Source organism: Mesoplodon densirostris, chromosome 5 (assembly GCF_025265405.1).
Source record: "Mesoplodon densirostris isolate mMesDen1 chromosome 5, mMesDen1 primary haplotype, whole genome shotgun sequence".
Classification (NCBI taxonomy): domain Eukaryota; kingdom Metazoa; phylum Chordata; class Mammalia; order Artiodactyla; family Ziphiidae; genus Mesoplodon; species Mesoplodon densirostris.
In genome coordinates, this window is record NC_082665.1 from 111,469,601 (window position 1) to 111,757,958 (window position 288,358).

A 288,358-nucleotide genomic window follows, 5' to 3' on the forward strand; every position below is an offset into this window, starting at 1 on the left:
GAACACTTGAAAATCATAAATTTACTTTCCTTAACAAAGAATGAGTAGAAAAGACAAAATTATTTTACTATCGTAGGGAAGCATTGTGCAAAGGACATCATCTTTGGAGTGAGAGTCCTGTGTCTGGATTTTAGATACGGCACTACATTGGGGTGTGACCTTGGATAAGTTTTTTCACTTCTCTGAGTTTCGTCTTACTCATCTGTAAAACAGAAAAAAATGAAACTTAGATTGCAAGGTAAGTGAAAGGATTAGATCTAGTAAATATAATGTGTTTGGTAAACTGGCACTCATTAAATTATATTATTTACCTCTCATCTATCTGATAGATTTTTAAAAATATGCTTTCATTCTTCTTCACCACCCCCCCACCAAAATCCTTACCCATCTAGCCAAATTGGGAGGTTTTTGGTAAAAATTAAGAAATAGAAAGAGGACTGGAAATTTTCCACATGAATTCAGATGGGTTAAGGAGAAACCTAGGCCTCTGTTAATTTCCTTTCTTGGATATTTAGCTGAAGATAACCTCTAGGGAGATGCAAACAAGGTCTTGGCTAAAAGCATGGTGAAACAGGACCTCTAGGCTAATAAGAACCCAAAATTTAACCATGCGTTAGAAAGGTTTAGATTTCTTGTAAGGTGCGGGGAAGGAAAGTTGGGATTGAGTTTGGGAAATGGGCCATTTAATTCAACTATATTTTATTATGTTACTTCCTAGGCAAAATATGAAACAAAACTGAGAAAACCACCATTACCATTTGTAAAGTTTGTAAAGACTTCACATTAATTATCTTATTTGATCCTCTAAAAATCCTGGGATACAGATAGATGAGAAGTTCATTTTACATGTCTTATTTACCTGGGAAGAAAAGAGAATATGCCACCTTCCCAAGCCTTTGAACAAGTAAGCAGAAGGACTTTCCTTAGACGCACACCTCCAGACATCCTATTTATCTTTCAAATACAATATAATAACAAATAAAATAACAATGAAAAGTTTGAACTATTGTGAGAATTACCAAAATGTGACACAGAGACACAAATCATACCAGTGACCAGGCTCTGATGTTGTATTTTTTCCCCAGTGACTATCATGCAGTATCTCAGAGCTTTCTAGCAGCTTGGTTCTCTTCTAGGGGTATCACTTGTCCTCACTGAGACAACACACAGAATTGAAAGAGAAAGGCATATGACCTCCTGAGGGCTCAATTTACTACAAATAAAATAAAAACAAAGATGCCTGCCTAGTCTATTGACACCAAAGCCAAGAAGGAAACTCTGGCTCTTAATGTTAGGCCACTGCTCAATACAAGTCAATATACTATTTCATTTAAATTTTACAAGAAGTTTCATATAATTAGTAAACATTTTATCAGAAGTATGTTTTGGTCAAAGGTCTCTCACTATCATTTGGAGAAAGTGCAAGAGTATCTGAGTTACCCTACAAAATACAAAAGCCAGATACATACCTTGAAAGTCCCATTGTGGCTGAGTTATTTGTACCTGCCTCTGTGCCCTTATAGTAATATCTTTGCTTCAATGATGAATTTACACTGTATTATGTCACAATTTGCAAAATTGTCTCCCTGCTAAACAGTGAGCTCTTTGAAGGTAGAGTAATGTCTGATCTTCCAAAGCCCAGTATGGATCCTGGGACCTAATATCAGATCCATAAATATTTGTTCCATAAAATGAAGAACCATGAGAAACCCTCAAGTTTTCTTTTTCTGGTTATATGATGGCTAGGAAACTGGATACAATCTCATTGAAAACAACTAAGTATCATAGAAAAAAATTTCTTAATCTTATATGCATCAGTGAGCTAGAGAACAAGTAAAATATCTTCTTGATAAAGCACTAAGTGAAGGTAGGAACACAGGAATATGATGGAGTACCAAAGGTAAATTTCACTCTGAGGGTGTTAATTGACCATTGTGAACCTGAGCTTTAGTGTTCACAGTTTCCAGTTTCAAAGGGCATAAAGAACAAACAATAAAATGTCTACCCAATATAAAGAGTCTGCAAAGATATCAACCTGCCATTAAACTGGGGTATCAAACACTACACACAGTACAAAATATTGAAACAAAACTAAACATGTATCCCCTCTCACCAGGATGATGTTAGGGGAAATCAACAGCCACAAACCTAAATAAGAGTAAAAGAAGAAAACATCACTACTCATAATTTAGAATCTTAAGCAAATTCTTGTGCAAGTTTCAGCCTAAATTCATAGTACGTTATTGATCTCAAGGTGTAGAGATGAAAACTTAATTGCACATTGACTGGTAATTCCCATAGGCACCTGATAGAAGCAAATGCAAATACTCTCTAGAGAAATTCACCTTCATTCCAGATCTCAAAATAATTCTTTTGCCACAAATAAAACTGATTAAAACAAACTGTTTGCAGTTAAAAATAACAAAACACACAAGGAGACAAGGCACCATGAGTGAAAAGTGGTAAAAACAACAGAACAGAGCTAGGCCTGATAATAGGGAAATTATTAGGTAGAGTCTATAAAATAACTGTTTAATTGTGTTAGGTTTCTGAAATGGTCCTCAATTATTCCTACCTCTTAGTATTCACATTCTTGTATAATTTTCTCCCCTTGAGTGAGAGAGCCAGATGTGGTGACTTACTCTGAGGAACAGAAGACATCAAAGGTGATGGAATGTCACTTCCATGATTGTGTGTGACTGTGACTTTGGTCTTACCAGCACTCTCTGTCTCCTTGACTTGCTTGCTTTAATGAAGCTAGCTGTAATGTTAAAGAGCAGCTGAGGGTGACCTCCAGCATATTGTCGGTGAGAAACTGAAGCCCGTAACCCAACAACCTGCAAGGAACAGAGTCCAGCAAACAACCATGAGTCAAGCCTCGAGATGCAGATACAGCCCTGATGGATACCATGAGTGCAACGTTGTGAGAATCCCTGAAGCAGGGGACCCAGCTGGGTTGTACCTGGATTTATGACCCATAGAAAATGGGAACTAATAAATATATGTTGTTTCAAGCTGCTAAGTCTACAGGCAATTTGTTATGCAATAGATAATTAATATATTACTATATTTAAGGAAATGAAAGCAAGCATGAAAAATACATGTGGGAATAAAAAAAGGTAAAGAGGAACCAAATAGTTTTGAAAAAGTACCAAATAAATCTTTCTAGAGATTAAAAAGATACCAAAAAAAAATACAACAAAAGCTTGGAGGATGGGCTTTGCAGCAGACTGACACAGCAGATGAGAGAATTAAAAAATTAGAAGATAAACTTGAAGAAATGGCCCAAAATACAACTTAGAGGGACAGACATAAGAAATAACAAAAAGAAGTTAAAAGAAAGGGATAGCAGAGTACAGTCAATATTTTAAAATATGCTGGCTGATAATTTTCCAGAACTAATGAAAGACATCAACCAAAAGTTTCAAGATGGTCATTAATGTAAAAACTGTTGAATTTGTCTAGAGTCTGTAGTTTAGTTAATGTTAATATTTTTAATCTTGACAAATGTATCATGGTTATGCAAGATATTAACACATAGGGAACCTGGGTAGCATGATACATGGGAACATTTCCACTATCTTTGTAACTTTTCTGTAAATCAAAATTATTTCTAAAAAGTCAACTCAGTAGAGTTATTTGTGAGAAGGTATTTATTGCAGCTTTATCTCATATTACATATAATTTTTCCCAATTGTAAAAAATTGAAGAAAAGTTGAAAGTTTTATTATAGTAAAATTGCTAAGTAAGTGGGAGCATTTTAAGCCAATGGACATGAAGTAGTTTAAACTGATAATTGTGACTATTGTGAGTATATAAAAAGTTCTTCTATTATAAGGTTAAGTTGAAAAGCAGAATATTTATAATAATAGTGTACATGTCATTATAAATATACATATACATATATATATATCTCCAAAAGTCATTTACATACATAAATTTGTATACTTTTAAACAAAGTCTAGAAGGTAATGCCAAAACATAAAAAATAGTGGATAGCATGATAATTATGTTTTTCACTTTAATGTATTTATATAGTTTTTAAGATAAGTATAAAATGTTTTTGAATACAAAATAGTCTCTCAAAACTAATGATTCTAATATTCTATTATTGGTGGCAAAATTTAATGAAAGGCTAGCAAACATAACTCAAAACTTCATTTGACTTGAAGAACGTACAGTGAATTTGGGAGGTTTAGTCCTTATGAAAAGAGGGAAAAAGTTTTAAATTGCTTAAGATATAAAGATATCTGATCACAACAAATTCATACATTATGAGTTAATTAACTACTATAACCTGGCTTTTTAAAATAAAATGATTATGGAACTAATCAAATTCCTATTTCTAAGTAAAGCAAAGAAGAAGGAGGTATGTCTGTTTGTGTTGAGGTAGAAGATGTGGATACTCTTTAAAATTCCACAAAAGTCCTGAGGAAAGACATTTATTAAGTATAACATCAGACCAAATGAAAAAGTTTTGTAAGGAATTAGAGCAGTGGGCAGAGTCCATTGTAATAAGTTCAGTTCATTAATTCTCATCTTACCAGCTCATCTGTCATCAGATTTCCAGAGATGAATTTCCTTGTGATTCATCCTTCAGCTCATGGGCCTAAATTCTTGGACACATGATAAGCGAGGGTTACTGAGGCCATATGTCTTTCATAGTCAGAAACACAAGGAGACAGGCAATGATTAAGGCGTTAGATCATGACAGGTCAAAATCCCAGAGTGCAGGTGATGTAAAAAAAATTTATATATTTTACTTTCTTGAGCTGTTTATTTAGCTTGACTTGGTTCATTTTTTTTTACCTCATTTTCAAACAAATTTAAGGCAGAATGTGGTTTATATATATTATCAGTTATTTACATAAGTTTTCCCTGAAGGTATTTATCCTATCTTTTTTCACCTTGAAGCTAGAGCTCCAATTAGCAATGCCATAATTTGTTACCCAAACACTAAGCCCTGATTATTCTGTCAGGATTATAATTATTTTAAATCTTTTCAAAGAAACCAGCATTCACAGCACTTCAGTATTAAAATCAAAAGAGTAGGGCTTCCCTGGTGGTGCAGTGGTTGAGAGTCTGCCTGCCGATGCAGGGGACATGGGTTCGTGCCCCGGTCCGGGAGGATCCCACATGCCACGGAGCGGCTGGGCCCGTGAGCCATGGCCACTGAGCCTGCACGTCCGGAGCCTGTGCTCCGCAATGGGAGAGGCCACAACAGTGAGAGGCCCGCGTACCGCAAAAAAAAAAAAAAAAAAAAAAAAAATCGAAAGAGTACATTTTAAAAATGTCACAAACTTCCGGCCTCTCAGTAATACACAATAGTCTTTCCCCCAATATTTGAAACATCAAGTATGGACTTTATGAATGGGTACAACTGGTTTCAATGTTAAGACTCAGGAAAAAAATGCTGTAGTTGCATAGGATGATTTTTTTCTTTGCCCTTCTCATACCATCTAGTTGAGATACCACTAGCCTGATTGTATCATTGCATTTTTATATTTTCTGAATTAGTAATCATTAAGTGCAGATTTCTGATGAAAAATACTCATAAACTATAAATGAGAAATCATTTTAGTATAAATCTTAATTCTCTTTTTAAAACTCTTTCTAAAATTCTTTCTATATTTGAATGACAGGTGAGTTTCATGAAGCATAGAACAAATTTGTGAGCCCAGTCTATCTAAGTGAATTCTTCTCCTTTTTTTCTCTTGGAAAACAGTAATATTCAATGAGTTGACACCATTAACAGAGAGTAAATAAGAATTGAATTACAATGCTTTCAATGAAGTGGGTATGTTATCTCTCATTGATGGTTTTTTCAAAGAGCAATCAAATTGACTAAGCTCAAGGTTGGCAGATGTTCTTGAGGATTCTGTGTTCTTTGGGAAAGTGTTGCCCTGTATGGCTAGCACCCAGGCAACCTCGTTGGCTCAACAAAGCTAAGTGGGAACTTACTCCATTTCCTTTTAACTGCATCCAGACCCTTGTAAACAATTCTATGTATACAGATATATGTACACACAGAGATTTAATTCCTTCATGATTTTGATTTTCTTATTTTTTTCAATATGGGTCTAGGGGTAGAAGCTCATGTGTAGGACATTTAATCTGCAATTGACTATAGGAGTCGGCTTTCAAAAGACAAGATATCGGGCCAGGGGGTGTTTGAAAGGTACAGCAGGTAAGCTCTTAACATTAAATCTGTACTGATCCTGATGAACCATATGTATAAAATAACATATCGCACGTATTCTGGGAACGGAGTTGGTCAGAACATCAGACACTGCACTGTCAGCTCTAAGAGGGAGGCTGTGTCATCCACCTACACAGCTACTTTCCACTCAAGGATAGACAGTGTAACCCATTCACAAGGTAGGTGAAAGCCTGTCTTGATTTGGATTGGTATTAATTCACATGATTGCAATACCTTCCTAACTAATCTTCCCATCCCCCTCTTTCCCCACCTCCAGTCCATTCTCCACAGGCAGGAAAGAGTAATCTTTTAAAAAACTTTCACTGGATCATATCACATCTCTGCGTGAAACCTTTCAAAACTGTTTCGTTACTTCTTAGAATAAGACCCAGACTCCTTTCCTGGTTTGGTATAATTTGGCTGCTGTATATCTCACTCTCCTCTTGTGCCATCTGCCCGTTGTTTGCCCTGGTCTGGTTGCACTGTCTTCTTTCAATCGCATAACTAGTCCAACCTCTTTCCCACCTCAAAGTCCTATGTATGCTCTTCCCTCCACCTGGTGTGCTCTTCCTTCCACTTCACATGACTCACTCCTTAATCCCCAGACCTCAGCTTAAACACCAGTTCTTCAGAAAGACCATTCCCACCTATCTAATCTAAAGTAGTTTGTATCACTGCTACTGCCTCTCCCTCCCATTATTCATAATTCAGTCTCTTCACTGGTTCCTTTAATGGTACTTGTCACATTTACATAATTTTATTTGTTTACTTGTTTGGTCGCCTTTCCTGAGTTCTGATGGAAGTTAGCACGTGACACAAAAATCTTCACACGTTGTGCCCAAATCCATATGTCCGTGCCCCTGTGCTAGACCTCTTTGTCTCCAATCTTCCTGCTCTTTTCTTTCCAGACCCCTAACAAGAGAGTCAGGCCATTGCTCACTGCCCAGACATTTTTTTACATCTATTTATTTTATTACTTCAGGTCATTTCTTCTTCCTCACAAAGTGGGTGACCAGGTTTACTTGTCACAACTCCACTCTTTGGTAACATTTCTCCTCCCTAGTGGCTTTCAAAGCCAACTTCAAATGTGCTGGAAGCAGCCACTTGTCCATTTTTGGCCTTCATCCACTTACCCAGTTCATAAATCATGTTTTATCTTGAGGAAGAGGAAAGCAGTTCCTGCCAGGAACTGGTTGGGCACCATCAACCAAACCTCAGTATTGCTAGAAGCCGGCCTGGAATTCACATCTATGCCTTGCTATCCTCCTATTAAACACCAACACAATTTCACAAAACATCAGTGTTAGACAAGGCCTCCCCATGACTATGATGGGTCAAGACAAAAGTAAGACCAGTCTGTAATCTCTTATAAACACTGTAAAAAAGATGAACATTGGTCAAACCACAAAAATGACCACACAACCCCTTATCACAGCCGATATGGTTGTGTGGCTTCTTTGCCCAAGTATAGCTTCAGCTTCACTTCATTCATTCCATCTTACAGATAAGATTTATTAAGATGCCCATTCATAGAATTGTCCCACCTCCTGACAGCATCCAGTACATAGCAAAGTCCCAATCCCTTGAACACTCCCTCAAATAGGTTAACACAAACTCAAATTCTAGAGTAATTTCTTTCTAACACTCTTACTGAGATGTCCAAGTGACCACCATGGTGTACCTTCTTCCTTGCTATAACAATAAGTCCTACTTGTTCAGCTACAGAACTGTGTGGTCTGTGGCTAGAGGGCGTCGACAGGCTCTTCCACCTCCTTCAGCTGGTCTTAGGTGCAAAGTTGAGGAGGCTTTCTGGTACAACTGCTATAGCTGACAGGTGTGTCTGAGGTACCTTCTCATGGCTCTGACCTAGTTCTGGTCCTGCTCAGGCCCAATATGGGTGTACTATTTTCATCTTTTGCTTGACAGATTGACTTTATGATTTAGAAGAATGGAAATCACCCAGCTGATGATGCGAAGTTATAGATACATGGCCATTTAGTACCCCATGGTCAAGTATTCTGTGGCTCTCGAGACCTGGTAAAAACCAGGAGCTCTTTTACCAAAAGACATATTATTTTATCTACTGTGGGTGGTGTAAACTTACTCCAGAATATTAGGGTTTGCATTGTGATTCTCTCCTTGGGGCTTGCCATAAGTTTCATGCTGCATATTTTTCCACCAGACACCTGAAGTCTTCAGAGTTACCCAATACATGGGCCCGAGCACTATTCCTAGGCATGGGATGTTTCCTCCAGAACCCAAAAAGAGCTATCAGCCTCCCTTGCTTCCTTCTTTATAGTAGGGGATGCAAGGTGCAGCATTTTTTGTTTTTTTAGAAGGCATATTTTGGCAAACTCCTGACCACTGGATCCCTAAAGACTTCACCAAACTATCAGGATTCTGAATCTTTGTAGGGCTTCTCCCCCATGCCCTGGAGCATGTGCCTTATCAAGGCTTCCAGCAAGGCTATCTCTTATTTGTCTTGCCTGAGCAGCATGATGTTATTGATATAAAGCATCAGTGTGATGTTCTGTGGGTTGACCAGACAGTCCAGATACCTTCATTCTACAATACGACAAAGAGCAAGAGAGTTAACATAGCCCTGAGGCAAAACTATAAATGAATATTTTTGCATGTCCCATGTGAATATGACCTGTTTATTTTCTTCCTTTATAATCAGAATAGGCAAGAATGCATTTACCAAATCAATAGCTACAGATCCTATATCTGTGCTTGTTAACCTTCTCTAGCAGAGATATCACCTCTGGCATAGCTTTGCAATCAGAGCTATTACTTGATTGAGCTTTCAAGAGTCTAGGCTTAATCTGCAGGACCCATCTGAGTTCTGCACACATTGAGAAACTAAACAGAGATATGATCAGGATACTCCTTCCACCCTTGTTCCATTCCTTACACTATTTAATGAGATCATTAGTCACCATCCTTCCTGGAATGTGATATTAATTTTTATATACTCTTTGGCCAAGTGAAGTAGAGGGCAGTTTCAGAGGTGTTGACTTGAACTTTCCCACTCTGATAGCTCTTACTCCGCAGGCCAAAAACCCAATGTGGGCATTACTCAGTCAAGTATATTAATTCCAATTACATGATGACTGGATAACTGACCACTGCGTGGGTCTCCAGACACAGTGGACCCATTGTCTGGTGGACTTGAACCAGAATTCCATATATGACCTGATCACGTGAGCTCCCACTTCAACAGGGTACCATGACTAACTTAAGGTCTCTGGGTATCAATGTCAACTCAGATTTCTTGTACTCAGGTCAATAGCTGTAAGCAAGACTGGCTATATAATTTGCAAAGTCCACTATAATGAAAATGTGGGGCCACTTGTTTAAAATTATTAAAAATTTCAAGAGGGTGACAATACAGCATTAAACCAAGTTAGGAACCCTTCTAAATACAGAGAACACCCTTGAGAATGGCCCTGGCTCTAGGTTTCTTAAGGGGAACCTAAAGGCATTGCCATGGCATATACTTGCCATAGCATTAGAGGTTACATTTTCCCAGGAATCCAGCCAACTCTTCAGTCAAAGGATTCTATATCTAAAAATTGACTCAGGTCCACAGATCAAGTAAGAGACTCTGACTTTGTGTTGGATGACCACCTTTAGCCTCCCACTCCCCCATCTGGCTTTTTTCTGGCTGTAGATTTAAGCAGAACCTTTCTTGGCTTAAATTTATTTTTCCTGTCCATTTATTTTTCCCCTAGGTAGGCCATGACCATCTCCACAAACTCCCTGCAGGCCAAACCCCCTTGGCCACACCTCCAACATTTCTGGTCATTTATTTATGATCTCCTGGAATCTGGCAGCTAAGTGCCACCATCTGGACTGTATTACCTGGTGGTAAATGGACATCATTGCCATGAATATCACTCAGCCCAGCTCTGTGAGCATCTCTCCTACAAGCAGCCTTGGGTTGCAGAGGAGAGCCAGCACTGAACTTCTTAGTGATGTGGCTCCTCTTTTCCTTAGCATATTTCTCATGGCCTTGGAGAATCGTGTGTCTTCTTGACCCATCTAACATATTTCCCCTGGGAATCTTCTGGCTTCACACAATATATCCTTCACAATATATCCTTCTAGCATGTCTACTTCCCTTAGACTCTTTATTCCTTCCTACCATCTGCCAGAAAAACTCAAGCAATTCTTCTTTACTCATCATTGTTTATCACTTTTTCCAGAGTTATAAGAACCACTCCAGCAGTGATCTTGCCCCATCCACGATGGTTCTTACCAAGGTTTTAAATCCCATGTCATGAGAAAGTACACCTAGGTCAATGAACTCTTTCTTATGTAGTCTTATATTCCAGCCCCCTCAATCAAGAATTCTCAAAACCCAATCCCAGGGATATTTCCCTGACTTTTGTTGGTACAAGCTAGATAATTCTGGTAACTCCTTTGGTATATAATTAATTTTTTCCCTTACTATGACCAGTTGGGTTATGCTGTGCTTTAACTGTATTTAGGGTTCTTGCAGACAAGAGAGAAGGTAAAAAAAAAAAGCATTCCTGATGTGGAATATTTACTGCTTTTATAGGAAATGCCTCTGTAGTAACTTCCAATATGAAGGAAGTTCTTACTAGGAAAGGGTAGTCCATTCTACAAGCTCTGAGGGTTTAGGGGAATGCTATGGTCAGAATATTTCTGTTCCCTCAAAATTCATATGTCGAAATCCTACTGCCCAGTGTGATAGTATTAGAAGTGGGGGCTTTGGGAGGTGAATAGGTCATGCGGCTGGAATACTCATGAATGCATTTAACATTCTTATAAAAAAGACCCCACTGAACTCTGTAGTCCCTTCCACCATGTAAGGACACAACGAGAAGTCTGTAATCCAGAAGAGGGCCCTTCCATGACCATGCTGGGACCCTGATCTCAAACTTCCCGCCTATAGAATTGTGAGAAATAAATTTATGTTGTTTATAAACCATCCAGTCTGTGGTACTTTGTTATAACAGCTTCAACTAAGACAAAAAGCCTACAGAACCAGCTTATCAGAGGCATCCACTTAATGTCCCCAGTCCATATTTCAGGGTCTCAGGTATTTCCAACCAGCCTTGGCTGACCATTCAAAAGTCTCTTGAGCTCTGTGACTTGATCAGGAGCTCAGTCTGCTGCTTAGCTTGTTTATTTTTGCAAAGAGGCCCTCACCTCTTTGTAAGCTATCAAAGAGGCAATGTGACTCTCATACTTAGCCTTTAACTGCTTGTTAAGAGCCCTTTGTTTCTCAATATCCCTCTGCAGAGTGTCAATACAACCCAGCAGTAACCATACAACTCTACTTCCTTGTAGGAACTGTTTTCCCTGTGTCTTCCTAAAAGCCTGAGTCTTAGAAGCTGCAAGTCTGCCCCTACAGTGGGTGTTTTCCCAGGTCAACATTGGTGAAATCTATAGCAATAGGGCCTCCATCTTGGAGCAGAAACAATCCACACTCCACATAGCTCTGGATGCCATTCTATTTGCTTGACATGTAGAGAATGAGTCAGTCCTAAATATTCAACTTCTATCTTCATTCTTGGACCACTCTCAGGACCACTTTTATCACTTTGTGTTCTCTGAGAAACAGACCCCAAGATGGAATCAGATGTGCAAAAGATGTACTAGGAAGAATGTCTTTGGAGGATAAAGAAGAAGAAATCAGAATAAGGGGGGTTATGTCAGAGGGTGATAAAAACTCTCTCTGAAAAACCAAGAAGAGGAGAAAATTAGGAGAATTCAGCAGAAAGTGTTTCAGACCAAAGTTTAGTCAGGCCAATGAGGTATTATTGACTCAAAATCACATTGGAGGTGTCCCATGTGTTGCCAGAATGGTCCTGGTTTGGTAGCCCCACCCGGTTCAGTGCTTGGCTGGGAGGAGCCTGGATGTACAATGGCCTCAGTGAGAAAGCAATAGGATGGAAGGGACACCAGCTATGGCTGTCAGTCCGTGATGTGCTCAGCATTAGAAAAGCTGAGCTGTGTATTTCCACGGCCGCCACATTCGCATCACAAATGTATCATAAAAGCCGTTTTTCCCCCTCTTGAGCCAGTGGTTGGCAATGGGCAGAACTCATTGTGAAACACTGCACCCTGATCTGGTGACCCTGGGCCACACCATTCCACCCTCATCCGCCAACCCACGTAAACTCTCTGAGTTCCGTTCAACCTCGAATGCCACACTTCTAAGCATATTTCAAATCAGGGTGAGCACTTATTTCCCATTTCTTGGTAGAAATTCTCCAAATAGAAACAAATCCATCAGGAAATTGAGACTCATTCTTTGACACCCATTCATCCTGGCATAATTTGTGTCATCCTCTTATTGTGCACACCTTTCAGAGACAAATTCTACAGGAAGGGTTTTTTTTTTTTTTTTTTTTTTTTTTTTTTTTTTTTTTTTGCGGTACGTGGGCCTCTCACTGTGCGGCCTCTCCCGTTGCGGAGCACAGGCTCCGGACGCACAGGCTCAGCGGCCATGGCTCACGAGCCCAGTCGCTCCGTGGCATGTGGGATCTTCCTGGACCGGGGCACAAACCCACGTCCGCTGCATCGGCAGGCGGACTCTCAACCACTGCGCCACCAGGGAAGCCAAGGAAGGTATTTCTAATGGTTATTTATGGTGGGTTTTTATTTTATCCTTTTGAGTATCAAAATGTAGTATTTTCACTGTACAAAATTTGAAAACTACAAAAAGGTATCAGCAAGAAAATATTTTCTTCACTCCATAACCCCATACGCTCAGAAATAATAACTGTTAAGAGTTTATTAACTTCCTTTCCTTGCTTTGCCTTTGTGATAGTGTCCATATAAATTTTTCTGCACCATGAGAATACATTGCCTACATTGTTTTATTTCTTCCATTAAAGGGCTTTTAAAATTTACTTTTTAAATAATTTTGCCTTGATATTTTGTCTTGATTATTAGGAGGAAAATAAGCAAATTAGAGGAGAATGTAGTCTAATAAATACTCTCTCTGTCTATAATTATTGTGTATATATAGTAATATATATTTATTAGAAATATATTAGATATGTATATAAGTATACATATATAAGTCTATACACATATTATAGGTAATATTTGTAAATATACACATACACATATATCTGTATATTATACATATAGACATACATATATCTCTGTATAAATATCATCACTATATCTTGTGGCTCTCTCTCTCTTTCCTCTCTCCACGTATTTCTCTTTATGAGTGTATAGTCAGGATCTCACAATCTGAAAAAGAAAGATAATTTTTACTTTGAAAATATATGTCTCACAATCATTATTCTAACAAAAATGATCATTCAGGCCCATGGGGAAAATTATTTACTCTCTTCAGAAGTATAACATAAGTGATACTGAGTAGGGATCCAGATGGTCTAAATGGATCAGTGGCTGAGTGGCAGAACAATATGTTACCTACCCAAAGGCAGCCAAGAGCAGTTGTGTTTTCAGATTGATGTTATTCCTCCAAGGTTGTGCTTTAAATTTACTCCTTAGAAACTTGGCACAGAGATGTTTCTGTAAACAAGACCCATTCAAGGGTCATCCCATGTGGATTCCCCTGTAAGGATGCCCTGAGAATCACTTCCATCCCACAGAAGCATTTGATCAGTGCATCCACTCCCACATGCTTAAACAGTGTGCACAACCCAGATTTCAAAATAAGCAGAGTTAACATTCTTGACTCCCAGCCCAAATGTGGGTGCTCGTCATGAACTCAAGCCTTCCTTTACGAGTTGGAATTTGTGGTGCTTATGTTATCACAGGCTGGCTGGCCCAGGAAAAAGTCACCAAAAGACATGTGCTAGAGACCATGCATAGCCCTCCAAGACATAAAAATATACACAATGCATTCTGGATCTTTTGGCAGGGGAGTGGGCTGTCAAAAGTATGGTGATATTTTCAGGCAAACAGGTTTACCTGAGTTCCAGTCATGATTCTACCACTACCTGGCTGAGTGATGAATGCAGAGTCACTAACTATTTAGAGATAATAAGACCTAACTTGTCCAATTCCTAGAGTTTGTATTGGTTATCTATTAATAGATAGATAATGGACATGAGATATTTAATAAATGCCAAACACTATAAAAATTTGGGTTTGTAGAGTTGCTGTAAGGAAAGAAGATACAGTTTATATTTACCTTTATTTTCCTAGAGTCCTGCACAATACAAGGCATACCATAGGCATTTAATTCATGTTATTTTATTGAGTAAATGGACTAATGTCTGGGAATAAGTGAAGCTGGGTCCACTGACACAGATGTTTATGTGATTGTGTGACTATGAGTTTGTTTCTTAAGCTGCCTGAGTCTTAGCTTCCTCATGCATACAATGGAGGAAATGACACCACTTGTCCTAGTATTAATACATCTACATGACATTTGGGAGACTGATGAGATAACTTCTATGAAAGTGTTCTGTAAAATTTAAATCACTATGCACATGCTCGTTATTTTTAAGTAATTTGCTGGGGTGTTTTTCAAAGCAAATGATCTCTAAATTCCTTTTTAACTTTGAGTATAGCTTATTTTCAAAAAAAAAAAAAGGCATTTATTAAATGTCTCCTACTTCCTCTGTTGGGAGCTGTGCTCCATTGGAAAACAGTATATCTCACGAAGCTACATACCAGAAAAGCAGCCGGTCGTTTAGGAAATCATCACACCATAGTTTTTGGTAGTCACTAGTATATACAGATTGGATCTTTTTTTTCTTGGTTCATACCCACTCCTCCTCCTTCCACAAAGGATGGCTTTTGTGGCTTCCTGATAATCAGGATTCAAAAAATAAGGCACAGATTTTTGAATGTGTGTCTGAGGGAAGGTTCAGCCACAGCTGTCTCCCTTGGGCTCAAACCTCAGGAAAGTAAATAAGAATGCTACATTCTATCCTCTCCCACCTACACACATTTCATGAATTCTAGTAAACATATTCTTATTTCATCAATTTAATCAGGCACCACATACCTCAGTGAGGAAGTTGGTCATCGGCAACTCAGGGACACAGTTCTGAAAAAGTCTTATTTTTTTTTAATCTGTGAAGCTTAAGATGCAAAATGGCAAAGAAGATCGTTCTCAACTCTACTGGAGGCCAGAGACTTGATCTTAGTGATCTACTTTATGCCCACAGCTCCCAGCACGCTGACAGGCACACAGAGGAAGCCCTTAAGGTATATGCATGTTGAATCTATTAATCAAACATCAAATCAGTGAGTAAGTACCATAGAGTCTTGTGAGAGAATTATACTGGAAACCTCTAGAAATTCAGGTCTCATTACAATATCATCCCTTGTCATTTATTTGTAATAAGCAATCAAACAAATGCATTAGATTCAGAGTCTAGAAGCTGAAGGTCAATTTATTTTACGTATTATCTTTTTCCCTCATTCTTTTAACAAATATATATTTTGTACCTATGATGTGCTGTGTGTAACAAGAGTCTAAGCAATTATTGTGGATAAAAAAAATTCATATAAGTAATTGGTTGCTTAGAAGTTCACAGAAAAATAAATGGCACTTTAGCACAAGTGTAGAACATCATGTAATACATTTTCTGGACAAATATTGTCCTTGGTTTCCTCCTATTTTTCTTTCTCTTGATGTTTATACTGGTTATTGATTTTATCATTTACCTACGTATTTAATTTTTTAAACTTTTTAATTGTGGTAAAAACCACATAACATAAAATTTACCAGCATAACCATTTTTAAGTGTACAGTTCAACAGCGTTAGGTATATTCACATTGTTGTGCAATGACTCTCCTGAAGTTTTTCATCTTGCAAAACTGAAACTGTACCCATTAAACAACAACTCCTCATTTCCTCCTCTCAGCCCCTGGTTACCCTGCATATGTATTTTTAAATCTCCCTCTGTGTATTTTATAAGCTACCTCAAATCACTCTGGAACAAAGTGATTTCATGTAGATGGATAGGCAGATAGATAGATAAATAGATACATAGATGACAGAGAGATGGACTGTCTGTAAATGTAGCCTACAAGCCACAAGGCTTGTGGGAGTTTAGTTCCTCGACCAAGGATTAAACCTGGGCCACTGCAGAGCAGTGAAAGCACCGAGTCCTGACCACTGGACCACCAGGGAACACCCGAGCCTACAAGTTTATAGTCATGGACTCTCAGGGTTGGACAGAATCTTAACATCATATATTCAGCCTTATCTTCTGCAGCCCCAATATAAGAATTAACAGACACACTTGCTGCTTACAGCACTGCCAGACATTTGTGTTCCTACAAACACACACAGTATAAGGATAAATACTATTTAATGTAACTCTCATCATAAAAGACCAAATAATGTATGGTGCATTTATAATTGTATATGCTGAACACTAGACAGGGAAAACCTGGTTTTGATATTGATTCTTCTGCTTACAAGTTTGTATGCCTGATAAAAGGAGGAAAACTTTCCACACAGAAGTTTCAGTCTCTGTGCAGTTCCAACTCTCCTCCACTAGTCACACATTTTCCATGGCAGTTATTGTTGGGGATATCCATATTGTGATGTGTCCTCCAGCCTGGGTCTTCAGTGACATCATGCCTAGTGTCATGGGCAGGAGTATATACGTGGAAGCCATTCCTATACCAGGATGAGTAGCAATACTTTAACTCTACACAAACCCAGCTACAGACCATATTAATGTATTCGCCCAACCCAAACTAAAAGTATCCTCTATTCAACTTGCCCTTGCCTGGATCTTAGAAATCCCACGGCCTCTCTATCAACACTCTATGTGAGATGAATGGTGATAAAGGGGGAATTGGAGTAGAAAGAGATGGTAATATTAGAAGATTGTATTTAAAATATCTCACATTTGTATATTTTACAGAAACATAATGGCCATGTCTACATATTACTAAGATATTTCCTAGAACCTTAGAAGGGACTATCTATGTAAGTAAGAAGTCCTGACATTCAAACTTTCTTAGGTTCACAGTAAATCTGTGCCTGAGATGAGGCTTGGAGAAAACCCTTCAATGGGCCTTAAAAACTGAGTAATTCCTGATATGATGCACTGAGATGTACACAATATCACAGTATCACAGATGTTTCTGCCAAAAGTAGATAACTCAATCCAATCATGAGGAAACATCAGTCAAACCTAAACTAAGTTACATTCTACAAAATAACTGGCCTGCATGCTTCAAAAATATCTGTCATGCCGTAAAGACTTGTGTTTGCCAGGGAAGGGTGGGAGGCAAGAGAGGGTTGGATTGGGGGTTTGGGACTAGCAGATGCAAATTATTCTATATAGGATGGATAAAGAACAAGGCCCTGGGACTTCCCTGGTCGTGCAGTGGTTAAGAATCTACCTGCCAAAGCAGGGGACATGTTTTCAATCTCTGGTCTGGGAAGATCCTACATGCCGCAGAGCAACTAAGCCCGTGTGCCACAACTACTGAGCCCGCGTGCCACAACTACTGAAGCCCACAGCCTAGAGCCCATGCTCCCCAACAAGGGAAGCCACTGCAATGAGAAGCCCATGCACCGCAACAAAGAGTAACCCCTGCTCGCGGCAACTAGAGAAAGTTCGTGTGCAGCAATGAAGACCCAATGCAGCCTAAAATAAATAAATAAATAAACAAATAAATAAATGAAAAAATAAATACATTTATTTTAAAAAAAAGAACAAGGTCCTACTGTGTAGCACAGGGAACTATATTCAATCTCCTGTAATAAACCATAATGGAAAAGAATATGAAAATATACATACATATTCTTTTTCATATATATGTGTATATATATATAACTGAATCACTTTACTATACACCAGAAATGAACACAACATTGCAAATCAACTATACTTCAACTAAAAAAAAAATCTGTCATGAAGCACAATGACTGAGGAACTGTTCCTGATTATTAAAGACTAAAGAAACAGAACAATGGAATGCAATGTAGGATCCAGAATTTTCTGTTGCTATAAAAAACATCATTGTGACAATTGGCAAAATCTGAATCAGGTATGTAGAGAAAGTAATCGCACTTTATCAACGTTAATTTCCTCATTTTTTAACTGAACTGTGATCATATAAGAGATTGTCTCATTTTAGAAAATTGCACCAAGACACTTAGAGTCAAGGTGCATCATATCTGCATCTGACAAATGGTTCAGGAAAAAAAAAAGCAAAGTGCCAAATAAGGACTTCCTGTGTCTCCTTATTTATCTCTCTCTCACGTGGGCACTGAGCAAAGGAGGGGTGGGAGTCAGGAGCAGCCCCCATACAGCTGTTCAGGGATGTCTGGAAAAGAAGCCCACCCACATTGCTCTGGAACACTGGGTGTGACTTGGAGGGTATCGGGTTTGTCTGTTAGGGACACTGCCAACCTCCTCCCTCCCCAATTGGCCTCTGTGTTTCCTTGTATGCCCTCTGATTAGAAAAGTGTCCCTTTCCTCAGACACTTCTCTAAAGCATCTTCTTTCTCCTCAGTAGACTCTGAGACATTAGCTTTATGCACTCTTTTTCTATTTGATGAATTCCGGTGACCTGTAAGAAGATGGAGGTCAAATTAGAAGAAGCACATGGCTAAGCTTGCAATGCACTTGCTTTTTCATTGATATAAAAAAGCATTTGACCCTAATCCAGTACACTTAAATTCTTGGCCCAGCTTTACTCCTACTAAATGTCCTACGTCAGCAAATATTAGATTCATAGAGCATAAAGCTGGGAGGGTTGGTAGGATCCCCCCCAAAACAGAACCTGGTTTCTACTTCTATGAAACAGAGATTGTGGAGTTGAATTGAAGTTATGTCCAGATAAGTGTTTTAAAACTAAAAATCATCAAACTCTTCAGTCCCTTTGACTTGGGTGACACTCGATGAATTTATTTCACCACCTCTTATGCTAGAAAGTTCTCTCCTTATCCCCATATTATAAAAGAGGGGCAGGTCAGGAAGACTTGGAGAAGAGAGGACCTGAGGTCCAGTTACCCTGACAAGAAATTCAGCTTCTCCAGTCACACAGCCACAGACAGCCAGAGCTCTAAGGAATGTGAGAGATCATCCACTTTAAGCCCCTCGTGGTGGCATCTGTTGTTTTCTGTTGCCCTGAACCTATTGCCCTTTCCTCGCTTAATAGAACCTCTATTTTCTTTCAGAAACCCTCTTTGCCCCAGTCTTGGTAGGGCTATCAATCAAGGCATTCAGATTTCTCCTGGCCTAACATAGCATCTTCCTTCTGAGAATTTGAATCTTAAGGTAAGTGACTCAAGTTAAAAAAAACCAAAAAAACCAAAAACCTGTTGGGTCTGACTTATTGCTATGGTGGCACTATGAAATGACTCTATTCATTCTTGTTACTTAGATCCCTGAAGCTATTCTGGTTCCAGCCTTTTCCCAAATCTTGTTTTTCAACTTTCTCTTCCAGTCTGTGAATTTTCATATTTTAATCTATTTTTATATTTTTAGTTTTACTTAGCAGGAGTTAGTTTTCATTGCTAATAACAAAAGAATCCTCACTGGTACATCCTTCCTCTTAAAGATCAAGAATGTAAGGCCCGGGGCTTCCCTGGTAGCACAGTGGTTGAGAGTCTGCCTGCCGCTGAAGGGGATGCAGGTTCGTGCCCCGGTCCGGGAGGATCCCACATGCCGCAGAGTGGCTGGGCCTGTGAGCCATGGCCATTGAGCCTGCGCGTCCAGGACCTGTGCTCCGCAACGGGAGAGGACACAACAGTGAGAGGCCCGCGTACCGCAAAAAAAAAAAAAAAAAAAAAAAAAAAGAATGTAAGGCCCAAAGACAGTAGGCTGCTTGCCTAAAGTTAGGGAGGAAGTTGGGACCAGAGCCCAAACCAAACACAGGTTAGTCAGTTTCTCTCTACATATGCTGCCTTCTCTAGAGCTACAGCAGCCTTGGAAGGAATGAACTATTCCACATCATTAAGGGACTCAATGGAATGAGTCATTATTGAGATCTTAAAAAGTCTATTGGACTTCTGCTTTGGGCCATCATTGAGGATATGAGACCAGAATTTGTTCTTAATAATGAAAAAAAAGGAGCAATCCACATGTTCCACAGCCATAAAAAAGAACCAGTTACTGACATACATAACTATATGGATGTATCTCAAAAACAATATGTTGAATGAAAGAACCTACTAGACACAGAATACATGCCATGTGCCTCCACTTATGTGACATTCTAGCATTGTGAAGTCCAGCATGGTAGCCACTAGCCACATGTGGCTTTTTAAATACAAGTTGATTAAAATAAATAAAAATTAAAATGCAGTTTCTCAGTCGCATTAGCTATATGTGGCTAGTGGCTACCATGTCAGACAGTAAAAATATAGACTATTTCCTTCATCCCAGAAAGGTCGATTGGATAATGTTGTTCTAGAAAACATACGTCTGATACATAATGACAAAAAAAACAAGAGAGTGATTGTTTAGGGTCAGTGGTGAAGAAAGATTAACCACAAAGGGGAGCTTTTAAGGTAATGGAAATGAGGGGATTTGGGGGGTAATGAAATATTCTATGTCTTCTTTGTGGTAAAGACTACATGGTATATAATATGTCAAAATTTCTCAAATGGAATGGTAGAATTAGTGAATTTCATTGTATGTAAATTATACCTCAGTAAAGTTGATTCTAAAAAGTCAAGTGTTTCATGGAAGTTCTTTTTTAACCACTTATAATAATTATTAGATGTGTTTTTGTTTGTTTGTTTGTTTGTTTGTTTTGCGGTACGCAGGCCTCTCACTGTTGTGGCCTCTCCCTTTGCGGAGCACAGGCTCCGGATGCGTAGACTCAGCGGCCATGGCTCACAGACCCAGCCGCTCTGCGGCATGTGGGATCCTCCCGGACCGGAGCACGAACCCGCATCCCCTGCATCGGCAGGTGGACTCTCAACCACTGCGCCACGAGGGAAGCCCCTAGAAGTGTTTTTGCAAAGATATAAACATGTTATTTGTCCACTAGACCGTATTTTGCTAGTCCCTGGAGATACAGAGATGAATCAGACAGCAAACCCACCCTCAAGTTGTTCACGGTCCAGTACAGGAGATGGGTCTTATGCAAAAATAGCTCAAATCCAGGAAGAAAGTAGCAGGTGCCCTTTCACAAGTGAAAATATCATGATTTAAGGCATTAGAGGTAGGGTAGCTTCCTTTTACCTAGAGGGATGAGAAAGGCTTCCTGTTCTTTGAAGTATTTGTGAGATATATGCATATGGGGTTTAAAAACATTCTGGATGGAAGACAAAATATGATCCAAGGTGGGGGACAAAACAAAAAAGTATGTCACCCAGTGGATAGAGTGCATAAAGGAGAGCAGTTAAGAAGTAATTCACATGGATATAAATGAGAAGGGTTTGTGTTTTGAATACCCGAGTTTAGCAAAGTGCACATACTTGGCTGCTAGGCGCTGAAAAGAAAAAGTGTACTTTTATCTTACAGTGTGTCCAGAGTTCCAGGCCCTCAATGTTACTGTTTCCCTAAGCTCTTTACTTTCTCCTCTCCCTACAAATCAAAAATCTTCACAAACAACATCATTCAAAGATGTAGGTCATGGTCAGAAAGGCAATTACCTTCTCCCAGCCTAATGTGTAACTTATTCTATTACAATCTCTACCTAAAAGACTTAAGGTGTTGGAAAAGCATCTAACTTGCACAGCAAAGAAATAATTTATGCATTTGTATAGTAACCTGAGCCCCCCTGGGTGAAGAGGGTTGTAATATAAATGTAAGTGGCAATTATGGTAATTATAGTATAATTGTCACTTATTTTCCCAGGTTCTGGATGGTTGTGTGCCATGGGTGTGCTGTTGAATCCTGGAGAGTTTGCCTTTTGCCCTTGGTCAGGGTAGCTCTCTGCATTTATTTTCACAATGCAGTAGGAACCGGTATGTTTCATAATTATTTACATAATTTTTTACCATTTGGTATCTGTCTCTCTTACCTAATAATTTTAGGATTTTAAAAAATAACAGCTATTGATGTCAGGACATACATTTTAAATGGTCTTTTTTATAAATTAGGCTATAAAACTTTTGAAATTAAAAGCATACTAAGAATGTTTGCAAATTAATAATTTCTCTGGGAGCCTAGAGCCTCTGTTGGTAAGTTAAAATATTTGGAAGAGTGCTGCTTATTTCCTAGAAGTATATAAAAAGCGGGCCTGAAAAGAGCACTAGGTCTTGCTACTCAAAGTGTGATGCAAGGACCCGCAGCACAAGCAGCAGCTGGGAGCTTGTGAGAAATGCAGAGTCTCAGGCCTCACCCCAGACCTACTGAACTAGAATCTGCATTAACAAAGTTTCCAGGTGACTCGCAGGTGCATCAACATTTGAGAAGCACTGCATTAGAGATCATTATTTCACCTCTCATTTTATAAATGGAAAAGGCCAGGCACTTGATGGGACTTGGCCATGCTCAAAGGAAATTGAGTATTTTTAATTTAAGAACTCTATATACTCCGGTCATCTGTATTTGCTAATAGCAGGGAATAAAGCCAAACACTTTAACTCCAATTAACAAATCTATAATTAATTAGTAAAATGACCTTCCCTCAAATTTCCCATTTTGTAGAACAAGCTGTTTGAATTGGCTGGGGCTCAGGCCGGCATATTTGTGAATTTCACAATTCACAGATGTTAGACACTCTCAGGCTAAGTAAGGAAGAGAATGTCGAGTTTTAAATAGCTTCTCCCTCTATCCTGGCTGAAGCAACAAATAAAATATTTTTATGAAACATATTTTGAACCAAAATTTCTCAAAAGGAGATGTCAAATTGCTCTGGAAATGTCTTTAGATTATCTTACAACATTGACAATTTCTGATGTCACCAGTTTACAGGTAACCTATGGTTGGGGGTGAAAGGAGGTTATGAACTTGCCATGTTAGTGACACTTGGGCACGCTGTTTTTGTTTTTTTCTGTTAGAGTCTATTTTAATTTAGCTTCTGAAACTTATTTCATTCAATATCCAAATCCACAAAACCATGATAGGTTTACAGCCTGTATTCAGAAAGGAAGTGAATTATTCTGTATGTAGATTTTTTGATATTATATTAATTTTTGGATATATGAAAAAGTTAACGATTTTACTCCAAAGTAGCTCGAGCCAAAGCAAAACCAAAACCAGCAAAAACAATGACATAAATAAGAGAGTGTGAGAGACTGAGAGAGATGGAAAGAACTCGAATGTTTTCAGTAACAGGCAATTTGAAATAATTTTGTAAGCTTGAAAATAGTGCATTATTTTCCATTTTAATATTACTTTAAGAAAATTATGTGTGTGTGTGTTTGAGGTAGGATATTTGAAAAACTCAGTAAAGGTTATTATTATTTTTTAATTAGGGAAAGCAAAGCTAAGGGGATGTGAATGGGTATCTCTTTTAGTTGAGACGAAGAGTGAGTTCTAGGTTAAATATAATCAAGGAATTTCCCTGTCTTTGCTATTTGAGATTGTGACCACAACAGGCGGTTGGCTGAAAGGGAGAATGAAGGGTGGGGGGAAGGGGGGGGTGGAGGTGGAGATGAAGAAAAAAAACAAAACAACTTCCTAAGCAGCTCTGTGAAATATTTAGTTCCAGAAGCAGTTACAGAAGCCCTCAAATCAAATCAGTATGCAGAGACAAGAAAACATTAATTAGCTGGAGCAGGGTGGACACTCATTAGCTCTTGTTCTGTTGTGAAAGTCCAGGCTGCTGAAATTAAACTCTGATGCCATTCATGCCAGCATCCAATCACCAGAGAGACCAGAAGTTCAGAGATGACTCCAAGTTGCCAACAAGTGTGGCCACTATACGACAAGGACTCTAAAGCCGTGGTAGAGGGGGAAGAACAACTTTAGAGAGGATGCCCAGCTGGTAAGATTCGACTGTTTCTGATGTTTTAGTCCCTTGATGAATCTCATTGGCTCAAATCAAGAAATGCTCCGCCTCTTTGCAAATGTGTGTGAAGGGGGGAAGTGTCTACACTTCTATGTCTGATAGGATTTGACCCTATTGCTTTTAGCCTTCTGGCTTTATATCTATGTATACACAGGTATATGTGTATATGTTATAATACTGTTCTCCATTTGTTGATATCAAAGAGAGTTGAAGGAAATGAATTTTGAAACTTCACGGTGTGCCACCCTACAGTACTGTCCCGACCCTTACATCCAGCGGTGAGTTTAAATGTGACATAACTTCTATCAAAACTTAATTGGAGTGGAGTGCCTTGTGTATGATGAGTGTTTCTGCTGTGTACAAACAGCAGCCTCTCTTTGTTTATGAGCACAGTGATATTATTTTGCACTTTCTGTGGACTTAAAGTGGTCTGTGGGCATCTCTTCTAGTTTTCTTTTTTAGTTCCTATCTGAATGTATAAAGTAACAAAGTTTGTAGACCATCTACCCATGGCTTCTTAAAAAATGGTCACACCATTTTAAGATGTTTAAAATCTGTTATTTGCCTAGATCAGCACTCACCAACCCAAGAAGAAGACATTTCATTGGACAGGAATAGAATAGTCTGTGGATGATCTTCAAGTCAAAAGAAACACAGAATAATTTTGATTTATACTTTAAAAATAGAAAAATAGCCATTGTTATACCAAACAGATTGTGGCTTGTCATTTTGGCTCTGTGACATATTTTCTTCTTGATTTGTTTCATAACAAACATCATCTTTTGACAAATCTGACTTTTAAAACTTAACAATTATACTCAATTTTATTTCTGTTTATAGGAAGGAACGTTTGCCTAGTACTAAGAGGAAATATTAGTGAGCATGCACAATGTGTGTGTGTGTGTGTGTATGTGTGTGTGTGTGTTTCACATTAGAGTTTGCTATTTTTAAACTGGTAAATGAAATCTGAACAGTGTTTTTCCAGTCATAAAGTTATGGGAGATATTCAAGTCATATGTAGCAGTGTGATGTTGTTAATTTAACAGCATGAGATTTGATGTTGGAATTTCATACTTTACTTTCTGAGACTAATGAAGGAGGTCATCTGGTTGCTGAAAACGGTGTGGTTCCAAAGGGGTTAACTTGTCATTCACCATGGTGCCTATTAGAGCTTCATCCCAGCAGTCCAGTGGGCTCTCTGGCCAGGAATCACGGTCACATTGCTCAGGCAGTTAAGGAAACTGTGTGATCTTTTTTCATTAATAAGATTTGTCACCTTGTAAACATTAATGTGGACTATGTAGACATAGCTTCTTTTCCTGTGAGATTTTTGGTGGGCTGTGTGAGACAGCAGAAGAGGAAAAGTAAGAGAGAAATGTAAATGGAATGGTTGACAAAGTAAGAAAAGAAAGGAAGAAAAAGGAAAGAGAGAGAGGAAGCAAATGTGTGGTCCTCCAGGTTGAAACGGGAAATGTGAATGGTGATTTGATTCCTGCCTTGCTGTGTGCCATGAACAATAGTAGCAAAAATGAATGGCTCCGGAGTTCACGTTCTTACATAAGATTTCGTTGGAGTTGGGGAGTGGGTGGATAAAAACCAAAACACTAAAGATTTTCTAGTTCTCAAAATTTTTTCCAGCCTCAAAATTTTCTACTTCAATAAAATCTTTGAAATGATATTTCTAAGAGGATAATTGTAATGAAACATTTGCTGTATAACACTTCCCTTGATGACATCTTTTTTAAAGTAGGTACATGGATCTATCTCAGCTTTAGAAGAATTTTCTTCTATTGACTAGCAACCCACATGTCAATCATGTACATCTCTGTCCAGAGGTATTTCTAGTGATTGATGAGGGAAGCCTGTAAATATAAATACATGAGGAAATTGCTTTTCGGAGTGTCCCAGAAACCGGCTAATTCATGGAGCAAATATCACCTCAGTTTTTGTCAGATTGTAAAATTTTAAATAATAATAGTACTTTAAAAATATTTTAAATTTTGCTGAATCCCTGAACTTTAATCATGGTGAGTGTCACTTTTGGGGAAGGGGGGGCATGTTGGGGAGCTGTGAGATGGTGGTGCAGGGTGGTCAGGGAATATTTATTTGCCAAATAAATTGTTTTAGGCAAGATTATGTACTTTCCATTTGTAATAAAAACTTAGTCCACAAGTAAACAAAAGAAAAATATTTGTTGCTGAGCATCTACTCTGTGCAAGGCACTGGAAATACAAAAATGAGTAAGATATAGTTGTAATGTTTATTTATTTAACTTTATAGTACTTATATATTTAATAAGATATATTTGCCTAATATATTTTAACTGCTTTGTCAGATATTTCAAGGATTGAATTATTACCATTTTTCTGTCTAGACTACTTATTGAATAAATGAATGAATGAATAAGTGGGATATCACTATAAGAAATCTATAATACTATATACTGTCAAAGCAAGAATCAAACAATATTCTCTTTGATGCCTAAGGAGTGAATGAGTTTGAGCTGGTTTTTCTAAACAGACAACCCTTGAAGTTCTCAGTTTACAAAATCTATTTTAAGTAAGACCAAATTTAATCATTCCATAATCATAGTCATCTACATAGTTAAATTTGTCTTTTTCCTGACCTTGTCTTTAGAAAGAAGTTATAAAAGAGAATTTTCAAAAAAGGAAAGAACAGGATTTCTTGTTATTTTTAACTCTAAGCTACCTTAATGCATAAATTTCTTTTTATCAAAAAATAGAATAAATGAGAGCTGCTATTATCATTTACTGCTGAATGTTAATGCCATTCCCCAAAAGCCAATTTTAATATACATTTCAAAGTATGATGGTAATCATCCTCTCAGTTAAAATTGAGATTTCACCCTCTGTTATTTTTTCCTTTGCACCTGAACATTTTGACACATGTATTTAATTGTGCTCTGATGTGGATGCTAATTTACTCTAGTCTTTACAAAAACTTTTCTGAAAATTCAAACAGTACTTAAGCTATAGAGCTTAGATTTCCCTTTTGATGCTATTGACCATTACAAGAGAAGAGAAGGTGGACAAATCACAAGTTTTGTCATTTTATTGCTAACTTAATTTTAACAAAAATAGATGAAATTATGCAAAATCAATAAATAAGGGCCAAAGGGTAAGATAGTTTCCTTATAAGTTAAAATCATATACAGTGAGTTCTGTTTACCTTTTGTTAGTAAATATTCAAAATGAATCTAAAATTTAGCATTTTACAAGTTAAACTTTTGTTAATTTATGGTTTGGGTTATAATTTGGGTCTTCTTGCACTCTTTAGTTTTTAGAATTGCCACCTAGTTTTTAACATAAATATCTTTAACCAAGTAATTCTAAAAGACAGATTAAATTCCTCCAAATATCATTTTGAAAATAAACCAGTTAAAATGATAAAAAGGAATCCAGATTAGATTTTGAAACACTGTGATAGCTGAGGACTAAAAATAAGAGAAAGTAAAACATTACTCTTTGAACCACTTGTAAAATGATTTTGAGTTATTTTTTTCGGTCACCCTCTACTCAAAAGCTTGAACTGTTAACGTACTGTATGGATGAGTAAGAAATATTTCCTGTGTAAATTACATATTGATTGTGAATTTTGTGCTTTACTAGCTTAAAGGTCAACTTTATTAACTGTATTTTCTAAATATATCCCAAAAGGAGGAGGAGGGGAGTGGGTGACAGTGAACTTACAATGGAGGATCATTTTATTTGTCAAATGCAATCGCATAAAGACAGATATAGTTCTGTGTTGAGTGTCTTCCACTTGCTTCTCCACATCCACCCTACATCCTTCTTGTTCTGAATCCCAGGAAGCTGACTTATGAAGATTGCATTGACAGTTCCTTTCTCCTCTGGTTTCCTCTTGGGTTCAACCAGTGGGCACCTCTAGCAGGAGATCGAAGGGCAGGAGGAGAGTGAATTGGGGGTATATGTTTCCCTGCTGTTCTGCTAGGTTTTCTACTAAAGGCTGCAGGTCCTGTAGGGCCTCTTACCACAGTTCCGGACGTCTTGAGTTTGAGTAACTGCTCTCTCCTCTCCTTTTCCTTTGAGCATAGGAGTGGTAACCATTTCTAGCCACTGCTAACTCCAAAAAGCCATACCATATCTCTCTTCTCCATTGATCAATAGTTCCTTTATTAAACTATCTTCAACTGCTCTTTTTTCAAATGCTCTTTTTCCTCCCAGGATCATACCAGTAGAAAAACACATAAAAAAAGTGTCCATAGTGTTGTTTATGTGCACATGAAAAACTTTGAAAATTGATATAACATTTAATAATATAATTGCTGTTGCCAATTAAGGATGTATCCATCCATTTCAATGAGCAGGCCAGTTTTTAACAAGGCTAATGCATTAATTCTAGCTAGCGCCAGAATCACTAAGTTTCTTTGTCTGACTGAAAGGAATGAGCTGACATGCTGCCGTCTGTGTAGGTTGTTATGTCAGTACTTGAAATGAAGCAAGGCAGAGGACAGGAAGAGCTGGTTCATAAAGAAATACAAAGGTACAGTTTATCAGCAGGGACTAATGTAGCCATCAGTTGTAGTCAAGAAAAATCTGCCTCCAACCCTTATAATTTTCACAAGAATACATGTCAAAAGACCTTTATGACACACTGTAGTTAGCCAAAAGTATGATGTATTATAATTCTGTATGCCGCTCCTGAGTTGTGAGTGCATTTAAATAGCAGAGAGGCAGGGAAGTGTGTCAGCTGAGGGCACATAGGACTTGTCAAAAGACTATTATCCAATAGTCTTAACTCCACCACTCATTGATTATGTGACCTTCATAAAATCACTTAAGCTATCTAAATCAAAGTTTCTTCATGAGGTAAGTAGGGATAACAACTTCTGGCCAACTGTTCACAACTAAGACATTGAGAATTAAATATTAACCCAACCAAAGTCTGAAATGCATCCCCTTAGGATATTGCTCAGCTCTACCCTTGTGGGTATGGCACAACAGTGAACTGGAGATTCCTTCCCAGTGACAATTGTGTCCTCATGGAGGCATACCTTAAGTTCCATTTTGCTCTATATCATCTTTAAATTAAGCACAAAGATGATGATGAGTCTTGACATGATCTTGACTTGTCCCAATTCTTCTGCTTTAGAATTGAGAAATCTAAAACCTTAGAGAGGTTAAGTGATTTGTCCAAAATCACACACAAAAAATAGTAGCAGAACCATGTCTAGAATTCAAGTCTCTTCCTTGTTCAGTGCTATTTCTACCACAGATAATAACATTTTATTAGATCTGTATAGAAGTTTATGATTAACAAAGTGTTATTCAACACATTACATAGCTGATCCACTGCAGCAGGTGTGGTAAGCAAAATAATGGCCTCCAGAGGTAGCCATGTCCTAATGCCCCAAACCTGTGAATATGTTAACTTACACAGCAAAGGTGTATTAGGTTGCAGATGGAATTAAAGCTGCTAATCAGCCGACCTTAAAATAGGTAGATTATCTTGGACTATCCATGTGGAACTCAATGTAATCGCAAGAGTCCTTAAGTCGAAGTAGGAGGTAGACAAAGAATAAAAGTGATGTGAGGTGAGAAAAGACTCAACAGATTTTGAACGTAGAAGAGGATCAGGAGCCAAGGAAGGCTGGCTGTCTCTCGAAGGTGGAAAAGGCAAGGAAGCACATTTTCCTTTACAGCCACCAGGAGGAACACAGTCCTGCCAACACCTTGATTTCAGCCCTGTGAGATCTGTATCAGGCTTCCAAGCTATAGAACTGTGAGATAATACATCTGGGTTGGTTTAAGCCACAAGTTTGTGGTAACTTGTTACAGAAGCAATAGGAAACAAATTCACCACGTAACGGATTTTTATCCTCAAATTGTAGGTATGGAAACTAAAACTTTGTTTTGATTTGTTTGTTTAACTAAAGTATTCCATGTGTTTATTTATTTTCTTGGTGCTGAGTGGGGAAGATAGAAGGTAAGAGTAAGATACCATCCTAGACCTCAGGGAATCCAAAGAAGAACTTCACACATAGAAATACTACAGTGAAATGTCTATTTAGGTCTTCAGCCCATTTTTGGATTGGGTTGTTTGTTTTTTTTTTGATATTGAGCTGCATGAGCTGTTTGTAAATTTTGGAGATTAATCCTTTGTCAGTAGCTTCATTTGCAAATATTTTCTCCCATTCTGAAGGTTGTCTTTTCAACTTGTTTATGGTTTCCTTTGCTGTGCAAAAGCTTTTAAGTTTCATTAGGTCCCATTTGTTTATTTTTGTTTTTATTTTCATTTCTCTAGGAGGTGGGTCAAAAAGGATCTTGCTGTGATTTATGTCATAGAGTGTTCTGCCTATGTTTTCCTCTAAGAGTTTGATAGTGTCTGGCCTTACATTTAGGTCTTTAATCCATTTTGAGTTTATTTTTGTGTATGGTGTTAGAGAGTGTTCTAATTTCATTCTTTTACATGTAGCTGTCCAGTTTTCCCAGCACCACTTATTAAAGAGGCTGTCTTTTCTCCATTGTACATTCTTGCCTCCTTTATCAAAGATAAGGTGACCATATGTGCATGGCTTTATCTCTGGGCTTTCTATCCTGTTCCATTGATCAATATTTCTGTTTTTGTGTCAGTATCATACTGTCTTAATTACCGTGGCTTTGTAGTATAATCTGAAGTCAGGTGCCTGATTCCTCCAGCTCCATTTTTCTTGTTTAAGATTGCTTTGACTATTCAGGTTCTTTTGTGTTTCCATATACACTGAAATATTTTGTCCTAGTTCTGTGAAAAATGCCAGTGGTAGTTTGATAAGGATTACATTGAATCTGTAGATTGCTTTGGGTAGTATAGTCATTTTCACAATGTTGATCCTTCCAATCCAAGAACATGGTATATCTCTCCATCTATTTGTATCATCTTTAATTTCTTTCATCAGTGTCTTATAGTTTTCTGAATACAGGTCTTTTGTCTCCTTAGCTAGGCTTATTCTTAGGTATAGATTGCCAACAAACAGATGAAAGAATGTTCAACATCATTAATTATTAGAGAAATGCAAATCAAAACTACAATGAGGGGGCTTCCCTGGTGGCACAGTGGTTGGGAATTGGCCTGCCAGTGCAGAGGACGTGGGTTCGTGCCCCAGTCTGAAAATATCCCACATGTCGTGGAGCAGCTGGACCCGTGAGCCATGGCCACTGAGCCCGCACGTCCAGAACCTGTGCTCCACAATGGGAGAGGCCACAACGTTGAGAGGCCCACATACCACAAACAAACAAACAAACAAACAAAAAACAACCAAAAAAACTACAGTGATATATCACCTCACACCGGTCAGAATGGCCATCATCAAAAAGTCTACAAATAATAAATACTGGAGAAGGTGTGGAGAAAAGGGAACCCTCTTGCACTGTTGGTGGGAATGTAAATTGATACAGCCACTGTGGAGAACATTATGGATGTTCCTTAAAAAACTAAAAATAGAACCACCATATGACCCAGTAATCCCACTACTGGGCATATACCCTGAGAAAACCATAATTCAAAAAGGGTCATGTACCACAATGTTCATTGCAGCACTATTTACAATAGCCAGGACATGGAAGCAACCTAAGTGTCCATCGACAGATGAATGGATAAAGAAGATGTGGCACACATATACAATGGAATATTACTTAGCCATAAAAAGAAATGAAACTGAGTTACTTGTACTGAGGTGGATGGACCTAGAGTCTGTCATACAGAATGGAGTTAGTCAGAAAGAGAGAAAAAATATCGTATGCTAACACATATATATGGAATAAAAAAAAATGGTCATGAAGAACCTAGGGGCAAGACGGGAATAAAGACGCAGACCTACTATAGAATGCACTTGAGGACATGGGGAGGGGGAAGGGTAAGGTGGGACAAAGTGAGAGAGTGGCATGGACATATATACACTACCAAATGTAAATTAGATAGCTAGTGGGAAGTGGCTGCATAGCACAGGAAGATCAGCTCGGTGCTTTGTGACCACCTAGAGGCGTGGGATAGGAGAGTGGGAGGGAGATGCAAGAGGGAAGAGATATGGGGATATATGTATATGTATAGCTGATTCACTTTGTTATAAAAGAGAAACTAACACACCATTGTAAAGCAATTATACTCCAATAAAGATGTTAAAAAAAAAAGAAGAAATACTACAGTGATGTGCAAAGAAGGATAGAAGGCCCTGGATGTGCAGGCTGGGGACTGCAAGTGCAAAGCACCCCTCTGAAGGCAGCAAGTTTGAAGGGTGTCTTTGGTTAGTAACATCTGTTAAGATTTCTCAAAATGCTTCATAGTGAAATACATTTGACTCTTAGGAGGTAACTGAAATTGTTATGCCCAAATTCAGATTCAGGAAAATACAGTAATATACACATTCACTTCTGATGCTGTCAGGAATTCAGAGAACTCTTATATCGATACCCTGAGACTATGACTTGATAAGTCCAGGTGGAGCTTCGGAATTGCATTGTAAACAAAAACAAACAATTTTGATTCATGAACGTCTCAGACCACTCTTGGTAAAAAACAGCTGCAGACCTTCTGGTGGTATAAGTTCCCCAGTTAATTTTAGGTTTAAATTACACTGATGCCTCCCTCTGAGAAATTGAGGGTGAGGGCAAGGAATGCAAAAGCAGCATTTTTATCAAGCACACCAGATGATTTGTTTGTATGCACACCTAATTTTGAGACAGTGAGACAAACTTGGACCCAATGTCCCACTTGAAGCTCGTAAAAAGGTACCCCCAGTAGTATGAACAGCAGAGACCACATGCCTTTCCAAAGACAGACTTCATGTTCTTGCTTTACTTAAAAGCCAAATGGATTGTGAGATTAAAGTGGCAATTTTCAATCTGTTTCAAGTCAAGAGAGCCAAGTTTTTGATTAGCTGTTTTGTAGCTCAAATTTGTCCTGACAGGGTTTCTATCTCCTTTAAAGAACTCACCAAGGAATAGTCCTCAAGCAACAAGTGATGGATGGATAAAGCACTATAATTATGATCAAAGTCCAAAGACTCCAGCCTATGTAATTATGCACTTCCCAGCCTCTGAAAGTCAGTTTGTTCCATTTAAAATAGGATGAGACATGGACATGGGGTGGTGTGTACTTTTTGGTTTGTCAAGTTTTGGGAAATGACAGTTATTAACATTTCTGTTTTACCTTAAGCCATAATATTTGGGGAATAATTTAGAGGGAGAGAATTGTCACTCTATTCTTATCGTTTGCCTTCCATTCTTCACTTACATCTGACTCTTTTATTATGAATTAGACTCTCTCAGGTTCAGAATGAAATAATTAAGCTTAGAAGAAGAATTATGAGGGCTGAAAAGCTCCTTGCCACTTTTAAATATCTCGCATCTTTTTCTTTTGTTTCAAATGAGCAAACTTAATTTCCCAAGTTGAATAGTACCCATTCGCACTTTCCATGAACTCTTGCAGCTCTCTCATAATTGAGGGCAATACCAGCATTATAATAATAAGACGGATAAAGTATTTTGAGTCAAGAAGTACAAAATTGGGGACTTTCTTGGTGGCGCAGTGACTGGGAGTCCACCTGCCAATGCAGGGGACACGGGTTCAAGCCCTGGTCTGGGAGAATCCAACATGCTGCGGAACAGCTAGGTCTGTGTGCCACAGCTAGGCCTGTGTGCTGAGGCTGCACTCTGGAGCCCGCCAGCCACGGCTGCTGAACCCGCGAGCCACAACTACTGGGGCCCGCATGCTTGGAGCCCATGCTCTGCAACAGGAGAAGCCACCACAATGAGAAACCTGCACACAGCAATGAAGAGTAGCCCCCTGCTCGCCACAACTAGAGAAAGCCCTAACACAACAACAAAGACCCAACACAGCCATAAATAAATAAATAAATAAATAAAATTAAAAAGAAAAAGAAGTACAAAATTGGAAGCTAGTGTGATAATTTAATCAGGCACATGGTTACCTAGAGTAGATTTAAAAAAAAATTATTTACTTTCGGCTGCATTGGGTCTTTGTTGTTGCACATGGGCTTTCTCTAGTTGTGGCGAGTGGGGGCTACTCTTCATTGCGGTTCACAGGCTTCTCATTGCGGTGGCTTCTCTTGCTGAAGAGCACAGGTCCTAGGTGCATGGGCTTCAGTAGTTGTGGCATGTGGGCTCAGTAGTTGTGGCTCATGGGCTCTAGAGCACAGGCTCAGTAGTTGTGGCACACGGGCTTAGTTGCTCAGCAGCATGTGGCATCTTCCCAGACCAGGGCTTGAACCCATGTCCCCTGCATTGGCAGGTGGACTCTCAACCACTGCGCCACCAGGGAAGCCCTAGAGTAGATTTTTAATGTAAGCTTTTTTTTTACAGATGGTGATGTAGATTGAAATAAATAATAGAATACATACAAATTTATGATAGGGGTAACACTGCAATAGAGACTCTTGCCTCTAAAGTTAAGTGTGTCATGTGTTAAGATTGTTGATTGTATTTAACTTATCCCCCATGTTGATTGTATTTAACTTATCCCCCAGTCATATCCCGACATTTCATCAAGGTGGTCAATTTTTAGAGCTTCCTTAAAAATATCAAGCTTTAGATATTTTATTTGAAATTCAGCATTCGCTTTTCTTTTCCTTCTCTGACTCAGTGTTTCCATTTCTGTGCTTGAACTTAGTAGTGTCATTTACTTCTTAACTACCTAAATAACTTATTGAAGATTTCCATGGGAGGGCCTCCCTGGTGGCGCAGTGGTTGAGAGTCCGCCTGCCGATGCAGGGGATACGGGTTCGTGCCCCGGTCTGGGAGGATCCCATATGCCGCGGAGCGGCTGGGCCCGTGAGCCATGGCCGCTGGGCCTGCGCATCCGGAGCCTGTGCTCCGCAACGGGGGAGGCCACAACAGTGAGAGGCCCGCATACCACAAAAAAAAAAAAAAAAAAAGATTTCCATGGGAAAACTCACTTTCTTCCAACTTTTTTCATTGCAACCTCCCCTAAGTAAAAAGTGCTAATAAGATGTATGTTTCCATTTTATTTTTCTTTTGAACACTTTTATCTCAGGCAATGAATAAAAAACTTTCTTCTTGACAGGATTTTCAAACTAAATTATGAGCAATCAAAAGTCAGCATCTCCATCTAATGTGACATATCTATGCACCTGCATAAGCTATTTTTTAGTATCCTGTAGAGGCTGATGTGGCTTTAATGAACATTTCAAGCTTAGTGAAGAGATCTCACTGGATGACTTCTCTTCACATTAGCACTGGTGTGAATGTGGCACACTTTATGGAATCTTATGTTGAATCATGTCTTCACTGAGTGAAAGGCTTGTCTATGAAAACACTACTTGCTCTTCTATCTGACATTTGAGGATGCTCCGTATCTTCCTACAAAAAATGTATATACAGTTTTACCTCTAAATCTTGAATATTTTCCCTCTCTACTTTTCTCCTCCCTTTCTTCTTTCTCTCTTTCATAGAAGCTCTGTATATCTTTGCTTCTTGGGAATATAGAATATTCCTGAAAAAGCTAAAAATATCACAAAACAGTTTTTTAAAAACTAGTTTAAGCTTTGCTCTGCAAAATAAAATTGGGGCATTTTGTGAGAGAAATTATGACAGCCACATATCAAAAATAAAAACACCAAAAAACTGACAAAATATATAACTTCTGGATTTTATTTAAAAATATTTTTTAGTATTGATATCTAGTTTATCTGAGTTGCTAAGCAAATTTTAAAGGAGTTTTGTAAGTTAGCAAATGTTTAAATAAACTGATAGATATTGTTTGTTGGGGTGACAAGGAGGAATAGAAAAAAGGAAATGATAAAACCTTAAATAGTCCAAGGTTATTGGAAACTACAAAATTATTCAATAATATTCAGTAAATATTTATTAAATGAATATATGATAAGAAGTTTAAAAATTCAAAGTTTTTAAGTACTGGTTTTTGCTATAGCAGATCTTCTAGCACCATCTGAATTAAGTGCAAGTTAAAGAAAGATCTTTGAAGCTCAGGTCGAAACATAAATGTCAGAGCCCTTTAGATATTCTCAGATGAAATATTCAGATAAAAGTATTTGTGACTTGATATTAATGATATCAAAAATTATTAGAGAAATGACATGTTCTCAACAATAGTAGAAGCCAAAAAAACAAATCTAGTAAAACAGTTATTTTCCATGTCATCTTCTAGCTCCCTAATTTTTATATATAAATTGTAATCATAAAATAATTTCAATATTCTATTACATAAATTACATAAGACCTTTCCATTTGTCATATATTTTGTATTTATGATAAGTAACTGCATAAGGATTTCATCATGTCAATGCAACTTAATACATTTATTTCCCTTACTGAATATTTAGGTTGGTTATTATAAGTTAAAAATAGTATATAGCCACCTTTTTTGAATTATTTTCTTAGGTTCATTTCATGAACCAAATATTTTAGGAAAACAACTAATACATGTTCAATCTATACAAATTGCTGTGTAATTTACCCTTGTTATCTAATGTAATCTGTTTTTTCTTAGCCATGTAATATGCTCAGTTTGCAGATGAGAAAATGATGCTCAGAGAAATGACTAGCTGAACCAAGATGACTTAACTAGTATGTGGAAGGAATTCTTTGTATTTTCATTTTTACCTGTCAGAATTTGAAACCAGGACAACCTGATCTAAAGTCTTTTCTGTTTCCCCCAGAATATGCTGCCAGCTAAGAAGTAAGAGGGTTAGCAAATAAAAGTGTATATACTTTTTCAAGTTTCTGGAAAACATTGTTCATTAAAAGGGTATGCCAATAAATTTTGCCTAAGAGTTCCAGTTTTAGATATTATTTTAAAATTTTGTTAATTTAGTAGATGACATATGGTTTTAATTAGCACTTTTTTATTATTAACTAGGATAACCACGGAAACCACGATTACTAATTTTCTAAGATCTCAACTTCTGATCCTGTATTTTTAGAAAATGAGGATGAGACACAAGCCACTAAATATCTAGTATTTATTGAATTCTTATTATGTGTCAGAAACTGTTCTGTGCACTTTACATATTTAATTTTACACATTTAATTCTCAAATCACTTTAAGAGATATTTACTAGTATTATCTATTACTAACCAAGAGACAGTAGTATAATGTTTAAGAGACTGGTTTTTGTGACCAGGGTGCCTTGGTTCAAATTCTCTACCAGTTGTTAGATCTCCTAACTTAATCTCTGTGTTTGTTTCTCATGCATGATGATAGTCCACCTACCTGAGTGAGTGGCTTTGAGAATTAAATGAGTTAATTGTACAAAGGACTCAAAGACAGCAACTGGCACATAGTAAGTGTTGTATAGGCGATAGCTCTTATCCTTATTCTACAGATGAAGACATTGAGGCACAGAGAGGCTGTGTAATCTGCCCAGGTTAAAATAGCTAGAGACTGGTGGAGATGAGTAGAATCCTGATTTCTATAACATTATTGTTTTATGGCCATACCTTAATTAACTCTCAGTAAATTCTATGTAGGGATGACTTTTGTCCTTAGTTTAATTGTTTTTTAACTGTTGTTTATTTTGAATCACTACTTTTGCTCCCCCATTGCTGTTAATAATTCATAAATCCCTCATTCCCTAAATTCTGTTATGAAATTTGGTGACGTAAATAGAATCCTCATCCACATTCTCTCAACTCTATCCAAATTAATTCAGCTTTTTTCCCATTTCCACTACCCATGTGACATTTTTTCCAGTGTGGTATTTTCACTTGCCACAACCTTGACCTTTTGTTCCTTGTACTCCTCTGCTAGCTTGTCTTAACTGAAAGCTGTTCTTTCTCTGAAAATACCCATATTACCCATTGTTCTTCAGTAGAAGAAAAGCCTTTTTATTCAGAGAGCCAAGAGATGGACCTAACATATTTCACGTTCAACACTGCTGTTTTCAGATCATTGTTTACCCACCATCACTCATTAATTTCATGTCTTCTGAAACCTCTTCCATCAAAGTGATTTACTGAACTTCATGACAATGCACTGACTTTATGAGCTTCTCCTCGGTAACTTGGCCCCATTTTCTTCTTTACCTCTGCCAACTCTTTGGGAACTTCAGTATCCTTTTGATGTCCTTCCTATAATATAGTCTCACATTTCCTTGGCTTCCTTAACTCAAGGAGCTCCCATTTCTGCTCTGTTCCAGTTACTGACCCATATAACCATGTCCTGGACTTCCTCATTACTGGAAGTTATTCCGGTCCCAAATCATACCACCTCACACTTCCATTTCTGATCAAAATCTATTGTCCCTTTCCCTCTCTCACACCCCAAGCCTGCCCTGAACCTGTTCTGTCTGAACACTCTCACAGGCCCCCTGCAAAAACCCCATCCCTTCTTCAAGGTTTGTCTTAATTACTGTTTATTTCATAATGTCTTTTGTGCATATTTCCTTACAAGTTTCTGTCCACCTACTAAACCCTCACTACTCAAAGAGAAGTACATGGAATATTACAAAATCTGGGGTCCTGCATCAATCCTACTAAATGAGAATTTACATCTTAACAAGAACTCAAGGGGATTCATGGACACTAAATTTGAGAAGCACTGCTCTAGCCTAGTAGTTCTCCAGGTATAATCCTGAGATCACAGTAATAGCAGCACCCAAGAACAAGGTAGAAATGCTGATTCTCAGGCCCCATCTGAGCCCTACTGAATCAAAAAAAAAACCTGGAGTTGTGGCCCAGGAATCTGTATTTTAACCCACTCATTAGGAAATTCTGATCACACTGAATTTTGAGAACCTACTTATACAAATTTCAAGTGGTGGGACTGTCTTGTTTATTTTGATATTCCTTGAGTGTATATAGAAGGTGCTTTACAAATGCATAATAAACGAGGAAGTGAATGGCTGAGTGAAAAATGCTTTTGCTTATCATTACAAATAATGTGTTATATTTCTTTTCTCATATGCCATAGAACTTTATTTATATTTCTGTAAAGGTATTTATATGTATTTACTTAAAAAAACTAAGCTCTTAATTATTTCTGAATATATACCATGTCTAATGTTGAGTCCTGAACATAGTAGGTATTCAATAATTGTTTAATTCAGTTAGAATATTTTTGTTCTACATTTTTATATTTTTGTTCTCTTTCCCTCACTCCTTATCTACCTTTCCCTTACTTGATACATTGTTTCAGATCAAGTAAAGGACCAAATAGGAGATTCAAGGCAGGCAGGGACCTGACCTATTGGAATTCATATCCATATAACAACAGAAATAAATCTTAGGGAATAAGAAGTTGAAAAAGGTGAAAAAGACAAATGAATCGGGTCTGAGACTAGAGGTGGTGGCTGGCCACATCTATAATCTATTCCCTGACAAAATGGCTTTGGTTGTCATGTCAAACCATGTGAGAACGTGTGCAGTGCAAACACTACTAGAAACCAGAGGCAACATGGGTCTGAAATAAGCTTCACTAGTCATAAGGGAGGGCTATGATTTTCATTGCCTAAAGAACTCTGTTCAGTCTCAACCAACGAGAACCCTGAAATGAAATTGTCAGGCTGGGTAACTAATGCTGATCTTAGCAGCAGCCGTCCACGGATTCTTTTCATTGAATAGGGACAGACTATAAATAATAGCATTTGTGTCACACTTTGTCACTTCCAAGAACTCCAGAAGCACCGACAAATAGACACCAATGTTCTATGCCAGGTTGCAGGTGGATATACAGGTTTTTTATATTCAGGGAGGAGGGTCGCTGTAACCAGATAGGAACCCAAATAATGATGTGGTTCTTCAGTTTAAGATTTTAGGCTAAAAATGACTATTCTGTCATTTTGGACTTTTTCTTAATTAGTCATGCCCTAAAATTTAGGTCTTTATTGGGGCATTAAAAATTTCTATCATAGTGAGTATCTGTGCTAAACAATGACTGCTTCATATTTCTCACTTCTGTGATGAACAGTTCACCAAGGTTATTAAATATGACCCATAAACTAATTCCAACTATCTCCCTCTTAGAGTGCTCAATTCAACAAGTCTTCCTCTGGTGACTTTTCTCGTCACACACTACAATCCAGAGGGCTGATGGAGGGGATCAATTGATTGTGTTTGCCTAGAAAGCCATTTCAAACTCTACGTGTTTGTTCTCTGGAAGCCTAACATCCTTTTTGCCATTTTCCTGATCCTATGAGGTATGGTTGCCTGGTCATTGTGCACGCAGCCCTCCTAGGAAGGCAAAAGCCAAACGATGGGACATTATCTTATATACATTAAAAAAAGCCTCTACCTTTCCACCTTTCCTCCACTCACCCCCTTGCTTTAGCAGTTTCCAGAATAGAAAAGTTAACACTAAAATTCATGAGTTTCAAAATAAGTGGACTAAAGAATATGTATGAGTTTTAAAGATATTACTATTTATTTCATTTGCAATGAGAATTTTGCTTCTTTTAAAGAAATGAGTATTAAGAAACCCTATAAGATCAACTGCATTTTGTAAGAAGCTTACAGATTTCTGCATGGAAAGATTAATTTCAAAGGTTTTTACAATAATATTTCTTCAAAGGTTTATTATTATAATCTGCTACTTCAGTGGGAGTACATATTTTCTATAATTTTAAGCAAAATATATTTATAGTATCAAATTTTGAGCAAAAAAAATAAAAGAGGAAGGAGGAGGAGAGAAAGTCTTTCAATGGCAGTGCGTGCTTAGATGTCATGGCCTCTTATTTAATTGCAACCTCACCCCCTTCCCCTTCCACATTTCCAATCCCCAGTTCCTTACTATGCTATTTTGTCCATATAATACACATCACCTTCCAAGATACTACTTCATTTACTTATGTTTATTGTTCCTTACCTGTCTCTCCACAGTGGAAGGTAAGCTCCATGAGGATATTTGTCTGCTTTATACCCTGATTTATCCCAAACACCTAGAAAAGAGCCTGGCACATATGGATGCTCAGTGAATAACTTGTTGATTGAATAAATTATGGAGAAGCAGTTAATTTAAAAATCCTTAGTCACTGATGCTTGCCCTGATGACTAAGGTACAACTTCTTTAAAATGACTGAAAAAATCTGATTGAGAAAAGGAGTTTTTTCTTTCATCAGGGATATGAGGCTTAAAAGGGTGGCAACTCAAAGTCACAGAGCTGGTCAGTGGGAGAGTTGGGACTTAGTCAGCATTTCACACTCAGGATTCAGTGTGCTTCTCACTAAACTTTGCCACTTATCCTGTTTGTAAGCCTGGATATCTTGTTTGTCCAAATCTCTCATAATTTTTCAGGGTTTTGTTATGTAAATCACTTTCACATATAATATTTGAGCCACAGAGCTATTATTAGTTACATTTTATAGATAAAGAAGCTGAAGATAGGGAGCCAGTGACTTGTCAAGTATCACACAGAAGTCTAATTGAGGGCAAAGGCAGGACTAGCTTCCTGGAAGCTAATCTAATAGCCTTTGTTATTATACATTTCTCTTGCAACTATTGATTTAACAAATGTACTGGGTACCATCTATCCATCAAGCCCTATTCTAGACACTAGTGAGCAAAAACTCATCATCGCTGTCATGGAACTGATACCTTCAGTTCACAAATAAGCACATGATGTGCTGGGTAATGCTAAGTCTCTGCATAAAAGCTAGGCAGGATAAGGGCTATGTAGAGAGAATGACAGGTTTGGAAGGAATCCTATATGAAATGGGATGTCATCAAATAAGTCCTCTCAGATGAGGCGACCTTTGAGTAGAGATCTGAAGAGAATAAGGAAGAAAGCTGGGGAAGAGAGAATTCCAGGATGCGAGGAGATTGGAGTGGCTGAAACAGCATGGGAAAGAATGGAGAGATGAGATGAGATCAGTTGTTAGGGAGCAGGGCTGCAGCGTCTAGATGTAAAAAAGGGTTGACTTTTCTCTCATAAGAATTTTATTGTCTTACATTTTAAAGAATTACTTTGGCTGTGTGCTATGTGGGAAACAGACTGTAGAGACCAGATCTAGGGGCTATTGCTCTAGATGAGAATTGATGATTCTTTGTACTAAGGTGATAAAGAGTGGTAGTATCAAGGATACATTTCAAAAGCTGACCAAAAGAATTGTTGAAGTTTATAGAGAAGGACCTTATTTGGGGCTTAGGTGTCATCCATAGAGAGCGTCTGGTTTCCACAGCATGGTATTACCTCAGTGAATACATGTCAATTCAAAGCTAAAACTCTCAAACTTGAAAGCTTAGAGGCCTGATGCTTCAGCACAAGATCATTTCTTTGATAACACTCAGATTGATATATGAAAATGAGAAAGCCAATATATCATCTCTTACAATGGGAAATATGGCCATCCTGAATAAGATTCCTTTGGCTGATAAGCATATTCTTTTCTTGTAGACATATTGTAGGGGACAGCAAATTAGATTCAGGATGTTGTTAGATGAATATGACATAACAGAAAAATGGATGTCAATGGATAACTACATAGCCTGATAAATCCATCTCCATATAGCTAACTCCATAAAGATATACACACTGAGAGAACCATATAGATACTCATGTTCTTGAGCCAGAATATACATGTGTCAGGACAAAGCTGGAGACCCAATAAAATGTACCTCTCTTCTTGTTCCTCAGCCCTGACAATAACCAACAAATTGTATATCCTTGACTACACATTTTTCCTTTATATTAGTATATTAGTATATATAGTATATAGTTAGTATATTTGGTCGGATTTCACTCTGTTTTTGGCCTAAGATCATTTCTGTCTCTTGACTTTGCCAATGAGATCCAGTATATTTTTGTTTTGCTCACAAAAGGCAATTAATCTTATTTCTCAGTTTCTGAGTTGTCCCCATTATTTGTCACTATTATAAACTATCTTATATAATTCTCCTAAAACTCTGCTCAATAATTTTCTGCTAAATTTAGACCAATTGAATCAAAACAAATACAGTTTTCTTTTCAAATCATGGTACCTGCTGGTTGTCGTGGTGGTGATGTTCTTATTATAATAATAAAGTAACCTAATTTCCAGATGCCTCAGTTCAGTCTAAATAAAACTAGACCTTTTTGGATATATGGTATGATAGTTTTTATGAGCTGTAATTATTAAGCAAAAAATTCTTTAATTTTCTTAAAGCTTTTGTCCTAAATCATGTTTTATTTATAATAAGATACTTGTCTATAACCTTTATATATTTAATGATTAAATATAAACAGATTCTTAGTCTGTGTTATTTATTTATTTATTTATTTATTTATTTATTTATTTATTTTGCGTTACGTGGGCCTCTTACTGTTGTGGCCTCTCCCGTTGCGGAGCACAGGCTCCAGGCGTGCAGGCTCAGCGGCCATGGCTCACGGGACCAGCTGCTCCGCGGCATGTGGTATCTTCCCTGACTGGGGCAGGAACCCGTGTCCCCTGCATTGGCAGGCGGACTCTCAACTACTGTGCCACCAGGGAAGCCCAGTCTATGTTATTTTAAACCCAAAAGAGTATGTTAGAAGCATCTCAAGTCTTTCATGAGGTTCTTTGTACTTGGGGGAGAAATGGTTAAATTTCAGCCCACCCTCCACTAGGGCTGAAGAGATTAAATAATCAATGATGATTAGATCCTCTTTTTATGCATGTTTGTTATTTATAGAACATTCTATATACCCAATCTCCCATTTATTTGTGAAACAACTTTGTGCTTATTACCTAAACCTGGGAAAGCATAAGAACCGTTTGCCAGCAGTGTGTCTTACAGTACAAAACCAGTTGAAGTATCCCACTAAACATATGAAATATTTACTTAAGTAAAAGAGTGTTAACACGAAAGTTTTGAATTTTTAAATATATAACCATTCTAAAGAAGCAAATGACAAGGGATTATTCATGACAAAGTGAAAATATAGATTATTAAAATGGAAATGTATATTAAAGAAGATGAGTTGTATTTTCCTTTACATGCTATAGGACAATAAAATCATTTTAATCTTAAAATCAAAACATGATTATTTTGTTTACTGGCTTTGATATTAGAACATAAAAGTATCTGAGGTTACTAGATACTCATATCCTTTAGGGTATTTACTAAAGGGTAAAAAGTGTACAAATTGTTGGTATATATATAATTATTTTTGAATAAAGTAATTTTAAGAAGTATTTTTCAGCTGAATCTTTGTGGGAGAGATATAATATTACTAATGCTTACCTTGAAAGAGACTAGAGTTCTCAGATATGCCAATGTTGTAATGGCTTTTTTTCCAGAAACATCTATCTAAAAAAAATCCAGAAGAAATGATCAATAGAATAAGTTGGAAAATCTAGAAATCATAAAGCCTTTCATATTTGCAGTAATGACCTACGTATTTAGAAATCTCATGTACTGAGATACCTCACACTCAGATTTCAACATAAAATTTCCTGGCCCAACTCTTTTGTGTCATGTCCTCTTATTTTCCATTGTCACATGCCCTCAACATACTTTTTTGTTCAGCTTGATGAGCTAGAAGAGATCTTAATTGAGTTAGTGGAGAGAAGCCAAATTTTTGCTTTTGCATTCCACTGAGAACACCTGAATGGGAAAGTCATGGGACACTTCTTGAAATGTAGCACCCTGCAATGAATTTTATAGTAATATCAAACCTTGATCATCAGTTAGCAAGAAATGCCATAGCTAACCTTCTCATAGACTCACAGAATTTGTGGAAGTGAAAGGAACGTTTGTCATAATTTTTAAAGCTATCTTTAGTCTACTGGAACAAAATTAAGTGGAAGTTGAGATATCTGCTTCTGTAAAATCTTTAAAAATTAGAGAGACTTATGGTTTAATTTAACTCCAATAAGCAAGGATCCCAGAGACTGTAACTTCTCTTACAACAAGAAAAAGCTGGACTGAAAAATCAACAACTTTTCTTGTACCTATTAGAAAAGTGAGGTTGCAAGACAAATAGCCACCATAAAATCTGAAGAGATAGACTCATCCAGAGAGAAACACAGTAGAGATCTGCCTAGCTGCAACAGAAGCCATAAAGTGGTGGGATCATTTAACTGATTAATTGCTGGAGGTTGTGTCCACTAGCTTAAAGCAAGAGACCCTTTGAACTGCAGTCTTGGAAGAGACCCAGGCTTTCCTGGGCTTCTACTGGGAACCCCACCAGGTTCTTACTATGAGGATCTGAGTAAGATCACCCATGGAAGGGAAGGGAAAGAGAAGCCAATGTGAAATAAAATGTTCTCTGTAATATCACAAAAGGACTATTATCTAGAGGGAAAGACTGCCAGAGGCTCATCAGTTGGTAATCTTCCCTCTCAGGTCCCATCCACACTTAATATCTTAGTAAGGAGGAAAAATAACATCATTGAGAGGGGCCAGGGTTTCAAGAAAATAGATTGGGAATACTGGAGTCAGAAAAGGGAATAGAGGTCAGGAATAATAAAGCTATTCTAGTGGAGAAACACTTGTGAAGATCACATCCCTGTGGTACAGATCCACTAAAAGACTGAAGTTTAATTAGAATCAAATAGAAACTTTTTCCTCCCTAACACCTTATCACTATACTGGACTCCAGTATAACATCAGTAGATTACACCTGAAAGATCTGTGAGTAAGAGACTTTCACAAAGGAATGCCCCAAATCAAAGGAAGAACTAAAAGTAAGGACACTGGAGAAATTTGAAGCCTCTGACACCTATACTACAGAAACTTTAATCACAGTCTGACTTCTAGCAATATTAACATAAGTCATTAAACTAAAGGAAAATTTACTTTTACATGTCCAGTTTTGACAAAAATTTCAAAGCATGTAAAAAGTAGGAAAGTCACAGTTTGAAGAACAAAACAATCATAACCTCAGATATGACACAGGTGTTGAAATTATCCAAGAGGAGATTAATGTGTTAAGGGCTCTAAGGGAAAAAGTCAAAAACATGCAAGAGCAGATGAATAATATAAGGGAAATGGAAAATTTAAGAATCAAAAAGAAATTATAGAAATCAAAATAATGTAACATTATGATTTATTCCAGGTATACGAGTCTGGTTCAATATTCAAAAATCAGTTTATGTAATCAGTCACATTAACAGGCTAAACAAGAAAAATTGCATGATTATATCAATAGATGCAGAAAAAGCATTTGACAAAATCCAGCATGTATTCATAATTAAAAACTCTCAGCAAATGGTGAATTAATGGAACTTCCTCAAGTTGATAAAAAATATATTTTATAGATATTTTTTGTATGTATCTATGCAAACAACCTACAGCTAACATCATACTCAATGGTGAGAAAGTAAAAGCTTTCCTGCTAAGATCAGGAACAGGCAAGGATGTTCCCTTTCACCATTGCTTTCAATATAATATTTGAAGTCCTAACTAATACAGTAAGTCAAAAAAAAAAAAAGGAACTAAAAGCATACAAATTGGGAAGGAAGAAATAAAACACTTTGTGTGCAGATGGTATGATTATCTATGTAGGAAATGCAAAAGAATCAACCAAAAAAAAAAAAAAAACCCTCTTGGAACTCATAAGCAATTAGGAAGGTTGCAGGATATAAGTTTAATATACAAAAGTAAATTGCTTTCCTGTATACCAGCAGTGAACAAGTGGAATTTCAATTGAAAAACAATGCTACTGACATTAGCACATAAAAAAGGAAATACTTAGGTATAAATCTATCAAAATAAGTATAATATCTATATAAGAAAATCTATAAAACATTGATGAAAGAAATTTTTTAAAATGGAGAGATAACCCATGCTCACAGATAGAAAGATTTAATATTGTGTCTTTCCCAACCTGATCTATACATTTGATCCTTGAACAATACAAGGGTTAGGGACTCCAACCCTCCACACAGTCAAAAATCCGTGTATAACTTTACAGTTGGTTCCCCATATCAGTGGTTCTGCATCTGTAGATTAATTAAACAAACTATGGATCATGTATACTACTTATTTATTGAAAAAAAAAAATCTACACGTAAGTGGACCCAAGCAGTTCAAACATTTGTTGTTCAAGAGTCAACTGTATATTCAATACAATCCATATCAAAATCCCAGGAAGTTACCTTGTTGATATTGACAAACTGATTCTAAATATTATATGGAGAGGCAAAAGACTCAGAATAGTAAACATATTATTGAAGAAGAACAAAGTTGGAGAACTTACATTACCCAAGCTTAAGATTTAAAGTAATCAAGACAGTGTGGTATTTGGTGAAACAATAGATAAATCAGTGGAACAAAATAGACCAGAAATAGACCAACCTAAATATAGTCAACTGATCTTTGACAAAAGAGCAAGGTAAGTGCAATGGAGTAAAGATAGTCTTTCAACAAATGGTGCTAAAATAAGCAGACATCCACATACACAAGAAAAAAAAATTCTAGACACAGACCTTATACCCTTCATAAAAATTAACTCAAAATGCATCATAGACCTAAATATAAAACTTAAAAGTGTAAAACTCCTAAAAAATACAGGAGAAAATCTAGATGACCTTGGTATGGCAATGAATTCTTAGATATAACACCAAAGGTGTGATCCATGAAATAATTGATAAGCTGGACTTCATTAAAATTATAACTTCCACTCTGTGAAAGACAGTGTCAAAAAAATGAGAAGACATGCCACAGACTGGGAGAACATATTTGCAGAAGACACATCTGATAAAGGACTGTTACCTAATATATACAAATGACTCTTAAAGCTCAATAATAAAATGAATAACCTGATTAAAAAGTGGGCAAAAAACCTGAACAGACACCTCACCAAGGAAGACATACAGATGGCAAATAAACATCTGAGAAGTTGCTCAACATTATATGTCATTATGGAGTTGCAAATTAAAACAATGAGATACCACTGCAAATGAACTAGAATGGCCAAAAAACAAAACACAACACCAAATGCTGGCAAAAATGTGGAGCAGCATGAACTCTCATTCATCACTGATGGAAATAAAAAATGTCACAGCCTCTTTGGAAGACAGTTTGGCAGTTTCTTACAAAACTAAACATATTCCTAAAACACAATCCAGCAATTGTGCTCATTTGTATTTTCCCAAATGAGTTGAAAATGTATATGCACACAAAAACCTGCATATGGATGTTTATAGCAGTTTTATATCAGTCTTATTCATAATTGTCAAAAGCTGAAAACAACCAAGATGTCCTTCAGTAAGTGAATTGATAAACTGTGGTACATCCAGGCAATGGAATATTACTAAATGCTAAAGAGAAATGAGCTATCAAGACATTAAAAGACATGAAAAAACCTTAAATGTATACTACCAAGTGAAATTAGCCAATCTGAAAAGGTGGCATAATGTATGATGTCAACTATATGACATTCTGGAAAAGGCGAAACTATGGAAATAGGAAAAGGATCAGCGGTGACCAGGATTTTTGAAGAGCGAGGGTTGAAGAAGTAGAGCACAGAGGATTTTTAGAGGAATGAGAGTATTCTGTATGGCTCTATAATTGTGGATACTTATCATTATATATTTGCCCAAAGCTATAGGATGTACAACACCAAAAGTGAACCCTAATATAAACTATAGACTTTGAGTGATAATTTGCCAAGTTGAGTTCATCGTGTCACAAATGTTCCACTCTGGTTGATGATGGGGGAGACTATGCACATATAGGAATAGGTAATATATGGGAAACTTCTGTACTTTCTGCTTAAGTTTGCTGTGTACCCAAAACTGCTTTAAAAAATAAAGTCTTAAAAACAAACAAAAAAACAGTATAACAAGAATGAAGATTACCTTTTCTGGGTTCATCAGTAGACTCATCAGTAGCCCACAGTCAGGGGTAGAAGCAGTGAACTGGAAGATGTCAGTAGAATCTTCTCAAACTGAAATTCATGGAGAGAAAAAAAACAAAGGAAAAAAAATAACATCATCCAAGAACAGTGAGACAATGTCAAAACATGTAAGTATTTGTAATTAGAATACAAGAAGAAGAGAGAACTGAGCAGAAAATAATATTTAAGGCAATAATGGCTGAGAACATTCCCAAATCAATGAAACAAAGAACTGCAGATCTAGGTAGTTCAGTGAACAAGAAGCAGGATAAATGCCCAAAACTGAACACACACACAACACGCACTGCCTCCGCAGGAATATCATATTTAAATTGTAGAAAACCAAAGATAGAAAATCTTGAAAGAAGCAGAGGGAGCGGGGGGGCACAGAAGGAATCTTACCTGTAAGGAGCAAGGATAAGAATTGCAGTACGCTTCTCAGAAATCGTTCAAGCAAGAAGTAGAGTGAAATACTGAAAGTGTTGAAAAAAATACAAACCTAGAATTCTACATCTAGTTAAATTATCCTTCAAAAGTGAAAGAAAAGGCTTTTTCAGACATATAAAAACTAAGAGAATTCATTGCCATCAGCCTGCCTATAAGAAATGTTAAAAGAAGTTCTCAAAACAGAAGAAAAATAATATAGGTAAGATGCTTAAGTAAAAGTATCTTTCTTATATGAAGAAAGGAAGAGGGTTGGGGAAAGAATAAATGAAGGTAAAATAAAATATTTTTCTTATTCTTTATTGGTCTAAAGAAAATACTTTAAAACAATAATAGCTACAACGTACTGTGTGATTAAAACATATAGCTAAGTAAAATGAGTGATAGCAGTATCCCAAGAGGTGAGAAAAAGGGAATTGAGAATTTTTGGTTGTAAGGCACCTACTACATGAAGTAGTGTATTGTTATTTGAAGGCAGATTTAGATTAGTTGAAAAAATGTAATGTGAACTCCAGGGTTACCACTAAAAGAATGTTAAATTATAATTGATACACAAATAGAGGAGATAAAATAAGGGTGGTTGGGAGGGTCAAATAACAAATGCAATAAATAAAAACAGTTATAAACATGGTCATTATTAACCCACTTAAACCAATAATCACTTTAATGTGCATGGTCTAAACATACCATTTAAAAGACAGAGATTGTCAGAGTGGAATGACAAAAACCAATATCCAAATGTATGTCATCTACAAGAAACCCAAACCACTTTATTTTTTTTACGATTTTTTTTTTGATGTGGACCATTTTTAAAGTCTTTATTGAATTTGTTACAATATTGCTTCTGTTTTATACTTTAGCCATGAGGCATGTGGGATCTTAGCTCCTGACCAGGGATGGAAACCACACCCCCTGCATTGGAAGGTGGAATCTTAACCACTGGACTGCCAGGGAAGTCCCAAGTAACCCACTTTAAATATAAAGACTCAGATAGGTTAAAGGTAAGGGGAATGGAAATACTATACCATGCTAATACTAATCAAAAAAAAAAAAAAAAAGGAAGGAAGGAAAAGAAGCTGGAACATTTATATTCATAAGAAACAAAGCCAAGGAAGTCCGACAGGTGTTACATAGTAATAATGGATTCAGTTCTCCAAGAAGACGTAATATTACTAAATGTGTATACACTTGATAATAGATCATCAAAATGCAAGTGGCAAAAAGTAATAGAGTTAAAAGGTGAAATAGATGAATCCACTATTATAGTTATAAACTGCAGTACCAAAAACTTGAAGCAACCGAGATTTTATTCAATAGGTGAATGGTTAAATAAATAAACTGCAGTATATCTATATAATGGAACGCTAGTCAGTCAAAAAAAAAAAAGAATTATAGAAGCATGAAAAAATGACATCGATTAATCTTAAAGTCATATTGCTAGGTTAAAGAAGCAAATCTGAAAAGGCTATATAGTGTATGATTGCAATTAAACAACATTCTGGCAAAAGCAAAACTATAGAAACAAAAAAAGGATTAGTGGTTGCCAGGGATTTGGGTTAAGGAGGAGATTACTGAATAGGTGAAGCATAGAGGATTCTTTTGTGCAGTAGAAACTATTCCCCATGCTACTGAAATGGTGGATACATGATAATGATGCATTTGTCAAAAGCTGTAGAACTTTATAGGACAAAGAATTAACCTTAATACATACAAATTAAAAAAAAATCATTTAGGAGATCAAGAAACTTCCAATGGAATGTGGAATGTGACAAACCCATATTAGAATTGTATAGAACTTCTCTTTGAAGAGGATGGAGGAAGGGTGCTGATCTAAGTAACTTTAGAAATGAGTCTGTAAGATGAAAGGAAAATGAACTGAACATAAAAACTGTACTCTTGTTGACAAAGTTGTTTCCTGTGAAGATATAGGTTAACAATTCTGAAACCACTATATATGTATACTGGAATTGAATAATCAAATTAATGGATGGTGGATAGTAGAACCAGATTTCCCAACAATGTAGTGGAGGTTATGGATAAGCAGTGGGAGGAAACTAAAATTATCCATGTAATAATGCATTCAAGTTGGAGACATCGGTATGAATTCATGTATATTTAGGTTAATATAGACACAGATGGTCACATATAGAAATATTTATGGACATGTGAATATTCAAGGGTTAGCACAAACCTATACATCTCCTTGCTCTAACAGCTGAGAAACAAGGAACAATAATATCTCAGTAACAATGGGCACACTCCTTAATTCTAAGACTGGGCATAGAAGCAAGAGCACTGCAGTGCAAATGAGCACACCTAGTACTCAGGACCATTTGTGTGATGCTTTGATAACAATTTATAGAACATGGTCAACTCATTCGCTTCCTTTAGAGACAAATCTTTCTTTGAAGACCCAGTCACTGAAATATAAAATGTCAGGGCAGCAGACACAGTAGGAACCATGAGAAATGCCACTTCTGAAACATGAAGGGCTATATTTCTTCCTTAGCATCTGGTGAATCAGTTCCATTCCCTATCATATTTAGCAATTGAATATCCTACCATATAGTCGGACAACTTCAGTTCCCAAACACAGCCAAAAATGATGACTTCATCTTCTGTTCCTTCACTGGGAACATGGTCTCCTCTTTATACTTGAACATGAAGTCATCGCAGTAGCCTGCCAGTCGTACCCCCATCTCACTACTTCTGAATTTGTAGAATCTCTGTTTTGCATGACCTGGAATAGCAACATCTCAGCACCTGCTCTCAAAGTGTTAAAGTGCCCAATGTTCTCATCAGAAGGAAATCTGCAGAATTCAGACATGTCACCTAGGATGAAAAATAGGTTCATTAAGGTTTTACATTCAAAGTTTTAGGGACTAACAAGATTTGATTACATCCTAGACATCTGCAGTTTCAACAACTGCAGGACAGCAGTTGGTGAAATATTCTGACTGCAGTACGGGGTGTGAATGGGTGAAAGAGAACCCATAGAATGATGTGGTCTTCCTCTAGAAATGTGACAACCTCAAGACAATACAGCCATATTGCCCCCCCAAAATTCTTTCATTCTTTATCTTCCATTTAGGAATTCAACATTTATTTGGTACCTATGATGTGCCAGGTACTTTGCTAGGTGCCAGGAATACAAAGCTGAGAAAGATACACTCTGTCTTCAAAAACCTAACATTCTGTAGCGAAGAGAGAGAGTTACTCAAACAACTGCCCTACACCTTATAAATGCTGTGGTGGACAGCTAGACAAGGGGCTTTGAAGGTAATATGGACAGAGTGAACAATTCCCCTTTAGGAAGTCAGAATTGTGGAAAAGGGAATTTCAGAAAGCAGGAACTGCATGTAAGTTGGCATAGAAGTGGGAATATGGCTATATTTTGAAGATTGTGGGTAGTTTATTGTGTCAAAGGCTGACGGCAGGAAATGGGAATAGGGCAGAAAGGAAATATGCCATCTTGTGGGTAATGTTAAGGAGTTTAGACTTAATCTGTGTATCCATAGGGCATTACATAATTATTTACTCTCAGGAAATGGAAGTATAAAGAAATGCAGAGTAGAAGTAAAAATGGAAAGCTGTTAGTTAATAATGTGCTGTGAGGAGAGGAATGGTAGTGAGTTAATGGGAGTCTCTCATGTTTTACTCTATAATCTATATTTTTTTAACTTCCATGGTGAGAATGTACTAATGTATGATGTCTGTAATGAAGACAATAAAACAAATAAATACAGAGAAAAAGAGGAAGAGAACAAAGAAGACCATAAGTATGATAGGCCCTAAGCAGCCTAGAAATGAGGAAAGCTGAACAGAATGTGGAGAAAATAAGACTTTCCTAAAAATCTATGAGATTATTTTCAATATAGCCAAAGACAGGAACCAGTGAATAGGTTACTATAGCACAGAAGAGACCTCAGAAAGGGCAGGAGATTGCATGATGGGGGGCTGGGTAGTGAGGAATGAGAAAAGGGCGTGAAGAGGGTGTTTAGGGACTTGCATGAGTATGTTTGTAAAGACCAAACACCAAATGGACTGGAGATGTTGTTTTTTTGTCCCTTCTTTCACTTACTTCCCTGCTTTTGTCCCCTGCAAGTGTTCCTTCCTCTGGCTCCCTTGGTTTTGAATACTTCCAGCAGTTTTTTCTTGGTCTTCAGCGCTACTCCCTTTTCACTTCTCCTGCCTTTGTTCTTCTCACCTGGCTTCTTCTATACTCTAAGGCCCAACCAGATGAAGTTTTCTAAAGCCCACTTCTTTTAGGTCTTCTTCCTCTGAATAACTGTAGCACCTTTATTGAACTTCTCTTATAGTACATGGCTTCCTATATGCTTCATAAAAACATAAAAGTCTTAGATAACAACCAACATGGAGCTTATTTCTAGGACTGGTTCATAGTTCATCTTCAGTAAGTTTGTGTTCAGTGGAAGAAAGAGAGAAGTATAGGAAAGAGGAAAGAAGGAAAACAAAGCTCCTCCTCTCTCAGCTGCTTTTTCTATAGAATTAGAATTGTGATAACAATGCTTATTGAATGCATTTTTCTCTTCCTGGGGTCTTACCTTGAAAGGGTTGAGGGGTGAATGAGAAGTCATATATTTCTTCTTCAAAGAATGACCACCGTGAGACAACATGATCTCAAAACAGATGAGAGTAGCTAAAAAGCAAATGAACAGGGAGAAGGAGAAGGGAGCAGTGAGAAGTGCCTTGTTTTGTGAATTGGAAACTCCATATTTTAGCCTTGACCTTGTACCAAATAGCTCTGCAGCCTAGAATATTGCATTCACATTTCTGAGTCACAATTTTTCCCCTGTAAAATGAGTTTGACTATTGAGGCTCTAAACTGTTTGATCTTTGTGGTAGAAGGACAAGGAGGGAGGGTGCAAAGCTGTGACTAGTCCTTCCAGGAGAGGAAAATAAGTCAAGTAGGAAAGTGTGCTTGAGTGTCCAGGTCCAGATCCACTCCAGGCACTGATTTCTGAGTTTTCCCCTTGAAGCAGTATTTGCAGCTTCTTCTCCTCAACATAGGCTGTCAATGGAAGAGAGTGAGTGAGTAAGAAATAATCTAAACAAGACTGACTGGAAAGGGAACTCTCTCAGAGGCAGGGTGGTAATGCCTGGCAAAGAAACTGAGATGAGGTGTAGCAGAATGTTCTCGACTCTTTGGGACCATAGACTCTCACATCTTGGCTTTCAGAGAGTGATTGGCAGCTGGCTTTCACTGTGGCTCCCTCAGAAACAGATTCATGGACCACTAGAGTTAAGTAGGATTTTAGAGTCCACTTGATTGAAAATAAACAAATCAAAAAAACACTAAAGAACTGAAAAATAATTAGAAATTTCACTAATTTTCCAGGTAAGGGAGCATACTGCTACTGAAAAAAAATCACTGAAAAATTATTAAAGGGGAATTCAGGATTTTTAAGAGATAGAAAAAGAAGTTTCATGGTGATTGGGCTACTGAAAGAGTGGAAATTTGCTCTCTGGGTAAGGGAGAAGTAGTCTATAGGTCTGTACACAGTTGGGCAAAACAAGCCTCATCATTCATTGGTCAGGAAAGAGTCTTCAGTCAGGTTTAATAGAGTCTGGAGAAGCAGGCTCACTCAAAGTCCATGGTCCCTTACTGGCTTACTGGGTTTGAATTAGTTGTGATGAAGTAGAACTGTTTTGATACTTCCTAAACTAATGTTCATGTAAATGCAAAGCTTTCCTTTTACAAAATCCAACCCCTTCATTCTAGAGTTGGGAAAACCAAGACAAGAAATGGGAAAGCACTTGCCGGGTTTGAAGGGGCTTATCTCTGTGTCAGGAGTCCCTTTGTCTTTTACCCTGAATGGCAGCCTGCTGCAGAATTTTGATGGCCCCTTCCCAGCTCTTTCTTCATTGACATCTTTACTTCCTTTGAAAACTGGGAACCTAGTTTGTGCTCTTCTTTTATAATTTCAAAGGAATTTGGAATTAGGCATGAAAATGAAGTGGGCTACTACAAGAAATAGTGAGACTGTCAGTGATCTGAGTTGCCCACGGGATAACAAAACAATGGCAGGGTCACTATAAAGAAACATTAAACTTCAAATGTGTGGTTTACTAGATGCCCTTTAAGGTGTCTTCAAATTCTAAAACTCTGTATTAGAGGGACTGTGAGCATTGTATTTCCATTATCCCATGAGTATGGGATACTTTGCTACCATGAGTATGTTGAAAGTAGAAATGGTGTCTTATTCACAATGCTCTGGAATGTAGCAGGTGCCCAAATAAATGTCTGTTAAATAACTGAGTGAACATGTAAACTATGGAGCAGACAATTGGAGATCTCTTTGGAAGGACATCTATCAGTATTAGAGTATGTTATTGCTCTTTATTTTCTTTTCATTTCAGAGAAATTTTCAATGCTGTGGGGTCTCTGCAATTTTATTAGAGGCAAAGTGAAGCAATGATTAGATCAAAAAGTCCAAAAATATGATCCAGTGTCTGGTTCCTTACAAGGAATTGGGGGTTGGGGGTATTAAGTTTAAAGAAATATTTTCATTTTGAGAGAAATACACTGTAAAGTGCCTTAGAGGTGGTCTTGTCTATCCTCCCCATGTCCCCCACCCTCCTGACCCCTGCCATTGTAGAGATGAGTAACTTGAGAACTAGAAAGAGATATAATTTAACTCAAGTCTTCAGATCTCTAGGTCTCAAATATTTCAAAATGTTACCAGTGAATGTGAGTATAGGGTGTGATCTTTCCCAAGATAAGAAAGATTTATTCTGATGCTTTTGTGCCTGGGGAAGGCTCCTTGATTGCAAACACTTGGTTGCTTAAGAAGATGGAGTTTACATTCATTTCCGACACTGAAAGTATTGGCTATAACACCCCTACGTCCAAGAAACAGCTGTTTGGTTTCCTCTTGTTCTGAAGTTATTTCCTGAGCCATTCTCTCCCTAAACCCAACTGAGTCCTTATCACTGTGCTCTTTAACAAATGAAGATATGACTGCTGATAGGGTTCAATCCTCTAGGGGTTTATGGCCCCAACGCTTGGCAAGGGAGGTGACCAAAAAACTGATATCCACTACTAGCAACCCTACTCAACTGTCACACCCTAGGACCTAGCCAGGAGCAAACACGAAGTCTTGTCTAGAGCGGTCCAGCAGGATTTCTGTTTAGAGCAGGTGAATCTAGCTCTAAATGCTTATTAGAGAGATAAAGCTGTTTCCAGCCCCGTGTTTCTCCTTCTCAAATTAAGAATCTCAAAACATTAGAGCTAAAAAGTACCTTCCAGGTCATCATATATTAATTCCTCACTCTAAAATTGTCAGAGACTAAGCCCCAGAGAGGGAAAATAAACCTCCTTGAATCACACATCTGCCATGGCAAATGGGGTTTCCTGACTCCTAGAATACATTCCACTGTACTCTGCTGCATCCATCAGCGACATAGAATGATAGATTGGCCAACATGTATATCTTCCTTCTTATAGGTGGACAAACTGAGACACTGAAGTACATTTAACTTGTTCAAGGTCATACATCTACCTAATGGCAGAGCTTGTTCTTAAAAATTCTTTACCTAAAAATTTTAAGTCCATTGATGGGCTTCTGGGGATTCCATGGACTGTTCATATGTGAAAGTGTGTCAAAACTGTGTGCAAATGTATGCATTTTTCTGAGAACACTGATAACTTTCATCAGATTTTCAAAAGGGTCATGACCCCAGAAAGGATAAATATGTCCTAGGTTACCCACTTTTTGTGGCAGTTAAGGTATTTTAAAAATGTCTTACAGCCATACATAAGAAAGAGTTTCTGTCTTGAATTTTTGGAAAACTCTTTCCAGTAGTTTATCTCCTTGTTAAAGTGATATTTATACTGAAAGGTCCACTTGAGGTATTATCAGCTACTTTATGGGATGAGGAATTGAAGGAGAATATGGCGGATATCAAAAACAGGTAAGGCTGGTTTCTGTTCTAAACTCATATATTGTGTCTTTATATTTTTGTTAGAGAAAGTCCTTGGTTTTTTCATCTGGTAATGGTAATCCTTGTCTTCTTTCCTCTACCTTGCAACTCCCCCTGCCACAATGAGTCACCCAACCAGTTAAATATGTTGCACTTGGAATGCAACGGCATGTGTTTTAAATTCAGGCTCTGCCACTTGATAGTTCTGTGACCTTGGGAAACTTGATTTTCTTTTCAGACTTCCAATCTCCTGGAAAACCTTTCAGTCAAATGAAATCAAATGCTTTCTACTGTGAGGGTAAAATCAAATACATATACAAAACCCAGTGAAGACTGTGTAGGGTAGGTAGAGTACCTATTACCTTAATCTGCACATCTACCATCCATCTAATGAAGGTCAGGTTATCCATGAGAACGGGATTCTAGCTCTGCCATAACTTGTTGCTTATCATTGGACCAGTCACTCTCCTCCATCCCCCATCTCAGGACCTCTGTTTCCTTGTCTTAAAATTAGGGTCATTAAAACAAATAATCCCTCCTTTATTTCTAGCTCTAACATTCTGTGGTCTCCCCAACTGTCAATGAAGTCTAGTTGGATCTGTGAAAATTATTGTCATTCCATGATTTCCCCATGGCCATACCTCGTATAACTTCCTATAGACACCTTTCTTTGAATTGATCTTGGGTAATACCCTCAGAATCCAAGAATTAAGTTCTTCAAGAATGAACCCAAACCTGACTGGAATAAGGGGAGGTGAGGTGAGGAATGAGGACTTAGGACTGTTACTGGCATCCTTAACTGTTCTATTATATTCTTCTTTGCCTAGGTTTAGACCAACTCATTGTATTATCCATTTTTATAGAATCCCTCTATTAATGTAGTTTCTGATAATTACAGAACTATTTTTAGAGGCATATTTAATTCTTCTGTATGATCTCTTGTACTTTCAACTAGAGTTGAAACACATTTCCACATGTCTGAAGTTTGTCCTGATAATGTTTGTTTGACCAGACTCTTGAACCCAGTGTGTTATATAATAGAAAGCTAACTGGAGTTGGCATTATCATGAATTTTCAGTCTCTGCTCCATCATGACAAGCAAAATACAAAGTGATTTAAATGATTCACAGTATACTTATTAATATAACCTCTGACACATAAAAAGGCAACTAGCTGTGTGTTGGAACTCTGGGTCTCTCAACCTTCACACTATTGCCATTTGGGGCTGGATAGTTCTTTGTTGTGGGGAGCTCTTCTGTGAATTAAAGGATGATTAGGAACATCCTTGGCCACCTTCCACTAGATGCCAATAGTATGTCTATTCCCAAAGCTGTAACAACTGAAAATGTCTCCAGACATTTCCAAATATTCCCTGTGGGACAAAATCACCCATGGTTAAGTACCATTACTTTAAATGATCCCTTTCTCTGTTTAAGCTTCAGGGTTCCCATCTGTAAAAGGAAAGCAGCCTCCCATTCAAGGAGTCTAAGAGTCTATATCACTGTCTTCTGGAGTCTACAGCACCAAATGTTCTCTTGTTCTCCTGCTATCATCCCTTGGGTTTCTATTGTTATTTACTATATAAACAACCCAGTTTTGTTTTAATTGGGTGGCTAACAGAAATGCAGAACTACAGAGCTAGAACCACTTAAGTAGATCATCTTGCCCAAGACACTCATGTTTGAGTGTGAAAATCAAGACGAGGGATAGAAAGTGAGCTGCTCAAGGTCAAGTTTGTTAGTGCCAGGACTGGAACACAGCTTTCTTACCCTTTCTTTCTGCCATAATTCAATTTTTGTTTTGTATGGTTTTGGGTTGTCATCTTCAAAAGCATCTTTAATCTTACAATAAGGGTGTTATTTTTACATCTCTATTATTTCATTGATAAACACCAGCTATAATTTGATACTGAGATGACTAACAAATTATTGAGTTCATCTCTACACTAGTATTATCTTTTTTCCAGCTTTATTAAGATATAATTGGCATATAACATTGTATAAGTTCAAGATGTACAATATAATGATTTGATATAAGTATATATTGTTAAATGATTACTGCAATAAGTTAACATTCATCACCTCACATAATTAGAAAAAATTTTTTCCTTGTGGTGAGAAATTTTAAGATCTTCTCTCTTAGCAACTTTCAAATATGCAAAACAGTATTGTTAGCTATAGTCATTATGTTGTACATTACATCCCCAGAATTTATTTACCTTACAACTGGATGTTTCTTTCTTTTGACCACCATCACCCAGTTCCTCACCCCTATGGTTCATCTCTGACAACCACAAATCTGGTCTCTTTTTCTATGAGGTTTTTTTTGATTTGTCCTGTTTTGTTTCCTTAGGGACTTGGCATTCACTTCAACAAATATAAAATACTTTTGAAAGTTTGGACATATTCTTCCTATTTTGTGTTGGGATGGGAAAGAAAGCTGGAGACTGCATTTCAGTGACCCTAAAACATTGAGTTTGAATGCAAGTACCATCAATTAATTATCCAGTTGTCTGTTGTTTTTTCTAAGACAATGATGTAAAATTTCCAGAATGACTAAATGTTGGCTAAGTAGAACACAGCTATACTTAATTAACATAGATTTTATCTTTGAGTTAAAAAAAGTATTATTATATATATGAAAAATTCTAGAGTTTGCAAAAATATAAATCTCGATATTTTGACATAGCTTTATGCATAATAGCATTGATTTTGTTGAAAGTCACCTCTGTTATTATAGAGAGAATTTTCATTTCTTTCCTTGGTCTTCACATTTAAAATTTTGATGTTAAGTGGGTTATTTAAGCTTCAGTTATGATACCTTACACAAATGTTTACCAATTTGGATTCTAGCTACTAAAGGAATGTACTTTAAGTCAACCCAGTTTAGGCAGTATCTGATTTTAGATACAGAAGAGTTATGTGTGCTGATGCTGTTTGGTGACTAGGGAACACTTGTCTGATTGCAGTGTTGAGAAGATAAATCCCCTTGTACCTTTCAGAAGACTTAGTAGCTTAATCTGCATGGACATTTGAAGTGTCTGGAGTGAGACCTGATAAAAGGCGGATCAACAGGTTGTGCAGTAACTTGAGGTTAAATGCCTGCCCAGAGGCTCCTAAAGATGATTCTTTTGATTTTTCTAATTGAGGTTGTTAAACAGCAGCTGTAGGAGCAGCACCGTGGTGAGTGAAGACTAACAGGATGGTTTTCTGATATGTCTCCATTTTAAGTAATAGAGTCTTTATGAAAAAATGGTGCCGTTATTCACAGATTCTGTTTCAATAAGCACTTACTGAACACCTTATTCTGGGGTGGGCTCAGTGTTTGGTGTTCCCCTACACTGTTTCATTTGGTTCTTCCTACAGTGTTGCTGCTTAGGCATTATTATTATTTCCAAATTACAGATAAAAAATGGAAGCCCCACATGGTGAAGACCAATAAATAACATGGCAATTTTCTACTTGCAAATGCAGAAACTCCAGTATGGGATATATAGTTAGATAGGTATCACTGTTCGGGATCAGAGGTTCTTAGGAATTACTGACTGGGCAGCTATGACAAAATAACCTGTCTTATGCACTTTGAGGTGGTCAGGGTAAAACTACCATTTTCATCTTTATGCTGATGCACGTTAATGAAAAGAGTTGACACACAGAGAACGGGACCATCTAGTAGCACTGACTTCTTCACTTCTTGAAGTTAAGATAGTGAGTTCTTTTACACCCTCTACATCTTTCAGGGATAATGATTATGGTGATGATAGTAATCACATTATTCCATTCTAGGAACCTAAGAAGGCTTGGGTCATATTAACTCATTCCAAATCTTTTTGACAGTTAATATAGCACAGAAGTGATGTTATAAATTGTGGTTAGGCAGATTACCAAGGTCCATCCAAATCAGAAAACCTGTGATTTGTGATTTCATAAAGCATAGTTAATCTTGGTTTCCAAGTGTCTAAAAAGAGCAATAGAGTTTGAAATTAGAGATTGGAACTAGGTTTACGAATAATGGGAAGATGATATATGGGGTTATTATCTTTCCATGGCTTATGATAAAGTGGATTAAATAAGACTCTAGAGATAAGTCTAGTTTAAAACGACTGGCTACCTCCTACTGTTAGCTTATTAGCTGCTTAGAGTAAGCTATTACTCCAGGACTCAGTTTCTTTGATTGTAAAAAAGATAAAATAAATTGTACCTGTCTTAGATGGTTAGTGTGAAGACTAAATGAGCAAATGTATATAAAAGTGTTTAGAGTCTAACACAGAATAAGTCTCAGTAAATATTATTTATAAGTAGTAGTATTAGTATTGTATTGTACTTCAAAAAAGCCCTTGTATTACAGGGAGATGACACTAGTAATTGCTCCTAAAGGGTTATATGTGTCAAAACAGAATTAAGAATTTGTCTATTTCTGTGAGGAGATGAAGCTATGAAAATTCCTCTCTTGACATCTCTAAAAATCACAATAAATGATAAAACAGAAATTTAAGTGAGGCAGACCCAACATGAATGAGAGATAAGGGAAGTCCAACTGATTACGGAAAACCATCTTTCAGGAAGTCAGAGATAAGGGTGTATGAGAACAGACTTGCAGTAACATGAGGATATGTATAATTTTTAAGCTGAGCAGGGAGTGTGGGAGAAATACAAAACAATAATTATTTGGATAATATTTATGGAGAGTAAAAATGAAAAAAAAAAAAAAGAAAAAACAATGATTCACAAGGCTCAGTGGAAAAAAAGCCTGGACTTGAGCTTGCCGATAGGGAGCCCAATCCCTTTTCTGTCACTTACTAGATAATGAACTTGGTTGGGTTGCTCAGGGTGTCTACAATTATTTTCCTCTTTTGCAAAGCAGGGGTGATAATGCCTGGCATAGAGTCATTTTCAGTAATGTTAGTTGAATGCATTCTTTGAGTCTGAACTACCTCTCTTGATTTGGTACTAGGTTTTTTTCCTTTTTCTTCTTCTTTTCCCAGATTGCACCACATTCAGGATTTACCCTTAATAAACTGAGTAAGTGGGTAACTTCTCTGCAGGTTTGAAATTCCTGACTGTGATGCATTATTTCACGGGGCATCCCTCATAGTATAGGGTTGGCCACAGAACTCTCCTCGAATTAGCCCTGGGGGACCTGTGCGTGAGAATTAGTCCTGCTGAATTGGCCTTTGGGGGTTCCTTGGATCTGAAGCTACATTAGTGGGTTAGTTACTAAGCTTCCAATGGACCGCTTGTTGTTTTAGTACCTTCCCTGGAAGAATGAAAGGTTTTAACTGAATGTGAAACATCAGACAGAAACTGTAGGGAAGATTTATTGACAATGAATCTCAACTTTCCAAAAGTTCACTTGAAACCAACTTCCTTCTTATTCAAAATGATTCAGATTTGAAACCCTCCAGGGGCCTCTCCTGGACTTTAGAGCATTAGGGAGCTTTTTACCTGCTGTCATAGATTATCTCTCCATTGTTTCTTGACTTGTTGAGGGGGAGATTTGATTGGTAAATCGCCTCTTCCCTAGGGCCTGAAATTCTTTACTCATTCAGAAGATAAGTAGGACTCCAACAATACATTCCACAAAGCTTTCTCCCCTGCATGGATCCCAAGGCAACCAGCCTGAGCCATGCCAAGGGTATAAGGAGCAGGACAGATGCCACAGGGAAAGAACAAAAGGAGAAAGATGAGGTTGAGTGATGCTGGGGGTTGCTACGCCTGCTACTCTGTTTTTAACTAAGTACAGAATCAGGATTGAGTAGAGCAAAAAGCACAGGCTTGAATTTGAATCTTTGCTCTGTCACTGGAAATATGATCTTGGGAAACTCAATAAACTTTCATGTTCCTTTTCCTCTTCTGTAAAGTGCACTGAATAATTTCTATCTTGAAGTGTTACTGATATTATTAGAAATAACATATGTATAAAGAATAGGAAGAAATTAACAAATCACATCATTAACAACAGGTGTTGAGCACTGACTCATGCAATGTGTGCCAGGCACCGTCTATGTGCTCCATATGTATTTTCACATTTCAACCCCTTGAAATCTACAAAGTAAGTGTCACTGTCATTTTTACTTTGCAGATGAGAAACACTAGAATTGGTGAGTTTCAGTAACGTTTTTCCAAGCAGCTGGTGAGTGGTGTTGCCAGAACTGGAACCAGGACTGACTCCAAAGCCTATCTCATATCCATAAGCCCCTTTCACTGCTTCTGTTTTCATGGGGCCCAATTCAAAGTTCTGTCTGTATGAAAAGGAAAAGAATAGGCACGTGGCTCTCTGTCTGAGTAGGGTTTGCATGTGATGGGATTGAAAGAAGTGGTAGAGAGCAGGGTTGTTTAGGGCTTTAAATAAAAGTCGTTTTCAAAATCCAGTTCCTTAAATCCTAAGCAGAGAAGAACCAGGAAGTGCATCAATGCTCTATATTTTGGTCACACAGTCATCAGTGATCCATAGGAGAATTTAGAGCTCTGCTACTTGTATTTCTTTCTCAAAAGAAAAAGAAACAGAGGCTCAGAAAGTGATCATGACTTATCCAGAGTGAGGTAAGTCAGTTGGGAGAACAGTTTACCACACTTTGTGCACCCTCATTCAGGCCTCTAAAGAAGGAACCACAATTAATGAGATAGCATCAAGATCCCCGACACTGATAGGATCTTGCTAGCTATCACTCACACTTTAGCATGAATTAAAGGCACCTTGTTGTTACCTGTCCCAGAGAACATTTCTCTGGGTTCATATTTAGGCAACCAAGCCACATGTCCTTTTTCTACTTACCAACCAGATTTTACTTATAGGTTAGGCTAGTCCTGTGCAATAGGCTGGAAGAGAGAAGAGCTACAGTGGGGGCAGGAAAATAGGAAGGATGCAGGAGGGTATGTGATGTGTGGATGCATGTGTGTGGGTTTCTGTCCTGCTCTGACTTAAAAGGTTAAGTGGTGAGGTCATATGGACTCATGCTCTTTTTCTTTCCAGAATATTCATTTTCTGGTTCTCTATGTGGCAATATTGAATTAACTTTTTAAACTCCAGTTCCCATTACTTCCCACGTGAAGCTACCTACAGTTCATAAAGTAGTTTTTTTGGCTTTCTAGACAGCCCAGCATTTATATAACATCTCCCCAGTGTTCAGATCCCAGTTTAATTGTCCCCATCTTAGGAAAATGCCTTGATATTAGGCTCAGGCACCCCTAATACATGTTTTTTCTGTGCCCTCTATTCCTTTCTTCATGCACTTGTCAGAGTCCTATGAGTGTTACTAGATTGATTGATGTTTATCTCCCTCACTAGACTCTAAGTTTAAGGAGGAACAGGTCTCTTGGGTCCAGAGATCTAATTTCTCAGGACCTAGTATAGTGCTCAGCATGGAATCACTCAATAAATATTTCTTGACTGAATGAGTAGTTTGTGTCCCTTTGCATTGTATATAACTTTCACATTTCTGGCACTACCATTGAATTTTGTTTCCTTAGGGTTTAGCACAGTGTTGGCACTTAGAAAATGTTAAAAAAAAGTTTTTAAAACATTTTTGAAACAGTAAGATAGATAAAATAGGTTAAAATCCTTCCCCCATGGAAGTTTTGTAAATTTTGATAAATCCAGGCAGCTACAAAAATTCCTAGGAGTAACGTTTTCCTCTGAGAGGAAAAATATAAAAATCACAGAAATTTAGTGTCCCAAATATTTGTAAATTGTTATGATTTTTAGATTTACATTTTTCCAGCTGTATGACTTCCCTCAAGTGTTGTCCATGTCAGTATCATGTTTTTATATATAACATGAGGTCATTAAAAATCTGATTTCGTGATTGACAGCCCAGGTTTTTCTATCCCCAAGCTGTCTGGGAAGGTATATAGTAAAGGCTCAAGGGCTTGGACTTTGGTATAAAGAATGTGTTATGGTCTCAACTCTGCCACTTTCTGTGTGTGCTCTCCAGGAAAATTGTCTAAGCACTCTGAACCTCAGTTTCCTCATAAGTAAAATAGGGATGGTAATAATAGCACCCATCTCATGGGTTTGGTATAAGGGTTACTTGGTAATAAGGGTTAATAATGCACAGTGTCTAACATATAGTAATAAGTTCAGTGAACAAACTTAAGCTAAAAAAAAAGGTATCTAGCTATCTCAGTTTCTCAAAAAATGTTCTCCCAATAATAGAATTTTTATTATTTAAAAGAATTTGAGTAACTATTGTTTTTAGGACTTTGAGGCCAGAAAAGAGGGGACCATGGAATCAAAAAGATGTAAGTTACATGTCTCAATAAGTGTACAATATATATGTCCTCAAATAATATTACATCAAAAATGAATCATCCATAAAATGATTCCATATGGGGACATCTTAATTTGTAATAGGAATATCAATACCACAAGAGCGGTATCATCATTTCTAGGTAATTGGATTTATGAATTTCTGCGTATTTCCACTGAAGCAGAGGAGTTACAGCAAGGCACTGCTCGGGAGTAGAAAAAAACCCTATGCCCTGGGAATAAAGAAACTATGGATTTGCTCTTACCTAGATCACTGCAAACTTGAGCAAGGAAGCGTCCCTCTGTGGGGTCTCAGTTTCATTGTTGATGAAAAGAGATGGTTAGTTGGTCTAGGATTTTTTTTAATCTTCCTTCCTCCTTATTTCTGAACTTATATTTTTTCAAATGAAATTTTACTAGAAAACAAAGACAACTTAAACGAATGCAAGCTGAACTGCTGCTCTTGATGCGAGTGGAGAAAGAAAGAGCTATTTATTTATATATATAATAAATACATAGTTATCATATGTATTATAATAAATACATATTTTATATACATATATTTATATAAATATGTATGTATTTTTTCACTTTTCAGCATTCTGGCTCTGTTCTTCATTCTTAGCTTGCTGTTGGTGTTACCTAACGCATATCATTACTATAACTGGAGTTTCACCTTAGCACAGAACTGCCGTTCTCACCTGGAGGAATGATGCCTTCCACCCTCAAGTTAAATCAGAACCTCTAGCGGGCCTGGAGAGCATGTTGAGTTCATGAAACAGATTTAATATAATATAGAATTTCATATTTGGAAAATTGAAAAGGAACCTATTGCTTTCAAGATGTTGGGTAATGGAAAATCCTCTTGGGGGGTACACTGGATTCTCCAGGTGTGTGAAAGATTTTTTGTATGTCAAAAGGTGCAAAGGAACACTGGTTTAGACCTGGAAGAAGATCATTTGACACTTTAAGTTGCTCATATTCTGGAGAACGTATCAGTCTTCTGTTAATTAACCATGCCAACAGCCCTTTCACAGTAGCTGTGACACTGCTGGGCCTGGGACATCTGAAAAAAAGGCAAGATCGACTGACTTGCAGAGCTAAAGAAGAAGTGATTAATTCCATATTGCCCATTCAGACACCATGTCTACCAGACATGGACTGCTCTCACCTTGTTCTGAAACGTGCTTTTTAAATATGGAGAAAATCTCTTTATCACACTGTAATATGTTGCAATTGCCCCCTAATATCATCTCCACCCTCCCCCTTCACACACAAGATGACAACTATGGAAAACATCTCAGCAAGAAAATAGATTAGTTTGCCACTATGACCTTAATCCTTAATTCTGGTTTTTGCCCTAGAGACTCCTCCTATATTCTGCCTGTGAGCCCTCAGCTTCGGTGACATCCAGCCATACACCTGATGCTGGTACACTTCTCATCCATCCAACACCTATAAATCAGATCCAGGATTACCTAGATCCTACATATCAGCCAGGTGAAAGGTAAAGCTCTCTAAGACCACGGAACATAGGTTATCACCAGCTTTGATTAATAGGTAAGGTAGGGCCCGAGAGAGGGCTTGAAACATTGCCTAAAGCAGTAGCAGTTCTGACCCCAGAGCCCTGCTGCTAAAATGGAAAACCCAAATAGGCCACCCAAACCCAGAAGGAATAACCCTCCACATACTGCATAATCTCTTCTACCCACAAAAAAGATCTTCCAACTGTATGTAATAAGTCTCATTTCATTTTGTTTCCTTTTGGTTCCTTGAAAGCACTCTCCCGCTAGCTCGCTTTCATTAGATTTTAGCAATATATATGTGGATGAAACATTTCAGCTTTGTTGATAATTGTTGTCAACACTGATCGCATTTTAGAACCATGCTATGATAATTTTTAATAGCACAGTTTTATAACATCAGCTAGAAACAGAATTTTAAAAAACGCCTGTGTTTTATCACTCCAGCAAATTAAACATTTTTATTTTCCTGTTCCCTTCCAATATCTAGCTAGATGCTTGCATAATATTTGAATAGCTGTAATCACAGCACAGACAAAATTGTATTACTTAAATGTATCATGTATGCATTTTTCTGAATTTGCTTCAGAGTGATCATTTTAAGGACCGCATATCATTATGCTGTGTAGATTTGCCAGCATACACTAAAAACCAGTCTGTTATGTTGTTTTTAGGTGAGTTGTATACTTTTTGCTATTATTAACAATTCTGTAGTCATCATCTATATACGTTCATGTCTTTTCTTTGTTTTGAAAAATTTGGGGGGGGGGAATAGCCTCAGGTGTATGTTTGTTGTATCAGAGGGTAAGGATGTATTTATGGTTATAGCATATGCAAATTTTCGCTCTTTTACATATTTCATAATAAAACCTTATTAAGGCAGAATGCCACTAATTTGAAATTTAGATTATTACCCTGGAAGATTACTCTTTAAAATACAAAATAATATTATAAATATGAATATATCATAATATTATAATTACTAATATTATAAATTAAAAATTCAAAATACAAATCAAAACCATGAGATATTACCTCACACCTGTTAGAATGGCTATTGTCAGAAAGATACCAGGCAACAAGTATTAGTGAGCCTGTGGAGAAAAGGGAACCCTTGTGCACTGTTGGTGGAAATGTAAATTGGTACAGCCATATGGAAAACAGTATGGACACTCCTCAAAAACTAAAAATAGAGCTAACCTATGATCCAATAATTCTACTTCTGTATATTTATTCAAAGAAAATGAAGACACTAACTTGAAAAGATGCCTCACTCCCATGTTCATTGCAGTATTATTTAAAATAGACAAGATATGGAAACAATTGAATAGTCCATTGGTGGATGGATGGATGGATGTATAAAGAACACACACACACAAAATGGAATGTTACTCAACCATAAAAAATAGTGGAATCTTGCTATTTGTGACAATATGGATGGACCTTGAGCACATTATGCTAAGTGAAATAAGTCAGACAGAGAAATACAAATACTGTATGATCTAAAACATGCAAACAGACAAACAAACAAAAACAAGCTCTCAGATACATAGAACAGATTTGGGTGAAGGTAGTCAAAATGTACAAACTTCCAGTTATAAAATAAAGAGTTATGCAATAAATAAATAGGTCATGGGGATGTAATGTATATCTTGGTAACTATAGTTAATAATATTATATCATATATTTGAAAGTTGCTGACAGAGTACCTCTTAAAAGTTCTTTTCACATGCAAAAATAATTCCATAACTATGTGTGGTGATGGATGATAACTAGAACTATTGTGGTGGTCATTTTACAACATATACAAGTATCAAATCATTGTTTTACAACTGAAACTAATTAATCTTGTATGTCAATTATATCTCAATCAAAAATTAAATTGAAAAAAAATCAGTAAAGCAAATTTAAAGCCTGTAACTGGATAAAGTATATATGGGATCCTTTTTGTATTATTTCTTAAAACTGCATGTGAATCTATAATTAATTCAAAGTAAAATATTTTTAATTTTAAAAAATAAATAAAAACTTTCAAAAATTGTACTGTACTTATATAACCAGAAATTTATTGCCAATTAAAAATGGATCTTAGGGGCTTCCCTGGTGGCACAGTAGTTGAGAGTCCGCCTGCCGATGCAGGGAACACGGGTTCGTGCCCCAGTCTGGGACGATCCCACGTGCTGCAGAGTGGCTAGGCCCATGAGCCATGGCCACTGAGCCTGCGCGTCCAGAGCCTGTGCTCCGCAACGGGAGAGGCCACAACAGTGAGAGGCCCGCGTACCAAAAAAAAAAAAAAAAAAAAAAATGGATCTTAACTATTCTTTAGAGTGGTTTTCCAATATTTTTGATCAGTAGCCATAATAAAAACATGCTGTTTAGGTAGCATATGTACACTGTGCACATACACACAAACACATAAATATCTATAAGGTGCACCACAAAATTTCATAAAATAATACTTACTCATACTACATGCAGTAGGATCTGGTATATTCCATTTGTTCCATTGTGATTTATTTCATTCCAGAGTCATCTATTACATGCTCTCATTCTCCCTCTCTCTCTCTCTCACCCCCCCTTTCTTTCTTTAAGCTAGTTGTAGCCCACCAAATTTATTTCATGATCTTGATCAGTAGATTAATAAATACTCTTTGGAAGCAGCTTTGCCAATATGCAATATGTAGCACTTAAAAATGATTTACTAACATTGAATTCAAATATCTATATATACTATTTTTTAACCTCAGATTTGGAACCAGCAAATAATCCCTCACCAGTGGTAGCAGTCATAAGAAATATATTCAGTAAAGGAAACCAACTTGTTCTGTGAACAAAAGTATAAAAGATACCACAATCTATCTTTCTGTTTCCTCTTTCATTCATTAGCTAGAATCTGATTTTTATTTCTGTTGTTTGTACATTTTATACCAAAATCTAAACTCTGACGCATGGCATATAACAACATTCAGTTTGGTTGCTTAATTTCTTCTCTGGCATGAATAAATCTGAGGAAAAAGTCAAGTGGCATATGCTTACTGAGATATGGTATGCCAAAGTAGCTAGTAATGTCTGACAGAAAGGAGACCTTTAAAACGTGTTTGCTGACCACAGATGGACAGATTATAAAAGGGAGTGTATGCAGGAATATTTAGAGTAGGCTGGCCGGGAGCTTAAATCCCCAAGACTACCTCGTACTCAGAGATTTAGTCATTGATTCTTTCATTATTCTCTATTTTACTAGACTACAATGAACATTGATTAAACTGCTAGAAAGTAGCATAACATGCAAGGGATAACATTCACTTATTAGAATATTTAAAAATATAATTACTGCTAGTAGACTTCTTTTTACCCACAAATTTCTTTATGGCTTAAAGATATGGACAGAAGAGTAGTTATGAACCTTTCCATTGTTCAAGAAATTGTAGAGTGCCAGCTAATTTTTTCCCATGTGCCTACAAAATGCAATCATCTCATGTATGCAGAATGTAAGTTATTATAGTATGTCTTATTACATTCTGTCATGTAGTTACATGTCCCCATGTAGTTATTTAGTGTTCAGCCCTGTTTTTTCTTTTTTCCTTTATGACATTTTTAATCCATTATAATATAGTACATTATTTATCTTGTACATCATTTAAATTTAAAATTCATCTGAAATATAGATTTTTTCCCCACATGATTAACTTAGTAATTATTATCTGGCTTTATTGAAAACAAGGAAGATACAATATTAAATAAAATACTACTTGCCCCCTTTTGGTAGGATTTAAATTTGCTTTTATAACAGATTGTTATGATATTTTCCTACTTTTAAACTAAATAGCCTTTTTTTATTCCAAAAGAATTGAATTCATGAATTAGTTATAGCTTTGCTTCAAAAGACTTTAGCAAACATCAAGATTATATTTCTCTCTAAACATTTCATCATTTTGTCTTAATTTTTTCTGTTCTTTTTCCATTATAGGGACAAAATCTAAAACTGAAATATAATGTTAAAACTTTGTCTTTATGTTAAATTAGTCCTTACTTAATATAGTTTTATTTTATTAACTCTTAATGGGAGATGTAGTAAAGAGAACATTGATTTTTGTTGTTGGTGATGCTATTTTTAAGAATTACAGTTGCAGATTTTTGTTGTTGTTGCTTTATTTAAGAACTAAAGTTGCTTTTTTATTTACAATATCTTTACTAAGTATTTCTGTAGATCATTGGCCTTGTCTTCGATTTATAACCTCAAAGAGGATACTTTGAGACAATGTAATTAGGGGAAAGCTATAGTAAGGAATTATAAAACAAAGGGATTGTGGTTCTTCTTTAAAGAGTTGAGCCATACAACTTAACCTTTGTTCCCATCTTTTTTATCCACATACTGGATACCTGTGACCTTGCTTATACTTCATAGAAATATTTGGAAATGAATAAATATATATGTCAATAAGTGCTTCAAAATCTTGAAATAAAGACACATCATTTATTTAGTAATAGCAAGAAGAATGTGTTGTGTAACACCCAGATATCAAATATTTATTTAAATCTATTATGTTTTTAAAAGTGTCTATTTTTCACTGGACTTACACTGTACTATTAAGTCATGGAGATCTGTGTATGTTTTGAGAGAAACTGATGAAGGAGGAAAGGAAAAGAGAAAATGCACTAACTTATCCTTATGTGCCAGACCTTGTAAATATACTTTCTCAGGTAATTCTCCTAACAACCCCGCTGGGTATACACTATTATCCCCATGTTGTGCAAGAGGAAAATATAGCTCAATGAAAGCAAATATTGTGCCCATGTCTCCCGATTGATGAGTTCCTAAGCTACAATTTGAACCCAACTATAAAACTCAGCTCTACAGGACAACACAAGGTTTCTCAACTTTCGAATTGCTGCTCTGGAAACTTCTGTTTACAGCTAAAATAGGAAAGGGCAGGGCTAATTTAATTAAAAGACATAATTTATAATATTACCCAAAGCGATTTCTTTTTTAGCTTCTCTCAATGTTTCCATGACAGTTGTAGCTAAAGATTTGGATAATTTCTTATTTTATCTTGCTGGTTTGCCCAACTCTAGTTCCTGGACTCACAAAAATATACTTGCTAAACATGAGGGAAAGGGCAGGACTTATACTGCAATTTCTCTGCTTGGTTATTTATGTAATTAACATGGTCATTTCAGAGAGGGACTAGAGAGTGATGAAAGGAGGGGAGGCTTGATGGAGTTAGGGAAATTCCAGATGACAGGGATTGTCAGATTTCCTGCTGGCCCTTTATTACCAAACTCTACCTCCTACTCTTGCACAGCTGTGTGCTTCATTAAATAGAGATACCTACAAATCACAGCAGGGTTAAAATGCAAAGCAGATTGAATTCCTGTACACTGGCTACTGCCAAGTTCCTAGGGTTTTAACAGCACACTCACCAAACTGCTTCCCTCCCCTCCAAAAACTAGAGATAGGTTCAATATCGAGTGTATTCATCAAGGATAGTGCCTCTCTCTTCTCTTGGAGAGTTTGAAACATCTTGTAGATACATTGGTAAATGTGCCGATGTCTAATGCAACATGGTTTGGGTCTTGTGTTGTCAGATATAAGACTTTTGACCTCGATGTTGCCATTAGTCTTCCAGTTGAGTCAGGGACCATTACCTAATCATTTGAAACAAATTTTCCCATTCACAGTTTGGGTGTAGTGCTTGTCAGAAACCTGCCTTATGGGATTTAGGGCTAAGAACTCTGTTGCTACTGCTCAGGTGAGGGATAAAGGGATGTGACTTAATTCAACAATGTATATTGAAAGTGGATGTGTGCAAGGCACTGTGCTGACTGAAGTAGAGGATGACAGCATAAGTAGGAATGGGCTAATACACACTAATAGGGCTAGTGCGAGGGAAGCTCTGATGAGTGGTATGCTGGAGTTTTTAAAAAGGCACAATGGGCATATGGGGGGATAATGCAAATTTTACTTGGATGGATTGGAAAATTTCAAGGGAGAGGTAACACTGGCTCAAGACTTTGAAGGATATATAAAGATGGAGGCACTTACAGTGGAGAAAAAATGTATAAACAAAGGTACAGAGAGTGGAGTTTAGTGGATTATTAGAATGGTCTGTGGCCTTGTGTTAAGTAGTAGCATTATATAACTGCATTATAATACAAACAATATTGTTTGTCTGACAATTAAAAAATAATGTAGTTGTCTTCATATGGACATTTTTGTCTCCATTCAGGCCCATCTGCATCTTATCTTACACCAGGTGTATTCTTGTATTTATGTTATGTTTATTGCATGTATAGGCATTTAAATTTGTGACCCTTGGGACTTGAATAAACAATATGAGAGAAATAGGCAGATTGATGGAGCTTCTATAATGGGAGGATATTTGTATGGCTGTTGATGGATGGACATAGGATGAACAGGAATGTGAAGGATCAAAGTGAAGGATCTGGAGGTCCCTGGAAGAAAATTTGTAGCTAGCTGGTTGGCAGAATTTAAGTCTACCTTCATCTGGAGAATTTCAGTACCCAATCCAGAAAAGGAAAACAGAGTAATTCAAGTTAATTGCAATTGTTGAGCACATACTTACACAAACACTACAATAGGCACAGCATGGATATTGAGATACGGTAATATATTGTCCTGTCTCCAACTACAAGAAACAGAGACAGACATGTAAGCAACTACTGCACAAGATAAAATTCAGTAAGCGCTAGTAGTTTGCCATGGAAGTATGGAGGAAGACATTAATTTTGACTGGGGAGGGATAAGAAACATTTAAGAAGAATTATATTTGAGGTGAGATGTAAAGATTACCTGAGTTGTCGATTATTAAACAAATGTGGAAAGGTATTTTTGATTGAAAGAAAGAGTAGTCCATAAAATGCAAGTACTATTTCAGAATTAAGACTAGGATATGAATTATATTTTATTATGAGATGAGATTAGGGTCAGATCATCAAGTGTGTTCAAAGCCATTCCATTGAGTTTGGACTTAAAACTTGATCTTTGAAGATATCTGAGAGGTGAAGTGAAGCATTCAGGTCTATGTATAAACTCAGGGGTGTTGGAGGGCTCCATTATTGCCACAGCTTATAGCTATAAGAAAGAGCTAGGCTTGTCTGAGAATTCCCCAGACAACCATAGCCTAGGGAGATAGGACTGGATTGTAATTATTGATTATTTGGCTTAAGGGTCAGATATATATTGAGATGCACAAACTTAGCTCCTAATATGGGTTTGATGGCCACTCCTTCTCCAACCCCACCTGCTTCTGTGGGCTCTTATAGCATTTTATTTATTCTCTCCTATTTCTATTACTTAACAAACTGCCTGGTAAGTAATAAGTACTCAAATATTTGCTGAATGAACAAACTACTGATTTATTTTAACAAGTGAGGAAGAGCCTGGTGATCAGAGCCTGAGTAAACAATCTGTATATGAGCATCTGGTATTAAGCAGGACAGAAGACAAGTCTTTGATTCTTTTCCTTTTGTCCTTGAGTACTTGGATAAATCACTCATTTCCTGAGGTGAGCCTCCTTCGTTTGAAATCGTTAGGGAACACTCTTCATTCACTGTGCTTTACCAACAATGGACTGATCCAGTTGCAGCTTCAGAAAGTCAAGCTTCACATCTCCCCAGTTTATTTCCTCTATGAATTTTGAAAGGATCAGAGTTTGAAGGCTGCCATAAAACAACTAAAATTTTTCCCAAAAAATACTATTTTATAAATACCAAGATTGAACAGATAAATTACAATTTCCTACTTAGAACAAATTGTCTGAGATAATTATTAAATTCTTAATATTATTAGGTATATATTACCTGGAAAATTTTTATACTCCTTTTCATAATTGCAGTTGATGCTCTCATAACATTTATAATTGTATATTATATTAATAAACAAGTCAATAATATTATAATAAGTGCAAATCAATTTTTAAGTCTTTTAAGAGATATTACAAATCACTAATTAGGAAATATTTGATCAGTGAAAAGTTTTTGTCCACTATGGAAAGAGTGGTTAAAGTCTAGTCTTTGTTCTCTACAAAGTATGTTTTTAATATTTCCCATTTTTGCTTGACACATCTGAAATCAAAAAGCAATTTGGGCAAAGTTTGGTTTCCAACTCTCCAGTTTATATGGGGCATTCACTGATACTCAGTGATACATTGTTGTTATCTAGAGGCATATTAAAGATACTATGTAAATGAAATTGTGTGTGTGAGTGTGTGAGTGTGAGTGTGTGTGTGAGAGAGAGAGAGTGAGAGAGAAAGCGAGAGAAAAGGAGAGAGAGAGAGAAATGCATGACAACACAGGACCAGACCCTCATAAGTTGGAATGTGGAAGAGGCACTATTAAATTTCTAAGTGTTCTCCCTTCAAGTTCTGGGCTCATCTCTTCCCTGCCATGCCACTGTGAAATATGGTCATGTTTCCAGCATTCTCTCCTAACCCTGGTGCTCTGCTTGTCCTGAAAGCTTGCAGAGACACATGCAAAGAGATTAGGACTCAGCTTTGGTCCCTTCAAATAGTGTAGGCTCATTGCTCAAGCCATAGAATATATCAGAGAATAATGTAAATATATCAACAATCAAAGGATGAGTATAGAAAAAATCTTGCTTTGGCAGAGGTTTGATAAAGTGTGCATTTACAGTCAAGTGCCTGGAAATTTTATATACTTTAGTGCTGTTTAAGTGATTTCTTCTGTGTCTTAGAGACCTCTCTTTTAAGATTTTCTCTCTCCTTGGTGTACACCACAGTCTTTGGTATATTCCCGTTGCTTGGGGATCATCCTTACACCTTTCCAAAGTACTCTAAAAAATGAGAGGTCACTGGTTTCTTAGGGGAGAGTATGAGAGAAAGGAGTAAATAGATGCCAAAGATTTCCTTCAGCATGATTCTCAGAATTAATGAGTCAATTTTACACACACACACACACACATACACTCCTCCATTTATATAAAAGTCATTTTTTTAAAGTGCTGTCTAGATTGACATATATATACTAATATGTATAAAATAGATAACTAATTAGAACCTGCTGTATAAAAGTAAAATTAAATTAAATTAAAAAAAATAAAGTGCTGTCTGAAAACCAAAACCAAAAAAAAAATAAAATAAGATAAATCCAAGAAAGATTTTTTTTGGTGTGTGTTCACCAAACCGTTTTATTTTCCTTTTGGGCATAGTTAAATATATGTTCCAGCTTCCCTTAAACTTAGATGTGGGCATGTGACTTGTTTCTAACCAGTACAATATGAGCAGGAGTGCTGCATGCTACTTCCAGACTTCCTAAGGTTACAGTAAGATCCTTTGCTTGCTCTCTATCTTCTCCTCGCCTCCCCTCCCCCCCTTTCATTTTTCTCTCTTCTCCTTCTCTCTTCACTTCCAGGTTGGATAGATAGGACCCAGAGGAAGTTTTTGAGCCCTAGAGGATAGCCTGGCTACTAGATGAAAGAATTCAAGATCTCTGTCTAGATCTTGTAGGAAAACTGCACAGGAGAGTAGCCTGAAAGGAAATATCCTCCTAAGACTGTGTAGTGAGAACTAAACTTTGATTGTGTCATTTGTTTTGAGACTATGGCATCTAATTTCACTGTAGTTAGCTTTTACTCTAAAACAAGGATCATGTAGAGTATGTTCTAGTCAGCCAAAAGATGAAGTTCTCAGGGAGAATACATTTGATCTCTCTATGAATGTGTTACTTTTGTTCTTCTAGGGAATATGTCTTGATCAACATGAAGACCAGCTAGTTATGTAAAGTTAGCAGAAGATTATTACAATTTCCTACTGCCATTGATGGTAAATGACTCTTTAATAAGGTCACAAGTACTGAGTCTGGCACCATCCCTGTGGTGGTTTGGGGTCCATCCACTGTGGTATATAAATCTGGCACTAAAATTAGAGCAGTTAGCCATGTGAAGAATTTGGGTTCTGTACCTAAACCACAATGAACCTTAATGCAGAATAGTAAAGATTTATCACTGTATACATTTCTGTGCAGTGATTTGGTTTGTTTGTTTTTCTTTTGTTAAAAAAATCAAGAGACCATAAAATTGTCTGAGAAATAACTCTGTGTCTCCATGAATACTGAGACTCCTGTGAACTGAACCATGCCCCTCAGTATAACCCCTGTGACTCATCATTCTCAAGGGGATGAGGATTTAACTTTAGACCACAGTATAGAACAGGGAAAACAATTACCTCCTTTTTATTGAGTACCTGCCAGGTACTGTACTAAACATTTTACTCTTACAGCAACATAACACACTAGGTGTTTGTATTTCTGTTCTCCAAATGAGGAAACTGAGGTTTAGGAAGCATAAGGAACTTGCTCTAGGTCAACCATCTGTAGTGTGGCAAAACCAGAATTCCAAAATTCCTGTTTCTACTAGTGCCTAGGCTCCTGTTATGGATCTATGGACCTTTAGATTGTTTATCTTTAATTGTATTCGATACCTCCCTTTTATGTATAATGCTCCCTCTCATGAATATATTTTTTGTCACTTTTATTTTATTTTATTTTTGAAGTATAATTGATTTACAATATTGTGTTAGTTTCAGATGTACAGCAAAGTGATTCAGTTATACATGTTTATATATCTATTCTTTTTCAGATTCTTTTCCCTTATAGGTTATTACAAAATATTGAGTATAGTTCACTGTGCTATACAGTAGGTCCTTGTTGGTTAACTATTTTATATATAGTAGTGTGTATGTTAATCCCAAACTCCTAATTTATCCTCCACCTACCTTTGGTAACCATAAGTTTCTTTTCTATGTCTGTAGATCTATTTCTGTTTTGTAAGTTCATTTGTATCATTTTTTTAGATTCCACATATAAGTGATATCATTAGATATTTATCTTTCTCCATCTGACTTGCTTTGCTTAGTATGATAATCTCTAGGTCCACCCATGTTGCTGCAAATGGCATTATTTCATTCTTTTTATGGCTGAGTAATATCCCATTGTATGTATATACCACATCTTATTGATCCATTCATCTGTTGATGGACATTTAGGTTGCTTCCATGTCTTGGCTATTGTAAATAGTGTTGCAATGAACACTTGGTTGTAATGAATTTACACTGTAAAAGTTTTCTCAGATTCTCAGTCACTGGTCTTTGGATACATCATGGAAACAGTGTGATCATTTGCACATTTTATGTTCTCCTTCAATTATTTTGAATTTGAATCTTGAAAGATCATGGAAACGTTACTCCTGATCACTTCCCTTTTAAAAATATATAATTTGCTGCTCTTTTTTTTTTTTCATTCAATGCCAACATTGGAATGGTCTTATTAGAAAAGGAACTTTTCAGCTTTCACATCACTAAACACAGTGGAGATGCAAGAAATCTATGGTTCTTATTGTGACTAGACTGAGTAATGTTATGATAACCTGAGTTTTGCAGAGAAACGTTTGAAAATGACCCAAAATAAAATAACAATTATCTCATTCACATTCTTTTCCCATTGTGGCACTAATCTATTTTTTTGAAAAATTTTACCTATCATTCCACTTGTCTCCTCCCAAAAACATTTGCCAGAACCTCCAAGTATCATTAGATGTAATTCAAACCATGGATTGCAATAACCTCTGAAACATGATCTCACACTTGTACAAACCAACAGATGTGGATACACACACACAATGTTTTCTGCCCTAAAGCTACTATGTTTCAGCATCTCTGAAATTAAATAGTTGCTACTACTATCCGATAACCTTCCTAACACACAAATACCTACTATTATTTGGACCAATTATAGGTCATCTCATAATAAACAATGTACTAAATATTATCCTTCACATGGATCAAATCATGTATTCATTTGAGACAGGGTGTCATGTAATACTTGTGACTAGGTAGTAACTTTGAAAAATAAATAAGTGAATAAAGTTTTTTTGAAAACAAAGATGTGGAGAACATAACTACAGATAGCAGTTGACTGCTCCTAGAAGGATCTGGATGAAATGGGAATTGAAAACAGAAACACTGTTTTCATACAGCTGTAGTTGTAGTTTTTTAAATACAAATATGCTGAATTTAAATTTTCCTAAGCTCAATACACTAATAACATGACCTCACAAGCCTACAGGTCATAGAGAAAATCTGAAATTAGGGTGACAAATATCCTGTTTAAATGAGGTTGGTCTCATTAATCTAAAGTAATCATGCTTGTCCAATCCTTAAAGCTATTTATTGCTTCCATAAAATCTGGGAATTAGGCCTGGGGATATATGTTCTCCACTGGATAAGCACCTTCCTTTAGAGCAGTTTTCTCTGCTTCTGTTCTTGTTTTCCTGTTAACTTGAAATTGGATCCAGCTTCCAAAAGTCAGTTTTGCCCTAAACGTGGAAAGGGAAGACAGAATTAGCAGTAAAAGCCAACAGGTTATATGAAAGGGATAGAATTAAAGAATATGTTAATGTGGAAAAGGAGAAAGTTCTTTGTCATCTGCTGTTTCCCTCAGGCTCCAGGAAGCTAAAATCAAAAATTGGTAAAGGCAGATAACAACACAAGGGGATCATCCTATGGACAGGGCATGCATGTTGGGAAAATCAGTGCTAATCTGTAATGAATAAACTACAAGAATCTGTCATGAGCAGATCTAGAAATGGACTTCAAAAACATTGATTTCCAGTGTCTGGAGGGAATTCCCAGAGACAGCTTTGCAGTGACCAGAGAGCCAAGATTGAAGAAGACACAAACTCCTGGAATAGGAGTGATTTTTTGTTTATTTTGGAATAAAATGTTTACAGGGAAAAATAAACCTGAGAATACTGCATAAATGACATTAAACAGGCTAAGAATGAAGACCCTTGCTATATTATTTAAAAATCTAACGGTTACTAGAGAAGATAATCATATGGTTAAAGAAACACATAACATTTTGAAGTTAGCCAACTAACAGTGATTTGGTTTTCCATGGGGACTGAGAATCTATGAATGTGAGACTGAATGTGGAAATGCTTTTGAAATTTACATTGAATCACTTACCTTAGGGGGGAAAAAAGCAGCTGTTGCAAACCCCTGGGAAAGGGGCATATTTAACACAAATAGGAATATAGGAAGGATTTAGATAAACAGATGTCTCTTGTTTAAATGTTCCATGTGAGGAACTTGGATGTCTCTCAGCCACAGACATGACTGAGTGAGGAAAGGAAGATTACTCAATTGCCACAATCGAAGAGGATGGTCAGGAGAAAACAGTGGCAAAGACAAAACCCGTAGATGCAAGAGGGAGAAAACAGTCCATAGAGAACAGTGTTTCGAAGATTAACATATACACATTACCATGTATAAAATAGATGAACAACAAGGACCTACTGTATAGCACAGGGAACTATATTCAACGTTTTGTAATAAGCTATAATGGAAAAGAATCAGAAAAAGAATATATATATATATATATGTATGTGTATATATATACACATACATATGTATATATAAAACTGAATCACTTTGCTTTACACTAGAAGCTAACATAACATTATATTGAAAAAAATTTTTAAATAATAAATAAATATGTAAATAAAATAAAACAGTGTTCTGAGTTGGTTTGGTGGCAGTGAGAGGACTTGTTCCTAGGGAAGCTCTGCTTCTTCTGGTAACCACAACTTTCTTTTATATGTGCTCTTACATCTTCTAATTTAAAATGAACCTGTAGCTTTTGGCGGCAGTGACTTATCTTGTTCTGAGTCCTCAGCTTCCTAATCTGTCTGTGGAGCCCCAATCAGGCTTGTCTGTTCTCCCTTGATTACATGTCCATACTTCACACATTCATATGTGTCCTTTCACATCTAATTTATCAGAAATCCTGTTATACCCTCATATCATTTTTATAAACATTCCACCTGACTGACTCACTTATCCAGTCTCTCCTTTATAACTTGAAGTATTGAGGATTATGCAGTCAAAATTCTATTTTGTAGGTCAGGGTCAGCAAATTTTTCTTGTAAAAGGTCAGATAGTAAACATTTGCAGCCTCACAGGCCTCATGGCCTCTGTCACAACTTCTCAACTCTGACACTGTGGTGTGACATTGTCCACAGATGGCACCTAAACAGGGCTGTGCTCCAAAAACCTTCATCTACAGAAACAGTTGATGGTAGTTTTTGTGGATAGTAGTTTATAGACCTCTCTTGTAGATAAGAATCTTCTATTTTTCTTATTTTATTTTATTTTTCCTTTTTTGCGGTATGCGGGCCTCTCACTGTTGTGGCCTCTCCCGCTGTGGAGCACAGGCTCCGGACGCACAGGCTCAGCGGCCATGGCTCATGGGCCCAGCCGCTCCACGGCATGTGGGATCTTCCCAGACCGGGGCACGAACCCGTGTCCCCTGCATCAGCAGGCGGACTCTCAACCACTGCGCCACCAGGGAAGCCCCTTTCTTGAGTAAAATTTCCTTTGAGAGTCTTTTTCTATGGAATTATGGCCTCTCCTTTTCTTACTGCTTTTGAAATATCCTTTTCTGAAATGTAGATAAATGTCTTTAATATGATCATTTTTCATATACCTTTGAATCTATGACCAACCTGGGCTTGTTCTCTAAGTGGGATGCCATTTAAGAAGCACAGAGCCATCAAATCGAACTTAAAAGAATGTTCCTTCATTTCATTTCATTTTTTAAAAGTTCTCTTTTATTCTTTTTCTCTGGAAGGATATTAAAAAGGCCCAATCTATAACTTTGAGTGATAAGTTCCTTTCTTCTTTACTCTTCCCCCATTTTCATACACATTACACTCTATTCATCTCTTCTCCACCAAACCCTATCCCAAATCCCCCCACCCCTGCAAGCTCAACCCACAAAATTTTCACTTTTTACCCTGTCACCTCTTTATTCTTCCCTTTTTCTCCTTCCTCCATTCAGAAGTCAAAGAACTAGGGCAAAGAGGGAGAATCTAGGCTACTGGAGGCCAGGTCAAAACCCATGAACATTCCTGATTTTTTTTTTATCCTGTCAAATATTACCTTTATGATTTTCATGATCATTATTAGCTTAAGTATCAATATATTTCAATTACTTATAAAACACACACACTTATACACAGTACCCAGAAAGAGTATCATTGCAAGCAGCCTCAGAAGCCATTCTACCTTCAACCCCTTTAGAGAGTGCATCTCTTCATTAAAGACTGGAAGCTGGCAGGACAGGGAAAGGGAGAGGTTCCAGCTATCATTTCTCTGCTACACATTCACCAGCCAGCACCTCCTGACAGACTTGGCCATCTCACACTAAGACAAAGCAGGCAAACAAACACAAAAGGCTCACAGGACCACACTGCCACCACTCTGTAACCACCTTCTGAGCATCATTGGACAGCTGGAGGGAGGAGAGCAAAGAGCCTGTCCATAGACAAGTTTGCTCTCTCCAAGCAATGTTCATAAAGGCAGGCTGCCTGCAGGAGGTGGGATGCCCAGAAGCAAAGGAGGCAATTGCCATCAGATGGGGTTGCTATAAGAGTGCATCGAGAGGGAAGATCTTTGTGGAGATTCAGAGGCCTGAACTGAAGTTGGGGCAGCGGTTGTTCTTTCTATAGGTAGGAAATTTTAAGAAAGAAGTCTTTGCAGCTGTGGTGTTGGCTTGCAATGGACAGTCTTCCCCAGGGGTCAGGAATAGCTTTGTGTAGTTGCATTGTCTGGTGTCAGCTGAATGTAGCAAAACTGGGGCCGATTGTTTAATAGGTGAGGGTCAAGAGTTTGGGGACCTTAAAATAGTAGAATAGCAAAATGGGAAGGAAGCTTAGTGATCATCTAGTAATCCAATAACCTTCTTTTACACATAGGGGGAAATCAAGCCTTGAGAGGAAAAGGGATTTCCCCCAAAGTTACCTACCCAGTTAGTCTGCACAGAGAAAAAGAATATGGATCTTACCATCAAGTGTGTTTTCCTCTGGATTGCTCTTCATGATTAGAAATATTAACTTGGGGCTTCCCTGGTGGCACAGTGGTTGAGAGTCCGCCTGCTGATACAGGGGACACGGGTTCGTGCCCCGGTCCGGGAAGATCCCACATGCCATGGAGCGGCTGGGCCCATGAGCCATGGCCGCTGAGCCTGTGCATCCGGAGCCTGTGCTCCGCAACGGGAGAGGCCACAACACTGAGAGGTCCTCGTACCACAAAAAAAAAAAAAAAAAAAAAAAAAAAAAAAAAAAAAAAAAAATTAAATTGGTGTAGAATGCAATAAGATCCTTGAGTTATTTTGTGAAGATGGGTAACAGGAAGGGGTAGTGAGCCATCTTGCTTTAGAAGTTCAGCTATGACTTTGTTTCATAAAGGGGTTTCTCCAAACCTCCTGGAAGATGTCTCCATGTTTGCTTCACATGCCCAGACTTCTCTCTCTGGGAGTAAGGATGAGCCAGCAACCCAGGTGATTCTAATTTGCATATTTTCCCCACTTGAGAATCACCAGAGCTAGACGCCAATGGTTCTTAACCATGCCACACATTAGCAGCTTTTGTGGAACTTCTGAATTTTTCAGTAATACTCCTGCCCAGATTCTACTCTTCAAAACTCTTATTTAATTGGTTGGCAGTAGTGTCCATCCATCTATATTTTAAGCATCTCATGTCTTCTAATATGTAGCCAGGTTTGAGAAATAGGAGACCAAAAGAAGCCTGAACATTTTGGCCTGGGTTGGGATAATAGCATGCAAGTGAAGAGGTAAGGGTAGCAGTTTGGAGAGATGTTACTGAGGATGAATTAGACCAGAAGAAGGCCATTGCTCAAGAGGAGAGGAGGAAAGCAGGGCAACAGGCTGGGAGACTTATTTGGGAGAGTAATGAGGTTCATATAGACTCAGGTGAAAGCACTCTGCAAGCCTGATTAAACAAAGACGCCAGGGCTTCGAAGGAAACTGTGAGGACAGACCTACCGGCTCTGAGCTGAGGTGTATTTGGTTTCCTCAGCAAGAAGGAACGGCAAAGGACAGATGACTCAGAAGGAAGTTTCCTGAATTGGCAGGTAAAGAAAAGATAATAATGGGGCAGTTCTAGAAGTGGGAGTGTGTTTTACTGTCAGAAATTCTAAGGCCTTTGTCCATCAGATAACAAGTTCAAAAATCTCCTGTAAAATGAATAATAGAATCTTGGGACCAAAGGGCCTTGGAGATCATCAGAGCCAGCCTCGTCACTTCACAGGGGAGGCACTGGAATCCCAGAGAGGGTCAGGGACTTGCCTAAGGTCACCGGGAAGCTGGGGCTCTGACCTCTGTCTGTTCTGGTAGAGTCAGCATAGTGTAATGGTTAATAGGATAGCCTGCTGGGTTTGCTGCCCTCACTAAGTGTGTATCTTTGGGGAAGCTACTTGTGCTCTTTGTACCTCAGTTCCTTCATCTATAAAATGAGGATTATGATAGTTTACTTTATCATAGGTTGTTGGGTATATAATAAAGTTGATATCCATAAAACATTTAGAACAATGCATAGCATGTAGTCTGTGTTCTCTGATAGTAATTATAACTGTTACACAGTACTGTTTTACTCAAGTGATAAAAGCCATCTTAGTGAACAAGACTGTGATAATACCTTGCCTATTTAAGGATGCAGATTTGGAGAAAATGCAGATTTATCAAGGTATTCTATTTTTGATAACAACTCCAGAGGGATAGATTTCAGGTGAATTCCAAAGCTGTGTGTTCTCATGTGAGGTTTTGTTAAAGTACAGATTCCTGGGCCTCATTCCAGGCCATCTGAAACAGAATCTCTTGGAGGCAGGGACAGGAACTCTGTATTTTCCAAATGTGGACCAGGTGATTCTGCTGAATGTTAAAGTGTGACACCTACTGCCCCTTGCTGGGGAAGTGGAATAACCTCCTATGGTCAGGATCCAAGGCCTTCTCTCTCCATGAGAGAAAGGTACTATTCTCTTTTCACTGTGACATATGGAAATTGAGGCTCAGGGAGGCTGAATAACTTGCCTAAAGGGACTGACTTTGTAAATAACAGACTAGAGACTCTGAGGTCAGATCTTAAGACCCCAGAGTTGTCATATTCCCAGTTATCATGTGATCTTGAGGAAGTAAAGTACCACTAGGCTTCAGTTTTCTTATCTATAAAATGGGGGTAATACTAGTATCTACATCATAGATATTGTGAAAAATGAATGCACACCAGGCATGTTGCAGAGTACCTTGCCCATAGAAGCAATCAAATATTAACTGTTATTTCTGCTATAGATGTTGGCATTGTTATTTTTACTCCAACTTCCCAAATATTTCCTTCAATAAGCATTTGCTTGACACCCTCTTGGTACCAGATACTCTGCTAGACTGTGAAGCTACAAAAGCCAGAAACTGAAATAAATGAGATTCCTATCTCACAGAACCAACCACTCAGTAGAAACTGTAAATAAGAGACTATACTGTAAGAAAAGATGTGATCCTGATCAGAAAGAAACTATGAAGTGCCGTAATGATTTAGCAAAAACAAACTTATCTACCAGGCTCTCTTAGAAAATATGTCATTCTGAGTGAGTGAGTTTTTTAGATAAACCCTTTAAAGAGCATTTTTTTTTTCTTTTTATATTGGAATATAGATATTTCTGAAAATAAGACATACTTACTTTGCTGTCCTTCTAAACCAAGAATAGTGTGTGCCATGAAAACTGCTGATGACTCAAGGGTATCATTGGAAACTTTATTCATTGGGTTGTATCATCACACCAAAGTCCTCAGGGGCTTCTGGGGTGTACCTGTCTCTTTGTTTCTGTTCTTGGTTTTAAATTTTTTCTCTTTTATTGTTACAAAACATCCAATTCCTTCCTTACAGAGGTTATTTGATCTATCAGAAAGAATAAAACTTCAGAGTTAATCCAACCTGTATTTGTATACTAACCATGCTAGTCTGCACGAACTAAGGCCATTCATTCATTCATCACATGTTTATAAATGTCCTATTATGTCAAGAATTGTTATTTATAGGGATACAAAGATATATTCATGTAAGTTTTTGTTCTTGAGAAGCTATAATGTGGAAGTTTCTTAATCATTTATAACTATAATTTCCTCACATCTCTCAAGTAGAGCTAAGGCAATAGCCAACGTTGAAATGTCAGGAATTTGGGGGTGTGGTAGGAGAGGGGTACAAAATACCTATATTATATGGTAATGGCTTTTTTCTTTTTCTTTTCTTTTTTTTTTTTTTGCGGTACGCGGGCCTCTCACTGTTGTGGCCTCTCCCGCTGCGGAGCACAGGCTCCGGACGCGCAGGCTCAGCGGCCATGGCTCACGGGCCCAGCCGCTCCGCGGCATGTGGGATCTTCCCGGACCGGGGCACGAACCTGTGTCCTCTGTATCGGCAGGCGGACTCTCAACCACTGCGCCACCAGGGAAGCCCTGGCTTTTTTCTTAAAAGCAAAAATCTTCTTCAGATTTCTTTCAGTTCATGAAAACAGACACTAATGTAGTTCTTTAGTGAGAGCAAAGTGACATAACAGGAACTTTCAGAAAGCAGGGGATACTCTTTGCTTTATGCCAGTTCGACTTATGAAAGGTTTCATAGGAATGAGGTACTTTCAGAAAGCAGGGGAAACCTGTATTTCCAGGTGCAGTTCTAGGTCCTGGGATGCAGCAGTGAACAAGGCAATCTGCTCCCACTGACTTTGCATTCTGATGGAGGACTGACATAGTCCAATAAATACATAATACAAACGCAAATAAGTGATCTAAAAATATATAGAAGAAGTGTGTAGAGAATGAAGCATTTTCTTGGGTTCATTTATTTCTCTAAATTCAATCTAGTACATTCCTCAATCCTAAGAAAACGCCTCTGATTTCCATTTCCCCATAGTCCTTCCAGAACTCTGTGCTCATATGTCTGAGCCATGGATGCTACATGAACTTCCCATCTGGACTTCACATTAGTGCAAAACTGTAACATATCCAAAACCTGATGTCATGGTTATTGCATCTATTCAGTTATCTCCTAAATTCTAATTTGAGGGCATAGGTAAATGCCTGTGTGTAAGCATGCATGTGTCTATATTTGCATACTATAATGTTAAACATGATATTATAAGTAAGGTGGACTCAAGTCTCCCTTATCATGATCTTCTACCAGATGCCAGATTTCAGGTTGAATTGATCAGAGTATTAAGTGATAAATTTATTATAGGAGAGTGATGCATGACAATAACCTTTTTTTAAGTTCATGGATTTAGACAGCTCAGCTGGTGAAAAAATTTAAGTGTACACTTTCTTTCTGCGGAACATTGCAGTGGGATCCAGGAAGGCTGGGACTTAGCACTAAGGCCCTATGGACTTCCTGTGGGACTATCAATAAGATCCCCATGAGTCCTCATTTATAAAGTATACATGCTGAGAAGTAGTCTTTTCCTATTCTGTTGTTGTTGTTGTTATAAGAACTAGGAAATTAAAAATATGTTCTTGACTTCCACTTCCTCACTTGTTAGTTGGGGCAATACCATTTCAACATGAGTAAATTACAATAGAATGGACTAAGGATAAAAATACTTAAAGTGCGCCAAATTGAGGAAATGAATTCAAACAAAAAACAAAAAAAATTGTAGCTCTATGAATCCATTTGGGCTGCTATAACAAAATACCACCAACTGGGTGGCTTATCAACAACAGAAATTTATTTCTCACAGTTCTGGAAGCTGGGAAGTCCAAGGTCAAGGCACCAGCAGATTCAGTGTCTGATGAGGTCTCACTTCCTAGATCATAGATGGCTGTCATGCCTCTAAAAATTAACGTGGCGAAAGGGACAGGAGAAGTCTCTGGAGCCCCTTTTATAAGAATACTAATCCCATTCATGACGACTCTACAATCATTACCTAATCACCTCTCAATGACCACACCTCCAAATACAATCACATTGGGGATTAAGTTTCAACATATGAATTTTGGGATGGACACAGACATTCAGTCTATTTCAGTAGCCCTTCTGAGTTTTGTACTGGGTGTTGGCAAATGTAAATAATAAAACTTGGGGGGAATATAGTGGAGTATAAGAGGTTGTAATTTGAAAAGGCTCCTGGCTGAAAACTAACATGTAGGTTACAGCTGGATGAATGATTTGCAAAAGGGGTTCAGCCCAAAGGAATAAAGGAGATGAGGGGCAAGGTCTGATTAGGTTTTGTTCAGGGCACAAAGATGAGAGATTATAAATTCTGAGTTAGGGAAGCGTAACCTGATGAAAATGCTGTTTTTCTAGACAGATGATCATACATAGGTTAGGAGAGAATTCTGACAAAAGAAATGAAAGCAGGAAGGAGGTTCAGTGGGAATTGGGAGTGTGAGAGAAGGGGGCTATAAGTCAGAGAAATCTTACCTTTAAGGCAGCAAATGCTTAGGACAAAGAGTGGGGCACAAAATATGAATCTTAGAGGAAATGGTACTTAAGAGAGGAAAAATTCACCTCAGAATTAAAAACTGGTGATTGACACTAGATATACAGACTCTGATCAGAGAATTTGGGGCCTAGGGTGCTCAGTAAAGAATTACAAGAAAAAGGAGCTGTGGGCAATCAGGTCTTCAGACAGGTAGCAATGAGAAGAGAAAAGTCTTCTGAAGATGAAAGGGTGGTTAATTAACTATGGTAGAAAGGAGAAGAAGTGAATGTTGAAAAATACAAAAGAGAGTTTCTTAAGAATTAAGTTTATCAGTTCAGTAATATGATATAAAAAGGAATTCCTTGGTTATGTTACTTTGTTGCTCAAATTGTGACAAATCAAAAATGTTAAGGCATAATATATGCTCTAAATGCAATTTACCCATTGAATTTTTTTTGTTAGGATTTTTTCCTTTTTTTCTTTTTTTTTTTTTTTCTTTTTGCGGTATGTGGGCCTCTCACTGTTGTGGCCTCTCCCGTTGCGGAGCACAGGCTCCGGATGCGCAGGCCCAGCGGCCATGGCTCACGGGCCCAGCTGCTCCGCGGCATATGGGATCCTCCCAGACCGGGGCACGAACCCGTATCCCCTGCATCGGCAAGCGGACTCTCAACCACTGCGCCACCAGGGAGGCCCTTTTCTTAATTGATCTACAATATTGTGTTTCAGGTGTACTGCAAAATGATTCACACACATATATATATAGTATATTCTTTTTCAGAGTCTTTTCACTTATAGAATAATACAAGATATTGAGTAGAGTTCTCTATGCTATACAGGAGGTCCTTGTTGGTTATCTGTTTTATATTTAGTAGTGTGTATATGTTAATCCCAAGCTCCTAAATTACCCCCCTCCCCACTTTCTCCTTACTCATTTAAATTTTGTTTGCCAAAAGTGAAGCTGGGATATAGGTTTGACTTTGGGGTGAATAGAGAAGGAAGAGACCAATCATTTTTCAACATGAAGCTGAAGAGAAAAGTTTTCTATCCAACAACAAAAAAGTTCTTAATGGGCCTGATTTAGATTATGTGAGTGACTTCCTGAAGGTGGATTCATCTCAAGTATTTGAATAAATTTACTCCTCCAGGGCTCTTGGGCACTGCTGGGTACAATAAAGAGGCAGTTTACTAAAAGGCATCTAGGTGCTCTTCAGCATCCTTAAAATTAAGTATGACAATTAATAATGATAATGATAATAATAGCAAAGTAAACTGAAACTATGGGAATGTTTCTGAACTAAAAATATAAAAGAAATTGTGTGATTTAGAATGCTGTTGAGGCCAACCAGAAGACTTGCTCTGGAAAAGATCCAGAGAGGTTGGTAATACAAACTTAAGACATAATTTGATGGGTTGATAGATTGGATGGATGGATGGAAGTAAGGTTGGAAGAAAGAATGAGAAGCCATGTTCAGAGTTTTTTTAAAATTAATTTCTATTGGAGTATAATTAATTTACACTGTTGTGTTAGTTTCTGCTGTACAGCAAAGTGATTCAGCTATACATAGATATATATCCACTCTTTTTTAGATTCTTTTGCCATGTAGGTCATTACAGAGTACTGAGTAGAGTTCCCTGTGTTATACAGTAGGTTCTTATTAGTTATCTATTTTATATATAGTAGTGTGTATTTGTCAATCCCAATCCCCCAATTTATCCCTCCTCCCCCTTTCCCCATGTTCAGAGTTTTTAACAACATTTATCTGAGAACTGGGGACATTCCCAGAGTATTTGAGTACTCTAGTCCCTATGGTGGGCAACAGAGACCTCAGCTGTCTTTCCTTACACTACATTTGTCAGCTAATCCTGGCAAGATGGAAAATCTGCAGAAAGGCCAGATATTCTATAATATCACTCACGGATTAGTACTAATTTTCCCACACCATTTCTTGCTTATTTTGAGTGCCAAGGATAACTACTGTGATGAAACAGAATTAGTAGGCTATTTTGTTCTCTTATAGAAAAGAAAAATTCTAACTGTGAAAAAACCCTTCATATTGTGAATGAAAATTAGAAGTCATATATGTAATTTATTTAAAAATGAGCTTTGAAGTTATACAATCCTAAATTTAAATTCCAGCTCTATCACTAGCTGAGTGGCCTTGAACAATTTCCTTATCCTCTCTGAGCCTAAAGATGGTCATATGTAAACTGGAAAAGCAGGGCCTATGAAGTGAAATCCTGGCACAACCAATGGTAGTTCTTTCCTGCCAATCACCAAGCAAGTAGAGCACAAGCCAAAATGAATGACCTATTCTGGCTTTCCTGTCCTTAGGAAGGCCGTAGTACAGTGGGAAATTAGGAGTTGGAACACAAAAGGTAAAAATTAGGCAAACATTGAAGGTGTTTTATTTCCAACACTAAACTATGAAAAACTTTCAAAAAAGTAACGTCTCATTCATTCCCTACATAATAGATACTCAATATATATATTGTTGAATCATTTGCACATAAACCTTTACTTGAGATACAGTATTAAAGAATGGCAGCAACAAATTTTTACAGAAAATTTTATTATTTTTTAAAAATCTGAGCAATTTCACTACATTATTTTTTTTAAATGTATTTCAGGATCAGAGATAATGGTAAAATAATTAGGAAGTGATCAGTTTTGAGTATTTATTATCTTTGTTTTTCTAAATTATTTAAGTTTAATATTTTATAATAAATTATAATAATAATTGTGTTTAACAACTAGCTAGGAAAATTCCAGAAAGAAAATTTAGCAGTCTGCTTTCATTAGCCAATACTCCAGCACAACAGTGTATCCTAGGGTAAGTTCTTCAGGTCTAGACCTGTTTCCTTATGAAATAAGGGAGCAAGACTAGACAGACTCTAAGATCACAGCCAACATTGACATTCTATAAGGTCCTCGAAGATTTAAACTCATGTGTGACCCCATCTTCCCAACTGTGAGAGCAGTTGGTGAGGCAGCCCCTCCAGGTCTGTGCTCATGGAGATTTCTGGTGCCAGATTCTCCCTCTAGCAGAACAACTGACACCCAGTCAAGGAGACCTTTGAGTCAGGAAATCTAGGAACAGCCCATGTTCTTCTCATCTGCATCACTACTAACTGCTGTTTTATTCCATTAAGTGAATTAGGGGATGTTTGTCTAGAAACAAGTATATTTCCTAGTTTTATAACTTTAAGTTTGGATGATCTAAAGGGAACTAAGGAGGCTTTAAATATTCAGAAAAATTAATGGGAACTGCTGCAAGAAGCCGAGTTGGGTAATTCATGGTGAGAATTAACATCTGATACATAAATTTATTCTTACTGGACTGTGAATAAAGACCGATGTTGAGTATAATATAGCAGAATGAACTGATTTCTTTTCAGGTTTCAGCTTTTCCATATATTATATAAATACATATAATATATGATGTATTTATTTTATATATATGTATTTTCATATATATATGAAAAACTGTGCTGGATGGTCTTTGAGATCTATTCATTCTAAAATCCATCTATAACACTAAGGTTGTTTTGAACTTTGAAATTTTAGAGATTTGGAGACTTTTCAGGAGAGCTGAAAGAACCTAAATGTTAGACTCCAGTGATGACTTTTAGGTAAGAACAGGAAAAGTGAGAGGGAATACAGGCTGTTATCAGATACCCCTTGGTGTTTTCAGGTCATTTCTACACAGTAGGACCTTTCTTTCTTTCTCTTTCTTTCTTTCTTTCTTTCTTTCTTTCTTTCTTTCTTTCTTTCTTTCTTCTTTCCTTCCTTCCTTCCTTCCATCCTTCCTTCCTCTTTCTTTTCCAGGAAAAACAAGCTGAAAAGAAAAAAAAAAAAGACTTAAGGCTTGCTGTCTTTGGGGGTGACTTTTTTTTTAACATCTTTATTGGAGTATAATTGCTTTACAATGGTGTGTTAGTTTCTGCTGTATAACAAACTGAATCAGCTATACATATACCTATATCCCCATATCTCCTCCTTCTTGCGTCTCCCTCCCACCCTCCCTATCCCATCCCTCTAGGTGGTCACAAAGCACCTAGCTGATCTCCCTGTGCTATGCGGCTGGTTTAATAAAACCATTTGAACAGAGTGATTGGTCTATGAGTGAATTGATACTGAGATTCACCCAAAGGCAAAATGTTGGAAGATAGGTAGGACTAAACCTCATTCTTCCTGCCCTATGACACCAATGGATCACTTTCCTTCTTTTCTCTCAAAAATGTTTTACATATTTATTCAGAAATGGAAATCAATAATGGGTTTGCAAAGAAGAGACCTTGAAGATCCTCAAGCCTAGACCACTGATTTTTTTTTCTAATAGAACCCTTTCTTCAAATGAAATCTTGCTCAGAGACTTAATACACCTAAGACAGGCAGAAGACAAACTTCATGGTGTTAAGGAGAGAGGAGATCTACCAGTATGGCCATTTCTTTACATCTGGTGAATACACTGAGGCACCTAGGGTTTCATGAAACACAATTTGATAACCACCAATCTATCCCACAGCCCACCTCCATCTTTTGTTATAAAGCCCTCTTTATGCCTGAGGCCCTGGGGGAGGAAGTTGCCCAGTTTAATGTAGCAAGCCTAAGACAAAGGTGATCTAGGAGAAACTGAGAGGTGATCGGGGCATTGTTTTGGTCCAAGGACACAGATACAGGATGAAAGGTTTGAACTGGATTGAAATGAGGGATAATTCTGGTTTAATGTAATTACTTCTGTGTGATATTTTGCAACTTTAGCAGACTTTTCAAATACACTATTTAATTAGCTCAATTCAGTAAGTATTGCCTGGATACAAATTATATAGTATTTGACCTAATAGAACCAATGTATTGATTGTGTAAATATGAAAATGTATAATACATTTTCTATATGTAAACCTTTCAAGTAAGGCTTTCAACCACCCTGTGAAGGAAGCATAGTTGAAAAAAGTAAGGTACAAAAACGTTAAATAACTTGGGAATGGCCTCATAGAATGCCAGCGGTAACCTGAGATTTGAATCCAAGTCTGTCTCACTCCAAAACCCATGTTCCTTCCACTCTAACCTCAAGGAACTATCAAACTGCAAGAATGCAAAGATGGGAGATATAGGCTTAGCCCTGAATTAGGGCTATAGTAATTATTACACAAGCAAAAAGCTAGCATTGACGAGATCCAACAAGAGGCCAAGAAAATTTAAAGAAAAAGATTATATTTCAAATAAGCAACCAGGAAATACGTTGTGGGCAGGAGAGCACTGAGGATTGGGTAGGCATTTGAAAGGCAGTGGAGCAGAGATGATGATCCTTATGTCACATTCAAGGAAACTGAAGCTCACAGAGCTGAGGGGCATTTCCAAGGTGTTGGAGCTGGTTCGTGGTGACATCAGAGATACAGGGAAGCTCGTTTAGAAGTCAAAGAGAAACTAGAGGGAAAATATGAAATAAAGGAATAGCAGAGTAAGCACAAAAAGAAACCAGAACTTCCATGTAGAAATAGTGAAAGAAGTAGAAATACTAAGTGACTATGGAGCCAACAGTATTTTTCTCTCTTTTTTTTTAGAGGAAAGTGACAGTGTCTAACTTCCATCTAAGATCCTTCTTTCTTTTTGAATCAGCCCCATACTGCCTGTTACTTAAAATCTAGGTTATGTTAATTGTCAATCTCTTAGAAACTACACCTATGTTTCTGCCAACTTTAAGAAAATATTCTCCTTTTTTGTATTGAATGTCACATACTGAACATCACTATTACTGAGAATCTACTTCATGTTGCTGAGTTCACCTTCTAGTGCTCACCTGGCTGTCAGGCTACCAGTCATAGTGTTAAGGTCTTTGGATATTAGGCACATGCTTATGGGTCCGTGTACATGACAATCCATATGACAGTTTGTTTACTTTTTGGAGTTTGAATAATTCATATATTTGTTCACCTCCATTTTTGTCACTGGTTAGGAATTGTTTTACTTTTATTCTACCCACTTCCTTCTCCTATTTTATTTGAAGAAAAATTTTAATGTAAATCAAAATATTCAAAAGTGCCATCTATGGGAGAAATCTTCTTAACTGTCAGTCAGTATTAGACCGATTAAATTTTATTTCCTTTCTACTCACTAGTTGGGAGTGTATAAACCAAGTCTGGGTTCCAACTCCAAAAAAGAAACAAAGAAAATTAATTTACCCTTTCAATTTAAAGATACTGGATTTTTAGATGCTCTTCTAATTATAGACAGATTTTCTAGATGTGCCCATCAGGGACATCATAAACTCTGATAGCCCCCACTCTTGTTTCCAACTCCACAAGGCTAACTTTCTCATTCCTCATTGCACCTGCTCTGCAAAGGTCATTGTATTCATTCTCGTGGATTTATTTTCACCCTATGATGAAGATTTCTGTTTCTAAACTTCTAGCCCATTTTTCTCCCCAAAGTTTAAAATTTATTCAACTGTCTGCTTCACTTTTTGTATATCCCATTGGTCCTTCAAACTTAACATGCTAAGATGGATCTCATCATCTCTTCTTTCTTTCCAAGCTGGATCTTCCAACTGTGTTTACTGATTTAGTTAGTGGAATCATCAACCACTCAGTCCAGGAAAGCTGGAAACTTGAAGTCCTCCTTGACTCTACTCTTCCTTCTTCTTCTGTCAATAACATAAACAATATCTGACAACCTTTTCACTAATAATTAAAATTTTCTCCATCTTTTCCATCCCCACTTCTATCATCTTATTGTCTTACCTGGACTTGTGCAACAACCTCCTAAATAACTTTGCCCATAAACCAATAAGCTATAAATCCTTCCTCTATACAATTTCTGGATTTATCAATGTAAGACATATTCTGTTTCAATCTAATGCTTCAAATCCTTTAATACTGTAAGGATGGATACACTAACTTATGTATGTGATAAAAAAATATATACAAATAAATACACACACACATAGCCACACACATAGTAAAGTACAGTAAAACTGGGAATTTCCGAAAAAAATCAGTAGATTATATCAATATTAATATTCTGGTTCTGATATTATATGATAGTTTTGCAAGATGTTACTTCCCATCGGGGAAAACTGGATAACTGGGACATGGGCAATCTCTATATTTTTTATTACAACTGCATATGAATCTACAATTATTTCAAAATAGAAAGATCATTTAAAATATCTTGCAAAAATTATTCAATACTCACTAGGAGTATTGAAATATTTAAGCTTTTTAAAAAGCATATCACATAAGTTTCTACTTCCCTCTCCAGCTTTATCTCCTTACATTCTCTGCCCCAAATTTTTACACTGTGCTAACAGTGCCATAGACTGATCATTCTGCACCATTACTCCTTATCTGACCTCACTGATTTCTTCTCATTATTTAAGGCTCTTTCCTTGATCCATCAGATGAGATGATATATTTCATCATTGTGCTTTTATAATATTATGCACACTTTTAATACATTTATTAGAGATTTGTTTTCCTGCTTTACCTTCTCTACCAGGACCTTCTAGAGGGTGACATAGTCTTATTCACTTTTTATCTACAGTGCCCATTATCTTCCTGGCAAATAATAAATGTTCTCTATATATCTGACTTTAGTAAATGAATGTGCATCTACATATAGCTTAAAATCATCCACAATAAATCCAATGTTATTATCTTCTATTGTGTAACTAGGCCAGATCATTCATTTGCAAATTTAAGGTGATTGACTATCTTATTACACTATTTATTTAACTCTCTATAATATTGACAGTAATGATTAAGAGCTTAGCTAATTTCATCCTGGAGTAAAATTAGTCTACTGATAATCACAATGAATCACATACTAAGATGAGATATGCAGATAAAATGCAGATTTGGAGAAGGCATCTCCTGAGAAAGTTGATGTTTTCCTTCACATGTATAGGGAGCAAGGTTAATTTTTTATTTTAAGTAAAGGCAAACTTGAGGACCCTACAACAAAATGAAAAAAACAGAAATACCTTTCATTTGCAATCTATTCAGATGTTCGCTTATCCCTTGGTCTGACGTGGAATTCTATACTCCAGTTAAAAACCACCCACACACACATTAAGATATGTAACAGGTGATAAAAAAAAAATCTGGATCTAGAGGTTTGAGTTTATTGTCCCTGGGCCTGATGCTAAGATGGTAGTTATGAGGGGGGTGATTATGCTGAGGGTGAAATTTTTTTTACCTTGTTTTTTTGTTATTATTCACACTTTAACATTAATATTGTTAATAGTGATAACAACACCATTAGCTACACAACCCTTTTACAGTTTATAAACTAAGTTTATATACATTATATTTCTTCTGTATCTGAGGGTGAAATTTAAGTTTTCTGAACTCATTTTCATTTTCTGATTTTACTTTTTACCTGCTGGAGGCTGAATGGGCAGATAATCAGTTGAGACATTTGTGAAACAGATTTAATAATAGGTCAGACTCGCTGTCAGACTTAATGAGGGAATGTTTATTTTCTTTTTGAAATTGGCAGAACGTAGATGGATAGTGGAGGTGCAGAGTGTAGCAACATTATTATTTAAGAATGAAGAGCTTTGATAGAAGACTTGATTTCCTGATTTTATGGCAAAATGGGATCCTTGTCACTGCCTAAAGAAACACCGGTTGTGTAACTTGTAAAATTTGCTGTGTATCCCTGCATGATTTTGAAGATTCACTTGATTTTTTTGATTGACTATGCTTTAATTTTAATATCCAGTATCTTAAGTACAGAAACTATAATCCTAGTTTCATTTTTGTCCTTTTAAGGTTTGTAGAAACCCCAGCCCATTTCTCTTGGAAAGAAAGTTATTACCGATCCACTATGTCCCAGAGCACACAGACAAGTGAATTCCTCAGTCCAGAGGTTTTCCAGCACATCTGGGATTTTCTGGAACAGTAAGTATCAGATAAACAAAAAACTGTTGAACTGTTATAGACAGGTAACTGTGGATGGTCAAAGTATTGCTTACTAGGGCATGTTTCTAGAATCAATAAAAATCAGTTAATGTTGTTGGGAAAAAATATTCTCTGCAATAGTACCTCTGTGTTCAAAATTCAGAGGAGATTTATTCAATTTCCAGCCCCAAAAGATCATTATTGTTCTAAGGTGGTATAATTTTGGAGGATCAGAAGCCTCTCCTACCTAACCCGAAATAACTTCCCCAGTGACTCTCTGATACTCAAATTTGTTCCTTTGGCTTAAAGACTCTCATTTACTGTTAGGTTTCAAATACCCTCTGAGAAAGTAAAACACTAAATTTTGTTGGTCTGTATGCCTTGCTAGGAAGAGATCTCCTTCTTAAGATCAGGTTTGGATATGTGAGCAGATTAAGGGAAAGATGAAACAATATCCAAGCATTGGGGACCCAAAAGGTTAGGGTATATCCCTGATACTTTCCTTCTATTCTGTGTTCCACCTAGCAGTTCTTTGATGAGGGCAAGGATCATGACTCCCATTTTACAAATAGGGCTTAGATTTGGAATGCCAGAGATTTCACATCTGGAAATTGGTTGAGCCAGGATTCAATCCTAGGGTTTTTGTCTCCAATCAACAAGCCTTGCCAACTTTAAAACAAATAGAGCTCATTGTTACCGACTGAATGAGTGTGTTTTAGTCCCTTTCCACACTTAACACACTTTTGTTTTCCTTTATGGTAGGCCCATCTGTTCAGTTCAGCCCATTGACTTGAACTTTGTGGATGAACCATCAGAAAATGGTGCAACAAACAAGATCGAGATTAGCATGGACTGTATTCGCATGCAGGACTCAGACCTCAGTGACCCCATGTGGGTGAGTGGCATGGGCTTCCCTTTTAAATCTGTGGGCCATGCTATCCACATCTCTGTTATACCTGTCTCTTTCATGGCACATGAAAAGACAGGTGGCTCTGAATGGGCAAGGCCATTGGAAAGCTAGTCAATGTGGTTAGCAGAAAAGTAATTAGGATCTGTGGGATCTGGGTCTGCCTCAACTTTTCATGATGCGTACGTTTCCACTGGTATGGGGAAGGAGATTGGAGATAATTCCTTGCATTCTTTCTTTTTTTTTAATGTCGGTTCATTGGTTTGTTTATTTATTTATTTTTGGCTGTGTTGTGTCTTTGTTTCTGTGCGAGGGCTTTCTCCAGTTGTGGCAAGCGGGGGCAACTCTTCATCGCGGGGCACGGGCCTCTCACTGTCGTGGCCTTCTCTTGTTGCGAAGCACAGGCTCCAGATGTGCAGGCTTAGTAGTTGTGGCTCACGGGCCCAGTTGCTCCGCGGCATGTGGGATCTTCCCAGACCAGGGCTCGAACCCGTGTCCCCTGCATCGGCAGGCAGATTCTCAACCACTGCGCCAACAGGGAAGCCCTCCTTGCATTCTTTATCTAAATTGCTCCTCATGTCTATCCCAACTTAGAGCAGATGGTGCCAGCCCAATGTTTTACAGCGGGTGGAGACAGTCAAAACCAAAGCCAAGATCTGAATTGTATACAAAGTACTTTCCACTATTTCAAACTGCCTCTCTCATAGAATTATGCTTTTTTAGTGATGGAGGATGAGGTAAATTCTATGCAAACACACAGATTCAAGTAATGGAGTAAGAGGAAAGAAGCTAACTAATATATAAAATACGCTCTCTTTTTTTTTGGCTTTACCACTGAGTCCCTCATGACCTTAGACCTCAGTTTTTCCTCTATAAAGTGGCAAAATCTTACATGCACACACCTCCTAGGCAGCTAAGGAGTGTACGGGTTAAGGATAGTAAAACATTTTTCTGAGGCTTTTAGATGAAATTTCTTGTATTTGTTCAGTCCATCATGCTAACTGGTGGGTTTTCTTTTCTTTTTTTTAATCATTCATTCACCACACATGCCCTACTGCATTTTCTATAAAAAAACAAAAATTTGTAGAAAAATGGAAACGAAAAGAGCTAGAAAGAGGGTGGGTTGTTACAGAGTGTCTGCTGATGTGATTAAAGAGAACACTTTATAAAGTGCCATGACTTTCTTTTTTGGGGGGGAGGGGGTGGTCACCAAATTACTTTATTTGAAAGATGGTACAGATGAAAGATGTTTTGGTGTGCCTTGCCTCTCTGGTCTGATGTAAGATTTTCCTGGAATTCTCACTATATACTCTTTAATATAGATTGTACTTTTTAATACTGGGAGAAGGGGAAATGGGAGAAGAGGAGAGGAAACAACCTAAAATAGAAATTGTAACTTTTCAAATACACTGATATTTTGTCACCAAATTGATAAGTGAAAAATACATTTCTTCATTGGCCCCTTCCATCTTAATATGGATACTAGTCTCAGTTATCATTGAGCTAGTAGAAGGAAACTGACAGATAAATCCAAGGGGCAGGTAATGCTACGCCTTGGAATGTGTGATAATTAAAAATAAATATTTATAAATATATAAATTCTGATTTGACAGTGACTTAGAAATTAAGATATCTCCAATTCATTTAATAATATCACCTCTTAAGCTAACAGGTTTGCCTAGGCTTGTGCTACCCATCTTTTTATATTCTCTCCAGGCAGGGATTTCCTGTTTCTCATAAAAGCAAACCAAGTTATTTAGTTTAAAATGCAGACTCAAGCTTTTTTATTTACAGCTCTTCTTATTATTAACTTTTCACATACTGAAACATGTGGTTTCTTAATGTTCCATGTTGTTTCTTCTTTGTTTATTAGACATTTTTTCCTTGAGAACATCTCATTTTTTTTCTCCTGTCTAGCCAATCCCTAGCCATCCCTCAACACCAAGCTTGCCTTACCTTCTCTAGAAAAAGATTCCATATCACTGTTCTCTAACAGTCTAAATTACAGACTATTCCTCTGAAGAAACCTAGGTATATTTTTAATCAGATTACTTATGACACAATGTTATAGTTGTTTCTTTATCTCTAAAGGGGACAGGAACCATATTTTGTCATGCCCAGTATTTGTTACCATGTTTGGCCCATAGTAGGACCTCAGGAATTTTTTTAAATTAATTAATTAATTTATTTATTTATTTATTTTGGCTGCACTGGGTCTTCGTTGCAGCTTGTGGGCTCTTCGTTGTGGCCCACAGGCTTTTCTAGTTGTGGCGCATGGGTTCTAGAACATGCGGGCTCAGTAGTTGCAGCGTACGGGCTTAGTTGTGGTATGTGGGATCTTAGTTCCCTGACCAGGGACTGAACCCGGACCCCCTGTATTGGGAGCGCAAAGTCTTAACCACTTGACCACCAAGGAAATCCAGGAATTTGAAGTCATAAGAAATGAGACTTGGGAGTTATCTAAAAAGTCAAAATGTTCTCTTTAAAACAGTCCTATTCAAAAGAATTTTTTTTTCAACAGTGGAAATGTCCTATATTCCTATTGTTCAACACAGTAGCCACTAGCCACATGGCTCCTTTGGACATCTGAAATGTGGCTCATGTAAATGAGGGACTTAACTATAACTTTAGTTAATTTAAATTTAAATTGTTTCATGTGGCTAGTTGGTAGTGTATTGGGTAGCACAGCTCTAGAATATCACCAATCAGGGGACCATTCTCTGCTTCAACATTCACAGCAGCAAAACTTCCTGTCCTGTCCTCCTCATGTATTCCTTCCCTTTTGATTATAGTGGGTCAGTATAAAAAGTGTTATGCTTTTTCTTTGCCTCCATTGTTTCCCCAGTTCTGCTTGAGAGTACCTTGATTTGCCATTTGAGTTCTAAAACTTCAGTCATTTAAAGTTCCTTTTGGTGCTTTTACAAAATAGCTAAAGGAATCTTTGGAGAAAACCTAGTGGAGTATCTGAGAAAGTGTCAGCTAAGTTATACAATGATCTTAGAAGAGGGTAAGAATGAAGGAGAGAAAGACAAGAAAATTCATAGATATAATTGCTTTTGTGATAAGTATCTTGCTTAGTTAAGAATGCACTGCCTTGTGGTTTTTTAGGTTATTATTATTTAAGAAATATTTAAGATGATTACTCATAGGTATTCAAATATCTTTCCTGAGCATCAGCCATGAATATATACACTTGATGTTGATTCTTTTGGAATTGATTTTTACTTATGCTCATAAGAGCAGTGGTCTGATTGAAACTGAGAGTATTCAACTTGAAATTGATCTAAATTTTCCTCTTGGATGTCTGAATTACAAGTTTTCGAAGCTATGGCTTTCTTAGGCTTCAATATCGGATGATGATTAACACGTCTGATATTTTATTTAATCTTTCCTGGAACTTTGTGAGGTAGCAATTATTATCCTTGTTTTACAAATTAATAAATAAAAAAGGGGGTTAAGAAACTTTTCTAGGATGACATGTTGTAGTCAGCAGCAGTGTCAGTATTTTGTCCACCTTACTGGGCACAATCTTTTCTCAATCTTTCTTTAAGGTATTGTATTTGAGAGGAACTTGACCTCTATTTCTTCTTGAATACCTCTTTTTCTATGAAATTGAGGTTTATCTGTGTGGGTAAACCTCCACGCCTCCGTCATGAGATAGTCATACCTTAGAGAGTTGCCGCACCTTTCCCTCCTCTGGAGAGGCACAGGACACCACTACTAACTAGGAATGATGGAACAGAGTTCTACTATCACTTACTAGAAACTTGGAACTTGAAATTGTATGTCAGATTGAGGGTAATAAGAAATCAGGAAATAAGAGCAGGATAGAAATATTTGCAAGGAGCAGGGATTGAAGTGATTCAGGAAAAGCTGGAAAACAAAATGAAATGGGGTTTTGCCAGTAGGGGAAACAAAATACATCACTTGGGAACAACTGCACTGAAAGGAGTGTACAAGTGGAGTGAGACTGAACTTAAAAAGTAAACTTGCCTGTCTGTGGCTGGTCTGTTTTCATTGCCATAGAACTGAGACATTGCTGTTAAAGTATAGTTCTATATGAATCCTGGGTTTTCCCTTGTCTTAGGACCATTCCAACATCCTCATAGATGTCCATGTGAGGAGGCCACATGGGTGAGACTAGATAACAATATAGTCCTCAGCAACAGGAATGGCAAAATAGTGAACTAGCTCAGGGTGTAATAACTGGTGTTCTGGTTTGGAAAATAAGAACTAGGAACCTCTGAGATTCCTAGTCCTTCTAAACTGAGAGATGCTGCAACTGGTATGAGGCTCTTTTCTTCCATTACTTGGTAGCATATTTTCACTTTTCTGTGTATAGGTTAATAGCTAAATAGTTCCAAATCTCTGCACATAAATTACCTTCCTCTTGCATATAATAAAAAAATTGGGATCCCTGCCAAGCATTCTTTCACTATGCAAGAAATATGAATCTGTGGACTTGAAATGACTTGTCAGATTATTAAGGACAAAAATCTTAAAATTGAGAATGTCATCCCATTTTTATTGATTTTTGAAACAATCTTCACCTTAAGAACTAGTCATGAAGTGGAGTCTGATTATGAACAAAGGGAATATGAATTGTAAAGAATGTGTGTGCCTCCATCATTAGGATGAGTTTAGTGTCACTGAAGAATAAACTACATTGGATTAGCAAATGAAGGTGAACAAGATTTCTCAAAAAATGTTATAATTTAGGCTATGTTTCCAAGATCCTTACTGTTTCTTGATTCTGTTGTTTAATGTATTACTTTATATCTCAGCTTTGCCTTATTTATAAGCTGTCTAAGCATGCCTGTCATGTCCTTAAGAGGCGGATGATGATATTAACACTTAAATGTTTTCCCAGAATGATGGATGGAAACTATATAACACTTACTTTTGTATTTCTTTATTCTTTGTACATTGAAGGAAGCCCTATTTAGTTGAATTGGGTTTTTCCCTAGGGATTTTAGTGGTAATTATCTAAAACCATCCATTTTTGTAAATTATTATTGTAGCATCCAGTTATAAATGAAGGGTCTTCACCTGTACATACCAAAAAACAGTGTTTTTGTATTTGGAAAGACTTAGGTCATAGCATCTAGCATAATACCCTGTATCTTCTATGACCCAAGATTATATAAGATTTCAAGTAGACTGTATAGATGAGATCTAGACACAGGCATTTCTTTAGAATTTACTTTCCTGTATGCTATGTTCTTTGTGATACAGATGAACAAATCATGGTCTCTAGCCTTGAGAAGACCATAATATAGCATAAAGTCAAGTGTGTATAAAATTACTTTTGAAAAGTACCCAAATGTATGTATTTTTTAAGGCACATAAAGAAGAAGTGGTTTATTGTGCCTGAGTAAAACTGGAAATATGTTACAGAGAAGGTGCTTTTCATTTAGGCTTTGAAATATGAGTCAAATTGATCAAAAAGAGGAAAGCAAAGAGTAGTTCAAGTTTAGGTAACCATTATGAAAGTAATTTATTTAAAAAACTATAACGTGAAGCTCACAAGTTTTAAAAGATAAGACTGAAAATTCTGGGTAAGGGGAAATTTATACAGAAAAGAAAGACAGAATATAAATTTTAAAAATTATAAAACATGATAAAGGTTTAATTGCCCAAATAAACTAAACACTTAAAAACTGGGAATTCCCTGGAAATCCCAATGGTTAGGACTCCATGTTTCCACTGCAGGGGGTGTGGATTTAATCCCTCATCAGGGAACTAAGATTCTGCAAGCTGTTCAGCCCAGCCAAAAAAAATAAAATAAAATAATAAAATAAAGATGAATCTCCCCCTTTGGCAAAGAGTATAAGTAATTCACAGATGTTTAACATATATAGAATGTTCAATTTCTCTAATAATAAAAAATTGTGAATTGAAACAATAAGATTATTTATCATCTATTTGATCAGCAAAGATTTAAATTATTGATAATATCCAGTACTGGTGAGAGTGTTGGGAACATTTTTACTTCTTTACTTTTTACTTCTGGTAGGAGTATAAATTGGTATATTTGGCGGGCAGTTTGCCCATTCTCATTTATTTAATGTTAAGTGTACTTACACTTTGGTCTATAAGTGTCGTTCTTAGAAATTTTTTCCACAAAACAAAAATATATAAATAAGTATACATACGAACACACACACACAAACTTATACAGAAATGAAGGCTTCATTGCAGCATTGTGTATAATATCCAAAATGATATGACCAGATAGAATTCTATAGACTCTAAAGTTTTTGGGGAATTCTCTGGTGGTCCAATGGTTAAGACTCCGCACTTCCACTATTGGGGTCTTGAGTTCAATCCCTGGTCAGAGAACTAATATCCCACATCCTGTGCAGCATGGCCAAAAATGTTTCTGGACTGTGATAGAGAAGAAACTACAGTTTAAAGCAAATGAAGTTTAAGCCCACCATTGAGAGATGGTATTAGTAATTATGATGCATATTCTTTTACATCTCGGCAATGCTATCGTTCATGAACCTCGGTGTGATTTCTGTATTTGTGCTTTATGTGAGGCATCGTTTATATTCTGATAAAAATTATGTAGAATTGATATTATTTCTTGTTAAATGTTTGGTAGACTTGGCTAGTGAAACCATCTGGGCCTGAATATTTCTTTCTGGGGGGTTCTTTAATTATAAGTTTAGTATCTTTAATAGTTACAGGACTATTGAGATGATCTATTCAATCTTGGGTAAGTTTTCATAAATAGTGGGTTTTTGGGGAACTGGTTAAATATATCAAAGTTTTTGAATTTATGTATGTCAAATTGTTTGGTGTAGTCTCTTATTACCCTTTTAATGTCTGTGGGATCTGTAATATCCTCCTGTTTCATTCCTAATATTTGTAACTTGTGTCCTCTGTTTCTCTGTCGGTCTTGCTAGAGAGTTATCAGTTGCATCGATCTTTCAAAGAACCAGTTCAGCTTTTGAATTTTACAGTTATTTTGTATTGTCTTTCTGTTTTTATCTTCATTATTTCTGGTCTTATTTATTTCCTTTCTTCTGCATCTTTGGGTTTATTTTGCTCTTCTTTTTTAAGTTGTTTCAATAGTGTTTATATTATTGAGTTGAGATCTTTCTTCTCTTCTAATGTTAGTATTTACATTTATAAAATTTCCATTAAACACTGCTTTAGTTGCATCCCATAAATTTTGATATGTTGCATTTTCACTTTTGTTCACTTTAAATTATTTTCTAATTTCCCTTAAGATTTTTCCTTTGTCCTATGTGTATTTACAAGCATGTTGCTTAGTATCCAAGTGCTTAGATATTTTTTATCTCTCCATTACTGACTTCTCTTTAATTTCATTATTATTAGAAAACATAATTTCAAATTTTTAAATTTGTTATGCTTTATTTCATGAGTCAAAATATCGTTTATTTTGGTGAATGTCCCATGGGCACTTGAGAAGACTGTGTATTCTGTTTTCGCTGGGTGCAATGTTCTATAAATGTCGATTATATCCAGTTGGTTTATGATGTTATGCAGTTCTTCTATATTCTTGCTTATTTTCTGTCTACTAATTCTATTGATTACTAGTACTCAATTACTTCTCTCTATTGAGAGAAGAGTGTTGAAGTCTTCAACTCTACTTATGGATTTGTCTCTCCTTTCAAATCTGTCAGTTATTGCTTCATGTTTTTGAAAGTTTTGTTTTTAGGTACATCATATTTAAGTTTGTTACATCTTCTTTCTATTATTGTATAATATTTGTCTTTATTCTTGGTAGTGTGCTTTGCTCTGAAGTCTACTTTGTATTTATTTATATTAATATAGACATTTTAACTCTCTTTTGGTTAATGTTTGCATGGTAAATTTTTTTCTCTATCCTTTTACTTTTAACCTGTATTTATCATTATATTTGAATGGAGTTTCTTCTAAACAGTAAATAGTTGTATCATTTTTTATCCATTCTGACAATATCTTTCAATTGGTTTATTTACATCATTTACATTTAATGTAATTATTGATATGGATTTTTTTTGACTAAACATTTATTGTTTAACTTATTTTGTCCTTTGTTCTTCTGTTTCCCTTTTTTTTGCTGCCATTTAGATTATTTGACCTATTTTTAGCATTTGATTTTAATTGTTCTATTTTGATTCTGGCTATATCTCTTTAAATAGTTTTTAGTGATTGCTCTAGAGACTGAAATATTCATAATTTTCACAGTCTATTGAGAATTAATATTTTACCACTTCAAACGGAATGCAGAAAACTTACCACAATATTGATATTATAACGCTTCCCATGATGTTGTAGTTGTCATATATATTACATCTATGTACATTGAATGCTACCTCAGACAGTGGTAACATTTTTACTTTCAAGCGTCAAAAGCATTTTAAAGAACTCAAGAGAATAGTCTGTTTTATTGAACATGATATTTATCACTGATATTGTTCTTCCTTTGTAACAAAGTTACAGTTCTGACTGGATATTATCAGAAAAAAATAGGGAATTCCACGTATTCTTTTGTTCATCAGAATGAATTTTTTTCAAAGAAAAAGAGATGCTTGTATTTTCTAAGCAGGACCATAAACCACGTCAAAGCTTTAATTTGGTGAATTTTTATTGATCAAAAGGTTATAAACATTCCCTTCATGCCTCCCTCATTCTTTCCTCTCTCCCTGTCTCTACACACACATACATGCACACACGTGCACGCACACACATATGCATGCACACACACATGTACACACATGTGCACACACATTGACTCACATATAACTCAATTTGAACATCTATAGATATTTTCTAACATTATAGAATTATGTATATATATGGCTCATACTCTGTGAAAAAAGTGTTTTTAAGTAAGTCACTCCAGTCAAGTTGCAAGGGACTGGGTAACAACATTGCTACCTGAGTCACACAAACATTCTAAATCTTCCTTCCTGCATGTCTTCTCTTGGCTCAAAAAGTGGAAAGGCTATGTCATACAAGTAGCAATAATTTTCTATGTGTCTTGGTCTCTTAGGCACCAGAAATGCACGATGTTACCCAACTGTAAGTCTGACACTAATATCAAGAGCTCACATCAAGCTCTCCATTTTCCTTCTATTCACTTCCTACTTTGATCTCCCTTAAGCTTCCAGAGCCACCCTCACCACCACTACTGACCTCCTTTTGTTACTTCTATACATTCCCTTGCTCCTTTCCAAGTTTCTTGCTTCTTCCCATCTCCACCTCCCCTTTTTCTGGTCTTCCAGAAAACCACTAGAGTTTAGTGCAGGCAGATTTGATCAACAACTTTTTTTTTTCACTTTGATGACTGACTACCTGCTATTTAATATAGGGCTTTACAACTTATTGCTTACTTTAGAATTACAGCATGAGATTTATAGTCAGACATACTAGAGTTGGAATTTTGTTTTTACCAACTTTAGCTGTGTGAACTTGATAATCTCTATGAGTCTCTCCTTCCTCTTTTGTATAGATGGACATACTACCTATCATCAACCTTGAGAACTGTGATTTGTTTTCATTACCTGATTTGTTTTCATTCAGAGTTCCTGGTGTATAAATATACAGTCAATTAAAAATTATTATCTTTGTTATTACTTGTCTATGCTGATTTTCATAACAACTCTTGTGAGATAGGTGAATACACATTACATTTTATAATAAAATATAAATTAAAAGATTGCTCTGATTATTAAAGCAATGCACACTTATTAAAAATAATTTTAGAAGTATCAAAAGTGTATAGAATTCCTACCTAATGATAATAATTATGAAAAGTTTAGGTTTTTTCCAGTTGTTTTCCTAGAAGAAATAGATTTTATAAGACATATTTGGATCATGTCATATATAAATTTTGTAACCTGTTTCTTTTTCTTTGCATTCTATGGTGAACATTTTTCTCTTATTCACTAATCTTCAAAACAACTTTAATCACTGTATTATATATCACTACATAGGTATGTAATGATTTATTTATCTGTTTTTCTACTCATACTTTTTTTTTTTTGGTGTATAATTGCTCTACAGTGTTGTGTTAGCCTCTGCTGCACAACAAAGGGAACCAGCCACATACATTCTCTGCCTCTTGGATGTCCCGCCCAATCCCACCCATCTAGGTCATCACAGAGTACTGAGCTGAGCTCCCTGTGCTGTACAGCAGGTTCCCACTAGTTATCTATTTTATACATAATAGTGTATTTATGTCAAACCTAAAGAAGAATATGTACATATAAAACCCTATTGTGCTAGCTGCTTAGAAGTATAATTATTAAGTAAAATGTATGAACACCAGTATTATGGATACATATTATCAAATTTCTTTTCATGAGTTTTTATTTTTTTCCAATTTACACTCACACCAACTGTGCAAAAGTGTCTATAAAGTGGACATCAATCTTGGTTATACAATCTCTTCTCTAAATAATGCAAATATGTCTACGTGACTAAAGGAGTTTCCAGTCATTTGCAAATGAAGATGAAATAATCCCTCTTGATATATTTTTAAGTGCAAAAGGGATGGTAGTTTTGCCTGGAGATGAGTAAGACATCTTAGAGAATAGAGCATCTATGAGTGGGGTGTGTAGACCTAATCAGAATACAAAACACGTGAGGAAAGGGATGATAAAAGAGGGATATGCAAAGTATATTTCCAAGCTTTACCTTAGGGTTAGCGCAGAACACGGGACTGGGCTTATTTTCTCCTTTGCCATCCAACACTTCTTAACCCTTGCTTTTAGTATCCCTAGCATTCTTATCCCTTGGCTAGTACCATAAAACAATCATCAACCATAATTTGTGCCATATAAGATCTTATGTATTAGTTCTACGGATACAAATGGAACAAACAAGAACATATATTCTGTAGAGCAAAAGCACTCTAATTTTTGGAAGATGGGTTTGCAGTTACTTATGTTGCTTATGAGGTGGCTCAGAATCCACTCCATTTAGATTAAGTTCAGGTGTTACCAGAAGAGCAGACTGTTTTTCTGTTCTCTTCTTTGTACAGTGTAACCAATCGGAAGGCAACACTTTGTTCAAGAGTGCCAAGCCAGGGACTTTACCTTAAACCCAAGTATGCATTTCAAACCTTGAACAAACAGTCTGCTTAATAAAATAAGGGAAAGGGTTTTCTTTTTCTCTCTCCTCTAGAAATTCACAAACATCACTTGACAGGTGACAACTCCTCCCTTACAAAAGGGGCTGTTTGCTTTTTGCTTTGGTGTTTGGGTAAACTGCAGCACGCAGTGGAAGAGAATTTATTGCCTAGGGGAAGGTGTTTGCAGTCACTGTGTTTAATCTGAAAAGAAACCCTTTTTCTGCTATCCCCTCCCTTGGTTTTTGAGGAGGGAGAGTTGGAAATGATAGCCGGTGGGGAAATAGTTCCCCTAACACCTGTCTTTGGTGTAACCTCAGCAATGTTACTTAAGACACTGTGCTCAGTGTGTATGCATTCAGAATGACAAAGTTGAAGAGGGCAGATAAACAAAAAGGGATTTCAGCAGAAACACTGGAGCTGATTCTAACCTTGTATCCTCTTAAAAACCAATCAGGTTGAAATCCTAGCATGCTGACTTAAAGAGAATCTGATTTGTTTGAAATAATACTCATACTATTAGTCACCTGTCCTTCCTTTGGTCACCAGTTTATTTAATATAGTTTTAATCTATAAAACATGAAACAATCTAGAATATTAGACTGAGGAACTATAGACATGATCTAGTCCTAGTCCAGCCTTCCTTTAATAGATAGAAAAACTAAGATCCAAGTTGATTACTGCTGGCTCCTCCAACATTTCCAATAAAGTTTGTGGGAGAGAGTCAGGGCTTACTCAGTTTTCTGGTGTTTCTAAACCTGCCTCTATGTTCTATTAGAGATACATGAAGAGCTCAACCTCTGGAGGTAGATGCCTGCCTGCATTTGAAACCAGGTCTGTCATTTACTATTTGGATGATCTTGGTATGTTTCTGATTCTGGTATGTTTCTGAGCCTCGATTTCCCCACCTGCAAAATGAAGATGATGCTGTTGGTGACATACCATAGAAAAACTGTCTAGAGAATTGAGAGAAGACATGTACAGCATTCAGCACAATACATTGCATGTGGTCAGTTTTCAATGGTGATGGTTGTTGCTGTTACTGTTTAGAACGTGATAATCTGGAAACCAGGAATTATTCATCTTAAGTAGAGCAATTCCTGATGAAGGAAAAAAATGAAATTTGCTTAGATTTGTATTTTTGTATTTCCATAAAAAGAAAGTAGTATTTGAAGATATGCTAGCATGCTGTAAGAATCTGTCTAGCCCATCCTTTCCCATTTGAAACTAGATAGAGTTGAGTTTTCTTCAAGTTAAAGTAAAATTTTGAAGCATATTTCTTTTAAAAGAAAACATTTTCATTTTAATTATTAAATATTATTATTTTTTCAGTTATTTGGCTGTCATTCAGTAATCTTAAAATAGTAAAATATTACCTTTTCCAGCCTACTAGTTAAGAGCACACACTTTGGGTATACCTGGGTTTAAATTTTAGTGTGATAATGAGGTCGGAGCTGCAGGGATTCCCAGACATGTTAATTCAGTGGTTCTCAGTGTGGTCTCAGGCCAGCAGCATCAACATTACTTAAGAACTTGTTAAGAAATGAAACTTCTTGGTTTCCACTCCAGATGTGCTAAATCAGAAACTAGGAGAGAGAGGGCAACAATCTTTCAATAAGCCCTCCAGTTGATTCTGCTATTTGAGAAACACTGGTGCAATCCATTGTTTTAACATACATATTTTAATAGGTGGGGAAACTTAGGCTCTGAGTGGAGAGTGACTTCCCCAAGGGGACACAGCCATAATGACAGAGAAAAATCTTCTAGGTCAGTCTCTACTTTAAAATAGATATTTCTAGCTGTGATTCATCTTAAAACATGTAGAAAGCTCTGCTGGGTTATGTCATTTCAAAAATTAAAAGGCAGACTGTAACACTTTAGAAGAAGTAATTAAACATATTTATTAACTGGTTGGCTACATGTCTTTATCAGTAAGATGTTGTTAAACAAGATCGCACACCTGGTTTGTTTTTTAATTGTGAAGATCGTTCATAAGAATCTTTTCCCTGGCGAAATGACGAAAATTTCAAGTTTGTATTCTTGTCAACTCAACAAGAAATTACTGATTATTTACTAAGTTCAAGATATTCTGCTATGGGTACAGGTTTAATAAAAGAGCTGAAAAAAAAGAGCTGAGTGTATAACTACCTATAATATAGAATTGGTGGGGGAGACAGATATGCAATTAATGAGCTAGATTATAAATGATCTAACTATTCATACCTCCTGAGGGATAAATAGAAAAGACATTGAACACCAGACCAGAGTTTAGTCATCAGTAACGATTGTTGCACTGTATAAGTTCAGTGACAATATTCACATCATGCTCTTTATGAAGGGTAACTCTCAGGCATTAAGCAGCACAGTGGTTCTGCCATCTAGTTAACATTTGATGCTTGCTATACTTGAGAAAATCTGGGGAATTAACAAATAAACAAAGAGCACATTCTTATCCCCCAAACCTCCCTGTTTATTATGGGACAGGAGACACATACAAACAAATCTTATCAAGATAGAAAATAAGTACCAGAGGAGAGTATAGGTAAACTTCAGCAGGAATTCTGATGATCATTTCTATTTGAAAGCTCAGGAAATATATTGGCCATGTGAAAGAACAGGGAAAGAAATTATTCTAGGTAAAGAGAACAATTCAAGTTAGTTAGGTTAAAGGCTTAAGCATGTGAAACATTCAATGGAAGAAAACAGGAAATTGTGATGCTTAGAGAGAATACTTGCCTCACTTGGAGTAATGCAAATTATTATTTTTTTAAATTTCCTGGATGCACAGAACATATGTGTCCACTCTCAGTTTGAGACCCCTTGATTTAAGTGTAGACATGAATTTGGTAAATTGTAGCATGGGAGGAGGGTCAATTTGGTTTGGCTAAAACCCAACAAGCAAGAGGAGTATGGGAATAGACAAAGAGTTGAGTTGGGTTCACTTCAAGGAAAACAGTAGTACATTCTAACCTGGTGGCCTTGCTGAACTGATTATAGGGTACAGAATGTGGGTGACTAGAGGATGGGTGGTTGGAGGTGTCGAGGCACCCACAAGCTCATGTGACATCAGACTCTGCCATGCCGTGTGCTTATTGTCAAGAGACGTGACTGTGTTGGGACTATGATTAAGTCTCTCTGGATGACTGTTCTTTTCAGATAAGGACTTGTTCACTGTCTAGTTTTTCTTCCCCAACATTTATTCAGAATATATCAAGGGCCAGTTCTTGGAGTAGGAATAGTGAGTCCCTTCACTTTACAGCCTAATGGGAGATAAAGGTGCATATCCCACTAATTAGAAAACAAGAACCATGTTGACAAAATGTTGGACTAGAAATATAAAACAAGGCTGATAAAACCTTACCTGAATTAATTATTTCTAATTAGAAAGATTATTGGGCTCTTTCTCTGGTAAAAGATAAAATGTAAAAAGTGTGTGTGTGTGTGAGAGAGAGAGAGAGAGAAAGAGAGAGAGAGAGAGAGACTCTTATTTTGTGCAGTATGACCCTCTCACTTCCTTTTTGGATATAGGTTAGTTGAGTGGGGTGCCTATCAGAAGTATATTGTCTGCAGTGATGTGAGCTTAATTTTGGTCCCATTTGTCTATCCAAGTTATTCTTTGTGCTTAGGAAAGACATATAATTCACCTATAGATTAAAAAAAACCAGTTACTTCATTGTGTTTACTTATCATCCTCCCAAGAAGCTGAGAGCTCTTATGGATATTATTCAAGCCATTTCCCACCACACCCTCTTAAAGAGGTAGAAAAAGAGCAAGTATTTTTACTATCTCAATTTTGTACTTCCATAGCACAGGGTGGTGAATCAGAAATTAATTTAGAAATAAAACCCATATGATTTGTCTTGGAATAGGGTATGGTTTGTTCTGACGGATGTTACTACCCGCTTTCTTTCAAATGAGAGCTAGATGGTTCTATAAAATATGGCTTTTAAAAATAGCTCTCTCTTCAGTGGTTAGGTAGAGTATCAAGATGATTTTTCTATAACCTCAACTTTACAGTGGAGCCTTGCAGATTTAGTGATGTCAGCTTCTCTAGGTGAAGGGAATCAGCACAAACCATCTCTGCTATTGAATTAAATAGATGTGGCCCAGAGATATTTTATTTGACTTTCAGTAAGGTCTGTTAGAGAAAGAGACAGCTCAGCTGTGGGAAATTGATCAGATAGAAGAAAAACTAAGGAGGATATAGAAGAAGAAAAACAAAATCTATTTTGTGAATAATTGATACTGGGAAACAAATGTATTCCAAAATGTTGTCTCTTTTTCTTGGGGTTTAAGAATTAGCACATCACATGTAAAATTAAGCTCTCTGGAGGACCTTTGGCATAGGAAGGAAACTTAGGGTTTTAAATATGGGGCTTTAAAAATTTACTGTTCTTTGTATGTTGAAAGGCACTCAGACGTATAGCAGTCATGAGTTTTAGTGAAAAAACAGTGGCCTGAGAGTCAGGAGCCTTGGCTGCTGCCTCACGCTGTTGTCCCTAACTGGCTTTCTGTTGATGGACAAATAACTTCCCCTTCTTGGGTCTCAGTTTTCTTATGTGTAAAACCATGGAACCAGACTAACTGCTTACTCAACCCTTTCATCCTCTGTAATAGATAAATCACCAATCCCTTGCTTCTGAATTCAGCTTTGCTAGGACTCCTCTTGTGTCTCAATGTGGGTACATAACACAGGCAAGCACATTTTCCAGAACCATTCCTGAAAGGACCTGTAAACCAGTGTGTTCTGTTTGAAACGTGGAACAAAACCTGTTCTACACAGTAGCTCGGCTGCATGGAATCTAAAGACTTTGTTACGATCTTTCTTTTCTTTTGGTTCTCTAAGGGCAAGGAGGTTGGGGGGATTTGGTAAAAACCAGAACACAAAAGCAACACTTTTATATCTGAGAAAATGAATACTTCCTAATCATTGTTTTTTTGTGGAGGCGAGGTGGGCGGTGAGGGATTGCGCTCATAAGATTAGTCATAAATGTGAATACTCTCTGGAGCTGGTGAAAGGAGAAGTAACTCACTCCTTCTGTTATTCTCTCACTCCCTCTAATGTGCTACCTCTGTCTTCCTCACAAGTCCCGGAGGCAGTGTTCCTTCCAAACAACTACCTGCCTAACCAGTTCATTGGAATGTCTTTCTACAGACTGTCTCCTCATTCAGATTTCTTCTGAAAATGAACCTCTCTAAAAGCATAAATCACATTAAAAACAAGTGGTAAATGTTGCACACAAAATCTCTCCTTTGGTTTTAAAAAATGCACATATCCACCTACCTACCCCTTCTTGAAATAGCAAAAGCAAAAGCATTTAGGACGATAGTCACCTTACTCTTTTTAAAGAGAAGACTTTTTTCTTGGTTGCATTTGTTCTTTGGGATGACAGGAATTAAGCTCTTTTGATGCAGTCTTTCCTCTTTATCACATGCACGCCTCATGATCCCTCATCCTGCAGCTTAAGGGTGATTTTATGAAAATATTAACTCATGTTATCTTTGCTGGCATTTTTAAATTAACAAACAATAAAATTTGAAGAAAAGTTATAAACTATTGATGAACACAAATCTTGCCTTGTAACAAGTTTTGCCTTCATATGCATATAAAACGGTCTTAATCTATGAGAGTAATTTAATAATTACTGAGTATGTACTGCAAAACTTTTCTTCTTTGTATAATAGCATCTTAGGCAATAACCAAGGTGTCAGTGAAATTTTTCCTTTTTTTTTTTTTCCTGATCCAACTGCCTATCTAGTTCTACCAAAAATCCCTGAGTGGGAAGGAGTCACATAACATTTTCTTATTCTGATTCTGTACAGTTCCTAACTAAATAGGGATGGTTTGTAACTTGAATTCATAAAAAAAAAGTAAAAGTGTGCCAATCTATCAATTTGTGTAGTGAAAATAGGATGCTATTCATAGTGTCCTAAAAATTGAATTTCTTGCTGCATCTGATGAAAGTCTGAAGGGTGAAGGACAAAATAGGCACTTTCTTTGCTGCTTTTGTTTTTGAAGGAATTCTCAGAATCATTTGAGGTTTGGCAAATTTGAAGTGTAGTTTTGATTTCTAGTTCCTCTCCTGTAACAATGTAATGAAACTATCCTATTCATCTATAAAGAAGTTCATCTAAAGAGTAGCTCATTTTTAGAAAACCACGAGTCTCAGTTTTTACCATGAAGAGTGTAGGGTGCTAAATTATCTGATAGGCAATAGAAACAAGCCATTATCTTATGACTGAATTATAAGAAGAAAGAGACTCTTGGTTCAAATATCCCTGTAGACTGTGCAGTCTATACAAAAAAAAGGCTATTGTACAGAGAAGAGGATGATACCTTAGAAGTTTGGAAACCTAAATTCTGGTCATGAATTCTATACTATTTAGCTGAGTGATCTGACACATGTCACTAACCTTCTCTAGTTTCAGTTTCTTCACTTATAAATAATCTAGATAACTGATATTCAAATCTAGATAAGTTGATATCTAGATTTAGATATCAAGGGTTTCTTAGAATAACCCATAAAACTGAACTCTCATGCTATCACATACAACAAATCAAGTAATATTTTATTATTAGAGATTTATTTCAAGGGCTAAATATTTGAGGTTCAAATATCCTGAGCATATGAATAACTAACCCTCTCTAAGCTTTAGGGTTTTTGCTGTTGTTATTTTTTGTTTTCTTTTGTAATATGGGATTAATATGACTGCTGTGAAAACAATGAGATAGTAAATATAAAGAGACCATTGCAACAGCATTGCTCAATAAATGTTGGCTTTTTTAATATTTACTTTTTATTAGGTCAGTCGTGGGACACAAAGGATTGTTTTAAATAAGCACAATTTAAGGGGTACTTTTGTATAGAAATTATAGTGCTTTACCAGCTTCAATATCCATTTTTTAATTTTGGTATAGGTGTTATTATTGTGTAATTCTTTTTTAAAAAAATATTGAATCCCAAAGGTAATAAGTAGTTGCAAATTATTATTTTAAACTCTCTTTACAATCTCTGGATAATTGTTCATCAAATTGCTCCAAAATCCTGAAAGATCTATATATGTATGAATGTATGTATGTAGGTATGTATCTATCCATATCATTCTCTAAAATTTTGATACTATGTAATGATAAAGCTAAATAGCAGAATAGAAATTTATTCTGGGTGAAGAGAAAAGTCAAATTTTATTTCATTAAATGTTATCTATAGTCAGTCCCTTTGAGAATATTGGGCATAAAACAAAGTTATGGATGTTGTTATATATGTGTGTATTTTTGTTGCAATTCATGTCTGAGAAACTAGCCCTTCCATCTATTTGGATTAGAGATTATGTGCCCAGTGGATGCAAGAGCTCTGTTTGATCCTTCCTTGGTATTCTCCCACTTAGTTGGTATTCATTTGAAGCATAATCATTTGTTTAGTTTTAATCCAATAGATAAAATAATATGGTCTCTGAGTAAAAATGTGATTATAATAAATATATACTATAGATAGTTGATGTACCCTCTCTGAGATGCATCAAAAGAGAAATAAAACTGTTTTAAAAAGACTGTACCCATTTAGACATGCAAACATGCTCCACTTCAAAGTGGCCACCTTGGGCAATTCTGTTCCTGGACCGTCTCCTTTGTCACTCATCTTCAATGAAAGCTTAGCAGGAGCATAAGAAAATGTGTCCTTAATCTAATGCTAACTTTTTTCTGAATTAGAATCGTCTTATCCAATTTGATCACTCATTTTATACAATAAATTTGGCAGTGCTGAATACATTTTTGGTTCATTTTTTTAAAGGCTGGAAATTTGTCACCACTGATTACATTCCAATAGTGAGTCACAAACTGATTCATAAATGACAACAGATTGTTCACCAGGCTCAAAGTTCCATAAAAGCAGGAACCATTACTTTCTCTTTTTAAAAAAACATTACAAAGTGTGGCACCATTTAGTTTTTGGCCAATGTTTTTTGAATGGTTTGGAGATACAGTGGGCTCACCTCTTTAAATTGTGAGCGCCTTAAGGAAGTTATATGATCTGAGTCTTCTGTATGCCACATAGAACCTGATGAAGACACTATACTTAGTGGCCCTTAATCTGTTAATTTAAAATCAGGTCAGTCTTACTTTCTCATTGTCTTGATGTAACTTTTGAAAACTAGATACAATCCCTCTAACAATTTCTTGTCTATACATTTTGGAAGTTTGCCATTCCCCTATGTTTTCTATGGCTTTTTTTGTTGTTGTTGTTCATCTGGAATGTGTACATATTAATTTAAAATGCTTCTTTGACATCTATTAAATGGTTTGCAATAGATTTAAGCAACAGAAGTTTGGGCATTTGGGCAATTGTCAAAAAGTTTTGTGCCTAGAAGGCTGTTCTTTTTTTCTTTGAACAACATTTTTCTCTGACTTCATGCAAATTTGAAGAGGCTAATCCAAGTCATCGCTAAAGATTATTAGGCAGGACAAAACATTTAATGTTGCAAGTTTTCTCTTGAAATTAATCAGTCACTTCCACTGCATAAATTATGTTCTGTGCCAGAGGTTTTAGTTTGAATGAATCAAAATTAATTGCAGTAAGGATTTAGAAAATGATACATATTCATGAAAAACAAAAATATAAATAAAATATCTTATGTTTGAATAACGTTCTGCAATTTAAAAAAGTTATTTCACATCCATTATCACTCTTGATCTTCACAACTGCATGAAATGTGTATCTAGTGCCATTCTAAGTACATTAACTCTTCGGATATGGGTGTAATTAAATGTTATTAAAAGCCATTTAACTTCATTAATGTACAGGTTACTATGTATGACTAAATAAAAGACATTCATAATATTTTATACTGTTAAACAAGTGAAACTATGGCTCTTGTTCTGGAGCTCCAAGTTAAAAAGAATAGGATCTCAAAGACACATTTTCTTTAACATTGTTTCATATAACCATGAAAGATATTTTCAGCACTGACCACCTAATTTGTCCTAAAGAAATCATCACTTTATTACTCATGATTGCCTTCTTTTCGATAATATTACAAACTCTTTCTTAGACCTCCTGAGTTAAATATTTGGGCATACTCAATTGTATCAGTACTACTTAAGAATGAATAAGGGTTTGCTTGTTTGATTGCTGGTTATCAGAGAGTGAGATCTTGGCTGTCATTCAACTAAATCAGAAAACGTCTGGGCAACGTCTTTTAATGTCGATCAATAGGTCAGTTCTCATCAACGTTCAGCAAATTCATTGATTCACTTAAAATATGTTGAAAATATTCTCTGTACAAGACCCAGTTTAGTATTTGTATGCCCAACCTAATGGTTTTAGTCGGGATATTTTCCTCAGTAGGCTTTGATAGTGTATTGAAAACCTTGTTTGTTGAGCATAGTGAAGTGATAAATTGTGCTTTTGTTTACCTGACTAATTGTAAGGGTTTGGAAACACTCCTTTGATGTACTAAGAGCAGTTAATGAAGACAGTTAAATAAACAAACCTTTCTAATGAATCTAGGAGTTCATACAGACACACTCTGCTAATTTGCTTCTTGAACCTGGCCCAAACTTTTATGTATCTCTTCCCAAGAGGAACACCTATTTTGAATTTAATGGAAAACAAGATTGTTTATCATCATAACCTAACACTATACTCACTCACTTAGAATGTCAGTGCTAGAACTGGCTTTGGAGATCATCTATTAGTTAATGCATTTTTTTTTTTTTACCAATAAGAAAAACGAAGCTCAGAAAAGTGAAGTAACAAGCCCTAGATTACACAGCCAGTTGGTGAAGGAGTCAGCCTAGAATCCAGGTTTTCTGATTGTTCCCACCACACTATGGTGCTTGCCTTTAATGTTTTAATTATATATAATATATCTTGAACCTAACTCTGTATTTCACCAATTAATACGTACCAAACTTTTTTTGGATAATGTTAAGCAGTTGCTCTCACATTGTCAATTTTGCCTAACTGCAACTCATATTTACTTGGAGAAAGTATTGAGACTTTTCCTCTAATGTGTTTGGTGTTCACTCAGTGTCAAGTTTAGTGCCTAGACTGTCATGTTTGATGGAAAGGTAGATTGAATTTCTGCCTCATTGTCAGGAACTGTGCTCTAAGAGAATGCCACCCCCATTCCCCAGATAATCCCGTCCTGCAGCCTTGGTGGTGTAATGAATTCGTCTTGCACGAGTCTGCTGCTTCTGGAGGGCTAAGCGGGGGATCAAATCCTCCCTTTGTAGTGAGACAAGCTGCCGGAGAAGTGATTGATATTGCAGACAGAAGTAGGACTTCAAGGAAGGAATAAGCAGATAAGTGGGGGTAATAAGTAGATAATACTACTACTTTGCACTTAGTGTCTTTTATCTGAGCATCTGAAGGCAGCTGTATCTTCAAACATCAAGGCCCCTCAGTGTAAAGAGAGAATAGGGTCTCTCCATTTACTCAGCGGGTGCCTCCACGATCAATAAATCAGTGAAAAGATTTCCAAAGGAAGACCAGTGGTAATTTTTTTTTTCTTTCTCTGGGAAGCTAAGTCACCAGGATATGAAGCAATCGCTCTAAATGTTATCTTGATCTTGGTGCAATGTTCTGTATGCACTTTCCCCTACAATGTTTGTATCTGAAAAAAGAAACTTCTACTGTGTCAACTAAGACATTTACTGTATTTTTTAATCCCTTCTGATCATGTCAGACTATACTCCCTTTGAGTCTCATTCTTGCATTTACTTTACTCCTGAGAAATTTCCCTTGTGAATCTTATTTTAGGTCTAAGTACTTATATAGTAAATCTTTCGGACAGCTTCAAGCCATTATGTTTCCAAGAAACCATTGTGAAGTGAAGCTGTTTAATAAGGTGGATGGACTCAGATCTCTTTGAGTATGCCTTCATTAATTTTGTACACATCTTGTTAATTCAGACAAAGAGGGTGAGCTGCCAACCAAAATTGTTTCCTTTTAGCAGATCATGACTCAAAATTCAGAAGCCAGTCCTTAGGAGAGCTGAAGAACAATACTGGCTGCCACATGTTTTTTGTAAGTTAGGTAACTTCGTTCCTTATTAAGTAGAGACTAGAATAATTTTCAAGATGTTAAACCATGATGCATATATACTAAGGGACATTGAAAATACTGTTGAATCATCTTCTCCATCTTTTTTTTTTTCTGTTTTGTTTGCTAGTTGACTGTGTTGTGTGAAAAGAGATTTTTGTTGTTGTTTTTCTTTAATTATAGAAAACTCAGGGTTAGTGAAGGTCTCAAAAGTTATCAGATCTAACCACGAAAGTAGTCTGGCCTTTAGCTCCATAATTACAGTATGAAAGTAACTGGCTTAACTTTAGGTGGAGAGGAGGACACAGATTCATCCAGTCTGTGTCCCCTGAAGATCAGAAAAATATCACTTGATATGGAAAACAAACAAAACAAACAAACAAAAAACAACCACTTAATTCATGGTTAGATATTTCATGTTTTGTTTAAAGACAAATTTGTTTTCTTTTAACAAACAGCGTTTCCTTTAAAACAAATTTCATACTTGGTAGAAGATAAAAAAGAACTATATTTATTCAGTAGTGCCTCTGCAGACATCTTTCATTGTGGCCAAATTCTTTTGTGAGCTCATGGGTTGAGACAATGAAAGATAAAATGTGAAAGCAGTTGTATTCATCTGTGTGTTTGGGGGAAAGAGTGTGATGAGGAGACCCCACAGATGATTGCATGTATCACTTATTTGGCAATCTCAATCTACTGTTGGCTATTCTCATCTCTTTTCTTTTTCCCTCCCACTTTAAAGTTTGTAAAACACATTGTCTCATTTGACAGTTCTCACTATTACCTTGTAACTGAGGTGATGTAAGTGGCGGTATCCCCATTAATAAATGTGAAAATGGAGTTTCAGGTCTCTGCCAAGCCCACAGACTTAGCAAGTATCAGGACCAGGACTTTAAGGCAGGCCTTTTGACTTAGAACCACTGCTCTTCCAGCCAGGGATCAAATATATTCAGGAAAAATAATTCCAGAAAGTTCCAAAAAGCAAAACTTGAATTTGCCACAGAAGCAGCTATGTACACAGTGGTTACATTGTATTAGCTATTATAAGTAACCTAGAGATGATTTAATGTATATGGGAGGAAGTGCATAGCTTATATGCAAATGCTATGCCATTTTGTATAAGGGACTTGAGCATCTGGGGTTTTGGTATCCCTAGGGTCCCTGGAATCAATCCCCTGCAGATACCAAGGAACAAAGACATAGCACATCAGTCTGTTAATATGAAGGGCTGTACAAATGTTAGTAGATACTGTCATCAAGTATATCCTCAAGACCCATGTCCTCAATTGGCCTTTTGGGTGCAAGTCTTTCTACAAAAAGGAAATAGAGTTTAAAACTATGTATAAATAAGTCACTTGCCATGAGCTGAATTCACTTGCTTTAGCTTAATAGGTAGATAAGCTTTTCATAACCCCAAACTCTCTTCTCCCTCAAGTCAGTCTTACTTCCTTTTTTATTTTTCAGCCCAAACCCAGGGGATGCTGCTCCTCTTGCTAGATGCCAGGTTTTGTCCTTTCAGTGTAAAGTGAAAACTACCTTCTACACAACTACCTGATGTCACATTTTCCTCTCCTTGTTTCCTCTTAGTTTTGTCTTTCTATTTGCTTGAGCATGCTCTTTTCTTCCAAGCTTTTGTGAGGTAACTTTTCAATATACATGAGTACCCATTATACTTCTTGGAGTATCTGAAGCATCATGTCATCAGTTTTTACAGATATCTAACTTGCTTTTTCACTTAATTCATATTTCTTTTACCTTTTAGGAGGCTCAAACTTAAAACTGAAAAACTATTCACCAGAGAGAAACAGAGATTAACAGAGATTAACATTTACTAATACCTTCATGTGTTTATTAGAAAACCCATCATAGTGACCAAAAGTTAACAGATTTCAAAGCAGAACTTGAGGCAGCTGAATGGAGTCCATGAGATACAATTCTGGTACCCTTAGAATGCAAGCCGTGGCAACATATGTAAACACATTTTTCTCTTAGTTAAATGCAATGGGTAATGGAATTCTTTCAAATGATGCAATACTAAGAATGAGGAGTGCCACTTCATATTCACAAAGTAGTTGCAAAGCTTGGGAAGCTTATTTTCCATCTTTGGGTTTTATATCATCTGTCTCTAAAATGAAAACTTTGGGCTATATGATTTCTAAAGTTTCTTAATGATGTAATATTTTTTAGTTCTATTTTTACCAATGCTTAGCATCACTGCTCCTGTTGCCAACACTAAAAGCCAGGCATTGTCTTTCATCCCTTATCTTTAGAATACCACACTTCTCTCCAGAGAAAGTGATGGGACACTTTGTCCTTTCCCTGCTGTTCTTGCTGGGGCAAGAGAAGAGAAAGTGTGTCTACCTATAGTCCTAGGAAATAATGGGAAAAGGAATTATGAGCAAATTCTTAATTGCTTGCTAACTACTGAGACCCACAGTCTTATAGAAGAATAATGATGAAGAAATGGGTCCTTGTGTTTGAATCCCTAAACCATCTTGAGAACAAACTCGAATATCCCTTCTAGGCCAGCCCTAGCTTTGTTAGAGTCCTCCAAGCCTGTGGATCTGTTGGAGGACTGGTTTTGCTTTACAGTTCTAAATTTAAGTGTTAGCCCCAGATAGACAGAGCACTGAACTCTCTAATTAGCCTTGCAGGTCAGTCTTTAAAGAAGTAAGGGTACAGCATCTAGTAGTTTAAAATGGCATTCTGTGCATTGTTTGCTGAAGGTCAGAGGGCAAATGCTGTTGTGACAGTTGGGTGAACTTGGCAGGCACACTTCTCTGGAGGGAATGAGAGAGGGAAGAATAGTTGATGTTGATCTTTGGTGATAGCAGTGGCAGAAGACTGTCCCTTAAACTCTAGAGTCTCTTTGATAGCCTTTCAATTCATGTGGAGATTTTCCATTTTTAATCCAAGGAATTAGAGAGATAGAGTCACAGGGAATAAGAGATGATCTAGCCCAAAACTTTATCTTCAGGGAAGATTTTTGTTTCCTTGTTTTTGCTTTTTAAATGTAAAAGCCAAATTTATTGAACCATAATTTATGTACAAAAAGGCATCCAAGTATGTGAATGAATCTTGACAAATGTATACACCTCTGTAACCGTTCCTTTTTTTTTTAATTTTAAAAGCCAAATTGATTGAACTATAATTTCAGGGACAATTTAACTCATAAATCATAAAGGCTTAGTTCCCTTAAGTATGAGAAAGATAAAGATAACTGGAGTCCACCACAGTCATATTCCAACATATCTCTCCTATACCACCTTCCATCTCCCATGTCCCGCCAAGCTCACCTAACTCCATCTTATTCTTCTGAATACATAATTTCATGCTTTTGTCTTTTGGCCCATACTTTTTTTTTTTTCATTCAGAAATGTCTCCTTTCTCTTCCTCCCAAATCCTTCTCAACCTTAAAGACTCAACTCCTTATCTTCAAATGGGGAATTAATCAGTCCTCCTGTGTTTCCATAGAACTGCTAGTTGTAACTTATCACTTAGTATTTATTTTAGTTACTAGTTTACATACATTTGTAAACATATTAATTTTTTTTTACATATGTCTCTTCCACTGGATCAGGAAGTCTGAGGACAGGTAATCTTATTCTTTTTTGAGTCTTATTGCAAGACCATGCACAACAAAAGATTCGATTAATGTTAGACATGAAAAGTATATGTGTGTATGTGTGAAAGAAATAATATGGTCTCTAAATTATGGTCTCAAATATCCCTTCTAGCATTATTGTACCCCCAATGGATCTATTATTTCACCTTAAGATAGTAACAAATTAACTAATTTTTAAGCAGCTACTATCTATGTTAGCCCTGACTTTTGTTTTTCTATCTAGATTGCCTATTTAGAAAGGGAGAGGAAGTAATACTCAAATCTGACCATTTTCTCAGTGAGGTGTACCGACATGAATGTTTGACCTATTCCTCTCTAGAGTAACAATGGAGATAAAAGGGGAGGTGATCTGCTATTTGAGGATCTTGCATGAGTTTTAGTTTACCTAAATAGTCTTCTAGCTATTGACCATAACTAAAATGTATTATGGTTGCTGAATAAAAATTGTAAGAGTATGAACCATTTGAGGAATGAGTTGGGAGAGAAGAAGATGAATATTATCTTTTAAAGAGATGCTCAGACTGAAGTATTGGTATCCTGGTTCAGTCATAATCCTACTCACAGATTCAGGACACACCACTTATACTGTCATTGACTCAGCCCTTTGACACTGTTACTTAAACTCCTTACCTCACAGAAAATCTATCTGAATTACGAAATCTAGTGCATAAAAAGGGATAATTTTAAAAGAGGAGCATAAGTAGTTGATTAAGATGGGAGTAGTATATATGTATTTCATTCACTGAGCAACTGAGTTACAAGTAATGCTTCAGTTTTATTTTCATTTTGTTGGGGCAGCTGCTCCATCTACTCCATAGCATGTGTGTGTGTGTGTGTGTGTGTGTGTGTGTGTGTGTGTGTTTTCAGATTATGTATAATGATGTCTGACTTTGCACGTTTCTTTCTGTGATTTGAACACAACAACTGCATTGGGTTCCATTTGAAGAAATGATTTCTTTATTATTAGGAAGCTATTATACTGAGTATTATATTATACTGAGTTCCTCTTTACTTTTAAGCAACATATAGTTGAATCCTAAAGTCAGTGTCAGTCTTTGTTGGAAATTACCTAGAGTTTTTAGATGCAGCTCTCCTCTTGAGTCTTTTTTTTTCTTTCTTTAATCTCTTTGAGACAGCTGTTGCAGAATTGTCCAGTTAATGATCAATGCAGATAATGTTTTCTTGCAAAATCAAACCAGTGGCCTCCTCAGGCCAGAAGATCTGGCTTAACCACTCAGGTCACGGAGGCACACCTACTTGGTTGCACCCCTTTTTAATCAAGCTGTGAATCAAGCTTGGGAAGCTGGAATTAAGTCAGTTCATTGTGTCTGTAATAGTAGGAAGCTTAGGAGATCAACATAAAGGGGAAAAAGCTGCTAAAGGGGAAAGAATATCTTTCGGGGTCATTTGTGGCAAAAGGACCACTCATTTTTCCTGCCTAGCATGCAAACAAATTGATTTACTCTGAGGCTGAATTCATCCCCATTGTTAAGGCCTGTGTGTGACAGGGTAATCTCTTTTGTGAAAGGCAACTTGTATGGCACAGGAACACATGCAGCCTTAAGCATAGTTTATGTGTGAATTTGAATATAACATTTAACCCCTCTGTCACCTGATTTCCTTATCTGAGAAGTGGTAGTAATAATTCCAGGCCTGCTTTGCAGATGTGTCTGATGGATCAAACCAGAATAGTCATCTGGTAAACAGAATTTGAGTGCCTATTCTGTACACTTCCCAAGCTACAGAAGTGCAGAACTAAATCTGGCATCACCCTTGTCCTCATATTTTAGTGTTGGACTCATGAAAACAGAATTAAAAAGCAATGAGATGAGATCTATAATAATATAGGTATCCATAGAATTGGGTAAAAATTAAGAGGCCAAAGTAACTGGCTGCTTAGAGAAGATAAGAAATGATCCAAAGGTGCTAGCACCATGCTGGGTACATAACAGGCACTCAAATGTTGAGTAAAATAGAGGAAACACGTTATATGGGAGTTGAAAAATGCATTTGAGTTTGCCTGTCTGAGAGGATGGAGGAGGGTGTACAAAGCTGCAGCATTGGGAAATATAAGATCTATTTGCTCTTAAACTACAATGTATGATATACATCCTAAGGCTCTTACTATAAATCCCCTAAACTTCTGCATCCTTCTTTGTCCATTAATAGGACTTTTTAAATAGAGGCACTCCTAGACAGAAACATAGACTACTTTAAAGCTAGAATTGATCATGGGATCCATACCACCACATTGTCATGTATGTACTCTTGATGTTAGATTTGGTTTTCCTTTTTGTTAAGCAATCCCCAGGGTTTACCTCCAAACCTTACCTATGAGACTTCTAATTCCATGTATGTTTTACTTTCTTCTGTATTCAGTCTCTGGGACAAAAATGACACCAAGAAGCCACTTTTATTTTAATGTTTTTATTATTTTTTTGGACCAAGGCTTATTGTACCCCACACTTAGAGTGAATGGTACTTTTACTCTCATGGCCTGCTGTCACAGAGTGAAGATTACAGCAGGTGACATCTCTGTCTGAAAGAGTAGCCAGTGTATGCTGCTTTCCCAGTTCTGAGGGAACACCACAGTTGGTCATTCCTAAATTACTTTTACCCCTCTGCTGAAGGTGGTTAGGGACATCATTTATACTGGGTCCAGCTAGGGCCTCAGTCTTTCTTGTTTTCCTGATCATTTTGACTTCTTTTTAAAATGTAACTTTCCTTGTTTTATGTAGCATTTTTCTGCCCAAACAGACATTATCACAACAGTTGCATGGTAAGAGTATAGTTAGTGTCCCTTAGAAGTGTATGGAGACCATAAGTGTGTGGGTTTATTTCTGGGCTCTCTATCTTGTTGCATTGATCTATGCGTGTGTTTTTGTGCCAGTACTATACTGTTTTGATTACTATAGCTTTGTAGTATAGTCTGAAGTCAGGGCGTATGATCTTCTTCTTTGGCTATTTGGGGTCTTTTGTGTTTCCATACAAATTTTTAAATTATTTGTTCTAGTTCTGTGAAAAGTGTCATTGATATTTTGATAGGGATTCCATTGACAGAAGAATGGATAAAGATGTGAGATATATTATACACACACACACACACACACACATATATATACACATACACATACAATGGAACATTACTCAGCCATAAAAAATAATAAAATTTTGCCATTTGCAGCAACATGGATGGACTTGGAGGGCATTATGCTAAGTGAAATAAGTCAGAGAAAGACAAATAATATATGATATCACTTGTATGTAGAATTTTAAAAATACAACAAAGTAGTGAATAAAACACAAAAGAAGCAGACTCATAGATATAGAAATACAAATTAGTGGTTACCAGTGGGGAGACAGAAGGGGAAAGGGGCAATATAGGGGTAAGGGGAGAAAAAGGGTTATTATGGGATTATATAGAATCATGTGTGTGAAACCTTTGAAAATTGTAAAGCTCTATAGAATCTAAAGAATCTTTTATTCAATTAAAAAAAAAGTGTATGGAAAATCTGAGACTGTCAGGCTGAGATAGGACATTAGAAATCCCATAAGAATTGGCCAACCCTTTGCTGTACCTGTAGGGGACTAACAAACAGAGGGGCTAGATAACTACTTCAAGTTCAGATAGGGAGTCACAGGGTGCATAAAGTAGAACTTTATATATATATATATATATATATATATATATATATATATATATATATATATATATATATTTTACACACACACACCATGTTCACATACACCACTTTTTCATACTTAGGATCTAGATGTAGTGCAAGTGTGAATAGTGCAGCAGAGAGGATGAGTGAAAACAGGGCTCCAAGAATGGCTCAGTTCAACCCCCATGGTCCCTGATACAAAGGTAGTGTGCACACTGGGGAGATTCACAGATGAGATCATTGAAGTTTTCCCAAAGTTACAAACCAGTGACTTCTCCATTCGATTGCCTGGTGCTATACTGTGTTTAACAGTGAGAGACATTTCCTATAACTGAAGGTGAGTGCAGAAATAAGAGAAAGACATTAGAACTCACTTACTCTGAGAGTCTGAATTAAAAGAGACAAAATGTGATATTCCCCTGGAGTTCATCCAGGACTCCAGAGTAAGTGCACCTCCTTTTTATTTTGCCTATGGATTTTTTTTTCCTGGAAAGGGTGGCGAGGACTTATGTAAGAAAGAAAGCTGAGTTGCCTCAAAATACAGCCTCCAGGAAGAATGAGGCATCCCCTGCCTAACCTATATTCCTGCTGAGGAGAGAAAAAATCAGGAACTAAAAGTGAAGCTTAAAATCTCCAGCTTGATAGAAAGATTGAATGCTTGATAGAAATCAACTGGTCTATAAAATCAACTACTTTCACCAGCTCTTTAGAAAGGAAATACTGCAAGGAAAAGATGTGAGATATAAAGTTGATAGAGAAGTTGTCTGTCTTCATCAATAGTAAAATTTAGAACATGGTTAAACAGAAAAACGTGAACACCAAGGAGACTAGAATCACAGTAATATAGGATGCGAAATATGTAGCAAACCTAAATCCAAATAACAGATTAGAAAACTGCAAGATAGATGGAGAAATGTCCTGCTTCAGGTAACATAATCAATTTACTGGCAGAGCCAGAACTTAACCCAAAGTCCATGACTCTTGGAACAATATCCTTTCATGCATGATCCTTAAAGACAAGATGGGTTGATTTCCCTATAGTTATTAGGTAGGATAAATTATTTAAAACCTATTATCATATTGAAATATATCCCAGCATGGAAACAAGGAAAGGTGATGTGTTATGCAATTAGCTTGAGTGAATATTTGTTGATTATCCATCCACTTAATGAAAAGGACTAACTCAAAATGAGAGTTGAGACCTGGACCCCAGGTTTCTGCTGTTGATTCCAGTGCTCTTTCCACTCCTCCAAGCTGGCAATTGACTATATTGTCTATGACCACTTACTGCAGCAGCAGCTATTTGGAGGGTATGGCAGTAAGCAGAAAGGAAAGGAATGAAATACAGTTTTAATCAGCTTATCTATTGAAATACTAGAAAATCTAGTGTTTAAAAAATAAGAATTTTTGGGCTTCCCTGGTGGTGCAGTGGTTAAGAATCTGCCTGCCAATGCAGGGGACATGGGTTCGAGCCCTGGCCCAGGAAGATCCCACATGCTGTGGAGCAACTAAGCCCTTGGGCCACAACTACTGAGCCTGCGCTATAGAGCCTGCGAGCCACAACTACTGAAGCCCATGTGCCTAGAGCCCGTGCTCTGCAACAAGAGAAGCCACCGTGGTGAGAACCCGCACACCACAATGAAGAGTAGCCCCCGCTCACTGCAACTAGAGAAAACCCACGTATAGCAAGGAAGACCCAATGCAGCCAGGAAAAAAAAAATACAAAAAAAAAAAAAAAAAGAATTTTTGGAGGTATTTAGTAGCATGTCCAGACTACAGATATGAATAAATAAAAGGATAAAAGGGTTCTGAAATCCATTTAGAACCTATTATAAACTAATCACTCCTATAGGTTGGTTAGGAAGTTAAATGTTATAGGGTGATATTTTGATTTTATAGATGAAGGTTAAAGAAGATAAGTAAACACCAATATTCAAATACAAGTCGGTGTAATTTAAAGATCTGTACTTTCTAAAGATGATCAACTAATGGGGATGGAGATTAGTATGTTCGTTTAAATAAATAATGTATAATAGCAGTAGGAGAAAGTTAATTTTGTTTGTGCATTTTTACTCTAAAATATTAAAAATATAGAAAATAATTACAGTTGCTAATGATGTTGTGGCAGGGTGAGCTCTGTTTTATATTGATGGTCTAAAGAGAAACTGGTATAATATCTGGAAATCAATTTAGTAGTATCTATTGGCCTTTAAAATATTTAAATATCTCATAATCAAATAATGCAACTTCTAATAATGTATTTAATAGCATAGTACAGTATTTTGTTGTTGTTGTTTTTTTGTTGTTGTTGTTTTGTTTTGTTTTTGCGGTACGTGGGCCTCTGACTTTGTGGCCTCTCCCGTTGCACAGATTCCGGACACGCAGGCTCAGCGGCCATGGCTCACGGGCCTAGCCGCTCCACAGCATGTGGGATCTTCCCAGACCGGGGCATGAACCTGTGTCCCCTTTCTCAGCAGGCGGACTCTCAACCACTGCGCCACCAGGGAAGCCCGTGTAGTATAGTTTTGCTTTAAGATTATAGTGTTAAAGAAAAATAGAAACAAATCAAATGCCCAATTAGTGGAAAATGGTTAAATTAATTCAATAGCCCTAGATAGCAATTTAAAAACATAGGGTTTAATTAAAATACCTGAGTAATGACCTGAGTATGCAATCATATTAACAGTTTAATTTTTAAAATAACTATATGCATACATTTATACAGACACATATACACATTTTAAACAAAATATATCTTTAATATGTTCTATCATATGTTCAGTTTGTAAAGCACACGATTATATAGAATATATATCTTTGGAAGAGAAAATACCAAAATTTTAACAGTGGTTACCTCTAGGTTCTGGGATAAATGGCTAAGAAGTCATTTTTATGTAATAAAGTAATCAGAATTTCTATTTCAATATATATAATACTAAACAGCAAAGAAACTTGGAAAATATATGACAAATATGTCAAAGAGTTAATATCTTTCTTAATAAAGAAAACACTACTACTCCAGTGAGGTAGGGATTGGAGGGGAAAGCAAAGGACATTACTAGATCATCTAAAGAAGGAATGCAAAGAGCTAAGAAACATATTGAATTACATTTAACTTTGCTCACAATCAAGGGGATTCATATTAAAATAAGAAAATGTTTGTTTTCATTTGTATAGTTGGAAAAGATCATTCTAATACTGTGGTTCTTAACCTCATACAAATGCAATTTGATTCAGCCCTTTGGAAAATAACTTGATTCTGTACCTATCAAGTGACTTAAGTTCATAAACTTTGACCCAGTACTTTTAGATGTAGGAATACTTAACATGGGAAAATGCTCATAATACCATAATAACTAAATATATATATATATATAATATACATATATATATATGTTTAATATAATCCAATTTTGCTTACAGAATATATACATAAACATAGAGAAAAGACCAAGGAAACTTTTAGCAATAGTTCTCTATGAGTGTTATACTTATAGATAGCATCTATTTTTTTTTTTTTTCAGTTTTGGGCTCTAAATATCACATTATTTTTATAATCTTAAACTTTAAGTGCAAATTAAAGATAGTATGAGAGATGATCTTATTTCTTTGCATATGGACACCTATTTACTTGGACTGTTTTGGATCCCTTCAAATCTTGATTTCACCATTTAGTATTTATTTGCATATCAGTATTTTCATTTTTATCTGTAAGACAGGAATAATAACAGCACATACATCACAAACTTTTATGAGAATTAAATGAGTTTGATATATATAAAGTGCTCTGAAGAGTATCTGATCCCCAAAATATACAAAGAAAGAGAGAAACTAAACCCTGTCTACTGTGTTACCTTCTACTTGAAGGTTTACAGAAAAAACAACAAACAAACAACAACAAATACATATATATATAGCTTGAGTACATCTATAAGATTTAGGGCAGAACTTGTCTCCCCTTCTGTACCTAAGAGGCTTACTCATCTTTCAGAGCCTCATTAGCGACCCTAAAATGGATGTGATTTTTTTATCTTGCTTTGGAATTTAGCTTTAGACTTAAGAGAAAATTGATTTGGTGAATTAATTTAGTGGCCTTCAATAGCATCTACAAATGCTAATTCTTACCTGTCTGGAGCAAGAAAGGAAGGAAATTACTTAACTTGAGAAAGATTAGAGCTGTGAAAGTTACTCACTGTGTCTTGCTGGTCATCCTTTGACTTTATGGTGGGTGGTATTAAAATGATCTGATTGATTTTGTTCTGGGGCAGCTTGGAAAGTCCCAACATTTCTTAGCTTTCACACAAGCTCAATAAAACCCCAATATTTTTTGCCTGTTGCTGGTTTATCATGCTGACAATTTTCCTTCTTGACAAATAATTATTGAAGATTTGACATACTATCCTTGGGTTGAAAGCATCATTTTTCTCTCTCTTCTATTGTAATTAGGTGCTGTTTATTGATTCATATAGGAAAGGCATCCATGTCATAATAAATACTTTGGGTAAAGAATCCATTTTCAACTTTCTGTTTTTTTTCTTACAGAGTTAAATTGTTCAACTGGACTTATATTCATCAAGCTTTTAGACATGAAATGTGATATGATGACCAGAAGTGTACTCTGACCTCAAAAGTTCATAGCCTCATAGGGGAGACAGACAATTATACAAATTTTTTCATTGTAAGGTAGCATTTTATTATTATTTTATACACATTCATATAAAATAAGAGAAGACTGAACTTCAACTAGGGAATTGGAGAACTCAGATTCATTGGAAGAATTTGAAAATGTTTCAATTTATCAGGTAAAGAGAATGAAGGCATTTCAAACTGAGGGACCAGATTGAGCAGAGGGGCAGAAATGGTCAGCTGGGGCCAGCATGTATCAAGCAGGGTGGAAAATAGGGATGATGAGGCTGAGAGGGTAGCTTGGGACCAGCCTGTGAAGAAGGATCTTGAGTGCCTACAAAAATAATTGGTTTTGTCCCAATGGCATGGACTCATCCTGAGGAGTAACATGATCATAGTTGTTCTTTAGGAAAGATAAAGTGATGGTGAGGGGCCTTTAGAGGGAGGGGAGAATGTAGAGATATTGCTAGATATTCATTTTCCTACCTCATTCAGGTAAATTTTTGGTGAAAGCATAGAGGGTTGATAAATTTAGAACCAGGCACATATTCTTTCTTGGAATCTCAACTGCTAATATAAAAACAAGTCCCCAGTCTTTGTTTACTTTAATAAATGACTAACTAAGCCTCTTCTAACTTCTCTGTTCTCTCAATTCAATAGAACTAGAGTCTTCATGAGGCGAACCCACTAAAACACTTATCTCCATTTTTATGGCTTCATGAAACCTAAACATTTCCTTGTTCTCTATACTTACCCCAAGCCACAGGGGGCAGGCATAGATCTGAAAGACAAAATTGCGTCCACTTTTTACTTCCTAGAATTTTATAGGTACCGTGTTGTTCCCTACCCAAACTTACATAGTGTGGATTAAGAACTTCAGACAAGTATTTTCTGTGTGCTGAAGATTTATATACTTGCTTAACTTTCTCACATAGAGATATAAAATGGAGACATTGATATTTGGTATATTATAAAGATTGCATGTCAAATTAGAGAGAAAGAATTATTCAATAAAATGATGAAGATAAGTTATATTTCGAGTGGAAGTGTATCTTAATTTATTTCTCATACCAATACAAATTCTAGAGAGTGAAAAGATTTGCATATGAAACAATTCAAAAACCGATAATAATATGAAATGATAATACAACTGAAGGATTTTATAATGTTGGGCTGGCAAAGGCCTTTCAAACTATTTTTGAAAAGTAATAAATCATAAGAGAAAAATGATATGATAAATTCAGTTATGGAAAAAATAAAATTCTTCTACACCAAAAAGCAAACCATAAATCCATATATGAGTTGAAACACCAGAAACACACACACAGGAATACACACAGTGGAAAAATATTTGCAGCACTTATGATAAGGGTTAATATCTTTAATATACAAAGAGCTCTTACATGAGTATCTGTTAAGAAGGATATTCAGCAAAATATTAATAGTATTATTTCAGGAAAACATACATGTTAATCTTACATCTTGAATGACTTCTTCCAATGCACTAGATTTACAGCAGTGGCATTTTCATTCAAGGGATAGTGCTGACCCCTGATTCTGAGGCCATGAAGCTTTGAGGAATTTGAAGGAAATGTCTGGAAATGAAAAACTGTGAGCTGTGAGTCAAATTAAATAAAGTTGTTCTGACTCCTGAGGACTTGGGAAACCTACTTACAATCTTTAAGTTTGTTTATTTACCTGTAAAATGGGGATAATAATACCTACATCATTAGGTTATTAGAAAAATTAATGCATATTAATAAACCTTTGAGATCCAAGATAAGCATTGTTGCATGGCGAATACAGAGAATGTTTGCTTGTCTCTAACCTTTTGCTTAAATAAATGCATGATGTTTACATCAGGTATTCACACTAATTCTGAAATCAAACGTTATCAGATGTACTTTGATTCACTCTTTTATGAAAATGTTTGTGCTAAATTCAAATTTAAATGGATTAGTAGCTATTAGTGAATTTAATAGGAGGATATCCTAGAGCAAAAAACATGGATTTTCCCCCTAGTACATTGTACCTTTTTCTTTATGTCATTTAAGCATCTTAGTATCTGTGCAATTCAACTGCTTCATTGTACAGCTCAAAGATGAGCAAACTGAGGTACAAATATCCCAGCAAAATAAGAGAAATGTAAATAATCCTCTAAATCACTTCCATGAATTCTGGACAAAGACTCTTATCTTTATAATGGTCTTTAGAAATCATTTAGTTCTGCCTCTCATTTCACAAATGAGGAACCTGAATCCAGAGTGGTTAAATAACCTGCCTCAAGGGCACAGAATTGGTAATAGTTCCTGTATCTCCTAGTTACTCCTGTAACCCCCAGTCCAGTGCTCCTTCCCCTCAGGTACCCAAAACACACAAGTAGCCTCAGCAGATTTATCATATCTTACATGTAAGATACACGCATTTTAGATTTTGGTAGTTATGTAGATAGAGATCATAGTCTGACTGGCATGTGCTGAAGGCTAAGGTGGTAGATAGAAGGAATTTGATCTTTTTAATCCATCACATTCTGCTGGGAATCTTTTGACTTTGTGAAAGATGAAATTTGTTTACATTTGATAGAATATCATCAACATCTGAAATTGTGGACCTTAGATTTAGGGGTTCAAGTGGTTACAGTACTCTATTCGTGTAAAAAAGAATCCAATAATGACTTTCTGGGCAGTTGTGCTAATGGCATTTACTCCAGATTAATTTCCAAACCTGACTCATTCAGAACTTCCTACTGGGCTGTAGAAAATACAGATGTAGGGGTTGTAGCCCTGGAGAGTCTTATTCAGTAGATACGGGGCCAGGTCAAGAAATCTGTTTTTAAAAAGCACCCTGGATGATTCTCAGGGTCATCCAAGGTTTTGAACCACTTAACTAAGCACAGCTTTAAGGAAACAGCTAACTGCTTTCTACTATTGACTCAGAAGCTGTCAGTGGGTGTATAATTTAAATTCATGGAACAAATAATGAAATTGCATTTTTCAAGTCATTTCTTTTTTACTTTCTTTCTCTCTCTCTCTGTCTCTTTTTTTTTTTTTTTTTGCCTTGTAGCTACAGCTTATTTGGTTAATTACAGATAGTAAGAGGTCATCTTTCCAATATTTCAGTGAAGAAATGAACATTTTGTCTGATATAAATTTGTAGCATTAGTGTTTTCATATTCTTGGACACTTGAGATCAAATGATATTACTGAAAAATTTTTGCAGAAAAAGAAACATTCTTACCAGTAACTTAGGAGCTAAAAAGTAAATATCACCCCATGATCATATTATCCTTTATGTGCATGCATTTTATGGATGTAAAAAGTGAAGTAAAGAGGAGGCAAATGCAAGGTCATGAATGTATTTGCACACTTTATTTTTAAAGTTTATATACTAACATATTCTGGCTTCTAATTTTCGTCTAAATTTTAGAATAAATCTAAATATTAACTCACTGTACAGATATCTTTTCCAGTTATAACTTTCATGCAGGACAGGGAATTTGTCTTCCCAAATGTGGGGAGAGGAGTGACGTTTAGATATAAATCTAACTGAATTATGTAGAATACTCGACAGCAATGAGCATATTTTAGTGGATCGCACAATAACCATCAGTGTGCATTTCAACTTCACTAAATCATGGTAAGAAAGGCCAGATTCTACATGAATGTTGTCATGTATTTATGTAAATATATTTTTAAGGCAAAAGCTAACTGGTCTTTCAGACTTCAAGATTTATTATTTTTATTAGTAATTACCTGTTTATAAAAATATTATCTTTGAGCATTAATAAAAACTAGATACGGTAGAGAAAATAAATATTTAAATAGATTAGCTATTGTACTGATTCTATGTTTCAAGAAATATGATAGAAAGAATCAGGTTTTTTTTTTTTAAAGGCTTTTTTAAAAATGGGCACTTTCCCCAGGATTTCTATTTCCTGTACATAATGTGGATGTTTGTTTGTTTTTACAAGTTAACGGGACCAATGGTTTAAATTGTTATTGAAACATGCTCTGGACGATCAAGTGGCTTATGTTAGCATAGTTTTGCATGAAACCACTGGCGTTTCTCTTGGGAGAAGAAGTTGAAAACCCTTCGCCTGTCAGGCAGTGGATTTTAATTTTTATATTAAGGGCATATAAGCAGGTTTTCCCCAAATTTCTAACTGTGTAATCATTCTTGAAACTCCACATCTAGGTTTTAAAAAGTGAAAACAATGAAACAAGACTTTCAAAAGCTTTCCCTGAAGTTTTACTTTTCAGATGCAAAGTGTAAAACAACTTTCTGAAGTGTCTTCTGTAAGTCCTGGTGGTGGTATGGTTTGTAGTTTGTTTGGAGAGATTTTGTTTTCAGGAAAGAGTGTACTTTCTTATGAAAGAGACAAGGGAAAGTTTTACCTGTCTCTCTCCTGTTTTTTTTTTCCCTCTCTTTCTTTCTTTTTCTTTTAAAGATTGGTGATAAGGAATTCTAACTACTTAATGAGATGGGAGAGGCCTCACTCCATTGGAGTGGAGGAGTCCAGGTGGAAGTTGATGGATTGGACAGGTAAAGAGAAGAGTCCCGCCCCCTCATGCCTATAGTTGGCTATATATTAGGGAACCTAGAATTATGTACAGAGAGAGAAAGACAGAGAGGGACTTGAGGTCTGTTATCTTCTTAGTAGATTCCTACTGTAAGGGTCTCAGAGGGGGTGGGGGGTTGGCAAAATCCTGGAGCCAGAAGAGAGGACAGCGGCATTGATCAATCTTACAGCTAACATGTTGTACCTGGAAAACAATGCCCAGGCTCAATTTAGTGAGGTAAGGCTTTTAGATTTTAGCACTCCATTTAGAGATGCTATTTCATTTCTATTTTTTTAATAAAAGCTTACATATTGGTGGTTCTTGGTCACCCAATGTAATGTTTTTGCAAACTGTGTATAGGAATCTCTTTTCTTGGTTAATATTTTCTGTGGAGACTGTAAGATATTTTTTTTTAAGTAAAAGATGAAACAGTAGGAGAAAAGGGAAAAGAAAAATTTCTGGGTGATGTTATGTATTTGAGGAAGCCCAATATTCAGGAGTTTATAAAATCACTTTGTATAAGAACAGACTGAGAGAGCAGATCACATTCTGCCAGATACACTGAACTGACTCCTCTGTTGGGTATTCATGTATCAGTAAGACAAATTAGTTGATTGTGTCTCAACTCAGTTAAGTTCTCAGTTCTATCTTCAAACTTCATCCTAAAAGCAAATGATGCTTTTTTTTTTTAAGTAATCAGGTGGGATTTTTTTAAGCCATCTTCATTTTGAATTCTGTCAATCCAGAGACCCACCTAAATCCTGAGGGGACTTCACTCAAGTCCCTATTGTCTGGTGATTGACTTCGACTTTCACTTTATGATGATAAAGTTATTTTGGAGCAATGCATTATTAAATATTTATACATGCATACATGTAAATGTATATTATAGCATATAGGATTTTATTTAAGGAATTGATGTTTGCCTCCCTCATCTCTCCTCAACACGTTTGTCTCAGGTATTTAAATCTCTGAAGGGATAAGAAAAAAAATCCTAAAGAGACTGTAAGGCTTTGAGGAAGTTTCCTAAGGTTGAGGGAGGTCTAACAACAATATTAGTTTACATTCCTCAGAATAGGGCAGCTGTGTTGACACTAATCAGATGAGGGGGATAATGCAGTGTGGAGAGAGCTAGTTCAGTGTTTCAGATGAAACTGTTTGCAGGTGAATGCTTGGAAAAGTAGACTGTAGTACTCAAATAGAGCTCCTTAAAAATCAAAACAAAGTGTATAGTACTCGGACAGACAGCACAAGGAAGCGTCCCCAACAGACAACAAAGCAAGGCCAGCACTATCACATATTGACCACACTATTGTCTAGACACCTGAACTATGTAAATATAGCAGGGGAAATATTGAGTTATCTAAAGAAGGAAAAGGAAGTGCCTATTTTCCTTTAAAACATTCAAGTAGCCTTGCTTGTCCTCAGTGGAGAAACTTGAGTTTCTTGTTTTTGCTTTAATATTGAAAGTTAGCTTAAAATGTTACTAAGCAATATTTTTTTAAAAAAAAAATGGAGTTAACTTCTATGATTATCTTGTTTCTATTTGATCCAATGTTGTCCAGTTTTGATCATTAAAAAAAAGATCTGTCGGTCATATCATATCTGACTTTGTGTTCGTGAGATATTTCACATGCAGTCATTTATAAACAGGCTGGGATCTCTGTGTGTGTAAGTAAAAAAAGGTAGAAGCAAAAGTTGATTTAGAAGTAACTGTAAGAAAAGTATGAAGTTGATGTAAAGTGGAAAGGAATGATTATTTCTCATAAAAGGAAAAACATTGCATGAATACTGTGATGAGAAGGTATTTGTAGGAATGACTGCCTTTTATGGAGGTAAAAGAGTCAGGCTGTATGTGAGAGTATGGCATACTCACTGTGAAAGAAAATACCTTTACATGAGTCGGTGTTTTTCAAAACTTTAAGGGATATGTGATCAAGAGGCAGTAGCTCTCTGTTTTCTCTTGAAATGCTGCTAATGTACATAGAGGCTACTGAAGAAGAAACATGGCGGCATTTCTCTACCCTCCTGTGTCATTTCGTGTATTTCTATCATGATTTTTATATCTGTCTGCTAGTGTGTGTAATATGCATTATCTTCATGGCTTCATTTCCGTTCTATTGCTTAGACCGGTTTTCTTTTCTGCATAGGGTTATCTTTTAATAACTAGCTCTTTGTATAAATGCAGTTCTACATGTAGGTATATGAAATGCCTGGGACCACAGGGCCCTGAGAATCCAGAAATTTCATACACAAGTTATAATGCTTTAGCATTCACCTTCTGGTAACATTTATTAATAACTGTCAATATGGAATCAGCCATTTATGATTATCACATAAGAATTGTTAAAAAATGGTCAGATTAAGAATAAAAAGGCATGTCACTCCCCGTGAGAGTGAAAATTATTTGAAAGCCATAACCTGTTCTCTGACTTCAAATAATTTTTTTAATTTAATTTGATAGCAAATTCTTTGGATTGGTAACTCAAAAACGATATAAGAACACTGTTCCTCCCCTTTCCCCCTTTCCACAATTTTCTAGTTCTTTCCCCCAAGCAGAGCTGAATTTGGGAAAGCTGTTACTGAACAGGAAAGGGTCCAGAAGGGAGGGGAAGGTGAGCAGGATATAACAGGCAGGGCTTAAGTTTCCACCCTTGGGTTGCAATGAAGAGGCCTCAAACAAGCACCTTTCCAGTGCGCCAGGCTGGAATGATACAGCCTCTGGGATTGGTCTCATACTTGGAGAGCGAGGCACTAAAGAAAGGAAATGGTTCATAGATTAAGTTTTAGTTCCATTTTCTTGCCAGAAAACCTGGGCTGTGTGTGTGTGTGTGTGTGTGTGTGTGTGTGTGTGTGTGTGTGTGTGACAGATAGACAAAGAGACAGAGAGAGAGAGAGAGAGAGGGAGAGAGTATTTTAGAGCCCTCAAACTCCTCCTTAGAAGAATGACATTTTATTAAAAATCCCCATCTGGGCTTCTGTATGAAGATGGAAAGGTACTTTGGTGAATGGGTTACAACATTCATGACTTCAACTCATATAATGAATCACCTCATTTTACAAATCAAGGTTAATGATTTCTCTTTTTGTAGTTGAGAGAGCTATAGATATAAAAATGAGTCCCTGTTTACTTAACTTTTTCTCTTTAGACAGAAATACACTCTAAAAAGGGCCACTGTGATTCATGATAAGTGCTCCAAAAAGAAGTTTCCGTAAAGAACTGGTATGCAAATCTAGTTGAGAGTAAGAAGAAAAGTGCTGAGGCGGCAGTATAAACTCTGAGTGTTCAGGTCATTGCCAATTAATTGACCTCTGGGCCTGCATTGGCAAGGAAAATAGTCTTTCATGTTCTAATACTGTTTCCAAAGGCTGACTCACATTTTTTCCCATGGGAGTGGTTTTTCTCTTTATAGTTAATAAATGTATTCTTTTTAGCTTTCCCAAGTTGCACCTCTGAGATACTTAGCACCATAGGCAAAATCACAGTAGGTAAGAAGCAGAAGCAGCAGACTTAATTCGGGTGTCAGCCAGGCTACGTTCCTCACTCCATGCTGTGGTCTTAGATTGCACTACCTGTTTTACAATTGGTTGCCCGCAAGCCCAGAGGGGACTGGGAGAAAGAGATCTTAGATCACAGATCATAGATCATACTTTCCTTCACTGTTATTGGAAAAATGAGTGGTGATAATAAATCACTTATCCTTTACCTAGATAAGGAAAAAGCATGTTTGGTTTGTTTTGTTTTCTAGAAGAGCAGTGATCCTCAACGGGGATGTGGAGTGTACAATAGGAAGTATGAATGAATGGCTGGTTAACTATAGTAATCAAAAAAATATTGGTTGTTCTTTCATCACACCATATATATTTTCTGAATACAAAGTTTGTTAAAATTTTCTTAGACAATAAGCATATACAGAATTTGGTTTCTTTTTATTTTATCAATTGTTTCATGTATTTTATTTTTTCCACTTTGAAAATTTTTTTTGAATTTTATTGTATTTTTTATACAGCAGGTTCTTATTAGTTATCTATTTTATACATATTAGTGTATATATGTCAATCCCAATCTCCCAGTTCATCCCACCACCACCACCACCACCCCAATTACAGAATTTAGATTCTATGTTCTTCCTATTAAGGGAGGGAGTATATATTTGAGGTCATGAGATTTTATGTTTATCAAGGAAAGATATGGGTCAAACAGTTGAGAACTATGTTACCACAGTGTACCCAAGCTTTCTTTGAGGTGCATGTAATTACATTGGGAAGGACTTGTGCTTGTGAGATAGAGAGGAATGGATAAAAATCCTCCCTTCACAGTAACAGTGTGAAATTAAACTTTTCCTCTGTTGAATACATTTTAAACTTCTAATTGTTTTATGTCAGTAAATAAGGAAGAGCGAACACAGATACCCAAAAGACACCACAGTGAAAAATGACTTGGTTATTTCCATAAACATCTTACTGTCTTGAAAATGAAAGATTTTCCAAGTCCAATGGACTGAGAATTTTCATTTAAATATACGATGAGCAAAAAGTCAGACGACTGATACAGCGTCATTGTTCAGTGTCAGTTTAGGGAATGAGTTGCCTGTGAAGGATATCCAGTAGGGTTGTGGATTTTGGTTCTGGAAGAGAATGGATTGAAATGTCAAGGTAAAACAGTTGATACAAGAGTTAAGCTATAAATCTTATTCCAGATCTTCTCTTAAGAACACAATTTGGAGGCACAAGAGAATAGGGACCTGTGGCTTATTAATGTGTTATCTCTATAGACATTTTATAATTTTCACTTATACCTTTAAGTTGAAATTTGTTAATATTCATGAGGAGTAGTATTGAGGAAGAGAAACTTAGGTTAGAAAAAGGACTATAGACTTACTCTTTGTAAATAAATGTTAACTGAGCATCAGTTATATATAAGATGGTACATAGGATACAAAAATGAGTAAGAAAGGGTTCCTACACTGATAAGTTACAGTTCATGGGGGGAATGAATACATACAGTTATAATTAATACAGGAGAGATCTTAAGTGTCATATGAGAAATGTGAGCGAGATAATATAAAGGATCAAAGAGAAAGAGAGTATCTCAAAGCAGGAGGATCACAAAAGTCTACATGTATATGTGTGATGCAGATTCACTTGGAAGGACAAGTAGAACTTTCTAAAGTTTTAGAAATAAATGAGGGAAGGGGGACTTCAGGTGAAGAAACAAGCATCAGCAGAGGCACAGAAGTAGGGTGAATACTGGGGTACTCAGAAATGTCAGATAGTTCTGATGGAACTGAAAGTATGAAAGAATTAGAAAGTAAAGGTAGAATTGCAAGGTAGAGTGGCTCACGGAGCACCATAACACATTTAATATAGTGGCAATGATAAACCATGGAAAGGTTTTAAACAAAGGAATGGTGTAATTGGGGCTGCACTAAGGTGCACTTGGTGGGGATAAATGGCTTTGTTCAAGGCTGCCTAGAAGTATAAAAATGCATTTCTCTGAATTGCACATTGGGTGCTCATTTTGTAAGAATATCCATCACTTCTCTGGAACCTTTTGAAAGGGTAGAAATGGATTGTTTCTAAAGTCTCATGAAACTTGTGTTTTCCCTGCCCGTAGCTCTCTTTAATAGCTATGGTTCCTGCCATAGAGAAGTTGGGAACTATTGGTCTTGGTTTGTCCCTATTTACTCCTGTTATTTAAGTGTAATTATTAATAGTACCCAAAAGTATTCCACTTAGAAGATAACATGTATGGTCATCCTGTAAGTAAAGACCCACTATTTATTTTATTATATCTCCCCACTCCCCACCCCAAAATAAAAAAGTAGTATATATTTGGTTATAAACTAGATACAGTGTCTTTGATATCCCAGCCACAAATCATTTAGATTATTTCCCTTACAAAAAGGAGCATTTCCTTACAACTCAACACTTATTGAGAGCTAGTTAAGTGCAGTCATGGTGCTTGTGCCAGGCACTGGAAGGAAAGCAGAAATAAGTAAGTTGCAAGCCACTAGCCTCTGAGAATTCACAATCCTAGTGTGTACATAAGGTATTCATAAGTGACTCCAGTTTAAAACAGAATGTGGTAAGAGACACCAAAGGCTCTCAAAGACAGCGAAATGGGTCAAACCTGCTCATGACGAAGGTAATATTTCACATAGTTTGAGAACTAGAATTTAGCCACAGGGAGAGGAAGGAAGGTCATTCTGGGTAGAAGGTAGAAAATTAATAAAAATACAAAGAATAACTGCACAGGACCAAATGAAAGAGCATGCTATATTGACTTGAAAAGAGAATGTTGATTTAAACTGTGATCTATATTTAATATGTATGTCAAAATGGAAAGCTTTTATAAGAAGCAGCAAATAAAGATGACAAGGGCTTTTATCTCACTGAGAGCTAGAACCCATGAATATTCTGAAAGCATGGGCAGTGTTCAGAATTCGAGATTCAAAACTTTTTCTACATGCTCTAGGAGTGACAAGTGTCATCCTGCAAGAAGGGAGAAAAATTAGCCCAAATGATTGCTTGGTCTGGGCAAAGTTAATTGTATCCTGTTCCCATTCCTTAGACCTCTATAGAGATAGATAAGGTGTCTCACTCTTACAGGGCCTTGGTAATTACATTCTTAAAGTAATCAAAGCTAGGAACAAACCCTAGACTGATTTTCTATGTTAATTAGGATTAACTATACTTATTAAATAGTCATCTTAGAATCAGGATGGGAAAGCTCTCTTCCCTGATCACTGCTCTAAAAGCAGAGGGTGATCCTGGAGCTAAATGTGACACAATATGCCAAGTATGACTTTTGTTCAAGATGAGAATCCCAACTGGGAAATAATAGAGCAGACCTAAATATGAATGTATCATTTAAGAAACAACCCCCCAAATTTACCCCAAAACAATAACGATACAAAATCAAGATCTTGGTATCACAAGTTTAAAAATCTTTGCCATAAATTTGTCAAATTTCACTTTGGACAAGGATATACATTTTCATTTAAGATTTGAACAGAAATATTGGTGGAAGGTATGTCTTTACTTCTCTTCATATCATCACCTTCCACAATCTCCTTCATCCATTTCACCCAGGAAGAAAATGTAGGCAATTTAAAAGATAATGGTGGGGTAGGCAAGGGTAGGTTCTTGGGGAAGGTAACTCAGTCACTTGATTTAAAGGCAAAGGGAGTGGGTAGGAAGGAGAACGATGCTCTATGATAAATGAGGGGATGTCCAAGATTGTATCTCTTTCCTTTCTCGTCCTTACCAAACTTAATCCTCTTCTAACACAAAGTGAATTTTGTTGAAATGTGTTTTGTTCTGCCTGTAACTCTGCAAATATTAGGGGAAGTAGTGAAGTTCCACAGATGACCCTTTTGTTATACAACCTCCTTTGCAGAAAAAATTACTTACCTGAAATTTCTGTAAAGTCTTTTCAGAAACAGTACTTTATGCTTCCCCACACTTGATTTTTTTTTTTATTGGGTCTGATATTGTAGCACCCCTGTCCTAACCCCAAAGCATTCCTTTCCATTTTCTGCAAAAAAAAGTCTTAGAAAGTTCTTCTTTCTAAATTTATTTCATGTTTGAAATAATGACTGACTTTATTCTGTTTCAGTCTCTTTTCCAAAGACATAGTAAAATTGAACCGTCCTGTAAATTCTGAGATAGCTTCCCCAGATAGTATTTACCTGTCAATGTAAAATTCAGTAACTAGTGTTAAGATAAAGCACATGTTGATTCTAGCTAAGGGAATAACTGGCAACAATAAAACATTTTTGGAATGTCAGTGGATGTGTGTAGAGTGTAAACTGATATCTTATGCAAAACTTGTGATCTGAATTGCATGTTGTCTGTGTTTCTTAAATGGGACAAAAAAAAAAAAAAGATTTCCTTATAAAAGCTGAAAGAGGGAATTTTGAGTCAAGCTGTGGTGTGTTGCCAGGGGCGGAAATTTATGAAACACTCTCATCAGCTCTTCTGGAAACACTACAAAAGAAATAGTTCTACTTTCTTATTGCTGCTAAAGCCACTAATAGGTGCAGTTTAGTATAATACCCCTATGAGCATTACCACCCCCAAAGTGAGCTTGCCTTGGAAAGAACTCTGTACAGGCATTTTCTTTTTCCTTTTAAGCTTGCGCAAAACACCCAAAGGGGCCATTTCCAATCCAGGCAGCGATCTTTCTCAAGTTCATTCTTTCTCAGATCACAGAGACAATGGGGAATATGCCCTGTTTACTCAAATCAGTCTGGATTAGTGTCACTCTATTGATGGAATCAGAATTAAAAGGAAAACCATTACTCTCTCAAAGGGCAACATCAGATGTTTTGGGAATGGCTTGATTACTTTTAAATAGACCATTTGAGACTCTGTCACCAGACTAAAGTTGAGGACTCCACAAGATCTACACAGAGAGAAATGGTAACACTGGATAAAGTAGAAAGCCCATAATAAGCCTTAGGCCTGGGAAATTATTTCAGTAGATAATCCCAAAGTGCTTGAAAGCCTGAAAATCAGAATAGTGAGAATTCAGAGAAGTTACTTTTCCTGCCTTCTCTCTATACGCCAACTCTACCCCTCAAATATTTACCTTCAGGTCAGATCCTTTCCAGTTTTTAAAGCCTTGCTAGGGGCCTGCTTCACTCTTAAAAATGTCTCAGATTCCACCGCCCCCCCATTCAGAATCACCCGACTTCCTCTGAACTCTTTGTACTTCTCTGTTCCTCCCTCATTGCTCTCCTAGTCTCTGGACTGGAAACGGTTGGAGAGAAGAGGATATGTGGTATTTATCTCTGTATCCTCCCTGGGGTCACCAAATAATGTTCCTGAATGTGACGGAAGCATGCGTTTGTTGCTGCTGCTTGGAGGGTTATCTTCAGATAAAAATATGGCATAAATACCTACAGAAATGGCTGTTGGTAACTGATCTGTGCAGAATGCAAAGCAATTGCACACACTGTACAAGCCTGGTCTCCACCTGGATGTTCTGAATCATATGGTTTTCTCTGACATCTTGTAAGTCTTTTTTTTTTTTTTTTTTTTATGAGTCCAGATATTTATTTCCATTATACTTCAAGTGGTAAGAAAGTTTTTGAAAGACAGGGCAGTTTACTGAGTAAGGAATGATTGTTCTCTAACAGATGTAAACAGTGTAAAGTGTACTGCTTTCACTTAATTGATTACCCAGGAGAACAGAGAATGTGTTTGATTTTTCTACAAAACGGAACCGATTAGATTTTTATCTTGCTTTGCAGTCACTTTTTAAATGTGTTTACTTGCTTCCACACCATTCCCTTCATTCATTTTGTCTCCTGATGTCTCTCAATCATCACCAGGGATGTGGGTGGTTTGCTCTGGGTGAATAAGCTTGATGATTTGCAAACACTTTCACATTTTATTTTCTATGGTGTTATTACTAAAGGATGCCTGAGAAAACTTTAAGTCATTTTGTTCTTAAACGTGGTGCCTCAGGTTTTTTTTTTTTTCTGTCCAAATAAGACACTAATGAGCTGTTGTAATTATTAAACTGATTGATTGATTGTTACTTTCATAATGGGGTAAATAGAATGAAATGAATAGATGAGTGTCTTTTCAAAGTAAGGCATGTCTTTGGCATAGCTGGAAACTTTAGTTTTACTTTGCAGTTAAAAGTGAATCTTAAAGGAACACTTCAATGTTACATAAGTCACCATGTCTAATTACAAAACATAGTAAGTCACTGAAAACTTTATCTCAAATAAAATGAAAAGTGTAGCAATCAGCAAAGAACTTGACAAGCAAAAGCAAATTAGAACTTAAAAAACAGTGTTCCTCATTTGAATATGTACAGAATAGTAAGATTGAGTAGTATAGTCCTTATTGCATGTTTTAGTTTTCCATTTGCAAATAAAGGCTAGTGTTTCAACCTGTGTGTGTGTGTCTGTGTGTGTGTGAGTGTGATAAAGTCTGGGAAATGAAGTCATGAATTTAGACCATTTACAAGAAATGCTTTGTAAGTCTGATAAACTACAATCTCAGTTCCTCAAAACATACTTTTGTAAGCCCTTAATTATGGCATTATTCTAAACTGAATTCTAGCTAACTGGGCAGAAAATCATGGAAATTAGAGAGGGAGGGACCAATTTTGTGGCCTTTCTATCAGAAACTAACATCTTACTCGAGGCTTGTGTCTGGGTGGTTTCTCTGTCCGCAGGAAGTAAATCATTATATGACCACAAAGATTTGTATTCTTATTGCTGACCTAGATGCATGAGAAACAAAATCTAGAATATCAGGTAAGAAACACTGCCTTGGCACAAAAATATGTATGTGTTTGTTTCAAGGAAGTAGAAGCTCATTAATAAACTTCCCAACTAGGTGTGAACTACCAAGTATTACTCATGGCCTTGTGAGTGACAGGACTGGCTATTCTGCTACTAGTTCCCATAACAGCTGAAGCTAAAAGCACAATTTCCACCTACCAGAACAAATCAAAACACAAAGTAAAGGTCACTGAGATTATTTGGAGATGCACTGTAACATTCAAGGGCAGTAGTATGTAAAGAGGTGACTCTGATTTGGAGACAGACTTACTTCAGAGTAAAAAAGCAATACTTGTTTGGGTTATAGTTGAGTGAGAACAAAATATACTGTCCGAAGGTGATTTTTATTTTGAAATGTTTTGCGTTTATTCTTTAATATTTGCTGAACACCTACAATGTCCCAGCCATGGTTCCAGATATGATACTCAACACTAAACAGATATCATCTCTCATAATTGTTTAGCAGAGAAGACGAACATTAAAAGGTACTTATACAGATAATTAATTTTCAATTATAATTATGTGATACAAAGGGGAAAGTTACTGTGCCCTGACCATGTGAAACAAAGAATACCTCTCTGGATCCTCCAGGAAGGCTTTGACTTGGAAATGACATTGAAGCTAAAACTGAAAGATGAGTTGGGAAACAGCCTGCAGGTGTAAAAGACTTGAGGACTGAAAAAGTTTGCCTTTGAAAAACTGAAGGAATGTTATTCTTTAGTGAGCAAAGAGGACGGTTTCAAATAGTATGGTGTAGGGCAGTTTAGAGATTTGAGGCTTGTGTTCTAAGAGATTAGAAACCTGCTCAATGTGTTCAAGCATGAGGGTGACATGATCAGATCTTCAGGGAGTTTCTGGTGCTAGGTCCAAGGAGCTGGGTCTCCAAAAGAATGGCTAAAGTTTTATACCCTGTCTTTAATGAGTGGAAAATATTTTCTTTAGATATAAAATAAGTACACTTTCATTGAATGTAACTCATTTATCTTTTTCTTTTGAATTTTATTTTATTTTTTTAATACAGCAGGTTCTTATTAGTTATCCATTTTATACATATTAGAGTATATATGTCAATCCCAATCTCCCAATTCATCACACCACCACCAACACACACCACCCCCCACACACACTCCGCCCGCTTTCTCCCCTTGGTGTCCATACATTTGTTCTCTACATCTATGTCTCTATTTCTACCTTGCACACCGGTTCATCTTTACCATTTTTCTAGATTCCACATATATGCATTAACATACGATAATTGTTTTTCTCTTTCTGAATTACTTCACTCTGTATGACAGTCTCTAGGTCCATCCACATCTCTACAAATGACCCAATTTCATTCCTTTTTATGGCTGAGTTATATTCCATTGTATATATGTACCACTTCTTCTTTATCCATTCGTCTGCTGATGGACACTTAGGTTGCTTCCATGTCCTGGTTATTATAAATAGTGCCACAATGAACATTGGGGTGCATGTGTTTTTTGAATTATGGTTTTCTCTGGGTATATGCCCAGTAGTGGAATTGCTGGGTCATATGGTAATTCTAGTTTTAGTCTTTTAAGGAACCTGCATACTGTTCTCCATAGTGGCTGTATCAATTTACATTCCCACCAACAGAGCAAGAGGGTTCCCTTTTCTCCCCACCCTCTCCAGCATTTATTGTTTGTAGACTTTTTGATGATGACCATTCTGACAGGTGTGAGGTGATACCTCACTGTAGTTTTGATTTGCATTTCTCTAATAATTAGTGATGTTGAGCAGCTTTTCATGTGCCTCTTGGCCATCTGTATGTCCTCTTTGGAGAAATGTCTATTGAGGTCTTCTGCCTATTTTTTGATTTGGTTGTTTGTTTCTTTGTTGTTGAGCTGCATGAGCTGTTTATATATTTTGGAGATTAAACCTTTGTCTGTTGATTCTCTTGCAAATATTTTCTCCCATTGTGAGGGTTGTCTTTTCATCTTGTTTATAGTTTCCTTTGCTGTGCAAAAGCTTTTAAGTTTCATTAGGTCCCATTTGTTTATTTTTATTTTTATTTCCATTACTCTAGGAGGTGGGTCAAAAAAGATCTTGCTGTGATTTATGTCAAAGAGAGTTCTTCCTATGTTTTCCTCTAAGAGTTTTATAGCGTCCCGTCTTACATTTAATTCTTTAATCCATTTTGAGTTTATTTTTGTGTATGGTGTTTGGGAGTGTTGTAATTTCATTCTTTTACATGTAGCTGTCCAGTTTCCCATCACCAGTTATTGAAGAGGCTGTCTTTTCTCCATTGTATATCCTTGCCTCCTTTGTCATAGATTAGTTGACCATACGTGCGTGGGTTTATCTCTGGGAATGTAACTCTTACATAAATATTCCAAGCAGAAATCTGAGTGACTCCAAGTGAAGGATACTTAAGAAAGTGGGTAAATCTCAAGACAGATATACTGGTTTCACATCTGAGCTCTGTCACTTACTACCCTGAGCACTTAATCTTGTGGAGCTTTAGTTTCCTCATCTGTAAAATATGTATAAAACACGGGCTAATAATTCCACTTAACTCATGAGAATTAAATGAGTAAATATGTGCAAAGCACTTAAGCACTATGAGGAACATAGTAAGGCTCAGAGAGAACTTAGTGGTAGTAGCAGAGGAGGAGGTGTGATAGTAGTAGTAGTAATAGCTAAGATTCTTCTCCCAGAGGATTAAAATGTAGATGCTAAATAGGGTTCAGACTTTTTTAATCTTGATTGTCACCATTATTTTATTGAAATTGACATGTCTTCAGTTTCATATCATGGTGAGCAAAACTACCTCCTGTGATAAAACATTAATCACATTTAATCACCCCAGTGTTTTAAGTCATAATTTCTGATATAGTTTAGACAGATACATTATCAAAGTTATGTTTAAATATTTTAAACTCACTTTAAAAACCAGCAAAGCATTATTGATGAGTTCTAAATTTACCATGGTATGCTTTCCATATAGATGGTATAACCCATCACTAAAGATCTCCATTACTGTGTACTTTCTTCTCTTAGCATTACCATATCTGCTTAAAAAACTATTAAGACAGGGATTGTTATAGATTGAAACTTTCCTCAAACACATTTTTGACCCAACTTTAATAAATAATTCCTGGTTCACTTTAAAGAGACTGAAACTCTGTATACATTTCCCTATTATTTTGATCAAGAATTACTGAATATTAAAATTATACCTTTCTGCTAAGCCCAATGCTTCCTTGGTATGTAATGGTGATGTCAGGTTTTTTTTAGAATTGAGATGTTCTTGATTATAATTTTATTTATTTGTCATTATTACTGAAAGGGAGTACTTAATGAAATCATAGAATTTAAAGTTTATTTTTCCTTAATTGAGCTCTACACAGTGTAATTTAGCTAAATTTGGATTGAGTTATAGCTTCTCTACGTTTCACACTTCCTAACTTTTCAAGTAGTATGGCTAATATTTGTTGACACTGTTGTCTACCTGATTAGCCAACTTTGTATTTATTTGTCTCACCTGCCCTTCTCATCCTTGGCTGGAGCTTTTAGGGAGCTCTCTCCTAAATTATGGAATCTTGGACCTCAGAGGAATCTTGACACTTTGTTTCAGAGCATAACACATTCTAGTAAGCTCTTTGCAGGCTGTTTTTCTAGGTTTGTGGGTTTTAATGCTTTATTTTTACATTTTGTTCGTTATAAGGTATGAGTATATTTTACCTCCACTCACTTTCTAGGATCATTTGGAAGACAAAAGAAGTGAAATATTTTATATCTAACAAAACCTGGTTTTGAGAAAAACGTGATGCTAAATACATTCTTAAGGTGAAAAGATGGTGCTTTAATTTAACATTAGAATATAAATATCTTCTTGACCTCAAATGAAGCACATTCAATCAATTGTGTTTAATTCTAGCATAAAACAAACCATCATTCTTTGAGGTGAGGCAGGTGGTAGAAGACTAAAAAATGACAAGCATTTCTCCCTCAGGCAGTGCTTGTTTAAAAGTCACTATTCTGCCAATATTTGGGGATAAAAATGTAGTACTGTCTGCTAGAGCATAATCCAATGGAGGCTTTGCAAAGCCAGGGTCATGAAGAAAGCTGTTTTCTTTCCCCAGGAGGGGCTTTAGAGTGTTCAGAAAGCTCTTCCATGAAGGCTGAGGTGAAAGGTTATATTAGCTGAGGAAACTATATATGCTGCCTGAAATAATTTGGTTTTGTAAGTTTGGTCTGGCAAATCTGTATGAAGAAAAAAAAAGTTATTTCATTTTTTGAAAGCAATCTCATGACATTATTTTTACATGGTATTGTAGATGAGAATGGTCATCCCTAGAAAAATGTTAGAACTGGTGCACCATTTATGTTTGATCATCAGATTCAATCTCCTCAATTTTATACAGATTTTACTTTATAGGAAACTAAGGTCCAGGTTGTTTAAGTACGTTGTCCAGGGGTAGATGGCAAATTAGTGGCAGTGTTGGGCCTTAAACCCCATGTTACCCAAGTCTAAGTTCAGAGTTCTTCTGCATTACTAGAGTCCATTCACGAATAAAAGGAGCACTGAAGAATGTTTAATTCCCTAGCCTCCTCTAACAGTCAGTCAAGGACTATAAATATAATTTTTTTCAAATGAAATTTGGGCAAGTTATTGTTTCCTGTGACAAGGATCCATTTGAATTGAGGTAAATAAATTGATTATATGTTTCCAAAGTAACCTCTCCTATGCCTGATATGGTCTGCATTCCCATTTTTTATTAATCTCTTGCCATATATTATTGACTATCATTACCACAAATTTAGCTATTACAGATAGTAATATCTAGGAAAGGCGAGAAAAAGAACTTATAAAATTTCTCTTACACAGATACATTGGAGGAGAGAGATTTTCAGAAATGCAAATTATATCTATGTGTCTGTTTCATTGCACTGGTCATATGACTTGATTGGAATTCTTTTTTGATGTTAAATTATTTTACAGGAAAGTAATTACAGAGTCAACTTTAAGTAGGTATAAACCCAGGTTTATATTCAATATGAATTCAATATTAAGTTTTGTTTACAGTGATATATACTGATATACATTATTGCTGAGGTGATGAGAAGAAAATTCAGGCCCACAATATATTCAGAATTTAAGATCATTAAACAATGTAATCCAGGAAGAAAAACAAAATGAAACTAAAGGAACTGCGTTTATATAGTACACTTTTAAAACAACGACCAGTCAGGAGAAATCTCTATTCTTTATTGCCATTTTAATTCTAATCATCAAAACTGAAGAAATAAATCAGTCTGTAGATGACTATGGGCATGCGAAAGAACTTACTTACGGGGGGAGAAAAACAAACAACAAGGAAACCCTCTTTCTATATTTGGGAATGGTAGTTATACTTGCTCTTTCCTAATGGTGAAAGCAGGCAGTTTGAGATTCAGCCCCTGGGTATCCCTACACTTGCCATACCAGCTCCATGTTTTAGAACACCCCCCAGGGTGTTCTGTGATTACCCGGAGTATATGAAGTTTCTGTGACCAAGGCGTGTTTTATCCTTTCTGTGGGCAGATCAGCTAGTTTGTGGTGGAGCTGAATACATTTCAGCTACAGATGTTGGTAATTTTCTAGAGTCCAGGCAGTGTCTTCTATTTCAAAGTTATTTTATAGGAAATGAGACATCTGTTCGAATTCAAAGGAAATCCACTGTTTTACTTTATCAGGCTTATAATAAATATCAGGGAAATCGTGTTCATTTTCACCTTTTATATGTTGTGGAGAAAAAACTGTCTCCTCTTTCAGACGTGATAAGGTAGATATACAACACTGTTCATTCATTCACTGAGTCCCTATAGAGTATGTTAAGGTTATTCGAACATCAAGATACCTTGTTATTACAAAGGGATAATCTACTTCCTATTACATTTCAAATGTTCTAATAGCTTTTGTTGCATAAGAAACACATGGGACACAGAGGACCCCACAGAGTTCTTCTCAGGGCACTTTTTGGTACTCATACGAGTGTCATGTTCTAACTTCGGAGACTATTTTACTTGTCATCATAAATAGGCATCCCAGTAGCATTCCAGCATAACACAAATTTCTCCCTTCTGTGTTTATGGAATTACTGAAGTAAACAAAGAGTACAGGTACTGCTTCCTTCATCCCACCAGCTTCACTTTGGTGGAAAAGAAGAAATAAATATTATTCACATTAACCTGGCACAGAGCTAGCTTCATAGGCTGCAAAGTGTGCAGTCATGAAAGGGTCCTGTGCTTTGTTTAATGTTCTGCTGTCACCATTATGAAACTTAGTAATTTATGAACAAGAGGCCCTGTGTTTTCATTTTGCAATGGGCGCTGTGAATTATTTTGCTGGTCCTACCAACCTAACACTTGTTCTTCTTGGCTATGCTGGTCTGCCCTCTGCCTCTAATTGTACTTTGTCAACATGTCCACTCTCTTCAAATCTAAGAAATAAGCAAATAAGAAACATTTTTGGTCGTTGTCAACTAAATGTTTTTAAAATTAACTTCAAAAGTACTAATTCCTATGGCAGGTTTATGATATAAATTTTTAATAAGGCCATGGAAAGTCTGCAAGTAGATTTCTAATCATACAATTCTTACTTTGGTGGGTTTGTTGCTGTGTGTTTCAGGCTAGTTAATTCAAAGTTAGTGTTGGTTGTATGCTTTTTTTTTTAAAGACAATTGAGTATACTACTTAGCTTTTGTTTCTTTAAAGTAAAATTTGAGGAAAGCTTAAAATGAAATATTTTTTTGCATTTTTATCTTGAATAGTCAGCAGCTCTTTGCCCAAACCTGATAAATCTAGTTTTACATTATATAAATTGAGGCGTCAGCACTGGAAGCAAATCCTATTGTGAAGTAAAATATTTCACCCTAATTTTTTGGAATTAAAAATTATGGCATGTAAAAGCATAGCCATCAACACCTATTAATGGCTTTAAATAGAGTTTCTGCTTCTTTGGTGCCACCCAATATGTTCAGTCTCACTGCTGTCCCAGGGACGTCGTCCTTGTACCCCTGAGGTAAATGGAGTTTCTATTTCTCTTATGTCCTTCAAGAAGCACTGAGTGTTTACTCACTGGCTTTTAAAGCTGGGTCCCCAAATTTTTCTCTTTACATTTATTGGAAAAAAAATTCAAAGGGCCATGTTTCTTTGTTCTCCTCCAAGCACACAATTAGCTGAAGTTCCATTCTGTGTAGCTAGAAGGAGGAGGAAAGGGTTGGCCCAACAGGCTTTTTACTGCCTGTGAGAAAGTGCTTGGCGAATTTCTTTGTCCCTTTTGTCAGGGGCGGCTACCTCCCTAATTGTACAGCTCTAGGGAAGCACGCGCCTCTGGGAGCATTATCTGATTCCTACAGGACGCTCAGGAGTGCTTTGTATACTGACCCTTAACTTGAACACAAATAATAATTTCAATCCCCTTTCTAGGCTGTTGCCGCAGGCTTGGACACCTAAGAGCTTTCATTCAGCCAGGGGTGTGGACGCCTTCGTCCGGGCCTCAGGTTTTAGTTTTCTCTCTCACAGCTGTCTCACCTGCAGTTTGCCTCACCTGTCAAGAGGGGAAGCTAAAGATGGAGGACAGGCCTAGGAGCTGTGGAAGTCAGAGGGGAGGGAAGGCGAGACTAACAGCTGCTCTTGTCAGCAGGGGGATAAGTGTAAAGAGATTAATAGTTATTTGAAGAGCAAATGGGGACATGGCATCCGGCAGTGGAATGCGAATGCATACGTGTAATGGAATGGGCATGCAACCGTTAACATTTAGACAGATGCTCTTTGGACTGAATGGAATGGCAGAGTCCTTTCTCCTCCCCGTGTGAAATACTTAAAGTTTAGTAAAATCATTTTCTTACACTTAAAGTTGAATTAAAATTGTTTTCAAGCATCCATTTCTTTGTGAGTTTGTTCTTCTCTGTAGTTTGACTTAATCTGGGACTCTGTTATATTTCAGTTGAAGAGCCAGACTCCTCATTTCCTTTATAAAATATGTACCCACAGGACTGCCTTCTTCTTTTTGCTTTTGATTTGTTTTCCTGTTGCTAACTTGAAGAAACAGTGAGGTTTCCATGTGTCAGAAGATTTCACAAAGGGAAAATGGTACACAGGCTGGTGGCTCCTTCTGGAAATGTGTCCAATTTGACTCAGGAATGACTTGAATTACCTTATCAGGCGGACGGGTGTGATGGTGTTGGCAGGGCCCTGGACTTGGAATTGGAAGATTTGGTTTCAAAATCCCTACTCTTTTCTTATTAGCTGATGCTTGAGCAAATCACTTCCCCTCTCTGATAGTAATACAGTAAAGATTTTTTGCCGATGAAATGAGAAGTTAAATCATTCTTCCCATAAACATCTTATTGAATACCTACTTGGTGCTGGTTTTCCTAGAAGAAATAAAACACCTGGCAGAGAAGCTATATGAATTAATGGACTTCTGAATTTTTTCAAACATAGAATTTTAATCATAACTAGATGATATTTCTCTTACACATGTTCTACTTTAGAAAATAGTAAACTGCCACAAAGAAAATGAAAAAACAGATGAAAAATTAGGCTGTTTAGATGGTCTGCTAGCATGTAACCTTTTAAAATATATAGTTGCGGGCTTCCCTGGTGGCACAGTGGTTGAGAGTCCGCCTGCCGATGCAGGGGACACGGGTTCGTGCCCCGATCCCGGAGGATCCCACGTGCCGCGGAGCGGCTGGGCCCGCAGGCCATGGCCGCGGAGCCTGTGTGTCCGGAACCTGTGCTCCGCAACGGGAGAGGCCGCAGCAGTGAGAGGCCCGCGTACAGAAAAAAAAAAAAAAAAAAAAAAAAAAAAATATATATATATATATATATATATATATATATATATATATATATAGTTGCCTCTCCCTATCCCTGCTACTCATTTCCCTCCAGTCTTCAGGAATCCAGTCCCTGGGGGCAAGTTGGTACCCTGAGAGAGAATTTAGAATGATGACTAAAAGGAAATTTGGAGGACAACTGATTTTTCTCAGTAAACAATTTGATGCTTAAGTCTCCTCTAGAACATATCTATCCAGTGGTCTTTTTCATTCTGAATACCAGGACAGAAGAAGAAGAAGAAAAAAATAGCAGTCAGTATTCATTTATTTTAAAGAATTCATAAGCAGCTACAGAGCACTGGCACTTCTTGCCCAGTTTGGGAATGAGCACATAATCCACTTTCAAATGCTCTCGGGGAGACCGCAGTCTCCAAAGGTTGCCCGTGAAGCTGTGTGAACTGTGCAGGTCATTACAAAACATACACACGCCTGGGGTTTCTCTTGGTGTTTTCGAGCTATGCATGACAAATCGGTCATTTTCCCTTGAGTGCGAAGTGTTGCAGACGTGAGGTGGAACTCTGTAGAAGGCACTCACCAAATGATGCCTTTTTGGCAGCAAGGATCTGCAGCTTAAATGGCTAATGTGGGGGGTTTCTGGGTGTCCCGCAGCCACAGTACACGAACCTGGGGCTCCTGAACAGCATGGACCAGCAGATCCAGAACGGCTCCTCGTCCACCAGTCCCTACAACACAGACCACGCGCAGAACAGCGTCACGGCGCCCTCGCCCTACGCACAGCCCAGCTCCACCTTCGACGCCCTCTCACCTTCGCCCGCCATCCCCTCCAACACCGACTACCCGGGCCCACACAGCTTTGACGTGTCCTTCCAGCAGTCCAGCACCGCCAAGTCCGCCACCTGGACGGTAAGAGCACCGGGCGCCCATGTGTCCTTGAACCTGATCCCCAAGTACAAGGGTCTTCTCCATCACCCCTCCCCCACCACCCCTGGCTCTCTCCCCCATCAAAGCTTAGCGCTCCATATTGAATGGTGCAAAATTTCTCCCTGTCCTCTAAGGACATTTTGGTTTGGAATATTCAACACTGACCCAGAGAGAGAGAAAGTGCCATTTAGCAGGAACAGCCCTGACCTGGGAACCAAACTCCTGTGTTCTGGCTGGCTCCTAGCAATTTCAGTGGATGCGTTCTAGCCTGCCTCATGCTGTTGGGAGGTCCTTTGTGTGAAAGACTTTTTTTGGAAAAACGTAAAGCATTACGCCAATGGAAAATACCGTAATCGTAGGATATGTGTTTGCAGTCTGCAGAATGTAGACGTTACCAGTCTCATTATTTTGAAAAAATAAATGTCCCAGTAAGGTGCGATTTAAAAAAAAAAAAAAAGAATAAAATCACAAACACAGTGTAAAAAGAAATTAAGATCTCATCTATTAAGGAAGGGTTAAATTTGTGCATGTGGGTTCTATAACATGATTCATAATTTATTGATACATATATATCTATTACATGTAGAAGCAAGTTTCCCTCCCCAAATCCTCCTAAACTACACATTAGGGGCCTAAATTAGCTTCAAAGAGATTCTGATGAAAAATGTTGAAAAAATCTTATATATAACTTTTCTAAGAAAACATGGAAATACTTTTAAAAATTAAAAAAGCTACAAGAATGTTGATTCTATTTCAGAGTTTATTTTATTATAACATGAATAAAGCTTAAATATAAGGGAGGAAACCTATAAGACTGGTTTTAACTGGTTGATCAAGGAATGCCCAAGACCAAAGTGACACACATTTTGTCAAAGAATTTAATGTTTACCGAGATTATAGAAATGCTTCCAAACATCATCGTCTTGTTGAGAAGTAGCTTTCAAATTGTTTTAACAGATTTTTCCCTCTTTGGCAAATAGTTTTCTTTAGAAATAATTTCTCTTTGTATGTTACAGTATCCAGGCTTTTCTCCAGTTGTACAGAGTTTATAAAATAATCTGCATTAGTAACACTAAATTCCAACATAATTTCACACATGTCCCCTCATTTTGACCTCACTTTTTTGTGAGCTAGGTAGGGCACATTTCACAACTCCCACTTTACTAGTGAGGAGAGCTGAAAGAACATGGGGATTCAGTGGCATCCCTAAAGTTACAGAGACTTTTGTGTAGCTGGTCCTATTTCTGATTCTACTACCCTCCTCCCACTAGATTATGTCCTTTCTTTTTCTTTTCACCATTTCACATCAGGATGTCCCATAATTGTCTAAAAATTTATCTTAGTGCTTTTCTTTCATGGTTTGAGAAGCGGTTCTGTCATGGTTCGTATTTCAACCATAAAGTAGAAGTGTTAGCTTAAAACTTGATCTCTCTTCCATGTGCTTTTTTTAATCAATCGTGTCATACTATTTAGTCTCTTTTATATTAATAATTGTGGAGGTGGACACTCCAGGTGAGTAAACTTAGAGTAAACTTAAAGATATATTGGTTGATTGATCTAAGTAATATCTTGCTGAAGAACCACTAAAATAACCATTTTATAAATGGAGCACTGATGTGTTTTTGAATAGGGGTCACACCAATTGGATGTTTACAATCACTGAACTTCAAAGCTAACAGTTTTTCATCTGACATTTGCAGAGCTCTACTATATTAAGAGAGCACATCTGAGGGACATTGGGCATGTTGGGGCCACTAAATGAAGAATCAATGCCCTCCTACAATGGCTTAAGAACCTTGGGGATGGAGCATGATGGAACATCAATCTTTCCTCCTCTCCCCTCCCTCCCCACCTCCTCATACAGAAGTCTTAATGCTTTTTTTCAGTTTTAGTGCAATTTTGAACCATCTTCCATCAAATCCCCCCTCTCAGAGAGGTACACTGTCTCAAAAAAAGAAAGGTTGGGGAGACCTACGTAAGTGGTAGGTTAAAAGGAAAGAAAATGGGGCTTCCCTGCTGGTGCAGTGGTTAGGAATCCGCCTGCCAGTGCAGGGGACATGGGTTCAAGCCCTGGTCCAGGAAGATCCCACATGCTGCAGGGAAACTAAGCCCGTGTGCCACAACTACTGAGCCTGTGATCTAGGGCCTGCGAGCCACAGCTACTGAGCCCACGAGCCACAACTGCTGAGCCTGTATGCCACAACTACTGAAGCCTGTGCCTAGAGCCCATTCTCCACAACAAGAGAAGCCACCAAAATGAGAAGCCTGTGCACCGCAACGAAGAGTAACCCCCGCTTGCCACAACTAGAGAAAGCCAGCACGAAGCAACAAAGACCCAACACAGCCAAAAATAAATAAATAAATAAATAAATAATTTAATTTTTTTAAAAGTAAAGGAAATGTTTTGTAGAGTACCCTAGTAAGATTTCCTTACATGTGACAGCAATGGTATCAGGACCCTGAAAAAGGGGTAGGCACTGTGGTGATGGGAAAGAGCATCTCTTGGGAGCCAGAAAACCTGGATTCTCACTGTGATCATCCTCATGACCTTAGCCAAGTCACTTCATCTTTCTAGAATTCAGTCTGTGCCTCTGATGAGGATGAATGGGGTGAAAACTACTTCTTTTCCTTAAGATGAGATAGTATTATTAATCAACATAGTTTTTAGAAGAACTTAGCTTCTAATCAGTTCATTTGCCTGCCATTAATAAGTGACCTTGGTTAAGCTGGTTTTCCTTTCTTAGGTTTCTGTTCAGTTGTCTACACTGTATGCTATAGATATTACAGAATAAAATGATTGAATTAGATGTCCATTCCATCCTACTAGTGTATCACATGGTATTTATATTTTTATTCATGTTCTTTCTTGTTCGCAATTAGACTTATTATAGGCCCAGCTACATTTCGTCTAAATCCAGCACATTTGAACATTTGTTTGAGTAACTCCTGAGATCACCTAAAAATATGTAAATTCTTAACCATGGACACCAGTGTCTTATACATAGCAGCACCTAACTCTTTGAGCCAAATTATATATCCTCACACTTATACACAGATCTCACATTTTTAAGTGTTCTCTCCTGCGACTTGGAGCCTCAGAACCAAGGCTGTTACCCCTTTTTAGAAATGAGGAAACTTCGAGAAGTAAAGGTTACATGGCTGATCACCAGTCAGGTAAATAGAGGAACCCAGGCCTCCCTCCCTCCCAGTTCAAGTCTCTCCACCATCTTATCTAGACTATCTTTCTCTTGATTGACAGAAGGAGATACAGACACTCGCAGGCCCTGTGTAGTATGGAGTGAAGCCACCTGACAAAGGACATTTTTTATGCTACATTATACAACACCCATTTCTTAGGCATCTGTGCATTTTAAAGCAATCTTTCAAAATAAAAACACTATATTTTCAAAACTGCCCACAAACTGGAAGCAGCAAAAGCAGCTGTCATTAAGAAGCATCACATGTACCTCATAGTCTTCTGGTAATTCTTTAGTAAGAACTTTGTTAGTACCATTTTATCACTTGTCATCCTTTTGTGTTGTTTTCTCTTATTTTTTAATTTTATTTTTATTTTGTTTCCGGTACGTGGGCCTCTCACTGTTGTGGCCTCTCCCGTTGCAGAGCACAGGCTCTGGACATGCAGGCTCAGCGGCCATGGCTCACAGGCCCAGCCACTCCGCGACATGTGGGATCTTCCCTGACCGGGGCACGAACCCGTGTCCCCTGCATTGGCAGGCGGACTCTCAACCACTGTGCCACCAGGGAGGCCCTGTTTTCTCTTTTAATTTCAGGTTTTACTAAGAGTCACTGCCAAAATATAATTAATATATTTAAAGTATATACAAATATTTCCTTTGCTTTCTCTGTTTCCAATAACGAATGTGTGCTCCCAGTTCCATAAAAATATGGTATCTATTTTAAAATTCTTCCAATGAAATAAAGTGAAGAGCAATGACATTCTTCCATATTCTCTTTCTCTCTCTTTCTCTCTCTCTCTCTCTCTCTCACACACACACACACACAGAGACACACACACACAGTCACACCCAAACCAACACAGAATTTAGGGCTTGGGTTTCAGATTTTCTTCTTATTTCCACAGTGTAATTGTTACTTACTGATAGAGGCCTAACATTTAATATAATAAAGTGCTGGTCTAGCATTATAGCTGGAACTCAAGCCACAGGCCGGTTGACAGTATGGTAATTTTGAAATGGCAAGAAGTTTAGGTGCAGATTTCAACCCTTAAACTTACTAGCAGCATCTGGACCTGCTCAGAGAGTTCAATCTCTTTGAACTTGACTTTTTCCACCTACAAATAGGGATGTTCATACTTTCTTTATTGTAAGGATTACATGCCACATGTAGGTGCACCTATCAGCACCTGGCTAGTCATAGGCATACATGTGTTTACTGAGTCTGAATTTGAATTCCTTTGCTTCACGAGCTTATTATAGTTTTGTTGAGGGTTCAGTTGTGCCGCAAGTAATAATTTGACAGAATGCAAAGCAAAATGTCTTCTACCTTTTTTTTCTCTTAGTGCTTTTGGGTTATTAGCATGCATACTCCAGCCCCACAGGACTGTGATATTACCCACTACTCAAATATGTGAATAGATGGCATAGGATGATATCAGGCCCTCCCATATGCAGACTTCTGCAGGCTGGCCAAGCTGTTTTCCTAAGTCTGTCCAAGCAGATATAGGCTCTCCTTGCTGGCACTAGGAAAGGTCTTTTCCAGCTTTAAGAACCTGTTGAATTCCAGCATTTATTTCTCATTTATGGGGATGTCCTTTTTTTTTTTTTTTTTAAATTCTCTGTGTTAAATGAAGAATAGCAGTGGTTTTGTGGTGGCAAAAGTATTGGAGGCAACCTACACACTCACCAGTTGGGAACTGGTTCCATAAATTGTGGCATATCCACGTGACAGATTACTCGATGGCCATTCAGAAGAATCATAGGTACCGATCTGGAATGCTTTTGGAGTTGTTGATGAGGATGAGATAAGCCTTCTACGGCACCTACTTGAGCTTTGAGAGGACTGGTAAGGACACTACTTCTGGGGGCAAAGTACTTTTTTTGCTGGACTCCAGGGACAGGGCTTTTTTTGTGTGTGAATATAGATCAGTCTGTCTTGATTATCAGCCTCACACACCTTTACAGTTTGAGAGCTGTTTTCCCCACAACCCAGGACACACGGTATAATCTGTGTGCAAATACTGGGAAAATCCTCAGGTTAGTGTTTTTCTGTTGTGCTCTCCATCTGAGATAATGACCCTGGACTTTAGACATACATCCCTTTTTGCTCTTGTGATTTTTTTTCCCTTCATAGATGTCAAGGTCTTGTAGGGCAGGCACCTGGACCTAGTGCTCAGAGCCATGTCCAGCATATAGTAAGCCCTTAATAAATATGAAAAAACTTTGTTTTCTCCTTGTGGCCAAAGGAAATAATTGCAGTCCCAAGCAGTATCCCTCCATTCTGACCTTGACTGTTAACTGTCCATTAATTCAATGCCATTTGCCTCCACCCATGATTTAGAGAGTCCTCTTCCTTTGCCTTTCCTAATCATGCCAGCCTCATGTCGTGTTCAGAGATTTGAAGATTCTGACTTGAGCAAGTGGAGAGATTAGGGAGGTGGCATTTGAAAGGGGAACAGCCAGTTCCCCGGAGAGTTTCATTGATCCCAGCATATCGGGTCTTGCAAGCTCGCTCCGCTTGGCTCTTCCACAGGCGAGCTGAGATGCCTGCCTGTGGCCCACCCTCCCTGTCATCAGGTTACCTGTAATGTAAGACTTCCAGAAGAAGGCTGCCAGCTCTGCAGAAATCTAATGCAAGCCAGCCCATTGCGTGGCCCTCTGGAATCTTGGGACTCTTAAGAATAGCCCATCAAAAGACATGATGTATGACAAACTTTTCCATGGTGAATATGATTTATCAGCTTCCTTGCACAAAGGAAACACTTCTCTCACCAACCTTGAGCCTTTACTGGGGCTGGTCTTAACTGAGTGGCTGTTAGATTTCATTGCTGAGGAACAGAAGTCAATAGACTTGTCTCTTGCCAGTGGTACGTTTGTTAATCATAACAAGGTTATTTTCACTTCTTGCCAGAGCTATCCTCTAAATCTCCAGAGATACATAAAGAAGTGTCTTTTGTGCTCCTCCCATGATAAAGAAAATAATGACATTGAGCATTGTCACCTGTTATCCAAGCTATTTCTTAGTTGGTGAGAGTATTGAGGAAGAATGTCCTAAATAAAGGGTTTGGAGATTCTTGGGGATGGTTCCTGTTACTTATTTAACTCTAGGTTTTGGACTTTAAAGTGAATTTCAATTGTAAGCCATGCTATAGGGGTGTTGTCCCCACATCCAGAGCAGAATAACTTAGCAAGTTTGCCCTAACTTGTTCAAATTAACTCTAGGTTAATGTATTCGTGATAAGCCAGTTTCACCTAATCTGATGTTTAGGGCCCTCCCAGACTGTGCTCAGTGATTTCCTGAATCCACGGTAGAGTTTCTATTTAAAGGAAAAAAATTTTATATTTATTGCATCTAATGTTACGAGAACTGACCACTGATTAAGAAGAAATAAATAGCAAATTTAACTAAACTTGCCTTTCTTTTTCTACTACAAAAAGAATAACAGCAACCTCCCTTTTATTCCCTTCTTTTTCTTTGTACTGCTCCATTTCCTCTTTCTCCTTCTCCTTCACTTATATTATTATTCATAGTAGTCAATTTGGTTTTGTAGATATTACCAGCCACTTGGTATTTTGTTTTTCCACTGTGGCTTTGGTTTCCCAGAAGGGTGGATTATTATGAGGAGCATTGTGATATAACTAAATTACCATGGAAATTTCCATCAAGAGCAGGGATCCGATCATCAGGCCCATTTCCCTAAAAAATCACTTCCACTAATAATGGACTACCTTGAAGGTGGCAAACCCAAATATCTGTGGCACTAGGGGGTAGTGTAAATGAGTCAAATGGTGGGGATGCGGACAGTGGCAAGATGAGCTTACACACCTTCTCTGCAAGGGAATCTGCTTTGCAACTCCGCCCTGGTGTCATGGGGGAAGGTAGGGCTGGAGTTAGAAGATTAATTTTTCAAGAGCATCTAGAAACCTGGATTTGCATGTAATATCTCCAGATCTTTAAGTGATATATTCATTAAAAAAAAAAAGTTGTAAAAACCACAGACCAAACAAAACAATAGTCAGACTAAAGGCTGTCTTTGCAGTATATTTAACAGTGACAAGGGACAGTTACTTAAAATTTAAATAAAATAACTGGAAACTAGAGCAAGCATCTAAGGAGAAAGTTACAAATAAATATATTCCATTTGGAAATAATAATTCTCTGTTCCTTTCAAAAGTCCTATAGATTGACTGCCCCCTCCCACCCCCTGCAATAAACTAAGCAATACATTATCAAAGTAGATCTTTCTCAGTTTGTTTTTGTGCAGTTAATGACCTTCCTACCATCATATTCCTATAAAATTTTATTTTATAAAATATAATGATCTGCGCATTGGGTCCTTGGAATAAGGAAAGAAACTTCTTTGTTTGTTTTGTTCTATTTATTTATTTATTTATTTATTATTTATTTATTTATTTTTGGCTGCATTGGGTCTTCGTTGTTGTGCGTGGGTTTTCTCTAGTTGGGGCGAACAGGGGCTACTCTTCATTGTGATGTGCGGGCTTCTCCTTGCGGTGGATTCTCTTGTTGCAGAGCACAGGGTCTAGGCACGCAGACTTCAGTAGTTGTGGTGCATGGGATCAGTAGTTGTGGCTTGTGGGCTCTAAAGCACAGGCTTAGTAGTTGTGGCACGTGGGCTTAGTTGCCCCACAGCATATGGGATCTTCCCAGACCAGGGTTCGAACCGTGTCCTCTGCATTGGCAGGCAGATTCTAACACTGCCAACAAGGAAACCCTGTTTTGTTTTAATACTTAGAGAATTTATGGGACTCCATAACTTAACTAAAATTGGCCAAAGCTGTACCCAGAAAAGGCAGTGAGATTGAAAGTGCTTCACATCAGTTTTCTCAGCTCACTAACCAATGGCTCATTTGTAATTAGCACATAGAATGTGTGGCAGAACAAAAAATTACCAGAAAACTGAGGTATAGACAGAGAATAATGTCATTGTATTTTTCTTGAGCCATTAAAAAATACTATATATCATTCAGCTTGACAGAGATTTCTTCAAGTCAGCCCTGAATGATGGGTGCCATTTATTGCTCTCAGTGTCTTCCCATATGTGAGCTTTACACCTTCTCCTGTTTGCATTCCCTGATATTAACCATTTCCATAGTGTGATCAAGTCTTGTAACTGTCCCCACCCCCTCCGGTGGAGAAGGGAATATGTATTTTTCTCATGAGAGGTATTTAGCAATCAGCTGTCATGTCATGGGTAAAAGCAACTACATATGAAATAAATCCTCATGGTTTTATATCAGCAGCAATTAGTATGTCTATTAGGTCACTGAAGCCTGAAGGAGGCATGAGATAACATAGCTTTCTGCTCAACAGCTTCTAATTTTTTGAAATTAAAGAAAAGTTTATTGTAGAACAGAAAGGAAAATCTTAGACTCTTTGAAGCCCTGCAGATGTCTTGTAGACATGAAATGGTGTTTAGAACAAGGGATCCTGTAATTAGGCACACAGGGCCCTAAAGGTACTGGTCTTAGCAGCCATCTCTCCTGTGGTTTTTAATAAAAATTACGACCCCATCATCACGCTGCCCTCAGCTGAAATTTAAAGGAAATTGAGAGTAGTCAGAGACCCTAGGTCTAATTTACTGTGAGGTGAATTAGGGAGGGATTCTTACTTTACAAATAGAATCAGCCTTCTCATTTCACTTTGAATCTAATAAGGAAGACTCATGATTTCTTAGTTAAAAAAATAAAACAGTATAATTTGCCACCTTGTTATTTTATTAGAAGGGTCTGAAGAATTGGAATGTAACTTCTAATTGTTTTATGCAGAGTTAATTCTGTGTCTTCAAGTTCATCAAACAGGTGTTCTTTTGTGGGTTACTCATTTAGTTTGCATTTTTGTTTTCCTCTTTATGCTGTTTTACCAGTATCATCTGCACTAAATCTTGTGGAAAATATAACAAATAAGATGAGGACACCATTTCAAAAGACTTTTCTTTTACTTAGAGTGGTTTCCAAGTTGTATTAAGTGGAAAGAATAATGATTGCTTACTTAAGGATCCTCATTTGAATTTGAGAAGTCATCTGACAGGCTCCTGAAGAGTGTGGCTCATTAAGTAGAACACAGGACTCAGAAGGACAACTTGTGGGCACTAAAAAACTCTGTGATCTGGGGCAAGTGACTCAGCTTGTGCTCATCTGTTAAATGGGTATTGTAATATTTACTCGGTAGGATTGCTGTGAGGCTTAATTAAAGTTTACAAAGTACTTTGGGAGCCTGAGAGGTGAAACTCTAAAAACACAGTATGTTATTACCTTAGGATCCTGCATTTTTGTTTTTAGATTTACCTGCATGAATAGTACATCATATCCATGCTTACAATTCAGGCAGTTTTTCGAGGTTTTCCATTTATAAGCAGACATGAAATGAAACAGTATAGATCTATAAGTCCCTAGATATAAATGTAGGATAAATATATATGTTTGCATATGTGTGTATTTTTTTTCTAATGTAAAATAGTTTCTTCTTAAAACATGTTTAATTAGATCCTGTAATTGTTAATCAGATAATGTTTTTCTTAGAGTCTCAGTGTTTTATTGGTAATATTTCAGCAAACTAGTAACAGAGTTTTAAACTGTGATCATTTTGACTAGGTCATTAGAAGAAAAATTGACTTTTTATTAAAAATGCAAAAATAAATACATGTATTTATATAAATACCAATATTTTACACTTGTTGAGTAACAAAGGAGTTAATTTACAATAATTATAATTTGGGCTTCAAAGCTATTCCTTCTTTCTCTCTCCCCCTTTGCTTACTTTTTTCCTTCTACTCTATCTGTTAATTTAAGATTTTATGAATCTAGAGCCCTAACATTAAACATTATAAATTGCCTCTCTCTCTCTCTTTTTTTTTATTTTTTATTTTTTTACTACTTTGTATTCTTGGAAAAGCAAATTTCATTTTCCCATAAGGACAATGTTATAATTATGGATTACGTTTCTGAACAAGAAATTGTCATCAAGTAAGTCATAGATATGATTAACTGTATGTCATAAAAGCAAAGTTCTATAAGCTACGGTAATTGTTTAAAACAGCAAAATGATTCTCATAGTTCTATAAAATTTGCTTGAATATCTTGTATGCCTTGACATATGTGTGTTAGGTGTGTGTTAAGTTTACTTATAAAATCCTAACAGTTCTTTTTATAAACTTGACTTATCTAAAACTGATATGCTATTGTAATAAACATTTAAATTAACATTTGACAGACCAGAATTTTGATGCATTTGATATGTAACGATTTGAGAAGCCTATGTTTCTCAAGATAAGGGAATTAGAATGAATAGTTACAAAATGTATTCCTTTTGCTAAGAATTATATTCAAAAAATTTCTGTAGTATAGACTATTTATTTTAAGACAGTGAATCAATTTTAAAAGATATTATTACCAATTTTGCATGTAAGAAAAGAAAAGAAAAGAAAAGAAAAACTGGATCCTTTTGAATTTGAAAATAGAGTTTTGGTGTGTGTTTACTATCCCTGCCTGCCACCACACTCTCCAGAGTGGAATGGTCTTGAGAGGAAAAATTGTCCCCCAAAGCAGCTGGTTATGAGAAAGGCTAGGAGCGCTACTGGAGAGAGTTCCATTCCTTTGCATTGGTGATTGATAGTGGAGGTGTTTGAGGACACAAATTGTGTATTAGACCCAGGGTTTGGTGTTTCCCTCTAAACACTATCAATTCAAGTTTATCACCTACCCTCACTCTTCCAACCTTTCTGTATGAAACAATGGAATTAGTGGGGAAGGCCTTTGGGATATGGTGTTTAGTTGGTAATTAGATAAAGCAGATTGCCCAACATGTAAAATACAAAACATTTTCATAATAGAAATTTGGAATAACTTTCTTGTACTTACGATGCATAGGAAATGTCTCCTGTTGTGATAATTAATAATTCCTTTTTTGAACTAATCCACATAGATAAGTAACCTCTTTTTCCTTTACTTATTCTCACGCCTAGCATGTGTTGAAGTTATGCATGTATAAATAAATGCACACTCTTTTTAAATGCTTTAGTCTAACTTTATTCCCTTTGAGTTTAGGAAGACACTTGGCAAATAACTATTTTAATTAGTCTTTCAAGAGAAAATCATCAGCCTCTAAAAGTTACCATGGATAACTCATTCTTTAGGCTTATATTGTCCTTTCATAATATTCACTGGTAATGGATTATGTTTTATGTTTATCTTCAAAGACTACAGCTTACACTTTTGTATATAATTGTAACAAAAGCATATCTTGCAGGTATTTATATTTTATGTCTGAGAATCATCATATAATTTAACAAATAGTAACTCATTCATGAACTTTTTGGTGTAAAAGTTGGAATGACAAGTGATGAGGAACTTGAGATCTAGGGAAAAAAAGATGTCTCATTCAGCAGCAGAACCAGAAGGAAATATAGACTTCTTCCTGTCTAGTTTCCTACTCATGAAGCAATTAAATATGTAGCTATTTGTATAAGTTTCTATAATGTATTCATATTTCAGAATTGATTTCTTGTCTAGCACTCCACAGTTCTCAGCTATAATGCTTTTCTTTGCATAAAAATTTTAGACATAGGTGTTAAAAGGTGTAAGAATTGTGCTGGGAACAGTCTTTTTGTTAAGTTTTCATAGAATCTTCTCTCAGCCTCCACCCAAGTGTTATTATCCTCTTAGATACTTTGGGATTAAGAATGGGAATAGAGAGAGGATACTCAAAAGAAAGAACAGGAGAGAGAGGAAGTGAAATGGTTTCTAAGAAAGTAGTGAGTGGATCCTTCTTTAAAGGAAAATGTGTACACTTTGAATTTGTAAGTTCAATGTTTTCTAAGACACTTTTGTAGTCCTGATAGTGTATTTTCATGATATGGACTTCTACTTTGAGGAAAAGAGCCAAACAAATTCAAATGGAATGTTCAAATTCAGTCTAAAATCTTCACTTCATTGATTACTGCATTCAATAGTCTACTGGATGTTTTTCTTTGAAGTATAAGAAAATACCTCTTATTTCCTTTAGTTGTCTTTTTAGGAGAGCTGACTAAGCTATGTCAGAAAAGGAGAGGAAAGGGGACTTCTTACTTTTTTTTTACCTAGCAAGTCTTATTCCTTTTTGAGAACTGGGCACTTACTTTAAAATGTACACAATACTAGATGATCTTGGTCAATAAATATACGGTAAGTAAATATAATTCTATATACTTTTCTAAAATGCTTTGAAATTTCCTGGAAAGAAAATCTCTGTAATTATCTGCTTGTGTTTCAGTAAAATAAAATTAAGCAATAAAATTTTAAGGTCCTTTTCCCATGATAGTAATGATGGTTTTATTTTGACAGATGTGAGGTTTAACTTGTTAGCTGGTGCCACAATGTAATAATTGAAACAGTATCTTCATGTAGAAACATTTTTAAATTTTATACATTCTTTCTACCTGTTAAAAGTATTCTTTTATTACAGTTACTTTTGAATATAAGTTTTCCTTCCAACTAACTCAGAACACAACCTAACTTCAAAGAACTTAGGTTGGATTCTGACATTCATACTGTTTGCCTTTGAGGATCCTAGTAGTTATCCACATATATATAGAAATGACCAGCTACTTGGATATCTTTTGTCGCTGGTCTCAATAAAAGCATCAACCATGTTCAGCACATGAAGAATGCTTCAAGACAAGTTAATTAGAAGCAAGGGAATTAGCATGGATATTTTACGCCTGGGTATGGCCAACACTGTCATGTGAACAGTGAGAATGGTTATATCCTTCCTAGACTCACTCACAAGCGTTCCCAAACTAACAGATTTTTCTTTTTTTAATTGGTTAGAAAATTTGTTTTGAAGTTGTCACTTGGGCATATGCTTGTGAGGCATAGATTAGCTCTTAGCGTATTGCTTTCTTAATTTGTTTGGCATTAGAATTTAGGCTTCAGAAACCAAAAATAATAATAATACTTTGAAATATTTAAGCAGAAGACGGAATGATCTTTTTTCCATAAATTCCTGATTTAAAATGAAAATATTATTTCAACTGCTAAATTACAATGAGATTTGACATAAAATATATAACCCTGTAAAATATGAGAGATACTTACAAGTGTATCTGTTTTAGTTACCTTGCAAGACTGAAAGTTACAAATATTGTCACCTATCTTAGTTCTTACCCATCCAACAAAGCTTTGCCTTTTTCTGAAAGAAGGGACTGTGGTTCTTGTACTAAAGAACAAGCAAAAGTGCCTAAGGAGGCAGAGTGGTGAGTGGAAAGAATTCAGGATTTGTGGTCAGATAGACCTGGAGTTGAATTCCACCTCTTTCTATCTATGTTGCCTTGGGCAGGACACTGTCTCCAGGGCAATTTCTTCAACCCTAAAATGGGGATAATACATCTTTAGGTAGCAGGGTTATTGATAGGATTAGACATAATGAATGTAGAGTGCATAACAGTGCCTGGTAAATGGTGATTTTTATTAGGATGAATTATGAACTTAGGATTAGAATTTGGACTAAACCTGCCCTTCTCACAGATGCATCAGGAACTGCAATAGGGAATCCGATCTATGGAGTACCTCTAGCTTCTGATGCCTTCCACGATGCCTTGCAGAGGTGATATATTAGGACAGTCCTTTAAAACTTTTACCCCAATTAGGAGCAGGGCAAAATGAATGTCTGCCTCGGGCATCCTGAGGCTATAATCTGAAGGGTTCCATAGAAAAAAATATAATTTGTTTATTTTTTTGTAAAACTTGTTTCAATTTTGCATTTTAATACAAATATACATTTAAATATATTTATCTCCCTCTTTTAAAAAACATCATTAAAATTAAAGTTCCCGGAAGATGAGTAATATTTATCTTGTGAGTTTGAGTTACACTCAGGCACACTGCCATTTATATTTCTGATGTACAAGTACCTTAACCATTTAAGTGTCACAGTTTTGAGACACATTGATCTGCTCTGGGAGAGAGCACTGGGGGTTAGTTATTTTTGCAGCTTCAACCCCAAAAGAACAGGGACGCATGCTCTGAAAGGGTGATATTGCTAATCAGTGAGCAGAGCTCCTTTTTCAGCGCTAGCTTTTCTGAAACCAGCCACATTCTAAACTTGTTGGGATGGCCCCAGAGGGCGCAATTAGAACAAAAGGGAGGAAGTCCCTGGGTGGCAGATTCCAGCTCAGAAGGAAGAATGGCCAGGGTTCTACAGGGCTGGAATTCACTACCTCCAGTGATAGTGAGCGCTCAGCCCCTGGAGCAAGTCAAGATAGAAATGAGACCCTTGGCTCAAGTTTTAGGTGAGAAAATGGATCAAGTGTCCTCTGAAGTTCCCTTTGAATGAAAAATTCTGTGCATCCAGAAGAGAAGGCTTTTGTGGCCGGAAAGAAAGAAGAGGACAGCAGTTGACCCAGTGGTTGGTTAAGCAGGGGAAAGAGTACACTTTCCAGAGAGGCAGTGGGAACAGCTGAAGCAAAAACACAGAGGCCAGCCTGCTTTGCTCGCCTGGAGACAGGACTCTGATATTCTGCCTGAAGCTGTGGTCACGGATAGGAAACAGCAGAAGTCAAGGCTCGAAAGGTAGGATGGGGCCAGCATACGTAGGTTAAGGCATTTGAACTATATCCCACGGGCAGTGGGCTGACACTGAATATTTTTTGAGCACAGGAATTATCATGCTCGGGACTGTAGATAAAACCCATTGATCCGGCAGTATATGGAGGTTGGTTTGAGGGGACCTGGAGGCAGGGAAGCAATTTGGAACATGCCACTGTAGTGCAGATACAAGATGGTGGGCTTGCTCCCTCAGTGACACGGTGCACTGATGTGGGGAGGACAGAAATGAGAGAGGGCCAGAGGCAGCTGCTGAAGTCATTGCTTCCAGAGGCTACACAGGAAGGCAAGGAGGAGGAATGGAGAGCCAGGCAAGGAGCTGAAGTGATTAACTCTCTTACTAGCAGAGATCTAAAGGCTGCCATTTTCTAGCTGGGGCCTTTGCAAATCTCTTAACTTCCATGGTGTCTCTTATCTCTAAAACAAGGCTAATGACACCTACTTTCCAGGGTTGTTGTGAGGATCCAGGGAGATAATGAAGTGAAAGTGGTTTGTAAACTCAGAAGTCTGTCCTCCTGCAAACTGCTCCTGCTGCCTTGGGACAGAGGCGGCAGGAAAGGCTTGCAGCTTCCTGTCTTTCAAAATGAATGAACTTTTGCATTTTTTCACCCTGAGCTCTAAGCTAAAGGTATTGGCTGAATGAGATGATTCTTATCCAGCCTATTTCAAAACTTCCTAGATGTTCTCTCTCACCCCCAGTAATAAAAGCTGAAAGCCTATTAGCTCCCGAACACTTGGCCCTTCTGCCTTTCTTCTATTCCCGAGGAGAAACCCAAGTAGTCTATAGACTAGAATCCACACTCTTCTCCTGGACTGATTGAAAGGGCTGGTTGCAGGAGATAAGAACCTTTTGGTAAGGCTCTTCTAACTGGGTGTCCTGCAGAGGCCTCCCTATGGAGACGGTTATTTTCTATTAAGTAGGCTGCTGTTACAGACAGCACTGCCTGTTTCCCTCAGTGCTTGATAACAGATGCAGTAACATCCATGCCTAGGTCATAAGCCATCCCTTCCAGGGACTGATTTCCCCCTTGAAGCACCAGTGAGGGGAGAGGTCCTTGTCTGTCAGAATTCTCATGACTGAATCATTGCCATGAGCTAACGTCTCCAGATTTGTGAGTCAGTGCTGGCCCAGCCTCAGTATTGTAGGCAAGAAAAATGAAGACACAGGTTAGACTCCCCTCCCATCATTAGCTTGCATAGGGGGAAAGCAAACTGAGCAGTCGTCAGAAAGTGGTACTTTGGAAATCAGGTGTTTGATTCTTCTCCTCTGTAGGGATGTCAAATAAGTGTAAGATTCTTTAAGCGTTAGCAATAATATTTTTACAAATCCTGTGATTTTGTGTGTGTGCTTTGTTTTGCTTCAGGCAAGGTAGGTGAAATGATGTGCTTGGGAGATGAATGTTCTTGTAATAGGCAAGATGTAGCTTGCAGGAAAGCATCTGTAACCAACCCATTCTGCATGCGATAGGGCCAAGACTTGTTTGTGTTTTATTGCCTGTTCAAACATGTCTAATTTTTAAAAGATTTATAAACTTTTTAGAGGATTCCTCTTAAAATGTTATTCCTTCATATAGCAAGTATATGTGTTAATAGCCTGGTGGTTAAAATATATACCCTCATGGTATGTGAGCAGTGCTAACATTGAGCTAAGTGTTATAAAAATAGTTGTGAATATGAAGTAGCTGTAAAAAATATTAGGACTGTCAAGAATAGTTCATAAAGCTGCCTATTAATCCAGTAGGCAGAAAGAAATTATGGTTTCCAATTTTTTTACTCTTCGTGGTAGAGATTTTGTACAAAGAAGCATGAGAGGAGCACCTGGATATTTGTTCCCAAATACTCAGAGATATTGCTCATAACTTGATCAAAAAGAAAATAACAGAAAAGGGGAAGAAATCAGTGATGGGGGGAATAAGCTTAAATACTACCAATATCAATTAAACAACAGTATTTTTAATTGTCTTGACCCATCTTCGTCCTTTATCAAATGTAGATCATATATATATATATATATATATATATATATATATATATATATATATATATATAAAATTATGTGTAATTATGTGTAATAAAAAATATCCTGTGGGATAGTGAGAAGCCTACTTGTTTTGTTGTTTTAGTAGATGTTACATGTGTACCTTCTTAAATCTGTGTACTTTAAGAAGTAGTAGGGTTTTATGGCCGTGGTCTCATTCTTGACACCCTTTGGGGAAGAAGGTTGAGGGTATGTGCTGTAATTTATAACAAATATTCAGAGTGCACAAGATGGATTGCTATTCCCCACTACTTCTGCAGCCCCTCCTGTTTTCCTTTCTCTTCCCCATTCTTCTTTTTTTCATTCTGTCAAAGACATGAGTTACAATGGTGAATAGGGTAAAGAAAGCAAAAAAAAGGATAGGAAATGGTAAGAAAAGTAGGAAGGAAACTTCCAAAACTTAAAGTTTAGTGGCTCTTTTTAGTAGAATGAATCCTTTGAGCTTCTAAAAGTGAAGTTAGTATAAAGAAAGTTTTCTTCTCCATAAAACCAAATCTTTTCAAACTTTGAGGCTTCTGTGAGTATTGTGTGTGGCAAGGACAAGCGTTGTTCTCTACCTTAGAAAATTCAGAAATATTTTGTCTCTTAAAGTGAATCTGCGTTGATTATATTTGATCGGTTTCTTAGAAAAGGCATTATTTCACATTCAGAAGCTTAATTTCCCTTTTGTTAAATTATTTTTCTTGGAATATTTAAAATTTTACCTTCTCTGAATCTTCAGAATTACTACCCACCCAAACAGGTATGACCAAGTATACACTTATCATAGCTGTCATAGAATTTCCCCATTTGGTGCTTTATATGTTTTGTATCATATGCATATGCACACATGTCCCCAGGTGCCTTTGTTGAAGCTAAGTTGATGACCCCGTTCATTAAGTCTCAGTTGTTACAATTCACTGAAACACACCTTTAGTTTCAAAGTGCATTTCTTGAGCACCAGAAGGTGCACTTTGGAGAAAAACACACGTTAACCCCACAGTTTACGTGTAAGCAAGGGACCAGACCCCTCTGAGACTCAATTTCCTCCTCTTTAAGGTGTAAATAATGTCCCTTGCGAGTTGTTGAGAATGCAGTGTGTAAGCCTTCAGTCCAATGCCGGCCACTGAGCAGTCCCTTCCTAAATCATGCTAGTTACTATTAGAGCTCAATGCTTTAGGGTAATCCTGTTCATAGGTAAGTTAGCCCTTCTTCAAAAAGCTCACAATCCATCAGGGCAAACTGATAAACCTCGCCATAATTCAGTGTGACAGGTGCTATAATCTGTCTGGAATGTCCCCCTAGCCACCACCTTCCTTTTCTGCCAGGCAGACTCCTATTCAGCCTTTAAAACTCACTGAAAGCCTTAATTGTAGATGAAGCCTTCCTTTGCCACCACTCACTCAGGAGTTCCTTTTCTTATGTTCTTGACACTTTGTACATATATTCAGAAGCACGGTGTACCGCCTGTCTGTCTCTCCATTACCGTGTGAACTCAGAGGCAGTAGCTTTGTCTTTTCATCTCTGTATCTTAGTGCTGGCACATATAATGGGTCTCAACAAATATTTGTCAGATGGTATCCTTGTCTGGACAAAGCGTGATGCAGCACAGAAAACACTGATTTGTTCAGCTTCACAGAGGACTTCACATTTACAGTTGGCTCTCCAAAGATGAGCAGGGTCTTGCAATGGGGAAAAAGAGAAAGGACATTCCAAGTTGAGGATCCAGGTAAGTGAAGGCATGGAGACATAGCCATGTTGTGTAAGTCTAGGAGTAGGAAAGAGTTTGGCATACCCGGACTGTGCAATGTTTGGAGGAATTGGAGAGGAGCAGGAAGTGAGGCTGGAGAGAAGTTCACAGAGGCAGATGGAGAGGGCCTCTGAATCCTCCTAAGGAGTTTGGCTTCAATCTTGAAGGCATTGAGGAGACATGGAAGGGCTTTGAGTCGGGGGGACGACATCATATTCTGTCGGAGGAAAATAACTGGCAGCAGGGTGGAGGTGGGGAGACTAAAGGCAGGGAGGCTATTGCAATAATTCAGATACTAGATTAAGCAAGGGGAAACGAAGGTGAGTGTGGGGTTGGGAGCAGATTTGCAGTGTGCATTTCAGAGATGGAAACCCACTTCCCATAATTGGGGTTGTTTTGACTCCTAACATTGTAGCATTTCCTGCACAGTTATTTTAGAGCTACTTCTTATCAGGACTGCAGTAATAAACAAGTCAAAGAATATATTCCTCAAGTATTGGGGGAGTTTCTGGTGTTCTGCTTTTACTTTCTTCTCTTAGGATTCATCTTGGTTATTTATCCTACTGCTTTGTCTATGAAAGGACACACATGTCTGTAGTTGGCCAGATCAAGAAACACCTTCTGTTCTTTCTGGTTCTGCCTTGCATGGAAAGAGTCTGGAAGGAAGTTTTATTAATTGAAGAAGGAAGAGCCCTGGCCAAGGAGCTGGTGACTGGTTTGATGGCTTTGGCCCAGGTCCTTTTGCTGCTTTGGGCTTCAGTTTCCTTATCTATGAAAAAAACATATTGAAGGAGATCATTAATCCTTCTGATTTCTTATCCTAAATATAAGAATGAACACTTATGGCCTTTTACTGGATTAAAAATAATGTATCTAACAGTAGCTCACAGAAAATGGAAGTATCTTTCACTTCAGTTTTGGGTATAATGCAGAAGAAAAACAAGAATGCTATAAAAAATAGCAATGCTATTTTACAGAAATCAGTAACTGGACAAATATGCTTTGACCCAGGGCTGGCCCTCAATTCACTTCAGTAAATTAAATTATAAAATCTCTCCATTCCTTTTTGCTGAATGTTAGAGGTGAATTTGTTACAAAGGATATTAACTGGTAAAAAACAAACAAACAAAAACTACTTTAATTTTTACCTGTACCCAAAGAAAGATTCAACAGTTTCTTTACAGATACCATATTTCTAAAACTAGCTGTAGGAATTGGACCAAGAGGGAAGACTTTGTAAATCACCTGCCTAGAGATCCAAGCATCTGAAAAGAGGAATCAGGAAATCAATGTTTCTTCCTGCTTTAGTACCTGGAACATACTGTTCTGAGAAGTACAATACAGGGAGTGTGCTAATTGGTACTAAATATAATATGATTAAGAGCTTGAAGCATTCTAGATCCATGCAAACAAGTTAGAAGCTGACTGTCAATTTTTAGAGAATCCAAGTCCCCTTCTCCTTTACCTAATTTTTTGACCCAGATATTAAGGGAGCGAATGGAAGAGCTAAAGAAGAGTGCATGTGTTATTTTAAAATTTTAACTAGACAGTGTTTGGAACAACTTCTTTGAAAATTAGTTCATTGCCTTTCTTAACTAAATTCAGTGTCAATGATCTCTGTACTTTTCTGACAGTTTTCTTCAAATATTTGCCCTTTTAATTCTTTCATTAGCAAACTAAAATGTAGCCTTAAGTTTTTTCAACCAAGATAAACTATTTTTCTGGGGTAAATTTGTACTCACTACACAGGCACATCTCACCTGATATATAAAAATCTCTCTTTATACAATTTGGGAAGTATTAATATTGATTAAATATTAGCTACACTGTCAGTCTTCATTTTCTTGGACTTAGGAAAGAATGGCCAGTGGCCATTTGCTGGGATTAGAATAAGATGCGGGAAGAGGGCTTTGGTAAGAGAGCATTAAACTGTTGACACAAAGACAGTTCAGCATACCTGGAGTTCAGATTTTAAATCTGACAAAGAGAATCTAATTGGTGAACAAAGCTAGACCTTTATAAATTGTAGTTACCAGTTACCCTTTTATCAGTCTATCATAGTTCCTGATACAAAGGATAGATAATTCGGGGGTTTGAAAAACAAAAGTAAATATATATATATTTTTAATCTACCTTTCAATTTGATTTATCATAACTCCCATTTTCATGGCAAAGGTTAAGGATAAAGTTCATTTTATCAAATTAAAAAAAATTCTGAAACTATTTGGAAATTGTGTATGAACATTAATTTTATTGGAGTGAGAAACTTCTAGTTTAGTGACAGGAGTTGAACACATTAGCATCTTTTCTTTGCTAATGATGAGTTTGTATCACAGACTTCAATGATATATTTATTAATCTCAAATATATTTTTCATTTGCCTGCTTTGTATCATTGTTGTTTTCCTTTACAAAGCATGCAAGATTATTCTTGTTTTATTATGCTTACCACTTGAGTGGAAGATGGATAAGGTAAAGTCTCCATCTAGAATTCATAGCCTTTTGGCTCAGAAGACAATTGAAGATCTATAATTATAATGAAAGAACCAAATTAATAATGTGTCACAAGAAAAAAATAAAGTTTTTCTGGGCATTGAAGGAGTAAGAGAGCACATTCAGTAAATATTATTGGAATAAAGGAATGAATGTGTAAAAGTGGAGTGAGCATCACTTATAAGGTCTGGAGCAATTGAAACACAGAATCATGGAAGACTCTAAGATTTAAACTATTGTGTAAAATTGTTGTAATACAGTACTAGGGAAATGGGAAAGACAAACTCCAAAGTTTCTGTACCAGCTTTTTCTGGATGAGATAGTCCCAAAGTGCTAACTCAGAGGAACAGCCTGGCCTTCTGTTGTCTGTGTGCTTTCTCTTTCCAGTGCCAATGCTGCCAGCTTCCCCTGAAAGGAAAACTGATAGGGGTTCAGAGTCCAGTGAGGTGTTCTATCTCTGACAACAACGACAGAAATCCTTGTAATTTTGATGTGGAAGATAGTTATTTATCTACTTGAGGTTTCTTAGCCTATTCTTTCTGTGCCTGTTAAATATTTCTACTTGAATTGATTAGTTATCTGTATTATTAGTTTTCCACTCAGTTGACTGGCTTAAATATCAATCTGTTGCAGAGCATAGTTTAAGTAGGCAGAAAATTTTGCAGTTCGCTTTGAGGGTATTTCTTACATTATTTTGTAAGTCATGATCGTGTTTGTCCATTTATAACATACAGATGATTTTCACTTCCACGATGTGAGCTTCACAACAGCATTCCACGTTCAGTGTGTTATCCTCATCTTCCAGTGTAGGAGGAGGACACGGAAGCTCACAAGTGAAGTGAGGGGCCTGAGTTCTCTAGGCTGCTAGATAGTGGAGGTAGGACTCTGTTTTCTGGTCATGCGCTCCTGTTACAGAAGTGGTGCAAGTCCGTTTCTCATCTGCCCTGTTTGAACCGCCTCCCCCTTCCTAATTTTATTCCTCTGTTACAGGAGCACTATAATTAAAGAAGTGGGCATTCGGCTGATAAATAGTAATTTTAAATTTACAATCCATAGCACTTGCATTTTATTTTTTATTACATTTTTTAAAATCCAACATGATCAAATGAGGTTTATTTTTTTCCTATTCTTTTTCAAATTCTTTTCCCATTTAGGTTATTACAGAATATTGAGCAGAGTTCCTCGTGCTATACAGTAGGTCCTTGTCGGTTATTTATTTTAAATACAGCAGTGTGTACGTGTGTGTACAAGGGCTTGCATTTTAATTTTTGGCGTGGAACTTGATGTGCCATGAAATCTGTCATGTTCTCATTAAAAGAAATGAATCTTCAGACCATGTGATTGTTCTAATTGCTTTTTCTCAGTGGGTTTTACTAAGTGACTGGCAAATGGGAAACATGAAAGTTAGCTTTGTATTCTCTGCACAGGGCTTGATGGGTTTTACTGTTCTTATAGTCAGCCCTGGGGACTGGCAGATGGGCAGCTGTTAGACCCAGTGTCCTGAATCCAAGGAGGCTGCTTAGGACCAACTGTCCTGAGTAGATAGCTCAGGTACAGTGGCTCAGATACAATAGCTGGAGCTAGAGACAGCTTACCAGCTAACACCAAAAGTTACAGTCGTGACCTAGCAAGGGAGGGTAAAATAAAAACCTGTTTGCTTCTTCTATCCTTTTCTAATAAAACATACTATTTGACTTAAAATTTTACCTCTAGCAGTATAGTGAGTTATGCTTGTTCTCCTGAATATGGTGTTATGGTGTCAGGAGTTGGCAACTGATGGCCAGCTCCAAAATGTAGGTGGTGGAGATGAAATTGCTAGTTATCATTTATTGAGCATCAGGCCAAGAGCTCCATGAGGTACTTAACATTATGGTAACCAATTTATACAAGAATTCTGCAAGGTAAGTGAGTAATATTCACATTTCACAGATGCAGAGTTACATACCTTTCAGGTCTAAAGTCATCTAGCAAATAAATAGCAAAGCGATGGAGATCCTATCAATCCACGGATGAATGACCCCTTTTTTTTTTTTTTTTGATGTGGACCATTTTTAAAGTCTCTATTGAATTTGTTGCAACATTGCTTCTGTTTTAGGTTTTGTTTTTTTGGCCGTGAAGCATGTGGGATCTTAGTTCCCCGACCAGGGATCAAACCCACACCCCCTTCATTGGAAGGCAAAGTCTTAACCACTGGACCACCAGGGAAGTCCCAAGGAATGAATGACCCTTGAATGAAGTGTCCTTCCTGTTATTATCTTGGCTTTCACTATTTTATGTCTGTTACTATCTTATAGCTGTCTTTTGCCTACCCAAATGTAAACATTCCTAATGAGATAAAGAGAGCAAGGGCAAAGGCAGGCTGGATCTTCCCTTATTCCCTATTGGTAAACAGTAAATGGGATTAGATTTGCTAAAGCCCTCCCTCCTCCATTCCTGGTTCCTTTACTTTGCTCCCATCTCCCTGCCCCTGGGGTAGGAAAATAATATGAACTTCCACTCAGTTTAAGCCCTGTATCATTATTTAATTTCCTTTCCATTTCCCTGTTCTACCTAAAACAAAGAAAGTATAGCGGGAGAAAGCAGGAGTGATGACAGTGATGACATCAAGAAGAAAATAGGGTGAATGAACAGGAGCAAATAAGAACTTCAGACCAGTATGCAAATAAGTTCATCTCTAAGTATAAAAAAAACATTGTGCCTTTGGCTTGAAAACTACCTTCCCAATTTGTGAGCATGTTTAGGATTATGTAAGTGCAGTGTCTTCATAACAAGCCCAACACCTCTCACCCAAAGAATGCAAAGTGCTTTGCAAACAGTAGAACTCACAATACCCCTGTGATCTAGAGACATTTTTTTTTAATGATCTATTTTATAGACTGGGAAGTCAACTCAAGATCTACTGATCTGTCCACATCATCAAAATAGATCTAGGACTAAATTGTAACTCTAACTTCCTGTCTCAGATATAAACCAATCTAGAGTATTAATCTCACCTCAAAGATAGCAATTTTCTCCGATTTCTTTTTCTTTATTTAAGAAGGAAAGCACAAACTACATAGTAGATATATTTGCATAGAAGGTAGATCTTGAAAACATTTGTTTAAGATAATAGTACCTGTTTTCCTAAAAAGAAAAAGCAAATGCAAAATGTTAGGTCTCTGCTCCACTGGATTTCGAAATCAGAGCAGTTTTAGCAGTTGGAAAAGAATTGTCCTTTTGCACTCTGCTGTTTGTCTTCACATGAACAACCCATGAATTCAAGTGGAAAATATTTTATTTTGAGAGATGCACGGGGAATAAAGAATCGTCCCAAAGAAGTTTAGTTCAGAATGTACAAATATATTAATGCAGGTAAAAGGGAGAAAACAAGTGGGATGTGTGTGCGCATGTGTACATGTGTGTTGCAGATAAAACAGATTTTGAAGGTTAGGAGACATGACGATACTTGTAAGGAATGAGGGAGACAAGACCGGAGGCGCCGGGAAGCTCGACTACTGTAGAGTGCTCAGTTGAGACTTGTTCTTGCCCATGGCCTGCGGCATTTATGTAGAAACTGGGGACGCTTTTACTCGTTCCAAAGCCTTACCTGATCAGACCTGCCCAGGTTTGAGTTTGGGAAAAAAAGTGTTTGAAGTAAACAGGAAAATTACTCACCTTAATGATGTGTTTTACTGGCACTGACAATGCTTTGATAGTCTGACAGATTCTTTTTTTTTTTTTTTTAAGTTTTGGAGAGTAGTGACTTGGGGGGACTTTATTCATATTCCATTTGGAAAACAGATCCTTATGCTTACCTGCTTGGTCCTATGAAGGCCGGGGGAGTGGGCTTCATGCCGTTCACATTCATGGGATTGCTCTGGCTCCTCAGTCTAAATCAGGAATTGTTCATTAGAGATTTCTACTGAAAAGCAACAAAAATAAAAGATCATTCATTCTGTGTACATTCCGTGCATGCGTCTCCCCGACTGTACTGTCGTTGCTGCCACAGAAGAGATTCTTCCTAGCACTTGGGCTGCGGGTTCCTGAACTTGTAGGTTGCTTTCATTTACGATAGTGATTAAGACCATAATCCAACTGGTTTGGTGCACCAAACAGAGCAAGCACACCCTTTCTTTCATCGGAAACATAACTCTCTGCTTAGGATGGGTCATTTTTTTTTGGAAAAAAAATCATGTGTATCTTGATATTTTGTTCAAGCATGATAATTAGATGTTGATTTCTTATATTTGTTTTTCCTTTCTTTTTTTGCTAAACTTGTTAAAGGATACACAGCTTTCAACTTTGAGAACTGAATCACGAATTTAAAATATTTTCACCTAGATTGGGATAGAGATGGGTGGTCTGGTCCCATGACAAAGAAAACCTGAGTTCTTGGTCTGATATGTCCCTGATTCACTGTGACCTTGGTGGAGTCCAGTCTTGTGCCCAGATTGGGATCCCACACACATAGAGTTATAGGGTTTACTAACTAAATTCCTTTGAGCTCAGATACTGCATAGTTTAGGAAGCTATGACTTGTATAGTTTGACAGAATACAGATAGGTGGTTAAATCTGATAAACGTCAACTCCTAATGTTAACAGACTAAAAGAGGGAAGAATAAATTGTAGGTTATTAAGGCCTTTAAAACAAGCAATCTTTGCCTACTCTCTCCCCTTAGTCCTCTGATTGGGAATCTCTTGAGCATTTTTTTTTTTTTTTTGTCTAAGTCCCAACTGGAAATGAACCAGGTGGCCAAAAAGATAAAATGAGTGGAAATATTGACTGTAGTGTGTGTATACCAGCCACCTGGTGTCTCAGATATAATGAGTATAACAAAAGCATTGCAACACGTTCTTAGTACATGCTTTGTCCCCATTCTGTTAGCAGCTATTTGCTTGTAAGATGTTTCACAGAAGTGGGATAGGAAAGATTTGGCTTACTAGTCGGATGTTACCGTCAGCAGATCTGTCTTTGAAGGAAGTATTCAGAATGCACACTTCTTTGATTGATTGGATAGTGATTTATTTCCATGAGTATTTGCTGTTTTCAACAGATTTCACTCTTGGTTCTATCCACATTCCACATTCAAGAAAATGTCAATTTTGGAAGAAGAGATTTTTTTTTTAATTTGTTCTTCTGATGAGATAAATCAAATGTATGTGAGCAACTTAGAATGTCAGGAATCCCTCTTTGGAGAGTAGATTTTCTGATTTCAGTTGGCGTATAATATGAAACTGAATGTGTGCAAAGTGTTAGAGGTTTGCAAGAGTCATCAGCCTTTATTAATGGCAATTTCACCCAGGGGAGATGGACTTGTTCAGAAAACACCTTTTAGCACTGGGGATAATAGGCGATTGGAAAGTATTGAGTTGGACAAACCAAAATGTTTTGCACTGTGACCTGTAGAAATAATGACATCAAGTAGCCAGTATATGCCACCATTTCTCATCTCACTTCCCCTAGAGTCAATGACATCTTGCTGCTAATGGTTTTGGCAGTATCTCTCATACCTGTTCTCAATGTCTCTGTCCTGCAGCAAGCCCGTAGGTCTCTGTTGAGCTAGTGCACTTGGCCCCAACTCTGCTCCTCCCAACTCTTCATCTTCAGGGCCAGCAGAGGGATCTTTCCAACACACAGCTCAGATCAAAGATTGTGGATGGCCCATTGTTAGTGACTTCACACTGACCTCTAAGCATGTCATGCTCTGATTAAAATGTTCCTTTTGGGCCCAATCTACCACTAATAACAATAATCCCTTTCTGTTTGTAAAATGCTTTATGTTTTTCAGCACACACACGTATATATTATCACATTTAATCCTTATAACAAACCTGTCAAGTTGGCAGGTATTATCCTCACTTCTCAACCGAAGAGTTATGTAACTTTTCTTGAGATTACACACTAATCTGTACACAGGAGAGCAAGTCTTCTGCCTCTGTGAGGATTGTGTTCCTCACAGTATGCTGTGATTCCAAATCTACACTCTGACCCACAGTCAGGCATCAGAAGATGATTTTTGTTTTGTTTTCTGACCCCCATGCCTGGTCTCCTGCTGTTCTCTCTGTCCAAGATATGCCTCTCTTTCTTCCCTCATTCCTGCCTGTCAAAATTCCCTCCATCCTGAAATGATTGGCAAAATGTTAATAACTGTGGAAGATAGGTGATGGATAATGGGGTTCAATAAATTTGAAAATTTCAATAATAAAAACTTAAGAAAACTTCTATAGATTACTGCCAGCTAAAGTTGCCATATTTAATAAAACAAAACAAACAAAATCCAAGATGTCCAGTTAAATATGAATTTCAGATAATTTTTTTTGGCATGAGTACACTCCATGACATATTTGGGATGTACTTATGCTAAAAAAAATATTTATTGGTTTTGAAATTAAATTTTAACTGAGTGTGCTGGATTGTATCTGGCAATCCTATTCCCAGCTCAAATGACAACTCTAAGCAGAAGTGAGGTTTTCATCCCTCTTACTATACTGAGTTCAGTATTAGTGGGGTGATAAAAGTTTGCACATCAGTTTAAATATAAACTAAGCTATCACACTGTCCTCCACAGTCTCTTGGACTTCCTTTCCTCTCTCCATCCTCCCTCCATTTTTCCCTTCTTTCCTGCCTTCCTTTCTTCCTTCTTTTCTCTTTGTAAGTGTCGTATCTGTTTCCTTCCTCTCTTTTCCTTCCTGGTAATGTTTCAGATTTGTTGGCGAGGGCAGCTGCTCTTAACAGGTTTGTTTTATTATGTTTCCTGTTATTTCTAAAACATTTTAATAGATACACTCTGTAAATTCAAGGCGTGACTAAGACAGTTAGGTTGCATTTTTTTCCCCATTGGGGCTAATGAGAATATTAAGTTTATGAAGAATGCAGAAAAAGTGAGCAAGATGAAGCATGTTTCCATCTTCAGCAAATGAACTCTAAAGAAATAGGAAGTAACATTATGATCAGCCTTTTAAGAGGTGTTGCAAGTAGAGGTAAAGGTTTGTTTAAATCTCTCCCCACTCACCATCTCCTATCCCCACCCCGGGCAAACACACACACACATACATATTCATGGCTCCCACAGTCCCTAATTATCCAGCATGGAAATAGACATCTCAAAATTATTTTAGTTCTTATGGATTTATTTAAAAAGGGGGAGGAGAGCAAAAGTTTAAGACTTGAACTAAAGGTATTAAAGAGCAAATCTGATCTAATTTATTAAGTTTCACCTTTCCTTTTTGGCAGTATCTTAACAATACTCCAAGAATCTCAGTATTTCAGAATGCTGACTTCCTGTATTTATGTAGAATAAAGAAACTCAACAATTTGTCTATAAGATGGTGTAGGCTTGAATGAAATTCATCTTATTGTTGTTCACTTGGAACCTTAGGGACAGCTATAGTTGAAGGAACCCTAAAGTCTCTTAAACTTTTCTCAAGTTCATCGTAGCACACTTAAAAGTTGTAATAAAAACACAGAAAGTCAAAGGAGATGAGCAAGCATGGCCTCTGTTTATGTTTTGAAATCCATTTGCTACTCATTTCCCTCATTTTTAAATCCTATTATATTTACACTTGGGCATCCTTTTCTCTGAGATGAAAGGAATGAAGGATATAAAATATCAGAGTAACAGTGATTCTCAACAATTATTGTTGATCCTGTTTCATGGAGTGATTTAAAACTCTTTGCTAATCTGACTTAGTTCCTGTCAGAAGGACAGGACAGTAGGATTACAGTTTAAATATTGTAGATAGAAGCACAAGAAGAGATGCTGCTCCCACCACACAGAAGCAATAATAAAACATGATGCATTACTAGGAACCTCAGAAATAGAATGAAGAATCCAGTTTCATTGATTTCAGTTACAGTGATAAAACCGCCTTCCAATTTTTTGTCTTTCCATCTCTACTTTCTTTATTTCCTGATTCACCGCAGAAACATATCTTCCCATACATTAGCTAGGACTTGAGTCAAAGATTAGTCTTTAGAAGTATATTTTGAAGTCTTTGTGTCACTAAAATAATTTTGCTGGTCACTGATCTAGCCATAGAGCTGCACAGTGGAAATAACTGTTGAGAGCTGCTCTTGGTCAAGCATTTGCCCGGAACCCAGCACTGGGCTGTAGGCACTGCAGGGTTTCCTCCATTTAACCCTCACAACAAGCTTATGGTGGGTTGTGGCATCATCTCTGTTTTAGAGAGGAGGAGCCAGAGGCTCCGGCAGGTTGCACCACTCGGCTGACCACACAGGGGTTTGCAGGGGGTCAGATTGTTGCTTCCCTAGTACCCCAGCTGTCGCTGTACCAGTTAAGAGCAAGGGCGCTGTCATCAGGGGGCCCTGGAATTAAACCTGGCCCTGCCACTTAGTAGCTCTGAAAGATTGGGCAAATTATTTAACTGTTTTGAGTCTCGATTCACTTATCTGGCAAGTGAGAGCAATAATATCTACTTCACAGGTTACCGTGAAGATGATAGCAGACATAGGAAACTTTAGCGAAGTGCCTAGACTTAATGTCAATAAGTGTTAGTTTGTTTTTTAACAGATGTCAAACGTGGGTCCTATTCCTGCAGCTATATCACCAGTTCTCAGGACTCAGAATATTTTAGCATTAGGGATGGCGAATGTTGTGGTTCATTGAAAGATACGGATCTTAAAATTTTCTTTTCCGGGTAGTAATCCTCAAAACTGTAGATGTCTAGTCATAATTCAGTCTACTAATTGAAACCTGAAATTAGAAGCTGTACCATCGTTTTAGGAATGGATTGAGTTGTTTATCTTTTCTTCTCAAAATAAAAATCTGTTAAACTCTTGATGTTCTAAAAACAGTTTAGCTGTGTGGTGTGTGTGTGTGTGTGTGTGTGTGTGTGTGTGTGTGTGTGTGTGTGTGAAAGAGAAGGGAGGGAGAAATGGGGGAGGGTAAGCACATACAGTAAGGGTTTAGAGGGTATTTGTTGCAATGTTCATCAGCCTACATCCCAATAACCTGGGATTTTGAAGCCAGAAAGCACTTTGGTATTTTTGTTGTTTCATTATTTTTGTGTCTTAAGTTTATATTCTTTTTGTGTCAGCTATATATATTATATATATATATATATATATATATATATATATATATATATATATATATATATATATAATATATATACACACACACACATATATATATATTTATAAAGATATAAAGATATATATATCTTTCCCAAGTGTTAAGTTTCTGGAGGGTAGGGACTCACCCCCCTCCTCCTGTCCTTGCATATAGTACAATCTTGCATATAGTATAGACTTGAACATAGCAAGGGTTCTATAAATGCACAGGGAGACATCATTCAGTGCACCATATGATGTGTGTACAAGTACAGTAGGTGCCCTGGATTTCATGTTAAAACCTAGACTAGCGGCTTGACTCTGTCTTCTACCCTTGTTTTGTTGTGAGCAAACTAGTTTACCTACTTGAGCCTCTTTCTTCCAACAGAAAGGGGATAAAGGTGATTTTCTCAGAGTTAGCTGAGAATTAAATGAATAGCATTTATGAAAATGTTCTATAAACTCTGAAAGACTCCATGGATGGGTGAGCAATGGTGTCATTTATGGAAATCAGTAGATGCTATCACCCTCCATATTCTCTGGATATATTCTCCCATCTCTTCTCATAAGACTGGTCCCTCTAGCCTTCCAGTAAAAGGAGTCTGTCACAGATCCAAACACATTAAAATGATTGGAATAGAGGGCTCACTTTTAGGGTTAATTTGCAAGTGAGACTACAAAATGAGCAATGAGTCTAACAAGAGACCAGATATGATGGGTATCATCTTGCAAAGGGTGCCTGGGCCATGATGTAGGGTAGGACTCTTAAGTGCCTCTAGCAATCAATGGGTTCTAAATGTGTTTCTGTTCTCTACAAAGACACAGCCTTCAGTAGGGAATAGAGGTTTAGGAACTATGTGCTGTGAGTCCTTTTAAAAGAGAACACCAGACCATGCATGTGGACGTATAGACAATAACCTTCAACCCTAGTGTCCAGGGGTTGAAGAAGGACAGCCACTGAGGAGGAACTCCTGCTAGTTTGGGATCCACAGTATGAGGCAGTGTCCTTGACCAGGGACTAGGACACATTCCTGCTGGGCAGTGGCCCGAGATCTGGGCAGGACTGGTGCCTTCACAAGCCAGAGGCTGCCTTGTTGATATGTCAAGGTGGGAGTTGAGGAAGGAGTGGGGACATCAGGTTTGGGCCCCAAGGGGAGAGGAGTGACAGATTTAGAAGCCCAGGGCTTTGCAGGCTATTGGGAACAATAAGTCACCCTGAGGGGGAAGGAAGACACTTTCTCTCCCTTAAGGGTAAGTGATGGCTGAAACTCAGAGCTGTGTCCTGGAGGGTGGCGTGGTCAGCCAGGCATGCCACTGCAGCAGTGGAAGGGAAGCCAGTGGTTGGCATTACCGTCTCTCGCCTACAGTGTGTGTGTACCCAGAAGGCTCTCTGATGAGCCTGGATCACACTTTCTTAGAGAGAAGAGGTATAGGAATGAATGGTTTACAGTGAAAAGATCACGAGGTTGGAAGTTAAGAGTCACAGGCTCTAATTCTGTCCCATTTCTGACTTCTGGTGTGACCTTTCCTCTGAGTCTGTTCTCTCATCTGTCTGTTGGAGAATTAAACTAGGTTTGTCCAGTGGGGCGAGGGGTAAAAATTCTCTGCCTACCATGGTTGTTGCTAGAAGCATTTTCACTTCCCAGATAATTGTATCTTCCTGTATCACTGGGGGACGTCCAGGTTTGTTTTATTGAGGGACATGGAGTATGACAGGGAGTCAGGAGACTTGTTTGCAGGTGTTTAATCAGCACTGAGAAGAGGACAAAATCCCTGAAGTTCATCCTCACTTCTGTCATTTATTGGAGTGTCACTTTAAATATTTGAGACCCAGTTTCTACACATGTGATAAAGGAGAGCATTCTCACTACACGCATCTCCTCATGGTTTTTGTGACTTCAGGCAACACTAAAGGTCAGCTGCCATTTATTGAGCACCTGCTGTATACCAGTCATTCTGACAAATGCCTTCCAGTGTCTGCTTCGTGAAGGTCACTGTGAATGGGATTACTAGTCAGGCAGGGTTGGCAAGGGGTGGCACTGACAAGAGACTCTAAATGAAAGGTGAGTTTACCCTCCTGGGGAGATAAAGTTGCAAAATTACCAATCAGGACTGTCAAATCTTTCTCAACTGGCTGTCCAAAGTCATACCCTCAGGCAGCTAGGATGAGGCTGGCTGGCGGGCTCCAACCCCACCCCTTTCCAAGGTCGGTGCCAAAATGCTGCCCTCCAACAGGGAGGCTGCAGCTGCCTCCTTTGGGCCAGGCTGGTGTCCAGGGCTGGCCACAGAGCTGCCTGCGGCCTCCTGGAGAGGTCCCAGGGTACGTTCCTCTCTGCCAAGATATAACTGCTTTGTGGTGCAGTCTGAGTGTCCCCCCTCAGCCCCACCTGCCAGGCCCTGTGGGCTCCCGGCTGGTCTTCACGATAAGCGGGTAGTAGACAGCCCACCTGCTTGATGTCAACATCTGTGGGCGCGGCCCCAGGAAGAATGTGCCTCTCCCAACCTCCGCTCAGGTAATTAATCCCCACAACTGACAGGTGGCAACAGGCGGCCCTTTGGCTGGGGCCATCAAGAAAAGTGCTTGGAGGAAGGATTCTTTTCTCTTAAACTATTAAGAGCACAAATCGTACATGTCTGGCAGCTAGACGACTGTGGCAGGAAGGGAGACAGGGAGAAGAAGTGAATACCATGCCAGACAGCTCTGGGGCCAATTTGGGGATCTCCACCTGCCTGATCAGTAGGATAGATCCAATAGGATATGGTGGCCCACGTCCTGTTTGCAAGTTCATTTTACAGAGTTCCCTTCCTTTGAAGTAGATGTAGCCCGAAGTGGAATACCTTAGTTGCTAATGAAGAAGTTGAAGCCCGAGTGGGGAAATGATTTGCCTCAGACGCTGCAGGAAATCATGGTGTAGGTGGAGGACCAGAGCCCTGTCCTCTTGACTTCCTGCCCACAGTTCTCTAGGCAATATTTACTGCCCCAGTATACACATGCAGCTCAGAAATGAGGTGATAAAATTGTGGTCTAGTTGCAGAAGTGTAATTAGTTGGCTCTTGAATGCTATTTTGTCTTTCCACCAAAACTTTTAAAGTTGGCTTTTCAAGAGGACACCCTCAACCCAGCCCCAAACCATATACCCTCATTCACTCCCTCTTTTCATTTTTGGTGTTTCGGTATGCCATCCATCATAGAACATTAGACTGATATTTGTTGAGAGTGTGTTTACTTCACTAAAACCTTTGAAGTGGCTACTTTTTAATTATTATTTTTTTAAAGCCTCTCTTCCTAGATGTGAGGTGTATAAAGTTTCTCAAGTGAGTTTATTTGTAGAGAACAAATCCGGGCTATAGTGTATAATTAGCTCATACAGTTATATAAGGTTATTCAATATATATACAGTATATATGCAATTATATAAGGTTATTCGGTATATTTCAAGCAGCTCATACTGAAGCTGTGTCTGTTTCTTTCTAGCTAAGACTCTTTTTCCATTTTAGTGAATTGGTTATTTATCATTAATTTTCCAAAGCCTCTTGATCAAAAATTAGGTTTTGATCCTTATATTTTTATTTTCAAGTATCTCATCTCTCCCCCTTATTAATCTTTCCCCTGCCACATCAATTGCCATAACTTAATTGTGTCCTCTCTGAATACCCCGTCTGCTTTGTATGATTTTCTTTCCTGACTATTCCAATTATTGATTTCATCACCCTCTTACCCTTATAAAAGGGCCTTTTAAATTTGGCATTTCCCAAGAGTACAGTTTAGAAAAGAAAAAAATTTAAGTCACTGAATGTTTTACGATTGCTCTGTCTAAATTAAGGCAGGCTTTGTACTTGATGATTGCTGAGCGTGGATGAACGCTGTTGTGACAGCTTTTGAGCTTGCCTTTTTTTTCCCCCTGCCAAATATTTTACATTATTTAAGGTAGTACAGACTCACACCTTTCACCTCTTGTATTCTTTGAACTCTCTGAAAAAAAGAATTAAAAACTAGAAGTGCACCTAGCATTTCCTGTTAGTGAATGTAGTTGTCTTTTAGATTATTTGTATGTCTCATTGTTTTTCTGTTAATTTTAATCAACCCAAATTCTTGCAGAAGGCCAGAAATGTCACTGATGTTTTTAAGCATTAGCTTAGGTTTTACTCTCTTTTTATGACCCAGCCATCTTCAGAGTAGGTAATTTGCCCTAAGTCTTAATGGACCTCAGCTGCATCTGGTTTTATATGCTAAGGTTAATTCTGTGGACTAATGGCCAGTAGTAGGTCATAATGTGCATAGTATTACATTAGAAAAAATTTAAAACATTTTCTTTTCTCATGACAGCATGCCAGATGTGGATTTACCTGGAAGCTGGCACTGTAGCATCAGGATGGCATTGATGCTACCCTACATAATTGCTTCCCTTGAGTAGTAAGGTAGATTATATAGTTATTGATTTGTTTATACTATCCATATTCTTGGAGAATTGTGGGTCAAGGCAGCCTTGCAATTAGGATTTTCATATAGTATGGCATTTCTTCTGGAACAGGTTGAAAGAGTAAAGTTGATTTTTGTTTTGTTTGATGGAGTAGGGAGGAAGGGTTTTTGTTCCACCTTTAGGAAAGAGAGCTGTTAAAAAATTATGCAGGTGTGTGCTGATATTAGCTGGCATCTCTATGCATTGTGATACTGAATTACCAGTCTGGCAGCCAAGAGCGTGTAATATAGTATGTCGACTGAGGCAGGTGGTGACGGTGGGTCATAGTTAGTGGAATGCTTTTTTTCCCCCCTTCTCTTTGCAACATGTTATTAGTAAAGGAGCTGAATTTACTCTTGTTTTCCAAAATCCCCGGAGTTATGTTATTTGAACATGATATGTGGCTTTGAGCAGCTCATTCCTCAATACACCAAACCTCTTCCCTTCCCTTCCCTTCCAAAACAAAACTTAGGCAAAGCTTTCTTTTGCATTTTGTCAGGGATATTGTATAGCAACAAAGAGTTTAATTCATGTGTTAGTTTTGAGGCACCTCTGTTCCATACCACTGTCACAGTACTTTGCTCCTGTGGATGTTCAAGATTGTGTAAGAGGAAATTTGGTTGAGGCTCACCACAAAATTTGGCTCTTCATTCTTGCTTGTAGGCTAGTATTTCCTAGGAATAAACACACTCTCGAATGTGCATACATACACGTAAGTACGTACATTGACTCCTACTCTTTTATATATTTCCGATCTAGAATCAGAAAGATGATCAATACTTTGTTTTCCACACTCTTTATAAAGAGTTACCTTGCCAGTGTGAGCCTCGTAACTGGTGTCTGTAAAAGGTTTGTACCAGATCATAAAATATTCAAAATAGAAGAAACATTATAGATCATCTAACAGAGCTTCCTCATTTTCGCCCTGTGGATTATTGGCTCAAGGTTCAGGGAGATCCTATGCATTGCCTGAAAGTCCTCAGTAAGTGAGTGTCAGAAGTCCATGACTTCTTTGGAGAGGTCAAATACTCCTATCTTTGGAAGAAAATTCTTTCACATGTGTTTTCTTTTCTTTTTTCTTCTCATCACAGTATTTCATCTTCTAATTTCACATTAAGATTTCCATAATTTAAGCAGCCACAAGTTCACGTGCAGTCTTACCTAACTAGGTACAAAGATTAGTACACTCCACTGCTGACTTATCAAACCTAGGATCAACTGGAGTAGAATTGGTTCTTAAAGAAACTGGTGGGCATTTCATGTTATTCTTTTGTTCAAGATCCCATTCTGAGAATATAGTTACAAAATAGGGAAGAAAAATCTCAATTTCTAGAGAAACATATTTACTAAACTAAAAAGAATGTGTTACTGGGTCAAAAAAGCACTATGAAATATTATAATCCTGTAGGAAATTGGTGGTCATATTTTATTTTTTAGATGACCTCTGAGCTTTGTACCTGTTTTTCTAATCATATTGCATTTATGTAAATTCACTCTGCTACCAAATCCACCAGTTCCCTTTTGGCCCCATACAATGAGCACTAACTGCATGGTGCATGGCGAGGAACACTGGTCTTTATGTCAAGATGGTCCTTATTGCTGAATGGATTTAAGCAAGTCTCATTTCCTCTCTGGAGTCAATTCCTCTTGGGCTCCTCCTCTGTAACTGTAGTGGCTGGACCAAATGATTTCTAAGCTTTTCCTGATCTAATCTTCTAAGAAAAGCTTAGCAAATGTATCTTACACTAAAAATTCCTTAAAACAGGTGAGTCAATAAAAGAAGCATAGAACCAAGTCCTTGGTTTAAAATGTCAGTTTGGTTTTTTGTGGAAACTCAATCATTAGAGTATGTTATAGTTGTAAAAAATATGTGCTTTCCAGAAGTAGGAATATCTGAGTTTATTCCCATGTTGCCTAGATTTAGTTGAGCAACGTGTAGAAATCATTTATTCAGGGATGCCCTCCTGACCCTCTGGACTAAGTAGAGCCCCATGTTTTATCCTGTTTCCCTCTGCTTTTTCAGAACATATGTCACAATTTTAGAAATAATTTATTTAATGTCAGTGCTTCCTTTAAACAAGCTCCCTTAGGGTAAGGAATACTGCTAGTTCCCTGGAACCTAGGACAGAGCCTGGCATGAAGCAGGTGCTTAATAAATACTTGTTGAATTAATGAACTAACTTCACCTCTCGAAACCTAAGTTTTGTATCTGAAAATCAAGAGGAGAAGGAGGTTTAGACAAGATGTGCTGTAATGTTTCTTCTGGGTTCTAATATCTTATTTCTATATTCTATGTCTTCTAAAATCATAAGTCTGCAGTGATTTTACAAGTTGGTGCTACCCATGCTAAATTCATTTAAGACAAATTTTAATTAGGAAATATTTCAAGCATATAAAAAACAATAAGTAAATTTAAATATCTGAGTATCTACCAAAATGTTAAAAATGTTTCCATATTTCTTCAAATCTTTTCTTTAAATAAAATATGACAGATAAAGCAAAAGATCTCCCTCCATTCCAATTCAATCCCCTCTTTCCTTCCAACTATTAAGATGAAGGAAATACATCTGTATGTAAGAACATGAATAAGTCTTAAAAACATGAGAAATAGAAATGCCAGACCACTGAGATTAAATTTTGCGCAGTGTAGTGTAAGTAAATATTAAGTTCACATAAAATTATATTACATATATTTATGGATATATGTATACATATTTTACAAATGTGTGGAAGCAGATCAACAAACTCCATTAGTTTTTTACACAAATGAATCTAGTAACTTGAATCCAGTTTAGAACCCAGTGATTACTAGCAGATAAATATGAACTGTGTGATTCATTGCAAATGGTTAATCTTCAAACTTTAGCAGACTTTTATTATCTGGCAACAACCAGTTCCTGAAAGGTTGAAATAATAATGTTTCCACAGTGTTCCCAAGATTACTTAAGCTACACTAAGCACTTTATGTGGGCGATCTTACAAATAGGAGGCTTCAGTAATGATCATAATACATACATGCCTTTTATGTTGGTCTTTGCAGTTGACTAAGGCTTCTCATGTCTGTGATTTTTTTTCCTCCACTCTAAGAGATGTATATGGCATATTATAATTTTTTTTCTATTTTATGTTTGTGAGAGGTGAAGTAACTGCATAAAGACTCAGGGAATAAATAGAAGAGGCAGAGTTTAAATCTTGTCTTTTGACCCCTAGTGCAGTAAATGTTTCCCATTATTGGTTTTGGATAAGAGTCCTTTTCCAAAGCTCTTGGCTTTAAGAATTAAGCCCTTTCCTCTTCTACAACAAAATTGGCCTGTTAATTCCAGTGTTACCTCATGGTATTTTATTTTCTTTGTCCAGAATTAGAACAAATTATTTTTTCTTTTCTCTATCTGTTGATGAGTCCAATGACTAAGCCCTGTCTCATTTTGCCTCTGAATATTGGGAGCCCTGTGTTAAAACTAACTCTCATTCATTCTGCTTTGACTTTAGAAAAGACATAAGAAAATGACATATTATTTTTGCAAGCATCTTTAATTCTAATGAATAATAGTTCTTGGCCTGTTTTGGTACTTCCATGCATATCTTTCACGATGAAAACTAGAAGACTGAGTTTTAGTAATTCCAAAATATTTTTTCTATCTCTTCACCTTTTTCTTCATTTGTACTGCTCTAGTTTAGGCTCTCCTCATTTCTTGTCTGAATGGGTCCTAATGAGTCTCCCTTCTCCCTACTTTGCCTCAGTCTTGCTCCTATCAGCTTTGTTTTACTTACTACATAGAAACTGATTAGGTCTTTCCCCTGCTTTGCAATTGTCAGTGACTCTCCTTTGCCTGCTGGTAGAGTCCACCTGTTTCTTGTGACATCCAAGTCTCCTCTGAACCTGGTAGCTGCCTTCTTTGCTTAGCCTCATTGCTTTCTGCTCTGCCTCTCCTCCTTCTTCCCCCAGTGCATCTCTATTTCAACCATATTAACATCTCTTTGCCTGTACTCATGATGTTCTCTCTTCATAGAGAACCTGCCTTCTGCCTCTTGACTCTTCCTCCTGTTTTTGGGCTCACCATCTAGTTGGTGAATAACTTGTCTTTTATAAGGCCTAGTTTAAATATCCCTACCTCTATAAAACCTTTCTTCTCTGCTTTAGTGGAATATATTTACTTTTCTCTTTCTCTCTTATTCTAACCAATCCATCAGCGAATCTGGTTAAAATATATCTGGAAACCAGCTACTCTTTACCAGCTCCCCTGCTGGTCTAAGCCACTCTCATATTTTTCACTTGGATTATTTGCAGTAGCTTCCTTGCTGGTCTCTCTGCTTCCATCTTTGGTCAACAGAGTTTATTCTTCACATAACAGCCAGAATCTTATTAAAATGCAAATCAGATCACGTCACCTTCTCAAACCTCTCCAGTGGCTTCCTATCTCACATGAAGGAAAACTGAAGTCCTTACTCTGGCCAAAAACCTTGCATGATCTGGGCCCCAACTTCTCTCTAAATTCTGATCATATCCCCTATCACTGTATCCTCTGTTCACTGCTCTCCAGTGACACTGGCCTTCATGACAGACATACTCACCCCAGGACCTTAGCACTTGCTGTCTTCAGTAATTGGAACATAATTTCCCTAGTAGTATGAACGGCTCACTCTAATGCTTCCTTCAGATCTTTCTTTGAATATCAACTTACCAAAGTATTCTTCTCTGACAACTCTAGATAAAATAATATCCTCCTCATATAATGGTCTCTAACTCCTGGCTCTTGACTCTCTACTGCCTTTAAATTTACTCTGATTTTCTTTATCCACTATCTGACATAGTATTCACTTGTTTATTCTAGAATGTTAGCACATTTAGAGCCTTTGCTTTTGTTCACTTCTGAATTTCCAAACCTTAAACAGACTCTTGAATATAGTAGTTTCTCAATAAATATCAAATTTATTAATTAGTAGTTAATTGCTCTATCCTCTGTAATTCCATAACACTTTACATACCTATAGCATTGTTTGTATTTCACTCTACTTCTAAACTATGAGCAACTTGAGGGTAAGGACTGAGTAATTTTTTCTTGCAATTTATTTTACACTTTAAAGACTATCCTACACAGTGAGGATACATAAGTTTCTCCATTTGAGTATTTTTAAGTCTTATTTCTGTCTGTTCCTAGTACAGAATAGAGTACCTGGTATCATATAGTATGTGCTCAAGTAAATGTTTGTTCCATAGTTATTGAATGGTGTGCAAATGGGGAGATAAATAGATTTAATTTCTAGTTTACAATGACAACTGCTTAGCAGATTCTAAGGTAGTCAATGTTTTATTTTCCACTAAAATATTATGAATTCCAGAAAAATGCCTAACTAAATTAGACACTCAAGCTATTGACAGTCTCCTGTAGCAAATTTATTACTAAATTATTATTAAAAAGTATGGAACTGAATTGAAAAATGTCAAAGGAAGCCAATACTAGCTCTGACCATAGCTTGCTATATTCATGGAAAACTACAAAAACAAATTAAGGGCCTGTATTTTTTAAAAATTAGCATAAGGGAGTATGATTTTAATGAACCAAAGAAAGCAAAATCATCCAAATAACTGAAAAATAAAAAAGGTTAAAAATGTTGCTTCAGTACAAAGTAATAAAACATAAGCACTGTTAAGTTGGAGAAGAAAATAATAAACCTAGAATAGCAGGCTCTGATGAAAAGATGACTGGATAAGGTAAAAAGGGAGATAGATGAGATAAGCAAGTTCAACTGAGATGCAATAGAAGAATTTCAATTCTTTGTAGTAGAATAGAACAGAATTAACTCTAGAAAGCCATACTTATGGTAGAGAAAACAAAGTTGAGAAGCTTTCCCAGAATGCAAACAAAAGAAAAAGATGTCAACAATTAGTGTTTGAGTATATAAAATGTATGCTGGATAGAGAGGGATATCCAGAGTAAGACTTATATGTTTCTAGAAACTAATAAGAGCAGAAGGAACAAAAACATAAGTAAAAAAAGGAAAAAATAAGAAATTTACTGATTTGAGTTCAAGCATGTTAAGTCGAAATATCTCACCAATTTCCAAGTTATTTTGAGAAAAAAAAGGACACATTTAGAAACATTCTCACTTAAAACAAAAACAAAAACAAAATAAAGAAGGAAACAAAATCCTGAAAATATCTAGGGAGAAATAAGCAGCTTACTTAATTTAAAGGAAAAAATTCAAATTGACCTCAGACTTCTAAAATGCTAAAATATACATTGACTCAATTATCCAGTTTCAAGAGATTCAGTTAAAATTAATTTATGTACTAAAGATTTGTATACTAAAATGTGCTCTTCAGTGTTATTTTTAATATTTTTACAATGGAGTAATTTATACTATAAAAGAAAACATGCTTAAATAAATCATAGTATATCCCTTTTTAATACTATAAACATAACCACATAAAATTATATTCTAAAATTAGAACAGGCTCATGATATGTTAAATTAAAAATAGATACCAAACTTTTTATGATATGCCCCAGTTTGTGTATATGTGTGTGTGTGTGTATGTGTGTGTTGGTGTGTGTGTGTGCGCACATAGGAAAAAGTCTAAAATGTTAGGGGTATATATCTCTGGGTAGGGGGAATATGTCATATATTTTCTTTTTTCCACAAATTTTTTATGTATACATGTTGTTATAACTATGAAAACAGAGAGATTTATATATATAAAAAAAGAGAAGTTGGATAAGTTTTTAATCCCCATAACTGCTTCTAATAGTAACAGTACTACAAGGAGAGAAACTTTATAATTTCAAACATAAAGTTTGGAGTGTTTAATATCCACCCAAAAAGCTGCTGGAAATTCAATGCAGTGGACTTACATCACCAAAGAAATTCTTAAGTTATAGTAGATTCTTTTTTCAGGTATAAAATCAATTGGGTTCTTGATTTGATACCTGTCAGTAGGAAAAACCTAGCTAGAGATAAATATAACCTTGGAAGAAAAATGAAAAAAAATTTGTTTAGAATGGTAAGAAAATGTGCAAAGGGGAAATAAGTTTAAACTAGAAGTGGAATCCATGAAACAAACCAAAAATCTAGAGAAAGAATAATTTCCCTCAAGAATGTTGTATAGTCCCTTATTACATTGGATACGAAGTATAATAGAACCCAACCCCCCAAAAAGAAATGCTTCATGTGTTCCTCAGTGTTAAAAATTAGATACATCAGAATGTTGTAGATATAGCTAAAGGAGTGCTTAAAGTGAACTTTGTGGAATTAAATGCTTATATTAGGAAAATATGAAAGTTTAAAATCAATGATCTAAGATACCAATTTAAAGAAGAAAAACAAAACAATAGCAAACTGAATGATAGTTCAATTAATGTAGTTAGACAAGAATAAAAAATTAAAAGTCATGCATGTTAGAAAAGAAGAAATGAAACTGGCTTTACTTTCAGTTGACATCATCATCTATGTAGAAAATTGTACCTACAAAAAACTACTAGAACTAATAAGTTTAGAAAGATTTTGTATATTGACAGGATATATGGTCACTATACAAAAATCAATTATATTTTATGTACTAGAAAAATACAATTAGAAATGTAAAATTTTAAAGTATTATTTATAATTAAAAAGTATTAAAGAAGTAATCTAACAAATTTGTGCAAGATTTGCACACTGAAGACTATAAAATATTCCTGAGAGAAATTAAAGATGTTCTAATTAAATGGAGATATATACCATGTTCATGGACTAGAATATACAATATTGCTAAGATATTAATTCTCTTCAAGATGACCTATATATTCAACACAGTCTCATCCAAAATTCTACCAGGCATTTTTGTGGGAATTGACAAATCTCTTGTAAATATTATATGGAAATTCAAAGGACCTAGAATAGCTAAAACAATTTTGAAAAAGAAGAACAAAATTGGAAGAATCAGATTACCTGATTTTAAGACTTGCTATAAAGTTAGAGTAATCCAGACAATGTGATACTGATGTATGAATAGATCAATAGAAAAGAAGGCAGTGTCCAGATAAAGACCTGAACACATACGGTCAATTAATTTTCACAAAAGTTGCCAAGGATATTCAATAGGAGGAAAATATAATCTTTTCAACAAACTGTGCTGGAACAATTGAATATCCACTAAAAAGAAGAGAAAGAGGAAGAGAAGGGAGAGAAAGAGGAGACTGAAAGTAGATATAGGACTAAATGCAGGAGCTAAGATTATAAATCTTCTACAGGAAAACATAGAAAATCTTTCTAACATTGGATTAGATCAAAGTTTCTTAGGACACAAAATGCATGAGCCTTAAGGGCAAAATATTGATAATTTCTTGAAATTAACTGTTTTGGAAAAGCACAGAAAGTGGGGTAAAAAAATGTAATCTATAGCCTGGGAGAAAATATATAAGTTTTTAACTTATATTACATAAAGGACTTGTATCCAGAATACATAAAGAACTCTCTTCACTCAAATTATGAGCACAAGCAACCCAATTAAAAAATGAAAATTTAAAAAGTATAAAAGATTTGAACAGACACTTCAGAAAAGAATAGCAAATAAGTATATAAAAATAATATAAAGTGAATATAAATATATTTATATTTTAAACTTTTCATTATATAAAATATAAATATAAACAAAGTATATATGTATATGAAGAGATACTTAAGATCATTAAACATCAGGGAGATGCTAATTTAAACCACAATGAGAACCACTACATACCTGCTAGGATGGCATTGAAATTGACAATACCAAGGGCTGGCAAGGATATGAAACCCTCATACGCTGCTGGTGGTGATGTAAAATGGCAGAACTTCTTTGTAAAACAGTTTGGAAGTTTCTTATGAAGTTAAGCATACACTTAATCAGCAATCATGCTTGCAGTACTTATCCAAAATAATGTAAACATATGTCCTAAGATTTGTATATAAATGTTCATAATGCAGCTGTCTCTCCATATCCATGGGAGATTGGTTCCAGGACCCCCAGTGAATACCAAAATCCACAGATGCTCAAGTCCCTTATATAAAATGGTGTAGCATTTACATTTAACCCATACACCATACACCCATACCACATACATCCTCTTTTATACTTTAAATCATCTCTAGATTTCTTATAATGCTTAATACAGTGTGAATGCTATGTAAATAGTTGCTGGCATGGCAAATCCAAGTTTTGCTTTTCTGAACTTTCTGGAAAAATTTTCCTCCATATATTTTCAATTCATGCTTGGTTGAATCTGTGGATGTGGAACCCACAGATATGGAAACCAACTGTAATTTTATTCATAGTAAATAAAAACTGGAAATAATTGGTGACTTGATAAATAATGGAATTCCATTCAATAATAAAATAGAATGCTGATACATGCAAAAACATCAGTGAATCTCAGAAGCGTTATGTTAAGTGAGAGAATCCAGGTACATAACGTACAGTATTATTCCATTTTTATAAAAATTTAGAAAGGCAAAAGTGTAATGAGAGAAAGCAGGTACAGATTGCCTGAGAATGGGTTGGGGTGAAGATTAACTGCAAAGGGGAAAAAGATAATTTTGATGAGGGGTGGGGACTTGGGGAAGGCTGGGGAGGGGATGGAAATAGTGAGTATCTTACTCATGATCGTGGTTACATAAGAGTGTACACATGTCAAAAGTCACCAACATGTACACTTAAAAATTGGTGTATTTTATAGTAAATTACACTTCAAAGCTGATTAAAGGAAAACAAAGCATACATACCCAAAAGAAGAAATTGGTCTTTAGATTTACAGGATCTCAGGTCAATGTTTGGGAGCATTTTAGAGGTCAAGTTTCAAAGCCCCAGAGAGGAAGAGAGACATTAAAAGAATCCAGATGTATTCCAATTTGTAGTCTCTGCTGACTTGAATCACCAGGGTATTTTAAAATCTTGGCATAAATTAGATTCCTGTTTTTAGTGATCTTGCAGAAGCATGGAAAATTGATGAAGATGATAGTGGCTATTTGGTGGGGGAAGTGGGAAAGTCTAAGGAATTATGAATACACTCTAGGCCAGGGAGACTGAATTTAGTACTGGAAAAATATTAAATGTCGTCACAGAACCAATTTGAAAATAATGAAGGAAATAGAGTAGCAGAAACTTGGCTTTGTCAAGAAGGAACCATGCCAGACCACTTCAGCCCCTCTGATTACTGAACAGCAGTTCTGGAAGTTTAACTGGAAGCAACAACTGGAACGTATCCTGGCCCTGGTCAGACATTTAGATTTAGTCAATAGTAAACCCTCATCACTAAAATTGGAAAATATGGTTTACAGCCCCAGATGCAGCCCTAGCTGAAGAGTAATATCTAAATTTTCCTGGCACGGTGTAGAGAACAGAAGGAAAATATGTTTGAATTGTGGGTGATGAATGTATGGTGTGTTTGAGGCATGATGAAGTTTGCATGGGTAGAACATGAGAGTGGGATGTGTGTGTGTTTGTGGGGTGGGGAGGGAATGAGAGAAAGATGAAGCCAGAACACAAAGGGCATTCATACACCATGAGAAAGAGCAGGACCTCTTTCATGAATTCCCCAGAGCCATAATAGAATTACTAACAGACAGCTGGTCCTAGACTCTAGGTCGGCTTTGTCCTAGTCCAGGATTGTTTCACTTCTATCACTTGCTGCTTCTCCCTGCACTGAAATGAGCAAACATTATTATACTGAGAAATAAATAAAGAGGAATTATTGATGGTAAGTAGATCATTTTTGAGCTCCATTTTAACGTTAGAGAAGATTGTATACCTCTTAGGTTGATTTGGCAAATAGCCACACGTTTGAGAATTAGGAAAAAATAAAAGTACAGAAATATGCACTGCAGAGCCAAGAGACTGAGAGATGAGGAACTACTGTTCCAGGACTATGGATGATTCCTATATACTAGTTGTTAACCAGATCTTCTCTGTGACCTCAGGCAAGTCCTCTGCCTTCTTCTTATCTATAAAATGGGGATAATAATACTGATCTATTATCTGTTATCTGAAATTCTGAAATTCAAAGAACTCTGAAAAACAAAAGTTGCTTTGGTTTCGTTTTAATTTCCTAAGTTCGTGGCAAACTCAGGTGGTGGTGAAACCTGGCCTGAACATTGAGGGTTTATGGTCATTTCCTACTTAGTGTGAATCTTCATGAATTCTGAAGAAATATTAAGACTTGATTATAGGGTGACCCACTAAATCCTGCTGGAGGTGTTTATAACATATGCTATATGTTCTAAAATCTAAAATCTAAACAGTTCTGGATTCTGAAACATCTGGCCCCAGGGGTTTCAGATAAGAGACTGTAGATCCGTAATACCTTCCTATTAGACTTCTGTGAAGATTAAATTTCTTACTCCAGAGCTCAGAAAATGGTGAAGTTATTATTGCATATCATTACTGAAATGCAGAAATTAGATTCCCCCTCCCACCTCTTAAGGATGAGTGAAGATGTAACCTGATGATGCCTAAGATTATTCTTAGTACTTTTACGTTTTAGTCTGACAAGTGTGATTTACGGTATATCAGCTATTGAAACAGAACGTTTCTCTTAACTGTCTTACTTATCCTTCTTTTCTTGCAATCTTTACACGCTTGGATGGGTGACTTATTTGCCTTTAGGTGTTAGCTGACAAACTTTTTTTGCAATCATCTTTCCTAAGGTGCATTTTATGAAACTCATGTTTAGATTATACATCTCCTAGTTTAGTTAAAACACAAACAGATATGCTTATTTTCTGTGAGTTCTCAATAAAAATGAGTTCATAACATGCTTTAAGACGATGTCTTTGTTTGTAAAGTCATTGGTTAAAAACACCAGGGGAAAAATATCTACCTAGATTTCATTCAGTGTTTCCCAAGTAGAATTTTTTTTTCTGTGGTTGATTTATGGCATGCTTCCTATTTCTTCATGCTATATAAAACCCTTTTGCTGTGTTTAATCCTTGACCTGTGGGCATGGAGAAACAATTATGTAATACACGTCTAGTATTAGGAAATTTTTAACTGAAAATTTCATATAATGAAATGCTTGGGAGAAAAAAAAAGATTATTTAAATAAATATTATATTTCAAAAGGAAGAGGTAAAGCTTTTTTTTTTTTTTTTTTTTTTTTTTTGCTGTACGCAGGCCTCTCACTGCTGTGGCCTCTCCCGTTGTGGAGCACAGGCTCCGGATGCGCAGGCTCAGTGGCCATGGCTCATGGGCCCAGCCGCTCTGTGGCATGTGGGATGTGGGATCCTCCCGGACTGGGGCACGAACCCATGTCCCCTGCATCGGCAGGCGGACTCTCAACCACTGTGCCACCAGGAAAGCCCTTTTAAATGTGCTTTTCCATGGGACATTTGCCTCTATTCAGAGTTGGGTTGGAACATAGCAATAATGAATCCCTTTACCACTCTGGCTCCTGATCCCCAGTGTCTTTTCCCTGGAAGGATGTTGCTGTCAATTTAGGATTGTAACCTGTGTGTGTCTGTTTACCTTTGTTTGGGTAAGTGTTATTAGCTACCCTGCTCTTGGCCAGCAATTCCACTATGTGGGTGGTTTCACTCAACATCAGAATGAGGAGGAATGCAGTGATGAGGCATTGACCCAGAGAACAGGGGTGATAAGGTTTAAGATAGTATAAGGATTAGAATGTAGACTTTCTATACTGTTTCAGAGGTGGGAAGAGGAAACAACAAGGATGGAACTTTTTCTTCAAGGTCTCATGCTTTCTCCACCTTATTTTCTAATTTTACAGTCAACCAACCACTGAACTTCCTCTCCCTACAGAAGGTAGTGTGGGGAGGAAAAATTTCAGTCACTTGTGAGTGAAAAGATAATCTTTTTGCTGCCATGATTTGCTGTGTTGTAGTAGAGCAGTCCTTCTTTCATGACAGTGTATGACCAAGTGGCCCCTTCCAGATCCCTCATTCTTTTAGGCTATGACCTTAGAAGATAAGTGCAGTCAATTGCAGGAACTTTTGCTTTGCAGTTTTCTAGTTGGTTGACCTCAGGTAAAATGTCTTCACTATCTGCCAGGTATTCTATCTTAAAACATTTTTTTCCATAAACCCTAATTCCTATGTGTATTATAAGGGGGGATTAATTATAGTCTGTTTAATATCACTCAGTACATGAGAACATTGTTTTTCCATTTAGTTTCTGGTACTCTGTAAAGCTGTTCATAATGTTAATCATTGAACTATTTCTGAGAATCTCTTTCTTCATCCTAAAGAGAAGATAACAGGAAATAATGTCATAAATGTGTTTTGATAAATGTGAAATAGTTTGTAGACATAGGATTTTATTTAAAGTGGAAAGAAATGATTAATTTGATCAATGAATGTAATTCCCTCGAATAAGATTGCTAGATGTCATGCATATAGTAGCCAATGGTGAACATGACGCCGAAAGCTCAGCCTCTGTACACCAGTGCCGAATCAGATCTCAGAGATAGAGTTTTGGGTGAAGTAGAAGAGAATAGCTTTATTGCTTTGCCAAGCAAAGGGGGGCAGAGTGGGCTCCTTCCCTCAAGAACTGTGTGACCCAACCCTGGAGGATTTGGTGAGGAGTTTTATAGTGATGGTTCAAGGGCAGAGTTGATGATAAGATTAGGGTGTGTGCAGAGCCTGCACTCCTTTAATCTGGTCTCATGTAGTCTGATGAGTTTTTCTGGTTGCTTTAACCTGGCCTCAGGTGGTCTTCTCTAGAATGAAGAATGCTAACTCCATTTGTTGGGGATTTTCGTTCTGTAAGGAGCTCAAAGATATTGTTATGTGTATCCCTTGAGGCAGAACCAGGACCCTGCCCCAAGGCTGCACTATTGTTTTTTGGCTGCTCCTCATTTGTCTCTGCATCCTCTCCCTTCCCTGATTAGCAAATGTTTGAAACTGCCATTTGGGGTGCAGGGAAGGTCATGGAGGCTAGAGTCTGTTCCCTACAAACAAGGAATGGGGTGCCTGGAAAGGCTTCTCTACCCAGGAGCCCCACAGGGTCCTGCTCGGTTTCATACAGGCAGCTATAAAGGTATGTGTTTAGAGAAAGTAGATACATGTTCCTTGTTCTGATTTTGAACAGGTATTTTGAACAACAGTATCTCCTATTGTTTCTTTTCTTTCCTCCACCATTGGCCCATCTCTAAGCAGTATTCCACTGAACTGAAGAAACTGTACTGCCAGATTGCAAAGACATGCCCCATCCAGATCAAAGTGATGACCCCACCTCCTCAGGGCGCTGTCATCCGTGCCATGCCTGTCTACAAGAAGGCCGAGCATGTCACTGAAGTGGTGAAAAGGTGCCCCAACCATGAGCTGAGCCGTGAATTCAATGAGGGTAAGGAGAATGGGGATCTGTGGCCGTTCAACTAAGTTCCTTGAAATAGAGCTCCTGTGGAGACTTTTGTTTGGTGCCCACTTACCTCGTTCCAACCTCTGCTGGCTGATGGCAGCTCAGGCTACCTTTTTGGCTGACAAGACTGTCTGAGAATAATGATGAGTAAATTTCAGGCTTTCACAGTGATTGAACTGTTTATTTTAATATTGGTAATTGCTCAGTGACCTGGACTTGCCTCTCTACTCCCTACTACTGCTTCCTTCCTTCTTCTTCTTTTTTTTTAAATGGGAGGGTTTAAGGAGAACATGTGGCCCTTGATCTCTTGGGCCCTGGCTAGGGGCTTCAGTGCCTCTCCCAGGGTGATTGTCAAGGCCAGACCAATGAGGCTATAGAAGGGGAAGAGATAGGAGGATAAAAGATGAGAAATATTGAAAAAAAAATAGAAGAAAGTAGGAACTAAGAAAAAAAAATGAAGACAAATAATGGATAAGAAGAGTTAATAGAAGATCTACAACATAAGCTGGGGACGGGAAACAGTAAAGTGAAGGACTGGGAGTCAAAGAGCAGGTATCTTGGGGTGACTTTTAAGTTAGGCCCCAGCCTCTGAGCCTCAGATCCAGTAATAGTTTTACAGAAGAGGTCATTATTTCCAAGGGTCCCCTTACATCTGCTGTTCTAAAGTTCTTTGAAGGCAGGCTGTCAAGAAGAGAGAAAAGTGGAAAAGAAGGACAGAAGAAAGCATAAAAATTCATCAAAGAGTGATGAGGGTGCAGGAGGGTTGGGAGTTAGGATACTTTTTATAGAAATTATATGAAAAAATAGAAAGATTGGTAGGTAGCCAGAATGTGTATATGTAGAGAATATAATAGATGTTAGAGAAAAAAGTAATGCAGAAAGAAAATAGATAGAAATTTAAAAAGAGAAAGTTAAAATCCTCCCAGCTTAATACAACTATTTTTTTACACATTAATTTCTAGTCCTTGTTTATATGATCTCGTTATCCATACCTTTGCATCTTGCTTTTCACTTAACAATATGCTATAAAGGTTATTCCCTATAGCTAGGCTTCATTATAGGTTTCCATAATTGCCCTCCATCCCTCAAGGTGACATAACCATTTCTTATTGTTTTTTTTTTCTCACTGTTTGACATAATAGTTGTTTTTAGTTTTTGCCATAATAGATGATGCTTCAGAGAGCGGAGAGCATCTTCATACACTTAGTCTTTTACTTGTATTGAATATCTGATTTGTAGAATGAGAATGTGCAGCCAAAGGTTACAAAACCCATTCATGTCATTAACTCTTGGAGCAGCTTCTTTCTTTTCGAGTTCCACCAGGTATCACATTTTGTGAAACTTTGTCTATACTCTTTTAAAACTTGCTTGCCTTTTCTTACGCTCTAACCTGGGGCTCTTGCAGCACAATAAAAACAGTTAGTTTCCCATCTTTATGACCAAAGTAAGATGGAGACTTCATGATGAAAAAAAGAATAGACAAAGTGAAAGTTATATCCTTGTCCTCCATAGCTTCCTATTTAGTATTTTTAATGGTCAATTTTGGGGCAGTATTTTCTCTCAAGCTAATATATTTTTTTAATTAACTTGCTCCTTTTTCTTCCATTTTCCAGAGAAGCTAGAAAAATGTCCTGTATGGATCAGGTCAGAGATGTAGTCATAGAGTTCTCTACCACTTGAATTGTTTACCTTGACCATCAGAAACATGGGACTATTCCCTTAAATACAGATGAACATTCCTGTCCTTTCTGTGGCTATATGGGTGGCGATACTTTCATGTGTTAGATCTCTGGCAACAGGATCTATTCCTCTTTTCAAGGATGTATATTTCCTCTATTACACAAACCATCTCTTTGGCCACCAACGTTCTGTCCATACAGTTTCATTTTGTTTTCTTTGTTTTGAGAGTGAAGAACTAAGAATTTTTTTTTCTCCATTCTGCAGGACAGATCGCCCCTCCTAGTCATTTGATTCGAGTAGAAGGGAACAGCCATGCCCAGTACGTAGAAGACCCCATCACAGGAAGACAGAGTGTGCTCGTACCTTATGAGCCACCTCAGGTAAACAGATAAGGACTGGGCAAACTTGAGATTATTAGTTTTGGTGATAGAGGGTGTTTCAAGCATCAATTTCTATTTTAGTCCTTGTTATAAAACAACTAACCTTTTTTGTGTTTCTTCTCTCCCTGTTCTCCACAGGCCACTTCTCTATCCCCCTTCAAAAGTCCTAAAATTGAGCTAAATTTATACTTGGTAATGTGGCTCTGTGTCCATGTTCCCATCTTAAAGGCAGACAGTAATTGAATCTACAGTTGAGTTTATACGTGACATTATTATCCAGAGATCTTAACTGGCAATTCAGCTAGTAGCGGATGTACACAAGTACTGGATACAAGTATTTTTACACTGGCCTGAAAATGGGAGACCCTAAGATGGAACTCTTACCTGAAGTTTGAATGTACAGGTTCACAGGTTAGAAAAGCAGGGTGGTGTGGCAGAAAGAACACTGGGGTAGTGAGAACAGAGACTCTTCGTTTGCTGACTCACTCTGTGGACCTTTAGCTTATAACTCTCCATCTCTGGGCTTCAGATTGCCTCACCCATAAATTCATTTTCTGGACTAGATGATTTAATTTTGAGGACCTTTTAAGCTCCAGAGTGTTCTTTATAGAAGTGTACATTCACATATATGTTGTACTGTTTTTTATCCACCTTGGAAAAATATCCCTGGAGCATTACTGCTATAGTTAGTAATTTTTTCATCTCTCTCTTTTCGTATATGTGATGAACCCTATTTGAATTAGGTGATATGATCAGCTTGCAAATGAATATGTAGGGTCAAAGATTGTTATTTTTTAAAAGTCTATATCTCACCTTGGGTAGGGTCCAATGTTACAGATAGTAGCTTTAAGCTTCCCAAGGTCCAAGGCAAAGAAGAAGCTACTGTGGATTTTACAGTTTGCCTTTGTAGAAGAAAGCATATCGCTTCCTCAGAAGTGGAGTTGTTTAAATAAGTGAGAACTAAGAAGGAAGAACTGAGAAGAAAGAACATCAGTTGAAACCATGGTTAACACCGACTGTTTTTTCCCCCTCTCTGTGTTAAGGTTGGCACTGAATTCACGACAGTCTTGTACAATTTCATGTGTAACAGCAGTTGTGTTGGAGGGATGAACCGCCGTCCAATTTTAATCATCGTTACTCTGGAAACCAGAGAGTAAGTGGCATTTGCAGAATTGTCATTCTATAGAAACTCTGGGCAGAGGGCAAAGTGAAACTGTGTTTGCTTTATCATTACCTTTACATGTTCAGCAGAGAGCTACCCTTGATTTTGTCCTTTGTGCTTTAAATCCTTGCTGCAAACACTTACATAAAAGATCTAAGAAAGTGGAGACAGAATGGGGTGGGTAAAGGTAGAAGAGAAAAAAAAAAGAATTGGGAAGGTGTTCAAGTCGCTTCATACCTGAATTCTTGACATTTGACTGGAATAGTTTCTGATTAGACAGTGTTTGTTTTCATGTGGCCCCTGAGGCATTTAACAGTTTCTTTGAATAAGTCTGAGCTGCCTATGGGGATTTTATCTGGAGACATCCACTGGCTTAACTCAAGTTTCATTTAAAATATGTAGCTAAATACAGCTGTTCAGCTAATGGCTTGGAGGTTCTTTGCAGAACAAATGGATGCTATTTACTAATATCGCTCATGGCGTGTAAGCACTTTTGTGTTCTGCCAGATGCTTTGGGGCCCATCCTCAAAGCAGCCATAACCGAGCTGGTAGTGGTGGTGCACTGGTGATGGCCAGCAGGGGTCTTTTCAAATTCTTTTAATTTAACCCTTTCTTCTCCTCTTCTCTAATTCCTAGTGGGCAAGTCCTGGGCCGCCGCTGTTTTGAGGCCCGGATCTGTGCTTGCCCAGGGAGAGATAGGAAGGCAGATGAAGACAGTATCAGAAAGCAGCAAGTCTCGGACAGCACAAAGAACGGTGATGGTACGAAGCGCCGTAAGTAGCTGTAGTGGCCAAATGGGGTTAAGTCTTCTCCAGAGAGGGGAGCTGGGGAGTGATCTTTGAGAAGTTGCAGAATAAGACCTAAGGGCTTTAGAGGCAAGTATGACCCAGGGCCCCAGAGCTGATGGGAGCAGCTCTCGCTAAAATGGGCTCCAGGTGTACACTATAGCTTTTCAAAAGCAAATCATCACGGTGAGGATTTCTTAGTCAGCAATGCTCCAAATATGCCTGCCAAACCAGTAGCGTCAGCATCATCTGGAAACTGGGTAGAAATGCAAATTCTTAGTTCCCAGACTTGCTGAATCAGAAATTCTGGGTGTGAGATCCAGGAACCTATGTTGTGTAAGACCTACAAGTGATTCTGTTGCCAGCTAAAGTTTGAGAAGCAGTATCTTAGCCTATTGATATCCATTTATTTTTCTATTATTGAGCATGAGGGTTGAAAATGCTACCTGCCTTCCTCATGGGTCTGGGGGAATAGTGAGACTTAAGAACACATTTTATAAAGCGCAGTCTGGGAAACATGCAGATCTGGGTTTCATTGAACCTTGATGTGTAGGACCCACTTGGGGCCTTAGTTACATCATTTATAGTGAGGCTAATGATTTAGGTCAGTTGTTTTCCAGCTGGTCTTTTTAAGCAGTAAAAGCTTTTATTAAAGAAATATTTCAAAGAATGCAAAATAGCTGAAAGCAGAGGTGCTGTAGCTGAAGAAGCAGGAATTGGGGTGGGCTCTGGTTTCATGCTCCACTCACACCACCCCTTGCCTGTGAGGTACAAGTCCCCAGAGGCCTTCAGATAACAGAGGTTCTTCAGGTAACAAGTATTTGAAAAGCATTGATCCACTCCAGCTACTAAAGCGTGAGACATAATTCTAGAAGGTGTCTTGCATAAGCCTGATATCACTACAGCAAGTATTGTAAAGAACATCACACTATGAATTGTATCATGAAAAATGTTTTAATCTTTTTACTGATTATTCTGCTGAAGAAATAAAAATTTCTGTTGCATTTTATAGAACAACAATGTTATTACAACTGACCTCCATCAACTTCTGGCTGTTCAGTGTGATTTACTTTTCCAGTTAGTCTCTTTTTCTCCCTAATTATTCCTCAAAAAATCATATATATAGGATTTATATTATATATATAATATCAATAGTACATATAATATCCATAATTATATCTCCACCCTTATTTTCCTCTTAGGTCTGTCTGTTGGCCTAGCTCCATACACTTCTCTGAGCACCTCAGTTACCAACAAATCAGTAACTTTCAGTAAGAACGATTACTTGAACTCTGGTAGGAGAATCCTCTCTATACCCTGGATCCTGGGTGTAGTTTCTACATTGTGGAAACCTTAAGGATTTATGAGATTAATTCACTCATTTTACCAAAGAGAAAACTGAGGTCCTGGAAAGAGAGACTGTTTATCAAAAATTATGTGATGTACATACTGACATCGGAAGGGTAAACTCACAGGGCTGAATGCACTGGCAAGACAACCTCTATAGCATGCATCTACCTCCTTGGAAGATAAATGACCTGAAAAATAAAACACAAAACCAATGTATCTTCCTTTCCTGAACAGCTGTTCACAGACCCATACCAGGAAGACACAAGGATTCCTGCAGCACTACTTAAGCCAGAGGCCATTTTCCAGCCTCCTCGACCTCCCCCGGGGTTTTCTTTCATTTGTTTTCCCTCACATTCCCTCCTCCCCACCTCATTATTGCTAGGTTTACATCTAAGGTAAAAGCAATCATCACCAATTACTGGCTGCTTAGAACTAGAAATTCTAATCTCATAAGTGTTGCTCGTGCTAATGTGTGTGTAATAAATGTATTTATTGCTTCAGAAATATTACCAGGATGAAACTTGCATTTTTCCTCCATCAGCTTTTCGTCAAAATACACATGGTATCCAGATGACATCCATCAAGAAACGAAGATCCCCAGATGATGAACTGCTATACTTACCAGTGAGTCTCCCTTGGGTATTCATGATCGCTTCATTTTCACCTTCTTTGAATGAGCTTTTACGCTGGGGTCATCTTTCAATTATCTGTGACAATGAGAAGAGGGTGATGGAGACTAGTGAGATAAAACAGATAATTTATTTTTTGCAAAATTAGGAAATTACTCCTTCCCTCTCCAGTTCTGGAACATATTAACAGTGTGGGCTCTTCTACTTACTGCTCACCCAGTCAAAGCTACCTTCCTAATAAAATTTTTCTTATGCAAATATTTAAAATTAATTTGTACTTCATTATTTAAGAGTGATAAGATGATTTTAGACAGCATGGTCATACCAATTTAGGACTAAAATTTTGTCAGAGGGCATTCACAAAGTCGATAATACATAGTGAATTGCCTGGGATTTCTCTTAGGGAGTGCTATAAAGAAAGCCAAGCCAGGCAGAATCTTCAATTATATGGGAATGGCCAGAGACTTGGCCCAGTTATTCTGTAGGAGCATTTTTCATTCCTACAAGGAATATAAGCCCTCTCAAGGTCACCAAGGTGCCCCTTTTTAGTCTATGGTTATAGTTCATCGAATTCTTATTACCTTAGGTCTTTGCTATCTAGAGTGGCAGCAGAGTTTGGGTAACCAGTATATCTCTTGATGCCATCTACACTGACTTGCGACACAGACAAGCTAGGCCAGGAGATCTGACTGGGATTAAAACTAAGCCACAGGTTTGGGTGTGCCATGCTTGCAGCCCTTCCTTCTTTGGGCCCTGAAGGTCGGGTAAGGGAATTAGACTGCTTGCTGGCAGAATAATTAGACAGTGAGTTAGCTAAGATTCTCAGTGTCTTGTTTCTCAGGCTACATATGGAAACTGACATGTGAACTCTAAGTTAAACATTTTCCTGCTATACTAGATATTCCAAAAGACCTAATATGTTTTCAGCTGATGAGATAGAAACCACTGGAAAAGCTGTTTTTTTCATGAAATTGCAGTTTGTACTAATGGAGGAGATATCCTGTATTCTGTTACATCTTATTTTTAGTGAACAATTAACCAAACTGTAATGTGTAAAGAAACAAACAAAAAAACCCCTTAATTTACCATGAATTTGGTTGGTATTTGTTGAGTGGCAGTAATGCGAGACCCTGAGCACTTAGAGATCAGTAGGGTACAATTCTTACCTTCCAAGATCTTGCCTTCTAGTGAGGAGACAAATAGGCATAATGCAATGAAATCAATGCTTCAGCAAAGCTAGGCATGACACTGTGGGAGCACATAGGAAGGATGGAAGAATCAGCCTAAAAGACTGAGGTCAGGAAAATCTTCTCAAAGAGCATGATCCCAGAGCTGGGATTAGTAGGAGTTAACCCAACAAAAGGTAGAGAAAATCTTTCCATTTCTGAATTCTGACAAACTCTGCCTCTCGCGCTCAGGAAGGAGACAGATGATGTGCTAGGGTGCACAAGGTAAACAGACACTCACTCTCGGGGTCAGGCAAGTGTCCTTTGTTCTCCACTTGCCTGTCTCTAGTCCTGGTCCTGCTCAGACTTTTTCTTGTTGTTGACTGGGATTACTTTTTTTTTTTTTTTAACATTTTTATTGGAGTATAATTGCTTTACAATTGTGTGTTAGTTTCTGTTTATAACAAAGTGAATCAGTTATACACATACATATGTCCCCATATCTCTTCCATGTTGCATCTCCCTCCCTCCCACCCCCCCCATCCCACCCTTCTAGCTGGTCACAAAGCACCGAGCTGATCTCTGTGTGCTATGCAGCTGCTTCCCACTAGCTATCTATTTTACATTTGGTAGTGTATATATGTCCATGCCACTCTCTCACATCGTCCCACCTTACCCTTCCCCCTCCACATGTCCTCAAGTCCATTCTCTAGTAGGTCTGTGTCTTTATTCCCATCTTGCCCCTAGGTTCTTCATGATCACCTTTTTTTTTTTTTAGATTCCATATATATGTGTTAGCATACGATAATTGTTTTTCTCTTTCTGACTAACTCCATTCTGTATGACAGACTCTAGGTCCATCCACCTCACTACAGATAACTCAATTTCATTTCTTTTTATGGCTGAGTAATATTCCATTGTATATATGTGCCACATCTTCTTTATCCATTCATCTGTTGATGGACACTTAGGTTGCTTCCATGTCCTGGCTATTGTAAATAGCTGCTCAGACTTTTTAAAGCTTTTAAGAGACTCTCTTAAAGAAGGAAGCACATTTTACCTCCACTGAAAACTTGTGTCCTTCTAGAGGTAGTTACAGTTAATTCTAGTTATTTGTGATACTTATGCTTTATGAAGTCACTGTGAACACTGTACGAGCAAATACTGAATCATTGCTCCTAGAGGAAATACAGGATTAGGTTCCTGTGAGCCTCTGGTCATGTTTTTAGTAACTGACCAATGCATTACCTTGTTTCATGTGTGTTTCTTATTTAATATATGCTGTTGATTCATTAACATTGAACTCACTGCCCATAGCACTATAACTCATGGCTGACCTAAGCTTATCTAACACATATTTTCTCCATAAGGCACATCACAGCTTTCTTGCACTTAGGAACACGAGATAGCATGGCAGCTGCCCTTGGGAACTATTTTAAATGGAAAAATCACCCAGAAAAAGTGAAAAATGTGGCCCTAACTAGACTATGAGAAGGACACCTGTTTCTAGTATGAGAGCTGAAACAAAAAGGCAGAACATCACCTTCTCCCCCCTCAGCTGGGAACTTGTGCAACGGTTGAATCAGCTTTTCATCACTCTGCGCATGTCTGTGAATGACTGTAAAGCCTGCCATTGTTGTTTTTCCTGTTACAAATAAATGTTAACAAGTAGGCGAATTCGTCCATGCAGAATCCACGAATAATGAGCATTGACTGTACTTCTGATAGTTCTACAGCTCTTCATTTTTTCTTCACTTTTCTTCTGCTCTTTGACATAGGTGAGGGGCCGTGAGACTTATGAAATGCTGCTGAAGATCAAAGAATCCCTGGAACTCATGCAGTACCTTCCTCAGCACACGATTGAAACATACAGGCAGCAGCAGCAACAGCAACACCAGCATTTACTTCAGAAACAGTGAGTGTGTCCCTGTGTCATTTTAGGAGATGTGAGTAAGATGACTGTTTATTCAGGTCAGCAACAGGGTGATGGTTGGATGATGTAAAAGATGAGGTTGTGAGCAGAATATGGTAGGTTCAGATGGGCTGGGTGGGACACCTTTTTTCACTTCAACAATCTTCTGTTTCTTATAACCTTCCCTTTGAGAAGTTCCACCTATATTTTGAAATTGAATACAAACCATTTCAAGTGAATTACAAAAGAGACTCACACTAACAGAATTAGTTCTCTTGTCTATGCCTCTGATCCAAGCACATCTATCAATAGTAGAACTTTGAGTACACACTCTATTCTAGTAATAATGTGTCTGTTTAAAAACATGTTCTCTTCCTCATCTCAATAGACTATTTTGTCCCTCTCCTGGGATGCACACAATCCACTTTTGGGAAAACTGTTATAGAGACAGCACATAGGTTTTACTATGTGTCTTGAGTGCTGTGTTGAGGATTCAGAGTCCCAGTGCATGCTCATTTGGCAAACATCTGGATGCAGAAGGGCAAAGTGGCATCATATTGCCGTGTTTTAACATCCCCATTCTAGGTCTTCTTCCAGCGATACATGTTTACATCAATGAGGCCAGATTTTGCAACCATATTAGAATATACATACAACCTATTTACATGTTAATGTTTACCTAGATTCTTGGATCTTTGATTATGTTAATTGTTTTATGACTAACCTGAATAAAATAGCTCTTATAAAAGGAAGAGATGTTGGTGAATCAAGACTCCACTTATACTTACCCTTCTGTGGCTAAGAATAATCACTTGTTAGCTTAAAAACTATTGTGTCTGTACTGGAAGTATTGCCAGAGTCTCTGCAGATAGATGTAAAATATAGACATTTGGGGCTCATTTTAGTAATTCAAGCATTTAACTTTATTCTTCAGGTGAAAAAAAATAAACCCAAACCATCTTGCCTAAGTCAAAGATTGTCTTTTACAATAGAAATGTAAATGAGCAATAAATAGTGGATCTTTTCTCATATATCATTAGCTACTCTAGAGAGATATCTATGGAAACTGTAATAAAAAGAGATTGCTTTTCTTTTTTAAATCAAAATAAATGTAGGTGAGAAGGTTGGACTGCATTTCTGATAGTCAGAAGGCATCCTCTGAGACCATACCTACTGACCATGAGGTGTGGGGTGGGCAGCAGGGGAATAGAAAATAAGTATGCTCTCTCTTTAAAGGACTTCAGGCTCTTTGAGCATTTAAGACCTTTTTTTCCTGGAAGAGATCTCACCATTCATTTCTGGCATGAAACTTTGCAAATCATAAATATAAGGTTTTAGAGTAAGGCTGACTGGAAAGTTGAATCAGGTGGTTCCTTGGGGACACAGGGTACTCCAAAGGAGAATTAGAATTCAAGGTTACAGAATTCCCATTGCCAATCTTATATAGTCTTTAGGATATCATATAGAAATATATATTAATACATTCAAGTGCAAAACTGATTTAGTTCTTATAAACTCATAAAAGAGGAATCAAAGAAATAGACTTGTAACATCAATTACAAACCGAAAGGGGATAAATGCCTTCTCCAAGATATGCATGTCATGCTATTAAGACATACTCTCAGATCATCACCAGTTCACTCTGGAAATGTTTGGCTTAGCCAAAATGACCTCAGAAGGACTACTCCATAGCAGATCATGCTGAACTAGTTGCTCCATGATTTCCTGCCTTTTTTTTTTTTTTTTGCGGTACGAGGGCCTCTCACTGTTGTGGCCTCTCCCGTTGTGGAGCACAGGCTCCGGACGCACAGGCTCAACGGCCATGGCTCATGGGCCCAGCCGCTCCGCGGCATGTGGGATCCTCCCAGACCGGGGCATGAACCCATGTCCCCTGCATTGGCAGGCGGACTCTCAACCACTCTGCCACCAGGGAAGCCCCTCCTGCCTTTTTTTAACAAGAAAACTTCTGTCAGTATTAAATGATGTGGTTTGAAAGGTCTGACCCTCTAGCACAGGGGTTGGCAAACTTTTTTTTCTGTAAAGCGCCAGTAGTAAATACCTTAGGCTTTCTGGTCCATATATATGGTCTCTTGTAGCTCCCCAGTTCAGAAGCACAGCAGCAAACCACAGACAATATGTAAACAAATGAGAGCAGCTGTTACAATAAAGTTTTATTTTATGGACATTGAAGTTTGAATTTCGTATAATTTTCACTTGTCATGAAACATTCTTCTTCTTTTGAATTTTTCCTACCTTGTAAAAATGTAAAAACTATTCTTAGTTTATGGGCCAGGTTTGGCCCATTCACTATAGTTTGCCAATCCTTCTTCTAGATAAAAGGGTGGCTTCTTCATGGCTTCCTGATGTTCATATTTTTTGATAGGAGTATCTGGAAGCTAATCTATATATTCTAAAGTAGAGACATATCAAAAGATTTTAGGAAGTCTTTTAAGGTGTCATTTCAGTATCTAACAAAACAACAGCAGTCTTTAACAGAGACTTCTCTTGTCTTTCTTCTGGCTGAAAAAGACATGCCCATCTAGACACAAAATATGGTTCATCATCAGCTAAGACTGGAATAGTTGATGTGACTCACGTAATAAGCTTTTTACTGAAGATCTGCTACGTGAAAGCAGTAAAAATAGAGATGAGATAGATGAGGTTCCTGCCACCCTGTGGTTTACGGTTTGGTGGTGAATTCCTAACCAGAACACCTTTTGAATCTTAAGAAAGCTCTGGAAGTTTATTCTCAGCATCATGTAAGTTCATAGGACAATTGTAAACAACTTGTATAGATTAGACAGTAGAAGGAATAGTTTTGTCATAGTTTTAGAGACTTTACAAGCCAAGATGATCTGTTTCAGTTGAAGGCATGTGCATTTGTTTGTTTACATGGAGTACACGAGGATATATAGTCCCATGTCCCTGGATGATGAGTTATCCAGGGCTTATAACTTATCTAGCCTAATTGGCTTGCATTGCTCTAAAGGGAAATTGTTTTATTTATAATTAATATTCCATAAAACAATCTATTTCATCAAAGAAGAAAATATATCTTAAAATTATTATTTTAAGAAGCTCAAAAGATTTTAGAGACATATTTTCACTTTTTTGCATGTGTGGTCACAGATAAATAGCAAGGAATTTGTAGTCCCGTAGTTTCCTGTGGTATCCATTTATATGTATCATTGCATGTTTTTGAGTGCTTGTCTCACAGTGTATAAGAGCTAACTTCAGCTGTGATAACTTGTGCATGGAAATATAACAGACTGCAAAATGAAATCTTTGCAAAATATAGACATTTGGTCTAATTATGTCTTTGTTACATTATATATACATGGGTCTCCCTCCAATGATTGATATAAATTTATATAAATTCTCCAGTTGCTGTATTCTTCAGCTCAGTTTTTTTTTCAGCTCTTTTATTTTTATACAAAGCTCCAAGAAAGAGCACGAATGATTAGACAAAGAAAACTGGAAATCTAATTCCTGGCAATCATTTGAAAAGAATACATCAGCTTGGAAAATGCCTATGATAGCCTGTAATTTCCTTTGCAAAAACTTAGTACCAATATTTTATGCTGGTAAGGAATCAATTTTATGCTTTTCTTTATAGTAGAGTGAAAATTAGTGGGAAGAGAATACACTCTGTACGAGGAAGCAATAAAATATTTTCAGTTTAATTGCTTCTATTAGTTCCTCACTATATGTTTTCTCGCTGCTTGCTTTTCATTTGTGCATGGTTTTCCCTATTCAAAAATTCCTTCACAATTACCTTCATGATCATAGGCTTTCTGGAGGATAAATCTTACACTGAGTTTTTGTGAATTGAGTTGTTATAGCTATAAGTAGGCTTTATTCCATTTATAAGGAAATTTGATTTTAGTTGATTTGCTCATATTAGAATAAACATAGGGAGTTACATTCATAGGAGCCAGAATCTAGCGAGAGGACAAATTGGACACATTCTTGCCACTGGACTCCTTACCGTCATATTTTCAAGGGGCATGAACTCTTAAGACAGTTTTGCAGCAGCCACTTGAGACCTTTTTAGCAATCTTTTGACATGTGTACTTTTGACCAATATTATCTCTTGTTCATTTTTTTCCTTCTGTAATTTACCCTCCTTCTTGGGTAAGATCTGATCTGAGAGCAGCATTACTTTGTTAAAATTTTACTTAGCCCAACACTGGAGAATTATTTTTAAGTTTCTACAGGATAGATGTACTTTGATTTTAATACAAATGTATGACATCCTGAGGAGCTCTTAGTGTTTCCTTCTCCTTTATGATCACTTGATGATCGCGGCTTATTAGTATCAATGATATAGGTCAGAGAATATTGGAGCAGAACAGAATCTTCAAGACTATAGTTCTAGCCCCTTTGTGCTATAGCTGGGGAAACTGAGGCCCAATGAACTACACCTGTGATTTCATAGCCAGTTCATAATAAATCTGAGACTAGAATCAGATCTGGAAGACATAGCTCTTTACAATATTCTGGACTGCTTCATTAGTTAAGAAAGTCATAATAAGAAAACAGAAAGCAAGCATTCATTCCCATTTTTCTGTCCCTGTATCAGGTAGTTGGTATTTACCCTTGTGGTTTCAGTGTAAAGTCCTATTTCTTTAAGCTCATCTGGCTACGATTTTCTTCAAGAATGTTGATAATTATTCCTCTGATTCATGTATCTGAGAAAGAAGCAAGTAATATTTTCAGAATTATCAATGTAGAAGAAAGCAGAAGACACAAATCTTTCTCTCTCTCACTGACAGATATGACTAATACCATATTTCTAAGTCTGACTTAGAAATTCTCCACGCTTCCAGAATATTTGTTTGAAATTGCCAGTTTCATAGATTTAAAAAAAAGGTAAATATGGGCAGTTTCATGTGGTTCAACCTTATAGGTCATGGCACTGCACAAGCCTTTACAGTTTACACAGTTAGTTTAGAACTTCACGAAAATGTTAGGAAGTTGTCAGGACAGAGATTTATTAGCTCTGAATTGGTAATGCAGAAAAACACCCTCAGATTAATTAAATTCAGATAGATTAAATCACTCTTCTAAGTTCTCACGTCTCATTGCAGAACTTGTCTCAATTCTAGTCTCAGTGTGTAATTCTCTGATCCAGACATTTTTTTATAAGTGAAAGATGATTTCTGCATGTTGTCTTATGAAATCCTTGGTCCAAGAGAAGCCCCAAGATGTAATATCCACACAAGAAGTCGAAACCATTGTTCTTTAGTTGGTAATAAATTGCGTCCCTACTAATTTGTATTCTGGCATCTTCTTTAAGATGATCCCAATTCTTGCTGGTAAGATGGCTTACTAAATCTCAGCACTGAACAAGTGAAAATTGCTTTGTTCCTTTGCAAGGAGTAACCAAATGTGATTCAGAAGCCATCCGGGCAGTAATTCCCAAACAGTTCATGGGGTTGCACAACCCTTAGGAAAATAAGAGGATTTGTTCCTGGCATCCTTGTGTCATAATTGATTTCTTCATAATGCAAAAGTTGCTTTTGTGAGTTTGATATGTGCATTTCTAGGCCAAGTTTGTGACTGAAAGGATTAGGATATTTATCCATCACAATCTGGGCACATGCAAAATGCTCATTAGTAGTTCTTTACAAAGGCATGATGACACAGCCCCCAGACTGATAAGATCATATTTCTTCATACTTCAGAGTTAAGCTAGACAGGAACAGTAATGAGGTATCATAATTGGGCAGATGACATTTTACAAAAGATTGAAGTTACTTCTTGTCTCTGCATTCCTTTTTGCAATTAATTGAGTCCAGTATGCCAAGCACCATACTAAGCATCTTGACCTACCTTGTCTTAATAGTCCTCAACTGAGTAACTTGTGGAACTTCTTAAAAGTATATGTATGCCTGGATCCAAGCCTGGTCTCAGAAAGGATCCGGGAAAATGCATGTCTTTAAAGTTCCACAGGTGATTCTAATAGTTCTAGATAGCTACCATTGCCTTCTCTCATTTCTTCTTCATAAAAATCTTGGGAAGTCATCTCTGAGTAATCTTAAAGGAAAGTAAAGAGGAAGGAACAAAAATAGCCGTGCGGCATTCTATTCTGACTATACTATGATCATGAAGGTAGAAGGATGTGTTTCTGTATTCAGTTGATTTGAATATATGAAGTCCTAAGTCTTCATCTTTTCTTTTCTCTGGTTCCTCTCTGCAGTCTCCTTTCAGCCTGCTTCAGGAATGAGCTTGTGGAGCCCCGGAGAGAAAGCCCGAGGCAATCTGACGTCTTCTTTAGACATTCCAGCCCCCCAAACCGATCAGTGTACCCATAGAGCCCCATCTCTGTATTTTGAGCGTATGTGTTTGTTGTGTTTCCGTGTGTGTGTGTGTGTGTGTGTGTGTGTGTGTGTATCAAGCCCTCATAGCCATGACTTGAAGACACTTTGGCTCAGAGACCCAACTGCTCAAAGGCACACAGCCACTAGTAAGAAAATCTTTGAAGGGACTCAAAACTGTACAAGAAAGGACATTTTCTGCAGATTCTGTATCCTTAGATCTAGCATTGGTCCATCAGGAACCCCTGTGTCTGTCTGTGAGCTTTTGTGTTGTTTCTTGGGAGGGAGGAGCTCAGGTTGGGAAGAGGGGCATTACGATGTTTATTGGAACCCTTTTCTGTTACCTTCTGTTGTGTTTCTAAAACTCATGAAGAAGCTTTTGAGCAGGTCTCAAACTTAAGATGTCTTTTTAAGAAAAGGAGGAAAAAAAGGTTGTTATTGTCTGGACAGAAGTAAACTGTAGGTGACTGAGAGACTCAGGCCCTTTTAATGCTGGTCATGCAATGATACTGCAAATAGTAACAAGCTAAGGTGTCAAGTGTACTGCTGGGCAGAGAGGTAATAACTACCATGAGTAACCACTGCGGGGAATGATTTTTTCTTCTTTTTGAGAACTTGCATTACCAGTATCCTCCCCTCATATGTAGTAGGAAGTTCATTAATTCTGTGCCAGGTCCTGCCACTGCCACCCCATGTCAGCATCTGATGTGATAGTTTTCATTGCTTTTGGAAACCCTCCAAAATTTGTGTTTGGACCCCAAGGCAGGTAAACCTCTTTTGTCATTTTAAGAGGAGGGTAAAACTACCCCAGTAATATTCTTTCAGGCAGTCATATATCATTCTTCCATGTCCACCATGGAATTCAAAGTCCTCTCACCAAATCTATAATTAACTCCTTTGATTGGAGCTCCATAAAATCAGCCATATCACTGACACTGTTCAAATTGCCGTGTCCAGGACACTTATGCTTTGTTTAAGTGATGTCCAAGCAGACACATTTTTAAATCAACACTCCTGGCCTAAAAATGAAAGACAGGAAGAGTAGATAATTCTTCTTTTTTGGTTCAAAGACTTTAGAGAATCTATTTCTATTTTAAATCATATTTTAAAATAATAGTATAAAGACTTAAAAAATCTGCTCCCCATACCAGGTCACCAGCTCTTTATTCTTTGTCACCACAGCAATGATTTCTTGTTATTGAGGCTGTTGCTTTATGAATGTGTGATTTTAATTTTCAATAAACTTTTGCATCTTGGTTTATCTCGCAGTTTTTCTTTTCTGTCTCTTTGACTTTTTTTAATTCCTTAAATGCTAGAATATTTTCACTTAAGTGCTTGAAGTACCATGTGTAAGTCTAAAGAACAAGAAGAATAGGTCACTTTGGTTCTGTCTACACTATTGTCATAGTTGGTGTTTTTATTTAAGATACTCTGTATCAAGGTCATCAGTCTTAAAATTAAATTTCAATGCCCATGCTAACTTGAAAATTTATTTTAGCCCTGTGCATGTTTAATTTCATCATAAAGAGCTAGGCACTATAGCATCATTTGTTCACATCTCTGAATAAGCCTTGAGTTATATCTTCAGTTGTCAAGTTCACTAGAAGAAATTTAAATCAAATTCCAGTTTATTAAACAAATTGGCTTCTGTGACACTGGTGTTAGGAAATATCCAGAAATCTGTGGTGGAACCTGTTGTGCATAGGTTTTTAAAAAAATTACAGTACGTTCTGATCTTTGAGTAACAAGTTTTAAAAACTTCAAAAACAACCATTCTAAATAAAACTAATATAGTCACTTAGAAAAATACTTAAGAAAAACAAGAAAAATACTTAAGAAAAAACATGTTTATGTTTTAGATAAAAGTATAATAGTAAAATCAGATGATGCTGTTACATTGGCACCATTTTCAATTAATCTAAAAACCTTCTAATCCCTTTTAAGGAATTCACAAATTTCTTAAAGGGTTAGTGAGTATGTTTAATTTTTTAATGTTTGTTTTTTCTTCTGGAAGTTTTTTTTCCCCTTCACCCTGTTTTTATGGACGTTTTTAATGTGTTTATAGTGATGTTTATATAAATGCATATATTTGAACTGATAGAAAATATTTTATAATTACAGTTGATCTAGCTGGAGAATAAATGCAGCTGTTCGTCTTTAGAAGCAAGATTCCTCAGCTAGAGAGAAAAGTTACATTTGGGGAGGTACTGGGCAAAATTTCGAGGAGGAACAATTCCTTTTCTCATGTTCATGTCTTCCCTTTTTCTGACCTGCCCCATATCCACGGTGTTTTGCTCTACCCCCAATATCCCTTTCCCTTCTCGGATCCCACCATGCAAAAGTGGTTTGGTAAAATAGATTCACCCTGATATATTGCCAGATTCCACTAGAGAGTTGCTTTTTCATTAGCAATGGAAGATTTAAGGCCAAAGAAGGAATCCTTTGGTGGAATTCTAGGACAAATTGTAGGACAATGTCCAGGGCACTTACATAATCTCATTTAATCTTCATAGCAAGTCTTTTGGAGTGAGTGTAATGCCTGTTCTACAGATTAAGTAAATGAGACTCCAGAGACCTATATACTACCCAAAGTCACTTAATTGATTTGTGTCAGATCTAGAATGTGAACTCTAATATTTCGATTGGCTCCAAAATTTATGTTCCTTCTTTGTTTGTCTATGGTTTGTGACCTACCTTCCTCAACAATAATTTAAGTGGCTTAAAATAAATGAACTAATAAAATGGTCAAAAATAGAGACCACAAAAAACAGGAGAAAGGAATTGTAACAGGATTTGGAAGAAGGCATTCACTATAATTGAGGGTCCAGGGAAAATTCATAGCTCTTAAATACATTTTTACTTTCCTAGTGGTGGGCATTAATGGTTCAAGCAATGTTTCCATTAGCTCTTGCTGTACATTTGACTGATTTGCGAGGATGGGAGAGATATGTAGACATTTCTTTAGGTTACAGAGGACTAACCTGCCTCTGGAGTCTGGGCAACCTGGCATCTTTGTTACTTTGTGGTGGGCAAAGATAGAGGAAGAAGCACCTAGCAAAGCTTCTCTTGGTCACCTTGCCCTGAACGTTCTTGCACTTGGATATGGACTTACAGATGTTCCTAAGTGTATTCAAATGTGCTGACTCTTATGCAAGCCTTCTACACAGGGATGGAGAGGTTTTGAGGATAGCTGGGTCTCCCTTTACTATATCCCTTGGTCTCCTATTTCCTCTCACTACTTCACCCACTTCTTGATGTATCCTATTGCACTCCACTGTCTTACTTCTGGGAAGATGTCACAGAATGAAAGGAAAAACTCTTAGACTAGGAGCCAAGAGACCTCTCAGCCCATCATTTAACAATGTGTGACTTGGGCACATTTTTTCTTAGAGTCTTATATTTACCCATCTGTACAACAGGCATAATCATTTCTACCCCTCCCTACCCTGCCATCCCATGTCCTCCTCCACAGGGATTTGAGACTCATTTGGAAAATTGATAAAGGAGAGCTTGGTAACCTGAAGAATCTAACAGTTGGGAGAGTTTATTATATAAATACCCATTTATACAACATGGATCTAAACCTGTCTTCTTGAGAAGGGCTAAAGTGAGAAATCAATACCCTCCTACTTTAAGACAGTGATTCTAAAATGCAGCTGAATTGTCAATTGCACATTAATTGTCATGTTCATTTATGCAAATATAGCATATTGTTTGAATTCTTCTAGCTGTGGCTCTTCAGTGATATGGAATGGAGTCTTCCCTGTTTTGTGTAATTATGGAGAATACAGAGAAGCAGATTTGAAGTCCAAGCCTAGCACGACTGTAGCACTCAGGTGTTAGAGCCACTTGTTATTTTTTCAAACAATATTATAACATGTTTGTTTGGAACTTGGATTCATTTACAGAGCCTTCTAAATCTGATACACATACACACACACAAGCAAATAAAACTCAAAGAAACATTTTTCCTCTCTTCTCTAATAAAGATATGGCTGCAGCAGGGAGGAGACAAATAGGAACAAAATAATACATTTTATTTGAGGAGTGTAAACGGGGAGGTTTTCCCCTTTTGCATACTCAGCCCAATCTTCATTCTCTGGTCACAATAATGACACACAGTAAATGCCTGACAGTGTGTACAGTTCTTCCTCATCTTATTTTTTTTGGTTCTCACCATAGCCCTACAAGGTAGGTTGGATTGTTATCCCATTGTATCCACTACTCTATGAGCTTCTCTGAGATGGGACCATTTCTTATTAGTTTTCCCACCTTTAGCATCTAACTCATGCAGTAAGTGTATATATTTTTAGTTTTTATATATTTTAGTTTTCTGATGAGGGATATTTACTGGCTTGCACAGCGACCTATAGCTTTCTAACATATGCTGGAGGGAGACTTAAACGTTGTTTATCTGACTCTATATCCTTCCCCGATTCTAGTAGATATCACTAGTTTTATATTCAAGGGAACAGTCAGGAATGGCAGTTGAATAGGGAATGTTGTATATAATATAATACATAGTATGACAAACCAATTCTAGTAAATCTCCAAATTGAAATAATGCTGAATGGAAAACTGGTTTTTTTGTTTTTGTTTTTGTTTTTGTTTTCTTTGTCTCTCAAGAGACTTGTGGAAACTTAACAGAACAGTTGTTTGGACTCCCGGGTTCCCCTTGTGTAGAGAGGCTGTTGACATTCCGGTGGGTTCCCTCATGGCCCATGAACAGCTAAGCTGAGAAAGCATGTTTCCGTGTTGAGGCCTCTGCATGATGGCAGGTTGTGCTACCAAATGCCCTGTTTGACTGGCTTTGTGGTTATTTTCTGCATATGCCCAAATGACCTAGGAAGCTATAGGTGAAATGCCTCAGCTGCAATTTAGCATGGCATCTCCATGTCTTTCATAAGCCTTTGGGTCTTCACTCAGTTCTTTTCCCTTATTGATTTTCACATTGAAAGGGATGGAGAAAACAATAGAGGGGAAAAGAAGATGCAATGATTTCCCCTCTCACAAAGGAGATGCTTTAGGAAGATATTCAGCTTTGTCCTCTACTCATGTAGGAAACACACGATTTGATGATAGCCTTGTGATCCCTGCCAAGGTAGGAGAGATTCTCAGATAGAAACACAAATAAGTTCCTGTCATTGTTCTAGAGGAATATTTTTGCAAGTGTACAGTTAAGGTTATGTTTTAATATGAGACCTGTTGTAAATGACCAGTCCCCACTCTTCAGCATCCTGTGCTCACCATCCTTCCCATGTTTGTGTTCCCAGGACCTCGATGCAGTCTCAGTCTTCCTACGGGAACAGCTCCCCACCTCTGAACAAAATGAACAGCATGAACAAGCTGCCTTCCGTGAGCCAGCTTATCAACCCTCAGCAGCGCAACACCCTCACTCCCACCACCATTCCCGATGGCATGGGAGCCAACAGTAAGAGCATCTCCCTTTAGCTGCAGCTGGAGGACCAATAGGGCTAGTGTAGGGATTTGCTCTGGGATTGGGGGAAGGCTTGCTCTGAAGCTACGTGAGAGGCACAGTGGACAGGACAGATCAAAGTTGAGTGGCTTAAATTTCTCACGGTGAACTTTTTCTCACTTTTAAGATGTATGGTTCATTACAAAGCACACTGTTAGAGAGAGAGAAGGCTGTTCCTTTAGTAGGGATAAGGATCTCTGTGAAAATGAGCAGTCGACATCCTGCCAACCTGGATGGGGACCCACCTTCTACATTCTTTGAGATAGTCAAAAGGAAATATGTCCAACTTGTGGGAAGTAGCATAGTGTGGTGGACTTAAAATCTAGAGAAATAGATCATAGTCTGGACTCTATTGCAGCGTTAGCTGCATAACTCTGGACAAGTCACCTCTCTGCTCTAATGCTCAGTTTTCCATTCATAAAATTATCACTCTGCACAGTTAACAGTTTATGCGTCTGTGGCCCTACACTTTTGGGCTTCTCAACTCATCTATTCCATCCTATACACAGTTATTAAAGAATTGACATAGGGAAAGGAGTCTCCCTTTTATTTATTCACACACAGATTCTTCATATCAACTAAGTATAACTATAAGAGACAATGTGAGAATCGGGCCTCAACATGGATGATGATTGGTGCATAGCTTTGCTGTAAATATTATTAGCTTGTCCACTAGAACTTAACCTAGCAGAGTGGATACCCAAACTTGAAAGAAAAAAAGGATGGTAAAAATGCAGAAGGGATGCAAAAGCCCAAATACTGTCCATGTATCCTATAATTACCCTCATAAAACAGTGCCTCAGTCTTGTCCTAGAAATCGTTCATTATTTTGATCAAGCCTTTAAACTTGCATTTCACTGTTGCCTTGAAGAGACTGGGTTTTCTTAAAGAAGTTAAGGGAGGCTAAGATTATGACTCTTTCTGGTTCTGATAGCACATGTTTAGATTTTAATGAGATAAGAGATATATGAGGTTTGGTTACCTGATATGACAACGAAGACATTAGAGCCAGACTGCTCTCTCACTAGTGACAAATACATCCTAAGACTCTAAACCTGACCCTTTGGCAGGTCTGCTGTTTTGACAGTAAAAGGAAAAGGAACCATTTATTTTTTGCTTTCTTTCTGATGATGTCTTAGAGTCCTCAACTTTTTCTTGAGATGACAAAATAGTGGTAGTGGTAATGATCCTTCACATTTGTGTAACAGGTTACTTACTTTTTCTTATTTATGCTTCATAATTTTCCTCTAATGGCATCAGGAAAGTCAGTGGGGAAACTGATAAGACATGCTAGGCCTATGCTCTTTAGTTAGCTAGTTGGTGGCAGAGGCCTTTCCCCTTTGGCACACTACTGTTCACTGAAGTAGAAGCAAATTACATTCATCTTTTTGTAGATATGTTATTTCACTATTTTTTTTTTACCTGAAGAAAAAATTTGTTTCATAAATATTATTGGTATTGAGGTTTTCTTCTCTATAAGTGAATGTTTACACTTTATGGTTTAGTAAGAAACCAAACCAAGTTGGTGGTGTTCCCAAATATAATCATGAAATGGACCAGAAAAAAGAGCTGGGGTCTTTCATTGCATCCTTCCTTATGAGGCATTTGGTTTCCTACAAATATTGCAATAAATCCTCCTGTTCCCAAACCAACATTCCAAAGGTCTCTCTTTCATTCAAAGGTTTGTTCACTTAAGTTTTCTGAGCATCTGCTCTGTGCCAGGCACTGTGCTCGGGTCTGTGGGGACCCAGATGTGTATAAGATCTAATCTCCATGCTTCAGGAGACTAGCCTAGTGAGGGACTCAGAAATATAACCCATGAAGACAAATACAAGGAGGACTATATTAACATCAGGAGCAGCAAGCAACTGGGACAGAGCATTAGAAGTAGAGAACAAAGTGGGAAGAGATCGTCCTAAGAGGATGTACCAAGGTCAAGAAGTATGTAATTAGTTTGGAGTTTGGTGACTATTCTGTTCAATGAGATGTAGGGTGCTTAAAGGGGTGTAGTGAGAGATAAGACTGAAAAGGAAGGCTGGTAGATTAGGCCCTTGGTAACATTAAACCAGGCGAGATGGACCGCTTGGATTCTCGTATGTGATGATGGTAGTAACCCTCTCTGTTCCTCCTGCTTCTGTTCAGTTCCTATGATGGGCACCCACATGCCAATGGCTGGAGACATGAATGGACTCAGCCCCACCCAGGCCCTCCCTCCCCCTCTCTCCATGCCATCCACCTCCCACTGCACTCCCCCACCTCCGTACCCCACAGATTGCAGCCTTGTCAGGTGAGTCCACAGCATGTGTCCCTGGGGTCCTGTCCTAAGCATCTCTGGGTGGTGGAGGGTGGACACCATCAAAGTTAATAGCACAGTTGGAAAGAAAGCAAAGCAGCCCAGTGGTTGAAGTTCAGCCACTGTTATCTCTGATCTATGGAGTCATCAGCAGCGTTTAATCAAAGCAAACCACAACAGTCAGCATGGGAAAAAGTGAAAATGTGAGTTGATAGGCATATAAGTTTTCATGCCTGTTTCCCCCATCTTCACTTACTCCCCCCTCCCCCATCACATTTTTACAGTAAGATGTGGCCTTCAGATTGGTGCTCAGGGCTGGGGCTCCCAAATGGGCACTAAACTTGCTATCTTGCTCCCTTTCCTGCTCTCTAGGCCTCATAGCTCTCAGCCACCATGAGATCATTATTTTAGAGTTGGATGTCCATAAAGAAGTTTGAATGTTAGTAAAAATGACAGGGATTTTCAAGAACCTGATGGCCTCTTTTGCTTTGTCATATGGGAACTAAGGACGTTCCAGGAAAGGGAGTTCAGATAGCCAGAAGAAAGAGAGGCATGAAGTCTGGAAAATTCTGTTTCCAACAGAGGCAAGCATTGGTGCCCAAATCTCATGCCTAGTGCCCTGCTTCATGTGCAGAATGATTTTTTCATTTGGCTGCTGATATAATATGTGTTGGTTCCCATGTGATGGATGCAACAGTACTAGCAGTGTCAGAGAGATGACAAAGTGCATGGCTCATCATCCAGCATCTGGCTCTGTGACGGTGGTGGCATCACCAATCTGAGACCAGAGCCGTAAAGGAGTGGGTCTGTATTTTGATGAGGACACTGATCAAAAAGCATGAATGACTTCACAGTATAGTGGCCTACAATTTTTTCTTAGCCACATAAACCATTCTCAGAAACCCCAGATATAAACAATTGAAGGAGAGGTGCTCTTTTTGAAGTGAAGAGCTAGGAGGCAAGAGGGCTGGAAACCTGAGCACTGGACTCCTTCCTTTCACCCCCTGCAATGGCTCCTAAGACACTGATATGGAACCCCTAGAATTCCACCAGTCACCATTTGAAAATCTCTGCTCTGCAGGCATCTTTAAGCAGTTGATTTTAATTTTATAGACCTAAAGTTTGTGTCCCTAATCATCCCCAGACCTCCAATCCAAGGCCCCACATATATTTTGTCTGCCCCTAATCTCTTATGTAGGGCATCCCAGGGCAAAATGTTGGGTTTTCCTTTATCTTGCCAATGCAGTTGGGGTGAACTTTCTTTTTCTGTTTCCTCCTTCCTCTTCCCTCCTCCCTCTGCAGTTTCTTAGCGAGGTTGGGCTGTTCATCATGTCTGGACTATTTCACGACCCAGGGGCTGACCACCATCTATCAGATTGAGCATTACTCCATGGATGTAAGTAAACGTTAGACTTTTCTCTTGAGTTTTATTCCTTAAATTCCTCCCTCTGGTGACATTCACCTTGTAGTTGAATCCCCTCTGTTTTTTGTCCTATCCCAGTCCTCAGTTTTGTTGGGACCCATAACTGTATTAGAAAGATTCCCAGGCCTCCACCTCTACATATGAGAAGCTCAGGATCAGTGGTCCTCAGCTTCTCTGATCAGTCAGCAGTTGTCTATTGTGTGCATACTATATGCAGAGTGGGAGTGAGATCTGATTCCCACCTTCAAGGAATGTATGATCTCTAAAGAATTCAGAGGACTTTTTGGATGTTCTTATTAATTGGTGTAAGACCCCAGGGAGGATAGCAGGAATCAGGTGATGTTATTCTCACTTTAAAACATGGAGAGACGACAATATGGTCATTTGCCATGATGGGTTGATGACAGAACCAGGAATAGAACCCTGAGATGTAAGCTTCCAGTCTTTAACTCTATTGATTGGCCTTTTCTGCCTTTCTTTAAAATAAGATGTCACAGAGGATTGAGCTGTGCCTCTCGATTAGAACCATATGTTCATTCATGGTCAATTCTACCAGAATAGGTCCCAGCCATCCCTGGTCACTGGGAAAGATCACTGGTCATTGGTTCAAGTCCCAACTATGCTTCTTAGTGGTAATGAGAACTTGGGGTTATCACTTTGCTTCTCTGGTCCTCAGTTAATCCAATTAGGTTCAAAATCATTGCCTTCTGGCTCTGATAGTCTTGGAAGCAAGCTGGATAGGAGGGGACATTTTCTTGCTTCCTACAGCACTTCTTGAACTACTGTTCACATGAGTGGGAGCTCATTTTGTTTGGTTTACAACAATCTGGTTTTCCTCCCAGGCTGCTCTTTATGCTGCTCTCTTTGGGGTTCACTATCCTCCTTTCTAGCTTCCAGAGGGCCCTTTGGGCTAGTGGAAGAAGATACTCTCTGTCTCTGCTGCCGCTTCTGTAGTTGGGACCTCTTTTTGCCCCCCACCCCCCCTTGAGCACCGATGCTAGAGATGTCCCTGCAAGCGTGAGAACACCTCTGCCCTCTGGTGACAAGTATATGCTGTGCTGCCCCTATGCCCGCCCCTCTCCACTCCCTCAATCACCCCTGGCTGCTGCTCCCTGATGGAAGAAATTAAAAGTAAATGCTATAGGGAAAGCTTTAGGAGTACGTTCCAACAAGTTTCAGAGAACTTTACAATGATGTGCATCCGTTGAAGGCAGTTTGACACAAGACAGTGTGTTGCCCTGTGTCTGAGAGCCTTACATGATGGAACAGGAAATTTGTCCCTTCCCTATATTTTTAAAGTTTTATCTTCAACTGGCTCACTGTCCCTGCTGGGGAGTATGTCAGGATGCCCCTTTAGCTTCAAGGATCTGCTGATGCTCTCCACAAATCTATCTCTGCTGGTGTTGGCTAGGTCCTGGGCCAGGCTCTGGGCCACAGCTTTCTCACCTGTCAGTATAAGTTAAAATCTATCTAGAGAGTAATGCAGATTAATGGAGCCTAGTGTACAGAGAGTTTTGGACTTACTGTGAGTTTCAGAAGCATAAAGAGCTATGCTCACTTATCTATTTGTGGAATAACTTCTTTATAATGTATTCATCTGCTAGAATAGGAAATTGGAGTACCCACACTGCACATTTCCAAACTAGGAAATATTGGGAGGCTATCTAATTTCCGCATCCTCACTTCAGCTTCTTCCTGCTCATCACTGGAAATAGACAACTCCTTTTCTTCTTGACTCTCAACACCAGTCTCAGTTACTTCACATACCTCCCTGGAAAAAGAATATGGTTAAATTTTGGAGTTGTTATAAGTATTCCCTCTAAGATGCAAGGATGGGTTAATCATGGTATAACATAGTAATAATTCAGATGATTAAGATTTGCATAGTGTGCTTTATAATTTGCAGAGTACTTTCATATCCACATTTGCATATGAGTCCACAGTAAGTGTTGACCTAAAAAGGAATTGTATCCCATTTTACCAATGAGGAAACTGAGGCCAGTAGAAAATAAGTGACTTAATGAAGATCTAGAGCCAGTCAGTGACAGAATAAGAACTTCTGTCAAGGTCTTCTGACTCTAAGCACAATGTTCTTTCTACCTACCATACTGCTCCATAAAAAATGTGAGCCAATGTTAAAACAAGTTAATGAGGAGCTAGTTCAGGTAAACAGAGATGCTACCACAGTTAGTTAAGATCAACCATCTTTGTTATGCCTTCTACCCCCAACCACAGAACATGGACACGTACTCTGTATTTTGATACCCTGATTTATCCAAACACCAAGAAACCTTTTGGCCATTAGGGCAGTTTTAGGCTCAGAGGCGGTCCTGAATCCACAGTTCATTCCTTAATTGTGTAACTTTAGAATTATCAACCTCTCTGACCTTCAGCTTTTCTGTCTATAAAATAGGTGGAATAATATCTACCACTAATCTTAGCATTAAATGAGATCATGGGGCTTCCCTGGTGGTGCAGTGGTTGAGAGTGTACCTGCCGATGCAGGAGACACGAGTTCATGCCCTGGTCCAGGAGGATCCTGCATGCCAAAGAGCGGCTGGGCCCGTGAGCCATGGCCGCTGAACCTGCGCGTCCGGAGCCTGTGCTCCGCAACGGGAGAGGGCACAACAGTGAGAGGCCCACGTACCGCAAAAAAAAAAAAAAAAAAAAGAGATCATGAATAAAAAATAATTAGTTCAACCCCTGGAATGTTGAAAGAGTTCAATATCTGTTAGTAATCTTTTGTTCCCATCTCCTCATTTGAGAAGTGGTGGCATTCCATTAATATCTTTCTTCCAGTGATTAGAGTGAGGTAGATTTGAGAGTTGGAAGTTTCCTTTACCTAATGTTTTTGTTTGGGGATTTGTGTTCTCTGATCTAAATATTACCTCTATTTTATCACTGAAGAAACTGAGACCAATAGAGAATAAGTAAAATGCTACATACAAGAAGAGATGGCACCTCAAGCCTATATATCTGTGCTTAGTTACATATATGCCAAAGATTAATAAAGAGCTAATTTTATTTTCCAATTTAGAGTTCAGTAAATGCAGGTCAGTTAAAGCCGAGCATTGGGGAATGACAGAATGGTGTGGACTAAATGTCAGTTTGTCCCTTTGTCTTAATTCTTCCTGATTTGCTTCCCTATTGCACAGGATTTGGCAAGTCTAAAAATCCCTGAGCAATTCCGACATGCCATCTGGAAAGGCATCCTGGACCACCGGCAGCTCCACGACTTCTCGTCCCCTCCCCACCTCCTGCGGACCCCAAGTGGTGCCTCCACAGTCAGTGTGGGCTCCAGTGAGACCCGGGGCGAGCGTGTAATTGACGCTGTGCGCTTCACCCTCCGCCAGACCATCTCCTTCCCACCTCGCGATGAGTGGAATGACTTCAACTTTGACATGGATGCTCGTCGCAACAAGCAACAGCGCATCAAAGAGGAGGGGGAGTGAGATGAGCGTTGCGGTTTGAGCTTTTTCCGTCTTCCCACCTGCTAACCCCACTACAAGGCACCACTGTTTGACCAGCCAAGCATTTTTCCTAGCTCCTCTCCTTCCTCTTTTCAGTCAGGTTTCTTAAGGGAAGGAGAAGGAAGAGGCTACTTTTTACCTAATGTGCAACCTGGCATCTGATTCTGATTCTGGCTTTAAGCCTTCAGATCTCTTGCTTGCAGGACTGAAATTGTCATGGCTAGGTAGAAGTGAGCAAAAAAGCAGTGGGTGCCTCCTTAAGCTGCAGAGGTCTCTCCTTGACTTTTATAAAGCATTTTCACCCTTATAGTCTAAGACTATATATATAAATATATAAATATACAGTATATATTTTTGGGTGGGGGACATTGAGTATTGTTTGAAATGTAATTTAAAGGAAAAAAATGAGTTGCACTTATTGCCTTTTTTTTTTTTTACTTTTTGGATGGCTTATCTATACCCCGTCTCTCAAGGCCAGCCATGTATGGTAATAGGTATCTAGATCTTGATAGGACATGTGAGTGACAGTGACATGTAGGTGCCTTCAGTTCTTTTGATGCTAAACACATGCCACATCAAACCTTTGGTTAGATCTGCTTGTTATTATGTGGGTGAGACTATATACATATGTACACGATTCTCTATGTTGGTATATTTTATGTTACTGATCTCCCTACTACTGATAGTGGTTGCCTTTGGGGTGATTTAGTTCAAGTACAAAAAAAAGTTCATGTTCACACTATCACTCACCATAGGAAAGGAAATATTCTCTCTTGCTTTTGGTTGGGATTGGGGAATGTGAGTCATGGCTAAAATTGTTAAAAAGTCATGGAAACCAGTTAAATAACACCTGGTATCATGTGTCTGGGTATTTCAGCAATCTCCTCAAATTCAATGCCAGACACCTTAACTCTCAGTATTTATTGGCAAAGCATTAGCTGCCAGTACAAATGCCTGTAAACCAAATTTCACTACAAGATTGATTAACTCAATTATACATTTGCTACCCTTGTTAGAATTAAGGTTGATTTGATTGGGATGAATGCCATCTGTCTAGTTCTTACAATAAAGCTTTAATGTCTATTAAGAATATCCAGGAAAAACAGGAATCATACAGAGTTATTGAATCTCCACTAAACAGTAAGAGATCTCAGTAAGCCATGAATTGAAATACTTGGAGGACTTTTTGAAACATAAATAGTATTATTTGGTAAATGTTTCTTCTAATGACCCTCACGTTCTATAAAATTCTACATGTAGAGGCTTGTTGATCTTTCTCTCCCCAAGGTTTAAAATAGGAGCAGTGATTTGGAAAATATAAAATTATGAGATCAGTTTTCCTAAAGCATCAGTTGTATCACCATATCACTTTTCTTTTTGAACAATAATAGTTTCACTTTGTTGGAAAGTAACTGTGAGAACCCAGTTTCCCGTCCATCTGTCTTCTGGACTGTGCATACACATAAAAATGTCCTGACAGATCAGAGGATAAACCTTCCATTGGAGATGTTGCCTGAACCACATAAGCAAAGAGTTGTCTTCAGACTCTGAAAAAACGTGCAAATGGAGATATTGTTGTACATCTTTTAGAAACATACTTTGTAGCAAATACTTTTTTTCAAACTATAAAACAAGTATTTTGTATATATGCTAATGAGCTCTAAAAGCCTGCCGTGCCTTCTGGTAAAGGGCTATCATTGCACATAAGCTTCCATTTTTATTTTAAAGTGCAAAGGACTAACGTGGTTTAAAAATATATATGAATTTCATCTGAAAACTGTATATATGTTTTGCGTGTGAACGTGCATACTTTGTGCTTCACTATCTTTTTCTTCTTGGGATACCGGGTTTTCCAGAACCACAGTTGAAACGTTTTTTCTTATTATAATTGTTTTTATATTTTCCTGGAGACACCATTTAGTAAGACTACAATGTCAAATTTTAAAATGCCATTACTATAAGATGGGGGGAAGGGAAAATTGTTTTTTATTTTTTAGTTTTGTATGTTAAAGCGAGTGAGTCCTTGATTTCAAAGTTTTATTTTGCATAAATGGTAATAAGCACTGTTAATATGTGGAAAAAGCATGCAGGTTTGAGAACCTATTAACAGGAAGAATGAAAACCATGCCTTGGCAATGCTAGGAGGGCAAATGGCTTCCTGGATTATCATGAGTGTTTGAATAAACCTAGGACCTCCTCTGAGCTATTTCAGCACTCTTCAGGCGGCACTAAGGACTCAGAAATTCCTTCACTGTATATCATGGGTTTGGCATGAGCCAAAGTGAGGCACAACTACTGGCCTCACGTCCTGGTGGCAACTTACGTTTTTTGAGTGTATGTGTAGCTAGCGTGAGGGGCAAAAGAATATTAAGACAGACAGAGGGGGCATGGGCTTAATGGAGTTCTTGTGGCCTCAGCTCAGTACAGTTAGCTGAAGAATGGATAGATTTTTGTTTGGAGTTGATTAGAAATGGAAATGGAGACTAGAACTTACTTCATTAAATCCATTTACCTTTTGTTTTCTTGATATTCCCCTAAAGTATAGTATGCAGGATGTTGAATGTTTAAAAGGTTACATTTTTTTTATTATTTTTATAATTGTAAAAAATTAAGTCAATGACAAATGTTTTATATGCTTTATTAATGTTTTTGAAAAGTTTTTCTTATAGATGTGATTTTTTTTTAAGCTTCAGTTGCTTGTCTTTTGGTATTTTGGGTAATGGGCTTTTGGTGAGCCAGAGGCAAATCCACAAGCCACTTATGTTTGCCAGGACATGCAATAAAATTAAAAAATAAATAAAAATGCATTGAGAAATGGTGTTGTGTGTGTGTGTTTGTCTGTCTGTCTGCCTGCCTGTCCATCCTTTGGCCTTATTTTTACTGAGGTAGAGGAAAAAATACTGAAAGAAACATTAGAGAGATTCAAATATTGATACTTCTAATCCTGAAACAAAATATCATTATTTTCTTATTTTAGCCAATCTAAAGACCAGGAATATACACCTCATTTGGTACACAAGATACTCGCAGATTTAATATGTTATTTGATTGAGGTCAAAATGAGTTTGCTTTGGAACAGAGATTAGACTGCAGATATTCCTAATGTCTAATTTAGTGACCTTCCCATGGTGCTCAGCAATGACCGCCTCAGGACTGTGGGCTAGAATGCAGATTGCCCTGATTTTATGTGGGAACAGCATTGCAGATGGTGGGCTATGGCATGTTCCCCTTTAAACTCAGTGTTAAATATCACCTTTCAATTATATATATTGATTCAGCAAATGAAATATCTTCTATCAAAACGGTTTAATGACTTTTTTTAAAGAAGTAAGTTTGTTCTTTTATGGACTGACATTAGATGGCATGAAAACAATTTAGTACCTTAGATTTATAAATAACTTTACAGAATAACATATATATAGTATTTACATATATTATTGTGTTTTCCTATTAATAGTTGTAATCACATGATGAAAAAATGCATTCCTACTGGCAAGGTAGTTTCAGCTTAAATTAGGGGCACCAAAAGATTCCAGTTCTTATTCCTTAAAATTTAGGTGTTAGATCCCTCAAAATGACATGGTTGATACAATAGCTGCCAGAAAAAGAAAAAGCAGTGAAAATGGTTAATCCTTGATATACTATTAAGGCACTTTTTTTTAAACATCTTTATTGGAGTATAATTGCTTTACAATGGCGTATCAGTTTCTGCGTTATAACAAAGTGAATTAGTTATACATATACATATGTTCCCATATCTCTTCCCTCTTGTGTCTCCCTCCTTCCCACTATTAAGGCACTTTGGACTGAATTGTCATTTCTTTCTTTTTTTTGAGCAGTTCTAACCATTTGTATGGATTGGTACTTCATGACTTTTATTCTTTCTTAGAGGTCTTCTGAAGTGCATGGAGACAAAATTTTTTTTAACTTTAAGGCTTTTTTTTTGTAGAGAAGTTTTAGCTTCATAGCAAAATTGAGAAAAAAGTACAGAGACCACAGATGCTTAGCTTCCCTCATTATCAAACCTCCCCCTCCAGAGTGCTACATTTGTTACAACTGAGGAACCTATGTTGATACATCATTACCACCCAAAGTCCACAGTTTACACTAGGGTTCACTCTTGTGTTGTACATTTTATGAGTTTGGACAAATGTATAATGACATGTCCACCATTATGGTATCATAACGAGTAGTTTCACTGCCCTAAAAATCCTGTGTTTCACATATTTAACCCTCCCTCCCAAAAACTCCTGCCAGCAACTTTTACTGTCTGCAATTTTTAAAAATTGTCTCCATAGTTTTGCCTTTTTAAGAATGTCATATACCTAGAATCATAGTATATAGTCTTTTCAGGTGGACTTCTTTCACTTAGTAGTACACATACATTTAAATTTCCTCCATGTCTTTATGGCTTAATTTTTTTATTTTTCTTTTTAGCACTGAATAATACTCTATTCTCAGGACATAACCAGTTTATTTGTTCATTTCCTATTGAAAGACATCTTGGTTACTTCCAAGTTTTGACAATTATGAGTGAAGGTGCTATAAACATCTGTGTGCAAGTTTTCACGTGGACATAAATTTTCTACTCCTTTGGGTAAATACCAAAGTGTGTGATTGCTGGATTGTATGAGAAGAATATGTTTGTTTGTAGGAAACTGCTTAATTGTGTTCCAAAGTTGCTATACCTTTCTATCAGCAGTGAATGAGACTTCCTGCTGTTCCACTTCCTCACCAGCATTTGGTGTTGTTAGTGTTCTTGATTTTGGCCATTTTAAAAGGTGTGTAGTTGTATCTCGAAGTTTTAATTTGCACATCCCTAATGACCTAAGTGGAGTATCTTTTCATATGTTTATTCTTCATCTGTATATCCCCTTTGTGAGATGTCTGTTAAGGTCTTTGGCTGATTTTTTCATCAGTCTGTTCTCTCAACTTTGAACTCTTAAAAGTTCTTAAGAATTCCAAAACTACTTTTTAAAAAAATAATAAAATGTATCTATTGTAATTATCAAAGGGTCTTTATAAATCTAAAGTGCAGTATAGAGGGCTAGTTATTTTGTTTTTCCATATCTTGAGACATTGTCTCTTTTTATCATTCTAGGACTTACTTTATCCTAACTTATCAATTAATTCAATGATCAAAGAACCCAAAGACTGAAATTTAAAAAAAGGAAGAATGGTGGAATTGTCCAAAACTATGCTGTCTAATATGGTAACTACTAGACATATATGACTACTAAGTACTTAAAATGTGGCTATTTAAAACTGAGAAGTGCTATAAGTATAGATTGCATATTAGATTTCAGAGATTTAGAATAAAAATAATATAAAAGAGTTCACTGATAATTTTGATGCAGACGTGTTAAAAGATGTTACAGGTTAAATAAAATCTATTATTAAAATTAATTTTACCTCTTTTTATATTGTTGTACCTACTTAAATTGGGAAAACTTAAATTTATGTAAGTGGACTTCATTATAGTTTTATTCGACAACTGGCTTAGAAATATGATGCAGTAAGAAGACTGGAGGGTGATTAAATGAATTTGCTATTGTATAGTTATCCAGTTTTCCTACTGTGTTGCTCAAAACTTTTGCCTCATCTTTCAAGAACGTATAGAATAATATGAGAGACATTTATCTTTGTAGTCTGCTTCTAGTTTTTTTTATAAGAATTCAGATTTTTAAAAATATTTTCTCCTCATAATGTCCAAGAGACATTATGAAAATTGACAGAGGAAGATGTTTCAAAATTGTTAAATCAGAAGATGACTATAAAGACTCTAGTGATGATGGTGAAATGAATTTAAGTTAAATCTCAGACTGAGTCTTTGTGTGATGATATCTTAGATGAACTTTCTCAAGCAAAAGGCTCAATGGTTGAGCAATATAGTTCTAAGGATGAAAAAGGATGTATGGTACTCTTATATAGTTAATTATTAAACAGGTGAATTTCATCATGTAAATTTGGGGGACAAGAGCCTGACCATTCTATTTTTCTAAAAGGACATCTGACAGTATTCTTTAGCTCTAATGATTCTTGTCACCAAAATTTACCTGATATGCTTCATGAGTGGACAAATACTGAAGGTGGGTATGTATTGAAGGTATTGATAAATTGGAAGAAACTAGATGATGTAGAAATTTAACAAACTGAATTGATCATTCTAATTGGTGTTTATGAATTTAAAAATAAAAATATTTTGCAATTTTGGAGCAAAGAATATGGTTATCCTCTCAACAAAACCATAAGCCATCAAATGTTACAATTTTTTTTAAGTATTGCAAATAATGATGCAAATACAAGATGAACAATCAGAAGTGATGATAAGCTAGAACATATCAGAGATGTATTTGAAATCAATATATACAGGATGGTTATTTCCCATGTTGCAGTGATAGTTCATGAGCAGTTAATTGCATTCAGAGGATATTTCTCATTTTGTGTATACATACCTCTAATATCATGAAAACAAAGAACAAAATTTTAGGTTTACTATATTTAAATTCTTATTAAAATTTCTGATGATGTTTTTCAGTCTTCACTTCTGTATTTCATAAAGTTACTAAAATATTTTTAAAAGAAATTAGATGCAGATGATAATGGACAATGACTTTCTGCTGTTACACTGTTAGTTATTAGAATAACTTAACTAACAATACAGAACACCAAAGACTTACTGTTGATTAAACATGCTTGGATTATCTAAAATTTGCATAGGACTTCTGAGATACAGGGACTATATTTCTGTGTTTTGGTGCCCTGTCCAAAGTTTCTAGAAGGTAACCCAGGGATTCTAGTTGGTATATAAGACACTGATGATAGCAAAATAAAAGTACGAAATGATTGTATGTGTGTGGCGGGGTACACATTGGAGCCTTCCTGACCCAGGAATCTTGAGTCAGGACACCCGTAGACTGTCAGGAGACAGTATTCACTCTCCCTTCAACAATTCTTTCTCTTTTCATATTCCACAGTCCTCTTACTAGGTAAACTGAACATAGGATACATCCAGCCTTGAGTATAGATTTCCCAACATCCTCTTTGTAACTATAAAGGCCTTAGTATTTATTATTAGTTTTTTATTATATTTCTGAATTTGAGACTTTTTTTTTCTGGTGCTTCAGACTCATTCCAAAAATGGTTATGCAGATGTATAGATTTTCATGGAAATACAAAGAGAAAGAGTGGAGAGAACAATGGACCAAAGTCTGATGACTGTGGCCTGATGCTTAATTTTCTGCACCACAGTTTCAGCATCTGTAAAATGAGGAGTGTGAACCCCTAACTTGTTACTATTTCAGTAATTTCCTTTAGGAAAGAGCTGAAGGATGGCATAAAACAGCTCCACCAATATAGATATGAGGTTGTAGTTTTAAGACAAATTACAGTGTGAAAACTCAAAAAATGTGTGTGTATATATATATATATATATATATATATATATATATATATATAGTATATGTATAATACATATACTTTTTCAGATAATAGTGGTTCATTAAAGTTGTGCTCTTATTTTTTATTATTTTTTAAAAAAATTATTCATTTTTGGCTGCTTTAGAGTTAGTGTTGGGTGTGTGCTTGAAATTTATGAGATTTGTAACTCCTCACACTAATCCTGAACCTATGTGCTAAGTGAGTGGCAAGTACTGGCAGGTAAATTTCTCTTTTGCGATTCTGATCAGAATTCTAGGCCTTGGATCTTGGAGGTACAGCATTTTGTAATTCAAGTAAAATTTAGATACAGTGGGCCAAAAGATGAGAAGAAATTTCTAGCAAAGAGAGCTTGGCTTACAGAACAATATATAATAAATGAAGAATTTTATGGCACTTTAATTCATCTGACATTTGCTCTATAATTTGGAGAGTACCACAATTTTATCTGTAAAAGAATTTGTGATAATTTTGAATACTGGTTTTATATTCCTAAACTCTAGGTACTGTCTTTTACAAGTTGATCATTCTTCTCTACCATATTTTAGCTAAGTTTGCATTAGCTGTATTCAATTTTTTTTCAACTTACCAATACTTTCCTAATACTACTCTGCTCGATTAATGAGTAAAAATTAGAGAAAGCACTTGAAAGCACTCACTATATCTAGGGTACAGAAAAGCTGGAATTTTAAATGAGAGTGTAAGGAGAAAGAACACAAAGATCAACCCACTGCCAGATTCTGGGCTGTGAAATGAATAGAAATTCTGCTGTATCATTCCACAGGGCCTCCTGCCAAATACGTTTTGGATATGTTCAGAATGTTTGCTCTCAAGAGTTCTAGAATTACAGTGGCATCAAGGTATATTACATTTGGTATATTATAGCCAATTTTGGTATTCATAAATATCCAACAGGAAGGTTATAAAAGAATGTTCTAGGAAATTCATTTTTGTGAATCTTACCCAGGCAGGAGAAACCAAGCCCTTGGAAAAAGATTTCTAAGTTCAATACTATTCTCAGGCCACTGAGAGGTGTGTGGGTGTGTGGGTGTGTGTATTTGAGTGCACATGTTTTTTTGTTTTTTCTTTTACTACTTTTAAGATAGGGGCATCTCAGTGTCCTTTTCCCTTCTTGCCTTTTGCTTCTTCAGAGACCTGGAGGTGTTTTACTTTAAGTGATTTACATGTAAGCGGCACAAACTTTCAGCAAAATGATGTGAAAGTTGTTTTTGGAACATTCCCATTTCCCTGCCTGTTCCCCTCTCTTCCTTTCTACTGGAGACACCCACATCGTATTCCATTCTCCACTCAAACCTGTTGTTCCTAGGCAAGTGGTAATTCCCTCTACAATGGATAGGGCACCAGGGTTATTTGCACATGGCCAGGAGTTCCAAGCCTTTCCTTGGAGGTAGTGGCCTGACACTTCATTCCTATTGACCCTCACCCTCAGACTTGTGATACCTTCAAGAGTCACATGCAGGGCAAGGAGTCACATCTAAGAGTAGTCTCATCCAGGCCCAGCAGAAGGCATCATAGTGTCCCATGTTTGGCTGGTATTCAATTAGGATTTGGAAATCAATGGGTGTTTTGTCTTCTTAGATACAGCCCTTCTTCTTCCCTCTTACAATATCCACAGAACATAGCTTGGCTGCCTCTCCCCTCCATCTTTCATCTCCTTAGCCTCATTACTTCTTGTCCTGGAGTACAATACCACAGTCTTTTCTCATCATCACAGCCTCTGTAACACTTTGACCTCCCTGGATGAGGGTAGCAGGAATGTGAATGTCTGCCTCTCTCCCCTGATTGTAATGCATTCTTTCCTTCCCTGAGGAAAACACTCCCCTGTCTCTTGGCTGAAAGACTATTTTCTTATGAACCCGGCTCCAATGATTTCCATGGTACTCTTATGCAGTACCAGTCTCTCCTCCTTGTGTTGAATGGGTCGGTGCATTCCTGGTGAGAAAACAGAGGTAGTAAACTCTGTTAAGGTGTGAGAATCTGAAAAGGTAGGCTGAGCTCAACAAAGATCTGCACAGAGGTAGCATGTAGGTTTCGGTGCTATGAAGACTCCCTTTGTGCTTCCTGTCCAAGGGGTTGCTCAGCTTCCCTTGATACTTTCTGATCTGCGCAAGGCACTGTGGGAAATTCATGGTTGAGAAGGACACAGCACTATGATATTGGAAGTGGAGTCCAAAAAGAACTTAGGAATCGTCTAGTCTAAGTTCCTCATTTTATGGAGTAGGAAACTGATGTCCAGGCAGGAAATAGGACTGTCCAGCATCTCACGTCCAGCACTAGCCAATAGCAAAGAAGAACCTTCCCTTCCCACTTTCAGTGCAACACAACCCAGTGTCTACTTCAAAAAGTTCTCTTTTCCATACCACAGCAAGGCCCTTGCTCTTGTTATTCTTTTCGTTTTTCTCTCTCTCTACAGAACAAGGCAATTAATAATTTTGGATGCTGCTTACAAGTGGATCTTTCTCTAGCTCTCTATTTGCTTTACTGTTTTCCCACCCCTATGCTTTTGTTTAGCCATAAATACTCCTGACATGAAGCACTCTCTGTAATTCATATAATAGGGGTATTAGAACCAGTTATGACTTTTATGTTCTCAGGGCTATGCAAATCAGGCCTTGCTGCCTCTGCCACTTGGTTGGCTCTTTTGGGTTTTTTTTTTTTTTAATTTGGTTTTGAATGCAAAGACACACTGTGGTGCTTGGATTAAGAATGAACATCTCTGCTTACACAAAATTTCTTTTTTAAGGAAAAAATATGTAGCCAGTTCCATTACCTATCTAGCAAAGGAAAACCTAGGTTCTCTTTGACCAGTTTTGGATAACATCTCTCACACTATCAAGAAATCAGTGTTCTGGATTCACTTCATTATAAAGCAGAAACTAACAAAAAAAAATTATATATATATGAAATGTTAGGGGATAATGATGAGGCAGATATATATGTATCCATGTGTAAAAATTTACAAGAATAACTTATGTGTAAAAAGCAAGGTGTAGAAGACTGTGTATAATATTATATATGTATGTATGTTATACGTATATAAACAGATATATACGTGTAGGCATGTATATGTATATATACACCCACGTTCACACACAACTATTAAAGGAGTCCATAAAAAACTGGTAATGGAATTCTCTGGTGGTCCAGTGTTTAGGACTTGGCACTTTCTCTGCCAGGACCCCGGGCCTGGGTTCAATCCCTAGTTGGGAAACTAAGATCCTGCAGGTCGAGTGGCATGACCAAAAAAAGAAAGAAACAAACTGGTAATGGTGTTTGCCTTTGAGAAGGAGTATGGAGTGGCGAACAAAGAGCATGGGAGGAGAGAAATATACTTTTTATTATATATAACTTTGTATTCGAGAATTTTGTACCATGTGCATATATTATCTGTTCAATAATAAATAGATAGATTAAAAAAATCAGTGTTCTTCACTGAAGAGTGTGTACAGGGAATATGTGTTGAATGGAAGGGTGAATGACAGCTAGGCTCTGCAGTCTAACCCCTATATTCTCATCTTGACTTCACTACTCATCACCTGGTGACCTTGAAAACATTATTTAACTTCTCTGCCTGATTTGCCTTATGTATAAAATGGGGTAGTTGTGATCCCTCATTACTCTGTTAATGCCTGCCAAGTATTTTTTTAAAGCCTAAGCGTGGTGAATTGTCTCTACATATCGATTTTATTTTATTTTATATTTTCAATGAGAAAACGTCTCTAGCTCTGTCATAGGTGGGTCCTGAGCACCTGCCAGGTTAAGGCTCCTAGTCTGAATTTCTAAGTTTGGCAGAGGGTTTTCTCTGAGAAAGATCCTCCACATTTTGGAAGGAAAACACTAGGCATTTTTTCTCCATTCATGTTCAGAGACATCACATAAATCCCAGTCTGGGATGATGAAGAGATAACAGAGATAGAAATGGGAGGAGCTGTATTACAAGGAGTAGGGGCAACACAGACAGGAGAGTCCAGAGCCTGGGTTCTGATGTTCCCTCTGCTATGAACTCACAGGAATCCTTGGACAAGACACCGCAGTCTCAATCATTCCCATCTCAAAGAAAGTAGAGAGCTCTAAGCTTTCTTCTATCATTAGTATTCTAGACACATATAGTTTTCCATGAGGTAACCCACCATTTGAGAAAGATAATGAGGACTTGACTACATCCTGACATTACATAGCTAAAATTAAGAGACCATAAAAATTAATATTGTTTAGAAAAAATCCGTGGGAGGTGCTAATGGGAATCACTGGGATAAAAGCAAAGATTTGTGCAGCAGTTATAGGTATTATCCATGACAATAACCCTTCATACCATACTTTTCACAGCTGAGACACCCTTTTCTAATTTCTCAGGAAATGGAAGAGACAAGGTCAACACAAGGGAAAAGAAGTGGCAATAGAAGTGTTCTGGATTATTCATACACATACAGAAATACTACCAAGAAAAACAAAGCTAAAGAAAATCTGGTAAAAGGCCTTATGATTTAGATTGATTGCAAAAATAAGTATTAAATCTTTCTATTTTTCACATACATTAATACAAACTTTTCTAAGGAATTTCATATAAATGATCTCTTTTGACTTCCACAATCCTGTGAAATAGGCAGGGTGAATATTATCAGCTATAGTTTACGGTTGAGAAAGCTGAGCTTCTGAGAAGTTATACGCATGCCCAAGTTCACAAAGCTAGTTTGTGGTAGAATCAGAGGTCAAACCAAGTCTTTCCATCCTAGTTCAAAGCTTTTTTCCATATCTCTAAATAAGCAAGTAATTTTTCAGTGGGTCACTCCCCTTGGGCTTAACTCCTACAGATCCAGGAAGCTGAAGCCTGTGGTCTTATGCCAGGCAGTTTCAGAATCTATCATCCACAGATTACATTCAATGAACCCAGACCCCATTTGGAGGGATAACCCTTCAACTGCTGGCCATTACCAACAGATAAAGTCCATCTACAGACTGTCACTGGTTTATGCTTTAAGTCTAATGTCATCCAAACAAGCTTAAGTATCCAACATTCTCTGCTAGAATGTAATCTTCACTAGGCAGGGTTCTTTGCATTGTTCACTGATGAATCCTAATATAGCAGTCACTCAATAACTTTGTAGAATGAACAAACAATCCTTGAATCTTCATACTTCTGTGCATTGCTATGTTATTCTCTCCAACAGAATGTCTTGAGCCCTCCCTCACCCATCTCAACCTACATCTTCAGGGCTAACTATCTTTTAAGTATTAAATCAAGCATCACCTCCCCAACAAGGTTTCCTTGATTATCCATCATGGAAATGACTCTATAGCACTTAGATGCATTCTTGTGTCCATGACACAGTATGGAAGACTTCTGCTATTCAGTTTGATTTTTCTTTTTTTGGGGGGGGGGGGTTGGGGGTTGTTTCTGAACACTAAAACAGCATTTTAATTGTTGTGATGTAGAACATAAACAATACTCCCCTTACCCTCTGGGAGAAAAAATGGAAAAGAATAAAGAAAACAAAGCAAATAGAGTATATTTCCAATTACACTACCTATCTGTCAAAAATGCCTTTTGAAAAAAAACAGGTACTTTTTTTTAATAGCCTTATATGTCTTTATTTTTTAAAAACATTTTTATTGGAGTATAATTGCTTTACAATGGTGTGTTAGTTTCTGCTGTATAACAAAGTGAATCAGCTATGCTTATACATATATCCCCATATCTCCACTCTCTTGCATCTCCCTCCCATACTACCTATGCCACCCCTCTAGGTGGTCACAAAGCACCAAGATGATTTCCCTGTGCTATGCAGCTGTTTCCCACTAGCTATCTATTCTATATTTGGTAGTGTATATATATCAATGCTACTCTCTCACTTCATCCCATATTAACCTTCCACCTCCCCGTGTCCTCAAGTCCATTCTCTATGTCTGCATATTTATTCCTTTCCTACCCTTAGGTTCGAGAGAACCTTTTTTTTTTTTTTTTTTTTTTTAGATTCCATACATATGTGTTAGCATACGATATTTGTTTTCCTCTTTCTGACTCGCTTCAATCTGTATGACAGACTCTAGGTCTATCCACTTCACTCCAAATAACTCAGTTTCGTTTCTTTTTATGGCTGAGTGATATTCCATTGTATAGATGTGCCACATCTTCTTTATCCACTCATCTGTCAATGGACACTTAGGTTACTTCCATGTCCTGGCTATTGTAAATAGTGCTGCAATGAACATTGTGGTACATGTCTCTTTTTGAATTATGGTTTTCTCAGGGTATATGCCCCATAGTGGGATTGCTGTGTCGTATGGTAGTTCTATTTTTAGTTTTTTAAGGAAATTCCATGCTGTTCTCCATAGTGGCTGTATCAATTTACATTCCCACCAACAGTTCAAGAAGGTTCCCTTTTCTCCACACCCTCCCCAGCATTTATCAACTGTCAATTTTTTGATGATGGCCATTCTGACCAGTGTGAGGTGATACCTCATTGGAGTTCTGATTTGCATTTCTCTAATGATTAGTGATGTTGAGCATCCTTTCATGTGTTTGTTGGCAATCTGTGTATCTCCTTTGGAGAAATGTCTATTTAGGTCTTCTGCCTATTTTTAGATAGGATTTTTTGGGTTTTTTGATATTGAGCTGCATGAGCTGCTTGTATATTTTGGAGATTAATCCTTTGTCAGTTGCTTCGTTTGCAAATATTTTCTCCCATTCTGAGGGTTATCTCTTTGTCTTGTTTATGGTTTCTTTTGCTGTACAAAAGCTTTTAACTTTCATTAAGTCCAATTTGTTTATTTTTGTTTTTACTTCCATTTCTCTAGGACATGTGTCAAAAGGATCTTGCTGTAATTTAAGTCATAGAGTGTTCTGCCTATATTTTCCTCTAGGAGTTTTATAATGTCTGGCCTTACATTTAGCTCTTTAATCCATTTTGAGTTTATTATCATGTATGGTGTTAGGGAGTCTTCTAATTTTATTCTTTTAGATGTAGCTGTCCAGTTTTCCCAGCACCACTTACTGAAGAGGCTGTCTTTTTCCATTGTATATTCTTGCCTCCTTTATCAAAGATAAGGTGACCATATGTGCATGGGTTTATCTCTGGGCTTTCTATCCTGTTCCATGGATCTATATTTCTGTTTTTGTGTCAGTACCATATTGTCTTGATTACTATTGCTTTGTAGTATAGTCTGACATCAGGGAGCCTGATTCTTCCAGCTCTGTTTTTCTTTCTCAAGATTGCTTCTGCTATTCAGGATCTTTTGTGTTTCCATACAAATTGTGAAATTTTTTGTTCTAGTTCTGTGAAAAATGCCATTGGTAGTTTGATAGGGACTGCATTGAATCTGTAGGTTGCTTTGGGTAGTATAGTCATTTTCACAGTGTTGATTCTTCCAGTCCAAGGACATGGTATATCTCTCCATCTGTTGGTATCATCTTTAACTTCTTTCATCAGGGTCTTATAGTTTTCTGCATACAGGTCGTTGGTCTCCTAAGGTAGGTTTATTCCTAGTATTTTATTCTTTTCATTGCAATGGTAAATGGGAGTTTCTCCTTAATTTCTCTTTCAGATTTTTCATCCTTAGTGTATAGGAATTCAAGAGATTTCTTTGCATTAATTTTGTATCCTGCTACTTTACCAAATTCATTGATTAGCTCTAGTAGTTTTCTGGTGGCATCTTTAGGATTCTCTATGTATAGTATCATGTCATCTGCAAACAGTCACAGTTTTACTTCCTCTTTTCCATTTTGGATTCCTTTTATTTCTTTTTCTTCTCTGATTGCTGTGGCTAAAACTTCGAAAACTATGTTGAATAATAGTGGTGAGAGTGGGCAACCTTGTCTTGTTCCTGATCTTAGTGGAAAAGATTTCAGTTTTTCACCATTGAGAATGATGTTGGCTGTGGGTTTGTTGTATATGGCCTTTATTATGTTGAGGTAAGTTCCCCCTATGCCTACTTTCTGGAAGTTTTTTATCATAAATGGGTGTTGAATTTTGTCAGAAGCTTTTTCTGCATCTATTGAGATTATCGTGTGGTTTTTCTCCTTCAATTTGTTAATATGGTGTATCACATTGATTGATTTGTGTATATTGAAGAATCCTTGCATTCCTGGGATAAACCCCACTTGATCATGGTGTATGATCCTTTTAATGTGCTGTTGGATTCTGTTTGCTAGTTTTTTGTTGAGGATTTTTGCGTCTATGTTCTTCAGTGATATTGGCCTGAAGTTTTCTTTCTTTTTGACATCTTTGTCTGGTTTTGGTATCAGCATGATGGTGGCCTTGTATAATAAGTTTAAGAGTGTTCCTCCTTCTGCTATGTTTTGGAAGAGTTTGAGAAGGATAGGTGTTAGCTCTTCTCTAAATGTTTGATAAAATTCACATGTGAAGCCATCTGGTCCTGGGCTTTTGTTTATTGGAAGAGTTTTAAACACAGTTTCAATTTCAGTGTTTGTGATTGGTCTGTTTATAAGTTCTGTTTCTTCCTGGTTCAGTCTTGGAAGTTTATGCTTTTCTAATAATATGTATGTTTCTTCCAGGTTGTCCATTTTATTGGCATATAGTTGCTTGTAGTAATCTCTCATGATCCTTTGTATTTGTGCAGTGTCAGTTGTTACTTCTCCTTTTTCATTTCTAATTCTGTTGATTTGAGTCTTATCCCTTTTTTTCTTGATGAGTCTGGCTAATGGTTTATCAATTTTGTTTTTCTTCTTAAAGAACCAGCTTTTAGTTTTATTGATCTTTGCTATTGTTTCCTTCATTTTTCTTTTCTTTTATTTCTGATCTGATCTTTATGATTTCCTTCCTTCTGCTAACTTTAGGGGGTTTTTGTTGTTGTTTTTCTTTTTTGTCTAATTGCTTTAGGTTGCTTATTTGAGATTTTTCTTGTTTCTTGAAGTAAGATTTCCCTCTTAGAACTGCTTTTGCTGCATCCCATAGGTTTTGGGTCATCGTGTTTTCACTGTCATTTTTTTAGGTCTTTTTTGATTTCTGCTTTGATTTCTTCAGTGATCTCTTTGTTATTTAGTAGTGTATTGTTTAGCCTCTATGTGTTGGTATTTTTTACAGTTTTTTTCCTCTCATTGATATCTAGTCTCATAGCATTGTGGTCAGAAAAGATACTTGATATGATTTCAATTTTCTTAAATTTACCAAGGCTTGATTTGTGACCCAAGATATGATCTATGCTGGAGAATATTCCATGACCACTTGAGAAAAATGTGTATTCTGTTGTTTTTGGATGGAATGTCCTATAAATATCAATTAAGTCCATCTTGTTTAATGTATCATTTAAAGCTTGTGTTTCCCTACTTATTTTCATTTTGGATGATCTGTCCACTGGTGAAAGTGGGGTGTTAAAGTCCCCTACTATGACTGTGTTACTGTCGATTTCCCCTTTTATGGCTGTTAGTATTTGCCTTATGTATTGAGGTGCTCCTGTGTTGGGTGCATAAATATTTACAATTGTTATATCTTCTTCTTGGATCGATCCCTTGATCATTATGTAGTGTCCTTCTTTGTCTCTTCTAGTAGTCTTTATTTTAAAGTCTATTTTGTCTGATATGAGAATTGCTACTCCAGCTTTCTTTTGATTTCCATTTGCATGGAATATCTTTTTCCATCCCCTTACTTTCAATCTGTATGTGTCTCTAGGTCTGAAGTGGGTCTGTTGTAGACAACATATATATGGGTCATGTTTTTGTATCCATTCAGCCACTCTGTGTCTTTTGGTGGGAGCATTTAGTCCATTTACATTTAAGGTAATTATTGATATGTGTGTTCCTATTCCAATTTTCTTAATTGTTTTGGGTTTGTTATTGTAGGTCTTTTCTCCTCTTGTGTTTTGTGCCTAGAGAAGTTCCTTCAGGATTTGTTGTAAACCTGGTTTGGTGGTGCTGAATCCTCTGAGCTTTTGCTTGTCTGTGAAGGTTTTAATTTCTCTGTTGAATCTGAATGATATCCTTTCTGGGTAGAGTAATCTTTGTGGGAGGTTTTCCCCTTTCATCACTTTAAGTATGTCCTGCCACTCCCTTCTGGCCTGCAGAGTTTCTGCTGAAAGATCAGCTGTTAACCTTATGGGGATTCCCTTGTATGTTATTTGTTGCTTTTCCTTTGCTACTTTTAATATTTTTTCTTTGTATTTAATTTTGATAGTTTGATTAATATGTGTCTTGACATGTTTCTCCTTGGATTTATCCTGTATGGGACTCTCTGTGCTTCCTGGACTTGATTGACTCTTTCCTTTCCCATGTTATGGAAGTTTTCACCTATAGTCTCTTCAGATATTTTCTCAGACCCTTTCTTTTTCTTTTCTTCTTCTGGGACCTGTATAATTCGAATGTTGGTGCATTTAATATTGTTGCAGATGTCTCTGAGACTGTCCTCAATTCTTTTCATTCTTCTTTCTTTATTCTGCTCTGTGGCAGTTATTTCCACTATTTTATCTTCCAGGTCCCTTATCCATTCTTCTGCCTCAGGTATTCTGCTATTGATTCCTTCTAGAGAATTTTAAATTTCATTTATTTTGTTGTTCATCATTGTTTGTTTGCTCTTTAGTTCTTCTAGATCCTCGTTAAACATTTCTTGTATTTTCTCCCTTCTACTTCCATGATTTTGGATCATCTTTTCTATCATTACTCTGAATTCTTTTTCAGGTAGACTGCCTATTTCCTCTTCGTTTGCTTAGTCTGGTGGGTTTTTACCTTGTTCCTTCATCTGCTGTGTACTTCTCTGTCTTCTCATTTTGCTTAACTTACTGTGTTTGGGGTCTTCTTTTCGCAGGCTGCAGGTTCATAGTTCCTATTTGTGGTGTCTGCCCCCAGTCAGTAAAGTTGGTTCAGTGGCTTGTGTAGGTTTCCTGGTGGAGGACACTGGTGTCTGTGTTCTGGTGGGTGGGCCTGGATCTTGTCTTTGTGGTGGGCTGGGAAACGCCTGGTGTGTTTTGGGGTGTCTGTGAACTTAGTATGATTTTATTCAGCCTCTCTGCTAATGGGTGGGGTTATGTTCCTGTCTTGCTAGTTGTTTGGCATGGAGCATCCAACACTGGAGCTTGCTGGTCTTGAGTGGAGCGGGGTCTTAGTGTTGAGATGGAGAGCTCTTGCTGACTGATATTCCATGGGGCTGGGATGTCTCTGGTGGTCCAATGTCCAGAACTCGGGTCTCCCATCTCAGAGGTTCAGTCCTGACACCAGGCCAGAGCACCAAGACACTGTCAGCCACATGGCTCAGAAGAAAAGGGAGAGAAATAGAAAGAAAAATAAATACATAAATAATAAAAAGAATAAAATTTAAAAATTCTTAAAATAAAAAAAATAAGTAATTTAAAACAAAAAGAAGAGAGCAATCAAACCAATAAACAAATCCACCAATAATAAAAACAGCTAAAAACTATACTAAGATAAACTTAAAAATCAGAAACAAGTCAGTTGCATACAGCAAATGCCAATTCTACAGTTGCTTCCAAAGTCCACCTCCTCAATTTTGGGATGATTCATTGTCTATTCAGGTATTCCACAGATTCAGGGTACATCAAGTTGGTCGTGGGGATTTAATCCACTGCTCCTGAGGCTGCCGGGAGAGATTTCTCTTTCTCTTCTTTGTTCGCACAGCTCCTGTGGTTCAGCTTTGATTTTGGCCCTGCCTCTGCATGTAGGTTGCCCTCAGCCGTCCAGACAAGAAGGGGTTAAAGCAGCATCTGATTAGGGGGCTCTGGCTCACTCAGGCCGGGCGGGGAGGGAGGGGTATGGAATGCAAGGCAAGCCTGCAGCGGAAGAGGCCAACATGACATTGCAACAGCCTGAGGCGCACCCTGTGTTCTCCTGGGGAAGTTGTCCCTGGATCATGGGACCCTGGCAGTGGTGGGCTGCACAGGCTCCCGGGAGGGGAGGTGTGGATAGTGACCTGTGCTTGCACACAGGCTTCCTGGCGGCTGCAGTAGCAGCCTTAGTGTCTCATGCCCATCTCTGGGGTCTACACTGATAGCTGCGTCTCGCGTCTGTCTCTGGAGCTCATTTAGGCAGTTCTCTGAATCTCCTCTCCTCACACACCCCGAAACATGGTCTCTCGACTCTTACGCAGTTCCAGAGTTTTTGCTGGACTCCCTCCCAGCTAGCTCTGGTGCACTAGCCCGCTTCAGGCTATGTCCATGCAGCCAACCCCAGTCCTCTCCCCGGGATCTGACCTCCGAAGCCCGAACCTCAGCTCCCAGCCCCCACCCACCCTGGCGGGTGAGCAGACAAGCCTCTCGGGCTGGTGAGTGCTGGTCGGCACTGATCCTCAGTGTGGGAATCTCTCCGCTTTGCCCTCTGCACCCTTGTTGCTGCTCTCTCCTCCATGGCTCTGAAGCTTCCCCCCCACCCACCCCCTGTCTCCACCAGTGAAGGGGCTTCCTAGTGTGTGGAAACTTTTCCTCCTTCACAGCTCCCTCCCTGAGGTGCAAGTCCTGTCCCTATTCTTTTGTCTCTGTTTTTTCTTTTTTCTTTTACCCTACCCAGGTATGTGGGGAGTTTCTTGCCTTTTGAGAAGTCTGAGGTCTTCTGCCAGCATTCAGTAAGTGTTCTGTAGGAGTTGTTCCACGTGTAGATGTATTTCTGATGTATTTGTGGGGAGGAAGGTGATCTCCACATCTTATTCCTCCGCCATCTTTAAGGTCCCCCCTCTCCAGGTACTTCTTGACACAAGAAAGATAGAAAGATCATTCTTGCCTTAGAACCCTAAACATTAATTTTTAGGATAGGCATCCATTCTGGTCAGTGTGTACCTTCTGAGTAGTCTGTGCTCATTCTGTATGGGTTGTTAAATTGTTTGTATATACCCTCTTCTTTTATTGATGTTACCACTGTGTGCTATGTGTTTTCCATTTGATGATCATATATCTCTTGAAAGTTCCTCCTGCACAGAGGCCATTTAATATTCAATTTTCTATTTCAACTCCGAAATAAAGTGCTTAAAACATAGGAAGTGTTTAATAAAAGTTAGATAGATTATTTTCTATGTTATAAACACTGTGCAAGAAAGAAAAGCAGGTAATATGTTTTGCTTTCTCTGAACGGCTTTCCGTGTAAGGAACTAGAATGGTAAGGATATATTAGATAGGATATTTAAAATTTATCTTCATATGCATATATAACTTTTTCCTTAAAGGTTACCTTTTCAATCACACTATATGTGCATCAACTGTGGTTCAGTTTCTATTATAGAAGGAAAAGAGCTGTGACAATGGGGTGACTCAATTTCTAGCTGGGAAACAACTTCTTGGATTAGAAATCTAACCTGCTCTTTCCATCTTCACCTGGATTTCCTCCTGGAGTCTGAAGCTCCACTAACATCTACTCCAGCTTCTCCTTGATTGGCCATTGGCTTGCTAGACATGCTTCCTATTAAGGAAAAACAGATTTAGTGTCAACAAAGAATACTTTAAACCCTTTAATGTGTACAGAGGTTTTTAGTATACACAGAACTTGTACTTTAAATAATACAGATGGTCCCTGATTTAATGATGGTTGGACTTAATGGTTTTTTGACTTTTTGATGGTGTGAAAGTGATATACATTCGGTAGAAACCATACTTCGAAATTTGAATAGTGACCTTTTCCCCAAGCTAGTGATATGTGGTTCAATACTCTCTCTTGATTCTGAGCAACAGCAATGAGCTACAGCTCTCAATCAGCCACATGATCAACAGGGTAAACAACCCATACACTGACAACCATTCTGTACCCACACAACCATTCTTTTTTTCACTTCAGTTCAGTATTCAACAAATTATGAGGTATTCAACACTTTATTATAAAGTAGGCTATGTATTAGATGATTTTGCCCAAATCAGGCTAAGTGTTCTGAGCATGTTTAAGGCAGGTGAAGCTAAGCTATGATGTTAGGTCAGTTAGTTGTATTGAATGCATTTTCAGCTTATGCTATTTTCAACATATGATGGGTTTATTAGGACGTAATCCTTTTGTGAGTCAAGAAAGATCTGTATAGGCAGGTTTAAAAAATAATGTTATATATATTCATGTACTTACACCCCAGAAAGTGTGATTGTTAACATTTTTTCAAATTTACTACAAACCTATATGTATGTATATGTGTGTGTGCATGTCAACCATTCCAACAAAGTTAAAGTCCCCTTTATCTTCCATCTGCAGGTCTATATATCTTTCTCTGTTACTTCCCCCATTACCTGGGGCTAAAAAAATTCTGTATCACAAATTTAGATCCAATTAATTTTTATGTCACTTTCCATAGTACAGATATGTATATTTCATAGACACATAATAATCATAAACATGGTCATATCAGCTGCTACCACTTATTGAGGTCTATTTTTACATCCAGATTCTCTACCCTCATACAGTCCTGTGAGTGATGGTATTGCCATGTTACAGATGAGAAAACAGAGTTTTGAATATTTGAAACAACTTGACCAAGACCATGCAGAGAGTAAGTAGAAAGACCATGATTGAAACACTGCTTTTTGTACTCTAAAATCTCTGTTCTTTCCTCTGCACCTTGCTGCCTCTTCTAAAATGATTGAATAAAATATGTGGCAATGCTACTGAACTTGGAAATATATATATATTTTAACTGTGCTCCAGACTCTATGAGGTGTCTTTCCGAGCAGGATAGATGTGAATAAGACCTGGCCCTTGCCCTTCAGGTGCATATAGTCTAGAGTTTGGAGAGAAAGTAGTGGAAGATACAGAAACATAAACAAATATCTCTAAGGATTTCCAGAGTGAGATTGTATGAACTACTTAGGAGAATCTAGCAAAAGAAGAAACACTTTTGATTGGAGAGATCTGAGGCAATGTCAGAAAAGAAGCAGCACTTGGACTATCTTGTGTGGTAAACATCTCAAGCAAAATGATCAAGGCATGACAATATAAGGAGCCAGTTAACAGGTGGCTTCATTAGCCTGGGGACCTGAATGGGAACCTGTAGACCTGCAGTGTCACATTTGTATATGACCAGGAAAAAGAGACCATTGCATCTTCTTTAGGGCTTTTTTTTTTTTTCTGAAAGGATTACAAAATTTTAGAAAAAGTCTATTCTCTTGGTGCTTTACAGCTTAACCATTTAATAATCGCTATTGGGGTTAGCCACCCTTTGGGACATTCAGGAAATTTCTCAGTTGCCTTGGGAGTAACTTACAGTTTTAACATTTTCCAGGATATGGCGTGATGAGCAGGAACGCTCTAGTGCCTTGGGGTCAATGCCTTCTGGGGAGTTGTCCATTCTTGTGTGCTGAGGCTGGCTGATACAGGAATCATTTGATGTCCATAGAAACACCAGATACTACTGAGAAAATGACAAAATCATAGAGTACTGGTAATGGTGAGCTTATGAGGATACTGTTGCCTAGGTAATTCAAGTCAGTCTCCTAAGGTCACACAGCCAGCCAGTGATCATCTGGAGTGACTTCCCAGGTACTTCTCCACAGCCACAGCAAAACTCTTTCCATCACTCCACAGTAAAAACATTCCTAATTTCTTCTCCGATTTTCCTGTGCAAAGCATGCTCCAGTTTGACTTGAGCTAAGCAATAGTACACTAGCAAGATCCTGAGAGTGAAAATTACTTCCTAGGTTATTCGGTGAGGGCAACCTGTCCTCACTGTTCAGGTCTTATGTGGTAAAGAGACAAGTCTGTTCTTCCCCAAACCTCCCTAGTGTTGGTAACCCCACCTGGGCCTCAGGGGAAAGGGCCTCTCCCAGTTATCTGATGAAGTTAGCTTGTGCCACCACACCCATATACTGCTGTTCCTAGAAGATTTTTATTGCAGAGAAGATGACACACAGAAAGGTGACCATTGTGGGCCCAATTGGAAAGACAGTCCCATCAGAGCTAGATAATACCAGCATTCTTCAAAGGCCTTTAAGTATTCATGCTGCTTCAGTGCAGCCAAAGTCTGCTTTGAAAGCAGACCCAGAAAGCTTTTTTGCAGCAAAGTTAATCCCAGTGAAAGCTTCTTCAACTAAAGCAAGCTCTAGGGGTCGAGAAATAGACAAGTGAATTAAGCTTTAATGACTCAGCTCCTCTTTCCTCCCTGCCCTTGTCTACCAGCCAGGAATGTGGGGAGGAAATGAGTTAGGTCAAATCTATGCTTGAGCTCTACAAAGCAAAGATCTATCCACGCCCAAGGTGATTTTGCTAAAAAATGCTATTTCGTTACAGAAAGTCTTCCCTAGCCCTTGGCTTCAGTAAGTAGGAATTTCACATGTATGAGTCTGGGAAGAATGTGAATGGAGAGGAAGTCATGGATGCCTATCAAAAGACAATCGAGGTGTGGCTAAAGTAGTGGCTTTTGCACTAAAAGAAACTGGGTGATTCACTATGTTAGGTTAGACTCTCTACTATCAGACCCAGAAACAAAAATTCATTTATTGACAAAGTGCTCCAACAGAAAATAGTAAGAGAGTCCAGAAAACAGGACAGGGGTTAAGAGAACACCAACCAGGCAAGGGTACCGTGTCAAGCAAAGTCTTGGACTGATCAACTTCAGCTTGAACTTGAAGGTGAACTCTCGAATATCAAGTTGCCTCAAAGAGGCCCCAACCTGAGGCCAGAGAGCTTGAGTTTCATAATCCTGTACCTACCATCACTGGTAAAGGGCTCTCCAAGGAGTGTATAAACTCCAGGCCTCCAGCTATCTTTGTTTTCCAATAAAGGGCCCTTGTAATGCAAGAGCAGTCCTCCAAACACAGCCACAATTTCAAGCTGTTAGAACTGAAATATACCAAAGGCCAGGACTTATATTTAAGAAAAAAAAAATTTTAATCTGCAAACAAAGAAAAAATAAACAAACTTATCCTGAAGGTATCTATGCCTTAGCGCAATAGTATCCTACCAGCTACATTTCCCCAAAGTTTTCTTTTGACTTGGAGATCTGTGTTCAAGAGAGTTACCTTCATTTACTAATTTGTAGGCACTGTGCTAATGCATTTTATGGTACCATGTTGGTTACCACATATATTATATAATATAACAAGACCATTGGAGCTTAGCAGTCCCAGGTTTAAATCTTGATTTGTTCATTTACTAGCTGAGTAAATTTATGAAAGTTACTTTACCTCTGTGTGACTCAAGGAAGTGGTTGTGAAGAATAAATGAAATAACCAAGTACAAATTTTTGTTTGTTTGTTTGTTTGTTTGTTTGTTATTTGCAGTACACGGGCCTCTCACCGCTGTGGCCTCTCCCATTGCGGAGCACAGGCAGTGGACGCGCAGGCTCAGCGGCCATGGCTCACGGGCCCAGCCGCTCCATGGCATGTGGGATCTTCCCAGACCGGGGCATGAACCTGTGTCCCCTGCATCGGCAGGCGGACTCTCAACCACTGCACCACCAGGGAAGCCCCCCAAGTACGACTTTTAATAACCTAGTCATGGCACATGGGTAAAGTCTCAATGAATATTGGTTATTAACAATAATGATAATAGCAATAATAATATTGTTCTTTATTTATTCAGTTACACAACAAATATTTATCAAGCATCTACGAAGTAGCAGAGCCACCTCTAGGCCAAGAATTACAAAGGTGTTAGACAAAGATCATGCCCTCACAGAGCTTACATTCTGGTAAGAGAAACAAATAATAAGCACACAGATAAGTAACTAATGCAATATCAGTTACTGATAAAAGCAATAAAGAAAACTGCAGCAGGGCATAAAGTAAAGAAGAGTAGTGGAGGGCTTCCCTGGTGGTGCAGTGGTTGAGAGTCCACCTGCTGATGCAGGGGACACGGGTTCATGCCCCGGTCCGGGAAGATCCCACATGCCGCAGAGCAGTTGGGCCCGTGAGCCATGGCCACTGAGCCTGCGCGTCCGGAGACTGTGCTCTGCAACAGGAGAGGCCACAACAGTGAGAGGCCCACGTACCACAAAGAAAGAAAGAAAGAAAGAAAGAAGAGTAGTGGAGTGCGAGATGGAGATTATCACTACATGTGATGGTCAAGGAACACCCTCTGGGAAGAACAGCTGAGCAGAGACCTGAATGTGTTAAGGGGGTGAGCCACGGAAAGAGCCAAGGAGCAGTGTTCTGGGAAGAGATCATAGTAAGAGCACAAGAGGAGAATATACTTAGCATATTAAAGAAATAAGAAGAATCCAATGTGGCTACAGTAGAATGAAGCAGGCCAAGAGTACTAGGAAATAAAGCCAAAGACAGTGGCAAGGACCAGACCACATCCGTAGAGCCAAGTAACCCATGGTAAAGAGGGTGACTTTTATTTAATCTGACTGTGATAGGAACTCACAGGGTCACAGTGACATAGATGGTGACAAACTTGAATTATGTTTTTAAAAGACTTCTCTTTTCCCCATATGCCTCTGAAGGGCACAAGAGCGTCTATGCAAATCACATCCTAGCAACAGCCCTGGATCTCACACAATCCCCAAGCTCAATGGGCAAACTAATCTCTAATAGCAAACACGAGCTACCTATTTATTCATGTCCTTATGTTGTCTTTTGGAAAATAATAGTAATGCTGTCCAACATTTACAAAGAAATTCTCCATAAGTAATCTCTAATATAAAGATATGGCTGCTGATGCACCATCAGAGTATCTTTAACCTTTAATTCCTCCTATTTTGCTTGTTTCCAGTTTGTATCTTTAGCTTTTCTGCCTTTTTGGAGTATAGTCTCTCACATCAAAATAACTCCTTTAGGTTGATCTTATGGAACAAGCCTACCTGACTTGCTAGAAGCAAAATTATACACCATTAGAAATTAATTTTTTGATATATTCAGTTTCACAGGACGTTATTCCATTCACATACCTCTGATGGCTCCTCACTGACTACAGATTGAAGTTAAGTCCTTAGCTGAGTGTTCCACTCCTTCTCTTCCTGAACTGGGCAGAATTCTCCAATGTGTCTCAGCTAACCATGTTCTTACACAAGGAATCACACAAGGAATCACCTGCCATAATACAATTCTTCTTCACTGTCTCTCAAAGACAACATGCACAGTTTTACTGCCTCATCATTGTATATTTCTTTTATTTGTCTAAGTATAAAACTTCTCTCAATGCCAAGTTTTAGTTCCATCTCTGTGTGGGTCTTCCCTGACAATCCTTCACCGATCAGTCCCTCATTCTGAACTACTTCTATAGTTGTTAAACTTTGCATATGATCCCTTGGACTATTATTGATCTTTTGAAGAACACATTTATCTCTACTGGCCATCTGTGAACTTATTCAAGGTTGGGATCACATCTCACATGTCTCTGTACTCCAGGCACTCTGCCTAATACACTTGACTTTCCCATCAGACTCATCACTGTTAAATCCTGCTGAGTTCACACGTCTGTCTACCTCCAGCACACCTACTTTTGTACTTTTTTTTGTTTTTACTGTATTGGGCAAGAAATTGATCTATCTTTATTTTTATGAAACCTTAACCTAATCTCTATTCCAAGCTCCCCTTTTGCATTATGGAAGCAGTCTCAGTCTATTCAGTTTTTTTCCTTCCTTTGCCTGTTTAAGTTGTGTTTGGGGAACCCCAAGTATATTCAGTCATCTGTCCCCTCAGATATCCACTAAGAATTACATGACATGACACTATTTGGTCCTTAGATGTGGTTTCATTTCTGAAAGGTTGCTTTCTCCTATGCCAATGCCCATCCCAGGCCTGAGCTCTCTCCTTACTAGTTTCAGAAGCATGATAATTTCTCCAATGCTTTTCAGGGCTCCACCTGCCTAGACTCACACATAATGTCCATTCTGAAGTCTTGCTACTTTCTCAGGGACCCGTTCTTACAGCAGGAAACACAGCTCTTCTCTGCAGTGCCCACCAACGCCTATCTTCTCATCATTAGATATGATGGTCAAGGAAAGCCTCTCAGGGAAGAACAATTGAACAGAGAGTTGAATGAGTTGAAAGAGTGAACCATGAAAAGATCTGAGAAGTAATGTTCTGGGAAGAGGCCATAGTAAGAGCAAAGGCCCTGGATGAGACTACACTCTTCCTCTCTGAGTGAGGAAATCTTTGGTCTGGAGGAAGCCAAGTCACATCTTCTTTCCAATATTTTGTCTCTTCCCCAATTCTCTTAGTTACCTTTAGAGATGTATAACCAAAATCCAGGAAAACATTAGCAAATCACTTTCTAATTCTGCCTTGAAATTTCTCTATCTTAAGGCAATAAGTTTAGAACAACTTCTGTTTTGATTAGGCAGTTGTGCGGACATATAGATAAAGTGCCAGGAAAAATAATGATCATGGGTATAAAATAATATCCTATCATATTTATTTTAGTAACTAGCATAAAATTCTTCTTTTCCACCTGATTCATCAACTTGGGAGGCTCTCATCTTACCCATCTCCATTGGTCTTATTGTACATGAAACCAAAGCCAAAGATAACTCTTTGGCCTAAAATTAGGTCCAGTAATAACCAGGTCCAGAAGATTCTGCTTGAAAAAAATAGAATGGATAAACAAATGAAAAAATTCAAAGTAGATGGGGATAAACTATACACAAGGAAGAGATAATGTGTTCTTGATGTTCAGATAAAGAAGAAATTAATTCCACCTTATGGTCTCTTGTCTTCCCTAAGCTTCACCCAACTGACTACATATACTAGATACCATGATAATGACAATGATCATAGTGTCCATCTGAAGATCAACTATAATTTTCTTTGTTTTCTTAAAACAGGAATTTGGGGCTTCCCCAGTGGCGCAGTGGTTGAGAGTCCACCTGCCGATGCAGGGGACACGGGTTCGTGCCCTGGTCCGGGGAGATCCTATATGCCACGGAGCGGCTGGGTCCGTGAGCCATGGCCGCTGAGCCTGTGTGTCCGGAGCCTGTGCTCCACAACGGGAGAGGCCACAACAGTGAGAGGCCCGCGTACCGCAAAAAAAAAAAAAAAAACAGGAATTTGATGTTGTTTGGAATAAACAGAATTTCATCTTTCCCAAAGCCCACTGCATGTAGTTATGCAGTGAACGTGGGCACAACTTCCAAAGTTGTGAACTTTACTCTAGATATCATATACCTGTATATTTGTGACAACAACTGTAGCGAGCTGGGGAAAAAAAGTGTTTTGTTGTAACAAAACCAGCATATGATGACAATTTTCCAACAGAAAGAAGTAAAGGGTCTTGGGTAAAGGACAAAATTTTATAATTTACACAGTTGCCATAAAGGCTAGGGTCTCTCTAATTTGCTCCTCAAAGTTTTGCTTTTAAAAACCACCTGAGCTCTTGATTTCATTCATACAAGTAGACTTTAGGAATACACCAAGAGCCATCATTTAGTTTAAAGAAAAAAAAGCAACAGACAGCCAAGACCCCTAGACCTTTTCTCTCCTTCCACAATCATATATTAATGTATGCAAAACACGACAGTAGGGACCCACCTAGAAGGAGCCAAAGTATGATTACAAAAGTGCTTTAGACTTAGCCATCACCCTCAGAAAGTTCACAATCGAATTTATGAAATAACACAAAGACCAATAGAGTACGATGTGATGAGAGGCATAACTAGTACAAAGTGTTCAGGAATCACCAAGAAGGAAGTAACTAACTCTGCCTTAGGGGATAGGAGAGAGCTTCAGTGAGGAAGTCACATTTGAACTGAATACTATAGAATTAGTGGGGACTTCCCAGGCAGAAAAGGGAGGGAATACTTCCCAGAAAAAGGAAATTGCATATACCTATTTCAGGAAAGTGAATGACTCTGTTACAAAATATTAACTGAGGCTGGACCTTGGGGTGCAAGGGGTGTGGAGAACAGTGATGAAAGACAAATCAGGCAAGGCTGGTTGAGGACTGGGAAAATCATGGAGGGCCCTGTCTGCTATGACTTTGAAGTTTATATGAACATAGAGCAGAGAATTGCAACCATGTAAAGGAGAAACTTCAGAAGCTGCTGAGAAGAGTGAGGCACTTTAGAAGCTGAGTTTTAGAAATTTCTGACAGCATTGTGGAAATGGTCTGGAGGAAATCAAAGGGCTAGTGGAATTGCTAGTCCAGGTAGGAAAAAGACAAACATAATTTCAGGAACCACTTAGGAACCTCTGGCCATGCAGGACATGATGGAAAAGCTCTAACTGTCTTAAGAACAAGAATCTGACGCTGACTCTTGTTCTGTCCATGGCACCAAACAGCTCATGCTACTAGTTCCCGGTATGCCATCTACTCCTAAAGCCCACCAAGAGCACAGGTATTCATTTACAATCCCTTTATGATTGGCTCTCATAGAATTTTGCTTCTTTTTTTCAGGGAATTTTTCTCATGTTTGGAATTATTCTTTCATATGTGTGATTATTTGACAACTGTTGGATGATCCTCACTAGACTCTAATCTCTGAATGATCAAGAATTGTGTCTGAATTTTGTTCATCACTATCTCTGGAGGCTCATAGAGAAACTGACATATAGTAGATGCTCAGTAAATGTTGAAAGAATGTTGACTGAAATATTGAGAAACCGTTGAGGTGATGGCATTCTGCTTGGGAAATGTTTAGCTTTACTTGCTTTTCAAAATGACAAAATATTCAATCTGTGATTTAATTACTATATAATTAATTTTTTGACCCTTTATATCAAATTTCCTCTCCAACACTACATATGAACACTAATTCTGTAAGTTAAATTCTAGATCTGAAATTCACTTGAAATGGGAATCAAATTTGATCATATTTTTTTATTTTATGGACTTTAAATTCCCCAAATAAAATAATACCGACTGCTTAGCCTGGATTTAATGATTAGTATTTCTCTTTCTTTCTCTCTCTCTTTCTTTCTTTCTTTCTTTCTTTCTTTCTTTCTTTCTTTCTTTCTTTATTTCCTTCCTTCCTTTCTCTCTTTTTTTAAATTTTTTTCTTCTATAACTTAAGAGGACTTTTTTAACCTAAGGCAAACCAACTTTTCCGTCATGACTTTAAATTTGATGAGGTTCCACTAAGAAACCCCATGCATGTCCTACTTCTTACAGGCATACACATAAAGAGACAGTCAAAGCACTTCATCAAAAGCAGAAAGATTAAGGCAAAAGATTACACAACAAAACCACCCACATTCAGTTTTGCAAGTCTAACAGTCAGCCTGAATCATCACCCTAGAGCGCCTGCATTCCGTTCCAACCCGTCTTTAGCTTACCATTCAAGACCTGAGAAAACAAAATATTAGTATTGGTGACCAAAAAGGCAGGTGTGTTTCTCTTTCCTTGGTTACTCTTAGCCCTGGAGGCAGCAACTCTTTCTTGTTTTTTCACTTGGTAAACACATCTCTTCTGAGATAATTAAAGAACCAGCAGAAATCTTAAGATCACCAAAGAATAACAATTGGTCCTAGTTCTAGCAACAGAATCTCTGGCTTAAGAATCTCAGAAAATAGTTTTTGAATCAGTCTTACCCATCCGTGGCTCACTCCTATAGCAATATCCCTCATGTTATTCATCCCATCCTTTATCCCATTTTTCTCTTCTTACATTTTTTTTATTACTTAGCCTGAAGTAATGACCCTCTCCTGTTAATCCTAGTCCCGCTTCAAGTGTGCACTCAAATGTCACCCTCATGTTCTCCCTCATCATTTTAGGAAAACTGTATTATTCTTCTGTCTGCATTCCTGCAGTACGTGGCTTATACACCTTTGCATACTATATCTACTCTCTACTATACCAGTCACCTGGTTGTCTGTTATTTTCCTGTTATTAGATTGCAAGCCCCTTTAAGTCAGTAAATGTGGAATTCATACCCATAGACCTACTTAGAGCCCAATTTGTGCACTAAGCAGTGTAGACAGGTGATAATAAATCATGAGTGAATGGATTATAAAAACTATTTGAGAATCTTTACAATAATAGATATAGATACAATAAGACAATTAAGTTATAAATAAAAGAAATATTTTTATGGGAACAAGAAATGAAAATATAAAGCAAGGTCAATAGAGTTATTGTAGTGGAGCATTAAAAGGGACGTTAACTTCCTGGCAGCTGATGAAAAAAGAGAGCTAAAGAACAAGATTACTCATATGAATTGGATAGGAGTAAGTGGAAACTGAAACTAGATCAGTTCTCACAAAGACTAAAACTGAGTCTCAAATTATCACAGTCCCTTATAGAATTGAGATGATCAACCTTTTTTTCTGTGAGCTAAAAGAAAATAAAATACCTTTCAGAGGAAGAAAAAAATACAGAGATGCAATAGTTTTTGTATACAAGGCCAAGCATTCAATCAAAAATTACCAGTTAGGCCAAGAATAAGATAAAATGGTGAAGATGAAAACAAATAAAGAAGAAATAGCCCAACCTGTGAAAAAAACACACAGAAAAAAAAAAAAAGCATTTTCCAAGATGACAAAAGGAATTAATCCAGATTCAAAAAGTTCTATATATAACCACCCTTAGACACATCAGGGAAAAAATACTAAAAAGAAAACAAAAGCAGAAAGAAAATTTTAAAAGCATCCATAAAAACAGACACGTTTCTTTCAAGGAAGTAAAAGACTGATAAGATTAACTCTTCAAAGGAAATTATGGGACATCTGAGAGCCGCTGCCAGTGCCACAGATGCAGATGCCACAAACAGCGTAGGCGAGGCTTGCACCAACATGAAGCACGAGTACGACTAGCTCTTCACTCACTTGTTTGCACAGTTTCCTCAAGGGGGATGGCTCTGGGGACCCGGGCACCTACCTCTTCAAGTGCTACCAGCAGTGTGTTCAGAAAGCAATAAAGGAGAAGGAGATTCCTATTGAAGGACTGGAGTTCATGGGCCATGGCAAAGAAAAGCCTGAAAGCTCTTCTTGACCTTGACAGTCACCTTGAAAATGGACTCCTCAAATCAGGAAATTGAGAACTCTGGATCATGTCAATTAAATCTGTGAAGATAACATCGATTTGATGCATTTGAGTGGGTGGGGGGCGTGGGGGTTTACCTTTCTTCCTTCTTGATATTTTTGTCTCACTTGTAAAAGATGATGAACCGTCACTCTTTACTTTGAGATTTCTGGCTTTGGCATCTCAACAGGAACGTAGTGTGCTAAATAATGGTATTATTTGGGATTATGGTTGCAATAGTTGGTCTGGGATCAATTTTAAATATATCTTGTGTGTAAATGCTGATAAGCTTGTCAGGATGACCATGGTTGCCTGAGTTATGCTTTGAAGGACATTATGTACACCATACTGGGGTTATTATTCATGGAAGCAACTGGTTAGGATCTCTGTTTTCTCTCAGGGAGATAATGCTCTGGAAAGGATTCCCAGCACAACAGTTTCGATCAGTGCTTGAGAGCACAGTTTCATTTTTATATCATAACTTAACTGTTAAGATTGCTGGTGGACTGGGTTAGCTAAGAGGAAGACAGCTTTTAACCGTTCCCTACCTTAACTAGAGGTGTCAGATCTCATATTAAGATGTGAAAGCTTCAAGAACACTGTAGTGAACACCATTTCAGAACTCATGGTGTAGTTTGGGAATTAAGATCCTTGGAATGGCTATGGAAGAAGATCCTAAACTAAAAAGATTTGCTGTTGCTAACTTTCAACTTTAGTCAATGAAGTCAACATGTATATCATAGAAGTGCCAAAATGCTGCATCTGGTTAAGGGGTTGTGGGTAGGAATAGTTTGCTTCATTTGCCTTGTTTACCCACCCTGCCTCTAGTCATGAAGACTGGAAACAATTGTAACATTTAGTTTCCAATATATGCCCCTGGAACCCATTGCACTTTATGGAACAACTATCGCCCTGTAATCCCATACATCCCATATATACACTGGGGGGAGTTTTATATGTTTTATAATTTAAAAATGAAGATTTATCTAAGCTAGGTAGTACGGTATAGCAAATGGAAACCTCACTGATTTCTACAGTAAGCTACACAAATATCTTCTTAATAGCACCCCAAATATGTAAGGGTCAGGTGTGCCCTTACACATTTTAGAATGTCATGTAGCCTCCATAATTGCATATCTTGAGTAAGGTGGTTCAATTTTTTATGTGTCCATGTAGTATGAAACTTGATTTATAGAAGGCTTAGCTTCTATTACCTCTTCTCCACATTACCAATTAGTAACTTCATATTTAACATGACAAGTCCTTACTGTCATTGCAATACATTTTGCATTTATATTTTGACAGGTTAAGGTCCATGATACAAAAGTTAATTGGAACTCAGGTGAGGGAGGCCAGGCAGCAAGCTGGAGTTAATTATATCTGTCCTGAAATAAGCCTGGCCACAAGCTGGTCAAAACCTTGCACCATTTTGAATCTTACCACAAAACTGTCTGGTTGAGCTTTGAGAATAAAACAAATTTTATTGTAATTGGTACTGAGGGAATAATTTTTTCTGATTGTTCCTCATGCTATTTTGAATTTATCCTGCCCATAAAATGATTCCAACTATCTCAGCTATTTCAAGGGCTTTACATTTTGAAGAGGAAATCTTATTGCTCTTTAAGGGTCATTTTGTAAGTATTGCTGTTGTTTCTCCTAATTCATATGGCTACAGGAAGGTTTTAATTCCAGAAACAAATAAAGCCAACACTATATGCAAAAAAACAAACAAATAAGGGAAATTATGAAAGCCATAAGAAAAAAAAATGATACTGAAAAACAATGAAGAATAAAGCTTATAATCTAAAATTATATACCAAGGGAAAATATCTTTCAAAAGTAAACATAAAATAGAGACATTTTCAAATAAATACTGAGAAAATTCACTGGCATCAGACAGGAACTAAATGACATACTAAAATGTATCCTTTGAGTAGAAGGAAAATGATCCTAAACAGAAATGCAAGAAGGAAATTATCTTACAGAAATGTAAATAGAAAAAAGTAATCACTGGAAAGTAGGTAAATAGAAATGAATATTGATGATATTAGCAATACTGGTAATATAATGTGGGGTTTAAAAATATATGTAAAATTAAAACACTCGACAATAATAACAAAAAGGGCTGAATGGGGAAAATAGAATTGAATTGCCCCTAATTCCTCACATTTTTCTGAGAGATGGACAAAGTGCTAGTATAGAGTAGGCGCTAATAATTCCAGGATTTATGCTGTAACACTTAAAAGAAGAGAAAAATAATTTATAACTAATAAGCTAATAGATGGGAAAATGGAATAATAATTTAAAAAACAATTAATAAGAAGAGATAACAAAAGAGGAAAAAAGAGGAACAGATTGGGCAAACAAAAAACAAATGGAAAGATAGGTTTAAACTTTAAAATATCAGTGATAAATTATCTGTAAACAGACTACATATTTCAGATTTGATAAAAATAAAAATACACATTCAATTCATGGGTCACACCATAAACATAAATCTGTAGAGAAGTTAAAAATAAAGGAGTTGAAAAAGATATTATCAAATATTAACCAAAATTTACCAAGTGTTATTCTATTAACCTCAGGCAAAGTAGGCATTAAGGCAAAAAGCATTATTAGAAATAATAAGAAATAAAAATTGTAACAATTATAATTCTGCCTGTACCCAATAACACAGTCTCAATATATAGAGTAAAATGTGATATAACTACAGCCAAGGTGAGAGATTTAAAACTTTCTCTAAATAACTGATAGGAAAAGCAGACAAAACTCAGTACACGCAGAGAAGATTTGAACTATATAATTAACAAACTTGATCTTAATGTTTCAAAGTATTAAAATAATAGAGTATGTTTATTAGAAAAATATAATATAGCATACTTACAAAAATAATGTAAAAATCTCAAATGTTTGCATATTAACCAATATACTTCTAAAATAATCCATGGGTCAATGAATAAATTACAATGTAAATTACAAAATATTTTCAATGGCATACAGAAAAATGTGACATATGAAAACTTGTATTATGCAACTAAAACTGAGGTAAAAGAAAAACTTTTGACTCTATAGGCATGTATTGATACTAGAAAAGAAAAGTTGTATATTATATTCATTTGTATAAATATACAAATGAAAACTTAAATCATAATATGAAAATAACATTATTGAATATAACATTAAAGTAAACCTGTGAAAATAACATTAAAGTAAACCGAAAGAGAACAGAAAGAAGATAAGTTCAGAGTACAAATTAACAAATAAAATCCAAAAGTACAATAGAGAATATTAAAAAGCTGAAAAAAATTAATGAAATGATAAATATTATAGCAAGATTGATCAAGAAAACAAAAAGGACAAATGACCAGAATTAGGGAGAAAAATGAGACATCATTATTACATACATACATACATATTACATACATACATACATGATACATCTGTATCATTATTGATACAGATATTAGATAATAAGAGAGTGTTAAGAAAAAAAATTGACCAATAAATTTGCAAATTAAATAAAATGAACAAACTCATGAGATCATAATTTACCAAAACAGACATAAAAAGAAAGAGAAAATCTAAATAGTCCAATATCTGATTTTTAAAAAAGAGTTTGCAATTTTAAAATATCTCACAAAAAATGCTTGCCAGGCACAGACGGCTTCAGAAGTAAAAGTTCTCAAACATTTTTAAAAGGAGGAACATCACAGAAAGAACAAACAAAGGCAAAATAAAACATTTTTCTTTTTCTTAATTGATCTAAAAGATAACCATTTGTTGAACATATAAGGAAAACAATGTATTGGGTAGTTATAGCATATAGATAAGTGAAATGGATGACAACAATGCCATTAGAAATAGAAGGGAGGAACTAAGAATCTTCTGTTATAAAATATCTGCATTATATGTGAGTGGTATAGTGTTGTTTAGACAGTGGACTTTAATTAACTTGAAATGGATATTGCAAACAATAGGGTGATCATTAAATAATTTAGAATAAGTATAATAGATTTGCTAAGAGAGGAGATAAATGACATCATATAAAATAATTAACCAGGAAAAGTTTTAATTAAACTAAGTCAGAAAAGAGGGAAAAAAGAAACAAAGATCAATCCAACTATGTCAATAATCACTTTAAATACGAATGGTCTAAGCACATTGAAGAGAATAAAATGTCAGAGTGAATAAAAACAAAGAGGACGCAAGAGTACATTGTTTTTACAAGAAACTCATTTTAAATATAAAGACTCAAATAGGTTATTAAGTAAAGACATACCATGCTAACTATAATCAAAAGAAAGCTAGAGTAATTTATTAAATTCAGACAAAGCAGACTTCAGAACAAGGAAGAAGAACAGAGTAGGAGCACTAAGATCAATAGAAGAGAATAGAGGCCAGAAATAGACCCAACTGACAAATGTACAAAGCCAATTCCATAGTGAAAGGAGAGCTTTTCAATAAATGGTACTGGATGTCCATATGCAAAAAAAAAAAAAAAAAAAGTAAGGAAAATAAAAATTAACCTAGATAGAACTTACACCTTTCACAAAAATTAAGTCAAAATGAATCATAGACCAAAAAGTAAAATGCAGAACTATAAAACCTTTAGAAAAAGAAGAGGAGAAAATCCATGTGATAGATTTTTAGATACAACACCACATGTACAATCCATGAAATAAAATTTAAAAAATCATCAATTGGTCAATCCAAATCTCCCAATTCATCCCACCCCCCCATCCCCTTTGGTATCCATACATTTGTTCTCTACATCTTTGTCTCTATTTCTGCTTTGTAAATAAGATCGACTATACCAAATTTTTCAGATTCCACATACATGCATTAATACACGATATGTGTTTTTCTCTTTCTGACTTACTTCACTCTGTATGACAGTCTCTAAATCCATCCATGTCTCTACAAATGACCCAATTTCATTCCTTTTTATGGTTGAGTAATATTCCATTGTATATATGTACCACACCTTCTTTATCCATTCCTCTGTTGTTGGACATTTAGGTTGCTTCCATTTTCTGGCTATTGTAAATAGTATTTCAATGAACATTGGGGGTACATGTGTATTTTTGAATTATGGTTTTCTCTGGGTATATGCCAGATTGCTGGGTCATGTTGGGGTTGATATATATACACTATTGATACTATGTATTAAACACACAACTAATGAGAACCTACTGTATAGCACAGGGAACTCTACTCAATGCTCTGTGGTGACCTAAATGAGAAGGAAATCCAAAAAAGGGGGGATATACATATAAGTATAGCTGATTCACTTTGTGGTGCAGTATAAACTAACACAATATTGTAAAGCAACTATACTTCAATAAAAAAATCAATTGGGCTTTATTAAAATTAAAAGCTTCTCTTTTGAAGATAATGTGAAGAGAATGAAATACAAGCCACAGATTTGGATAAAATTCTTGTAAAACACATAATTGATAAAGGGCTTATATCCAAAATGTACAGAGATCTCTTAAAAATCAACAATAAGAAAACAAACAAGGCAATAGAAATAAGCAAAGGATCTGAACAGACACCTCATGGCAAATAATCATGAAAATATGCTCAACATAATTTGTCATTAGAGACTTTCAAATTAAAACAATGAGATACTACTATGCATCTACTAGAATGGTTGAAAATTTAAAAAGTGAAAAAAAAAAAACCTGACAATACTGATCACTGCTGCAAATGCAAAGAAATAGGAACTTTCATTTAGTGCTGGTGGAAATACAAAATAGTATCTAAAGGTTGGAAGACAGTTTGTTAGGTTCTTACATGGCTAAACTTATTCTTATAACATGATCCAGCAATTGCACTCCTAGGTTAATACTCAATTGATATGAAGAGTTATACCTACTCCAAAATCTGCACAGAAATATTTATAGCAGCTTTATTCATTCTCACAAATTCTGGAAGCAGCCAAGATGGTCTTCAATAGGTGAAGGGATAAACAAAATGTGATACATCCATGCAATTGATACTATGAAATGATAAAAATAAGTAGCCTAATGAGTCATGAAAAGACATCTAAGAACCTTAAATGTTGGTTGCTATGTGAAAGAAGACGGTCTGAAAAGGCTACATATTGTATCATTCCAATTATATGATATTCTGAAAAAGGCAAAACTATAGAAAGAATTAAAATATCAGGGCTTCCCTGGTGGGGCAGTGGTTGAGAATCTGCCTGCCGATGCAGGGGACACAGGTTCGTGCCCTGGTCTGGGAGGATCCCACATGCCACGGAGTGGCTGGGCCCGTGAGCCATGGCTGCTGAGCCTGTGCGTCTGGAGCCTGTGCTCCACAACAGGAGAGGCCACAACAGTGAGAGGCCTGCATACCGAAAAAAAAAAAAAATCAGTAGTTGTCAAGTGCTCGGGGAGAGGAGGAGATGGTTGAATAGTTGACACATGGATGATTTTTAGGTCATCCTGAAACTATCCTGTATGATATTGTGTAGATACATAACATCATGTGTTCATCAAAACCCATAGAACTTTACAGTACAAAGCATAACCCTAAATGTATGTCAATTTTAAAATATCACTTAGAAAATCAGAGGATCCCAGGAAGGAGGGCAGACTGTGATGTGGAAATTTAACTGTATTACAAATATATAAAATGACCTCCCTGAAGGGCTTAAGGGAAAGGGTGTTGGATGAAATTTGGAAATTAGTTGGGTACGTAAAACTAAAAGCAAAAGGAATTGCACATAAGCATTGTATTCAAGTTAATAATGTTGTTTCCAATGGGAGTAAGGGTATTAATTCCTAAACTGCTATATGTATACTGAAACTGAACAATTAAGTAAGTGAATGGTGGATGGTAGGAGCTGGATTTCTCACTGTTGGCATGAGAGTTTACAGATAAACAGATTAAAGAAACTAGAGTTATCAACGTTTTTGGGTTTTTTTAATTGTTTAATTTAATTTAATTTATTTTTTTTATACAGCAGGTTCTTATTAGTCATCAGTTTTATACACATCAGTGTATACATGTCAATCACAATCGCCCAATTCATCACACCACCATCACCACCACCACCCTGCCGCTTTCCCTGCTTTGTGTCCATACGTTTCTTCTCTAAATCTGTATCTCATTTTCTGCCCTACAAACCGGTTCATCTGTACCATTTTTCTAGGTTCCACATATATGCATTAATATATGATAGTTGTTTTTCTCTTTCTGACTTACTTCACTCTGTATGACAGTCTCTAGATCCATCCACGACTCAACAAATGACCCACTTTCATTCTTTTTTATGGCTGAGTAATATTCCATTGTATATATGTGCCACATCTTCTTTATCCATCCATCTGTAGATGGGCATTTAGGTTGCTTCCATGACCTGGCTATTGTAAATAGTGCTGCAATGAACATTGGGGTGCATGTGTCTTTTTGAATTATGGTTTTCTCTGGGTATATGCCCTGTAGTGGGATTGCTGGGTCATATGGTAGTTCTATTTTTAGTTTTTTAAGGAACCTCCATACTGTTCTCCATAGTGACTGTATCAATTTATGTTCCCACCAACAGTGCAAGAGGGTTCCCTTTTCTCCACACCCTCTCCAGCATTTGTTGTTTGTACATTTTCTGATGATGCCCATTCTAACTGGTGTGAGGTGATACCTCACTGTAGTTTTGATTTGCATTTCTCTAGTAATTAGTGATGTTGAGCAGCTTTTCATGTGCTTCTTCGCATCTGTATGTCTTCATTGGAGAAATGTCTATTTAGGTCTTCTGCCCATTTTTGGATTAGGTTGCATGTTTTTTTAATATTGAGCTGCATGAGCTGTTTATATATTTTGGAGATGAATCCTTTGTCCATTGATTCATTTGCAAATATTTTCTCTCATTCTGAGGGTTGTCTTTTCGTCTTGTTTGTGGTTTCCTTTGCTGTGCAAAAGCTTTTAAGTTTCATTAAATCCCATTTGTTTATTTTTGTTTCTATTTCCATTATTCTAGGAGGTGGATCAAAAAAGATCTTTCTGTGATTTATGTCAACAGTGTTCTTCCTATGTTTTCCTCTAAGAGTTTTATAGCGGCCAGTCTTACATTTAGGTCTTGAATCCATTTTGAGTTTATTTTTCTGTATGGTGTTAGGGAGTGCTCTAATTTCATTCTTTTACATGTAGCTGCCCAGTTTTCCCAGCACCACTTATTGAAGAGATTGTCTTTTCTCCATTGTATATCCTTGCCTCCTTTGTCATAGATTAGTTGACCATAAGTGTGTGGGTTTATCTCTGGACTTTCTATCTTGTTCCATTGATCTATGTTTCTGTTTTTGTGCCAATACCAGACTGTCTTGATTACTGTAGCTTTGTAGTATAGTCTGCAGTCAGGGAGTCTGATTCCTCCAGCTCCGTTTTTTTCCCTCAAGACTGCTTTGGCTATTCTGAGACTTTTGTGTCTCCATACAAATTTTAAGATTTTTTGTTCTAGTTCTGTAAAAAATGCCATGGGTAATTTGATAGGGATTACATTGAATCTGTAGATTGCTTTGAGTAGTATAGTCATTTTCACAATATTGATTCTTCCAATCCAAGAACATGGTATATCTCTCCATCTGTTGGTATCATCTTTAATTTCTTTCATCAGTGTCTTAGAGTTTTCTGCATACAGGTGTTTTGTCTCTTGAGGTAGGTTTATTCCTAGGTATTTTACTTTTTTTTTTTTTGCAATGGTAAGTGGAAGTGTTTCCTTAATTTCTCTATCAGATTTTTCATCATTAGTGTATAGGAATGCAAGAGATTTCTGTGCATTAATTTTGTATCCTGCAACTTTACCAAATTCATTGATGAGCTCTAGGAGTTTTCTGGTGTCATCTTTAGGATTCTCTATGTATAGTATCATGTCATCTGCAAAGAGTGACTGTTTTACTTCTTTTCCAATTTGTATTCCTTTTATTTCTTTTTCTTCCCTCATTGCCGTGGCTAGGACTTCCAAAACTATGTTGAATAATAGTGGTGAGAGTGAGCATCCTTGCCTTTTTCCTGATCTTAGAGGAAATGCTTTCAGTTTTTCACCATTGAGAATTAAGTTTGCTGTGGGTTTGTCATATATGGCCTTTATTTTGTTGAGGTAGGTTACCTCTATGCCCATTTCCTGGAGAGTTTTTATCATAAATCAGTGTTAAATTTTGTCAAAAGCTTTTTCTGCATCTATTGAGATGATCATATGGTTTTTATTCTTCAATTTGTAAATATAGTGTATCACATTGATTGATTTTGCGTATATTGAAGAATCTTTGCATCCCTGGGATAAATCCCACTTGATCATGTTGTATCATCCTTTTAATGTGTTGTTGGATTCTGTTTGCTAGTATTTTGTTGAGGATTTTTGCATCTATATTCATGAGTGATATAGGTCTGTAATTATTTTGTGTGTAGTATCTTTGTCTGGTTTTGGTATCAGGGTGATGGTGGCCTCATAGAATGAGTTTGGGAGCGTTCTTTCCTCTGAAATTTTTTTTTTTTTTTTTTTTGCTGTACGCGGGCCTCTCACTGCTGTGGCCTCTCCCGTTGCGGAGCACAGGCTCCGGACACACAGGCTCCGCGGCCATGGCTCGCGGGCCCAGCCGCTCCGCGGCATGTGGGATCTTCCGGGATCGGGGCACGAACCCGTGTCCCCTGCATCGGCAGGCGGACTCTCAACCACTGCGCCACCAGGGAAGCCCCCTCTGAAATTTTTTGGAAGAGTTTGAGAAGGATGGATGTTAACTCTTCTCTAAATATTTGATAGAATTCACCTGTGAAGCCATCTGGCCCTGGACTTTTGTTTGTTGGAAGATTTTTGATCATAGTTTCAATTTCATTACTTGTGATTGTTCAGTTCATATTTTGTACTTCTTCCTGGTTCAGTCTTGGAAGGTTATACCTTTCTAAGAATTTGTCTATTTCTTCCAGGTTGTCCATTTTATTGGCATAGAGTTGCTTGTAGTAGTCTCTTAGGATGCTTTGCATTTCTGTGGTGTCTGTTGTAACTTCTCCTCTTCATTTCTAATTTTATTGATTTGAGTTCTCTCCCTACTTTTCTTGATGATCCTGGCTAGTGGTTTATCAATTTTGTTTATCTTCTCAAAGATCCAGCTTTTAATTTTACTGATCTTTGCTATTGTTTTCTTTGTTTCTATTTCATTTATTTCTGCTCTGATCTTTATGATTTCTTTCCTTCTACTAACTTGGGTTTTGTTTGTTCTTCTTTCTGTAGTTCCTTTAGGTCTAAGTTTAGATTGTTTATTTGAGGCTTTTGTTGTTTCTTGAGGTAGGCTTGTATAGCTATAAACTTCCCTCTTAGAACAGCTTTTGCTGCATCCCATAGGTTTTGGATCACTGTGTTTTCATTGTCATTTGTCTCTACGTATTTTTTTTGACTTCCTCTTTGATATCTTCAGTGATCTTTGGTTATTTAGTAACATACTGTTTAGCCTCCATGTGTTTGTGTTTTTTATGTTATTTTCCCTGTAATTAATTTCTAATGTCATAGTGTTGTGGTCAGAAAAGATGCTTGATATGACTTCAATGTTCTTAAATTTACTGAGGCTTGATTTGTTACCCAAGATGTGATCTATCCTGGATAGTGCTCCATGCACACTTGAGAAGAAAGTGTAATGTGCTGTTTCTGGATGGAATGTCCTATAAATATCAATTAAATCTATCTGGTCTATTGTGTCATTTAAAGCTTCTGGTTTCTTATTTATTTTCATTTTGGATGATCTGTCCATTGGTGTAAGTGAGGTGTTAAAGTCCCCCACTATTATTGTGTTACTGTCAATTTCCTCTTTTATAGCTGTTAGCAGGTGCCTTATGGATTGAGGTGCTCCTATGTTGGGTGCATATATATTTATAATTTTTATATCTTCTTCTTGGATTGATCCCTTGATCATTATGTAGTGTCCTTCCTTGTCTCTTGTAACATTCTTTATTTTAAAGTCTATTTTATCTGATATGAGTACTGCTACTTCAGCTTCCCTTTGATTTCCATTTGCATGGAAAATCTTTTTCCTTTCCCTCACTTTCAGTCTGTATGTGTCCCTGTTTCTGAAGTGGGACTCTGGTAGACAGCATATATATGGGTCTTGTTTTTGTATCCATTCAGCACGCCTGTGTCTTTTGGTTGGAACATTTAATCCATTCACGTTTAAGGTAATTATCAGTAAGTATGTTCCTATGACCGTTTTCTTAATTGTTTTGGGTTTGTTTTTGTAGGCCCTTTTCTTCTCTTGTGTTTCCCACTTAGAGAAGTTCCTTTAGCATTTGTTGTAGATCTGGTTTGGTGGTCCTGAATTCTCTTAGCTTTTGCTTGTCTATAAAGCTCTTGATTTCTCCATCAAATTTGAATGAGATCCTTGCCGGGTAGAGTAATCATGGTTGTAGGTTCTTCCCTTTCATCACTTTAAGTATATCATGTCACTCCCTTCTGGCTTGTAGAGTTTCTGCTGAGAAATCAGCTGTTAACTTCATGGGAGTTCCCTTGCATGTTATTTGTCATTTTTTCCCTTGCTGCTTTCAATAATTTTTCTTTGTCTTTAATTTTTGCCAATATGATTACTATGTATCTCAGTGTGTTTCTTCTTGGGCTTATCCTGTATGGGACTTGCTGCACTTCCTGGACTTGAGTGGCTATTTCCTTTCCCATGTTAGGCATGTGTTTGCCTATAATCTCTTCAAATATTTTCTCGAGTCCTTTCTCTCTCTCTTCTCTTTCTGGGACCCCTATAATGCGAATGTTGTTGCCTTTAATGTTGTTCCAGAGGCCTCTTAGTCTGCTTTCATTTCTTTCCATCTTTTTTCTTTATTCTGTTCTGCAGCAGTGAATTCAACCATTCTGTCTTCCAGGTCACTTATCTGTTCTTCTGCCTCAGTTATTCTGCTATTGATTCCTTCTAGTGTAGTTTTCATTTTAGTTATTGTACTCTTCATATTTGTTTGTTTGTTCTTTAATTCTTCTAGATCTTTGTTAAACATTTGTTGCATCTTCTTTTTTTTTTTTTTTTTTTTTTTTTTGCTTTATGTGGGCCTCTCACTGTCATGGCCTCTCCTGTTGCGGAGCACAGGCTCTGGACATGCAGGCTTAGCAACCATGGCTCATGAGCCCAGCTACTCCACGGCATGTGGGATCCTCCCGGACCGGGGCACAAACCCGTGTCCCCTGCATCAGCAGGCAGACTCCCAACCACTGTGCCACCAGGGAAACCATTCTTTCATCTTCTTAATCTTTGCCTCCATTCTTTTTCTGAGGTCCTGGATCATCTTCACTATCATTATTATGAATTCTTTTTCTGGAAGGTTGTCTATCTCCACTTCATTTAGTTGTTTTTCTGGAGTTTTATCTTGTTCCTTCATCTGGTATATAGCCCTCTGCCTTTGTGTCTTATCTACCTTTCTGTGAATGTGTTTTTTCTTCCTCAGGCTGCAGGATTGTAGTTCTTGCTTCTGCTGTCTGCCTGCTGGTGGAGGAGGCTATCTAAGAGGCTTGTACAATTTTCCTGATGGGAGGGACTGGTGGTGGGTAGAACTGATTGTTGCTCTGCTGGGCAGAGCTCAGTAAAACTTTAATGCTCTTGACTGCTGATGGGTGGGGCTGGATTCCCTCCCTGTTGTTTGTTTGGCCTGAGGCAACCCAACACTGGAGGCTACCTGGGCTCTTTGGTGCGGCTAATGGCAGACTCTGGGGTGACTGAAGCCAAGGAGTACTTCCCAGAACTTCTGCTGCCAGTGTCCTTGTCCCCACGTTGAGCCACAGCCACCCTCCGCCTCTGCAAGAGACCCTCCAACTCTAGCAGGTAGGTCTGGTTCAGTCTCCCCTGGTGTCACTGTTCTTTCCCCTGGGTCCCGATGTGCACACTACTTTGTGTGTGCCCTCCAAGAGTGGAGTCTTTGTTTCCCCTAGTCTTGTCAAAGTCCTGCAATCAAATCCCACTAGACTTCAATGTCTGATTCTCTAGGAATTCCTCCTCCTGTTGCCGGGCCCCCAGGTTGGGAAGCCTGACATGGGGCTCAGTACCTTCACTCCAGTGGGTGGACTTCTGTGGTATAAGTGTTCTCCAGTCTGTGAGTCACCCACCCAGCAGTTATGGGATTTGATTTTACGGTGATTGCACCCCTCCTACCATCTCATTGTGGCTTCTCCTTTGTCTTTGGATGTGGGGTATTTTTTTGGTGAGTTCCAGTGTCTTCCTGTTGATGATTGTCCAGCAGCTAGTTGTGATTCTGGTGTTCTCACAAGAGGGAGTGAGAGCACGTCCTTCTACTCCACCATCTTGGCTCAGGGCTCCTCATATGCTTTCCATTATCTATGTTTCAACTGATTATATTTGGAGACATCAGTATGAACTCAAGTTTAGCTTAAATTATACATATAGTTGTTTACAAATAGAAATATTTATACATATTATATATTCACTGGTTAGTATATTCCCTTGTCTGTCAGCTGATGACATGTACAACTTTTTAGAATAATACAAATTATTGAAACCAACACAAAAGAAAGAGAAAATGTGAACAGCCTTATATCTATTAGAGAAATTGAAATAGTAATTTGAAAGTTTCATCCATGTAAAACCCTAGTCCTTATGGCTGCACTATTTTTAAAAGTCCTACACAAATTTTTTCATAAAAAGGAGGAGATATTTGCCTATGAAGTCCACATTACACTAATACCAAAACCAGACTAAAACACTACCAAAAAAAAGGAAAAAAAAAAAAAAAGAAGAATCCGGAAAACCAGTCTTCTTCAGAAATACAGATGCAAAAGTTCTTAGCAAAATATTAGCAACTTGAACCAATAAATATATAAAAACTACATCAAATGAGGTTTTTCCCAGGAATGCAAGATTGAAGATTAGACATTTAATCAATCAAATTCATAATATAAAGAGAATAAATGAGAAAAGATTATCATTAAATAGATACAGAGATAACATTGACAATACATTGACAATTCATGATAAAAACTCTCCTCAAATTAGAAATAGAAGACACTTTCTTTAACTTGATGAAGGGCAATTTCCAATGGAAATAGAAAGTAACTTCATACTTAATGGTAAAAAGAGAAACAGACAAAACTGCACTGGTTGTAAAAGAGGGTTTGAAGAAAACAAGAAAACTATTTTTTTTTCTTTTTTTGATTCTTGCCTATGAATTGACACAGTTAACTTCTGTTACAGGTAAGGTCAAATGAGCACTTATTCACTTCGATGGGAATATGAATTGGTGTAATCTTTCAGGAAAACAACTCCACAACATGTTCAAAGAGCTTTAAAATGATCATACCCTATGACCTAGAATTTTCAATTCCTAGAATCTTCTAGAGAATCTTATCAAATATACAGGTAAATATCTAAGTATAAGAAAGGTTACTGAATAATTTTTTTTCATGGAACCATATATTAAACTTGAATTGAAAATGATGGTAATTAAGATTCCTTCACTTTCCTTTTAGTGCGCACACTTCACCTCTAAACCTATTTAGGAACTCAATTGTTCCCTCCTCTTCCCACAAAGGGAAGACAAAAGAAAGGGAAGACATTCAACTATTCTGTGACCTATCTTTAAACTGACAAAGAAAGGAGTTCCCTGTGGTGACAACACTGGTCTAGGGAGGCTCACAGCTCATAGGCAGCTGAACAGAAACAAACAAACAAAAGCTATGCTCTTCAAAGAGTTTCAAGGAGGATAATCTTCTATGAAACTGCTCCATTTTGGAGTAGTTTGGTCAAAGATTTTATCCATTCAGTTCAGTAGAGCATTGATGTGACAAGTGCTAACAAGACACTAAGCTCTAGGTTTTACCAGGTAGACTTTCTCTGTTAGAGATTAGGGTTCTATTCTCTCTGTACGTTCTTGAGGTCATTCCATCCCTCTTCACATTTCACCCCTCTAGGCACAATCTCAACAGAGCGGCTTACATTTTAAACTAATGCTTTTCTTTCCATCATCTCAGGCTGTTTATAGAGATGCTTACTCTATTAACTAAAAATAACTTTATAATTTTTGAATACCAAGCAATAGATCATATGTTTTTCACACACACTCATTTTGCAGCATTACTTATTGCTTACTGTGAGGTATATGCTCAGAGGACCCAGAGAAGATCCTCTGAGGAGTGAGGATTTTTGTTGAGATCTCACCCTAAAGTAACAATAAATGCTAGCAATCAACATAGCCGTTAAGGAGAGATTGGTGAAGCAAATTGTGGTATGACTATATAATATCTTTCATCCAAAAGTTATATTTATGAACCAAGACTGAGAAAATTTCACCATTGTTTATAGTAAGTGCTCAAAAACACTTGTTGAATTAATTTGTATTTCATGTATCTTATAGTATGGACATAATATTATATATACAATTTACATGCTGCCTTTTCCCCATTTACCACCATGAACATGCCTATAAACATTCTTTGAAAACATGACTTTTAAGTGACTGTATAATATTTCATTATACATTAGTAAACAAATTGTGACTAACTATAATAAAATATATCAGGCTGGTCTCATGATAAAAATATAAATGTTATTTTCCTCAGATTTATTTCATTGTACCATTGTATCTTTTTTTTTTATTAGCTTCTGCTTTATAACAAAGTGAATCAGTCATACACATACAGCTGTTCCCACATCCCTTCCCTCATGCATCTCCCTCCCTCCCACCCTCCCCATCCCACCCCTCCAGGCGGTCACAAAACACCGAGCTGATCTCCCTGTGCTCTGCGGCTGCTTCCCACTATCTATCTACCCTACGTTTGGTAGTGTATATATGTCCATGTCTCTCTTTCGCTTTGTCACAGCTTACCCTTCCCCCTCCCCATATCCTCAAGTCCATTCTCAAGTAGGACTGTGTCTTTATTCCCGTTTTACCCCTAGGTTCTTCATGACATTTTTTTTTAATTCCATATATATGTGTTAGCATACAGTATTTGTCTTTCTCTTTCTGACTTACTTCACTCTGTATGACAGACTCTAGGTCTATCCACCTCATTACAAATAGCTCAGTTTCATTTCTTTTTATGGCTGTGTAATATTCCATTGTATATATGTGCCACATCTTCTTTATCCATTCATCTGATGATGGACACTTAGGTTGCTTCCATCTCCGGGCTATTGTGAATAGAGCTGCAATGAACATTTTGGTACATGTCTCTTTTTGAATTATGGTTTTCTCAGAGTATATGCCTAGTAGTGGGATTGCTGTGTACCATTGTATCTTATGATAAATGTTATCAAAAGAATTTTCTCTAAAGATTTACACACCTATCTCTATCAAAAAAAGAAAGAAAAGAGAAAGTGTCCTACTCAGAAGCAACTCTATAACTCTCCAAGGTCACCAAAGGAAACTCCATTGGGTCTACTATGAAATGATTATATGCACATAGAATTAATTAGTTACAATAACCTTTCATACTGAGTATATCAATTGAAATTTATAGTAACCTCGTTATGTTGACAAACATGCATTAATGCCATTTTAGACATGAAAATACTGAGATCAGAGAAGTGACTTACCCAAAGCCTCATGGATAATTAATGATGGAACAATGGCTCAGTTTCTCTGATAATATAAATTCAATCAGTGCTCTTTTCACTACATCTTGTAGTCTTTGATAATATTGCTCTGTAAAAAGTAGAAAGCACCAAGAGTGGTTTTACATAAGAAGTATAGGGTATCTCTTGACTATATATAACCAGTACCTGTATATAAATATAAAGTCTTATGTTATTTTTGCCTCCATTTTAGTTTTTAGTAGGCTTGCCTCTCTGATGCTCAGACATACTGAAATTCTAGGAGGAATGTTTCTTCTAACGCCTCAATTACCAGATTTTGAGCAATGTTCTAAGTTCTTGCTTTGCAACAGAATTTGTAGAAAGTTTAGCAGATTGCTAAATCTTATTCTAAATCCCAGTGCAAGGAGATTGACAGTGGGGCAAGGGGAAGCGCTGTTTGAAATTTACACTGTTTAATGGTTCTCTAATTTCAGTGGACATATGAATCATCTTAGAGAGTTTTAAAACATAGAATTCATATGATCTCTGACTGACCATGTCAGATTCTCTTAGATTTGGGTTTAGAATCTGCATTTTAATAAGATATCTAGGTGGATTTAATGCAGATACTCACTAGAAACAATTCTCTATGGCTCTAGATTTTTTTTTTTTTTTTAGTAAGGAATGTTTGACAAAACAGTGAAAGCTCTTTGGAGTCCATGTGTTCCTCCACAAGGATTAACTTTCATATAATCATGTCCTTTTAAGCATGAACTCCTCTACTTAACTTTTGTTCCTCATTTACCCTGAAGAGAGTATTAGCTATCAAATAGAAGAAGGTGTCAACTTAGAATCAGGTCATTGGTTGCTGACTAGCTGTGTGACCCTGAAACCTTCAATAAAGTAAAGAGAATAATCCACCTGGACAAGTGCATACAGTGGTATGGCAATGAAATTGAGTGATAGAAGTGAGAAAACTTTGACAACCAATTCCCACAATAAAAGAGTATTTATTAGATTAGTTCTCCTACTCTGCTTCATAATAGAACCTGAGGAATCTCTTAAAATTTCTGATGATCAGGCATTAGTAATTTTTTTTAAACTTCCCAGGGAATTTCAAAGTGCAGCTAAGTTCAAGCACGGTGGGATTAGACCAATCTTTGCATTTTTACCTTCTGGAATCCTTCAGTCTCATTAGAAATTAATAAGCATTGATAAATCTCTGTTGTAAAGTCCATTCATTGGATTCTCTGGGATCAACTCCACTCTCACCATAAATCAGCAATGTTTTATGATGGACAAGAGCACAGCTGCCAAGCCAGCCATTTTCATATTGTCCTTCAGTGTAGATTTAGGTGTTGATTTGCTTGGATTAAAGAAATTGGCAACCAAGTCAAAAGAGTCTCAGGAAAACAGCTGCCATGTTGTACATTGCCACAGGCAAAAGATCAGCCTTTCATTTTGGGGAATGCTAGTCATGAACCACATGTCATCAGTCTTACCAACAGCTGAGTTCCATATTCCTTCAGTTGAGGCCGAGTCACTTTTCTAGAATGATGACAGCAATAGAAGAGGATAGCAATAAGAGATGTGTATAAAGATAACTTATCTCACTTAATTTATTCAATGTACATGCCTCTGGGTATAATCAGTTCAGAAAATCATTAAATTATTCAGGCATCAGTCTAGATAAGATCCTTTACCTCATAAAAGATTCATTTAGGCTTAAAGGAGGCAATGGTTTGTTTCCGATAGAGATCAACACATAATCCCCAACTCTGTCTTGGAATTAAGAAGAAACACCATGTGACTGACGAAGCGTGACCCGACAGGAGAATTTATTTATCACTCTCAGCCTTCTGATAGTCTCAAAGACACTTGGACCTATAGCATTGTTCCAAGTTCCTTCGTCTATACCTGCACTAGAGCACAAAACTTACAATTCACTCCCTTCACCATGGGGGCAGCATGGAATCACCTCCAACACCCCTCTACCACTTACATTAATCCTCATTGCAACATCACAAAATGGCAGCTTTCTTTTCCTACTCTCTTAAAATTTAATTCCATACCAGGAATGTGAAGAGCTGTATTTGAGTGTAGCATTAATTTAATTAAATAACTGTTAGTAGTTCACATATTGTTTCTGAGTCTTAATTTCTCATCCGTAAAATAGAGTTAGTAATTCTGATTCAGTAAGTTTTGGGAGTTTTTAATTTTTTTAATTTTTTTTAACATCTTTATTGAAGTATAATTGTTTCACAATGGTGTGTTAGTTTCTGCTTTATAACAAAGTGAATCAGCTATACATATACAAATATCCCCATATCCCCTCCCACCTTCCCTGTTTCACTCCACTAGGTGGTCACAAAGCACTGAGCTGATCTCCCTGTGTTATGTGGCTGCTTCCCACTAGCTATCTATTTTACATTTGATAGTGTATATATGTCCATGTCACTCTCTCACTTCATCCCAGCTTACCCATCCTCTTCCCTGTGTCCTCAAGTCCATTTGAAGACACTTTTTGAACTATAAAACTTTTACAAGCAAAATCATTATTACCATTATCCAGAAACCCAGGATGCCTAAGGAGTTTCTCTCTTCATTTAGAATATTATCCTCCAAACTTGCTATAATTTTCCATTAGTTCCAGGAGAGCTTTTGTTGTGTTATTGTTAATTCTTTGGGGTTTTCTATGTAGACAATCATGTCATCATGAAAAAAGATAGTTTATTTCTTCCTTCCCAATATGTATACCTTTCATTTCCTTCTCTTGTTTTATTAGCTAGCATTAGCTAGAATTTACAGTACAATGTTGAGTAAGAGTAGTACAAGAAGACCTCCTTGTCTTATTCCTGATCTTAGTAGGAAAACACCTATTTTTCTCACCTTTAAGTGTAATGTTATTTCCAGGTTTCTTGTAGATGTTCTTTACAAAGTTGAGGAAGTTCCCTTCTATCCTTAGTTTGCTGAGAGTTTTCATCATGAATGGATATTGGATTTTGTCAAATGTTTTTACTATATCTATTGATAAAATCATAAAATTTTTCTTCTTTAGCCTGTTGAGGTGATGGATTACACTAATTAATGTTCTGAATGTTGAACCAGACTTGCATACTTAGAATAAATCTCACTTCATCATGGTGTATACTTTTCATTAAATATTGTTGGATTTGATTTGTTAATATTTTCTTGAGGATTTTGCATTTTTGTTTTGAATGGTAACTATCTTTTGATACATGAGTTGGAAAGTGCAGTTGTAACAACAGTGTGAAATTGTTTCAAATAATTTGCAACTCATTGTGGATATATTTATCCACTAGCCTGTGAACAACTCAGGAGCACTAATTGTCACATTTATTTTTGTATTATCCTAGAATGCAGAAAAGTGTATTGCATAAAGTAATACATTAATAAATATCCATTCATTCAACTGATCAAGTGAATGATTAATAATGTTAAAATTAAGTAGGAACATCTAGACCCCATTCTGTGCCTGGGACTGGGTTACAGGGACACAGAGGTGAATAAATCTAGACTCTGCCCTTATGAATATCACTGATGAGTCACAAAACTTAGAATTGTTATAAATATGATAACTACTCTAAATTTGGAGCACCATTCAATGTAAAAATGGACTAAACAGCAATATCCTGCATTTGAAAGCAAATTCTCTATAGCTAAAAGCAAATTTTCCAGTAGATTTTCAGGATATTGAAATAGCACAAATTATAAGTGAAATACTTATCTACTATGCAAACAAAGGGGTTAGAAAATATAGTTTGTAGGGGCAATGGATGTGGGATTTTCCCTTTTTCTTTATTACTTTAATCACTCGATTTAATTTAATTTTTTCCTTCCCAGTCACCCCACCACCACCACTAACACTTATCTGAACTCCAGAGTAAACAATGAAATGGATACTTAGAGTACACGTAAAGTACTGGTAAAAGTGTTTGCAGTAACAGAGGTAGGACACATGTCTGCTATTGGCTTTTCTATTCAAGGGCAACACTGAACTTTGTCAAAGGAATCTGAAGCATAGAGGCAGAAAGAAAGTAGTTATTTAAGAATTAAATAGAATACTGTGTGGAGTTAGTTGTCTATAAAGATATTCTTTCATTCATGATGTAATTTACTGAACAAATATTTACCAAATTCTCATTACATGCTGGGCCCTATGCTAAGTACATCAGAGATGAATAAACTATGGTTTTCATGATTTCAAAGGAACACACAGTCAATGGAGAAAGATAAGGGATACACGTGGATAATTCTAGCTCAGTGTCTAACATAATGCAGGTGCTCTTTCAACAACTATTGAGACCCATCACTTCCCAGACACCATTCTAGGCCCTTGGGATACAGCGCTGAACCAGACAGACAAAAGTCCATGCCTCCAATTTACTTATAACAGGGTAAGAATTTAATGGTATTGAGAGAGAGAGAAGCTCCAAGTACCCTAAGAAATACAGATAAAAAGTTAATAGCATCCTGTGGAATTAGAGGGTGATTACACTGGACTGGGGAGAGTCAAGGAAGGTGAGCCATAAATTATACTCTCATTTTGTTTCATTTTCTTTTCTTTTTTTGAGATTGGAAAGAAATGCAACTAAAGCAGAAAAGAACAGGTGAGTCACAGTCTCCAGTGAGGCAGGCAAGTGTGTGTGTACTGGATCCCCAATCACTTTATTGTGGCTGGGTGGGTAGGGTGTGTGGTTGGGATGCTAAGACATAAAGTTGGAGAGTTAGATGAGAGTCTAGGAACTTTAAGTGCATAGCTGTGTAGCTTGGATTTTGTCTTTAAGGCAGAAGAGAGCTAATGACAATTTTAAAATAGAAGGATGATGTTAGAGTGATGTTTTCAGAAAGATGGATGTGTGAGTATCACTGAGGACTAGAGAAAGGAATTGGAAACAAAGGCATATCTATGTTAACTATGTTAATTTAAAACAATGAATAAATGTGCATGTGAACCAGTTCTAGTCTAAGAACAGAAGCTGAAGTTTGTCTCCATGAACTATGCATCAAAGTGTATGATCTCGGACAAGGGCATCAAGATACTGGAGAAGAATATTCTAGAAATTCATAGCTGGTCTCTCAATGTCTACCCTGAGATTTATAAAGCTTTTGAGGAGATTCTACTTCATCTATGAGAAAAATAACAGAGTCATTGAGGAGTATGATCTCAGTGTCCCTGCCACCTGCTGAGTCGTGGGTGGCAATGATGACTCTACCTCTTTTTGCCCATATCCACCTCCAGGAAAAGGAAGGGCATTCAGATCTCCCTAATATCTAGTGCCTTTTTTGCCACAGCAATGTTCCTGTGCCTTACTTCTTATCACTTTAAGCTGAAAAAATAAAAAAAGAAGGAGGGGGAACGAGAAGATACCACAGCTTTGCTCATGATGGTTATTCAAAGGAAAGGGAGAGAAGTGAGGAACATCAATGGAATGGAGATGATACAGACAAGGCAGTGACAGGCACATAACTGTCTCCCAAAGATGCCAAACAGGAAAGTTTACATCTCCTTATACATGCAAGGCCATGGTATATTGGGAAATAAGAAGACAAAACAAGATAAAAGATAAAACATGAGGAAAGACAACAAAAAATGCATGTACACACTGATGGCTGGTGGGTGGTTCCCAGCTATTGTAGTATAAAACTATATCAAATAATTAAGTTAGCAAGTGGAATGTAAGGTCACCCAGAGCCAGCCTTGCCTGGGCCTCTGACTTCTTCTAAGACAAAGTGTCATGGAGCCTTGAGTGAAAGGACATGGGCTATTTTTTGAGTCTTAAATTTCTCAGCTCCTACTTTTCCCCTCTTCTCTCTCTCTCTCATTCACTGAACTGTAGATTTTAGGTACACGGTGCAACTTTCATGGCAACTAGAGAATGACATGGCTATGGTGAGCTATGGAATATTTAGGAAATGAAATTAACATTCAAAAACTGGATCACTGGGCTTCCCTGGTGGCGCAGT

At 37.3% G+C, this 288,358-nt stretch overlaps 2 protein-coding genes across 6 annotated transcripts; both read left to right on the top strand.

The window, feature by feature from the left end:
• Nucleotides 1-24,272: 24,272 nt before the first annotated feature.
• Nucleotides 24,273-233,635, top strand: TP63 (tumor protein p63). 5 transcript variants are annotated; one of them, XM_060100122.1, is made up of 14 exons: nt 24,273-24,334; nt 97,033-97,161; nt 97,924-98,056; nt 156,443-156,697; nt 205,406-205,592; nt 207,552-207,667; nt 208,711-208,820; nt 209,466-209,602; nt 211,506-211,588; nt 214,538-214,674; nt 226,265-226,422; nt 228,610-228,754; nt 230,063-230,156; nt 233,339-233,635. In XM_060100122.1, exons 1-14 carry the CDS (start codon nt 24,273-24,275, stop codon nt 233,633-233,635), a joined length of 2,043 nt encoding a protein of 680 aa, XP_059956105.1. The 5 variants fall into 5 exon arrangements, with proteins under 5 accessions (XP_059956105.1, XP_059956106.1, XP_059956107.1 ...); XM_060100123.1 differs by having other exon boundaries at nt 209,466-209,590; XM_060100124.1 differs by lacking the exons at nt 228,610-228,754; nt 230,063-230,156 and having other exon boundaries at nt 233,339-233,364.
• A 31,983-nt stretch (nt 233,636-265,618) lies between these two features.
• Nucleotides 265,619-265,894, top strand: LOC132491324 (TP53-regulated inhibitor of apoptosis 1-like). The gene is given in 2 exon segments (XM_060100201.1): nt 265,619-265,683; nt 265,685-265,894. Coding segments are annotated over 2 exon segments (198 nt in total). The 5' UTR covers nt 265,619-265,639; the 3' UTR covers nt 265,839-265,894.
• The last annotated feature ends 22,464 nt before the right edge of the window (nt 265,895-288,358 follow it).

What these genes read in the sequence shown, in the direction of transcription:
- TP63 (XM_060100122.1), top strand. Translation starts at nt 24,273, where the DNA reads ATGAATTTTGAAACTTCACGGTGTGCCACCCTACAGTACTGTCCCGAC. An exon ending in CCCGACCCTTACATCCAGCG is followed by an intron (nt 24,335 to 97,032) that starts GTGAGTTTAAAT and finishes TGTCCTTTTAAG; the next exon opens with GTTTGTAGAAACCCCAGCCC. An exon ending in CAGCATTTACTTCAGAAACA is followed by an intron (nt 214,675 to 226,264) that starts GTGAGTGTGTCC and finishes TTGTGTTCCCAG; the next exon opens with GACCTCGATGCAGTCTCAGT.